A 288,358-nucleotide genomic window follows, 5' to 3' on the forward strand; every position below is an offset into this window, starting at 1 on the left:
CCTTTCTTCTTTCACTGCCTCCTTTATCGCCTCCGGAGGCGGGGCCGGACAGAATGAGCATTAAGATGCTACGGATCACGGACGATCAATCCATCAGCAACCTCGCGGCCTACATGCAAACCTGCTGACAAAAGGGTGAGATTCCCGAGGACTCTAAGACGGCTAAAATAATCATGATGCCTAAACAAGAGAATAAGGTATACGGCTGTAGAATCACGGACCACTCTCGCTCTATCCGTGCGTATGGAAACTCATGGAGCACGACGTGCTGACCCGCTAAAACAAATATATGGAAGATCGTGACCACTATCCTGATGCGATGATTGGTTTCCGTCCGCACTTCTCTGCGTTGACATAATGCTGCAGTTAAAGCATAAAGTGCTGAACAAACAGACGGCAGATACCAGAGTGATAGTCGGACACGACGGGGCGAAAGCTTTCGATAACGTCCGTCAAACGGCCAACCTGAAAAATCTGCAAGAACTGAATTTGGAAAAAAGAACGTACAGCTACATCCGTAACTTCCTCTTATAGAGAAGGGCACAGATCACGCCGGGAGCGAGAACCTTAAAAGTTATGCTTGGCAACAAAGGCACAATGCAAGGGTAGGTGTTGTCTCCGAGCCTTTTCAATATCGCCTTAATAGGCCTCCCGAAGAGACTCGAGCAGAAAACCTGGCCCGCAGACAGTACGCAGACGAAATCGCGCTCTGGATAGACAAGGGCCGAACGGGAAAATTGAGGAAGCCTTCCAGCAAGCAGTGAACGTAATAGAAGGGTACCTAGAAAGCAAAGGATTGACTGTTTGGCGGATGAAACGGAACTCCTAGTGCTAAAGCCCTCCAGACAACTTTGGAGGGTGGCAGAACCCAAACTCTAAATATCGGCTGGGGAGCCAAGATTTCCAGGGAGCAGTCTATACGCATCCTGGCACTCCAACTGCAGGAAAACGGAAGAAACACTGAGACTATTGCGAGGATGGAGAGCAGCGCGCAGCAGACGTACGGACTCATTCCGCGCATAGCCAACAAGAACGCCGGTATGAGAGTGGCCGATCTTCTAAGATTGATACAAGTATCTGTACTCAGTCGCATACGGTGTGTACTGTGACGCATTTGAAACACAGCAACGAAGAAAGCAGAAAGCTCGATGCACTCATACGCCAGAGCACGAAGACAGCGCTGCGACTACAGATTTGTGAGTCCACAAAAAGAGACGATGAAGCTTGCAGTCTCAAGGACACTCGACGAACTCATATAGGCGGCCTCAACGGCACAGCGTCAAAGACCTCTAACAACAAAAGGGCGTACTAGACAAGGTAGGCATCACAAGCGAATGCGAACAGTGAAGGAGAGTGGATATTCCCAGTGATGTAAGAGACACGACAAAGATGTCGACACTTCCCAAGAACATGAATCTTGTCTTCTATGAAGGGAAAAGAAGGGTTCGAGCGGACACCTTGGAAAAGAAGTGCGGGGGACGGGCGGATGTGGGGTATACGGACGCGGCCGAGTACCAGTATCGGAAGGCCACGACGGCAGTGGTGGCCGATGAAGACGCGCATGAAAGCGTGCTGTGCTTTCAGGAGTTCATCTATTGTCGCGGAAGAGGTGGCTGCGATAGCTCGTGTGGCAGTTCAGAAAGAGATTAAAGTGATTATTATTGATTCGAACAGCACTGTACACAACTTCAGCAGAGGCAGAGTCTCTGATGAAGTGGGTAGGATTCTGGAGGTGGGATCAGGGGTAGATCAGGCGATTTTGCTGGTCTGGACACCCGCACAAGGCAATAAAAGAGCACACGAGCTTGCCCGAGGACTCACTTGCCTTGCGAGATCATGCTCTCCTGCAAACGAACCGATAACAATAGAAAAGAATAAGATTCTCACTTATGTTAAAATCGCGCAGTGCTACAGATTGACTAGAATTAGATATCCGCAAGCGGATAGCAAACTTTTTAAAAAGAAGGAAACAGCTTAGAGGAAACTCCAGGTCGGGATATTTCCAAACCTATGGATTTACAGCAATATATATCTAGGGCAATTCAATGCTAGATGCACAAACTGTGACCGTTGCGCGAGCATGGTACACATGGCCTGGACATTCCCGCGTTAAAAAGACAGCACACGCACAACAGACTCATGGGAGGCTCTGATGCCCAACCAAGACCCAGATGTTCAAATAAACATCTTCAGTCAAGCTTAGGTTACGGCCTACTCCTAGCGGGAGGGAAGAGGAAAAAGTCCTACGACCTTCCGATTCATTGACTCTGAAATAAAGTTTTTAAATCTATCCATTCATTACGGCACGATTCAGGTGTCGACGGAGATGTGAGACAGATACTGCGCCATATCGTTTCCTTAAAAAGCAATTTTCACTTTTCATTTTCGGCGGTATTGCTGCACCTACCCTTTTCACATCCTTTTAGCAGCTCTCTCATGGAAAAGATAAAAAAGACAGGCGTTTTGGCATTGCTAAGCACTAAATATATTGTGAAATCATACGTTTTTGGGAGTTGGATGTCACTACCCCGTACCTGAATGTTCTATTGGGGTATCCACTGACCCAGGGAGCCAGTTATTCACGTCTGAAATTTTATCATCGTTAATTCCAGTTTACCCAATGTATGCCGGATTTGCCCATGCGAACGCATGTAGCGCACACATCTCTGTCGATAACGACACATAACTCAGAGCGCGAATATCATAGTTTGATAGCAGTATTAGTTTATGAAGAATATGAAGTGCAAAGCGCAGTGAGAGTGTGTGTTGCAGATGAACACGAGGCGCGGTAACTATCAATGTCGAGCTTCACACACACCGATGAGCCTGTTTGACCTCGTGAAGCACTGCTTTCGAACTAAACGTAAAATTGAAAGAGAAAAGGTGTCTGGGGCAGAAGAATTTTGCTGGTCTTAAAGCCAAAACTCCATATAAACGCAGTCGGCGCGCCCGGGTTCGAACCCGACCGCGGCGGCTGCGTTTTTATGGAGGAAAAACACTAAGGCGCCTGTGTGCTGTATGATGTCAGCGCACGGTAAAAATCTCCGGGTGGTCGAAATTATTCCGGAGCCCTCCACTACAGCACCTCCTTCTTCCTTTCTTTTTTCACTCCCCCCCTTAACCCTTCTCTCACGGCGCGGTTCGAGTTTCCAACGATATATGAGACCGATACTGCGCCATTTCCTTTTCCACAAAAACCAATTATTATTGTCATTATTAAGTAAACGAGAGGACACTCCTCGTGCTCATGCTCGCAACGCCTGTCGTCGACCAAAACCAGTTATGCCTGCCACCGTGAAAGGATCCTTTCATGCGCGTACCCACACCGAGATACATCGGGCGGCAAAGAACTCGCATCAGAGAGTGGCGCGCCGGCGACAACGCGTAGAAGACGAAGCATAAACTTGTAAAACTGCTGTCCCGGAGACTGTTAGTGCTAGGAGGACCGTGCTGGAGCGAGATCGTAGGAAGCGTCAGGACGAAGTAGCCGCCACTGCTGCCGTCGCTAAGCCACTGGCTCACCCCCGATCATTTGTTCGGGCTCTTGACTAGTTAAGGCAAATTGTTGAGCAAATTACCTCTACTAACGAGCTGAATTTTCATTTCCTTTGACGTTACGCTGGCGGTCGTTTACTGTTCGCGAAAGGATTTTTTACACTTTAGCCCCTACTACCAGGCCCACGCCTTTGAGCTTATTTCTTGACTATGCAGGGCAAAGTTCTGCTTGCTTGACAAGGTGGGCAGTGCGCTTTATATAATGATAAACAAAAGAGAAAGATGGTTGATTACGGCTGATGGTGCGAACTGTGATGACATAAGCGCCACTACTATTAAGACAATGTAATAACTAGTGCCTTTATGGAGCCGTGTTGCAGAATTTGTGCACTCCATCCCCGTTGTCATCACTACAAATTTCGGACAGCTCCGTAGTGCCGCCAAACTTTTAATTTAGCGTTATCACTGTTCTTGTCACGCGAGGAAAGATAGGGTTTACATCGGAAGTCCCAGCAACGCGCAACTGCTTCTTCATTTTTTTTAATTTCTCTAGCTACTTTTGTTACACTATTTCTAATGATCTCAATCAGGTTTAATTTGAGTGCAGCCAAGAAAAGAGGTTATTGTCCTTTTCGGCGCCCACTCAGCAAGTTTCTTGCTCTTAGCGCCGCCAACTTGGTCAAATTTGGTGAGTGCAAGGCAGAGTGAAATGTTTCCTTTAGAAAGTTTAAGGTGCATACCTGACTACCGGACTGCCGTCACCCCCTCCCCCCCCCCCCCCCCTTGACGATATTCCCCTGTCGTAATTGTTGGCGACATCGCATTTCGTAGCGAAAGCTACACTAGGCTAGTCAGCGGCGCATTTCGAGCAAGATTCGCTCGTCACTACTGCGCATGCGCCGTATGCATCGCAAGTAGTTGCATCGAGCCACGGCTGTTCCGCCGCGCTAACGCGTGCGGTCGCCGCCGCTACGCCGGCTCGTGACGTCATCAGCCTCCTCACCGCACGTTAACAGCTGTGCTTAGCAGCCGAGCGCGGCGCACTCGCAATCGGGAACGTCATGGAAGATGCGGCCAGTTAGCGGAGCAGGCTATATGTAGGTTTTGCTATACATAATCAGGCTTAACCGAGGTGAGACGCCATCATTTTTTCTGGTTCATTTTTGCAAAGAAACTGCCTTGCAAAACACGACTTTTTCTACAGTTTTTATGTACCGCATAACATTCGTAAGAAATTGGATAGCAATACATTTACCTGTGCAATAAAAATAAAAACTGACTATTTGCGTCCGAGGTTAACTACAGATCCGCGAATAAATTGGAAGTTCAGAACATTTTTTCATGGCGTTGGCTCATGATGTCAGGTACGCGCATCGTAAAGTCTTTGTCCAAAATATACAGCCCAGAGGCATTGCTTCCAAGTCGTGTACGGGGCCCTTAAGCACATTTGACAGTCCTATGCTTTAGAGGGTTGACGATTTATGTTCCTTCAGCCTTCGTGAGATTAGTGTCCATGAGTATGCAAGGGGAGTTGCGCTGCAGGTCTCAGAAGTAAACCCATTTGACCATATACTTTTGAAAAACACTCTACAATAAGAGCAAGACCTGCACTGAAAGGACACATCACTTGGTATGGCGTACTATCGCCAGGTCCGGAGCAGATAAAGGTTTTTAAAAATTTATACCTCGGAAGGTGTTTTTCGACAAATGTTAGATATGCATTAATGAGCTGAAATGCTAATCCCAAGAAAAATCTTCACCAATCTTTCCCACCTGTGCGCACTCCTGGCGTGCGCTCTCACACACCCCTAGACCGTGTAGGGGTAGCAATTTCGGTCTCTCAGGTGATGCTGTAGATTCAGCGTGGCAACCTCTGCCAGAGACCAGCTACCAAGTAACAAGGAGGAAGTCCTTTTGGTGCCCAGCTTGGGCCGGTCCCAAGCCAGAGTGTGGGTCCGAGTGGAAGGTTCAAAAACCACTTTAAATAGTAAAGATCATGCAGATAAATTTCTAATCACTCGTAACAAGAAATATAACAACAATACAATGCAACATATGCAAAGTAACACAAGGTAGAGACTACAACACAAGAGTCATCTTGCACGAAAATGCACTAACACAAGAGAGAGGCAAATAAAATAGAACAGTGTTCGTTGCCGGGCACTGCTATAGTCCGACGACCGGAAGGTCACGATGGGGCCAACCCGAAGAATGGCGCGCGGTTCCTCGATGGTAGATTGCTGCGCGAGTGTTGTGGATTGTTAGTGAAGCGCTTGTCTCAACTTTGCATTGTGGCACCAGCGGACGGGCGGCGTCAAACGTTATTCATTTATAGGGCACGCCGCGCTCATTTCTTACTTTGCTCGAAGGCAGGCGCGCACATTGACTTAGCGGCCACCGCTTGGCGGCTGAGTGCCGCACTCTCGGTTGAACTTTAAGTGCGCTTCCTCTACGTAGGCCTGGGAAGCAGCTCAAAAGGATCAGAAATGCAGAAAAAAACTCCGCTGTCCCCAAGTGCTCCCAATTCCTACAACCCCACCAATGTTCCTCATATCCCATTCCTACGTCCCATCCCAACCTACTAATTCCTAGGGTAGATCAGGGAGTCTTCCCGGGCCGCTCTCCGGCTATGGGTCACTATAGTAGAAATTCCCCCCTATTCCCCCCTATTCATTTCTTTATACATTAGGATGGCGAAATTCCAGTTGCCCATGGGCCACATCTTTTATATTATTATTGGAATTATACCCGCTATACATATGTGGCGCGGGTGAGACCTATTTTTCTCTTTCATTTTGTTCGCTGAACATACTTTATGTGCATTTGCTCCTTCACCATCCCACTGGGCGCTCATCGCGATTGACCAAGCGTGGAAAGAGGCTTCTAGAAAGCTCCGATCGAGTCTCTCCGACCAACCAGGCGCCACTGCGCACGAGTGAAGCGGAGAGGGAATCACCATCCTCTGCCACGTCATCACCGAGCGCGAGGGCTGAAGCTCTTTCGCCACTCGATGCACCCGCGCAAGAACATCAGCCCGCCCATGTCAAAGCTGCACTACGCGTCAAGCGCCTGTGCCTCAGATCCCTCAAGTGACCACGACTTTTTCCCGATCACTTCCACCAATCTGAAATCTCTGCCGTATTAGTGACTGTCGCCCCATCTATTACTGTCGCGAATAGCCTGGCCATGGGGCCAGGAATTGCCATCGTCGGGAGTCAGTATACCCTCCGGCTCCCCGAGTTGCCGGCTACTGGCCTCCTGAAACTGTATACTCAGCGCCAGCCGAGCAGCCGCAGTCGTCCTCTTTCGCCTGATCACTCCACCTTCTCCACCCGGCGCTCACCTTCCCCGCATTGCCTATCTATTTCTACCATTCGCCGGTGCCCCATTCTGCCGCAAGAAGATAACTAGAAACCACAGCTCCAGTAGGGAGAACTTTGCCACCCGCGAAATCTCCAAGGCTTCACTCCTCTCCCCACCAGCAGATCGAAGCTTTTGTAGATGGTGTTTCTGTTCTGGTGCTCGTCGATACCGGAGCCACAGTTTCTGCGATGGCTGCAACCTTTTGGCAATTCTTACGAAATCTGGCGGCGCCATTTGCTGGATTCTCGCTGCGGACTGCAAGCGCGCAGCCTATTGAACCGTCAGCGACGTGCACTGCCCAAGTTGTTCTTCACAACATTCTGTAGGCAGTAGATATTGTCATTTTATCAACCTGCTCTAAAGACATCATCCTGGATTTTGGAATTTTTATCGCACCATAACCCAGTCATCAGTTTTCTTCGTGCTGAACTGGAGTGACGACAGCGCTCAGCGATCAACGTCGGCCGTTGCCATTTCTGTTGCTTCTGGAAGGCCCGCCGCTGCCGCAGAGGTCTACCTGCCTGCGTGGTTTCCTGTTCTTGTTCCCGTAATATGTGATTGCTTGTGGCACCAGTGTACTTGTACACCATCGCCTGTATTTCTTCTCCTCAAGTACCCTCTCTCACCTTAATTATGCTTTACTCACCCTATGAGCTGGCTTTACCGCGTTGTTTGTGACCACTGCGTTTTGAATATCCTTCCGGTGTGTGTCGCGGTGTGTGAATCTCCATCGTCCAGCTCATTTATTCCATTCTCCACCGTAAAGAGGACCACAATTTCCAATACCTACTTGCACTAAGGGACTGCGCAGCTTCGTAGGCCTCTGTTCCTATTTGCAGCTTTGCTGCGACGGTTTCCCCTTTAACTCAGCTGCTCAGCGGCAACATGAATTTCTCTCGCTTATCGCCAGCATGCGGCGATACCTACAAAACCTTTTGCAGTCTTCCAATGACCCCACCCATCATGCGCAACTTCGACCAGTGAGCAGCCGCCGAAGTACACACACACGCCACTCCTATTGGACTCGGTGCTGTGCTAGCTCAGCTAAAATCTTAATTCGATGAATATATAGTTGGTTACACCAGCCACCTCTTCACGAAAGTGAGTCCAACTAATCGGTCAGGGGTAAAAAGTTTGAAGGTGAATTATTTATCACAAATACCAAGGATTTTTCACATGAGATGTGGTTTGAAAAGTGGAAAAAAAAGCTGCATACAAGTTGTTTGACTAGCCCCAACTCTCAGTTACCGGCGGCGGGCACTTTATAAGAGGTAAGCAGCGTAATTAACACAAACAATATCAAAACTACAATACCAGTTTGCAAACAAAAGATATAGTTGCAAACTACTGTATATTGCAAAAAAAAATAGAATAAAATGCCAAATTATCACAAGCATTGCACTAAAAGTGGATATGAGTCATCTTTAGAAAGTGGATGAAATTTTTCTAGTGTTAGGTGACATTTAAAACTTGTGGATCGCTAGATTAGGCCATCTAAAATCCATAGTTTGCGCGATATCTTGTAACATGCCAAAGTTCTGTGTGCCTCAGTGAGCTTGAAGAAGTGTTGCTTTGCAAGTTCTCGGGTGTTGTTGTAGTATGTGTGTTGTTACGTATTTCAGATTTAAGGGTTGAGGGTATTTTAAACTGATACAGCTTGTGTAAATTCACAATATTTGGTTAGGTGAATAATGTTATGTGTGCGCAACGTAAGGATGCAGTGCAACTGCTCGTAGAGCAAGTTTTTGCATTATTCTAAGCAAATTTAGTGCTTTCATAGTGCTATTTGTAGTGCTATATTATATTAGGACATATATTAATTCCTAAATTTTTATTTTCCTAAATTAAAGTAATCAGAAGCGCCCTGTAGGATGTGCAAAATGTTTTCCCCATTTAGTCGTCGTTTTAGATGACTGTTTAGTATACGGTGGGTACACCCCCCCCCCCCCCCCCCCACTGAACAACGTTATTTGCTCTGTCTTTAAACAACAGGGAATCGACGGGACTAAGAAAGCCGTTGTTTAAGCCCTGAATGTCAATTTTGTTTTACCTTGTGAGTGACCAACCAAGAAACATCTTGAACGGGAAGTAATTGTTCCAGCATATGCGTGCTTGCCCAAAGATTGGCTGCACATCCAAAATACGACCACAAAAGCGGTGGGAGCATCATCAAGAAAAAAAAAAAGCGGACGAAAGGTGAAGTTCAGAAACCAGTTCTTGTCGGCTTCCTCGCAAAGAGAATAATTGGCAGCAGAATAATTGCTGCTTGAGCCCACGCTAATGAAAACAAGCAGTTTAAAGGTCAGTTTCCCATATCCAAAATATTAAGCTTTCCCTCAGACGAAGGCTATAGATATTCTCATTATTGATCACGAAATTTTTATTACACCTCCAATTTGAAAAGTTCAAAAAAAAAGACCTCCACCAACTTGTTAGCCTCTGTGGGGGACTGACAATCTTTTGTTGCGTTTTAAAATTACGAGTATTTCAGTAGGTCTTAAAGTCCACGGTACAACCATTGATGCGAGCTAGACGCATGCACTGTTTGTAAGAAATCGGCTTTAAACAAAAATTGCTAGCATTATAGTTAATTATTTTTAGTTCGCGCTGTTAGCAGGGGACATTCGCGGACCAGTCTGAATTTTGCCTGGGCGCAGCGCTAGCCCTATTTTCCTTTTACGTTCGTCCTCGTGTTTCGCGCGCCTAACAACTCTTAACAGGAATTCTAGCTGTGGGTATAAATTATTGAAAGATGTATCTTGGCGGAATGCTGCGCTGCCGAAAGCGCTAATCGCGGAAGTGCTTGAGGGTGCCGGCTTGAACTCTTCTGAATTCTGTTTCTACTTGTTAGTCGCGTCACGTCTCATTCTCCATTGAACGATTTATAAGATATTCCAGGACAGAGCCCCCGCCCCCGCCACAGGTACTAGCTCATGACTCTTACGCAGGTCACCTAATACTTTGAGCGAACCAAAACTGCAGATAGCGGGAAATTGTTATCGTCGATCACCACTTTAATTTTTGGTTGCCTGTGTTGAGAACAATTAAAAAGATTCCTTATATCTTTAGAGACCAGCATTTGGTTTCTCTCCATCCCACATTATATAGGTCATACCTCGCAAGAATGATCAGTTCTAGACATGCATTGCGATACATGATCATGCAAATTATCTACGGTAACAACGCCGTTGCATTTGCACCGAAGTGGCTAACACGTTCGTGTAAAATTCTGGCACTCCAGTTGTATTACCGCAAACTCATAAACACTGTCACTCACGTCTTGACGTTCTTTATAAACTTGTGACGGCGCCGGACACGCATAATGCCTGCCGCCAAAACTTCTCGCGAGAACATTCGCGCGCAGCATCGTGCAGCATCTTGCATCATTGCATCGATTTATTCATAGGCGCTCTGAACAATTATTTTTACGTACATTTAGTAAAACATTGCTTGTGTCGTATGCTGCCGGCTTTCTCTGGGCGATGTGGCTGTGCCCGCTTCAAGTTGGCGTGGTTCCATGCAGGACAAATTCTTGACATGCCCTGAACCTCTGCTAGGTGACAAGTCACATGGGCAAAAAAAAAAAACATTTTCAGGAGAAAATTTCAACTTAGAGGTGATGAATTCTTGGCGGTGATAGTGTCGGGTTAGCACTCGTCTAGTTACAATCACTGCTTTATTAAGGCGAAAGCCTTTAATTGCTGATGCTCACGGTCACGACCGTGTCCGTCCGTCCGTCCGTTACGCTCTTCAGCAGCTCGACAAGAAAAAAAATCTTTTTGCACGATGGGATTTCAACCACCTTCCTTCCGTTCCGCAGCTGAGCGGGCCAAAGACTGCGCTCATGCCAGCGCGTATGCAAGTTATCCTTGGCTAGGAAGCTGGAGAGTGATTGTAGAAAGGCGCCTTGCGTCATATCAGACGGATGCCTATTAAACGCCACCCATTGTCTCCAGCATTTAAGATTCACAAACAATTGTGAAGTTAATCAACATCTTATCCACACGTCAGTGGCACAAGCAGGAACACCGCGCTAAAGGTTTTCGCCTCACCGCACATTAGGTCAACAATGTGCCCCACTGAATTGTTCCGCGATGCATGACCCGGTACCATTAAGACAGCAAGGGCGTCGGGCCTGCTTAGGACAATCTACAGGGTAGAACGATATCATTTACAGGAATTAAAAGCACCCGATATGATTCAAACCATTTAGATGGATGTATGCGAGTGTTGGTGCCCCAGCTTTTGCGAAACATTCCATCCGTATTTCGCCCCTTTTTAGACACTTTTTCTGTAGTTAGTGGCGGGGAAAATTGTACTGTTAATTACAGTGGGATAGAACTTAATCAGTTCTTCGGTCTCGGTGGCATCCAAAGCCAAGCTGATGATCTTCCATGCAGCCGGGTACGAGCTGAGTCGCAAGGGTGCGCACTACTAGTATTGAGATCACTCTTTTGGGAATGGCTTTTTATCGTCTGTTTTAAGTTGCAGTAGTTGCCGCAGATATTCGAGACTGGCAGGTTGATATTATGAAGTAAGCAAGGGTGAGCGAATGTTAGGGCTTGCTGTTAACACTGAAGATCTACTTAGAGAGAGGTGCATCAGAGGACATTAGTGTTCGCCCATTTGTAGTGTTGTGTGATTTAATTACAGGTTTATACAGATTTTCTGCCCCCTTGATCATCATCTGTTCTAGGTTCTTGATGATTGAAGCTCGATCAGCGGCACGAGCGCCTTAATATCCTGGTTGGAATATTTAGCATTAGCCGATATTTTTCTTTTTTCAATTAGGAATATTTGTTATTAAATTCTCGGCGCCTTTCTGTGGATGCAGCATTGAAAATTTGCACATGGCGGGCTTAAAATTTGGCGGCTGTCGTGGCTTATTCAACAGTAGCGATAGCTTGCGCGATGGTGTTTTCTTTCGCCGATGGCGGTAAAACGTTTCCACGGATGGGCAGCTTATCTTTTCCTGTTTTAGACTGTCACTATCGCTCTCAAGCGGTATTGATCTTGGCATACAGCCTCGCCGGTACAGGTCAGGCCAGGACGCGAATGGGACGGGAATGTTGAGCGCTGGAGTGTTCGAGACATCGTGCTTCGTGCTGTTTTGTATGCTTGTTTTTATGAACCTTACTAACGACATAAAGGTGTAGGTTTCTGCGGATGTCTGTTTTTGGGGCACGCTGTTTGTGCGTGAAATTGAGGGCAGACTTTCTACAAATATGCTACCTGAAGGAGTAGTGGCGCGTAGAATGTGTTTTGCAGTTAGTTGAGCTTCGATTAGCTCGCACGCATGGTTGCGGAGTTGCAAAGAGAGAAGTTTTGCTATTCTAGAGTGATTTCGAAGGCTTTCCATATAAGGTGTTCATTTTACCTCTTTCAGCTGCTTTGAAAGTGAGTTATGCGGTCACGTGCACTACGCGGCTGAGGACGAAGTCTGGAATTAGGCGGACGGTCTTCTTCTTTCATACCAAGGTGTTGACGGCTTAAGCATGGCAGGTGCCACAGAATCCGCACTTCGGCTTTGTTTTGTCGTTAGGTTGTTTGCAGTTCGACACTTGTAGATTGTAGATGGAGGTCGAGTATTATTACTAGCGATAAGCTACCGGTATGCTTAGGGCCGCATTGTGCAACAGCAATTTGTCGTGTGGGCCTAAGTTAGTTTTTTGTTTATTTGCAAAAAAGGCGCTACAATTCGTTTCGGCAGCATTGCAGGCCGCATGTACCGGCGTGTTTCCGTTTGTGCGTTGGCTGCAGGTGATCTTATTTCTCAGCGTCTGCTCTTTTGGAGGTCGAAATAATAATCTCGTAAGCATACAGTGCGTGTCTTGTTTAGGATTCTCAGAATTTTTGTGCGATATATCAGAGCAGTGGCAACGAGAGTCGTTGACAGGGAGGTGTCCAAGAGTATTGTCCTTCTCGGCCTCTTAGTGCGTGTGTTTTCTTGCGCGAATATTTTGTTCCAGAAAAAAAGGCGTGTTCCGACGCTGCCGAGGAGTATAGATTGGCTCCTGGGTGAATCTATCCCGAGTTCAGTTGGGACTCGGCTGAGAAAATCTCGGAGGTAATAATAGTACAGCAGGGGACCGCATTTTATGCCATGGAAGTTTTTAAGCTGTGGAGTGCTATGTGCTGAAAATATTCTCTCGCCTGCGTGAATTTTTTTGTCGCAATGTGTACTTATTGATGACGCAGTTCACTAGAGTTAAAAGGTAGGGCCAGAGCAAGTATTATATTACCGTCTTCATCGTATTTACGTGCGCCCTCTGATAAAACATCGAGATGACACCCAGCTTGCACTTTCTCTTGCCATAAGCAGTGTCGGCTTGTCTGGCATGCCATAAAAACGTTTCTCACGATGCTGCTCGTGCTCTTCCTTTTTCTAGCCTGCTGCAGGAGAGGAATAAAAAAAGCTAAAATTCTATTATTCAAAAGCACTAATAAAAAAGCTAGGAACGCTTGCCTTCCGGAAAAACGGGTCAAATCTGCACTCAGTATGTGCACCAGTTGACTTGGGAATTCAGGTTCTCGAATGCCGCTCCGGTCTCTGGCACCTCTATAAACGTGGCGCATTACAGCTTGCACGAAACATTGTTACCAACTGCATTCAACTAGCACCGCTTCATGCAAGGAGAGCACGTGAGTGTACATTTTTACCAAGAATAATTTCTTCTATATGCTTTGTGGATATGACCGCAAGAAGGCATTGGTTTGGTGTGATCTGTGGTTAAATAAAAGAAATATAGTATGGGAAGGAAATATTGTAAAGATATGATTTAAAAAGGAACTTTACATTCATCTCTATGCCTGTTTTAAACTTGCGTACGCAGGGCCTGGTCAGTTTGACACACGAAAAATATGATTATTCCCCCGAAATTTGCCTCCAGCAAACTCAGCTTGTTGCAATTTCGGCTCCATATGAGAAGTTTAGGCTTGCTATATATTTCAGTGAAAGGGCAATAAATGAATCTCTTTAGAACATATCGGCCAGTATTAGATCCGGGCAGACTCTGAGAGCTACTTTCTTCAACCACAGAGAATTTGTTGTTGACTTCTAATTTGTTTAACGCCTACCTGATTGCTTCCCTGGTGTTGCACATGATGGCGACTAAAGGTTCGCGTTAATGACTAGAATTTTAAGGCGAAAGACCTTAAAGCCTAATACTCGCGGCGTCCGGCGTCCAGTCGCGCTATAGCTCTCAATAAGATGACGTCATCAACCGAATCCGATTCAAACCAAAATTTTAGCCAGTAGTCACAACTGCGACGGATCGCACTGCGCATGCGCTGAGAGTGGCGCCACTGTCGCGTGATCTCTTTCGTCGGCAGACGCTCCCTGGCATACGACGTAGCCGGATGCCTCCTAAGCGCACTCACGTTTCCGCATCAACGCAGCGCGAGCCCGAAGAGGCAGTCAAGGTGGCGCGGAAAGGCTTTCGCTTAGCGTAATTAAGCTCGTCAAAGTGCCCCTGAATTTTTGATGAATTTGGGAGGCCTAGATGTGCTTTTACCATCCACCAAAGCAAACACAGTCTGCGCTTTGTGTTAGACACTAGCGCATGGTACGGCCGCATTCATCGTGGCTAAGGCTCCTTACGGGCGAAAAGGGTCACTGGTTGGGAATGCGTTAGGTAAAATTTTGATTCATCAAGCATTATTCACTGTTTTACCAAACACGCTTGTCACTGGTTGAAAGCTATAATTGGAAAAAATTGTCCATCGAGGTGAGCCTGTTATAACTATCTCTAAATTTGCAGCAAGCACCATTTTTATGTGAACAGATAATGCACTGGGTGCTCTATTTCAGTTAGTTTTACATGAGTGCTATCAAGCTCACATTTCGCTTCATTTCGACACCTAGAACTTCTGGGACGAATATAATATTGTCAAAGCCTTTTAAAATTCATCTCTAATTTAAAGGAGGCTGTGATGCATTTAGTCGAAAAGCTATAGAATGCCATTTAATTAACCGCAGTTCTATTGCTTCATAAATTTTTGATATAGGTGGATTTTATATACCAGGCTTTCGGTTATGCCTAAAATATTTTCAACTTTTCGAGTAACAACAGTGTTTCAAAAGAATGTGTTGACTTAAAAAAAAGCAGGCAGTCTGATGCTAACACCCACACTCTGCACATGCTGATGAAGTTTATGCGGGTAGAATTTTTCTATCCTGAATCGAATTGAGTTGAATGTTTAGGGAAAGGAAATGGCGCAGTATCTGTCTGACATATCGGCGGACACCTGAAACGCACCGTAGGGGAAGTGATAAAAGGAGGGACTAAGAGAAAAAAAGGAGAAAAAAGTTGCTGTAATGGAGGGCTCCGGAATAATTTCGACCACCTGGGAATCTGTAACATGCACTGACATCGCAAAACACAAGGGCGCATTAGCGCTTCGCCTCCGTCGAAACGCGGCCGCCGCGGTCGGGTTGGAATCCGGGTACTACAACTACAATTTTTGGGACTACTGTGGTCTGCCGCTAGTGTCTTCGGACACACTCTGTAGTGGCCATTTTGATGAGGCCAGCAATGATAATCCTTGATATAGGATAATATTTCTGGATTAAGCACATAATAATCAAATGAAGGCTTCTATGCTCTGCAAGCCGTAAAATATTTGCCTTGCCTCTTGTAACTGACATCATTCCTGACGGTGCTGTTTCCTATGAAGTAACAACTGTTATGTGAGTTCATGTATATGATAAATCTTACTCTTTGATTTTGCAGATTGGGATGCCTTGTGCAATGCATACCGCGAGGTGTATTTTGGATAAATGGTGAAGACGCCAGCTTACTAGACTTCTTTGAATTGCCAGTAGCCAGGAATATTTCACCTCTTTCAATACCTTACCAGTTTGAACGCAAAACAGTATAAACACATCAGATCGTCCCAGAAGACCACTTGTTGTTGTCGAGTGGCATGGCAAAGATGACATAATTTAAGTTGAGCAATACCTTCTTTCTCTACTTCAAATCAGTGTTCGCTCGTCATACTGAATTTAAACCTTCGTCGAAGACTTAGGAATACTGCTAAACAAAAGTGAATCACAAGAAAGTATTTTGAGCTCAGAACATTAAATTTATAAATATTAGAAAGGGGCCTCCCGACCGCCTTGAAACCTTGCTCAAGCGTAACGATGAATGGTCAGCCACTCATCCAAACGATTTTAAAAAGTCTTTCCCACATATCGGATATCGTATGACCACAAAATGTCTGATGCCATGCCTCTCAGTAAATCATCCGGTTGCCACAAACTATCGCCCAAATTTTCGCTTTAGCACTGCTTACAAAGTCTACGAACATCGTCCTGAAGTACATTCTTAATATACTCGGACGACGTAACACAATTAAAAGTTATCCGACATGGTTTCAAAAAGGCTATATCGGTCTCCTCTTCAGTAGTGAAGGCTAGCGACAGCGTTCTATTAGGTAAAATTTTTCTCGACGTGTTTAAAATTGTGATCGTGCTTCTCACCAACATTGCTTTATAATATGCTTTCCTTTCTATGAAATATTGCCATTAAGAACAGGATAAAACCATTTTTTATTGACACGCATCGGTCGACCATCACAGGCAATGCTCTGTGTATGATTTTTCTTACGGGCACCTCAGGGCACGTCTGCTTCTTCCACACAGTGGCTTGCAAAAACAAATGAAATAAGACGTATTTCTATTGTATGTAAATAATGTTGCTCAATTTGCGTGCAGTTGTTAGTTCCTAAAAGGGCAGCATCATCAACACGCCCTCAAACAACATTAACTTTGTGTTTGTTCCTCATCTTTCAGACGGTGTGCGCGTCCGTATCATACGTGATCGCTTCCGATTAGAGCAAGCATCACGCAAAAAATGAATATAAAACGTAAAGCAAATAACAGAGGTGCCAAATTTGACTTTCCTGCTTATTGCATTAGTTTTACATAAATAAAAACATCGCAAAAACATCCTACTACCAAATGCTTGCCAGTATTCTTTACAACATTGGTGCCAGCTTGCAGATGGCAAATAATTTAGAGCAAACGGCATCTATATCAAAGACAAAAGCTTGGTGCTGGTTTAGCCGGGCGTTCCTTCTTCCTCTTCGTTCCACTTTACACGGCGCATGCGCACAGCTGTAACGTGACCAACCACGTGGCGAACCGCGTGATCAGCCACGGCACAGCGCCGCTGGCAGCTGCTCCGCACCACGTGACCAACGACGTGACAGCGTGGCGGTGCAGCCACGGCATGGCGGCACGGGATGGCGGTGCCGCCACCGCCACGGCGCCGCCACGCGGGAGGCTCTAAATGCTACTGTAAGGTAGCTATCGCAACAAGAAAGCACAAAAGACGAGGGTTTGATCCGGCCGCGAAATGCTGGACACCATTTTACTGTACGCTATCAGCCCAAGTTTAAGACCCCAGGTGGTCGGCATTATTCCGGGAACTATACCACTGCCTCCCGCATAAGGTGAGTCACGTTGAAACTTTAAAACTCATTAAATTAAACAAAAAAACACCAATTTGTCTTTGGAGGAATAAATGTGGAGAGTAATTTGAAAAATTGTGGGCATTTTATTTCTTGAGATCCAAATTACGTAAGCAAATGTCACATATAACAAATGAAGCTTTCTCTGCATCATTGAAATTATGATGCGTTCACTATTTTCTTTAAAATTAGTGGCCTTGAGGCAATAAATCTCGTTTAAAAAACCTCTTCATAGTTCTGCGTTCAGTATATCATCTTTCTGTTCGCTTAGACAAATGGACTATTCACTGCAGTTGAAGGAGTCTACGCTAACTATTGCCAATTTTATGATATAAATACTAAATTGAAAGCCTCCCTGGCAAGTTAGTATTTAAGCTTGCATTTCCACGGCTAATAAATTTACGCGGCTTGTCTTTTAAGTTTCTTTTCCTGTCTTTTAAGGTCACATAAATTGGTACTTCTCACCTTAATAAATAAGTAGCCCAAAAAGGGTATAAGCATTTAGCACAAAATAAATTTTGGTGAGAAATGCAACAAGGGAATAGAACGTGCTAACAAATAATACAGTCAAGTTCCCATTAACATCAAAACACTGTGGAGACTATGCTGTGCTGAGCCTTCTTGATTCTAACGACAAGTAATGTTATACACGCTTTCGTCTTCTTTCAAAGTTATTTATACATTTATTTATATATTTATTTATTCATTTAAATACCTGCAGCACCACAAGGGCATAATTGCAGGTAGGGGGGACAATTGAAGGAAAATGACCATGTGACAAAAACTTAAAACCGCTAAGCACAGCTGGGAAAAGCAACAAAAAAAACAAAATACGTAACATCAATAAGTCATCTCGACGGCAAACGGTCTTTAGTGTACTGCGCTGCAAAATTACAACACAGAAATAAACAGGATACACTATCGCATGAAGCGCAATGCCGGCCAAAAGACATGAAGTAAACGGGATGATATTAATCTACAGCAGACTGCGTGACAAAAAAGGCAGAAACTCTGAACACGTTTTACTTTCACCAATGCTCTTGGGAAGCCTATTCCAGTGCGCGGAAGCATGCGAAAAAATTATGGATAACACTGCTGCTCTACAGGCACACTGAAATTTTAACCATGCATGTTACAAGCAATGGCACTGAAACGCAAATCTTACGCTTCTATACTCACTCTTTCGTGTGTCAAGAGCACCAAACGTTGTCTACGGCCAACGAAAAACAGGTAGCCGGCAGGTATAAGCCCTGGTAACCATCCTCCCGTTTACTTCCATGAGACACACGCGGTAACACACGACGTACCAGTAGGGTAGCGCCTGTGAACACTCTCTAGGTTAGACTACACGCCACATAAAAACCCTCCAATGTCGAAGAATGGACAGCTGTCGCGGTACCTGAGTTGGTACAGAACCGTACGAAACATTCACAGGTCGTTACTTGTAGGTGTCATGTTATCATTTTTATATTCATATGATGAAGTGAAACTGTGGAAGATGTTATCATTTCTAATATCACGTGCTTGTCATTCTTTTTGTTTTTGCTGTGCATCAGATGGAACTCAGATAAGTTGATTGTGCATTTCATTCTGCCGTATCAATGCTGATAACATAGGTCTATAATCTTTAGATATATTTTAGCTACCCTTTTGTATACTTAAGGGAATGCCTTTATCACAATGTACGCATACCCTTCTAACCCACTTCTCTAAACATCTTTGGTATGATTGATAGTATCTTGATATAAATAAGTAAATATCGCTCCAAACACGAGTACAGAGTCTCTGTATGGGACACGTAAGCACCATTTTCTCTTCCACTAATTAGAAATGGTTCAAAACGTTTTGGTTCTTTACATGCACTTTAAGTATTACTAAGCAGTCGGCACAGTTTAAAGAAGTCTAATCTTAGTCTTCCGATTTTATCTTCTACTCCAATGACTTTGAGGCTTTCCATTTCTCTTAAAAAATTTATCAACCCAAATGTACGCTGTTAAGTTCTCTATCTTCCACGTCTTGTATTCTTCTATTCATGATCGCAGCGGTTGCTCATTGGTTATGGCGCTCGGCTACTGATCTGAAAGACGCGGGTTCAATTCCAGCTGCGGTGGTCCAAGCTCGATATAGGCGAAATTCTAGAGGCCCATGTACTGTGCGATGTCAGTGCATGTTAAAGAATCCCAGGTGGTCGAACTTTCCGGAACCCTTCGCTACGGCATCCCTCCAGCCTGAGTCGCTTTGGGACGTTAAAGCACCCATAAACTTAAACCTAAACCTTCTATTCATGAATTTTACAATGTCGGCATTACAATCTCCTGAACTAACACTGAATTGACTCCTAATAATTTAGGGCACGCAAACTACCGAGTGGAGTCGCCTTTCTGCATTGGAAACATCTGTTCAAAATGACCACGTGTTCAAGAACTTCTAAGTATTCTTGAGAAATAAATTTAGTTTTCAGTATTATTTCTTCGTAAAGTTTTTCCTTCTTGCATCTAACAGTTGAATTGCCTTGATAAAATTTATATTTCGTGCTTGGCCGTTTTTTAATTAGAATAAACAATAGTTCTTAGCTTATTCTTTGTTATTGTACTGAATGTTCCCTGACTGTCTTTATGATTTTTTTTCGTTAAATTCTTTGCTTATCTTTGCAATTACTTAATCTTGGGCGAAAACTTTGCCTTGCGTTGTAAAATGTCCTTGCTTGAATACTTCCTTAAAGTATATGAAAACACAGTGCAATAATTCAAGGGTGACAGCGCAGGTTATAGTTGGTAACTTGTTTTTCATGTGTTTGTATGCTTATGTGTACTCAAATCTCGGAATTTTTTGCAGCTCACGGTAGGTCCGTAACTTGGTCGTAGATGTGAAGTTAATATTTACTATAAACTAACGTGCCGTGGTTAAATGGCAGCTGGAAAGTTCTCGTTAAATTGTAGCGCAACCTCTCTCACTTCCAAAATCAGAGCGCGATCAAATATCTGCCAAGCACATCGACCTGTGTGCACAGCCATTGCTGTGGATGAACGCCCATAATTAATATTATCTGGCCCATTACCAACACCCCCCCCCCCCATCCACCAGAAGCAGCATACAAGGTTGTTCCTCGATGGTGCACGTTCAATCATCCTCACGGAAAAATAACTGCGAAAGCGATGGCAGCAATAAAGTTAATATGTAAATTCTCTAGAAGGGCTTCCCTCAAGATGAAATATGAGCTGCTGTACGTAATCTTCGCTGCCAAGGAAGCAAATCGACTGCGGTCTGGTTGCAACAGGAGGATAGAGACGATGGCATTCTACACCTTCGTTACACTTTGGCACAGTCGATTCAAAAGACAATAAACATTTTTTACATAGGCACAGAGGAGCTCAAACATAATTCAGTCTTCAAAATGATTTACGCGATCAGCTAACTAGTAAGAATTCTTCTGAAGAGTGGAAGTTCGGCTTTCATATGAACTGTGAGGCTGCACGTCTGGGCATAGGTGGACATTTGTTGCCTTATTTTTAATGAGCAGAACGATGTTTATTTCGCGTGATTGATACGCACATTGTAGACAATACTACATTTCACCATACACTTGCAGGCTCTCGTTATAAGGTTTTTTTTTATTAGCACTTAAAGGTGAAACAGTATTATTTGCTCCTCAATATTCGTGATAGGAGCATGTCTGGTCCCCGCATCCTCGCCACCTACTGGCCTGAAATCGAAGCCAGGTCACATTATTCTCAAACAGTATGGAAAATGGTGATAGGGTATAGTTTTATGCTTAGGCCACTTTCTCAAATCACAATAAGCACTTTGCACGCTGGTGTAATTAAAGGCCGTAGGTAGAGAAAATGGTGCCTGAAGAGCTGTTACTGTACCAGAGTAGTCAGCAATTTTGAGTTAAACTCAGCGCTCTTTTCATTACCTAGCGGTACGCGGAAAAAATTCAGCGCTTCTCACAGCGATTAATCATTCTTCATGAAGGCAATTTTGACTTTGTATACTTGTCAGGTAACATTCGCTGTTCTTCGCATTGCCTTTTAACAGCCCCTGACGGAGTGCTGACGCAGTACTGACGCAGATTTCCACCTGCCACGGTGGACAGGCTGTGATGCTTCACAAGGTGTCATGACGTCTCTCGACCAAAGAGGCAACTTAGTGACAGAGAAGCAGGAATTTTTTTTTTGTGACGCAACCTACATAAGTTAACATTCAGAGGCGGCCATATGACAACACCTTATGTTCAAAATTTCACTTGATTCTAATGGCCGTCCTCTAAAATCTCCCAGTATCTAATCCAGGTCTGCGAATGAGGCCTTGAGAATACTTCCGGGGTGCAGAGCTCTACAAGTCGCTGATCATTCAGCGTATAGTTCCGGAGTGGCAGTAGACAAGGAAGTGGCCATTAAAATAACATGGGATCGGTGTAGCAAAATATTATTTATTGAAAACAGCGAGTAACACGAAGTGACAAAAATTAACCGAAAGTAAAGACGCGACAAAACAGAGCCCATTAAAAAAAACTGAGAGATATAACAAATCCGGCCACGCACTGAAGAGAGTGAAATCCTGGTATCAACCTGTGAAGAACAGAAAATCTGTGCTCGTGAATTATTCTTCTCTTCAAATCACTTATTCTGTCGTGGAGTCTTTGCAGTGCTTCTGAATGTACATCTCTTTCAGACTGGTGCGAAGGTCTTTGCCAGCTGAGTTCTGAGGGACACTCTCCAGGAACTCCACACCGCCGTGCAAGTGCTTGTGGGCAGCTAGATTACCTGGAATACAGCAAACACAATGTTAACGCGTGCCAAGAGACGAGAATTTTTAAGGGGACAGGGTAAGCCCTCTCTTTCCCATGCATTTTTTGGGACTATTAAGTACTTCAACAACCAACAGAGATTACGTCATTTTTATTGCCGTTTTTTGCTCTTTGGACTAAACTAGAATTGTAACACTGCGAAAGCAATATCTTGTGAATGTTTTTTTTCTCTCCACTTAAGCCTCTACATTTAAGGCCACTTTTAGCGCTTTTCTGCAAACACAATGTTAACGCGTGCCAAGAGACGAGAATTTTTAAGGGGACAGGGTAAGCCCTCTCTTTCCCATGCATTTTTTGGGACTATTAAGTACTTTCTTCAACAACCAACAGAGATTACGTCATTTTTATTGCCGTTTTTTGCTCTTTGGACTAAACTAGAATTGTAACACTGCGAAAGCAATATCTTGTGAATGTTTTTTTTCTCTCCACTTAAGCCTCTACATTTAAGGCCACTTTTAGCGCTTTTCTGTCTATGGCGGAATTTTGGGTTAGTATGTCCCCAAATGCTCACACAAAGTAGACATCAGCACTTGGCCTTCTGATATGAACCATTTTTAAGATAATGATGCCATCACAACGAAACATCTTGTGATATAAATGAGCTTCAAGTAAAAAATAATTTAATTACCATGCTCTTGGCTATGGAAAAATTTCCTGCTCTATTTTTTCCATAGGCACGATATGCACAGCCTTTATCCAGTTCATCACTGCGTTTTCTGTCAATCGTTTAACAAGCAATTTTAATAGCCGCCATCCTGGAATCGAGAAATCGAAACTATGCCGCCATTTCATCCCCTGACATCATACTCCCATAGTTCCACCTCTATCCACCATATTTTACCGTGATGTCAGCATTGGCACACGGAAGGTGGTTGTTTCTCTAATGCTATTGTACATGGCGCTACAAGTCTCAATGCCAGATGTGCTGTTTTTAGTTGCTGCCACAGATCGCGCTGTGATCTCAGGGTGGCAGCAGACCCCACGAAATCTCAAAACGTGATAAGTAGTTGCTGCCACAGATGACGCTGTGATCTCAGGGTGGTAGCAGACCCCGCGAAATCTTGGAACGTGATGCGCAAGAGCTAATGCTCTTAAAGCGATACTGGAAAAGATGCAGAATAGAATGTTCTATCAGAAAATAAAGAAAAGCAGTATCGATTTTTTTGCGTACCACGTCCCCTTAATGCGTATAGCTCAAAGTACACGTTACCAGTGTAGTGAATATGCAGAGGAAATGTTGAGTGTGCAGGTATATGGATGAAAATGGCATTTATGGCACTTCTGCATAACACACCGCTGGGAGCGACGCTTGTGAGTCGAAAGATGCATACGCGGAATGGGCGTTTTGTGACCAACATGGCAAAAAACGGATTTTGAGTTAAGGAAAAGCGCAGTAACAGTCTCATTTATCAGTGAACTTGAGGAAGATAATCTACATTTATTGATGGAGGCCCGAGGACGCTTGGCAAAAAAAAAGCGGCGGCCAGCTGACGGTCAGCGCTGCGAGGCAGACATGGATGTCAACTAGAAACACTTCCCACTTTATCGTCCAGTGCGGGCTGGCACGTGAGGTGGCGCTACAGACTCCCGAACTGTGCCGTGAGCGAAGAAAGCAAAAATGTGCCAAAAATTCTGACCCACTCAAGTTGCTTAAGAGGACGCTGACGTCAAATTGAAGTAGGCCAGTATAGATAATCAAGATTGACGCACTATAACGACACAGACTGTTCATTTCTGCAGAATGGAGTTCTGAAGCGTTAGAAAACACTGAAAATAAAATACAGTTCTTCTGATTAATGGCCTATTTCGGAAGTAAACTGCTTTCCGCGAAATAATTTTTCCAGGCGGGATCCTTTAGTGGACTGTCCTATGGGATTTTTTCAAGCCTGGCATCTGGGATACATCAAGGCGGTGCCGACTGGATCCTAGAGCCTAGGCTATACCACAATTGACATTCAAATGATAATCACGCAGTCCTTTTTGCTGTATGCGTCACAAGTTTCAACTTAGATACGATGCAATTTTTAAAGGAAGCCCGCAATGCAATAAATGGAGGTCTTAGTGCCGGGAAAACGTCGAGATACCCAGTGCTAAGAAAGAGAACTCAGTGGAGTTCGCAACAGACGGAATCAGATTAGGTTGTGCACGGAGAGGAAATTTCCAGAATCTTAGCTGTAGCAGATTCACTGTACGGGCCAGAATTGTGTAGCTGAGAAGGTTGTGGGGCTGTAGATGGCATCTGCCGCCGCGCCCAGTCCATGTGCGTCCGAGATAGCAGCCTTATAATAAACTTCACAACTCCAACCAAAAATTTTAACTTTAACCCAACGTTTCGAAGCCGACTCGGCTCCTTCATCAGGGGTGACTGAGGGCAGTAGCTAAGCGTCTTTAAGAATGGAGGGGAGGACGGGGAGGAAGGTTTAGGCTGTTAGTCACGCTGGCGCACTGCAGGGAGGTGGTGACCCGACATTTTCTCGTTGAGTTGAAGAGCGATGTCCCTGGGCATATACTGGGGGCAGATTTCCTTTTATGCGGTTGATATCGTTCGGGGTAGTTTTGATATGCCAGGATTCCAGAAGGAGCCTTTTGTGGTAATTTGTTTCGGTTCCGAGGATGCAGGTTTCTTCGAACTTGATTCTATGGTCGGAGTCCTCGGAATGTTCGGCTACTGGATTGCGTTCTCTTGCGAATTTGAGGACGTAGTTTTTATGTTGCCGAATTCTTTCTTTTAAATTTTTATTTTCCGCCGATGTAGCTTGCGTCGCAGTCGGCGTATGGAATTTTGTAGACAATGTCTTGGGCTCTTTCTCTCGGCGGCCTGTTTTTGGGAACAGGTAGGAAAAGCGCAACAGTGTTTGTGGGCTTATGCGCTACCTGAAGACCCGATTTTTTCAGGATTTGGGCGACGGTCTCGCTGACACCTCCGACATAAGTTAAAGTGACGTATTTTGGTGGTGGCGTTGGTCTTTGTGTGTTGATTTGGTGACGAATTTTGTGTTTTTGATGTCGAATGGTTTTTTGAATAAAGTCTTTTGGGTAGCCGTTCATGATGAGTTCTTTGAATATCGTGCGTTGTTCTTTTTTTCTGTCAAGTTCTGTGCTGCAGTGTGTCTCAACTCTTCTGAACAGGGTCTTCACCACTGATGCTTTATGGACTGTCGGGTGGTTTGAAGAGAGGTTGAGACACCGGCCTGAGTGGGTTGGTTTGCGGTATACGAAGAATTGAAGGGTATTGTGGTTTCGGGACACGAGGACGTCCAAAAACGGCAGGGAGTTTTCTTGTTCCACCTCTAGCGTGAACTGAATGTCAGGTTCTACGAAATGTAAACGACGAAGGAAATTTTGAGTCTCAGATCTTTTGATGACGGCGAAGCAGTCGTCGACATACCTGAGGAAAATCTTTGGTTTCGGGTGGAATGAGTTTAGGGCTCGTTGTTCGATGTGTCCCATGGTTAAATTGGCCATGACGACAGAGATGGATGCTCCCATTGGTGTTCCTTTCACTTGTCGGTAAAATTCCCCGTTTGACGAGAAGTATGTGTGTGATATGCACAACTCCAGGAGGCGGCACACGTCATTTACACTCAGCGGGGTTCGTGCGCTTAGTGTGTCGTCGCGTTGTAGGGCTTCTCGGGTAGCGGTCACCGCAAGCTTCACGGGGATGTTTGTGAAAAGGGATAGCACATCGAAAAAGACAAGGCATTCGTCGGCCTCAAGGGTGGCTAGGGACACCAGTTCGATGAAGTGACTGGAATGACGGATATGGGTCGATATTTTTCCTGCGATTGGGGATAGGAGTTTGTGAAGGTATTCTGACAACGAGCGAAGAGGGGAACACCAGAAGTCGACAATCGGGCGTAAAGGGATCCCGTTTTGTGGACTTTGGACAGGCCGTAGAATGCTGGAGGCGATCCGTAGGTGCTCAATAACTGAAGGTAGAGGTTTCGGAAGGTGGGGTGTTCTTGGAATACTTCTTTCAATGTTTTGTTTAGCCATTCTTGAGTAGTGGTTTTGGGGTCCTTCTTCAATTTTTCATACTCTTGACTGCTGATTAAGTTGGATATTTTCTCTTCATAGTCCCGTCTGTCCAGAACGACTGTTGTGTGGCCCTTGTCCGCTGGGAGGATCACTATGTTGGTGTCTGTCTTGAGGTATTTCAGGGCTTGCCTTTCATCCGGTGTGAGGTTTGATTATTTTCTGTGTGCTTGCACTGAATTAAGTACACCTATTGTTTTGAGCCTGACCTCTTCTCGTACACCAGGTTCCAGTTGCCGGATACCGACTTCAAGCGCAGATATGATTGCTGGAAGAGGGCGTCTGTTCACCTGGAGGTTGAATTTGTGTCCGTTGGCTAGGACTGACGTTTCGGCGGTTGTGAGCTTCCTGGAGGAGAAGTTGGTGACCAGGTCAGAATGGTCCGGTGGGGGTTTTTCGGGCCGGCGTTGAAGTGTAGACAACTTCTCTGTTTGCTTTGTGCGGTGTTTGTCGGCTTCTGATGATGCGGTTTCTTTGGCAAATGCCTCGATAGACATCACTAGGTTGGGTATCTTGTGCTCGAGTTGTTGGTGGGCGAAGAAGGCGTCGATTTCTTTCTTCCTAATCACGCTACGGCACTCATGTATTCGTGCCGTCACTAGGTGCTGTTCTGCCTTGTTGATGATGCTTCGTCCTTCCGGTGCGGGGACCAGGCGTCGTAGTCGTAGGCTCTGGGGTACAACCTTGGTTTCCTTGAATTTCTTGGCGAATTCCAGGTGTGTCTTGAACACCGAGATGCCTTGCATGGTCTTGATATACTTCTTGGCAAGCTGCATAGCTTCTAGCCCGAAGTCTGCACGGATAGATTGAAAGCTAAACATTTTGACATATTTGCCTGTCTGGTTGGGTTTGAAGACTTATAATAAACTGCACAACTCCAACCAAAAATTTTAACTTGAACCCAACGTTTCGAAGCCGACTCGGCTCCTTCATCATGGGTGACTTATACCCCTGTCACACAGGCACTCTAAAGGCACTTTGAACTAATGCTCCTTTACGCTCCCAAAGGAGCACTACTTCAAGGGAGTTCGTCCGTGCTACACGGTCGCGGAGCGACCTTAGCAATAAGTTTTTAGCTCCCTCATCGGTGAAAAGCGTTATTAAAATTGCAAACCTCACTGCACATGTAAATACAGAAATGTCATATTGTTTTCGTAAATTAGTTTTATAACCGTATTATGTTACAGCAACAAACAACATGGCCGACATGGCGGCATATTTACCGTGGCTACCGTGACGCTCGTACATCTGGAACGAGAGTATGGCGTGGTGAGACTGCCACAAAACAAATGATCTTATAATTTAAAACACCACTAATCTTATGACGCGACTATATAAAATGAAAATTGAACGTTTCTTTTCTCAATTTATTTATGCTGTTAACTCGCTGGGAGAGAGAGTACGCCCTTGAAGCTTAAAAGGACGAACTCGAGCTGCCTTCTTTCGAAGCTCCTTTGGGCTAGGTGTCCTTTGGCGCAACCGTGTGGCAGCGCGCGTTCGTCCTTAGAGTAATGGAGCATTAGTTCAAAGTACCTTTACAGTATCCGTGTGACAGGGGTTTTAGGGCAGTAGCTAAGCGTCTTTAAGTATGAAGGGGAGGAGAGGGGGGTGGTCAAAGGAACGACAGCTGTGACGCCAAAGGCGTGGAGGAGGAGGAGGGGGGTTTAGGCTGTTAGTCACGCTGGCGCACTGCAGGGTGGTGGTGCCCCGACTTCTTTTCGTTGAGTTGAAGAGCGATGTCCCTGGGCATATACTGGGGGCAGATTTCCTTTTATGCGGTTGATATTGTTCGGGGTGGTTTGGATATGCCAGGATTCCAGAAGGAGCCTTTTGTGGTAATTTGTTTCGGTTCCGAGGATGCAGGTTACTTCGAAGTTGATTCTATGGTCGGAGTCCTCGGAATGTTCGGCTAATGGATTGCGTTCTCTTGCGAATTTGCGGACATTGTTTTTATGTTGCCGAATTCTTTCTTTGAAATTTTTATTTTCCGCCGATGTAGCTTGCGTCGCAGTCGGCGCATGGCATTTTGTAGACAATGCCTTGGGCTCTTTCTCTCGGCGGCCGGTCTCTGGGAACAGGTGGGCGAAGCGCAACAGTGTTTGCGTGCTTGTGCGCAACCTGGAGACCTGGAGACACACTGCAGCACAGAACTTGACAGAAGAAAAGAACAACGCACGATATTCAAAGAACTCATCATGAACGGCTACCCAAAAGACTTTATTAAAAAAAACCATTCGACGTCAAAAACACAACATTCGTCACGAAATCAACGCACACAGACCAACGCCACCCCCAAAATGCGTCACTTTAGCTCATGTCGGAGGTGCCAACGAGACCATCGCTCGAATCCTGAAAAAATCGGGTCTCCAGGTTGCGCACAAGCCCACAAACACTGTTGCGCTTTGCCCACCTTTTCCCAAAGACCGGCCGCCGAGAGAAAGAGCCCAAGGCATTGTCTACAAAATTCCATGCGCCGAAAGGCGACGCAAGCTACATCTGCGAAAGCAAAAATTTCAAAGAAAGAATTCGGCAACATAAAAAGGACGTCCGCAAATTCGCAAGAGAACGCAATCCAGTAGCCGAACATGCCGAACACTCCGACCATTGAATCAACTTCGAAGAAACCTGCATCCTCGGAACCGAAACAAATTACCACAAAAGGCTCCTTCTGGAATCCTGGCATATCCAAACCACCCCGAACAATATCAATCGCACAAAAGGAAACCTGCCCTCAGTATATGCCCAGGGACTTCTCTCTTCAACTCAAAGAAAAAAAGTCGGGTCACCAGCTCCCTTCAGTGCGCCAGCGTGACTAACAGCCTAAACCCCAGTCCCCCTCCTCCGCGCCTTTCGCGTCACATCCGTCGTTCCTTTGACCACCCGTCTTCCTCCACTCCATACTTAAAGACGCTTAGCTACTGCCCTCAGTCACCCCTGATGAAGGAGCCGAGTTGGCTTCGAAACGTTGGATTAAAGTTAAAATTTTTGGTTCGAGTTGTGCATTTTATTATAAGTCTTCAAACCCAACCAGACAGGCGAATCTGTCAAAATGTTTAGTTTTCGAGATAGCAGTCTCAGTGTACACCACCATATTGTTTTTCAAAAAGGAGTGCTATATATCACGCGAATAAGCCGCGTTTCCACGTCCAGCCCTGAGGTCGTGTGACTGGGGATGGTTGAACCGTAGGTAGGGATGGTTTTGGGAATGATTGATGAAGTAGCCAGCACTTTTGTAGAATGTCAAATACTCATAAAATCTATCGGTCGCAGTCAATGTCGATGGTGAAGGTATTCGCAGATGTAACGGGCAAGTGTCATATAGTTTGATGTTTGAGGTATGACATGGGTTGCGAAGGGAAGCTTCAGTTAAATTGTTAACGGCAAATGAGAGCCTGTTGATTTATTTCTGAATAAGCGGCAGGCAGGTTACTATTGTATATGGAGTTTTTCATTAAATGCGAGAGAATCAAATAGCTGGCTCAGTTGTTGTTGTTGAGAAAGTGCAGCATGCCATAAAAAGTAACTAAATTACAGAGCATTAATTTCAATCCCTAGCAATTTAGTGTATGTAGAAACGCTCTCTCAGTATTAAAATTTAAATGCACGCAAAAAAATTCTCTCAATACTCTCGTTATCGGAATGGTTGGCATAGTTTAATATCTACTTCCTGGAATAATGTGGCAGTGTTCTAGTTGTGGCCATATTTATTATTTACTCCTCATTAGTTCTCATTTTATTACGGACTGCAGGAGTAGCGACGCCAAATTTTAATATCGGGTCTTGTGTTTAGAATCATGCGCATCTCATTAGAAAGCGCAGAAAGCCATGCGGATTGCTCTAAATAGTGCTAAATAATTTAAAACGGTACTTTTTTTTCTAATGCATTCTCGATTTAATCTGCCAAAAAACGGCTTATGCCCACAGTACGTGTTCAGGTCACTTGAGGCATACAAAAACTCCAATACAGTCCTGGCTTCTCTCGTTTTACTTCACACACACTGTTACTCAAGCATGCTGAAGGGTTGGAATAATAACAAATAAATAAACGAAGATTACATGGCAGTTTTTTGTATGCCTCATAGGACCTGAAAGCGCCTATACGTCACAACTCTCATTTCCCTTTAGAAACCGAAATTCAAACGATAGGAGAGAAAAAATTAGGTCGCATATTACTCAGCGGCCTTAGGTGAATTCCACGTCGTGACTCATCTCTACCATTGCCCAACACATTATTGAAAAGAAAAAAAATGTCATCCCAAAATGTGCGTCCCTCGTCCAAAGCGAAATTCTAAAGTTCCGTGTACTGCGCGATGTAAGTGCTCGTTAAAAACACCAGGTGGTCGAAATTTCTGGAGCCCTTCACTACGGCGTCTCTCATAGCCTGAGTCGCTTTGGGACGTTAAATCACGCTAAACCAAACCAAACATACGTGTTCATGTCGGAATTCACAGCCGATCTTTTGCGGGTATACTTCACACATGGGAAGCATGCTCTCGAGTGATTGGTCTGCCGCCACGGTGACATCGGCCATCTTGGAAACAATCCTTACCGGCAACGAGGTCCTGCAGCCTCTGGGCCTCCATCTTTTCCTCGGCACTTCCTGGCAGGAGGCGTTTCCGTGGCAAAACGAATGCCCTGGCGGCCTCGCCAAACTGCGGGTGCGGCACTCCAGCGACAACCGCGTGGAGTACTCCTGGGTCGGCGGCCAATAGCTCTTCAAGCTCAGCAGGGGCCACTTGTTGGTCCATGCACTTGATCAGCTCCTTCAAGCGGCCACACACGAAGATGCGCCCGTCGGGGGAGTAGTGGCCCACATCGCCTGCAAAAGAGAGTAGCAGGTACGGCAGGTTTCGAAGCCAGGTCCTGTCATTTCTGTTCACAATGTTGGCACGTTTCCAGCTTCGTCGTTATTAAATACAATACCCATACTGCGTAAGACCCTGTCCAGTAAGTCCTGCTAGCACTCTAAATACCTACAGCACTACGCCAGAACACTGCGCCTTCCTTGCAGCTCTTGTTAACCAGTCATGTTCAATATTATTCTATTTATGGCCTTATAGCAACTGAAATGCAGCAGTTCAAACATAACGCCACTGTAAGCTGCGAGTGGTCTGATATAGAACACAATAATGAAATACTTCGCGAAGGTGAGGCCGTGCTCTCCGTACGCAAATGCCTCCTTTGCTGTTTTTTTTCTGAACTTCCTGATTAGAGTAGCATTACACTTATTAGATCACAATGTTCATAAGGAATGAATTACCTGCCTTTGGTTGACTCCTGTGCTGAAAGGGACTGTAGCTGTTATTGGCTCTTTTAGTCTCTTGTGTGATTGGGTACGCGAAATGAAAGACAAAAAAGATAGAAAGGGAGGCCTCACCGGTGCGAACGAAGTCGTTCTCGTACGTGGCAGCCGTGGCCTTAGGGTTATTTAAGTAGCCTTTGAAACCACCTGGACTCTTCACACAAATTTCACCTAGCTCATATGGTCCCAAAGGTTTTCGGGTTGACTCATCCACCACCTAAGGAAAAAATTACTATTTAAATGTCAGAACAGTCATACACCGTCGATTAAAGAATCTAAGAGGGGTAAATAAAAAAAATATTTCCATTTTTCCGAAGAAAACACATGTCGACAAAATTTTAGGTGCAATCGAAGATGCAGCTCCTGGAATTTTTCGCCATCATGAATTTCTGGCATTGAACAGAAAACTATCACTCGACTTAGCACGGCTATTTACGCAATATTGTGCAGTAGCACTAGATACGGTGGGCACTTAAGGTCCTTACGTGCTAATGGTATTTGACCTAAAGACCTTTAACATAAAGGCCTTCTACCTAAGGGCCTTCACCACGAAGACATTTACCATGAACGCCTTCATTCCAAAGGCCTTTGCATAAATACCTGGGCAAAGGCCAGCCAAGTGTACAGTACACACTTGGCTAGTTCCGGAGGGCAGGTGGTCCGTTTGCCACAAAGCAGGCTGCAGGGATGTACGCCCTAACTATCTTGAGGACGTACGTTCCTGTACCCGGTGCTCTCACGGTAGTGCAACACCAGGTGTGCTATGAGCCTTGACGGCGCTTCTGTCACAGCAGATGGTGTAGCAATGCAGTTTTGCTTCACTCCGCAACGCATCGCAGATCCCGGAAAAGTTTGCTAACGACAATACAAACCTATGCCCGAATAGGAAAATGCGCCTTGTAGTGCTTTTGCGCTGTTTCCCTTCCTTAAAGTGTAAGCATCATGTAGTCCCCTGAAAAGCCCTCTTGGGTTCTAAAAAGCCCATTTTCATGTCAGATGTGCGGCACATTATGTGTTGGTAATGTTTTCAGGAGTGCGCTTTGTGCCTATGAGATCTTTTCATCAAGAAAAGCGTTGACAACCTAGAAAAAGTTGAAAAGATTATTTGCAAGAAAATTAAACAAAGCGACAGTCTAACAGAAATCTTATCTTGGCTTTAATACACTTAGAGCCAGACCTGCAGAAGAGAGGCTAAAACACTTGTCATTTGTACACTGCAAAATTGCTTATTATATCAATTCTGAAATGGTGCGCGTCATAAAGCTCCTTTTATAGTTGTACCGTCACTTAAAATTGCCTCAAATTTATAACATTCGCTATATGCAGCGAGATTATATTGGGAAACTGAAGACCGTCAATAACGAATGCGAAGGCTGCTTTATACTGAATTGATTCGGCATCGTTGGTGTGGGGTCCTCAGGTATAGCTTTTCCCGTTTTGCGTGTTGGCAACCTGTTGGAACTCATTCTGGGCAAACAACATTGCCCCCCCCCCCCCCCCTAGCGGAGGATATATAAGCCGCTTACCTAAAATAAACGCTCTCTTTCGTTTTGTTCGCCGTTACCGGAGGTTGGGCTCCCTGCCCGTTATCTTCTCCTATTTTCGCGCCCTTTTCCTTCTTGCTGCGATACACCATAAAATGGCGACGAGGTAAAACTGTGTACGGCACACGCCTGCCAGCATCGCCCCGAAGCTTAGTCAACCTCGAGGATGCGAGCTCGAACAGCGTCGTCCGCTCCAGCATTCTCCGTCGCTCGCGACTTTGCAACGGCAAGTTAGGCCTCATAGCGCTGCCATTGTCGCCCTGTTTTGTTGACGCCTGCGTTTCGCTCTACGTCGGTAAGCCATGGCTGCCTTGTTCAATAGCAACCCGCCGCCGCCACCGTTTCTCGCTACGCCGGCTCCTGCATCAGTGCCATGGAAACAGTGGAAGCTTGCGTTCCTTAACTACTTAGAGGCAATTGGTGGTTATGACCTCACGCATCGACGCAGAAAAGCTATCCTACTGGTTGAACTGGGCTTGGAGGGGCAGCAAATTTATTAGAGTTTGGTACCACTTATCGCGTTGGAGCTCATCAACGTGAATGTCAAGACCGAGCCCGACACCGATGTTTTAGACGAGGCACTTGCGCTGCTTGACAAGCATTTCGCTACAAGCGTCAACGAACTGATGGAGCGACATTGCTTTCGGAAGCGTCGTCAACTGCCGGTGAGCCCTTCGAAGCGTATGCCGCTGCACTACGTGAGCTCGCCGCAAGCTATGACTTCGGTGACCAAATCGAGAAGGCCGTACGAGATCAGCTACTTCAAGGGGCAACATCGCAACAAATACGTGAGCGTGTATTCTTTGAACGAACAAGCCTTACGCTGAGCCGAGCTGTGGACCTTGGCAAACACATCGAACAGACATGCTATGAACTAAAGGAGCTGTCAGCTGATTCGGTCGTGCAGAGAATAGTTGACAAGCCGGCACGTGGGAGCACTAGTGACTTTTCGGCGTGCTACCGTTGCAGGTCTACCATACGTCGCGCCAGTGCAAGAGAATGCCGAGCAAACAAGGCTAGATGTCGCAACTGCGACAAAGTCGGGCACTTTGCATCTGTATGCCGGTCAAGAGGCAACTATACGTCTGCGGTCAACCGGGAAAGTAAGACCACGTCGGAAGCGACGAATGCAATCTCCTTTCTCAACCTTAGTTTTTAAGGCATGCGCTGGAAAGGTATTTAAATCGGCGTTAATGTGAATATTATTACACTGAGCCTCCTCATCGACACTGGGTCTTCTCTCTCCCTGCTGAGTTTTAAAGATCACTTCTCCGGCTGTCCACTCACGGATGCAAAATTGAGGCTGGTGGACTACTCGAAGCAACGGATTGCGGAGAAGGGTTGCTTTCTGGCAAATGCAGCATGCAAGCAGGTTTGTGTTCCCGTTCTTTTTCACGTCGTGGAACGTGGTACGTCGCTGCTGGGACTTGATGCCATACAGAATCTCCAACTTTGCATTGAAAGGGATACACTGCCCTGTCTATGAACGGAGTCGCAATCTTCGCTGCTGCCAGCCCGCCTGCGTGGTGAGTTTTCAAACCTGTTCTCCGGTGAACTTGGCCTGGCCAAATGTTTCATGCACCAAGTAAATGTTCGTCCTTCGGTGAAGCCTGTAGCTGCCAAGCAACGAAGATTGCCGCTTGCCCTGCGTGAACATGTGTCTGCTGAGTTGCACCGACTGGAACTGTCAGGCATTGTAGAACGAGTGGATGCATCCGAATGGGTGTCTGCTATATTCGTTGTGCACAAACCTAATGGGACTATACGCCTTTGTGTTGCCTACAAGAGGTGAACCAGGCCATCATAGTGTATGGGTTCCCCCTCCCCCACACAGATGAACTGCTGCATCAGCTGGTAGGTGCAACCGGATTTTCGAAACTAGATTTGAAAGCTGCGTACCATCAGCTGGAACTGACAAGTGAGAGCCGTGAGCTCACAACATTTGTAACGCACGAATGCTTATTCAGGTTTAGGAGAGCGTGCTTTGGCCTTGCATCTGCACCTGCAGCTTTTTAGAAGTTGATGTCAGCTATACTTAAGGAGTGCCAAGGGGTACTTTATTACATCGATGACGTCATTGTCTGGGGCAAGACTGCTCGCTAGCATGACGAAAATTTGCGAGAAGTTCTGAGATGGATCTCTAACGCAGGCCTCACATTGAACGAGAAATGTGTTTTTGATGTCGACAAGATATCCTTTTTGGGACATGAAGTCAGCAGTGAGGGCATTGCACCTATGGATTCGAAGGTGGACGCAGTCACTCGGGTGGTGGTGCCAAAAGATGAGTCAGCGTTACGATCGTTCTTGAGACTCGCGGGTTACTATTCTCGTTTCGCGCCACATTATTCGGACGTGGTGGAGCCAATCAGAAAACTCTTGCGCAAAGAGCAAGCATTCGTCTGGGACGAAGCAGCGCAGAATAGCTTTGATGCACTCAGAGCAGCCTTATCGTCATGCAGTGTCATCCACATGTTTGATCCAGAGTTGCCAGTGGTCGTGTCTACTGATGAATCCAACATAGGGCTCGGAGCTGTGCTGCAGCAGCAGGCCGGGAACGAGCAGCGAACTGTAGTCTTCGCATCTCGATCATTGACAGCTGCTGAGCGCAAGCACTCCGCGGGAGAAAAAGAGGCTCTCGCATGTCTCTTTGCCTGTGAACATTGGCATGTTTACTTGTGGGGCCGACGGTTTCTTCTCCTAACTGATCATCAGGCGTTGGTGACACTGCTGTCTTCAAGAGGTTCTGGTAGGAGGCCGCTACGGATTGAAAGATGGTCTGCCAGACTTCTGTACTACAACTTTGACATCGATACCACAAGGGAAGTGATAATTAATGTAGTTGCTGATGCCTTGTCGAGGTTAGCAGACACCTCTGCAGCTGAGCCGGAGTTGGACGAAGAAGTGGTGTCTGCGGTACTGTCTTGTTCCACCAAAGAACAACTCCAAACAGCTACTGCGGAGGATGGTAACGTACAGACTGTGTCTGAATATATTGCATCAGGATGGCCTGCCAAAAAGCTGTTAGGCACAGAGCTAATGCCCTACTATGACGTGAAGGAGGAGTTCTCGGTAATAGACAACATTGTCTTTAGAGAGGAGAGGATTGTTGTGCCCGCAAACTTGACATCCGTGTTAGTGTTGTTCGCACATGACACGCACCCCGGCAAAACGAGAACGAAGCAAAGGTGAAATTCTGGTGACCAAGAATATACAAGAAGGTGGAGCATGCAGTGAAAAGCTGCCATGTTTGCCAAGCCGCTGACAAGTCTGCAAAACCGGTTAATGCACCCCTGCTGCCTGTTGCGCTTCCGGTGCTGCCACGGCAAAAGGTGGCTATGGACATAGTAGGTCCCTTGAACGTGCAGCAGGCCAGCCCGAATTTCATAATAACTCTCATAGATTATCATTCCAAGTGGCCAGGAGCTTACTTCACCAATACAGTGACGTCTGAAGTCGTCATTGACTTTCTGTGTCGTGTCTTCAGTCGTGAGGGCTACCGGGAAGAACTTGTTTCGGACAATGGACCCCAGTTTAAGTCACAAGTGTTAGAAAATTTCCTGAAGGAGAGGGGCATCAAACATTTTGTCTCCTCGGTGTATTACCCCCAAGCTAATGGCTTAGTAAACAGCTTTAATAGAAGCCTCAAGAACTTCATTCAACTTTCTGCCTTGGAATTCCAATGCATCCAATCAACTATAGTGGAGCATTTGGCCATGTACTGGGCAACCAAGCACGCTACTACAGGAGTCTCGCCAGCTGTGTTACTTCATCGCCGCCAGCCCAGATCCCGCCTCGACATTGTGGGCATACCTTCGAGGAAGTTCTTCCAACAGCCTGTCTTGGCTATGCGCCGGCTGTGTGTCCGTGTTCGGGAAAAGCAGACTTCGATGAAGACTTATACTGACGAAAGGAGAGCTGCAAAGGTTCCGATGTTCCGGGTGGGAAGTTATGTGCGAGTCCGTAACTCAGCGCGTACGGGAAAGACAGTGCTATCCTAATAAAAGCCCTTACGAATAAGAAAATAGCTGGGTCCGAGTTCTTTCCGACTGGAGGATTGTCGGACATGGAATGCATCCAAGCTGGTGCCTGTTCCAGAGGAGTGTCTGACCGAGAGGAACCAGCAGTCGTGCCAGCTGCCTACGGCGGAAGCGCTGACCCAGGTGCTGTGGAAAACTCGACACTGCCTCTGCAAGCTGCAACACCGCCTTCGAGGTCACCGCGTGATACTTCAGGCCCTTTTCAACCCCCTGCAAACGACATTTCTTCAGTAGTGAGATCAAGAGTACCGTCGACTAGAGACAGACGGGTACCGTCCGTTTCCGGGACTTCTACTTGTGACTTGTAGCTTTTTTTTGCGAAGGGGATGATGTGATGTCCTCAGGTAGAGCTTTTTCTGTGTTGCGTGTTGGCAACTTGCTCAAACTCATTATGTGCAAACAACATTGTCTGCCCCCATGGAGGAGGGTATATCAGCCGCTGACCTAAAATAAACGCTGTCTTTGGTTTTGTTCGCCGTTAAGGGAGGTTGGGCTCCCTGCCCGGTGTCTTCTCTTATTTTCGCGCCTTTTTCCTTCGGGCTCCGATACAACAGTTGGCTACAGAATCAAGCATTAAAATACGCTTTTCAAAGCACGTTTAGTTGGATTTCCCGGGTTGCGCATGGCTAAAATGCTTTATATGCATTTCTATTTCAGGAAATACGGAACCAGTTCATTTGGTTTATGAGGGTTTGAAGTACCAAAGCGTCTCAGGCTATGAGAGACGCCGTAGCACACTGGCCTTTAGAATTTTGCCTTCATCGAAATTCGACCGCCGCGGCCAGGATCAAACCCGCGTCTTTCGGGCCAGCAGCCGAGTGCCATAACCACTCAGCCACCCCAGTTTATTTACTTTTGATGAAACTAACGTTATCACGGCGAGGACGCTACATGAGGCGAAGGCATTTTGTTAATTAGCAACGAAAAGAAGGAACCTTTGTGAGCTTTCGAATGCTTACCTCTGACGCTCGGCATTTCTAACCACATGTTCGATGCAGAACATTTAAAACGATACTAGTCATTATTACTCACGATGTTCTATTTCCCAATACAATCTCGCGCTATGACACAAAAGCGAATGAAAGGTGATTGCTGAATTTTTTTTTGAATAAGCACCAATTATTTTTACTCTATCTGTGCATAATGACTGCATTCCAGTTCCATATACCTCCACGGAGTGCTGCTGCGAATCCATGAATGATTTAAAATTAAAATGTAGAGAACACAATCATCGGATGTACCCACATTATACAAAAAACTCATTTTTAATTCTACTCAGACTTTAAGCTCAAGTGAGCTCAAGCTCGCATTTTATAACGCGAAAACTACCTGGTAATGTAGTGGGCTTAAGAGTCCAATTAAATTTTCTATTGTTTATAGAATGATAAGCAAGCGCAAAACACTCTGCAAACATATTATCTTCCTTTTTTGTGTTGTTTTTATTGTAGCTTAACGTGCTTTCATTTCATGTGCCTGGCTGTTATAGTTGTTGAAGAGAAGTTTTTCTGGTATAGATAGCTTTTGATTGTGCTCACTCCAGCTTGGAGTCTTGCGAATGTGTGCTATTTTTCAGTGAAATGAAATGAAATTAGAAAATCACTAGGAGGTGGTTGGGGTCAATAGCAGTAACTAATGCTCCAACATTCAAAAATAATAAATTTAAAGAAAATATGAGCGCTTAAGTAGTAAATTTTTCTTAAGTTTGTGTACGTTGTTTCTCTCGACCTCTGATGATGTTCATTCGGCAGCTAAATACGATTTCATTCCTGATAACATCAAACACAATAATCTGACTACCAGTGGATTCAAACTCGCTCGCCTACTGAACCAAAGTACGCGGGTTCGAACTCGACCGCTGCTTCGCGATGCGCTTCCACACTTCAGAAAGCAAAGCCACAATGAAGAAAAACTGTAGACGGAAAAAAAAAATTGCATTTTCTCCACTATTTCGGTTGTTGGCGTTCTGTATTTCACGCACAGTATTAAAAGGAAAGCAGGAAATTAAATATTGCTAGGTAGAATCTTACTGACTCAAAAAGAAAACTTACCTTAATTTCAACAAAAGGCGCAGGAGTTCCAACGCTCTTGAAGTCATCCATGCGTGGAATTGAATATGCAATGCAGCCACTGAGCTCTGTCATACCGTATACTGTAATATGGAAGAGAAGTATTGCAAAAGTAATTAGCAGGTATATTGACGTGCGTCCAGTATTAATAAGATAATTGTAAAGACAAAAATAAAGATAGTTGTGGCTCATCCAGGCGGTTTTCTGTGATTTTGCATCATTTAGGTGTTTTACGATGGCGTCAGCAACTGTAATACACGAAGCCAGTTAGTTACTCGAGTTCACGGCTTACGATATATTGAAGCTAATTGATGCTTTAGGTAAAAGATTAGTGCTTTATGGGTAGGGCCTGTAGAAGCAGGTTATTAAATGCCTTACAAGATAAATACAGTGTTCATTACGGCTTCTTCTCTTTAAGAAAATGAATCGAGCTTGTGCGTACTGGACATGGCTGAGAATCCCTTAATTCTCAGGCTTTCTTGCTGCTTATGTAAACTTTTTTACTATTGATGGTGAGTTGGTCATTTATTCCAGATAAAAAAAAACTACAAATAAATTTAAATTTTCACAAAGTGCCACAGAAACAATTTTTATTCAGAACAATGACTCGATGGCGCTTCCCTCATTGTCCCTTAAGCTGATTTTACATACTGGTTAATAGCCGTTGTACACAACAGCGTGCAAAGTGAACTCGTAACGCGCTGCAGCTAGAACTGATTTAAGATTAGTTTGAGATTTATTCAGCATCCTTTATGTGTGAAATCGTATGGTGTTTCTCGTATCTATCAAACGCAGCAGGAAATTTTAGAGCGATAGCTCTCCTTTATGCACCGACCCCGCTCAACAAGCGACCTTCAGCCTAGAGAAGGTCTAAATGTACCTAGATGAAAAAAGAGGCAGAACTAAACATCAGTCCACGACCTGGAGTCGAACACGTGGTGGCGCGAACAAATCAGCGTCACAGGACGCTGCGCGAAACCAGTAGGGTAACGCCACAGCCGAACACGCCTCGCGTTTAATCGCACCACAACCTAGCTCTGTGCATTGTAGAGCGTCGTCTTCATCAACTTCCATCTACTCCGTCCGATGGCACTGCCCGCTGATCGTCATTTTCTACGCAGCAAAACTCCATGCTTTCGCGCTGATCTACCAGTTGTGTTAAATTTCTCATCCTTGTCTTTGTGTGCGCAGTACACTTTGTTGAAAAAAATTGCACTCAACCACGAAATTTTATTTTGCCCGATTTGCACCACAATCGATGTCCTAGCCACAATTGAGCGTGCCTGACACAATGGCGACCTCCAAATTTGGCCCGGGACATTGCAGAAATTGGACCCGAATCATCCCCAAAATTTGACCTCGGCCGATTTGTACTAAAGTCGGAGTCCAACCATATTTGACTTAGCCCAATATGATGATGACATTCAGATTTCGCCCGGGCAGTTGCCAAAACGCTATCACTCGACCTTTGGGTATAACCGCGATGAAACACTGCCTGACGTTTTATAAAACAGTTACCATAGAAAAACTCAGCTCGGCAATATCATGAAGGTGATTTTTCACCTGCAATATCATATTTTCTCTTATTTGAAGCCTGGCGTATTCTTTTTCAACCATAAGTGACTGAACGAACCTCCGAGGGTTTTTTCAAAAATCCTGACTTTTAGCTGTTGGGATTACTAATTGTTGTGGAAATTAGTTCAAAATTAGCTACATGGGAGTCAAGCAAAATTTTGAGGTTTTTTTCTTTGGCAAACTTACAGAGTGGCTTTCTTGCGGTGGATGTATATTTAACGGGAAGAATGTCGGCTTGTAATTTAAATAGCCGACGGAGATAGAAAGGACTAAGCACCTCGCAGATATTTAGGTGCATGTTTTGCTCTCAATCCCTTAATTTCTAAGAAACACTTCTAACTGGTGCAGAAAGGGGTGCACAACCCCGTATGGAGGTCGAAGTTTCTAATATTGAGCCACAGAGATGTTAACAGAATATTTTAATATCTTGCATATTTCAGCGGCCTCGGCTACAACTGATCGTCGTTGAACCGCAGCAGCCATATTATTACAGTTTGTAAAAGTTGAGGTGTGCGCAGCATACAGGAGCAGATTATTAGGCTCGTCGGAGCAATAAATTTATTTCCAGCCACGGACCAAGTGCGGTTTGCAGACTGCAAGTACATGATCGCGCTTTTTCAGTTTCAAAGAAAAAATCTGCTTGCTAAGAGTAACAAATACTGTGAATCCAACGGGACTGCTTTTAACTAAGACTTAATTGATACCGCTGACTAGGCGTCAGTGCTACGCAGAACATGGTCCGATACGTATGGCGCCAGCACCGCGCCGAGTAATCGTGCAGCTGAGGTGGCATTTTCGGAGATGCATGTGAAAATGTAAGACGACGTGCTAGGTTCAAAATTAGTTTTTTTTTTTAAATCTCTTTGCTTGAATTCGATTACACAGATTTCAAAGATACCTTGTATAACTCCCTTCAAGCCGAGCTTTAGAGTGATGCCCCGCAGCAGCGATGAACTTGCAGTTGTGCCTGCTATGAGAAGTTTTTTTATGCTGCTCATGTCAACCTTATCCAAAAGGGGATGCTCCACAAGTTTCGCCACGAACGTCGGAAAAAGCAGAATCGAAGTCGGCTGCGGAAAGAAACAAACAAAATGTGGCTTCTGACAGACTCTTGCATACTGCTTTTCCAATGCTTCGATCTGGCCCACTAAACTTTTAAGCTTCACATTAGGATGTAGTGTGGCATAGGATAGATATCAATGTACAGTTAGCACATGATGTCTAACATAAGTGTAAAAATATTGTAGCCACATTCACAATGAATAAGATAGTGTTTTTCATGGTCCATTTTCGCAACAATTGCGTTTCCCATTTGCAGAATGCTAATGTCCTCAGAAACAACTTTTCTTTTTTTTTTGCGCAGGGCGAATTTATTCTTCCTGGTATCAAAAACAACCTTGTAGCTTTCTGCAATTTCCTCGCAAATTTATATAGGGGAATTTATTTTTAAAAACAGACATGGTTGAACAGTGATTCTTTCGCCGTGCGAGCTGTATCACATTGAACGCTACAGAAGTCGTGGTAGGCAGGAAGGTAGTATTTGAGCAATGGGTTTTACAGCATAGCTATGGTATGTACTAATGGGGACGAAAGTTTCCGGGACGCGAGTTCTAGGAATCAAGTGTATTGTTGTTCCACCTCGCTACCCAATCGCCTGTTATTGTATAAAGACAATAAAGGCTAAAGGCTCTTTCCTCTCTTCACAATATCAGGCGACTGGGTAGCGAAGTGCAACTGTACTAGACGTTTTTTCTAGAACTCGCGCCCCAGAAACTTTTGCTCCAAGTACGACATCTCACGACATCCCATGCTTGCCACCGTTCTGTGTTCATGTCACACCCTCTACCGCGCTTCGCACAGCCTTCTTTTTCTTCATGCTGGGTTTGTACTGGGGGCAGAGTGGAGGGGGGGGAGGGGGAGGTTCGCAACGCTACCCATCATATATCCAGCCTATTGCTTCGTGCCGTATTTGCTGTAGTCGTGTACAATGCGTGGTGGAAGTTCTTTAAATGCGAGCGGTAAATCAGAGTTAACAGATATGAGGAAAAAAGGTACACAACAATTGCATAAACGCGTTAGGCACGCCTAAAAATCACAAATAAATATAAGTAAAACGTGGCACGTAATTACTGACATAGTAAAAAAGTAACTGCATAAAGTTAAATGTAATCCTTTGTATTTAAAATAGGCGAAGTCTTGGAAGTAACAGCCGGACTTCTGCAGTCAATTTCGGATTATGATAGGTGTTAGCACATCAGAATATAAAACTCTCTGAGGCTGTGACATGGGCAATCATGTTAGGCACCCCCCCCCCCCCCCCAGGACACGCAGTCACGCACTATTCTCAACAACTAACTCGTCCTAGAATTCAGCCTGCAATTGTCTAACCGATTTGTGCACAGGTGAATCACCTGACGGGTTTGCTTCGCTAAGAACAGGCACAAAATTTTTATTTTTTCAGATGGCCTATAGCGTCTCTCTGTCATCGCTTTGCTTATATTGATTTTTCGCTATGTCAATGCCACACCTTGCTGATGGTATCTGAGAATTCCGATGCACATTTATTTTAGTGCGGCTGAGAACAGTTCACTACACAAGCTACGCTTGAGTCTAATTAACACAAGGCATTTTTTATAGTTCTACTACATAATTTACATCCTTTCGCAAATGTGCATACTTGTAAGGGACCCTATGCAATCTTATCATATTACATGAATTTCATTGATAGTTTTTCTGAATGTTCTGTTTCATATATATTCAAAAACAAAGAATAAAACCAGTAAGAATAAAATCAGTAATGAAATAAAACAGTGGCGTTCTTCCTGTTTTTATTTCTAAACTTCTTCCAGAAAAAATTAGGACAAAAATCGATGCTACAGTAAAGCTAACAAGTGTCCTACAACACAATTGACACAGAAAAACTACCGTGCAAGGGGCAGCGTCATTTCTAGCGCCATCAACACCACGGGCTCAACTGCACTATTCAATACTTTATATGGTCGTCGCTGCCAGGAGGAGGGGTTCAGAGCTGATGACTTCAAATTCTAGCTCAAATGCGCGGGTAGAGCTCACCTTCTTTTTTAAGTCGCATAATAACCTCGCGGATAGGAGCTGCAATGCAAAAGCACGATTGTTGGTAGACGATGTCATGACCTTTTTAGAAGCTTAGTGCTCAGCGAACAAGAAAATATGTATTGTAAGATAAAACGGTAATTGTTAAAGGCAATCTGCAATTTCTTGTTATTGTTATTTTTAAATCAAATACGAAATTATGACCACAGAGGCTTCGTCCTTTCTTTACAATACGTATAGGAATGTTAAGAACAACGATAATTTCTGATCGTTTTGGTCATGATCCACCTAATTCCCTCACATATGCGAATAAATCATTAGTGGATTTTTACGCCCCAAATTAACGGTAAGGGTAACGCAGCAAAACGCAACAGAGGGCTCCGTATTAATTTGAGAGCGCGGAGTTGTTTAGCGTGCATGTAAATGCTAAGCGCATCACCATTTTGTCCTTAGGTCATACTGTAACGCGACCTCAGTTATGCTGATTCTGTGCGCCGGTCTTATTTATGACGTTCGTGATTTCCCTTTTATATTCACGTTTGTTGCCAAGATAACATTGTTTATTCATATTAACTTTAGTTGACGCACGCAAATGACTTCCCAAGTCTGATAAATAATTTAGGTTTTTTCCACTTAAATATGAACTTCTCGATTCTTACCTTGTAAGTTGCAATGCCGGACAATATCACTCCAAAGTCTAGTTTATGAACCAAAACCACGCAAGCACCTTGGCCGAGGTGGCCAAAAATCGACGTGAACCCTCCGATATGCTTCACTGGTGCTATATTCATGAATATGTCGTCCTTGTTAAACGCTGACTGGTCAGTTAGCCTGAAAGAAAGCGTCGTACGAGTTAATTATTGCATCTCTTTCAAATGAAGCTGATTTTTCTGTCTATCATGTCATTCGATGTTGGTGCTTAATGCCATTGGTGCCAATATGCGAACAAAAAATCTCAGGTGCAGAAAATTAGTCCCTGCATTTTGTGCAGTAATTTGATTTATTGCATTTAGAATGCGCGCGGTAGAAATTTATAAAACTTTTCGAAATGTTTTTGGAGGTGTCCGCATCGTGTCATATCTGCTTACAAAAGCACACCAATTACTATTTTCGCACCAAAATGCAACCAAAAGGCTGCTGTGCAGCAGACACAACCTGTTAAAATGAAGTTTTCTAACATTAGATGCCATGAACGTCCTCGCCTGCGCATCCACATGGGGATGCTGTCATACTGCCAGCTGCGCTAACCAGGAACTGTAGGAGATCGCACGATGAGGCTAAGTAATGCACGACTAAGAGTTGTGTCGATATCAGTCCGGCCTATATAAATATGGAATAATTCATGCCTAGACAATGCTTTTAACAGGAGAACAGTGAAAGCACAGATGTCTTACGAACAACTTGGCTCTTTGTGAGGAAATATTGGGTCCTCCTCAAGTGGCCTAGTAAACATACGGGGTTCTTTGTTGCAGTGCTGAAGACGAACACAAACACTGCTGAGAAAACACGGAAAACCAAAATGAGCCCGGAAAATAGGCATAAATATGTGGCGAATGTTTCATTGGACCTTTTTCAAGCAGAATTAAAAAGTTTGTAGTAAACGCGTTCCCTGCTATGTATACGTTAGCTCTCTACTGCTAGGGTTCACTTTCTTGCGTCACAAAGCACTTTATCTGGCGAGCACAGCGATGTTCGAATTTGGTCCGCAAACGTGGCTGGATTATTCTTTTTGCAAGGAAGGCTTGCAGAGCTGCAAAATTTTAGTTCTGTTTCTTTCTGCGAATGTGGATTGAACATTTTTGGCGCAGCATACTTTCAGCTAGAAATATATTTCTAGGGACTGGATCAATTAAAATCCGGGCAGATTGGCGGATGCCTAAACGTGAACAAACATATGAAGGGCCCTGTACTAAAAGCTTTGTCATGGCGGGTAGCGAACGCGCAAGAAGGAAGAAAAAACGACTCCGTTAAATACATGTTACGTTGACTTCTTCCCTTACGCGGTTGTACCCCTTAAAAATGAAGCATACATATTGGTGCAGATTGGCGTCCTCATGCTCTAAAACAATTGGTACACAAGAACCATTTGTGCAAAATTAAATCTCTTATTGATAATAATATGCATTTATTGCGCCATCGTATTTGCAGGTGCATTTTCAACGGCACTTAAGTGCAGAATGCTCTGCATTGTTTTCCTGCCATTTGAATTCAGATACGAATCCAATGAATGCCAAAAACATTCAAGGGTACGTACAGAAAATTGGAACGCAACCAAAAAGTATAACATAACATGTATGACAAAGTATAACAGACCATAAAATAACTCAAAATTGAGAGAGATTTCAGGTTCTTTACCCTCCAGTCTCTGCGCTTGTAAGAAATAGCAATTAAACTTTTGGATTCATCATGATCTTCAAAATGAATATGCTCATTGCATGACAAAGAGCCATCATATATCACTCTAATAAAACCCGGTCTTTTTCCAGCAACAGCCAGCTTAATCCCGCCAAATAATTAACTTCATCCGACCACCTAACTTTCTGCCGCTCCTGCTACGCTTCCCTTGCGGTAGATTCCAGTGCGATACCTTTAACGACAGTCGGCTATCTTGCCTTCGCCACGGCATGCCGTGCCCAAGACCATTTCATCTTTTGATTTCTGATAGGCTCAATAAGTCGCGCTTCTTCGCAAACCAACTCTGTTCTCTTCCTGTCTCTTAAGTGCAAAACCTATGTTTTTTCGTTCCATACCTCACTGCCTTGAACACCAGCTAAAGTAGAAACCTCTTCATTAGCCGCTACGTTTCTGCTCCATAGGTGCGTACTGCTAAGGCACAGCTGTTATATACTTTTCTTTTGACGAGTACTGCAAACTGCCATTCACGATCGCAGAGTATATGCGAAATGTATTCCACCTCAATCTTATTCTTCGAGTCAATCGACTTCCGTGGCCCGGATCTACGGTCACTGCCAACAATTAGTAGGTGCAGTTCTTTACAGCTTAAAGCGCCCCGCCACCTATCGCAAACTGCTGCCCCTCCAGGGACTCTTGAACATTACTTCAGTTTTCTGCATATTATACTGAAGACGTATTGTTCTGCATTGCCAGTCTGAGTCACTGAACATGCTTTCCAGTTGGTAGCCTGGGCTACTTAGTGGGCTAATGTCGTCAGCAATTTGCAGAATAATAAGGTATTCTACATTCTTATCTGCAGCTATTCTAGGGCTATTTGTGGAACATAGGAAGGAAAAAGGTGGTGGTCACACTATACATCCTCTATTCAATAACGGTGTCTCTGCCGATAGACTGCGACCAAAAGTGAGCTCGATCACTGACTTGTTCAGCTCTGTACTTTGACCCGACGCTTCCAACAGGACTTCCCGAAATCAAGATGAAACATTCAGCGCTGCAACTGTGGAGATATCGAGTAGTGCTCCCTGCTTCACATCATCTTCTTTACGACATCAGGATGACCTGCCCCGTTTCAAGGATGCAGACATTTCGGTTTCCCAGATTGGTGCAGGCCACATTTGACAACCAGATATAGACATGTTCAAGAAGAACAGCGCGAAAAGACAAGGACCACAGGAAGACCTGTGGTCCTTGTCTTTTCGCGCTGTTCTTCTTGCACATGGCATACCAACTCGCCCAAGCATCAGTCCTAACCAGATATAGACCACAGGGCGTAACGCAGACCACGAGAGAGAGTATATTTCTCCCCAGCTAGGAATGAGTAAAATCATTTGTAGTTACTGCGGCTTTTACTGTTCGTTACGCGGAAGTGCAAAACCAGTTCTTGTGGCAGTCGTGCTTATCGATGTGTGGCGCCACCCGCTTGTGCTCAAGAGTTGTTGTACCCTTACGGTAGGCGTTGTAATTTTTATCGTTCGTATGAATTACTTGACTAAGTTACACTTTAATTTGACATTTTCATCTTGAAAACGCACCATTGAGCCTACAAAACTACAAATCCAACCCTATCGACGCTAGCGCATAGGTCACAGGGCTCCCTGTGGTGTGTTAAAAGTTTCGTTTAATTATGGGGCCTTCTACCCGATATGTGAACACATTTATTTCCACAGAAGTGCTTTTTTATGCGATAATTCATCGGAGATAATATTATTAACCTAAGGTTTCTTCCGTTGGTCGCTTCAGAGTGCTCTCCAGCGCACTTGGTGGCGACAGCACATTCGGTCGCCCGAGACTCAAGGCGCTCCGACTTTGCTCTCATAGCGGTTGTGCGCTCTTGGTCACGTGGATGCATGTGAACAATCTTAGCGCATCCAACGTATGACGGCGATATCCGCCGGCACGGTCACCCGTTGGCGGTCGGCGAAGTTGCTATGGTTTGTTGTTCTTATTCTCTAGTACTGCTCGAGCTCCAAGCTGACAAAGTTCTTCATTATGTGCCCCAGTCTCGAAAGGTTTCTTCGTTGTGTTTAGTAGCAGTGATAACAATCTCTCTTAAACCACGAGGGAACGACAAGTCCTCATGGCCACCGTAGCGCAGATGTACGGCTTGAAGCGAAGCTACAGTCGTTACCACGGCTGTAGGTAACGACCGAGATACGCGCATTGGCGGCGGGCAGAGCATACTTGCACGCTGGCGCACCTGTCGCGTGGATAATATATGTACTATTTGCAGCCACCGCGTCTATAAGAGCTGTAGAAGCGTTTACAATTAAGGAAGAGGCCTAAGACAAGTAGCGTCCTGCGGTGTGTCTTAGCGCGAATTTTTTACAAATCAGCGTGGCTCCATTTTTAGTGCGTGCGATATGCAGCGCAAAGGTTCAGAAGTGCGTGCAATGTAAATAGTTTGCCTGCTCGTGGGAAAAGCGCTGCTTCTGTGGCTCGTTGTCGCAGTGTCAGCTGCGTTACATAGCTGGTGATGACCTCGTTGGTCAAGCCAAAATGTTTTGCCTCATCATCACCATCAGCCTGACTACGCCCACTGCAGGGCAAAGGCCTCTCCCATATTTCTCCAATTAACCCTGTCCATGCAGCGGCGCCCACCATCTCACCGCAACATTCGTAATCTCATCTGACCACCCAATTATCTGCTGCCCGCTGCTCCGCTTGCCTTTTCTTGGAATCAAGTCCGTTACCATTAAGGACCAGCGGTTATCTTGCTTTCGCAGTACATGCCCTGCCCAAGCCCATTTCTTCTTTATATATATATATATATATATATATATATATATATATATATATATATATATATATATATATTGTGAGGCAGAAGAACGCACCAGCAAATTCACCTTTTTACTTCAGGTAGGCCGAAGCAGCAGCTACCGACTAGTCACAGCTTAGCAACACTTCGTCTTCTTCGCACGACCCGATGACCGATGATGATTACGCTGAGATGAAGATGAAGGTCACTCACAGTGCTTACAACATTCCCCCTCCCGAACGAAAGCGACCATCCTGGTCGCAAATTAAATCTTAAGGTCGGCGGTTAAAGGGTTTCAAGCGCGACACGTGCACAATCTCGGTGCCGCGACACCGACGATCGCGAACAGGCGATGCAGGTGTGATGAGATAGTTTACAGGGGAAGTTTGTTCCAGAACCGTGTACGGGCCAATAAAACGGCTCAGAAACTTTTCACACAGGCCGGGGATGCGAGTAGGTGTCCAGAGTAGCACTTCGTCTCCAGGGCGGAAAGACACTGAGCGATGAGTCGCATCATACGTGCTTTTCCTGGAAGCTTGAGTGGCTTCAGTTTGAAGGCGGGCACGATCACGGCAGTGGGCGATACGAGACACGAACTGTTCGTGGGAAGGCGCGGCAGAAGGAGTAGAAGCTGTGAAGAAAGATGCTTCGAGGGAGAAGGTAGGATGGCGGGCATAAACAAGAAAAAACGGAGAGTAGGTGGTGGTTCGTTGAACGGCAGTGTTGTAGGCGAAGGTTACAAAGGGGAGTAAAGAGTCCCAGTTGTTGTGCTGAGGGTGAATGTAGGTGGATAGCATATCAGAAAGGGTGCGATGAAAGCGTTCTGTGAGGCCATTGGTCTGAGGGTGGTAAGGAGATGTAGTTTTATGCACCGTGCCTGAAGCATGAAGCACTGCGGCGAGGACGGTGGAGAGGAACGACTTGCCACGATCGCTAAGGAGGAGGCGAGGGGCGCCGTGGCGAAGAAGTATGGTGTGGAGGAAGAAGTTGGCGATTTCGGAAGCGGAGCCGGAAGGAAGGGCTGCGGTTTCAGCGTATCGGGTGAGGTGGTCAACGGCAGTAACGACCCAGCGGTTGCCAGCTGGAGTCAAGGGCAGGGGTCCATACAAGTCGATTCCGACGACTTCGAAAGGTGTGGAAGGACATGGGAGAGGTTGCAAGAGACCGGCAGGAGGCGACGTAGACCGCTTGCGTCGTTGACAAGGGATGCAAGACGCTACGTATTTTAATACTGAGGTTGAAAGGCCAGGCCAGAAGAAACGACGTTTGATGCGGTCATAGGTTTTGTGGTACCCAAGGTGACCTGCGGTGGGGTCGTCGTGGAAGGCTTGTAGAACTTGAGGACGCAGGGAAGAAGGAATTACGGGAACCCATGTGTGGCCCAGTGGGCTGTAGTTGTGCCAAAATAATGTGCCATCCTGTAACTTGAAATTTTTGAGCCGACGACGGAGACGGGCATTTGGAGGTCTAAGAACACCGCTGAGACTATCAATCAGCTTTTGACAGTAAGGGTCAGCACTCTGGTGGTGAGCAAGATTGCAGTGTATATCTGGCATGGGAGCAATAGAGGCGGCGCTCAAAGACTGCATAACTGTAGGGTTTAAATGGCTTGACTCCGTTGGGACAGGAGAGGAATGCGAGGACATGGGTTGCGACGGCAAAGCAATAGGGCAACGAGAGAGAGCGTCGGCGTCCTTGTGCTTCTTGCCCGATTTGTAAGTGACAGTAAAGTCGTACTCTTGAAGGCGGAGGATCCACCGCCCGAGACGACCGGACAGATTTTTCAAAGTGGATAACCAGCATAGGGCGTGGTGGTCAGTGACGACTGTGAAGTGACGGCCGTACAGGTAAGGACGAAACTTCTGAACAGCCCAGACGACGGCGAGACATTCTTGTTCGGTAATAGTGTAGTTTTGTTCCGCAGAAGTCAGAGTTCGGCTCGCATAGGCAACAACATTTTCTGTAGAGGTGTTTTGGCGTTGCAGAAGGACAGCGCCAATGCCATGGCTACTGGCGTCGGTGTGCAAAATTGTCGGTGCTTTATCATCAAAATGGCAGAGGACGGGACCCGAAGTCAGAGCACGCTTCAGAGTTTCAAATGCTTCTTCGCAAGCAGGAGACCAGATGAAAGGCGTGTCGTTGTGAAGAAGCGCATGTAAAGGTGAGGCAATAGAGGCGAAATTGCGGATGAATCTGCGGAAGTATGATGCCAAGCCGAGGAAACTGCGGAGATCTTTGACCCGAGTTGGACGGGGAAAGTGCAGCGCAGCAGCGATTTTTTCAGGGTCAGGCTTAATTCCTTCGCTGCTTACGAGATGGCCAAGAACTTTAATGGATTTTGATGCAAAACGGCATTTCTTCGTGTTTAGCTGTAGGCCAGCGCTGGAAAGTGCTGTCAAAACTTCATCGAGACGAGTAAGGTGATCAGGAAATGACGAAGAAAAAATGACGATGTCATCTAAGTAACAGAGACATGTTTTCCATTTGAGGCCGCGGAGAACTGTGTCAATCATACGCTCGAATGTAGCAGGAGCGTTGCAGAGTCCAAAAGGCATTACATTGAATTCGTATAAACTGTCCGGTGTTGCAAAGGCGGTCTTCTCTTTATCATCTTCATTCATGGGGATCTGCCAGTAGCCTGATCTTAAGTCAAGGCTGGAGAAAAATTGGGCACCTTGCAAACAATCGAGGGCGTCGTCAATTCGAGGGAGGGGATACACATCCTTACGAGTTATTCTGTTTAGAGCACGGTAATCTACACAAAAACGAACCGAACCGTCTTTTTTTTGCACTAGCACAACAGGCGATGACCAGGAACTAGACGATGGGCGTATGATGTTGCGTGCAAGCATGTCAGCAACATTTTCCTGAATAACTTTGCGCTCGGTTGGAGAAACACGATAAGGCCGGCGTCTAACTATGCTTGATCCGTCGGTGAGTATGCGATGCGTTGCTGCAGCGGTTTGACCCAGTGTGCCGGAATTGACGTCGAACGAGTCTGCGTGCTTGTTCAATACAGCGAGCAATGCGTCTGTCTGGTCTGTTGTCAGGTCGGTGCTGATCGTGTGGCGAAGTGCTGCACTGAGCGAGGCAGGGGATGAATCAGAGCGATCGGAGGTGGAAATGGGAAGAAGTGTGACAGGCTGGGCGGAAGCAATTGATGCAACAGTAGAGTCGCGTCGCAGAAGAATGGGCTCTGATGTGGTGTTGAATGCGGCGAGAAGAGAAGAACCGCTGGAGAAGCGAAGAAGGGACACGATGATGATAATACCTCTTGACAGGAGACGAGGGCTGGGTGTAATCAGGACGTCGCCATCGGTGACGGCGTCAGAAGTGACAGATAGAATATCTTCGTTGCCCGGATAGAGGACGTGATCGGCAAGCATAACTACACGGGAAGAAAGTGGTTCTCTATCGGCAAGAATGTTGCATTCAGTGACTTCAATAGTGGGAGGGGAACACGTAATGACTGCTGAGGCGTTTTGGAGGAAATCCCAGCCGAAGATGAGTTGATGGACACAGGAGGATAGGACAGCAAACTCAATGAAGTGCAAGATGCCATCAATGGTGACTCGGGCTGTACACGCTCCACAAGGGTTAATATTCTGTCCATTTGCAGCACGTAAAGGAGGACCGGTATAAGGTGTGCGCACTTTTCGCAGTTTTAAACACAAGTCAAGTTTCATAATAGAAATAGCGGCGCCGGTATCAATTAAAGCTTCCAGTTCATGTCCCTCAAGAAATACAGTCAACATGTTTGATGGGAGCAGAGGAGGAATTGGAGCGACGACAGGCGGTGCAGTTTTACCTCCGGAAACTGCACAGGTTAGTTTTCCGTTTGGCGGGCAGAAGCTGAAGATGGAGGGCGAAGGGGCGACGAAGTCCGGCGAAAGGGTGACGGGGAGCGACGACGCGATGGCCGTGCTGTCCTAGACCGGTCAGGAGAAGTCGACGGGGAGGAAGAGGGACGGAGGTCATTATCGGTGTAGTACTGGCGAGGAGGAAGCTGGTAGGCGTCGTCACGTCGAACGTACCCATAGCTCGCACGCTCATCTCGCAGTCGTCGGCGACAAACGCGTGTTACATGGCCGCGGATTCCGCAGTAGAAACATACTGGACGAGGTGGGAGAGGCCGCCAATTACCATACACCGGTGGTCGCGGGGACAGGGCGGCGAGGCTGGGTGGGTCGTGCGCGTGATGGACAGGAGGACAAGGAGGAGGAGCCGCAGTGACTTCAGCATACGTCGGAACGTAGGGAGGGGCTGGTGGTTCTGTAGCCATGGGACGATTGAGTGAAGTAAGCTCCTCCTGGATAATGCCACGCAACCCAGTAGATGGAACAGGTGGGCGGGAGAAGGCAGGAACCGACGAAATATCATTGTGGAGCTCTTCCCGTATTATAGATCGTATGATGGTGCGCAGATCAGTTTCGGGAATTTGGCTCGGATCCCAGGTGTTGTTGAGGCGGCGCGACTGTAGATATATATATATATATTTCTTCTTAATATATACTCACTTTCTCTCGGGGTTCACTTTCCTTTCACTGGCAGGTGACAGCCGAAACTCTTCTAAGTGACCACTTTCTCATCCATATCACCACCTCTCTTTCCCACGTTTCTCGTTGTCATCCGGTTATTCCCACTGACTGGCATGCTTTTCGCACTAATCTCGCCTCCGACTCCTTTCAATCCTACGACGACTGGACGTCGCGCATCTCTGCAGCGCTCACGTCCAGTAGCCGTCGCGTTCGCTCTTCGCTCTCGTTACCCAATCCAGGACCCAGATCCACACCTTATCCGTTTATGGCGTCGCTGTAAACGTCTTCAACGCTCCTTTCGCTCCCAACCACACAATGCCCAACTTTCCTCCCGGATCACTGCTCTGCGGGCTGAGATCGTCGCCCACTGCGCCTCCCTCGAGCACTCTCGTTGGAGTGCTCTTTGTGATGGCCTTGATTCTGCATTGCACTCGCGATCCGCATGGTCTCTCTTTAAATCCCTCCTTGGCAATAAGCCTGCCCTTGCTCCCACTCTAGCTAAAGCCCTCACTCAGGGGACTCCCTCCGAAGTTTTTGATCAACTCGCCTCTCTCTACCTCCCGCCCCCTCTGGCACCTTCCTACCCGGTGTACTCAGGTGGACCTAACCCCGATCTGGACCAATGCTTCACTCTCCGGGAGCTCGAATCTGCTCTGGCTGCTAATTCTACACGCTCGGCTCCCGGTGAGGATGCTATTACATACACCACACTTCGTAACCTTCCTGACTGCGCCAAAGAATTCCTCCTTCAAACCTACAATGAGGCCTGGGAGAGCGGCTGCTTGCCGAGCTCCTGGACATCCTCCCTTATTTCTATGATTCCAAAGCCGGTCAAACCTCCCTCTCTCTCTAACCTCCGCCCAATCTCCCTGACGTCGTGCGTTGGTAAGACCCTTGAGCGAATGGCTCTGACTCGCCTCTCTGATTTTCTTGAGGCACGGGAGTTCTTCCCCCATTCTCTCATTGGCTTCCGACGCCGCGTCTGTGCACAGGACATGTTTCTGATTCTCCAGCAAACGTTCCTGTCCCCTACACCCACTCAAATTTACGCACTTGTGACTGTCGATGTTCGCAAGGCCTTTGACGGTGTTTGCCACGATCACATCCTTTCTTAACTCGCCTCTTTGGATTGTGGCTCCCGCATGTACTCCTATATCCGCTCATTCCTCTCTAAACGTGTGGCTCGCTTTCGAGTAGATACCCACTTGTCTAACCCACACCACCTCACCCGTGGCACACCTCAAGGTGCTGTTCTCTCTCCTACCCTTTTCAATCTCGCTATGGCCCCTCTCGCCTCCCAGCTAGCTGAAATTCCCGACCTGCATCATATATTTTACACCGATGACATCACTCTCTGGTGTTCATCTGGCTCTCCCGGTCACGTACAGGACACTCTGCAACGTGGCCTAGATCTCATCGACTCCTTTCTCACCACCGCTGGCCTCTCTACTGCTCCTGAGAAATCCGAGCTTCTCCTTCTCAACCATTCCTCCTACCAGCGCTCACACAACCACTTCGTCTCTCTCCACCTTTCTGGCTCTCCCATTCCTGTCGTCACACAGTGCAAAGTCCTTGGCTTCCCTTTGCATGCGGCTAAGAATGTGCAAGCCCTCCACCGCGCTGTCACCACCTGCCACTCTGTAACTCACCTCCTGCGGCGCGTGGTCACTCGACGCTCAGGTCTCCACGAGGCTCACGCGTGCCGCGTTGCCCACGCGCTGGCCCTCAACAAAGTCTTGTACTTTGCACCCTACGCTTCCTTCAATCAGACTCAACGCTCTCGAGACTGCCCTTGTAGGCCTCTACAAGGCAGCTCTCAACCTCCCTATCACTACCTCTACCACTAAGCTCTTTGCCACAGGCCTCTTCCATCCTCTTCGTTTTCTTCTCAGTCTCCATCGTGACTCGCAACTTGCCCGGCTTTCCCTTACCCGTCAGGGTCAGTGGTTATTGACTCAAGCGGGTATCTCGCCCATTCCAATCTCCCCGTTTACCTCTCCTATTCCCACCCCGGCTCCCAATCTTCGTATCCTTCCCCTCCCGACCAACATGTCCCCCGTCCTGCACGCCGGACGTCGTCATGCGGCCGCACAGCACCATTCCCCTCTCTTTGATACCCAGGGTGTAGCTTACACGGATGCCTCCTTCGTGGCTCCTCGAGGTTCCTGCGGCTACGCCCTGTACCATCCCCACCTCCCTGCTCCTGAAACCCACACCAACGGGCCGTATCTACACCCTCCAGACGCATTGTCCCTCGAGGTCCTCGCCATTGCGCATGCCCTCCAGTCATTTGCCCTCCTTCCCTCTCTCCAAGAGTACACAGTCTATTCAGACTCACAAGCCGCTATACACCACATACAGAAACGCACCCTGACCCCTTCTCTCCAACAGGAGGTCGAACGAGCGGTCTCCGCACTGCAGCCTTCCATCGTTTTCCTCCGCTGGGTCCCTGGGCATTCAGGGATTGACGGCAATGAGCTGGCCCATCAGCTCGCCCGCGACACACTTTTCCGGGCACCGTTGATCCCCTGGCCCAAGCCCTCGGAGGACGGTGGGAGGCTCACCCTTCGCCGCACCATAAAAGAGGTCTACCTTGAGCTCCGCCTCGACAAACGCCTTTACCCTCCTCCTCATCCATCACTCACGGTGCCGGAGTCTCGCCTTCTTCGGCACATTCAGATGAATGCAGTTATCACCCCGTCCCGCCTCTTCCTCTATCGCTATCGATCGGACCCTTCCTGTCCCAACTGCCCCTGCATCTATGCGGACCTGGCCCATTGCCTCTTCTATTGTCCGGCTGCTCAGCAGTCGGGTTCCTTCCCCCCACCCTTTCTATCCATCACCACCTGGCTAGACTGGCTTGGCGCTGAAGGGGAAGAACAACAGCGGCTTCTGGTCGCCCAGGCGGTCGACATGCTCGGCCTATAAATTATGGTCGAATAAAAAAGTCTTTACTACTACTACTACTACTACTACTAGTATGTCATTAGCACGCGTCTATTCCCTGATTCACTCTTCTTTCTTCCTGTCTCTTGACGTTCCACGTATCATTTTTCTGTCCATTGAACACTTTATTTTAGTTAAACCAATTGTTAGCCTCGACGTTCCTACCCCACAGTTTATACCGGTAACATATAGCTGTTATATACTTTCCTCTTGTGGAATATTAGTAAACTGCGATTCCTGATCTGAATGTACCTGTCAAATGCGCTCCAACCCTTTCTTATTCTTCTAGTTATTTCACCCTCGTGCTGTATCTCAGTGGTCACTACTTGCGCAAAGTATAGCAAGGGAACAAAACAGGATATGTGATATCGCATTCCTCTGTTGCTTGAGTGCGCTGAGTGGTGACAAGGACGAAACGAGACAATGACTTTACGTGGCCAGTTCGGAAGATAACCGTATACGAGCGCAAAAACGGCTGTTTCCTTCCGAACTGCTTAACATTACTTTAGTTTCCTGCATATTATTTGAAACCCGCCGCTCTACTTTGCATGCCTTAGCCATTCACCACGCTTTGCAATTGATCTCCGAAGTGAGCTAGGAAGAAAATGTCGCCCGTGAATTGAAGATTACTAAGGTATTAGCCAGTGAACTAAGGGAGTGAACGCGGTTCGACTCCGGTGCAGTGAAGTTTTCCACCAGATGAAGAAGTTCTAGTGTCGATGTAAATACATAAGCAGGATTGGGATGGGACCTGATCTTTGATCTTAGTGACGCGAGCGGGCAATGCACTCCGTCAGAAAAACAGGATTCGTGCACCCGAGTGCAGTATTTGGAGACAACCTCCTGTGTGAATACACCAATGAGGTTGCGTTGCCGATCAATCAGTCATTTTCCAATGAATTCGCTGAGGAACTAATAAGCCTTCGACGTAAAAGCATGATGTGTAATAAATAAAAGGCGCCAAACGTTGCTACTCCTCGGCGAGAACGGACAGGCATCGAGGTTTTGTTTCCTTCACGTGACAGCTCTCAAACCGCCTCGAAAATTTGGTTTCACGGAACTTCTAACTGGGATTAGAAGATCGCCTCGATGTGCGCGCTCTGAGTCAGAGAATGAAAGCGAGCAGTCGAAGACACCATTATCCTTATTACACTGTAGTGGCTGTCTCTGCAAATAAACCGAAAGCACGTTACGTTTCATTCATCCTTTCTCTACAAAAATGACATGGAATTCAATGCAGCCCCTCAGCTCCACAACCCCCCCCCCCCCCCCCCCCCACTGCGAGTGAGGCATTCAACCAGAGTGCTTTTGCAGGTCCGAAACCATGGGTTAGTGCCATTAGTGGTGCCATTCCGAGAGAACAATATAGAATGAAGTAGCACTCACTCGATCTCTCGCCCTCCAGCACGAGCCTTGTGATTACCTGAGAGTTGCATTTTAAGCTTCACCATAAAACATTATGGAGAGCCTCGCCCAATTAATAGGTTTTTTTTGTCCGCCTCGCGTGTGGGAGGTGCGGGAGTTGGCTCTCGAGTGGCGCCGAGTACCGACCGGTGATACAATGGGTACAAGCTTTCCCCTGCCTGGCGCACGGCTTCTCTAGGATGAAATGCTTCGCAAATGAGTGTTTTACCCCACCTCGAGTTGAATAAACCTTGTGCCATGGCACTCTTTAGTGACAGATGCTCTTGAACTATAAAAATTCATTGTCATCAACTTCAAAGCATAACCTGTTTTTCTTACCCGAACATAGCTGCAAGTGCGACGACATTTCGATGCGTGAGCTGGACACCTTTTGGCAGGCCCGTTGTGCCGCTAGAGTAAATTATAACCAAAACCGTATCTGGGCACACATTATGTGTAGCTCCAAGATCATCCAGAGGGGTCTGCTTAAGCTGTGATAGACTTGGGGCTCTTCCTGGATCACCGGTTGCAACAATGATAGCCTGGAATGAGAGAAAATTGGAACTTGTCCGGATTGGCATGTGGAATGAAAGACTTCAAACAGCTAAACCACAGCAGCCCTATTTACGACTTTCGCAAGTGCATCATAGAGAATAAAGCACGTGATTTGCGTGTTTTCTGTCTGAATCACACTTCCCACGATGGTCCAGGAATTAATAAAGCGTTCATGCTGTGCAACCAGGAGGCGAATAAAACATGAAATAAACTTGTGCAAATATTTTCGGTACAAGAGAATGCTAAAATGATTGTGAAATGAATGCCCCTGCATTTCAGTTATTCAGATGCCACAAGCGAGAGGGTACACATTTTCAATTAGCTTTAATTTCACAGCATCTCTGTGCCATTCTTTTCAGCCATATATGGCGATAGAGGTGTATTTCTGTTTTGAGAATTATCATTCGCGCACGGTACTGCTGATAAGAGTTAAATCCTCCAGGCTTACATAAAGTGTAATCATGTGCATTGTATTGAAGAAATCTAACATTTGACAAGATATGAGGAAGTTGAAACTATTGCCTCAACAGATGAAATTCCCGCACATGACTGCTGAATCTTTTCGATATCGTCTGCATCACAGAAAACAAACTTTGGTCGAGCATCCACCAACTGGTGATGTACTTCTCCTGTAAAAAGCAAGAGCAACAGTAAGCAGCCTGCACAGTAGATTTACATTGGCTGGGGCCCTTATCACGAGTTTTAATCAGCGATCGGGTCAATAATACGCAGCATAAATTATGTAAGAGAGTCCATATTTGTACAAATCGGAATTCAGACCACTCTGGTGGACGGCGAGAGTTTTTCAAGTGGTCGCCAGCGAAAAAGAATATATTTCTCGAACGTACTCGATGGCGGGTGCGACTGCTAGTGCGCCTCGGCACTGTGTGCTGGCCCTTCTTTCAGGTGACCATGAAGATATGGCGGGCACCAATAGATATACCTTGAGCAGATTGGAAGGACCAGGGAAATAGGAGCAGCTTCGCGCGATGATTGCTCTTTCTTTCAGCGGTCCAGCACCGTTTCGGAATGTTCGATCGAGGCCTTAGCCTGCGCCTATGAACAGTGATGACTCGCTCATCCCATGCACACTGGTTGACGAAGGTCGGAAATCGTGAAAATGAAGTTTATTTGTGTGCAACGCTTTACTACTAGATTATCAGTGACGCTGCATCAAACAAAGCGGGGGGGGGGGGGGGGGCTTGTAGGAAGCTGTTAAATATTGAGGCAGCTTTAGTCGTCGACTGTCATGCTGCCACTCCGCTTTGATAGCTGAGGGTTGTGAAACCAGTTTAGTTTACTTTGATAGCGGAAAGCAAAAACAGCTATTTCTAACATTTATGAGCCTATGTTTATTGTCGATGCTCAAAGTTTGCTATAAAGTTTATATGCTTTGATAGCAGAAAGTAAAAACAGCTATTTCTAACATTTATGAGCCTATGTTTCTTGTCGATGCTCAAAGTTTGCTATAAAGTTTATATGCTTTGCTTCTCCGTGCATCAACCGTCCATCTTAATAAAGTGGACCTCTGCGACGCGTCCTACCTCAAATAAACGTGCGCCTCGAAGAAGCGAGGTAAAGAGGAACCAGCGAGATTAACTTTTTCCATTGACTGTATTGATTCAGTAAGGCCGCGAAGTGCATCTTAACGCAAACCTGGCTGAGTCGACTGTGTATCGATGGATGAAAAACGATAAAACACAAGTGCGCTGTGAGAAGTTTCTGCAGGTTAAAGAACTAAAGGCAGTGGGAAGTACTGGAAGCGTCCACTGCGTCGACATTTACATTTAGTGTGCAGGTTTGGGGCATGGAATTCTGAATAATACAAGAGTGGACTTATCCGGGTCAGTTGATTAGTTACACTTAATTAACAGCGTGGCAGACGGGACAATAAGGAACAATAAGGAGCAAGACGGGACAATAGGCTCCGAGAACATAGCAGAGAGATCAAAGACAGCATGAGGAAGAATCTGCTGAACACGTGGCCACCTGCAAGCCCACTGCAAATTTAACATAAGCAAAGTTCTTAGGAGATATAAGGAAAAGCTTGTGCGCGAATTTTTTGAAGCACATGTCATTCATAAAAGAGGAGTGAAGTGCGTGAGCGCACCTTCTATCACTTTGAAAAGAAAAGATATTAATTTCCTTGATTGCTAAGAACGCGGAGCGGAGAATCTTGCTGTTTGTTTTTTAAATTTTTATGCTTTTATGCTGTGGGCTTGACCCCGGGGTATAATTTGCTCCGCTGAAATAAAATTTCTTTAAATTGCTGGTCAGCGCTCGTGTTTGTGTCTCTTCCTTATTGTCCCGTCTGTCGCACTGTTATTTATGTGCCTGAATAATGTTATCGTTCCTACGATTATAACAACCACACAGGTATGATTTCTGAAAATTCTGGGAAACTACGCCATCATAGAGTTAGGTATAATATGCTGTGCCAAACATACCGGACAACCGGATTAGCGTTTCTAGAAAAGTCTCGATAAAGCATACGCAGAAATTTTGCCCGAACTAGGAAGTCATTTGCACGCGTTAGTTCAGAAAACAAATCCCGCATCAAGTGTGATGAACTTGCGCGTCGCAGTTGAAATGGTGGCACTGCGGGATGGGAATAAGAAGGGAATTGCTGGTCACTGTCACGTATGACGCCACAGGCACGGAGAATATGTGAATGTTGTTATGAGTGAGGACTGCGTTCTGAAGCCTGGACACTATCGCGAGTCACCTCTTTGCTTATGCGGAGGTCCAGACAAAAGGACATACCACCCCCCCCCCCCAGTGGTGCCGCCCCTTTCAGACAGTTTAATTAGGGGAACACAGCCATTTGTTTTTTTTTCTTTGCTGAAGAAGTATTCAAGCGCACATATGCTTTGATTGACTGTGAGATTGTGCTCAGGTTTAGACCACATGTTGACGACCAGAGGTGCATCTTTGAGGACATGTCATGGTATCGGGATAGCAAAAAGAGGGCATCGCAGTCAAGATGAGGCGGCCAAAAGGAGGTCATCGCCAACGGTTCGTATCTACGAGCTTTCGATACGAAAACGGGGATGTAAGAAGCGACTGCTTTGAGCCTGACGCAACAAAGGACGTGTTACATCCTTCAATTGCATTTTTTTTCGCTAAAGCAACCTGCATTGCCGCGGATGCCTCGTAAGTTTCTAACAGGTACGATGTACAGCTGAAGCTTAAAAAGTTTATCACAAATGACCTCACCCAACTGTCGAAAAAGCTCCACGCGGCTTGCGCGGAGCCGCTGTTCGCGAACACGCCTGTCGGTCTTATCAGCGTGTTTGCAGCCGCAGAGCCGACAGCTGCTCTGGCCCATCGCTTGTGCTTATCTTTTTTCCGCTGCAGCTGTACATCCCATAGTTGCATTGGTTCTGCTGCCGGGCGACACGATGCCAGCCCACTTGTGGCTTTGATGTGGCGGTACCGGCTGGTACCTTGTTCATTTATGAGGCTTATTATTATTATCTTAGAATTTTTGCCATCTATTTTTTCCTGCACCTAGTCGTCGTATGAACTGCTTCGATGGCCTACTTCCTCCGCCTGCAGTCTCCGACAGGCAGATTAATTTTTCATCCTGACCCTTCAAAACCAGACTTTAATAAAAAATAGCGACAGCAAATCTCCAGAACTGTTGTACAATACGTCGCTAATTAAGGCACAGACGTAGTCTTCCTCAATGCAAAATGTGAACACTGCGTTTTTTTTATTTTAAAAAGAAACCATAATTCCTGTTATTCGTTAAGCATCCTAGATTTTGCTCTCACGACGATTCGTACTCTGCTGGTCTCGAACTGCAAAGCCGTTGAAATCTATACGCTGAACAGAGATGAAGGACACGGCCACAAACCTTCGGTAAGGTTGGTCTTGATCAAGGCGGCTGTGCCGCCTGCGAAGAAGGTGCCGCATATGGCGACGAGTAGCTCGCAACTGTTGGCACCGTGGAACGCGACCACGTCTGCCGTGCGCAGACCCCGCCTGCGAAGCCCGGCCGCCACCCGGCGACAAGCATCCAACATCTCGCCGTAGGTGTATCGGGAGCCCGACATTGTATCAATCTGCGAGAAGGCAGAGACAGTAATTGAAGACATGGGAGGTGGCGCACGACACAGGGCAAGGAGGCGTTCTCATGCTTTCTACACCGCTTATCTAGATTTTAAGGGAATGCTTTGGAAGTAAATATTTCCGTGGACAGAGAAACTATGCCGAGATGCGCTACATGCAAACAATGATAGAGCTGATTCCCGGCTTTCCAGACTTTATTCAATGGTCCTTCTCCTTAAAGGGCCGAATCAAAAACTATCAAAAACATTTCTGTTTTACTCGTTCTGGCACGACAAATTTGGCGAAAAGGAACTTTTCTTTGCAATAAGAATAAGCAACATTTAGAGGAGCGTATCTCGTGCAGCTTTGATTTAAAATCAACCGCCTGTAAATTGAGAAGGCTGGCGATGTATTGCAAGGTTGTGGATTATCGTCACTTTCCTTGAGGTGAAAACTAAAAAAAATTAGATAACTTGAAATGTACAGCTGAATATAATAGAACGCTATCCGAAATTGACGACTGCCTATCTAGAAAACAGAAGTCTTCAAACTACGTGCACATTTACTAGTTATTAATTTTGAGCATCATCATAGAAGCATCTGAAATATTCATCGAGTGTTTTGACAACGGAGTAGCATAAATGTTGTTTGCGAGATGATTAGGACAAATAATATTTACTTTCAATATTAAGAGACTATTTATTTCATAAGCGATTAACACCCCATTTCCGAGATAAAGACCAATTTTTCTTGAAAGATGTCATGAGACCGACGAGCATAGGAGAGATCATTGTGTGGCACAATTTGGCGGATGAAAATAAAGCAGAAACCGCGACGAACACGGCACGAGAACAAATTTCTGAAACACAGTACTCACGCTGAGGTGAAAAAAAAGCAATACATTCATTTCTATCGGCAAATAATATAAAAATCTTCAAATTAAGAACATATAACTTCTGCGATACTTTATACGCAACGCTAACCCACACACAAACACACACAAAACAGAAATTTACGGAATATGCCCGCTCTTGTGTAGTTCCTCCTATCATGTCTTTTTATATTTTTATTCGTGGATTTATACGAGAAATTCGAGAAAGTACAAGAAAATTTGGATTCCGAAAGAGGGCGTACTGTTCTAAGAGGTTAAATCATTCTGTAATCATTTAAATGAACAGTAAAGTTGCTTTCGAATTAATATTTATCTATTACGCTATAGCCGTTGTAGACAGTAATGCCACTTTTGTTATTTGGTTGCAATTTACAGCTCCTTTTGCAAGCGACTAGCTGTCAAAAACGGCTTTAGCTACGGGTAGCTAATCTAGCTCTTTTTGGAAAATCTAGCTATGAATTTAGCTCATTTCGCAAATTAAAGCTTTAATGTAGCGAATTTTAAGAATCAGCCAGTTGGCATACTTTGAGCAGTTCTGGTAAGAACAAACACTTTCGAGTGCTGATAAAAGAAGTTTAAACACTTAGTGCCATCAAGTAGCGTTGCAACGGTATGCAATGTAGACGAAGAAACCAGGACCCGATAGAAATATAAAGCGGCTGAAAATGGGGAGGAAGAGACATTCGCATCCTTCATCGGTTAAGACAGTGTGAAGTCATTTTTGAATGCCTATTTTATTTTGTGTAAAAACACTACTTCACTAGCAAGACTGAAAAGCCCGAGGCTTGTGTGAAGCCTCAACCTTTTACATCTCACGGATCGCCACGGGCAGAGGCATTGCGCAGCACCTGCGTTAACAAGCGGAACCGGCGCCCCCTGCCCTAGAGCAGTTGCCGATGCTCCCTCAAGAGCTTTCCCACGTACTACTAGGTTGAACCGCCTTAAAACCCTAACAACTTTTTGTTCCCCGACACTGTCTGGCTCCACACCGTTTCACACACGGGTTGCGAAATGTCGCACAAAGATGCGATGTGAGAACGGATATATCTGCTCCCCTAAAGCTGTCCAGTGTTTGTGCCTTGGTTCGTAAAAAACGCAGAATTTCGTAAAAGTGTGCACCAGTGTCTCCTAAGTCCCGAATCTAGGTACGTGCCGTGTAGAACACATATAGTGGACAGGATCTCTCTTTCGCGCAGAAAGTTCTATATTGGTCAGACCGGCAGATGTTTGACATCCGCCTTTTCGAACATAGGAATTCTTTAGGCCCTAATGTGCCTAAAAACTTGCCTAAGTATTGCGCAACATCCAAATATCAACCCTTCTTTCAAACAACCGTCGAGCTTGGGAAAGCACGGAACCAGCGCACGAGGGAAATAGTCGAAGCTTTCTACATCCTAAAAATTAGAGACGACTGCGTACCGTACGCATAAATTGCATTGACTAAGAATAAGATTGCTTACTTCGATTCAGCAGTGACCTAATCGCAATTTCAAACTCTCGCATCCCTCGTTTAGAGTGCTCATTTCTCCGACTTGCTTTTTCAATCCCCCTCCCCCCCATTTGTCTTCTTGTTTTTTCATGTGTTTTTCTTGTGCTTTTGGTATTTAATCTGTACACTTCCTAGTAATTAATTTAGTTGCGAGACAGCGCTTGTCCGTGTACCCTTGCTTCAGTCCCGTTCTTTTTTCGCATTGTTTTTTTCAAACATGCTGACTCGTCTTGCCACGGTGGCTTCCTCGTTCTGCGCAGCATGCTTCTGTTTGTGGCATTGCTTGTTTTTCCGCTCTTCGCCATTGGTCAGGTGGAGAGGCATTCTCCAGAAAAACACGAAGAGTTCCATCTCCAACCGAAGCCGCTTGTTTCGTGTGAACAGACGTAGGGCATCTTTGACATGCACATGGCTACGCACTCTTCCGCTGTCATTGGAAAATTTCTCTCCCTGTTCGCCAACTTTCTACGGCGTGAGCGGGTGATTTTCGACACGCGTCTCGCTGGCTCCCTAAACGTGCTCCAATTCTCGTCACACTGACTAATAACGTCATTTCGCACACTGAGAAGCGCGATCAGTAAGATCAACACTTGGAGAGAGCATATAATAGAGGAAAACAAAGTGCGCACGAGTGGGTAAAAAACACGATGCAATATAGGACAGGCAACGCGACATAATGGCCAGCAGAAATGGGTAAATGTTGTCTAAGAAGCCCTTACCGACGACAGACACAAAGCTGTTTCTTGCGGTTCTCCTGAAACCAGTTTTCTGGACTAATAATATTGAGAACGGCCTTAGTGTACTCCAAAAGTGCTCATCAAACAGTAGCAGGAGCAGAAATTCGTGCAGTTCCTGTAGATAAGTACTAGTGAAGTACAGAAAACAGAAAAGTGCTGCACAAAATAGGAGAAGGGCTTTAACTCGGTTAAACCGAGTGTACTCGCGAAAGCCAATGTTTAGCCCGGTTGGCCTATGGTTTTGCTTTGCTAGGTGGTTAGCATGTCTCCCGACGATATTAAACTAAGGTTAAGCTGGTCTTCTCTGTTCGCGCCGCAAATGCAATTGATGAAGAGAGAAAATGTACAATGCACAGCGCGAGAGGATGTTGCAGTTTAACATGAGGCGTGACCGGCTGCGGCAATACACCAGGTCACCATACCCCTGCACGCCCCCACTTCCCAAACATCAAAGGTCTTGGAGGCACACACAGGAATCTAGACAGGGGAGCCAGCTAGGCGGCTCTTCCAGAGCAGCGTATACTCCACGCACCAAAGCGTACTACCCGCGAAAAAAAGATTTCGACGACCGTGATGATTCGGAGTGGTGGTTCAACATGCGGCTATTTTAGAGACTAAACAGTACCAGCAATTTAAATAGATCACATGGCACACCACAGTTTTTCTCCACAGGCCAAAAACTGATACGGTAGGGTGTGATGTCAACATCCTTCTTAAATGCTCGTTGTAATATGTCCCAAACGGACATAGCATCACTGCACAGAACTAAACAATGATCACTAGCCTCTGGTGCATTGCACAGGCTGAAATTCACCGGGCATGGCAAAAACATCTCCTTAGCATGAAGCCATGCTTTCACAGGCAGAATAAATGTGTGCTGTTTAAGGCTATCACCGCAGCCGAGCACGCCTCGTGTTAAACTGCAACACTCTCTCGCGCTGTGTATTGCATATCGTCTTTTTTATCAAATAATACTATGGTGAAACTGATATTCGCGCTTAGAGCTATGTGGTGGTAGTGACAGCGAGATGTGCACTGCATGCGTTCGAGTGAACAACATTGGGGCAGCGTCGCTAGGCAATACGCTTTGGCTTTGACGAAATTGCTGTAGAAGAGCTGCATTGGAGCATTGGCCACCGGCGTACATTAGGTAAACTGGCATTGACGATGAAAAAGTTAAACGCGCGCATAACTTCATGGCTCCTTGGATCAGTGGAGACACGAATCGCGTGTTCAGGTGCGTGGCGTTGGTGGCCACGTGCAAAAAACTGCTCTTTCTCATAATAATTCCTTTTTAGCGAAAATACACCGCCAGCCATTATTTTATTTCAGAAGGGGTAAAGGTCACATTCCAGGTCAAGCTTCACACAAATCGGTGAGCCAGTTTTACCTCAGGAAGTAGTCCTTTAGCAGTAGAACTATAGTGCTACAGAAAAATATTCTAAACCAACAGCAAAATCTCTCATTGCTAGAAAACTACAAAACATTGCGTCATAGTTTATACTCGGCTCTGTCATTTTTTTCTTCGATTTGGTTAACCGCGGTGGCACGAGCCTCGGCATCTAGTATAGTTGAGTCGGGTCTACAAGAACAATCAAAGACATCCATGTCCAGAATAATGGTTAGTTCTCCACGCATACAGTTCTTTTTTTATCGGTGCGATTAGTTTAAAAATCGCTAGCAGGGATCTCCTCACCATGCAGAAGCCGCAAGTGAGCGCGCACTGTTCAACTAATAATACCCTCTCACCGCGCTCGTATAGCTAGGATATTGATGCTTGCGTGGGAGTAAAAAAAATATATTGCTCGAAAGCTTTACCTTTTAGGTTGACTATCATATTTTTACTACGGCAATATAATTTCTCAGAACCGAAGAAGGAAGCGATCAACAGATTTTTCCTGATGAACAAAACGTTTTTGTAATAGTTTCATATTATTTCTAGATGTTCAAAATTATACAAGTATTCAATTGCATTCGACACATGTTACATAGCACTCCGGGAAGGTATATTAGCTAGGTTTAGGTTGTCTAAAAAATTGTAAAGTAAAAGGTCCCAAACTGAATCGTAGATACACGAGATGCTTACTCCAATCGATACTTAAAAGAACCGATCCAAGGAAGGGGAATTCATCCTTTAGCACACGGAGGCAAACAATGAATCAACTTGAGAAAATGCTACGTATAGCAACAAATCCCCATGCCGAGTGCGGGCTCGGGCAGACTCTCCTGATCTGACCTGGGAAAAGATGGATAGGGTACGATGTGGGGACAATATTTGTGCTATCTGGGTACGGTTATATGACGTGGGATAGGAACGAGGGCAGCGCGGGTATATCCAAATTAATCCAGTTTAGTCGAGCTCCTTTTCAGGGCTCCGTAGAGGGCGAGCACTTGTTATTAGTGGGATGAGCGGCTTTCTGCCACAACGTGTAGTTCTGTGCCGCTCGAAACTTTTGCCGGGGTCTCCGACCCTCGAAGAAAGGCTAACCTAACGGGGCCTACGACAAAGATCTCCTTATATAAGGCAGGTTCCGCCAGCCGGAGTTCGAGATTGTACTAAGAAAAGAGTTTTTGCGCCACCCATTTGGTGCTTCAGCTCTTACTCCAAGGTGCACTAAAGCAGCAGTTTGAGCGTGTTGGAGTTGCATGACATGATCGACCAGCGCACAGTGGGCGGGGATAAGCACAAGAAAAGAAACGACGAGACACACCAGCGCTCTCGCCGTTAATTTAATGTGCCAATACCCGCCCATTGTGGGCTGGTCAATCCTGCCATCCAAGGTGCACAGTCTTGTGGGAACTCTCATGGTTTTCGCGGCCCCGCACGACCGGCGTTCGCCTCTGGTAAAGTATCTGAGGTGCCCACAAGATCCTCTTACATGCCCCCTGCCCCCCTTCATTTTGTTAGGTCTATGTTTTGTTCTGTCTGATCGTCCGTCGTACTAACCGGTCTTTGGTATTGACAGTCGGGCTCTGCCGAGTTTCTGGGCTTACCGACCTTCCGAGTGGGCTACTAACTCTCTCGCTTCCACTTTTACAGACCTAGGCGCGACTTCGCCAAAGCCCTGGCTTTGTGTACCCAGCCGCATGCCGCCGCGAGGCACCGAGTGCTTCGGATTCGTAAACGAACGCTTCTGCGGCTGGGTGTTACGCTTTTCATAGCGGCAGCTGCAACCTCCACTGCCCTGGGGATCTGCAACCCCTAAGTAGTGGGGTCTCCGGAATACTCCCAATTTGGCCGCTGGCGTTGGCGTTGCAACCGGGTAAAGTTTCGCAGCCAAAACCGCGTTGGTCCGAAACTACAGGCGAGGGAGGGAGGAGGTGGGGTCCTCTTTTAAACCCTGGCCATTTCCTTTCAATAGGGCCTGCCGTTTGATGCAGCTGAGACTACAGTACCGTTGTACAATACGAGGCACATTTCTGCAGCTTAAAACGCAATATAACGTACGTTAATGGACAATCTTGACAGTTTCTACGCAGTGTGCGTGGAAGGCGATACCTTCCACCGTGTGTTACGAAGCCGCTGGCACTGGTAAGCCGTTTAATAAAATTTATCACTAAGCATTTATACGCAAGCAGTCTCTCCTCAACAACGGAAGCGCCGTGCTCTTACTGCAGCAACAAAATTCAAACTATCAATATATATATATATATATATATATATATATATATATATATATATATATATATATATATATATATATATATATATATATATATACTTATGAAGGGAGCCAACAGCCACCGAAACCAAGGTGCATAGCTTAATGTGTCGTGCTGATCTGTGGGATAATAATAATTAAGCCATCGCTTGAAGAAAATGACTTCCAAAGCAGCAGAAAAACAACCATGCCGCCATTGGGATCCGAACCCACGACTTCCGAATATCACGTCCGGTGCTCTACCAACTGAGCTACGACGACGGCTGTCCAATCTGTTGCTTTCGTGGGTATCTATGCTTTTGAGTGTAAGCGAAGCTTCACAGTGTTTACCAGCGCCACCCTAGTCCATAGCGGTGGACGTAGCACGTCCTGTAACACCGCGAGTGTGACGTGTAGCGCCATCTAACGGCGAGGGCGGAAACTGCGAGAAACCTCTTATGCTACCTATGGCATCAAGACTGCCAGAACAGAGACGCTGGGTGTTCTTTCTGCTGCTTTGGAAGTAATTTTCTTTAAGCGACAGATTAATTTCACTATTATTGTACCACAGATTGGCACCACAAATTTTAAAAAAATAGCAACATTCCCCTGTGCACCTTGGTTTCGGGGACTGTTGGCTCCATTCATATGTTTGTCAAACGAGCTCCTCATATCATTTGCCTTGTCTGATATATATATATATATATAAGTGTGTGTGTGTGTGTGTGTGTGTGTGTGTGTGTGTGTGTGTGTGTGTGTGTGTGTGTGTGTGTGTGTGTGTGTGTGTGTGTGTGTGTGTGTGTGTGTGTGTGTGTGTGTGTGTGTGTGTGTGTGTGTGTGTGTGTGTGTGTGTGTGTGTGTGTGTGTGTGTGTGTGTGTGTGTGTGTGTGTGTGTGTGTGTGTGTGTGTGTGTGTGTGTGTGTGTGTGTGTGTGTGTGTGTGTGTGTGTGTGTGTGTGTGTGTGTGTGTGTGTGTGTGTGTGTGTGTGTGTGTGTGTGTGTGTGTGTGTGTGTGTGTGTGTGTGTGTGTGTGTGTGTGTGTGTGTGTGTGTGTGTGTGTGTGTGTGTGTGTGTGTGTGTGTGTGTGTGTGTGTGTGTGTGTGTGTGTGTGTGTGTGTGTGTGTGTGTGTGTGTGTGTGTGTGTGTGTGTGTGTGTGTGTGTGTGTGTGTGTGTGTGTGTGTGTGTGTGTGTGTGTGTGTGTGTGTGTGTGTGTGTGTGTGTGTGTGTGTGTGTGTGTGTGTGTGTGTGTGTGTGTGTGTGTGTGTGTGTGTGTGTGTGTGTGTGTGTGTGTGTGTGTGTGTGTGTGTGTGTGTGTGTGTGTGTGTGTGTGTGTGTGTGTGTGTGTGTGTGTGTGTGTGTGTGTGTGTGTGTGTGTGTGTGTGTGTGTGTGTGTGTGTGTGTGTGTGTGTGTGTGTGTGTGTGTGTGTGTGTGTGTGTGTGTGTGTGTGTGTGTGTGTGTGTGTGTGTGTGTGTGTGTGTGTGTGTGTGTGTGTGTGTGTGTGTGTGTGTGTGTGTGTGTGTGTGTGTGTGTGTGTGTGTGTGTGTGTGTGTGTGTGTGTGTGTGTGTGTGTGTGTGTGTGTGTGTGTGTGTGTGTGTGTGTGTGTGTGTGTGTGTGTGTGTGTGTGTGTGTGTGTGTGTGTGTGTGTGTGTGTGTGTGTGTGTGTGTGTGTGTGTGTGTGTGTGTGTGTGTGTGTGTGTGTGTGTGTGTGTGTGTGTGTGTGTGTGTGTGTGTGTGTGTGTGTGTGTGTGTGTGTGTGTGTGTGTGTGTGTGTGTGTGTGTGTGTGTGTGTGTGTGTGTGTGTGTGTGTGTGTGTGTGTGTGTGTGTGTGTGTGTGTGTGTGTGTGTGTGTGTGTGTGTGTGTGTGTGTGTGTGTGTGTGTGTGTGTGTGTGTGTGTGTGTGTGTGTGTGTGTGTGTGTGTGTGTGTGTGTGTGTGTGTGAAGCTTATCCGTTAAAAAATGAATAATGGAAACAAAAACAATTAGAAAATCGATATTTTCACGTCATTTATAATTTTATTTCTTTGTGCTTTCTCCACATTTCAGCAAGATTGTTTCCGAATCTGTAAATGTTATATCTGTGTTTTCTATATAGTCGGTAAGTTTACATAGAACGCAGCGTAACTTAGTACCGATTATTTTTTTCTGAGATAATGACCCTTTATATCTAGTTGGAAAAATTCACGTTTGGCAAGTTTTTAAATTTTCAAAAATGATTATGTGTTTTAGATTTGCAAGAATAACTGATCACAATAAACGAAATCAGTGAAGTCTTTCGAAATCTTTGCGCATATTGTCGACGTATTTTAATGTCATCCATAAGCAAAAGGCAGTACCAGCTTTATGACATAAGAAAGAATCTGTATACACAGGACCAGCATCCAATACACATGTAACACAATGCAACATGTTTATAACTCTTGTCAAAAATCATTGTACAATATTGCAGACCTCCTATCAGAAACATCCTAAATGTGCTTTTTAATAGTAAAGCAAAAATCTCGACTTCCGTGAACAATATATCGGTGATTTTGATAATAGTTATTGGACATGTTTGTATAAAATGCATTCTTAAAGTTTCGTTGTTAACGTTAAATTTCATCTAGTAAATAAAAAGAAGAGATTGCACACACCCACATTTGGGATTGGCGTCCATATGTGCGCGTCTTCCATGATGCATTGAATTCAGCGTGCATTTCCTGCCACAGCAATGCTAGGGAAGAACTGCACGCGCTGTGTTGTCGGAATTTCAGAAAGCAAGAAAGAGCAAAAAATTCCTTCCGAGTTTGCTGGGTATATAAATGTGTATAAATGTTGAGATATCTGCCTGCCATAAATTTTCTACTATTCACAACCAACTCTGGCAAAATCTCCAGTGCGACCAGATGGGCAACTTTTTATCTTCGTTGATCCTGTGGTTCGAACAACTTTTCCGGAAAGAATATTCTTGAATCTACTCATTCGGCTATGATACAATAAATTATTAGGTAAACCCAAGCTCTCAGCCAATAATTCATTTCAAGGACCGCAGTTCGGAGAAACTGCCCCACTACAAGAGTGAGACGCCAGGATTACTAGCAGCTTTTTATCAACTTTTAACCTTTACCCTGTAAGCTGAAGAATGAATAACGCAAAGTGAATAACGCAAAGTTTTGTTGTGTCTTGTAATTCGAACGACACTGCTTAGTAACCATATCTCGGGTTGTTTATTGTCATCCGCCCGTTAGATTACGCGTCCAACTAGTCATCGACTGCCTACGCAAGCAGCCCCGCAATGCGCTTATATCAAGCTGAATAGAGAACGAAAACGCGGTGCCCTAACAGATCGGGGCAGCAACCCTTACACCGACATGTGGCAGTTAGCTAGCTACTTGCTTGCCGGAATACAAACACTACAGTTCTACTCGACCTCACGCTGAAACAGCGCTTTGTACAATTATAATCTTAATGCATAGTAAATGCGTATTTAGCACACCGCCCCCTTTTCGCTTCAATTGAGGCCATCCCGTACTACAAAAATGTGGACATATGTTACCAGAGTGCTTGCGTGCCCTTCAAAATTGACCTATTGTGTATCGCTTTTTTTCTGCAATAAGCATTGCTGCGAAAACAAAAACAAAATTCTGAGGGAAATGTTTCGAATCTATAAATAAGAAATGGTTCCATAAATATGTGTGCTTTTAAAGCCACCAACTTCCCCAAGTTCAGCACAGTTGGGCGCAGGGAGCTCCCGGGTTAGAGCTGTGAAAGTTGTCGATAAATTGGAAACATGCCAGGCTGAGGCCATTTGTGGACTCGCGCTTTAATGAAGCCACGCCGAGGCCTTTTGTCGAGTCGTGCTTCTATTGAGGCCACTCATGGTCACCTGTGTCAGGCTACAGAGCACTAAAGGTGCGAGCTGTGCAAACAGAGTTCCGAAACTCGGACGAATATTTGAGACTGAGAGCCACACGGAGCGTTTGGATGTTGGTTAAATAGCTACTTTTGTAACTTTAAAAAACCCAGTCTAGTTTTCTTCCGTCTTGATGCGAGCTACTGATGAAGTCGGCAGTCACTGTAGCCATGGTTAACCTTGTGCTCAGTTTGTACAAGAAACAATAATAATAATAGTTGCTTTTTGGGGAAAGGAAATGGCGCAGTATCTGTCTAATATATCGTAGGACACCTGAACCGCGCCGTAAGGGAAGAGATAAAGGAGGGTGTGAAAGAAGAAAGGAAGAAAGAGGTGCCGTAGTGGAGGGCTCCGGTATAATTTCGACCACCTGGGGATCTTTAACGTGCACTGACATCGCACAGCACACGGGCGCCTTAGCGTTTTTTCCTCCATAAAAACGCAGCTGCCGTGGTCGGGTTCGAACCCGGGAACCCCGGATCAGTAGCCGAGCGCCCTAACCACTTAGCCACCGCGGCGGGCTTACAAGAAACAAAGTTTCTGTTTTCGTATTGCCCGTTAACTTCGCCGGATGACGGTCTGTAAACACAAGCTTTTGTTTCATAACACAGTGTTGCTCTCAGTGCAAGGGTTGGGGCTTAAAAAAGAAATCTCTGATAATTCTGATAGTTGCCGCGGAAGCTTGAATAACAGAAAGAATGACGCATTCGGAAATGCCAAATGGCGTAGCTGCAATAGCTTTATTTACGTCATATGGAATTAAAAGGAGTGAAAGGCTTGAAAAACAGGCACTGCTAGAGTTTACATCACAGAAAAACTAAAGAAAGTATTTTTCACAATGCACGATGGATCGTGCAGGTGTCACATGTCTCCATGCCCCATCTGTTCTCGTTGTTTAGGCTTCGAAGAATTCCAGGTTTGAAAGACCAATCTTTGCTCCCCCGTCACGATGATAAAATATTATAACGGGATGGGAGCCGCTCCGTAGAAAAAGTAATTATATGTCACAATAGATGCGCCTTTAAAACATGTCAACCTACTTTTTAATTGCTTTCGAAATGCCACTAATTCCATCTGGGCGCTTGGTCGAGAGCAGAACGCCAAAGCTAAAACGTTTTCTGAGCATGCAATAGACCATGTGTGAAATGATCCAAATTGTTTCCGCCACTGAGAGAAAAAATTTTGCTCTCAATTTAGAGACGATACTTTCCTGCGAGAACGTTGGGAAGGCGGTTTTAGATTGGGCACCAAATTTTTATTATGTTACCAGTATGCCCAGTGTATATTCGGGCAAAAAGAACTAGGCGATTACACCTGGAGACCCACAATACACCGAAAACGACTTCGGTTTCTTTTAAAAGAGCTTGATTTTAAGGGTTGTAAAATTGCTGATAGAAAACTACGGAGGTCTCGAATATATTTCAGCGCTAAGTGTCCATAATGGTCGATAGTGTACCACCTTTGCCAAAAGTAACCGAGCAGCCGCGATGGCAGCTGTAGCGGGCTCTCCACCGAGCGATGGCGCGGCGCTCCCCTGCACTGGGCGCTAATTTTCCGGCTGCGACTGTAAACTGGGATTTGGACGCCCACTCTCTCACCCTACTTCTTTGGATGATAAGGAGTAAGCAGTTAGTATCTGTGGCGAGCAGTTTAGCGCCTTTGGAGAACTGCGATACTGAGCGAGGGTTCAGGCTTACGTCAGCCAGTTTACACTCGCAGCCGGGGAGAAGCGGTCAGCGTCGAAGATTGAAACGCCCTCACTCCGCTGCAAGTCCGCTCGGTTACCTTTGACGGAGACGGTATACCTATGGGTTCACTGCCTCCGATATAGGCGCAGCGACAGGTTCGTGAAAAGAGAGATTAGCTTGCTGACCGAACCGACTGTTTCGTTCAATAGTTTTGAATTAAAGATATTTTGTTACCATCGGACTGGTTCATAATAATCTATGGTACGAAAATATCTGGGGGCCAACATTTTCCTCTCTGAAGCTTTCAGAAAGAAGAGAGGAAAGGCAGGCGCCTCGCTTTGTTTATATTTTTGTGTTTTGTATGAAACATGTGTTAGTAATTGTTTCACACACACATTACTTACCAGTCATCTATTTCAAAGGAAGCAGGAAAAGCATCAGGACTTTTGAGGTTTATAATTCAAGTTTGTCCTCTGGTAGTTACCGCTTTATTGCCGCTAGTTCATCCGTGCATTTCTTCTTTATTTCAGAGATTAAAGGCGCGACTTCGCTTAGTTCGCCTTAGTTTCATGGTGGGTGCGAAATAGAGAGTTAAGTGCGAATAATTTTAATAACCATAATTACCATCCTCCGATCATGTTACAAGCGCTCATTTCCCGCAAGAATGAAAAGAAAGGAAAGAAACACAGTATTCTAGCGGTCACATTTTATATATCGAGCTGCGTTATGGACACTCGAGATACATGATCGACAATGTTGAAATAAAAAAAGCGGTGGTAAATTCTAAGGATTGCTATAAACCACCATGCTGAAGAAAATCGTGTAAAATATTTGGTAAGTGGCAGTGAGATGGCTAAGCAGCACAGGCCGCTGATATTTTCTAAATGCATACCGGATTAAAAATTGGTGACAGGTATAATAAATTTCCACTTCGGCCTAATAGAGGTGACTTAAACCTTTATAACACCCTGAAATGCCCTTCAAAAGTAAAAAGACAGTTTGTTTACAGGCAGCAAGAGTAAAATAAAATGTTTTCGTCACAGAAATATACGTGCATAATACCAACTCTTATAAGAACTACCGCACGCGACAGAAGGACACAGCTGCTATGCAGCCGTGCCAAAGCGTCAGTCTATGGCGCGGTGTGACGAACAAATTCAGGCAATGCGTCCTGGGTGCAGCTAAATTCGCTCTACATGAGCAATGTGTTGGGCGACATTTGAGAATAGTCCAGTCACTCTGCGGCCAGTGTGGTTCTCCATTTTGAGTGTACACTACCAGTGGTCGAAATGTCAGCCAAAGGGGAATGAGCAGGGACAGAGGCAAACAATGGCCAGAAGAAAGCGGAAATTATCTCTCTGTTCTGTAAAGAGAAAATGTCGGTGATTGTTCCGAACGCACAACGGATACATCGAAGCTAACATATGGAAGCATTGCACTTACAGTGTATAATAAATCATCAAGCAGCATTAAATGGACTGAAAATCGAACGAGAAACTGAAAAGTAGCCAAAGAAAGCAGCACAATAGGTTGTATGGTTTGGTTTGGTTCATGGGGATTTAACTTCCCAAAGAGACTGAGGCTATGAAGGATGCCGTAGTGAAGGGGTCCAGAAATGTTGATCACATGGGGCTCTTCAACGTGTCTTGACATTGCACAGTCCACGGGCCTCAAGAATTTTGCGTCCATCGAAATTCGACCGCCGCGGAAGGGATCGAACACTTGTCCTTCGGGTCAGCAGCCGAGCGCCGTAACCACTGAGCCACAGCGGCGGCCATTATTCTTTGAAGGAAGTTTTAAACTGCGAATTATATATAGTGGTCTGTGCGTACGCACATTTCAGCGCTTTCAATTCTTTAGATTTTTTTTGGACGCCTTCAATACTGATTTTCGCGACCCTTATTTCTACCACAGTTATAGCGGAAATTCTCCGAGCGCCGACCTTCCGTTTATAAAATGACGTTTCGGCCCCGGTTTACGGGGGCCTTGTTCACCTTGTTCACTTATTCACGTGAAGAAGGCCCCGCACGCCGGGGCCGAAACGCCAACTTTTAAACGATTGGTCGGCGCTTGAAGAATTTCTGCCACGAACACACCCGACCAGAAGAGTTCTTGTCAAACCCTGGATTTTATTTTGCCACAGTTATAATAAAATTCCTTAACCAAGCAGCGCTAGCACAAGCAACTAATGAGAATCCTTAACTCACCATCACAGTTCGGTTCGCATTCTTTTGCCAGGCCTCGGTGAAGAATGTTGCGAAATCTACATTCGGTACGACGGCTCCTTCGACAAGAGACTTGATAATGCCGTCTTCAATGACCACAGAAACCCTCGGGTGACAAGGTTTGTTTTCTTCCAACGCAGAACGCATCTCTTGCTCGAAGTTGTGTTCCGACATTGCGTGCAGCTGTCTCTCTTTCCTGATAGAAATGGTGCCGGCGCACTCCTGCTGCAGCGAATGAAGTTGGAAAGGCCGGATATCACTCAACTAGAAATCCCACCGAAGAGCATCGAGGACAGAGTGGAAAGAGGGAATTCAGCGCTTAGGCTCGTGCGGATGCTACGTCTATCGAAAATTGTGATTTGCCAGGTCGAGTTTACAGCGCTGCTGGGAAAACAGTCGGAAAGCTTGGGACGACACGTCAGCAGTAAAAAGCCCTCTAGGAATATAAGAAAAAAGAAGTCAAAGCTGTTATGAAAGAAATATGTAATAATAGCAAGTAATTATTCCAGGGCCGCATCCTATAAAAGTTAATTTGCTCACTGAGCATTGGTCATTAATGCTCAGTGATGTGACCGTAGCTTTCAATAGTGTGCAGCAAGCGATCCGACCATAGACAGGTTGGCAACTGGACCTTATTGTTGCCTGCTTGCCGAAACGACTTGTGGAGAATTTTTCTCTTTATTTCCTTTAGTTCTGCTTTTGTTCGTTCATTCGTATGCTCTGTTTCATTTGCATTTTATTGTATGCATTTCTTGCTTTTGCCTCTTTTCTTTTCAGTTGTTTTTTGATGACCTGAGTGGCGGCCGTTGACGTTGGGAGCCGCTAAGTTTGGATTTTTATGATTGACCGCTCGTTGCTTTATCGATGTTACGCAATACGGCTGCATCATCAAACAGCAACTAATGCCACATGAAAATTCGAAAAATCTACAATTAAGCGCAAATACAATTCGACGTCTGACTACCGATTTTAGTTGTTCCTTTTAGCAACAGGCGACAGCAACGAACTGGTTTTATACGTTGCATAGACTTTCCCAAGCACGAACAGATTGCACAGGATGAGATATGAAAAAAGCCTTTGGAAACGCGATTTTTAATGGTACTTTACATTTTAAGTCCATAATCAACCTATGATATATGAAGAACGCTTAGTGAAAGGCTCCGGATTACTTTAATCCCCCAGTAGTTTCTCACCGTGAGCTGACATCGCGCAGAAGATGGGTGTTTTTGCATTTTCTCTGCACTGAATTGTTGCTGCCAGAAGGCAGATTCGAACTCACGACAGCAAAACTGGGAGCCAAACGCCAATGGGACTAAGCCACCACGTCGGGCCATTGAGAACCAGAAGCCAAGATGTGCCAGTTTTCCTGAGCAGAACCGAGTGTCCACCATTTAGCTCAGCCGGCCACGCATGGTAGGTCGGATTTGGAAGCCTTGTTGAGTGTGTTTTATGCAGTATGTATATGCTCTAAGCTCGAAGTTATTCGTACTTTGTTCTTCCAGTTACTGAACAGAACAGCTGAACTAACGAAGTACTCGGCGACCATAAGGAAGAAAGATGCACACGTAGAAGCAGTAAAATCAAATGAAAACAGGAAATTCGAGTGCAAGCAACAGTCGCCCACGTAATAATATTTGTCAATCTTTCCAACGTTAAAATAGCCGACTTCTTCGCGAATCCTTTACTATAGTTCATTGCGGAAACTAGAAGTTTCAAAGCGAGACATAGTATTCCAGTATTGTGCCTATATTCTACACTGTTTACGACTTAGTTATTCAAAACGTATAACAGGTTATTTTTCCAAGCTGGAGAATGGAACATAAACTACGCAATATGTACTAATGCCTGAACCCTAGACTTAAAAAATGATTATCAGAATTGACGAATACAAGACCATATATGAAGCACTTCGAGCTTTATAAGAACGTCTATTTTAGATAATAATTGCTCTGCTTGCTGAAAATAATGGAAGCTTGGTCATCTACATTGACGAAAAAGTGTTGGCTTAACGTAACGACAACAAGTACACGGTTATTACACTGAATTCATAAAGAACGTTTCTAAATATTACCACAGATCACAATGAGTAAAAATTTGCAAATTAAAATTTGGAATTAAAATATTTATATACGCAACCAAGCAGTGACGCATGTTTGACCCATCACTTAGAAAACAGTTTTAGTTTTTTGCCCAGAAAAAAGGATGGCGCAAAAATCAGGCACTCATTTTTTCCACACAAAGTATAGAGCTTTATAACGATGCCATAAAGGAACGGAAACGCATTACATTGAATGCAATTCCAAATGATGTGTCACTGAAATGGAACACAGGTGCATGCATCCGGTCTCACCAGCGATCTATCAAGCACATGTCTTTCTGGTCGGTGTAACAACTGTACTATGAGAGAGTTATACAGGACACGACTGATACAGTGTAGGCCGCGAAACGTTGTCAGAGCTGTGAGCTGGCAGACGAAATTATTGTCAAAATAACGCTCATTACACTACCCGACAGCTGGGCGGGAGCCAAGATGACAGCACTGAGTTGAGAACTTGACCATTCCCTGGTATTTTTTTAAGGAGCCTGTGTATGTTTGGCAATTTAGCATTTCTTTTCTTTAATTTTTTTTTTGCAATCTTCGGACCCTGGATTTTGGAAAAGGTGTCTGGTGTCTATTAATGAGTGTTGCGCTTCAGAACTTATAAAATATGACTGGGATACACCTTTTTCTGGCCGCTGTTGTCAAATATGTCACAGCAGGCTTTTAATCAAGCACTGGAAAATGAGCAGCCTGACAAAAAAGAACCACAAGCGGGCCTTACCTTAATTAGGGTGGATTTAAACTGTTTGACTGCGGTACGAATCACTGGCACATCAACGGTGCAGTACAGAAAAGCGGAGCAGCACATATGGAGAAATCTTGTACCGATTAGAACACCGGAAGGTATACAGCGGCTTGGGGATCGAACCCATCACCTGCCGATTGAGAAGCGGCCCGCTGAAACACAAGGCTCCAGCTTCACTCTCGTTTCAAAGCCGATATTCTTCCTTTGAAATAATACTTCCATGTCTTTAGAAATGCAGTTAAGTTTTCGAAACGAAAGTATGAATAGTCATTTGCAGGAGTGAGCATTAAATTTCTTTCAAAATGTAAAAGAGAGTAACGACGTTAATATTACGACACCAGTATGTATAATAATAAATGTCGAGGATAGAGAAATCAGTTATTTTGAAAGGCACAAAGCATGAATTTCACGAACACAATTGACTTAACTCCTATGGAAAAAACCTGTTTGCACTGAAGTGTCAAAAAGCGGTGTGCTCAAAAGTATCGGTGTGTGTCCATGATATGCGAGTGTCCATGCGATGCGAGTTCCAGGCGGTGTGTGGGTTGGTGGACATCACCCCAATGAAACTCAATGTATTATACCATCATCAACCTTCATTCGCTCTCTCTCTTGCTTCCCCTTGTCCTTTCCCCAGTTTGGAGCAGCAGGCCAGGGTGATGTTGCCACCGGCCAACCTCTCCTACTTTCTTTTCATTAAAATTTCTTTTTTCACTAAAATGATCATGAATACTTTACCAACCTAATTGTTTTGAGGAATATTATATGCTATGTTCGCTAGTTGGCATAAAAAAGCACGCTATTTATATAGTGAAGGATGAAATATTCGCCCGACAGACAGACAGACAGAAAAACTTTATTGAGCAAGTGAGTTTTAGACCCAGCTGGGTCCCTGGGCCACTGCGCGGTCCCGCACTGCAGGTCATGCCTTGACATGACGTCGGCAGCCCGAGTCACCGCAGCAAGCTGCGATGTCGTGTCTGCAGACATAAGCAGGACCTCCCAGTCCTCCCAGCTCGAGATGGCGTGCTGTCCCCGTAGGGGAGGGTCGGCAGGGCAGCCGAAAAGGATATGGGAGAGTGTGGCGTGGGGGTCACCGCAAGGGAGCATGCAGGGGATGTGCCGCAGTAGTGGGATAAAAGCTGAGGGGATGACAGAGCGCGGGTCTGGAGGCGTCTGAAGAGGATCTGTTGGGAGTAGGTAAGAGAGGGGTGGGGAGAAGGGTAAGTCCGACGGTCCAAACGGGGCATTTTCGTGAGCTCCGCAAAGGTGTGCGCCCGCTCCATCGAGAATCCTGGATCGAGGCTGTCCTGAGCCCGGCAAATAAAACCTCGGGAGAGAAAATTGTAGATTCGCAACGTACGCAATTGTCCAGAAACCAGATTATAGGCCTAATCGGATTCGCCTAAGCTGAAATATATAGTGTTACTGTTTGCCAGAAGCATTTGTGAATGTTTAAAAAGAGCATCCGGTGCTCTCAAGACATCTGGCAAATCGAGCTTCCTAACGAAATGATAAAAATATGTTTCAACACTATATACCTCTTTCCCTCTGCGGTGTCACAACTGAGTTAATATAAAACCAATATTAACTTCTAAAAACAACCGTAGCGTTGGTACCGTTCCGCTGATGACATATGAGCTTCTAGTGATGAACGAAACAGATATTACTTAAAACCTCAGCCACGTATACGACTTGCTGGCTGTCCTGTCTAGAAATACTGCATCCTAAACAAGAAAATGTAGAAAATTCTGAGGGAACTTAAATCTCCTTACGTGGAGGAATGCGAAAGCATTTGTATTGAAGAAAGGAAACGTTTTTGACGAAAAGAAAGGGCGCAGTAGATCTCAGATCTTGACATGCAGGGTGGACACCACAACCCGGCCTTTGCATTTTGCGGACACATTTTTCGGACACTTTTTGCGGATATGCTTTCGCCGACATAGCCTAGTAATGCTTTCGCATTAATAATTGTATCGCTCACCCACTTCAGGAACTTCACGCCATTGAGATTAGAAACTCATAGAACATGGCAAAATTATTACATAAAAACCACAGTGTTGCTATGAATGCCGATAAGTTAATTTTTGTCTATCGAGCGCATAGACATGCTCCTTACTGAACGGAGCTGCAGGAGTGGTATGCTAGCTGTAATATATGCAGGGTGTTTACTGCTTGCTCTTTGATGCCACAGTAACCTTTTGACATGTCTCGGCAGTACTGACCTTTTTTTACGTTCTTTTCTTGCAGCTTTAGTTGTGTCACTCGCAGTGGAAGTACCAGCTGCATTCTGCTAATCATTTTCTTTGAGAAGGAAAATCCAGGATTTAAAATGTCTCACAGCACTTTCGTGGAGGTTGAGGACAAAAGCCAGGACTTAAAAAGGGCCTCCAAAGGGATTTGTTTGCGTTTACATATCTGGCAAGCAGTGATATCATTCAGCTGCTTTTTCCGAATGAAATACAAGACCCTAGTAATCAAGCACTTAGTAACGACTTTCAAAAGCCGCCAGACAACCTTCAAGTCGCAGGATGGGTAAAGATACAGCGAGAACGATCCGCTATATTGTCGCGCAGTAGTGACGGCAGTTCGACGTGTAGAAATACAGCGAAAAGGGTTTCCAAACGAGAGCCGTATGCCGAAAAAAGCGTTTGTCTAAGTCAAAAAGCCTATATTTAAATTGAGCATAAAGGCTTAGGTGAAACACCCTGTATGTAGTGCTCGTTTTGCACTTGTTGAATATTGTAGCCTTCGCCCTTTGTATACTGACCTGGATATTGTCACGAAATGAAGACTGCAGTTTAGGGAGCAGAAAGGCTGCGAGAATGGTCTCTAAACAAAACTCTTTATTTGGCCTAACTTGGGCCCACACTGCACTTAATCACTCGGCGGCGGCGTAAGAAATAAGCGTGCTCGGCGGTCGTCGAACGGAGTGCCCGCCGCTCTCGGCCGTGCTCAATTTAAAGCTGATACAGAGCTTTCGAGATACTGCGTGCAACGTTACCAGAGCATTATGGAACAACGCAGAATCCGTTCCGCCTGGATGCGATCAATTTTGATAAATCTGGACGCGTCTTCAAAACTAAGCGATCAAGCCGTGCTCTGGCAGTTTTGAAAAATTAACGAACGAACAGCACACAAATTCGCCGCATAACTCAACACTCAAAGAAGCATTGATCCGATGCCTTAAATCAGATGAAGTGACTAGAAACAAATAAAACGGAGAGTGGACCATAAACACCGAGAAAGGAAACACAGCGGCCTTCAGCGCGCATAATAACGCTTTAGTCGGATAATTTGGACAACTTCCGGTCGCACTCGGTGTCGCCCGGATGCAGCAATTTCCTCAGGGATGACCTCATAATCCAGTTCACACAGTCGACGAAGAAACTTCTACAGGCCGAAATGGCGGCGCAAACGTTTCACGCAATCCAGGGTGGCGAATGGGCGTCCAAACCCAGACTCTTCTCCTGGTTTGTATTTCGCGTCTCGTCTCCGTAGGTTTTAGCGTCTGGCGCCGGCCCGCTGCTGGTCTTTGATCCGTAATCGGGCTCGGGCAAGTCTTCGGGCTTCTGTGCGTTGAAGGTCGCCGGCAACGTCGACATTCTCTTCATCTGTAACATTGGGCAGCATGGCGTCTAGCGTGGTCTAGCCTCCCTGCCATAGACGAGCCTAAAAGGCGTCATCTGTGTGGTCTCCTGCACTGTGGCGCTGTAGGCTAAGACGATGTAAGGCAGGATGACGTCCCAGGTCTAGTTTTTGGCATCGACATACATGACGATCATGTCAGCGATAGTTTTGTTCAGGCACTCCTTCAGACCGTTGGTCTGCGGATGGTATGCAGTTGTCCTCCGGTGGCTGGTTTGGCTGTAACGCAAGATGGCTTGCGTTAGTTCCGCTGTGAATGCTGTTCCTCTGTCCGTGATGAGCATATAGGGAGAGCCGTGTCGCAGAAAAATTCATTCCACAAAAAAATTTGTTGACTTCTGCTGCTGTTCCGTTCGGTAGGGTTTTGCCTCAGCGTAGTGGGTAAGGTAGTCGGTCGCTATGATGATCAACTTAATTCCAAACGTTGACTGCGGGAAAGGGCCAAGCAGGTACATGCCGATATGATTGTATGGCCTTGTGGAGGGTTCAGTAGGGTTCAGAAGTTATGCTGGTCGGGTGGGAGGGTTAATTCTTTCCTCGCTGGCAATCCCGGCATGTTTTCGCATAATGTGCGACATCGGCAGACAGTCGGGGCCAGTAATATTTGTCTTGAATGCGGCAGAGGGTGAGAGTAAACGCGAGATGTCCAGCTGTCGGCTCGTCGTGTGAAGCCTAAGAATTTCTTCGCGGAGACTTGCAGGTACAAAGAGGAGGTAGGCTGTTTTTTTCGCTGCGAAGTTCTTCGCGAGGGCATCATTTTGTACAGAGAAGGAAGACAGTCCTCCCTTGAATGAGGCAGGGGGTGAAGAAACATCGCCTCTAAGTACTGCATGATGTGTTTTAGGTCGGGGTCCGAGAGTTGCTGCTGGGCGAACGAGCTCGAGCTGATGAGTCACAGGAAGCCATCCTTATCGTCATCCGGCTGCGGTGCATCTACAGGGGCTCGCGACAGGCATTCAACGTCAGAGGGCTTGCGTCCGGATTTGTAAACGACAGTGACGTCAAACCCCTGGAGGCAACGGCTTCATCAAGCAAGGTGGCCAGAGTGGTCCTTCAAGCTTGCAAGCCAGCACAGTGCGGGGTGATCGCTGACCACCTGAGCGTTCGTCCGTACAGGTAGGGTGGAATTTCGACGTAGCCCAGGCGATGGGAAGGCACCCCTTCCCAGCTGTCGTGTAGTTAGCCTTGGCCTTGGACAGGAAACGGCTAGCGGATGCGATTACTTCCTCCACACAGCCGGTTTTCTGAACGAGGATGGCACCTAGGCCCACGCAGCTTGCGGCGCTATAAATTTCTGTATCGGCGTTTTCATGAAATTGCGCAAGGATCGGTGGGGTCTGTACATGACGCCGAAGTTCCTAAAGGCTGCCACTTGCAGCGCTTCCCATTTAAATGACACGTGTGCCTTTGTCAGTTGGGTCAGAGTCTCGGCGATGCGTGAAAAGTTCTTCACAAATCGTCGGTATTGCGTGCACATGCCGAGGATTCTACGAACAGCTTTCTTAAAGGCCGGCAGTGGAAATTTTGCGATAGCAGATGTTTTCTGCGGGTCTTGGCGTACTCCCCGTTGCTAACGGTGTGGCCTAGAAAAAACAGATCTCCATAGGCGAAGTGGAACTTCTCTGCATTCAAGGTTAGGCCAGACGACTTGTCGGCCTCCAGTACTGTTCGAAGCCTCTGTACGTGCTGTTGGCAGTTCAATGCGAGGACAACGACGTCATCTAAATATACCAGACAAATTTGCCACTTGAGGCCGGCCAGTACCGTATCCATTACTCAATGAAACGTCGCTGGTGCGGAACACAGACTAAATGACATCTCCTTGAACTCGGAGAGGCCATCCGGAGTAAAGAATGCGGTCTTCTCACGATCTCTTTTATCGACCTCGATTTGTCAGTAGCTGCTCTTGAGGTCTATTTATGAGAAATACTTAGCGTTGCAGAGCCGGTCCAGGAGGAGGCGGTAGACGTCCTTCTTTGCTATGTTGTTCAAGCGGCGGTAATCAACGCAGAATCGACGTGCGCTCTGTTTCTTTCTCATTAGCACAACCGGTGCCGCCCATGGGCTGTTTGAAGGCTGGTTGACGTCGTCGCGAAGCATTTCTTCTACTTGGTTCCGGATGGCTTGTTGTTCTCGCGGTGACACAGAGTAGGGGCTCTCCCGGAGAGGTCGGGTGTGCTGGTCGGATATAATGGAAAGCTTGACAAGCGGTGTTTTTCGAACCTTCGGCGATGCCCAGAAGCACTCGCTGTAGCTTCGAAGGAGATTACGGATCTGATCTTGTCTGTTCCGGGACTGGGCAGGGTTTACGTCGAAAACGTGCTTGCAATCTCCGCTGGGTGAACCTTCGGTACTCGATCGGAGAGTGCGAAGGTATCGCGAACTTCGAATAGCTCATTGAGGTAAGCAATCGTCGTTCTTTTGTTAACGCGCCGGTATTCTTAACTGAAGTTCGTAAGCAGCGCTTCAGCTTGTCCAATGTGCAAGAGTGCAATGCCTATTGCGAAGCCGCTTCCTCGCTTTAGAAGTAACAAAGTGTTCCCGTCGATGAGAGCTTCCATGTTCTTGGAATCTGTGGCACCTACGGTGACCATGACACTTGATTGAGGTTGGACGCTCACTTGTTCTTAAAGGACACTCAGGACAATATGCTGCTGATGGATTCGTCCGTCGAAAGCGTGATGAGCATCGAACGCAGGTGGATGATCGCCTGATGATCATTAAAGAAATAGAGACCGAGTATCACGTCGAGGTTACATTCTTTATCTATCTGAGCATAGTAAGTCACTGGCGCCGAGCATCCGGGAAGCATAATCTATTTACTGGTCTTTTCAGTCAGCCGTACGCTGGGCTAGCACTACCACCATCAACATAGGAGATGCATCGCAGCACAAAATAAAGACGCTAGGCGTCATAGGGCACAAGTACAGAGTCCAAGCTATGTAATTTTTCTAGCGATAGCTACGTTACGGCAGCATTTCAAGCCTTCAGCGTGGCTTGGCCGCCACGCTGTCACGTGGTTTGTCACGTAGTGCGGAACAGCTGCTGGCGGCGCGGCGCCGTGGCTGATCGCGTTGTTCGTCACGTGGTTGGTCATGTGACCAAGTTTCACTAGGCCAGCTGTTGCTTTTAATCTTTTTAATGTGAAACGCATGTTGGTGCGCACCTCTCCATTCCAACTCCTAGTCATGGTCGAGCACTGGATACAGTGATTGTGCCACTTCCGTCTTGGCCTTGACCAAACTGCTGTACAAGTTCACTAATCTCAAGAAGGCTTGTAGCGCCTTCTTGCGGTTTGCTTGTACCATGCCCTGGCAAGTTTTGTCGAGTCTTGGCCTTGCTTGCGTATGTCTCACTGCTGTTTGGCGGTCGATGCTGCGGCCGCAGCCTTGCCGCACGCGACCTACGATGTAAAGTCGTGTTTTCAGAGAAGCCGCTTTGAAACTCCTTCGTTCTGGAGGCCGCACACGAAACGATCCCGCATCGTAACTTCCGACGGTAGCTTCTCGTAGCCGAATCCGCCGACTTTTGCTAGATTCCGAAGCGCTGTGTCGTAGTCGGCCACCGATTCCCTGGCAGCCTCTCTTGTAGAACAAATATTAAAGGTTCACTTAAGTCTCCTTACGAAAGTTCCGTTGCCTCCACTTAGCTCCCAATCCACGTCTGTCCTCGTCGGCGCCTCGGAACAGACTGACCGAAACGGGGCTCCGCAAGTCTGGCTTAATAGGGCACAGCAGCACTATATTGACGTCTGTTATATAGTGATATCCTAGTCTTGGGGGGTCTGGGCATGTTTCGTCTCACGTGATTTAATACGTAACCTGTAGGTAGTCTTTCTTTATAAGCTGTGAATGTAGTAATGTAATAAAACATTGATGGTAAATAGTTACGGAAATATTCATCAAATTATTTTATCACAATTTATTAGTCATTAATTATTAGCTTTTGGCAACTAATCATTAATTGATCAGTGTTATAATTACTTAACTCCAATTTTGAAGGAATGACTACTAATGCACCTAACTCACAAATTACTCGAAGTAATTAGACAAACAAATTGCCTTATAATTTAAATATTTACTTTATTTAGGAATTCGGTATATTGAGATTTACGTTCAATAACTATTAGTCAGTAAAAATAATAATTACGCTCTTACTCTATGATCGAAAGTCCATAAGGACATGCTCTGTCCACATTTCATGTCCACAGCCCGTAATGACACATCTTGTCCACGACATCCATGAGGCAACAAATATTAAACATTAAAAACCTTGCATACACCACTGAAGACCTTGGATGCAGGTGAGTGCGAAATACCGTCTCAATTTAATCGTAGGTTGCACTTGCCGGTCTGGCTGGCTTCACCACAGTTACGATGAGCCCGTACGCTTCTTCTTCGCAATCACTGAGCAGCACAGCTCTTTTCTTCTCTTCTTTCGTTATATTTTTTGCGTCGCAGAGTTTCATTTGCTCGAAGTAATCGTCCCATGACGCCTTAGTGCCGAGACGATACTCAGCTATCCAAACCGACGGCCACCGCCGTCACTGTCTCGTCGCCAACTGTTGTGCATCAGTCGGACGCCAGGGTGGAACTGAACAGTTGTTTAATGATGCAGTTCCCTTTTATAGGATGATGAACATGTGATCCGCCGACTCCAGCTTGTGTGGCTGATAAGGGACATTTATAGAAAAGCACTGTCAGTACGAACATGCGATATCAGCTCACAACACCCAGCCATGCCGCCTGTCGCTGAATTAGGGAGCCGCAGAGGCTTTCACGCACGTTAGCCGGTCTAATCTGTTCTACCTTTTTCTCTCAACCGAGCGGCTGTAGCTGGGAGGCGAAATGTTCTGTGGAAGAGAGCTCAGACACGATTCATTCTGCGAGCGGCCGGAGAAACAAACTTATAAACCAAAATACCCGCGGCCATCTTATACCCTTCATGATGGCTCAGAGGTTAGAGCGCTCGGCTACTGAGCCGAAAGCTGTGGGTTCGAAGCCGGCCTCGGCGGCCACGTTTAGATAGAGGCGCAACGCAAAAGGCGCACGTCTGCTGTGCTATGTCGGTGCACGGTAAAGATCCCGAAGTGCTCAAAATTATTCAGCAGCCCTCCACTGCGCAACTTTTTGTTCCTTTCTTCTTTCACTGCCTACTTTATCGCTTCTGGATAACATAAATCGACTCAGAACGAAGTCGGCGGCGGGGCAGGACAGAGTGAGCAATAAGATGCTAAGGATCTTGGACGATCAATCCATCAACAGCCTGGCGGCCTACATGCAAACCTGCTGACAAAAGGGTGAGATTCGCGAGGACTGGAAGACGGCTAAAATAATCCTGATGCCTAAACAAGAGAATAAGGTATACGGCTGGAGAATCACGGACCACTCACGCTCTCTTCGTGCGCAGGGAAACTCATAGAGCACGTCGTGCTGACCCCCCTAAACAAATGTGTGGAAGATCATGACCACTATCATGATGCGATGATTGGTTTGCGCCCGCACCTCTCTGCGTGCACATAATGCGGCAGTTAAAGCATCAAGCTCCAAACAAACATACGAGAGATACCAGAGTGATAGTCGGACTCGACGGGGCAAAAGGGTTCGATAACGTCAGTCATGCGGCCAACCTTAAGAACCTGCAAAAACTGAATGTGGAAAAAAGTATATACAGCTACATCCGTAACTTCCACTCTGGGAGAAGGGCACACATCACGTTGGGAGTGAGCGCTTCAAAAGTTATCAGGCTTGGCAACAAAGGCACCCCGAAAGGGTCGCTGTTGTCTCCGAGCATTTTCAAGATCGCCTTGATAGACCTCCCGAAGAGACTCGACAAAAGAGAAAACCTGGCCCACAGACAGTACGCAAACGACATCACGCTCTGGATAGACAAGCGCAGAGACAGGAAAATTGAGGGAACCTCCCAGCAAGCAGTGAACGCGATAGAAGAGTACCTAGAAAGCAAAGGATTGACTGTTTGGCGGATAAAACGGAACTCCTAGTGCTAAAGCCCTCCGTACCACTCCGGAGGGTGCCAGAACCCAAGCTCTAAATATCAGTTGGAGAGCCAAGATTTCCAGGGTGCAGTCCGTACGCATCATGGGACTCCGACTGTAGGAAAATGGAAGAAACACTTCGACTATTGCGAGGATGGAGAGCAGCGTGTAGCAGGCGTACAGACGTATTCCGCGCATAGCCAACAAGAACACCGCCATGCGAGTGGCCAATTTTCTAAGACTGATACAAGTATCTGTACTCAGTCGCATACGGTGTGTACTGTGACGCATTTAAAACACAGCAAATAAGAAAGCAAAAGCTCGATTCACTCATCCACAAGAGCACTAAGACAGCGCTGGGACTACCGATCTGTGAGTCCACAGAAAAGACGATGAAGCTTGCAGTCTCAAGGACACTCGACGAACTCATAGAGGCGGCCTCAACGGCGCAGCATCAAGGACATCTGACAACAAAAGGGTGTACTAGACAAGGTAGACATCACAAGCGAATGCGAATAGGGAAGAAGAGTGGATATTTTCAGCGATGTAAGAGACACGACAAAGATGTCGACACTTCCCAAGAACATGAATCCGGCCTTCTATCAAGGGAAAAGAAGGGGTTGAACGGATACCTTGCAAAAGAAGTGCGGGGGACGGGTGGATGTGGAGTATATGGACGCAGCCGAGTACTAGCATCAGAATGCCATGACGGCGGTGGTGGCCGATGAAGACAAGAGCATGAAAGCGTGCTGTGCTTTCAGGAGTTCATCTATTGTCGCGGCAGAGTTTTCGATAGCTCTTGTGGCAGTTCAGAAAGGAATTAAAGTGAATGTTATTGGCTCGAAGAGCATTGTACACAACTTCAGCAGAGGCAGGGTCTCTGCAGAAGTGGGTAGAATACTGGAGGTGGGAACAGGGGTAGATCAGCCAATTTTGCTGGCCTGGAAAGCCGCACACGGCAATGAAAGAGCACACGAGCTTGACCGAGGCCTCACTTGCCGAGCGAGCTCAAGCTCTCCGGCGAACGAACTGATAGCAATAGAAAAGGATAAGATGCTCACCTATGGTGAACTCGGCAGTACTACAGATTAACTAGAAAGGGATGTCCGCAAGCGGATAGCAAACTTATTAAAAGGAGCAAATAGCTAGGAGTAAACTCCAGGTCGGGGTAGTTCTATACCTATGAATTTAGGGCAATTCAATGCTAGATGCAATCACTGAGACCAATGCGCGAGCATGGTACACATTGTCTAGGGCAATTCAATGCTAGATGCAATCACTGAGACCAATGCGCGAGCATGGTACACATGGTCTGGATATGCCCACGATACAAAGACAGCACACGAACACCAGACTCATGGGAGGCACTGATGCCCAACCAAGAACAGAAGTTCAAAGAAACATCGTCAATCAAGCTTTGGTTACGGCCCACGCCTAGCGGGAGGGAAGAGGAAAAAGTCCTGTGACCCCCCGATTCATCGACTCTAAAATAAAGTTTTTAAATCTATCCATCTCTTACGGCACGGTTCAGATGTCCACGGAGATGTGAGACCGATACTACGCCATTTTCGTTCCATGAAAAGCAATTTTCAGTTTTAATTTTCTGCGTTATTGCCGCGCCTACCATTTCTACATTCTTTTAGCAGCTCTCTCCAGGAAAAGTTAAAGAAAATTACAGGCGTTTTGGCATTGCTAACAACTAAATATGTTGTGAAAGCATAAGTTTTTTGGAGTTGGGTATCACTGTCACGTACCTGAAGTTCGATTGAGGTGTCCACTGACCCATAGAGCCGGTAATACACGTCTTGAACTTTATCATCGCTAATTCCAATTTACCCTATGTATGCCGGATCATTCCATGCGAACGCATGTATCGTACACATATCTGTCGATAACGATACATAACTCAGAGCGCGAATATCATAGTTTGATAGCAGTATTAGTTGATGAAGAAGATGAAGTGCAAAGCACAGTGGGAGTGTGTGTTGCAGTTGAACACGAGGCGCGTTAAGTATCCATGTCCAGCTTCACACACACCGATGAGCCTGTTTGACCTCGTGAAGCAGTGCTTTCGAACTAAACGTAAAATTGAAAGAGAGAGGGTGTCCGGGGCAGAAGAGCTTAGCTGGTCTTAAAGCCAAAGAAAATAATTGAGAGGACACTCCTCGCGCTCATGCTGCCGAGGCTTGTCGTCGACGAAAACCACTTATGCTTGCCACCGTGAAAGGATCCTTTCGTGTGCGTACCCAGACCGAGAAACAGCGGGCGTCAAAGAACTCGCTTCAGAGAGTGCCGCGCCGGTGACAACACGTAAAAGGCAAAGCTTGAACTTGTAAAACTGCTGTCCCGGGGAACGTTAGTGTAGGAGGACCGCGCTGAAGCGTGATCATAGGAAGCGTCAGGACGAAGCAGCCGCCACCGCTGCCGCCGCCAAGCCACTGGCTCACCCCCGATTATTTGTTTGGGCTGTTGACTAGTTAAGCCAAATTGTTTAGCAAATTGCTTCTACTAACGTACTGAATTTTCATTTCCTTTGAGATTACGCTGGCTGTCGTTTACTGTTCGCGAAAGGATTTTTTTACACTTTAGCCCCTACCACCAAGCGCACGCCTTTGAGCTTATTGCTTGACTTTGCAAGGCAAAGATCTGCTTGTTTGGCAAGATGGGCAATGCACTTTATATAATGATAAACAAAAGAGAACGATGGTTGATAACGGCTGATGGTGCGAACTGTGATGACATAAGCGCCACTGCTGTTAAGACAATGTAATAATTAGGGTTTTTATGGAGCCGTGTTGCAGAATTTGTAGACTCAATCCCCGTTATCATCACTACAAATTTCGTACAGCTCCGAACTGCCGCCAAAATTTTAAATTCAGCGTTATTGCTGTTCTTGTCAGGCGAGGAAATATAGGGTTTATATCGGAAGTCGTAGAAACTCGCAATCGCTTCTCCATTTTTTAATATTGCTCTAGCTACTTTTGTTACACTATTTCTAATGTTCTCAATCAGGTTTAATTTGAGTGCAGCCAAGAAAAGAGGTGATTGTCCTTTTCGGCGGCCGCTCTGCAAGTTTCTTGCTATTAGCGCCGCCAACTTGGTCAACTTCTGTGAGTGCAAGGAAGAGTGATAATGTTTCCTTTAGAAATCTTCAAGTGCCTCCCTGACTACCGGACTGCCGTCACCCCCCTTGACGATATTCCAGTTTCGTAATTGTTGGCGAGAACGCATTTTGTAGCGAAAGCTACACTAGGCTAGTCAGCTGCGCATTTCGGGTAAGATTCGCTAGTCACAACTGCGCATGCGCCGTAACCATGGCAAGTAGTTGCATCGAGCCACGGCTGTTCCGCCGCTCTGCCGCGTGCGGTCGCCGCTGCTTCGCCGGCTCGTGACGTCATCAGCCTCCTCGACGCGCGTTACAGCTATGCTTAGCAACCGAGCGCGGCACACTCGCTATCGGGGACGTCATGGAAGAAGCGGCCGGTTAGTGTAACAAGCTAAATGTAGCTTTTGCTTTACATAATCAGGCTTAACGGAGTTGAGCCGCCATAATTTTTTCTGGTTCATTTTTGCAAAGAAAAAGTCTTACAAAACACAACTTTTTATACAGATTATAAATACCGCATAACATTCGTATTAAATCGGATAGCAATACATTTACCTGTGCAATACATAAAAACTGGCTACTTGCGTCCGAGGTTAACTACAGATCCGCGAATAAATTAGAAATTCAGAACATTTTTTCATGGCGTTGGCTCATGATGTCGGACACGCGCATCGTAAAGTCTTTGTCAAAAATATACAGCCCAGAGGGTTTGCTTCCAAGTCGTGTACGGGGCCATTAAGCACATTTGACAGTCCTATGCTTTAGAGGGTTGAGGACTTAAGTTCCTTCAGCCTTCATGAAATTAGTGCCCATGAGTATGCAAGGGGAGTTGCGCTCCAGGGCTCAGAAGTAGACCCATTTGACTATATATTTTTGAAAAAGACTCTACAATAAGAACAAAACCTGCACTGTAAGGTCACCTCACTTGATATGGCGTAATATCGCAAGGTCCGGAGCATATAAATGTTTTATAAAAATGAGCACCTCGGAAGTCATTTTCGACAAATGGTAGAGTTCTGCGTTAATGAGCTGAAATACCTATCCCAAGAAAAAGCTTCATCAATCTTTCCCACCTGTGCGCACTCCTGCCGTGCGCTCTCAGACACACCTGGATCGTGTAGGGGTAGCCATTTCGGTCTCTCAGGCGATGCTGTCGATTTAACTTGGCAAGCTCTGCCAGAGACCAGCTACCAAGTAACAAAAAGGTAGTCCTTTTGGTGCCCAGCTTGGGCCGGTCCCAAGCCAGAGTATGGGTCCGAGTGAAATGTTCGAAAACCACTTTAAATAGTAGAGATTATGAAGAGGAATTTCTAGTCACTCATAACAAGAAATATAACAGCAACAATGCAACATATGCAAAGTAACACAAGGTAGACACTACAACACAAGAGTTATCTTGCACGAAAGTGCACTAACACAAGAGAGAGGCAAATAAAATAGAACAGTGTTCGCTGCCGGGCACTCGCTGTGTTCGCTGCCGACGACCGGAAGGTCACGATGGGGCAAACCCGAAGAATGGCGCGCGTTTCCTCGCTGGTAGATGGCTGGGCGAGTGTTGTGGATTGCGAGTGGAGCGCTTGTCCGAACCTTGCACTATGGCACCGGCTGACGGGCGGCGTTAAACATTATTCATGTATAAGGCACACCGCGCCTATTTGTTACTTTGCTCGAAGGCAGGCGTGCACGTAGACGTAGCGACCACCGCTTGGCAGCCGAGGGCCGCACTATCGGTTGAAATTTGAGTGCTCTCTCTCTACGGAGACTTGAGAAGGAGCTCAAAGGGATGAGAAAGACGAAAAAACTCAGCTGTCCCCAATTCCTTATAATTTCCACAACCCCACTCATGTTTCCCATATGCCACTCCTGCGTCCCAATCCAATCTACTACTTCCTAGGGGAGATCAGGGAGTCTCCCCGGACCGCTCTCCGGCGATGGGCCACTATAGTAGTAATTTCCTCCTATTCATTTCTTTATACCTTCGGATGGCGAAATTCCAGTTGCCCATGGGCCACATCTTTTTTATTACTATTATGATTATTCCCGTTATACACATGTGGTGCTGTTGAGGCATTTTTTTCTCTTTCATTTTGTTGCCTCAACATACTTTATGTGCATTTGCTCCTTCACCATCCCACTGGGCGCGCATCGCGATTGGCCAGGCGTGGATAGAGGCTTCTAGAAAGCTCCGGTCGCGTCTTTCCGACCAGGAGCCACCGCGCACAAGCGAAGAGAAGGGAATCACTTACTGTCCTCTGCCACGTCATCACCGAACGCGCGCGCTGAAGCTCTTCCGCCACTCGATGCACCCGCACAAGAACATCAGCCCGCCCATGTCACAGCTACACTACGCCTCAAGGGCCAGTGCCTCAGGTCCCTCAAGTGATCACGTCTTTTTCCCGATCACTTCCACCAATAGAAAATCTCTGCCGTATTAGTGAATGTCGCCCCATCTGTAACTTTTGCGAATAGCCTGGTCACGGGGCCAGGAATTTCCATCGTCGGGAGCCAGTATCCCCTCCGCCTCCCCGAGCTGCCGGCTGCTGGCCTCCTGAAACTCTATCCTCAGCGCCAGCCAAGCAGCCGCAGTCGTCCTCTTTCGCCTGATCCCTCCACCTTCTCCACCCGGCGCTCACCTTCCCCGCATTGCCTATCTATTTCTACCATTCGCCGGTGCCCCATTCTGCCGCAAGAGGGTAACTAGATACCGCAGTTCCGGTAGCGAGAAATTTTCCGCCGGCGAAATCTCAAAGGCTTCACTCCACTCCCGACCAACAAATCGAAGCTTTTGTAGAGGGTGTTTCTGTTCTGGCGCTCGTCGATACCGGAGCCGAAGTTTCTGTGATGGCTGCAACCTTTTTGCCAATTCTAACGAAAAGTGACGGCGCCATTTGCTGGATTCTCGCTGCGGTCTGCAAGCACGCAGCCTATTGAACCGTCAGCGGCGTGCACTGCCCAAGTTTTTTATTCAGGACATTCTGTAGGCAGTGGAATTCATCACATTGCCAACCTGCTCTAAAGACATTATCTTGGATTTGGAATTTTTTGTCGCGCTGTAACGCAGTCATCAACTTTCCTCGTGCTGAACTAGAGTGACGACAGCGCTCAGCGATCCTCGTCGGCCGCTGCCATTTGTGTTGCTTCTGCCAGGCCCGCCGCTGCCGCAGAGGCCTACCTGCCTGCGTGGTTTTCTGTTCTTGTTCCCGTAACATGTGATTGCTTGCGACAGCAGTGTACTTGTACACCATCGCCTGTATTTCTTCTTCTCAAGCACCCTCACTCACCTTAATTATGCTTTACTCACCCTATAAAGCTGGCCTTACCGCGTTGTTCGTGACCAATGCGTTTTGCATATCCTTCCGGTGTGTATCGCGGTGTGTGAATCTCCACCGTCCAGCTCATTTATTCCATTCTCCACCGTAATGAGAACCACAATTTCAAGAACCCACTTGCACTAAGGGACTGCGCAGCTTCGTAGGCCTCTGTTCCTATTTGCAGCTTTGCTGCGACGGTTTCCCCTCTAACTCAGCTGCTGAGCGGCAACATGGATTTCTCTCCTTTATCGCCAGCATGCGGCGATACCTACAAAACCTTGCGCAGCCTTCAAGTGACACCACCAATCATGCGCAACTTCGACCAGTAAGCAGCCGCTGAAGTACACACAGACGCCACTGGTATTTGACTCGGTGCTGTGCTCGCTCAGCTCAAATCTTGATTCGATGAATATATAGTTGCTTATGCCAGCCGCCTCTTCACGAAAGTGAGTCCAACTAATTGGTCAGGGGTAAAGAGTTTGAAGCTGAATTATTTATCACGAAGTACTAAGGAAATTGCACATGAGATGTAGTTTCTAAAGTGGAAAAAAGCTACATACAAGTTGCTTGACTAGCCCCACCTCTCAGTAACCGACAGCGGGCACTTTAGAAGAGGTAAGCAGCGTAATTGACACAAATAAGATCAAAACTGCAATACAAGTTTGCAAACAATAGATATAGATGCAAACTACTGTATCATGTAACAAATTAAAAAAAACAGAAATTATCACAAGCATTGCACTAAAAGCGAATATGAGTCATCTTTAGAAATTGCATGAAATTTTTCTAGTGTGAGGTGACATTTAGGACTTGTGGATCGCTAGATTAGGCCATCTGAAATCCATAGTTTGCGCGATATCTTGTGACATGCCAAAGTTCTGTGTGCCTCAGTGAGCTTGAAGAAGTGTTGCTTTGCAGGTTCTCGGGTGTTGTTATAGTATGTGTGTCCCTACGTATTTAAAATTTAAGGGTTGACAGTATCTACAACTGATACAGCTTGTGTGAATTCACAATTTTGAGTTTGGTGAATAATGTAGATTTGTGGGCACCGTAAGGATGCTTTGCAAATGCTCGTAGAGCGGTTTTTTGCATCAATCTTAGCATATTTAGTACCTTCATAGTGCTATTTGTAGTGGTATATTATGTTAGGACATATATTAATTCCAAAACTTTTGTTATACCAAAATTAAATCACCCTAAAGCGCCCGGTTGGCAGTGAAAAATGTTTGCCCTATGTAGTCGTCGTTTTTGATGACTGTTAAGTCAGATGGCGGGTCCCCCCCCCCCTAAACCCAACGATTTTAACGTTATTTGCTCTGTCTTTGAACAACAGGGAGGCGACATTAATAAGAAAGCCGTTGTCTAAACCCTGAATGTAAATTTTGTTTTATCGTATGAGTGGCCAACCATCAAACGTCTTGAACGGGAAGTAACTGTTCCAGGATATGCGTGCTTGCCCAAAGATTGGCTGCACATCCAAAATACGGCCACAAAATCGGGAGCATCGTCAAGAAAAAAAAGCGAACGAAAGGTTAAGTTCAGAAACCAGTTCTTGCCGGCTTCCTCGCGGAGAAAATAATTGGCAGCAGAATAATTGCTGCTTGAGCCCACGCTAATGAAAACAAGCAGTTTAAAGGTCAGTTTCCCATATCCAAAATACCAAGCTTTCCCTCAGAGGAAGGCTATAGATATTCTCATCGTTGAGTATTTTTTAGATGAAAAAACGTTTATTGTCGGCTTGAGTTATAAATGTGTTTGTTGATGTTGTTAGGTGGCCGTCAGTGGAGACTGATGGCGACCTCTTCGGCTCTCATGACCACCTGTACTTGGGTTTCCAGGTCAAAGCTGAGCAACAAGGTCTCTCACGGGCCCTGGAGCGCGAGCCTCTTGAGCGATATTGGTGGGGGATCTCTCGGACAGTCCCAGAAGATGTGGTCTACGGTGGCTTTGTCGCCGCATTTGCTGCACTCCGGCTTAAATCTATCCGGGTACACATGGCTTAGGACAGCTGGATTTTTGTTTGAAGTTGGCTCCACAGTACTTCCTGTTCTTTGTTTAGACTTTTATGCGGAGCAGGGAAGGTAAGCCTTTCTAGCCGGAAATGCTGAGTAATTTCATGGTAGGTATTAAGGCCGTCTCTCGTCATTTCGACGTCCGAGTTAAAGTCCACAGCTCGGCCGATAGATCCTCGAGCTTTATCGTGGGCTGTCTCGTTTCCCGGGTTGGACGAGTGAGCCGGTACCCAAACCAATTCCACGTCTGTCCTGTCTTTCGGGTAATTCCTTAGAATTCCCAAGGAGATGAGAGATATTCTGCCCTTGACGGCGAAATTGCCAATGGCTGCTTTTGAATCGCTGACAATCACTTCTGCTCGCGGGTTTGTCAACGCCAAGGCGATTGCCGCTTCTTCGGCTATTTCTGAAGAGTTGGTGCGTACTGCCGCGTTTGCTATGAGTTGGTCTTCCTCGGTCACCGCAGCTATCGTGAATGCTTTCTCGGGTGTTGGGTAAGCTGCCGCGTCTACGTAGACTACGTCCTGTCGGCCCTCAAGTTTCTTAGCTAGGGCTTTTGCTCTGGCCTTGCGTTTTCCTTCGTGATGGATGGGGTGCATGTTTTTCGGCAATGGTTTTACCGTGATTGTCCTTCGGAGGTTGGACGGGATTTTTCGAGTATCCGCGTTTAGCGGTTCCGCGTTTATTCCGAGCCTTTCTAGGATTGCTCTACCCGCATTGGTTCTAGTGAGGCTGAGCTCTTGCATTCTACGATGGGCCTGTCAATTCGTCTAGCGTGTTGTGTAGGCCGAGTTGCAGTAATTTCTCAGTAGAGGTGTTGACTGGTAGACCTAGGGCTGCCTTGAAGGCCTGCCTGATGAGTCCTTCAATTCTAAGTTTCTCAGCGTTGTATAACTGTAGATAGGGGAGGGCGTAATTCATCCTGCTGATGACAAAGGCTTGCACCAAACGACATAGATCTTTTTCTTTAACTCCTGTTCTCCTGTTCGCTATGCGTCGGATCAGTCTAATGGTTTGGTGAACTCAGGCGTTTAATGTTTCGATTATTTCGGTATTTTGGCGGTTCTTTTGGATTATCATTCCAAGGATTTGCATGGAACTCACTTGTCTTATTACTTTTCTTTGCACTTGTATGCTTATGTTGGCTGGCGGGAGGCTGGATTTCTGTCCTCTTGGAATGTCTCTTAATTAGGAGCTCTGATTTGGGATGAGCACATTCCAGTCCTACCGTTTTAACGTGGGCTTCTATGGTATCGACGGCCCTTTGTAGGGTCTCTTCTATTTCCCCGTCATTTCCCTTCGTAATCCAGAGGGTAATATCGTCGGCATAGAAAGTGTGTCTGAGATTAGGGATGGCCTCGAGGTGTTTCGGTAGTTCTACGAGGGCCAGGTTAAATAATAACTGCGAGAGTACCGAGCCCTGCGGGGTCCCCCGACAGCCCATGCGTATAGGATCCGAGATCACCCCACCGAGCGATATCTCTGCCGTCCTTTGGTCCAGAAACGATCTTATGTAATTGAAGGTTCTGAGTCCTGGATTTAGCCTCGATAGGTTAGTGAGGATGGCCTCGTGTGACACGTTGCCAAAGACCTTGTTTAAGTCTAATCCATGGATAGCTCTCGTGTTCTTGCTTTTGGGGATTACATCTTCACTAAGTTGAATCATGACGTCCTGCGTGGAAAGTTAGGCTGTAAAGCCTAGCATGGAGGGGGGTAGGAAGTCGTTATCCTCCGCGTATCCCTGGAGTCTGTTTAGAGCCACGTGTTCCATTGGTTTACCTAAACAAGATGCAAGGAAGATGGGTATTAAGTTTTGGGCTGTTAGCTTCTTGCCTGGTTTTGGTATAAAGATGGTTCTGGCGTGTTTTCATTCTTGAGGTATTTCACCCTCCTGCCAGAGTTTGTTGATTAGGTCATTTAGGGCAGTCACTGTGTAAGGTCTAGATTTCTCAACATTTTGTTGGTGACGCCGTCGGGTCCTGAGGCTTATGTCGTTTTTAGTTGGCTCATGACTGGCCATACTTCCGCCGTGCTGAATTCCTGGTCTAATCCTTTGGTTCGGCTCGCCCTTATACCAGGGAAGAGGGTTGGTGGATTGCGTGGTGTTTAGGTATCTATCCTTAAATTCTTTGATCTATTCTTCTGTGTTACCTTCATATTTGTGTGCTTCTTGAGCAAGTCTATTGCGTTGAACCGATTTGGTCTGTGTGGGGTGGAGTAAGCGTCGCAGCAGAAGCTACGTGTTTTTCTTACCAGGTGCCCGTTCGTGGTGTCGCGTACCTGTCCCCACTGCTGTCTTTCCAGTTCGGACGCGTACGCTTCTATCTTCCTTTGCAGCTGTGTTATCCTCTTACTGAGGGCGCGATTGTGTTTTTGTTTTTTCCACCTCAGCTGTAAGCTCAGGTGGGCTTCGCAAATGTGTTTCAATTTGAAGTCGGTCGTGTGTTGCGAGGTTATCGCCTCTGTGTCCTCTGTGGTGGCTTTTACATCTTCCTTCAAGGCGCGGGTCCACTCGTTCAGGTTGCCGATTTCTTTCGGAGCGGTTTTGTCCCTAACTTTGCGGAAGCGGTCCCAATCTGTGTCTCGTTTTTAATGGGGGAGGTTTGTATGGGGTCGCCTCGAAGGTTGTTTCCACTATGTAGTCGTCGCTTCCTAACGTGATGCCTGTATTTAATGTTTTTAATGTTTTTACTGAGGGCAAGATCGGGGGTTGTGTCCATGCTGACGCTATTACCTATCCTAGTAGGCCTTTTGACGTCGTTAAGAATCGTTATACCCTCGTCTTGTATGGACTGCCATAGCGCCGTTCCGTTTACGTGCGCTATCCTGTATCCCCAGGCCGGGTGTTGCGCGTTGAAATTGCCTATCACTACAAGTTGGGATTTCCCTGCTTGTTTTATGGCCTTAGGGATAATGTCGGAGGTTGCTTTAGTTCTGTCCTTGCGTGAACTATAGATGTTAAGAATGTAGACGTTTCCATCCCCTTTTCTGCGCGGCGGGATTTCCACTAGCGTGTGCTGGACCTTTGTGTCTTCGATTTCGTGTTGTATGGCTGCGATGTTGCGTTCAACGAAAGTCGCGGTGACCGAGATACGTCTTTTCGGATCCGTGTTTGGGGGAATGTAAGGCGTGTATCCCGTTAATTTGATCGAGTAACTGGCTTCATGTAGCGCTATGACATCCTGTTTTTCGGATAGCTGATGAATATGGAACTGCAGGTTGCCGCGTTTGTTTTTGTAGCCCCTGCAGTTCCACTGCCAGATCTTAATTTTCTGAGGTCGAGGGACCATACTGAGTTGTTGGAAGGGGGCTTCGTGGCAGTTGCTGCAGGAGCATTTGCACGGTTGTTTCTAGAGCCGTGAGGCGGTCTAGTGCTGTTAGGCGTTGTAGGATTTATTGGAGTGTCTGCCCGTCTAGTGAGAGATTGTGTTTGGTTTCCTGGTTGTCTTTTTTAAGTTTGTCTAATCTCTCGTTTATGCGCGCAGTGCCTTTAGAGGTGACGGTGGTTTTTGTTTTGGGCTGCGGCTCACCCTCTGAAGATGGCTCAGCTACTCTTTTCTCGTTAGCATCTATGTCTGTCGACGCCTGTCTCTTTAGCGTAAAAATTCCTCTTACATTTCCGCTTTGAAAGGTTCAAAAAAGACCTCCTCCAGCAACTTGTTAGCCTCTGTGGGGGACTGAAAATCCTAAGTTGAGTTTTAAAATTACGAGTATTTCAGTAGGTCTTGGAGTCCACGGTACAACCATTAGTGCGACCGAGACGCATGCACTGTTTATAAGAAAACAGTTTAAACAGGAATTGCTGGAATTCTAGTTAATTATTTTTAGTTCGCGCAGTTTGCAGGGGACATTCGCGCACCAGCCTGAATCTTGCCTGACGCAGCGCCAGCCCTATCCGCCTTTTAAGTTCGTCCTCGTGTTTCGCGCGCCGGACTAAGAACCGTTAGCAAGAATTCTAGCTTTGTGTATAAATTATGGGAAGAGGTAACTTGCCGGATAGCTGCGTTGCGGAAAGCGCTAATCACGGAACGTGCTTGAGGGAGCCGGCTTGAACTCTTCTAAATTCTTTCTCTACTGGTTAGTCGCGTCACGTCTCATTCTCCGTACAACGATTTATAAGATGTTCCGGGACAGAGCCCCCGCCCCTGCCACAGGTACCAGCTCATGACTCTTACGCAGATCACCTAATCCATGAGCGAACCAAAACTGCAGATGGCGGGCAACCGTTATCGTCGATCACCACTTTAATTTTTGGTGCCCAGTGTTGAGTACAATTAAAGATATTCCGTATATCTTTAGAGATCAGCGTTTGGTTTCGCTCCATCCCACATTAGAAAGATCATACCTCGCAAGAATGATCAGTTCTAGACATGCATTGCGATACATGATCATGCAAATTATCTACAGTAACAACACCGTTGCATTTGCACCGAAGTGGCTAACACGTTCGTGTAAAATTCTGGCACTTCAGTTGTATTACCGCAAACTCATAAACACTGTCACTCACGTCATGACGTTCTTTATAAACTTGTGACGGCGCCGGACACGCATAATGCCTGCCGCCAAAACTTCTCGCGTCAACGTTCGCGCGCTGCATCGTGCAGCATCTTGCATCATTGCATCGAATTATTCATAGGCGCTCTGAACAATGATTTTTACGTACATTTAGTAAAACATTGCTTGTGTCTTATGCTGCCGGCTTGCTCTGTGCGATGTGGCTGTGCCCGCTTCAAGCTGGCGTGGTTCCATGCAGGAGAAATTTTTGACATGCCCTGAACCTCTGCTAGGTGACAATTAAGTCACATGGGCAAAAAAAAACATTTTCGGCAGAGCATTCCAACTTAGAGGTGATGAACTCTTGGCGGTGATAGTGTCGGGTTAGCACTCGTCTAGTTACAATCACTGCTTTATTAAGGCGAAAGCCTTTTAATGGCTGATGCTCTCGGTCACGACCGTGTCCGTCCGTCCGTCCGTCCGTCCGTTACGCTCTTCAGCAGCTCGATAAGAAAAAAAATCTTTTTGCACGATGGGATTTCGACCACCTTCCGTCCGTTCCGCAGCTTAGTGTGCCAAAGACTGCGCTCATGCCAGCGCGTATGCAAGTTATCCTTGGCTAGGAAGCTGGAGAGTGTTTGTGGAAAGGCGTCTCGCGTCATATCAGACGGATGCCTATCAAACGCCCCCCATTGTCTCCATCATTTAAGACTCATAAACAATTGTGAACTTAATAACATCTTAACCACACATCACTGGCACAAGCAGGAACACCACGCTAAAGGCTTTCGCCTCCCCGCACATTAAGTCAACAATGTGCAACCCTCAATTTTTCCGCGATTCATGATCCGGTACTATTAAGACAGCACGGACGTCGGGCCTGCTTAGCACGATCGAGAGGGTAGAACGATATCATTTACAGGAATTGAAAACACCCGATATGATTCAAACCATTAAGATAGATGTGGTGCGAGTTTTGGTGCCCCACCTTTTTCGAAATATTCCATCCTTATTGCGCCCCTTTTTAGATAGTTTTTCTGCAGTTAGTGGCAGGGAAATTTGTACTGTTAATTACGGTGGGATAGATCTGAATCAGTTCTTCGGTCTTGGCGGCATCCAGTGCCCAGCTTATGATCTTCTATGCAGCCGGGTACGAGCGGGGTCACAAGGGTGCGCACAACTACTATTGCGATCATTCTTTTGGCAATGGTTTTTTAATATCTGTAGTAAGTTGCTGTAGTTTCCGCAAAATTTTTGGGATTGACCGGTGAATATTGTGAAGTAAGCAAGGGTTAGCGAATGTTATGGCTTGTTGTTAACACTGAAGTTCAAATCTACTTAGAGAGAGGTGGATCAGAGGACATTAGTGTTCGCCCATTTGTAGTATTGCGTGATTTCATTACAGGTTTATGCAGGTTTTCTGCCCCCTTGATCATCCTCTTTTCTAGGTTCTTGATGGTTGAAGCTCGATCCGCGGCAGACGCGTATTAAATTCCTGGTTAGGAATATTTAACATGAGCCCCGATATGTTTCTTTTTCAATTAGGAAAATATTATTAAATTTTGGGCGCCTTTCTGTTGATGAAGTATTGAAAATTTGCACATGGCGTGCTTAAAAGTCGGCCTATGTGGTGGCTCCTTCTGTAGTAGTCATTGCTTGCGCGATGGTGTCCTCTTCCGCCTATGGCGGTAAAACGTTTCCACGGATGGGCAGTTTATCTTTCCCTGTTTTAGACTGTAACTATCGCTCTCAAGCGGTAATGAGCTTTACATACAGCCTCGCCGGTACAGGCTAGGCCAGGACGCGAATGTGTCGGGAATTTAGAGCGCAGGACTGTTCAAGACATCATACTTCGTGCTGTTTTGTCTGCTTCTTTTTATGTACCTTACTAACGACATAAAGGTGGAGGTTTCTGCAGATGTCGGTTTTTGGAGTACCTTGTTTGTGGGTCAAATTGAGGGGCAGGCTGTCTACGACTATGCTGCCTGAATGCCTGAAGGAGTAGCGGCGCGTCAAGTGTGGTGTGCTCTTAAGTGAGCTTCGATTAGCTCGTACACATGGTTGCGGAGTCGCAAAGAGAGAAGTTTTTCTATTCGGGAGTGATTTCGAAGGCATAGGGCTTGCTTGAAGGCTCTCCATATCAGGTGTTCATTTTATCTCTTTCAGCTGCTTTGAAAGTGAGTTATGAGGTCACGTGCACTATGCGGCTGAGAACGAAGTCTGGAATTCGGCGGACGGTTGAGCTCTTTCATACCAAAGTGCTGACCGCTTAAGTATGGCAGGTGCCACAGAATGCGCACTTTTGCCGTGTTTTGTCGTTAGATTGTTTGCAGGCCGACACTTGTAGAGTGCAGCCGGAGTCCGCGAATTCGTACTTGCGACAGGCTACCGGTATGGTTAGGGCCGCATTGTGCAACAGAATTTCGTCTCGTGGTGCTAAGTCTTTCTTGTTGCTTTGCAAAAAAGGAGCTACGATTTGTTACGGGAGCATTGTAAGCCGCATGTGGAGGCGTGTGTCTCCGTTAGTGCGCTGGGTGTAGGTGATCTTATTTCTCAGCGTCTGATCTTTTGGAGGTCGAAATATTAATCTCGTAAGCATACAGTGCGTGTCTTAATAAGGATTCTCAGAATATTTCTGCGATATATTATAGCAATGGAAACCAGCATTGGTGACAGGAAGGTGTCCAAGAGTATTGTCTTTCTCGGCCTTTTAGTGAGTCTGTTTCCTTGCGCCAGTATTTTGTTACAAAAAAAAAACAGGAATGTTCCGACGCTGCCGAGGAGTAGAGATTGGCTTCTGCGTGAACCTATCCCGAGTTTAGTTGTGGCTCCGCTGAGAAAGTCTCGGAGGTAATTGTAGAGTAGGGGCCCTCATTTGATGCCGTAGAATTTTTTAAGGTGTGGAGTGCTATGTGCTGAAAATATTCTTTCGCCCGCGTGAATTTTTGTTGTCGGATTGTGTACTTATTGATCACGCTGTTCAGTAGAGTTAAAAGGCAAGGCCAGAGCAAGTATTATTTTATCGTATTCATCGTATTTACGTATGCCCTCTGAGAGAACATCGAGATGACGCCAAGCTTGCACTTGCGGAAGCCATAAGCAGTATCGGCTTGTCTTGCATGCTATGAAAACGTTTCTCACGATGCTGTTCGTGCTCTTCATTTTTCTATCCTGGTGCCGGAGAAGAATTAAAAAAAGCTAAAATTGTAGCATTCAAAGCCACAATCAAAAAACCTAGGAACGCTTGCCTTCCAGAATAACGGGTCAAATTTGCACTCGGTATGTGCACCAGTTGACTTGGGAATTCAGGTTCTCGAATGCCGCTCCGGTCTCTGGCACCTCTATAAACGTGGCGCATCGTGTAATACACCTACAGCTTGCACGAAACATTGTTTCCAACTGCATTCAACTAACACCGCCTCATGCAACGAGAGTACATGAATGTAAACTTTACCTAGAATAATTTCTTCTATATGCGTTGTGGCAATGACCGCAAGAAGGCATTGGTTTCGTGTGATGTGTGGTTAAATAAAAGAAATACAGTATGCAAAGGAAATATTGCAAAGATATGATTTAAAAAGGAACATTACATTCATCTCTATGCCTGTTTTAAACTTGCGTACTCAGGGCCTGGTCAGTTTGACACACGAAAAATATGATTATTCCCCCGAAATTTGCCTCTAGCAAACTCAGCTTGTTGCAATTTCGGCTCCATATAAGAAGTTTACGCCTGCTATGAAAGCACACCTAAAAATATTTCAGTGCAAGGGAAATAAATGAATCTTTTTAGAACGTATCGGCCAGTATTAGATCGGGGCAGATTCTGAGAGCTACTTTCTTCAACCACAGGTAATTTGTTGTTGACTTGTAATTTGTTTAACGCCTACCTGATTGCTTCTCTGGTGTTGCACATGATGGCGACTTAAGGTTCGTGTTAATGGCGAAAATTTTAAGACGAAAGCCCTTAATGCCTAATACTCGCGGCGTCCGGCGTCCGGTCGCAGTATAGCTGTCAATAAGATGACGTCATCAACCGAATCCGATTCAAACCAAAATTTTTGCCAGTAGCCAGTAGCCAACATTAGCCAGTAGCCAAGTCACTAGTAGCCAGTAGTCACAACTGCGACGGATTGCACTGCGCATGCGCTGATAGTGGCGCCACTGTCGCGTGATCCCTTTCGTCGGCAGACGCTCCCTGGCGTACGACGCAGCCGGATGCCTCCTAAGCGCGCTCACGTTTCCGCATCAACGCAGTGCGAGCGCGCAGAGGCAGTCAAAGTGGCGCGGAAAGGCTTTCACTTTGCGTAATTTAGCTCGTCAAAGTGCCCCTGAATTTTTGATGAAATTGGGAGGCCTAGATGTGCTTCTACCATCCACCAAAGCAAACACAGTCTGCGCTTTGTGTTAGACACTAGCGCGTGGTACGGCCGCATCCATCGTGGCTAAGGCTACTCACGGGCGAAAAGGGTCACTCTGGTTGGGAATGCGTCAGGTATAATTTTGATTCATCAAGCATTATTCACTCTTTTACCAAATACGCTTGTCACTGGTTGAAAGCTATAATTGGAAAAAATTGTCCATCGAAGTGAGCCTGTTATATTTATCTCTAAATTTGCAGGAAGCACCATTTTTATGTGAACAGATAATGCACTGGGTGCTCTATTTCAGTTAGTTCTAACATGAGTGCTATCAAGCTCACATTTCGCTTCATTTCGACACCTAGAACTTCTGGGACGAATATAATATTGTCAAAGCCTTTTAAAATTCATCTCTAATTTAAAGGAGGCTGTGATGCATTTAGTCGAAAAGCTATAGAATGCCATTTAATTAACCGCAGTTCCATTGCTTCATAAATTTTTGATATAGGTGGATTTTATATACCAGGCTTTCGGTTATGCATAAAATCTTTTCAACTTTTCGAGTAACAGCAGTGTTTCAAAAGAATGTGTTGCCTTAAAAAAGAGCAGGCAATCTGAAGCTAACACCCACACTCTGCACATGCTGATGAAGTTTATGCGGGTACAATTTTTCTATACTGAATTGAATTGAGTTGGATTTTTGGGGAAAGGAAATGGCGCAGTATCTGTCTCACATATCGGCGGACACCTGAAACGCACCGTAGGGCAAGTGATAAAAGGAGGGACTAAGAGAAAAAAAGGAGAAAAGAGTAGCTGTAATGGAGGGCTCCGGAATAATTTCGACCACCTGGGAATCTTTAACGTGCACTGACATCGCAAAACACACGGGCGCCTTAGCGCTTCACCTCCGTCGAAACGCGGCCGCCGCGGTCGGATTCAAACCTGGGTACTACAACTACAATTTTCGGGGCGACTGTGGTCTGCCGCTAGTTTCTTCGGACACACTCTGTAGTGGCCATTTTGATGAGGCCAGCAATGATAATCCTTGATATAGGATAATATTTCGGGATTAAGCACGTAGTAATCAAATGAGGGCTTGTATACTCTTCAAGCCGTAAAATATTTGCCTTGCTTCTTGTAACTGACATCATTCCTGACGGTGCTGTTTCCTATGAAGTAACAACTGTTATGTGAGTCCATGTAGTTGATAAATCTTACTCTTTAATTTTGCAGATTGGGATGCCTTGTGCAATGCATACCGCGAGGTGTAGATTGGATAAATGGTGAAGACGCCAGCTTACTAGACTTCTTTGAATTGCCAGTAGCCAGGAATACTTGACATCTTTCAATACCTCACCAGTTTGAACGCAAAACAGTATACACACAACAGATCGTCCCAGAAGACCACTTGTTTTTGTTGTCGAGTGGCATGGCAAAGATGACATAATTTAAGTTACCAATACCTTCTTTCTCTTCTTCAAATCAGTGTTCGCGCGTCATACTGAATTTAACCCTGCGTCAAAGACTTAGGAATACTGCTAAACAAAAGTGAATCACAAGAAAATATTTTGAGTTCAGAACATTAAATTTAAAAATGTTACAAAGGGGCCTCCCGACCGCCTTGAAACCTTGCTCAAGCGACACGATGAATGGTCAGCCACTAATCCAAACGATTTTAAAAAGTCTTTCCCACATGTCGGATATCGTATGACCACAAAATGTCTGATGCCATGCCTCTCAGTAAATCATCCGGTTGCCACAAACTAGCGCCCAAATTTTCGCATTGGCACTGCTTACAAAGTCTACGAACATCGTCCTGAAGTACATTCTCAATATAATCGGACGACGTGTCACAATTAAAAGTTGTCCGACATGGTTTCAAAAAGGCTATATCTGTCACCTCCTCGTAGTGAAGGCTAGCGACAGCGTTCTATTGATTTCTGCCGAACGCGCTTTGTAGGTAAAATTTTTCGCGACGTGTTTAAAAATTGCGATCGTGCTTCTCACCAACATTGCTTTATAACATGCTTTCTTTTCTATGAAATAATGCCATCAAGAACAGGATAAAACCATTTTTTTATTGACACGCATCGGTCGAAGATCACAGTCAATGCTCTGTGTATGAGTTTTTTTACGGGCACATCTAGGGCACGTCTACTTCTCCCACACAGTGGCTTGCAAACACAGATGAAACAAGACGTATTTCTATTCTATGTAAATAATATTCAATTTGCGTGAGGTTGTTAGTTCCTAAGAGGACAGCATCATCAACTCATTACACGCCCTCAAACAAGATTAACTTTGTGTTTGTTCCTCATCTTTAGGACGGTGTGCGCGTCCGTATCATACGTGATCGCTTCCGATTAGAGCAAGCATCACGCGAAAAACGAATATAAAAGGTAAAGCACATAACAAAGGCGACAAATTTGACTTTCCTACTGCTTGCATTAGTTGAACATAAATAAAAACATCGCAATTACATCCTACTACCAAATGCTTGCCAGTATACTTTAGGAGCTTGGTGCCAGCTTGCAGATGACAAATGATTTAGAGCAAACGGCCTCTATATCAAAGACAAAAGCTTGGTGCTGGTTTAGCTGGGCGTTCCTTCTTCATCTTCGTTCCACTTGACACGGCGCATGCTCACAGCTGTCACGTGACCAACCACGTGGCGAACCACGTGATCAGCCACGGCAAAGCGCCGCCGGCAGCTGCTCCGCACCACGTGACCAACCACGTGACAGCGTGGCGGCGCAGCCACGGCGTGGCGGCACGGGGTGGCGGTGCCGCCACCGCCACGGCGCCGCCACGCGGGAGGCTCTAAATGCTACTGTAAGGTAGCTATCGCAACAAGAAAGCACAAAAGACGAGGGTTCGATCCCGGCCGCGGTGGTAACGTTTCTTTGGAGGCGAAATGCTAGACACCATTTTACTGTAAGGTATCAGTCCAAGTTTAAAACCCCAGGTGGTCGGCATTATTCGGGGAACTATACCACTGCCTCCCGCATAGCGCGAGTCACATTGAAACTTTAAAACTCATTAAATTAAACACAAAAACACCATTTTGTCTTTGGAGCAATAAATTTGGAGAGTAATTTGAAAAATTGTGGGCTTTTTATTTCTTGAGATCCAAATTACGTAAGCAAATGTCACTTATAACAAATGAAGCTTTCTCTGCGTCATTGAAATTATGATGCGTTCACTATTTTCTTTAAAATTAGTGGCCTTGAGGCAATCAATCTCATTTAAAAGACCTCTTCATAGTTCTGCTTTTTGTATAATATCTTTCTGTTCGCTTAGACAAATGAACTATTCACTGCAGTTGAAGGGGTCTACGCTAACTACTGTCAAATTTAATGATATAAATACTAAATTGAGAGCCTCCCTGGCAAGTTAGTATTTAAGCTTGTATTTCCACCGCTAATAAATTTGCCCGGCTTGTCTTTTAAGTTTATTTTCCTGTCTTTTAAGCTCACATAAATTAGTACTTCTCGCCTTAATAATGAAGTAGCCCAAAAAGGGTATCAGCATTCAGCACAAAATAACTTTGGGTGAGAAACGCAGTAAGGGAATAGAACACGCTAACAAATATTATGTCAAGTTCCCATTAACATCAAAACACTCTGGAGACTATGCTGTGATGACCCTTCTTTATTCTAAAGACAAGTAATCTTATTAATGCTTTCGTCCTCTTTCTTAGTTATTTATGCACTTATTTATTTATACAAGTACCTGCAGCACCACAAAGGCAATATTGAAGGGAGGCGGAACAATTGGAGGAAAATGAACATGTGACAAAAACTAAAAACAGCTAAACACAGTTGGTAAAAGCAAGAAAGTAACAAAATACGTAACATCGATAAGTCATCTCGACGGCAAACGGTCTTTAGTGTACTGCGCTGCAAAATTACAACACAGAAATAAACAGGATACACTATTGCATGAAGCGCAATGCCAGCCAAAAGATATAAAGTAAACGGGATAATATTAATCTACGGCCGACTGAGCGATAAAAAAAGGCAGAAACTCTGAACACGTTTTACAATCACCAATCCTCTTGGGAAGCCTTTTCCAGTGTGCTGAAGAATGTGCAAAAAATACGGATAACACTGCTGCTCTACACGCACACCGAAATTTTAACCATGCATGTTGCAAGCAATGACACTGAAACAAAAATGTTGCGCTTCTATACTCACTCTTTCGTGTGTCAAGAGCGCCGAACGTTGTCTACTGGCAGCGAAAAACAGGTATCAGGTATGAATAAACCCTGGTAACCATCCTCCCGTTTACTGCCATGAGACACACGCGGTAACACACGACGTCCCAGTAGGGTAGCGCCTGTGAACACTCTCTAGGTTAGGTTACATGCAACATAAATACTTCCAAAGTCGACGAATGGACAGCTGTCGCCGTAACTGAGTTGGTAGAGAACCGTACGAAACATTCACAGGTCGTTACTCGTAGGTTATCATGGTATCATTTTTATAATAATAATAATAATAATAATAATAATAATAATAATAATAATAATTGGTTTTTGGGGAAAGGAAATGGCGCAGTATCTGTCTCATATATCTTTTGACACCTGAACCGCACCGTAAGGGAAGGGATAAAGGAGGGAGTGAAAGAAGAAAGGAAATGAGAGGTGCCGCAGTGGAGGGCTCCGGAATAATTTCGACCACCTGGGGATCTTTAACGTGCACTGACATCGCACAGCACACGGGCGCCTTAGCGTTTTTCCAACATAAAAACGCAGCCGCCGCGGTCGGGTTCGAACCTGGGAACTCCGGATCAGTAGCCGAGCGCCCTAGTCACTGAGCCACCGCGGCGGGTTTACATTCATGTGATGAAGTGACATTAAAAACGATAACATCATCCACAGTTTCAATGTATTCATGTGATGAAGTGAAACTGTGGATGATGTTATCATTTTTAATATCACGTGCTTTTCTTTTTTTTTGTTTTTGCTGTGCATCAGATGAAATTCAGATAAGTTGATTATCCATTACATTCTGCCGTATCAATGCTGATAACATAGGTTCATTATCTTTAGATATTTTTAGTTACCCTTTTTGTGTACTTATGTGAATGCCTTTATCACAATGTACACATACCCTTCTAACCCACTCTAAAGATCTCTGGTATGATTGATAGTATCTTGATATAAATAAGTAAATATCGCTCCAAACACGAGTACAGAGCCTCTGTATAGGACACGTAATCATCATTTCCTCTTCCACTAATTAGAAATGGTGCAAAATGTTTTGGTTCTTTACATGCACTGTAAGTATTACTAAGCCGTCAGCACGGTTTAAAGAAGTGTAATCTTTGTCTTCCGATTTTACCTTCTACTCAAATGGCTTTGTGGCTTTCCATTTCTCTTAAAATATTTATCAATCCGCATGTACGCTGTTAAGTTCTCTATCTACTACATTTCACCATAATACTACATTTCCCCATAAACTTGCTGCTCTCGTTATCAGTTTTTTTTATTAGCAATTGAAGGTGAAACAGTATTAGTTGCTCCTCAATATTCGTGATGGGAGCATGTCTGGTCCCCGTATCCTCGCTACCTACTGGCCTGAAATCGAGGCCGGGTCATATTATTCTGAAACAGTATGCAAAATGGTGATAGGGTATAGTTTTATGCTTAGGCCACTTTCTCAAATGCCAATAAGCACTTTGCTCGCCGGTGTAATTAGAGGCCGTAGGTAGAGAAAATGGTGCCTGAAGAGCTGTTACTGTACTGGAGTAGCCAGCCATTTTGGCTAACAAACTCAGCGCTCTTTTCATTAGCTAGCGATACGCGGACAAAATTCAGCGCTTCTCACAGCGATATATCATTCTGCACGAAGGAAATGTTGACAGTGTCTACTTGTCAGGTAACATTCGCTGTTCTTCGCATTGCCTTTTAACAGCCCCTGACGGAGTGCTGACGCAGTACTGACGCAGTGCAAGGTCATGTTTCTGCTCAATCGTCTCCTATCTGCAAAGCTGCAACTGCATCACCGGGAAACCGCGCCGAGATGTACTTTGAAAAGAAAGTCTGAACTATCCGAAAGGCCATGGCACAAAGAAGTAGCAAAGGTGCTACCTGTACCTGTTTATTTTTCACAGCAGAGCTTTTATGACACAATTTAAGGTCCGGTCTGCAGCTATGTATTTCCCTCTCGGCTTTCCACACGACTATGAAGTGCAGTGTGCACAAAATGAAATGACGCATCACAGACATGTTCACATTCTGGGTACATTTCTAGCATTGGAGAGAAACTTGTTTTGTCGTAAGCTATAATAGCAAGTGTAATACTATGAAAATCACTCCCAACACAGAAAGAAAAGGGATATGTCAACGACACGACCATCCAGTCTGTGAGAACAGATAGAGAAGCGCGGGCGGTTTCGACCTGTCAGATAGGAGAGCATTGGGGCATTAGAGATATCGAGGATGTGCAACCACAATCCACTTGCGATTGATGGACCGAGTCACTTAGTTGTAGGTAGTGCTAAATGTTTTTTCTACCTGCGTTAGTCGAATTAGGTCTGGTGTGAGAACTGCGGTAATGATATTCGACCACGTCTGATGCATTGCCCGTACACGGCACTGCATGCCCTGCACTATGCTTTATTTTCATCCTGCAGTGACTGGAGACGGCTATGAAGAGTCTGTAAACCACTAGTGACCGATATTGCAAGCGTCTCATATCCTTATATGAAAATCTGCGAATGTTCATTTCAGGCTTCTCTTGCACCGTTTTTTTTTTTGCACTATAGGAAGTTCTGACCGCGAATTATCTAGTAACCTAAGTTCTTACCGACTTGCCTCTGCCAACATGCATGCAGAAGGTTTCAGCTCATATTATCGAAGGCAAAGGGCACAAATATGGCAATCAATGAAAAATTTTATAGCATAAAAACGTTTCACATATATGAAATAACAGTTTGTCAACACGAGTGGTGTGTTATCAAAGAGAAATGCATCCCAAGGGAGGCAATAGGGAAAATTTATATATGCTTTATTGGAAGCACTGGCAATACAGAGGTAAATAACTGACAAAAATATCTATAATATGAATCCCTCATCAAGTAATAACAGTAATTGTGCGTTGCAAAACTACATTATAAATGCTGGGGAAATGATGGGTATTATTCGCCTTCGGCCCAAACATTGCTGATCATGCTAGCGGATTATGTACATTTGAAGTTCTTCTCGCCAATTAAATCTTGCGCAGTGACAGATACACATTACTATGCGTGTCATGATCGCTTGATTTCATCATTGTAATGAAGTCCAGAATTATTTCGCCGATAGAGACATATATTCCTGCCGCCTTTAAAAGTCGGTGCAAATGCAGTACCATCCAGTCTTACCGTCACCTTTTGGGCCTATTTCTGATTCTTACGGCATTTTTCCTGAAGCGAAATGAAATACGTGTTACTGGGCACGTTTTGCTTGCTAGCATTTGCTGCTTTTGCGGAGTGAGTACGATATTTTTATCCGCTGCCACTACCGAATATTTTTTTATGGCTCATAATCTTTCTCTGTCCATCGACACCGCGAAGAGAGTTTCACACCAATGGCTATCGAAAGCATGCGCTGTGTAAAATAAGACAGTATTTCATGCTAAGCAAGTGCACGCTTTTCTTTACGTATGTGCAAAGACACTTTAAAGTGATCGCTAATCATGCTGCTATTACCATGTGGCAGAGAAACTGTACGGTGGAGTATTACCTCTGGCTGTGCAAGAAGTAATCATAGTAGCGGGGCATCGCCCTTCTGGAACGGAGGCAAGTTATGTAGAATAGTTAAACGATTGTCTGCATGACTTGCGCGCGGAAAACAAAAATGTCGCTTTAGCGGCAGATTAAAACCCTGCTAATGTTATATGAGACGAAGTGACGCCGGTGGCTCAGTGGTTATGGTGCTCGACTACTGACCCGAAAGTGCGGGTTCGATCGCGGCCGCGGCGCTCGAATTTCGATGCAGGCAAAATTCTAGAGGTCCCTGTTCTGTGCGTTAAAGAACCCCAGGTGGTCGAGCTTTCCGGAGCTCTTCACTACGGCGTCTCTTATATCCTGAGTGGGTTTCGGACAGTAAACCCTCATAAACCAAACCAGAGATGATGTCCGCCGCACAAGAGCATAAAGTATTAAGTTCTGTTCAATTCCATTTATTTCGCATTTTTTTACAAAGATGCAAAAAATGCGGAGGAAAGCAACGAAGCACTGCTGATTACCAGCTTGTCGGAGATTGCAGCCCCTATAATTGACAGGTTTCAGGGCATTAACATAGAGGTTTTCAAATACACAAAAATAGATGTCTGGAGAAAAAGCTGAAAAGGCCACTTTTACGTACATTGTATACATTCTTATTGACACTACCAATCTTACTATAATTCACTGAAAAGGATTGATTTGTGTTTTTCCTACTCCTTCGACCAGATAATTTCCAAATACACGAGAGTAGAAAGCAAAAGCAGCTCAATAATTTACGTTTTATTTGTCAGAAAGTTTTGCGTCCCGGCCGAGCATAGTGGAAGTGCCGCAAGGGATATCTTATCGCTGTATAGCTAGCAAGGCCCTGAGCCTCTGATTTCTAACAAGAAAAAACGCTGCTTCAAGATGTCGGTACTCAAGTGTGGCTGACAACACGGCTATTTTTGACGTGTTAGACTTGCTTTACGGGCACTTCATGACACAAAGTAAAAACGAACCGGTTAGTACATGAACCTCTTTTTGCAATTTGAAACTATACAAGAAGAATGATTTATTCTATATGTGCCACAAAAAAAAAGAAGACAAACGAACAACCCCTTGATAAGTAGCAAAATATTTCATGCAAAGAGGAAACTTACGACGCAGGAAAGCTTTAAGCAAGAGGTATAATTCACCATTGTTGAATAATATTAGCATTTCTAACAATGAGATGAAGCGCCTTATCAAAGGTTATATATATATATATATATATATATATATATATATATATATATATATATATATATATATGCAGACAAGTAAAAGGAAATGAGGGGCCCGTTTGACAAATTTATGAATGGAGCCAACAGTCACCGAAACCAAGGTGCATAGGGGAACGTTAATTTTTTTTTATGTGTTATGCTTATCAGTGGGATAATAATACTTAGATTAATAAATCGCTTAAAGAAAATTACTTATAAAGCAGCAGAAAAAACAACCATGCCGCCGGTGGGATCCGAACCCACGACCTCCGAATATCGCGTCCGGTGCTCTTACCAACTGAGCTACGGCGACGGCTGTCCAATCTGCTGCTCTCGTGGGAATTTATGTTTACTGGGTGTAAGCGAGCCTTGAGAGTGTTCACCAGCGCCACCCTCGACCATAGCGGCGGACGTAGCACGTCCTGTAATACCGCGATCGTGACGTAGAACGTCATCTAACGGCGAGGGCGGAAACTGTGCGAGAGCCCTCTTATGCTACCTATGACATCAAGACTGCCAGAACCGAGACCCTCGTTAAGCTATTCGCAGACAAGTTAAAGGAAATGAGGGGCCCGTTTGACAAATTTATGAATGGAGCCAACAGTCACCGAAACCAAGGTGCATAGGGGAACGTTAATTTTTTTTTTATGTGTTATGCTTATCAGTGGGATAATAATACTTAGATTAATAAATCGCTTAAAGAAAATTACTTATAAAGCAGCAGAAAAAACAACCATGCCGCCGGTGGGATCCCAACCCACGACCTCCGAATATTGCGTCCGGTGCTCTTACCAGCTGAGCTACGGCGACGGCTGTCCAATCTGCTGCTCTCGTGGGAATTTATGTTTACTGGGTGTAAGCGAGCCTTGAGAGTGTTCACCAGCGCCACCCTCGACCATAGCGGCGGACGTAGCACGTCCTGTAATACCGCGATCGTGACGTAGAACGTCATCTAACGGCGAGGGCGGAAACTGTGCGAGAGCCCTGTTATGCTACCTATGACATCAAGCCTGCCAGAACCGAGACCCTCGTTAAGCTATTCGCAGACAAGTTAAAGGAAATGAGGGGCCTGTTTGACAAATTTATGAATGGAGCCAACAGTCACCGAAACCAAGGTGCATAGGGGAACGTTAATTTTTTTTTATGTGTTTTGCTTATCAGTGGGATAATATTACTTAGATTAATAAATCGCTTAAAGAAAATTACTTATAAAGCAGCAGAAAAAACAACCATGCCGCCGGTGGGATCCGAACCCACGACCTCCGAATATCGCGTCCGGTGCTCTTACCAACTGAGCTACGGCGACGGCTGTCCAATCTGCTGCTCTCGAGGGAATTTATGTTTACTGGGTGTAAGCGAGCCTTGAGAGTGTTCACCAGCGCCACCCTCGACCATAGCGGCGGACGTAGCACGTCCTGTAATACTGCGATCGTGACGTAGAACGTCATCTAACGGCGAGGGCGGAAACTGTGCGAGAGCCCTCTTATGCTACCTATGACATCAAGACTGCCAGAACCGAGACCCTCGTTATGCTATTCGCAGAGAAGTTAAAGGAAATGAGGGGCCCGTTTGACAAATTTATGAATGGAGCCAACAGTCACCGAAACCAAGGTGCATAGGGGAACGTTATATTTTTTTTATGTGTTATGCTTATCAGTGGGATAATAATACTTAGATTAATAAATCGCTCAAAGAAAATTACTTATAAAGCAGCAGAAAAAACAACCATGCCGCCGGTGGGATCCGAACCCACGACCTCCGAATATCGCGTCCGGTGCTCTTACCAACTGAGCTACGGCGACGGCTGTCCAATCTGCTGCTCTCGTGGGAATTTATGTTTACTGGGTGTAAGCGAGCCTTGAGAGTGTTCACCAGCGCCACCCTCGACCATAGCGGCGGACGTAGCACGTCCTGTAATACCGCGATCGTGACGTAGAACGTCATCTAACGGCGAGGGCGGAAACTGTGCGAGAGCCCTCTTATGCTACCTATGACATCAAGACTGCCAGAACCGAGACCCTCGTTAAGCTATTCGCAGACAAGTTAAAGGAAATGAGGGGCCCGTTTGACAAATTTATGAATGGAGCCAACAGTCACCGAAACCAAGGTGCATAGGGGAACGTTAATTTTTTTTTATGTGTTATGCTTATCAGTGGGATAATAATACTTAGATTAATAAATCGCTTAAAGAAAATTACTTATAAAGCAGCAGAAAAAACAACCATGCCGCCGGTGGGAGCCGAACCCACGACCTCCGAATATCGCGTCCGGTGCTCTTACCAACTGAGCTACGGCGACGGCTGTCCAATCTGCTGCTCTCGTGGGAATTTATGTTTACTGGGTGTAAGCGAGCCTTGAGAGTGTTCACCAGCGCCACCCTCGACCATAGCGGCGGACGTAGCACGTCCTGTAATACTGCGATCGTGACGTAGAACGTCATCTAACGGCGAGGGCGGAAACTGTGCGAGAGCCCTCTTATGCTACCTATGACATCAAGACTGCCAGAACCGAGACCCTCGTTATGCTATTCGCAGACAAGTTAAAGGAAATGAGGGGCCCGTTTGACAAATTTATGAATGGAGCCAACAGTCACCGAAACCAAGGTGCATAGGGGAACGTTATATTTTTTTTTTATGTGTTATGCTTATCAGTGGGATAATAATACTTAGATTAATAAATCGCTTAAAGAAAATTACTTATAAAGCAGCAGAAAAAACAACCATGCCGCCGGTGGGATCCGAACCCACGACCTCCGAATATCGCGTCCGGTGCTCTTACTAACTGAGCTACGGCGACGGCTGTCCAATCTGCTGCTCTCGTGGGAATTTATGTTTACTGGGTGTAAGCGAGCCTTGAGAGTGTTCACCAGCGCCACCCTCGACCATAGCGGCGGACGTAGCACGTCCTGTAATACCGCGATCGTGACGTAGAACGTCATCTAACGGCGAGGGCGGAAACTGTGCGAGAGCCCTCTTATGCTACCTATGACATCAAGACTGCCAGAACCGAGACCCTCGTTAAGCTATTCGCAGACAAGTTAAAGGAAATGAGGGGCCCGTTTGACAAATTTATGAATGGAGCCAACAGTCACCGAAACCAAGGTGCATAGGGGAACGTTAATTTTTTTTTATGTGTTATGCTTATCAGTGGGATAATAATAGTTAGATTAAAAAATCGCTTAAAGAAAATTACTTATAAAGCAGCAGAAAAAACAACCATGCCGCCGGTGGGATCCGAACCCACGACCTCCGAATATCGCGTCCGGTGCTCTTACCAACTGAGCTACGGCGACGGCTGTCCAATCTGCTGCTCTCGTGGGAATTTATGTTTACTGGGTGTAAGCGAGCCTTGAGAGTGTTCACCAGCGCCACCCTCGACCATAGCGGCGGACGTAGCACGTCCTGTAATACCGCGATCGTGACGTAGAACGTCATCTAACGGCGAGGGCGGAAACTGTGCGAGAGCCCTCTTATGCTACCTATGACATCAAGACTGCCAGAACCGAGACCCTCGGTAAGCTATTCGCAGACAAGTTAAAGGAAATGAGGGGCCCGTTTGACAAATTTATGAATGGAGCCAACAGTCACCGAAACCAAGGTGCATAGGGGAACGTTAATTTTTTTTTTATGTGTTATGCTTATCAGTGGGATAATAATACTTAGATTAATAAATCGCCTAAAGAAAATTACTTATAAAGCAGCAGAAAAAACAACCATGCCGCCGGTGGGATCTGAACCCACGACCTCCGAATATCGCGTCCGGTGCTCTTACCAACTGAGCTACAGCGACGGCTGTCCAATCTGCTGCTCTCGTGGGAATTTATGTTTACTGGGTGTAAGCGAGCCTTGAGAGTGTTCACCAGCGCCACCCTCGACCATAGCGGCGGACGTAGCACGTCCTGTAATACCGCGATCGTGACGTAGAACGTCATCTAACGGCGAGGGCGGAAACTGTGCGAGAGCCCTCTTATGCTACCTATGACATCAAGACTGCCAGAACCGAGACCCTCGTTAAGCTATTCGCAGACAAGTTAAAGGAAATGAGGGGCCCGTTTGACAAATTTATGAATGGAGCCAACAGTCACCGAAACCAAGGTGCATAGGGGAACGTTAATTTTTTTTATGTGTTATGCTTATTAGTGGGATAATAATACTTAGATTATTAAATCGCTTAAAGAAAATTACTTATAAAGCAGCAGAAAAACAACCATGCCGCCGGTGGGATCCGAACCCACGACCTCCGAATATCGCGTCCGGTGCTCTTACCAACTGAGTTACGGCGACGGCTGTCCAATCTGCTGCTCTCGTGGGAATTCATGTTTACTGGGTGTAAGCGAGCCTTGAGAGTGTTCACCAGCGCCGCCCACACTCTCAAGGCTCGCTTACACCAAGTAAACATAAATTCCCACGAGAGCAGCAGATTGGACAGCCGTCGCCGTAGCTCAGTTGGTAAGAGCACCGGACGCGATATTCGGAGGTCGTGGGTTCGGATCCCACCGGCGGCATGGTTGTTTTTTCTGCTGCTTTATAAGTAATTTTCTTTAAGCGATTTATTAATCTAAGTATTATTATCCCACTGATAAGCATAACACATAAAAAAAAATTAACGTTCCCCTAGGCACCTTGGTTTCGGTGACTGTTGGCTCCATTCATAAATTTGTCAAACGGGCCCCTCATTTCCTTTAACTTGTCTGCGAATAGCTTAACGAGGGTCTCGGTTCTGGCAGTCTTGATGTCATAGGTAGCATAAGAGGGCTCTCGCACAGTTTCCGCCCTCGCCGTTAGATGACGTTCTACGTCACGATCGCGGTATTACAGGACGTGCTACGTCCGCCGCTATGGTCGAGGGTGGCGCTGGTGAACACTCTCAAGGCTCGCTTACACCCAGTAAACATAAATTCCCACGAGAGCAGCAGATTGGACAGCCGTCGCCGTAGCTCAGTTGGTAAGAGCACCGGACGCGATATTCGGAGGTCGTGGGTTCGGATCCCATCGGCGGCATGGTTGTTTTTTCTGCTGCTTTATAAGTAATTTTCTTTAAGCGATTTATTAATCTAAGTATTATTATCCCACTGATAAGCATAACACATAATAAAAAAAATTAACGTTCCCCTATGCACCTTGGTTTCGGTGACTGTTGGCTCCATTCATAAATTTGTCAAACGGGCCCCTCATTTCCTTTAACTTGTCTGCGAATAGCTTAACGAGGGTCTCGGTTCTGGCAGTCTTGATGTCATAGGTAGCATAAGAGGGCTCTCGCACAGTTTCCGCCCTCGCCGTTAGATGACGTTCTACGTCACGATCGCGGTATTACAGGACGTGCTACGTCCGCCGCTATGGTCGAGGGTGGCGCTGGTGAACACTCTCAAGGCTCGCTTACACCCAGTAAACATAAATTCCCTCGAGAGCAGCAGATTGGACAGCCGTCGCCGTAGCTCAGTTGGTAAGAGCACCGGACGCGATATTCGGAGGTCGTGGGTTCGGATCCCACCGGCGGCATGGTTGTTTTTTCTGCTGCTTTATAAGTAATTTTCTTTAAGCGATTTATTAATCTAAGTAATATTATCCCACTGATAAGCAAAACACATAAAAAAAAATTAACGTTCCCCTATGCACCTTGGTTTCGGTGACTGTTGGCTCCATTCATAAATTTGTCAAACAGGCCCCTCATTTCCTTTAACTTGTCTGCGAATAGCTTAACGAGGGTCTCGGTTCTGGCAGGCTTGATGTCATAGGTAGCATAACAGGGCTCTCGCACAGTTTCCGCCCTCGCCGTTAGATGACGTTCTACGTCACGATCGCGGTATTACAGGACGTGCTACGTCCGCCGCTATGGTCGAGGGTGGCGCTGGTGAACACTCTCAAGGCTCGCTTACACCCAGTAAACATAAATTCCCACGAGAGCAGCAGATTGGACAGCCGTCGCCGTAGCTCAGTTGGTAAGAGCACCGGACGCAATATTCGGAGGTCGTGGGTTGGGATCCCACCGGCGGCATGGTTGTTTTTTCTGCTGCTTTATAAGTAATTTTCTTTAAGCGATTTATTAATCTAAGTATTATTATCCCACTGATAAGCATAACACAGAAAAAAAAAAAATTAACGTTCCCCTATGCACCTTGGTTTCGGTGACTGTTGGCTCCATTCATATATATATATATATATATATATATATATATATATATATATATATATATATATATATATATATATATATATATATATGGCCCGGTCTGGTGCTCGGCTTGCTAGGACTATATGGCTTGGCAAAGGAGCCTGCGCCTTCAAATCTCGTTCGTGTGGGCTTGGAAGAGACACAGCCCTAAGTCAGAAGCAAATAAAGAAAGGGCCACAAGTTGGGCGTCTACCGCAAGAGGCGGACTTAGGGTGGCTTGACGGCGGAACTAATTCTCTGATCCCTCAGGGCAACTGTTCGGTCCAGGACCCTTTTCCCAAGCATCTAGCCCTAGAAGAGCCGAGCACCAGGCCGGGGCAAATCTTTTACCAATTAAGTAACCGGCGGGTACCCGGCGGCACTGGAAATCGAACCCAGCATCTCCCGAACTAGTTACTTTGGCGGATCAGACATAATTTCTGCCGTCAAGCAACCCTAAATCCACCTAATGCGATAGAAGCCCAACTTGTGGCCCTTTTTCTGACTTCGCGCTGTCTCTTTTCCGAGCGCACAGGGAAGGCATTTGAAGGCGCAGGCTCCTTTGCCAAGCCATGTAAGCCTAGGAAGCCGAGTACCAAGCCGGGCGACAGCTTGTACCCATTTTAAGGAAACGGTGGGTAACGGGCCGGCAGCACGAGTCGAACCCGCCACCTCCCGAAGCAGAGGTATATATATATATATATATATATATATATATATATATATATATATATATATATATATATATATATATATATATATATAAAAGCACACAAAGCAAAGGAAATGAGGGGCTCGTTTCACTATTATATGAATGTAGCTAACAGTTACCGAAACGAAGGTGCATTGGGGAATGTTTCTATATGTACTTCTTTTAAATTTGTGGTGCTGATCGGTGGGAGAAAAATATTTAGATTAATATGTCGCTTAAAGAAAATTACTTATAAATCAGCGGGAAAAATAACCATGCCACCGGTGGGGTCCGAACCCACGGCCTCTGAATATCGCGGCCGGTGGTCTACCAATTGAGCTGCGGTGACGGCTGTCCAATCTGTTGCTCTCGTGGGTATTTATGTTTTGCATATAAGCGAACCTTGAGAGTGTTCACCAGCGCCAGCCTCGCCCATAGCGGCGGACATATCACGTCCTGTATTACCACGAGTGTGACGTGGAACCTCATATAACGGCGAGGGCGGAAACTGTGCGAGAACCCTCTTATGCTATCTATATGATATCAATAGATCCAGAAGCGAGACCCTTGTTGAGATATTAGCAGACAAGGGAAAGGAAATGAAGGGCTCGTTTGATAAAAATATGAAGGTAGCGAACATAGGTGCTTACGTGAATGTTTCTATATATACTTTTTTTTATTTGTAGTGCTCATCAATGGGAGAATAATACTTAGATTAATATGTCGCTTAAAAAAAACATATTCCTTATATGCTCCTCATTATATATATATATATATATATATATATATATATATATATATATATATATATATATATATATATATATATATATATATATATATATATATATATATATATATATTTCTTTTTTCTTTTATATTCCTTTTTCCAAGCAACACACAAAAAAAAGTTTTTGTGGGTTGCTTGGCAATAAACATTGTACGAAGAATGTTTTGTAATATAAAATATTGCAGGTTTTGCTAGCTAGCGCCTTGGCATCTCATTCAGTGATTATGAGAAGGACATCTGAAACGGAACACTAAAATATAACTGTATTTATAGTTGTACAGGTCGAAATATCCCCCAACCTACGCGGCAAATTTAAGCAGTATATGGGAGAAAATGGAACGCCCATACAAAAAGAAACACCATGTGAATTTTGGAATCAATGCTTAGAATCTGGCTTGTTTTTACCCAGCAGTAATTGTGTGAACCTTTTCGCAAGACAAATACTGAATCCAGACATAACTTCACAAGCGAAATCACGAGACACCAGGAGCAGAACGGTGGACAAACAACTGAAGCTTAATCAAGAAACGCCCAACCTACGTCACCAGAAGACGCATGCGTATCAGGCACACTAAGGAAAATACATATGTGGCGATTCACCAAGGAGTGAATACACGCTCTATATCTGGCAAAGAACAGTAGGCACATACATTGCCTGTCAAACTTGCATACGCACACTTTTACTTAGGAAATTAAATTCCTTGTTAATGAGATATAAAGACGCAGCATGACGCATATGTCACTGTCTTGCAACCTAACATGGCAGGCCTCTAGGATTTCTCTCTCCTTCTCGTGTCTCATGCTTTCGCTGGGGAAGTTATGTCTGAAATACACAAACTGGCCCACATGGTTACCTTGCTACTGTATCCAGACAACACCCTGCTTTGTTTTGCCTCATTTACCCGCTACAAACATGATAGTTGCGGCTCCTGAATTTGCATTCCTCAGTTTTCAGTAATCTAATATCGTTTTCTCTTTAGTGTCGTGAGCGTGACCTCACCATTGATTCCTCTGGAATAGATATGCATATTGCTCCATACGCCATTCAAAAACAAGCCATTTCCGAAAGTGTGCTTCATCGGCACAATATTCCTTACAAGTAGTCGTTCGTGCCTCACGGAACGCGCGGGCTGCTTAGATCCACAAGGAACTTCGCGCTGTTTTCTGCCGTCGCCGACATCCATTTTTTTGGCGTAGCATTTTAACGTAGGTTTCGGGCCTTCGCGCGACGCCCGGCGATGGCCACTATTGACCCTGAAGTGGGGTCATGTGACATGACGTCACGTGATGACGTCACACAGGCTGCAGATGGGGCCTAATATCGCGCCGTCGGCCGCCTCCCGGCGGTGGCCACCATTGACCTTCAAGTGACCTTCAAGTAGGTCACGTGACATGACGTCACGTGATGGCGTCACACCGGCTGCAGATGGGGCCTTATATCGCGCCGTCGGTCGCCTCCCGGCAGTGGCCACCATTCACCCTGAAGTGAGATCACATGATGTGACGTCACGTGATAACGTCACACCGGCTGCAGATGGGGCCTCATATCGCGCCGTCGGACGTCGCCCGGCGGAGGCCTCCACGCTTCAGTTCGCGCCGTCGGCGCCACCATCGCTGCATCACGTGATATGTGACGTCACGCCAGGGATGAAGCGGCGCGCGCCCGCCGTCGCGTCAGTCTCTGTGCCCGCAACCGCGCCAGCGTCTTTGCGCCGGGCGTGTATGCGGCAGCTGCTTAACAAGCTTCGCATCCACTGGGCTTAACCTTGATAAGCCTCCAATTTTTTTTCACTTGGGAGGCGTCTTTATTGACACCAAAACATTGTTGCGTTTGGTTGTTCTTTTTTGATGACTGTTGTTTAGATGGAAAAATCGGTGAGAGACTCTTCGTGGAGACTATAACCTTCACCGCAGAGCCACCGACTAGCAATGATTAAAAAGGAATATTTTCACTGTAACACATTGTAAACTTCCTTAAAGAAACCAATAAAATTCTAATAGACAAAGGGTCAGGAAAGAAGACACAATCTCTCCCATGCTGTTCAGCGCCAGGGGCAGACTGGATCGGGGAACAAACGCAAATTAATACCATCCAAGGCTGAACTAAGAAGAAATCGACTTGAAGAGAGCATGTATTATGAAGGCAAGATATCTGATGGTCGTTAACGCTAACCGAGTGGATACCAAGAAAATGCTAGCTTAGCATGGGTGGCAGAAATTTAGGTGGACGGATGAGATTGCTATGTTTAAGCCGATCAGATGGGTGCGTCTGCAGAGAATATGGTAAATCCGCATTTTCACAAGGTCGCTGTGCGCATGCGCTCCTTTTCTCCTCCAGCTCCACTAATTTAACACGAAGACTGCAAGCTCCTATTGCGCATGCACAGTTCATGTTAGTGGCAGGCGCATGCGACAGATGGCGGAAGCTGTCAAGCGCACACTTCCCACTTCGCAGGCGCAACTGGTTCCTCGTGGAACCAGATCATGCACGTGTCTGCCACGAGCGTTTGCTGTCAAAAATTAGAAGAATAACTTTTGGCACTCCCTAGAGGGCGCCAAAACTTGTGAATAAGGCGCATTGGAGAGGCATGGGTGAGTTGTCCTGCAGTGGGTGCAGTTAGGTTATGATGATGATGATGATGATGATGATATCACTGGACTCGGAGCTTGCGACGATCCCTTTACAGACGTTACTTTCAGTCGCCCGGTCTAATCTAAATTTCACGCATTTTGAATTTCCCATTTGCCTTTCCAAGAGAACTATGCACTCTTTTTCTTGGCCATAACTTTTACCACAGAAGTGGTCTGCTTTCACTCTAGGTTCAGCCGACGTCGTTAATTTCATATCGCCGGAAACATACTCAGTACATCTGCACGCCTCGCACACTAGTAATCACTCGTCCCTAAATCCAACATTCAAACTTCCGGATCGTTTATCACTCTACGTACAAGGCATACGAATTACCATGCTACTAAAGAAGGAGATGCAAAACATCATTCACTAATGCTACCTAGCAGATAAATTCCATTTATGTACTGTACTGCGTTTCTGTTTCGGTGTGTATGTTTCGTGTTGATATTTTTGTTGCTCCACTCTGGAAATACTGAGGGGCCTGAAGGCATGATAAATAAATTATAAACAAAGCAGAACAAACACTCCCGCTCTCTTAGTCCCTCATAGGGAAACCCACCCCAAAGCAATGGCGTGTCAGTCACTCCTTCTTATCAAATTTCGACAAGCTCCCAATTTTTGCACCTGGCTATATCAGCTTTCTCTCTTCTCAAACCGCTTTTGCTTTGTAGCAAAAATTTTGCGTCCTTTTCTTTAACCCATGTACTTCGACTACTTGACGGAAACCACAGCGCGAAAAAACGTACACACCAGAGAACACAAAAGACAGGACGACAGCTGAACTACCAAATCAAGGCGTGACCTAACAAAGAGTTTCGAACAAATGGCCAATTGCAGCTTTGAGAGCCAGGGTCAACGCCTGTCCACCGCTGTCTAGTAACCTTCCTTCGTTTCGGGCCTGTGCGAGGCCTCACTCCAGAAGGTGAAGTGCGGAGGTAAAAGATACAAGCCGATGGAAAAGAGACCTGTGGCGCTTGTCGCATACAATCCCAAACTGTCCCATAACACCAAAGAGGTAGCAGCAAGGTATGATATAAACGTCTTATTTTCTGCCCCCTGCAAGTTGGCTAAAATTTGCTCCATGGTGAACAGGAAGAAGCACGCGGAGTGCACCGTTTAGTATTATAATAATTTTAGCGAATACCGTAGCGGAGTTCTATGCCAGATTCCTGTCACGTGTGGAGAAGTATTACTAGAATTACTGCGCGCTGTTTCAATGGGAGGAGGAGAACGATTTCTAAATGTCAAAAATAATTTTCAGGGCTATATGTCCGATCACTGCAAGCAACCGGGTCAGGTATCTGACCCTTGATCTCGAACACAAAGTTCTTGGCGACATCAGAGAAAAAAACAGAAAGAGAAAAGATAGGAGTTTTCTTTTTCATTAAAAAGGATAAGGACGCGTGCGTCAATATTTCATCAATATTTCTCCATGACAAAAAATGGTCTTTCGTGAAAGTGCTCCATGTTTATATCACAGCGACCAATTGAACGCCCGACTGAGTGTTCGTCTGTAAATGGCTGGGTGTTCCACCAATATGTAGTTTTTTTTTTGTCTTCGCTAAGGTACCCCCGCCGTTTACTTCTTTCTTGGTTTTAACGGTTTAAGCGTTTTAATTTTCTAAGCGTGAATTTTTTACCATGTCAGCTGATGGCCATCAGAAAACCTGTTTCTAATCTTTTCTTTACTTTTGTTTTTCGCTTTGATAAATTTTTTCTCTTGATGGGTCTGCTCTCTTTTAGCTTTATGATTCAGCCCTTTGCCCCGCAGGTTTTTGAAATCGTTTACATTGTATTCTACCCTTATTAGCTGGTTTTCATTTCTACCGTTTTTTTTTCTCCTGTCTTCAACACGCTCTGGGCATTTTCTACTTGTCATATGCGCTCTGTTGCTATTTCATATGATCCGTCATACCGGATCATTACTGGAGCCGAACAGCAAGCGATGTCCTTTGTTGATAGCTTTCTGCATTCAACACGCTCTTACCGCTATAATTTGGCTGGCCGTACTGCGAGGTCTAGTGTGATTGGTATTTATCGTGGTGGGTTCGTGAAAAATAAAGATTTGGCAGTACAGCGCCCGTCCTCTCTTGTGTATTCAATCTTATCTACGTTCTTTCGAGCTGTGCTTTTTCTCAATTATATGGACCAACAAGGCCACAAAAATGTCCTGATGCACTTCGATATTTTTGAGAGCTTGAAGCCTGGTAATCATTGCCCGCGCAGTATTTATGACACATATACACAGGTGAGAGTTGATAATTTTCGTCCGTTTCTTATGTACGGTTAAGTTGTGAAACTATTATGACCTCAAAACAAGTATTTCTTTGCTGAAAATTTACCTATGTCTACTGTTCAATAGATTAGGGTGGGAAATAATTACTTACTTATGATGGTCATCCACCTTTTTTTGCTATTGCAGGGCAGTCAACATAAGACAGATACTGAAGCGGCACCAGCACTGCATCAGAGAGGTGATACTGTTATTTTATTTCTACGGTATATTAAACAAACAAAACTAACATTTGTTAGACTACAGCTGCAAATCTCAGGAGAATAATTCTCGTTCCAGGAATTATGTTGTTCTTGTCACAGCTTGATCTCGACCAACATTACTTATTCCCACACCTGCTCGATATTTCAGAGAGAATTATCGCAGTGGGGGTAAAGCAGGCGATTTAATAACTTCTATTATAAAGAATATTTTTCTCATCGCTCATAATAATATTAAAACACACAAGCTAATAGCGATAAAGAAAAAGTAATACGCGCGGCTATGGTTGAATTTGTTGAACATCTGAAGTTGTCTGACAACTTCTGCTCACTTTATTATAGTCTACATGAAATTTTTGCATCACCCTGAGAATCTAATATAGGGAAACCGCAAAAAAGCATAATAATTCACTACATTTCAGCGTTGTATCAGGTGGTCCAAACCGCACAAAAACAGTAAAAGTAAATACCTTAAAAATTTTAAACATCAGCGAGATGAGACTTTTGAGAATTTTTCATAAACAAACGAAGTTGGCCATTTTTTGGTTCGTTTTTATTGTGCGTTATAGCTGCCTGTAAATTTTTTGATTGATGTGCTTCAGCATACTTGTTGCTTTTGCCTTTTTACCTAGTACCACCACGATTCACGACCATCCGCCCGCCCGCCCGCCCACCCGCTTGCCCGCCTGCCCGTGCGTCCGTCCGTCCATCCATCCATCCATCCATTAATCCAACCAACCAACCAACCAACCAACCAACCAACCAAGCAACCAACCAACCAACCAACCAACCAACCAACCAACCAACCAACCAACCAACCAACCAACCATCTCAGATATCAGTCCTAGGGTACGGCATTTGCTGCTGATGCTATTGTGGTTGAGAACCGGGGTCACACCAACGACAGGAGTTCAAGTGACATCACATGGAAAGTTGAAGAAATCAATGTGTTAATGTTTTCACGGTTAGGTGTTGTTTGGCTATTGCGTTTCAGTATAATTTAGAAAACTGTTTATTAGTTTAGCGGCCAGGTGATTGAAACTGGGAGCCAGACACGCATAGACTCCGGGAAAATAATTTCTCCGTAATTTTTTATAGTGCCCTTACTTATTTTTTTTTAATTGGTTTTTGGGGGGGAAAGGAAATGGCGCAGTATCTGTCTCATATATCTTTGGACACCTGAACCGCGCCGTAAGGGAAGGGATAAGGGAGGGTGTGAAAGAAGAAAGGAAGAAAGGTGCCGTAGTGGAGGGCTCCGGAATAATTTCGACCACCTGGGGATCTTTAACGTGCACTGACATCGCACAGCACACCGGCGCCTTAGCGTTTTTCCTCCATAAAAATGCAGCCGCCGCGGTCGGGTTCGAACCCGGGAACTCCGGTTCAGTAGTCGAGCGCCCTAACCACTGAGCCACCGCGGCGGGGTCTTATTTGTTCATGTTCAATAAATTATAACGGTTGACAAATAGTTATTCTTCTTGCACAACGAATCATCAGCAATAGGGAGACTTGAACACATTTGTAGGCTGGACTCAGAGTTGCATTCCAAAAAAAGCAAGGATCATATTTGCATTTCCTCTGCGAATTTCATACCTCCATTACCCTCCGCTCCTGTCCCCTATTCTCTAAAGTATATTTGTTTTGCACTTTTATTTTATGTTCCTCATAAGTGGATGAGTCGAATAATACCTAAACGTAGACATTTGATCCAGAGATGTCTAGAGCTTCTAATTTCTCTCCACGAGTATTACCCCGTGCATGTTAATATCCTTGGCTTTCAAGACGCACTGCAATCTCGTTAACATATATTTCCGCGGAAACCGCGGCTCTAGAAACGTTAATTTTCTATGCGAGATTTATTAAATAATTCTGCCCTCTAGTTTTCCTTTGCCTTTATAGCATTAATAATGAACAGCGACGAGGATAACAGACAACCTTCCTGGTCTCTTATGTACCTGCGCTGTCGTCGCCTGCTTATTAGGGCAAAATCACTATTCCGGCATGTACACACTGAGCAAAATATTGAGATATTTTTGTGTTTGCAAATATCTTGCGGTGTTTTCGAGTTTGCGCTAAGTGAGACAAATAAATACAAAGCAAGTAAATAACCGCGACTGGGCTTCGAAACCACGGTGGTGCAAACAGATAAGCGCTGGCTAAGGCGCGAGAGCATTAGACTATCGCCGCTGCCGACCACGCTTCGCATTAAGCTGCTACATACACTCGCGCTGTGTATTGCACATCGTTTTCTTCATCAACTAATACAACTATAACATTAATATTCGCCCTTTAAGCTACTTGACGCAGTGGCAAACCGCATCTCTTGTATTTCCCGTGTTACATAGAAATGTAACAAGAAAATTGTCACTCTTATTAAACAACACCTGCATCGTGTTGTGAAACTCCTATTGGAAGCCGCTCTCATTAGCGATTGGACCAACAACGAAGATCACTGACTATGAAAGGAACCTTACTGTCATACTATATTCGCACTCATAAACGTGTAAGTTTATTTTCAGCAAATGGGAGACGCGACGGTGACGAAGAATAACAGGTGCACCACCGGTGTGCAGCCATCAATGTATCCGTAAACATTCTCAATGCGCACGAAAATGGGTGGTTTGGAATATTTTCTGCATGTCTCTTAATAGTAGGAATCAATGCAGACAACATCAGTGAATATTGCGTTATAGGTTTTGGCTTCTTCACATCCTGTGCTTTTTATCCTTAACAAAAACATGCGGAAGACTGTTGGGAAAAAAGATAGGAGAAGGTGGGGTTTGTTTTAGTTACTGTGACAACTAGAATCAGGATGACGTACCGCTGCTAATGACGCGTGAAGAAAAGTTCAGCAACAAATCAAAATATTTTTCAACAATAGAGTAACCGTTTATTTTCATGATTTTTAAGCATAATTGTTTTGCTTTAATACGTCAAGGAACTCGTGAGGACGAAAGACTATTCCGCTATGATATTGAATTCCGAGTTTAACTCGTCACTCTTCTTTTTTTTGCCCTGTTAGTGCGATCCACGAAACCACAGAACTCCATGCCCTGGCGGATGTATCTGTTATCCACAGAGGGGGAACATGAATCATGGATTGTGCATGGACCCTCGCTTTCCACGCCCACCGAGCTACGGTCCACCCGTCATTTCGAGACCATTTGGTGGAAGGCCTACAGGCCCCAATATAGTGCACGGCGGCTGAACACAATCCCTGCTCTCCGTTACTTGGCGGAAGCAAATAACAGCCATGAATTACATTCAACTTTAAAACATGTCGTTGAACGGAAATCCACGTTTTTGTGTACGGGGAAATAAAAAGTATTTTGGCTTAAAGTTTACTGCTGTGTTTTACTGTTTCAAAAAGAGCATGCACGAATTTCCGCATATAAACCTGCGTCAGAGGAGTCGGCGTTGAGCTGGTTGGCTGCCGTTATAGTTTTAAAGCAGAGGCAAACATGAAAACAAAACACAGGACTAAGAAGGAGCACAGTACAAGCACTGCTTCGCGGCTGAGTTTATTCGTGACAGAACAGTACGTGAAAAGGAATTCAGAACCAGCAGCCCCGTAAGGACACAAACACCAAGACCAATAACAAAATAATAAATAAAGAATCCACTGGCGATAATACGATGATCACAGTGTCACGGATCTCCCCGAATAACCCTCGGACCGAAAGAATGGACTAGGTGATAGGTGTATCCACACAAACGCACATTTAATACACCCTACGTGACACATACACTAGAACAAAAAAAACTAACAAAACTAATACAAAACACAGACTATAAATTCACACGACCCGGGCACACTGCTACCAGCGTCTACTACTAGCGTTCTACTATTAGTGGTCGGCGTTCGTGCTCACGGTTGGTTCGGTGTGGCTGCGTCGTTGTATGGATCCAGTAGGCGGCGTCGAGGCGGCGTTCGACGTGCTTGGGCTGGCGTCGCTGGCGGCGTCGCTGGCTGCGCCGTACAAGCTCCCGGTCCAAGCGCCCGTAGAGGTGATACCGGTCTTGTTAGCGTCGGGGCACCACCCGGATGGGTGGCAACAGCCATGGAGATACCACTGGCCGTAGCAGGTGGTAGCGTCCTCCGTTGACTCCCAGGAACGGGCTCAGGCACGGCAGGAGTTCCACGATGCGATGCCGTAGAACGCGAGCTCACCGGAGCAGTAGCCGGCGTCGCTCTCTTCCAGCCGATGCGTCCATGACCCGCCCGAGCCTCTCCTTCTCTGCTGTTCCCCCCGTGCCTCTGTCTGTCTGTCTGTCTGTTGTTGCCAGGAAGAAATAAAATGAAAATGCTCAGGCCTGCTCACTGGCTCAAGCCGAGCCACAATCGCTACCACGTGCAGTTAGTAGGAGAGTTGAAAGATGTGATAGATAGGATAGTAAAGACGCGCTAAAGACAAGGCCGATCCCGGAGCAAGTGCAATACCGGGCCAACCGGTGGCGGAAGTGAAGCAACCTTCAATCTTTTCGCCACATTTCAAAAATAAGTCCAATTGGACCCGTAACAGATATTCTACGGGGTCCGTGCCTCGCTCTCACTCGCCCTGTTACAGCCTCGTTGTTAGTCCACGTAAGCCTTGCGTCGTCTTCTCTTCTCCACCAATCATCTCTCTCCACCTCACCGAATGCTTCTTCTTCCTCTTCTTTATTCTTCGGTTAATCCACGTCTTCTTCACACCTCTTTCCTTTAAAATTTAATTTAGGCTCCTTAATATATGTGACACACTTATCTAACAAATTAACGTTAGAAGTATTGATTTTTCATTTTCCTCTCTACATTGATCGCTTTCGCGTTGCGACTTTTAATCGTATTTTGCAGTCACTTTTTAAAATCAGTACAGCGTGGGCTTGTCGCGGGTGGAGGCGTTTGGTGTTGGAAATGAGGTGATGTAAGATAAGAAATGCTTTCTGATGGGTGGCACAAGGTGGTTGGTGATCGAATTGTCCATAAGATGACATTTAGTTGTTTGGGGCGGGTAGAGGCTTCTGGGCAGTAAGGGTGGATAGAGGGCAAATGCGGATGGGTTGTGGGTGGCGGCCTTCCAGAGGGTGGCGGTGGGTGAGGCTTTTACAGGGTAGAGTGGTTTTTTTGTGGTTGGCGAAGGGCAAAGGTGGGTGTGTAGTGGCGGGTGGAGAGAGTAATTTTGCCTCCTGGAGAGTGGTGGAGAAATCGCAGAACCGGATGCCATATTTACCAAAGTATCGATAGCGGTGTCAGCGCAGAAAGAGCGCATTATATTTGAGGCCGCGCGTTCACACATGTCACATTCTTTCCAGAAATCACATCTCCTTTATGACGAGTGTGACCACTATGGGATCCCCCCTGTGGATCTCTTCGTTGCACAAAGAGAGCATCTCCATAACCTCCCGCGTGCATTGATCTCGATAATTTGAGATGATTACGATGTTATCAAACACCATCCTGCAGCAAACTCTATACAGAATGCTAGACTAGCTGGTACGAACATCTCGTAGCCAATTCGTGCTCGGTACAATGGCATTGTGTTGTGCAGCACGAGAGCTTGAAAATAGGCGTCCAACCACATCTCGCTTGCGCTCCCCTCTCAGGCCAATTGGGCTGCAGAACGAAATGCCGAATTGTAACTATGACAAATAGTATTTTATTTGCACGCAATTTCCGTCAAAATAAACAAAAATTGGAGGGGGCGCTTAAGTTCAGCCTGGAGAATATGACGCGATAGCGTTAATGGATTAATAATCATATATGCGGAATTGGTCATTCTCAACATTACAGTTTATTTATTTTTTTGAAATACCCTCAGGGCCATACGGCATTCTAGAGGGGAGTGGTTATACAATGTAACAAAGCATAGAAATAGGAGCACAATATCACAGATGGTTGCTAGTTATACAGTGTTAGCTAATGCATCTTAAAATTAACGGTGATCATCGATTAGTGCCAGTGGTGCGGGAAGGTGATTCCACTCGTCGGATGTCCGGGGTAAAATGGAATGAAAGTAGGTTTTCGTTCTGCAGAATGGTATTCCAACCTTGTGGGCGTGATCCATGCGTGATGACACGTACTGTGGGGGATAAATAAGTTATTCGCGTAGGTAAGAATAGTGAAAAAGGTTATGAAAAAGGCGAAGACGAAGTGCTCGACGAGGGGACGCAAGGGATGGAAGACCGAGACTAGATTTCATGCTGGTTATGCTTGCAGTTCTGTTGTAGTTAGAGAGAATGAATCGAGCAGCTGTGTTTTGGACCCTCTCAAGTGAGTGCGTTTCTGGTGATAAGGATTCCATATCGATGCAGCGTATTCGAGTTTAGGAAAAACTATTGTTTTATACAGTAAAAGTTTGATAGATGATGGTGCTTGAGCAAAGTTACGACGAAGGTATCCAAGTGTTTTGTTGGCGTTGTTAACGACATGTGTGACATGAGCAGTCCAGGTAAGGTCATTAGTTATGTGAACACCGAGGTATTTATAAGAGTGTACGGAGTCTAGAGACAAACCGTTAAGGCGATTAGAGGGAATGTATTAGTCACTCGAGACACACGGATGAATTATCACTTGTTAGCAATAAGGTCCATTAGACAAGATTTAAACCAGGTTGAGATGGAGTGGAGGTCGGATTGTAGCATTAGTATGTCGCTATCGCATGTTATTTGCCTGAATACTACGCAGTCGTCGGCGAATACGTGAATGTGAGATGAAATGCAGGAGGGTAGGTTGTTAATGTATATAAGGAAAAGAAGCGGACCTAGCACAGAGCCTTGCGGTACACCGGAGTGAAACACACTCGGATCTAAGGTGAGGTCATTAAAAGAAACAAACTGTTGGCGGTTTGTAAGAAAAGCCGAAAGCCAGATTAGAATCCTTGGGTCAAGGTTAAGTTGCTGCAATTTATATGGTAGCAAGTTATGACACACTTTATCAAATGCTTTCGCGAAATCTATGAACACGCAGTCAGTGAGTTACGATTAAGGATAACATGCAACGAATTAGTAAAGGATGCAAGTTGGGATTCTCATGAGTATGATTTTTGGAATCCCTGTTGAAATCGCGAGAACAGAGTTCGATTCTAGAAAGTTAGCTAGGTGAGAAAACAAGGTGTGTTCGAGAAGTTTACAAGGAATGCTGGTGAAATTGGCCGGTAGTGTAGCGGAAAATGCTTGTTACCTGATTTGTGGAGTGGAATTACCTTCCCCACCTTCCATGCGGCAGGTGGCGAACCCTGGTCAAGTGACTGCTGAAAACTTTTTGTCAGTATGACGGAAGAATAAACACTTGTATTTTTTAAGAATTTGGCATTGATTAGGTCGCAGCCAGGAGCAGCGGATATGTTTAGAGAGTTTATCAGTTTTGCAACACCATCAAGGTCTATTGCGACAGGATACATGGGCGCAAAATCGAAAGACACTGTGCTAGGAAGCGGGGGATCGGCGGTGATAGAAAAATTGCATGTGAAAATGTCGTTTAATGCGGAAGATTCCAGCTCGGGGGGAATGGTAGCTCCGGAGTTGTTAACAAGAGATATGCTATTGCTATCAGTCGGGTTGATGGTGCGCCAAAACTTTCGTGGATAAGTGCATAGCATGGACGGAAGTGTAACTGGTAAAAAAGTGTTCTTCGCCTCTTTTAGAGCTGCAATATGTTCACGTGGAGCGATTTTGTACGCAATCGATCGGTCACAGTTAGAAGAATGTTTTGCAAGTTTGTACATGCGCTTTTTCCGGTTAGACAACCGCTTGATAATAGTGCTGTACCAGAGAGCTGCGCTTATAGAGGTAAGTGTACGGGTTGGAATGTACTTATATGTTAAGTCCTTAGTTTTCGCAACGAACAAGTCCCAATTCGATTGAACGCTGCGATCGATGAAACCGTTCATGAATGTGTCCAGGAATACACGCAGCTAACTGTTTATGGCGTCAAAGTTGGCCTTATTGTAGTTATAAATTGTTTTCATTTTCTTGATATTTCGGCCGAGGGATGCAAATTCAAAAGGTTATGAGGGTATGGTCGCTCAGGCATGGCAAATAAGTAATGTTCGAAACAAAAAATGGTTGCGTTGAAAGGACCAGGTCGAGCGTATTTGAAACAAAACCTGTTATTCTGGTAGCTTCTTTTAGAAGTTGTGTAAGAGAAAAGACAGAGCATAAATAAAGGAATTCTTTAGCTAGTGTCGAGCAGAAATTAATGGTAATCGGGTTAGTATTTCATGCAGTTCGGAATCTTAAAGTCGCCAAGTAGGAACATAGGCGATGAAGGGTGCCGAGATGTAACAAGATTGATTTCATCACGGAGTTCGTTCACAAAATTAGAAGAGTCAGATGGAGGACTATAGCAATTACAAACACAAGTTTCTGGTTATTAAGAACGATGTTAGCCCAAATTAACTCTAAGGAGCTGGGAAACTGAATGCATTGTGACTACAAGTCCTTATAATTGGCTAAGAGGCCACCACCTCCCTGTCTATTAGTGCGGTCGCAACTATAAAAGAAAAACTTGCGGGATGTCGGGAAGAGTTCCCAGGCGTTAATTTGAGGTCGAAGCCAGGTCTAAGTTAACACAATAATGTCGGTGTTAATAGTATCAACTGCAGAGGTTAGTTCATTACGCTTGTTAAGGATGCTACGTATGTTGCAAAACAATACCTGTATGTTTAACTGGCGTGTTTCTCTTCCCCTCCCGTTTTCCTAGCTAGTGTCATGTGATGACGCTTCATCGTGGCAAGCATGCGTATTCTGTGGCGTGGCAGACTCGAAGTGCTATCAGCGGTGGCTATATTATGTTGCGGCGCTGCGCCGTGGAAAGCATCTGTTTTCGGTAGCATGGTAAACCCAGCTTGTTCTTCCCGAGCAAACTCTAGCTTTCAATCACTTATTTAACTTCCTCCTGCCACGGTGGGTAGCTTCTCTAGGGATTTTTCGTCGATCTTTTGCTCACGGTCATGTGCGCCTCCGAAAAGCTGGCTTTTCTGCGAGGGAGCTCCTTAACGCTGTTGCGTTAAAATCAGTTATTCATCATAAAAACAATGTATTAGGTGATATTTACCAGTTCGTGCACTTCATTTTAAAGTCAGGAACTTCAGCGTGTCTTCACAGCGCGCTTTTTGACGTCATATGTCCATGGCGACCGATATAAAGCGCGCAATAAACGGGACAGGTATCCGTGTCCCGCTGCAACCATTAATGTCAAAGCTTTTTATCCTTACAACATTGTGGTTCTGTAATTCTGTGGATACAGAAAGATTTCTGGAACCGTTCATTTGCCGCGAATGCGAGGAAGTGATGTTGTAAAGAAGCTCGCATCGCTGGACTCCGGCCGGTTTACCAACGATATCCGGCTTAGGAAATAACTGGGGGTCATAAATTTACTTTGTTGCAAATAATGTTAATTCATTTGGACTCTTATGTCGTTATTGTCGTCAGAGATGCGAGCCTTGTTAGCGTGCTCCGTATGATTGGAAACATCATTGCGGAAGCAGCAATGCAGCCTCATGGCTAAACTCATTTTATGCACTCGGGGCATCGTAACACGCATTGGTACGGATACAAGGCCATTCGCATACTCTTCAGACTGTGAGTATCAGAAGGCTGAGGAATGCGCCACTGCTTCGAATATCCTTCTACGTTCGAGCAGCATCCACGCACTTCCTGCTGCTCGTTTTGAACCATCTTACGGCACGATTACAACGTCAGACAACGCAATTTTTCATCACTCACATTGCGCATTCTCAGCAGGTTGCATCGTGAGGCTTTCGCAGTTTTTGTATTGTAGGTCAATTTAATTCCAAATCTCGTTACTCAGCTTCCCTGCGCCATCATTCGGCAGTCTCTGAGAGCGATATTTGGTTTAGCTTCGCGAGTCTTCGCCTTTGTCTTAAAATTTTGAATGCATAGTCGCCGATAAGTGTGCCTAGGGCTATTCAGTCTAAATAAAAGATGAGTGCCAGGCCCCTTCGCGAGACGAACGCAAAATTCGCTGGTAAAGCGAAGCCCATGTACGCGAATTTTTAAAGAGGAAGTATTTCTTCACTTATTATACGGGTCCTGTATTTAAGATCTTTTTATTAGCCGGCATACATAACCATGTTGTTGTTTTTTTACTTGTGAGCAGGACCGTGTCTTTTGCAATAATTACTTAATCGTCGTTGCTAGCTTACTGAGTACCGCACCAATATCATGCGAAAGACTGCTTAGGTAAAGTGCGTTCGACTTTACCTGCCGTTGAGCTTTTTGATTAGCCATTTTGAATTTGTATATCATACACTTAAAATCAGTTGCTGACATACTTCCTCGAATCAAAAGTTCTTGGGCGGGTTGCTTCATTTAAGACGAGAAGTAACCACGGCGTGAATAGGACAAGGAGAACGAAGCTCTCTAGACGCTTCTGTGTGTCATTATTTTGGGGTGTCCTTGTCATGTTCGGGCAGCAGATAATTAATTTTATTCCCCAACATTTTCGACTGTCCTAGGAACACCTTGATGAATCATGCCTTATACTTTTTCTGTGTTAAGAAGTGACGAAGTTTAACAGGCTTACTCCCTGAGCTTCATTATTCTGGTCCCACTAAGCTACGAAAATAATCGGTAGGTATTCGAGGCAGCCAGAATATGGTTACCACTCGTGGATATCTATAACGGTACTATACAATCCTACCTAAACTGTATATGAAACAAGGAGAAAAACCGGAATCGGTTATCCGACACTGGAGGGCACTGCATACTGTTGACCTCTCCGACCGCTCACAGCGTTGGCAGTCACTGGCACTGCATATCATTCGCCTTCACTGCCCCAGTCACTGCATTATGGTTCCTAATATCCGAATGGTAAACAGAGTGCTTATGTATTCTCTATATATCAATATCTGAAGAAAGAGCAAATGACACGTGAGATTGTTGAAGCCAAGAACATAAGAAAATTGAAAGGAAATTGTGTCAGTGTTCCTTCTATTTCGCTCTCAGGGAAAGAGCTCGCTTTTCTTGAGGGAGATAATCAACGGTAACCCGGTTGGTATGTTGTTTCTTGCGGAGCAATACCTGGTTTGGTTTTTCTGTGTTTTCTTTTCGAGCACCCACCGTGAATAAAGAGCGGTTCACACAATGAAAACACACCAGTTGGAAGTTACCGCACAAGTTGTCTTCTTCGTGCTGGTCCTCGTTCGCAAGTGCAAAAAGTTTCATCTTGATATACCAACTCGCCCGAAGAGCCACTCTGATAAATGGTATAAGGCCCCGGGGCACATTAACTAAGGGCGAAAAGAAAACAACGTAATTGAAAAATGCCAAATTAAAACTCTCACAGCCTATAAAATACAAAAAAAAGATGAGGACTGAGGATTAGTGAATCCATGGTAATTGCGCAAAGATCGATAGTAATGTTTATTGAAATCAATTCACCTCTATTTGACAGAAAATCACTATGTGATCTGTAAAGCATTTACGTTTTCCCACAGCCGAATATTTTCTTATCCTTTATTTTTTCTCAACGCCTTGCCTTTGTTAGTAACCGTATACCAGCTCAGTATGCGTGGATACTTATTGAATGTGACGTGCCTATATTGGAAATACTTCGGACATTCGCGAAAATGCTGATATAAGGTTACTTTGCTTTCGGCGGTTAGATAGCTATGGTGGACTTCAATTTGAGTGCATGCTGACGTGCTTCTAGGCTATATACGTAGCACGTTTTGCTTATGAATAGTTTATTATGAATCAATGTAGCAGACTGACCGTTCGCCCGGTAGAACTTCGTGCTTTGCGTGATTATCAAGTGGCATTGCAAAAATCTTCGTCGAGAGAAGCACCTTTTGGTACAATCTCTCATCTTTGCTAAGAGATAATAACTTACACACGTAAATTTACCAGTAATAGACTTTAGCCTGTGTTCGGCAGATGAGCCATAATTAGGAGTTCTCGAAATTATGAACTCCGAGTAATCAATGCTGGGACAACAAAAAAGAAAATGACAGAGATGGGCTTCTGAATGTGCCCAGATTACTCGCAAGCTGTCTAAAATTTGTTAAAGATTAAATTGTCGCGATCGGTCCTCCGGGCCGTCTAGTCGTGACTTGAGCGCAGCGCACTAAGAACTTTTACTTGGTCTGCGCTAATAATGTTATAAATTCGTACTACTCATTGAATGGAAGTGATCGTATTGGAAACATCCAAAACCGTTTTTGCGAGAACTTTCCGGTTATCTATTAGATTAGCGACAGCATTCACGACCACCACCTGCCGCATGTCAAATATGAACGACAACGAAACTATGACATTAATAATATCATTGTGCTCACAGTTTGCTCTTTCGCGCCATGCATGGTTTCATTAACATGCCCGCAAAGAAACATGAACATAGATACAGACGGCATTTGTGGTCATGGAAAAAGCAGCTAAGAATAAGCTACTCTGCGCTTGCAAAATGACGATTCAGAATGAGTAAGGTGCGCAGCAAAGCAGAAACGCTAACTTGGGACCAACTGCATGACCCGTGCCCTCCCGTGCTTGCTGAAAGCGCAGTTGCCATGCCTTATGCGTTAATTTTGGCGCAGTGGTGCTGCCAGTAACAGTGGTGCCGTTCCCTGCCCGATACTAAGATGATGATGCCGTCGTCAATGTGCAGGTAACCCCGATAAAGACGGCCACTACACAGTTCCTATGTTTCATGACCTACACAAGCACGTTATGCAATCCAGGCCCCTTCATGATGCACTAACGCCTGTTTGATATGAAGCTTCAGTGCCAATGTGACGCTATTACCTTGCCGCCCGAACTACGAAGGACTAAAAATTCTACGGAAATTCGATATGCGAAGAGCATCGCGTAATGAGCGCTTGATGGGAGAGAACCCACATCTTGCAGTGGCAATGCATGTCCAAGTCCACTGGCCTCGTGGTTCCGTCTAGGACGCATTTAAACCACTTTACTGCAACCTAACAGGAGAACTAACAGGAAAAATGTTCGACGTTCAGTTTCAGTCAGTTCGCCGTCACTGGAAACAGAATGCGGCTGGAGGCAGCCGCGAAGAGCAACGACCCAGACCAAAAGCTATGGGCCGTCCAGCAGGTCCTCGGGGCGCTCGAAAGGCAGGGACCCAGCGAGCCGGCAACGGCGAGCGGAAACCCGCGCCGAGTAACGGCAACCTCGTAGACGACGTAGGCCCTCGTCGGGGCGCGCGAGCGCCCAACTGCAGGCACAAATAAAGTTTGCTCCAATCTAATCCAATCCAATCGTGTCGCCGCGCGGCATTTAAATAGGAGCGCCCAAAGTAAGATGCCGGAAACCGGGATTAGAGAAGAATGCGCATTGAGAGCTGGGTTAATTTACGCCGAAACGAAGCATATCCTTGTGAATGACGACTAAGTTACCAGCCGATGAAGCCACGATCAGGCCTCAAAGTTTGCCAAGATATATCCCAGCAAACATCGAACACCTTGGAAACTTCGACGCTGCTTCAACAACGATGCGGAAAGTGCTCAAACGTGTTGCTGAAAAAGAAGTGGCCACCGGCGGCGGAATGTCTATCACCTAGGTGGACACGGGAGCAGACATATCATGCATGTGGAATGTTCGGCGTTGAAAAAAATTTGCGTTCAAAATTTTCTGAGTGAGCGCTATCCCTTCATCATGTTGTACCAACTGGCCCCGACTGCCTATTTTTTCTTTAATATAGGGAAGAGCGCTTTCGATAGCGCACAAGTCTGCTTGGTCGACAGGACCTTCTGGTAGACCTTCTGGCCCCGTGGACAGAATTTCTCCGACCCATTTAGACATACAGAGATAGCTGAGCAGCTAAGAATCGTTTGGTGATGTTCCAAGTACCAGTAATGGCGAGTGAAATTGAGAATAACAACTCCGTAAACTATGGTGGAACACTGACAGGACCATGACCGTGCAGTCGACGTAAGGCAGCAAGCCTATGAAAGATTATTTGATCCAAGTAGAGGTGCCTATGTATATTCGAGGCGCTAACAGATATCGCTAATGGGCACATTTAATAGAACTAATAGGCACGTTTAAAGCACGATAACATATGAGCCTATGAGTGCCTGTAACGGGAGGCCTCGTTACACCAGCGTGGATGTTGATGAACTGCTCCGTTATACACTGAGAGCGAGCAATGGTAAAAGGGTTTCATTCAGATTCAATTTTAATGCTACGTCTTTTTTCTATTTAATTTTTGCCCCATACTTACAGTACCTGTCACTGCGCTAATGTCGTCACACTAGGAGATTGTAAGAACGAAAGAGTCGGACAAGTAGAATTCTACGTATTGTTGTGGCCGCACAACCATCGCTCATTTATGGGAAGGCGATCGTTCGCCTTCCCATAAATGATTTTTCGCCGTCAGAGAGCCCAATATGCACTTAATTCCTCCTCCGCATTAAAACATTTCGCCTTTCAGCTCTACTCAACCTGGAGGTCAACCCCGTCAAATCATTGTACGGGGTGCAGTGGTTCTTTAAGCTAGAAGACAAAGAGGGCGGATGTAGGATGACAGGGGTCACGTCGGGGAAGAGAGTTGCCGGGGCCGTAACTCATGAGGCGCGGTCGTCGTTTTCAGGCAGCGGCCGGGGTTCGGCATAAAGACACTTCTAAACACTTTATTCGCGCAGTATGCAGTGATGGCTTTCGAAGATCCACTGAGAAAGCATTAACTGAAATGACACCGTGTTTGTAATCTGTTTTCTGCTTCGCTATTGGGTAAAGTATTCCTTCCTTGAATGCTTCAAAACTTTTTAAGTTTCTATCAGCACAACTGCCTTTTATTTATTTTTCGTTTTGCCATTTTTGTTCCAGTGGCGCCACACCATTTTCCCAAAGGTAATTCACCTTGCAATTATTTTTTTTATTTTGCCTTTCAGTTTAGGCTTATACAATTTTGACCCGTTGTTAATTTCATTCTCCTTCCTACTTTTAAATATTTTGGTTTTAAAATTATGTTGTTTCCTTCTCGCTGTTAGTCAGTTCCCTCTGGACCCCATAACGTGATTTGAATAAATAAATAAATCGTTCTCCATACAGAATGCTTGTACCCTGTAGGGGCTGCTTAGGGGACTTCCAGGGATACTGACGCATTTGCAAGTTGTGAACCTCCAACTGACGTATACAGGACATAGACCACTGAACAAAGGAAAGGTGAAGAAACACTGAAAAAAAAAACACTCCTATAGAAAGCATCGATTATTGAAAAAAAAAATTTGTGGCGGCAGTTGAACCAAGTTTTCTCAGGACTAGGAGAATCAGATATGATTGTAAAATTGAAATTGTTTATCAGCCATCTTGGGGAAAAAGTACAGATGACGGACTGTAGAAAAATATCTGCCCTTGAACCGCTTGACGGGTCTACAATCTTTTATTTCGGCAAAGAGGCAGCATGACATGGTGCGTACATACTGATGCATATAAACCCATATACATACATATATAGTAGTATGCATATACATCCGTCACATGTTCTTGTAAAGTATTCGTATTATGAAATCGCGTCAGGCAGGATTGAAAAGAGTCGGTTGTGTGGAGGACTCAGCTCCAGGCAGCCAGATGCAAACAGCAATAAAAAAACTTATTCTGGCAGAGGATGTTTCGTAATTTTTTTCAAATCCAAATTCTCTCTACCTCTTCACCGCTTTCACTTTCTGCTTAAAAGAACCAGTATTGGCCTTCTGAAATTGTCTTCTCCATTTCTCAAAATATCCGTACAAGAATCCTGCAGTAAGATAGCAGTGCCGAACAAGGTGACAGCTATTAAACACATTCTATATCTTGCCACCGGTTGACCCGGTGAAAGAAAGGGCGTTAATGCTGCCGGCGTTTTTATTATGTGTGAATATGTGAAATCATGAGTGTAAAACTCAGTGTGACGCTTTTGCTTGTCTTAGGTTCAGTGTGCTGCGTCAGTAAACGAAAAAAAGAACAGAAGCAGTTGTGCTGAAAGGTATGTACAGAGAAAGAGATTGACGAACCGCAAACGCGATGGACGTGAAGGAAAAGGCATGCACCTGTAGATCTGCCGCTATAGAGCCGGGCTGTCGCGGGCAATTTCTTTGGTTGCAAACAATCATTGTTATAAAGGGCGATCGCTGAACGGAACTCAATTATTTCAATGTAATAAAAACTGATGTTCCTGAAAAACATTAGCCATTTCACCCGGTGTATTGGTGTTTGTTCATTACATTTGGTTTGTGCCTTTATTCTGTTATTCCTTCAGCAAATTAGTAAGTCTTATTAATATACCAGTCGCAGCAACGTGACTTGTTATTCAAACTCACCGGCGGTGGTTCCGCAGCAGCTGCTTGTGTGTAGTAACAACAGTCTGGCACGTTTCGCATTTGATTTCCTTCGTCATACGCCAGTGATGATGCCGTTTCCATAGTTTACCAATAAGTATTAGCTATTCTGTATTTAGCACTGTCTTTTCAGTAAATCCGTAGTGTTAATTTCTCATAACTAACAACAGCTGAATTGAGATTAGCTCAAAGTTCTAATCCTGACTTTGCTCTTTACAAAACTAAAAAATAGATAGTGTAGTAAAATAGTGTATTCTTGTTACTCGCTCACTTGTGCTTTATGGCACTCGGTAGTGAAATAAATGTTTTCCTGTTGTTAAGGTCAGAAACTTACGGCCGTCAGAGGTGGCTAAAGCGAACAAGCCGAAAGTTGAAAAAAAAGAATCAACAGCAGAGGACCATGTCCAGGAAAGAAAATAAACATACCATGGATGCGTCCAATAGATCCCACACTATGAAAACTACTATTACTCCCTTATCCTATGAAGTTGTAGCGCCCTCTCTTGGGTGGCGCTGGAAACCTGGATAGCGCGGGCCACCCGGCGAAGACAATAAAGAGGGCACCTGGACGTGGCTCGTGCAGCCATGGCTAACGAGCCACGGTTGGCAGTTCTGTTCTGGTTTCGGTTCGCAGCAGTGGCCTTGTTCCTTCCCTCCTGAGGCGTTAAGCCTACATTGGTGACCTAGGACAAGCAGCGACCGATCCCGCAGCATTCACGGAAGAGGACTCACGAGTGCAGGACGTGTCGTCACTGTAGGTTCACCTCCCACCTTTCTGGCCCCAGAACCCGCAAGTTTGGTTCCATTAGATCGAGGCGCAATTAGGCCTTTCCCGCATCAGATCGGAGACGACGCGCTACTACCATGTTGCCTCGAGCCTTCCTCCTGACGTTGCCGGTGAGCTCTCCGACGTTCTCTCCGCCCCCATGGGTGCTACACCATATCAGCACCTAAAAACCAAGGTGCTGGAGAGATTTATGCCGTCGGCATGCACCGGCCTCCAGCAGCTAATTACCGAGGAAGACCTTGGCGACTGGTGCCCTTCCCAGCTTCTGCGCTGGAGGCGACAGCTTCTCGGGGAGCGCGACATCCCCAACCATTCGGCGTTACTTTGAGAGCTTTTCTTCCAACGCCTTCCCCAGCCCATCCGCCTCGTCCTTGCGGCGGCCAGTGACGTCACCCTCGACTGCCTGGCTGAGCTCGCCGATAACGTTCATGTGGTGGCCTCGCCGTCCGTCACTGCTGTTTTGCCGCCTACAAGCCCGGCGATTTCGCGCCTTGAGGCCCATCTCGATGAGCTTGCCGTCTCAATCGCCGCACTCCGCAGCCCACCCCAAGAGACCCGGCCTCCTCGTCTCGATCATAGCGCTCTTTCGCGCCCACGTCAAGCTCGGAGTCCCAGCCCTCCATCTCTCTGCTGTTACCACCGGCTTTTTCAACACCGGGCCACGAAGTGTCCACCGCCCTGTTCGTTGCCGGGGCAACGCCCGCCGGGATCACTAACGCCGGCGTGTGGTCCCGCCAGTCGTCCGAGCCACCTGTTTATGGTAACTGACCAGTTCTCCGGCGCCCGGTTTCTTATAGACATGGGCGCATACATCAGCGTGGTTCCACCGACTAAGACTGATCATTACAAGTCATCAGGGCAGTCGCTCCGTGCTGCCAACGGCTCGTCTATCGCCACGTACGGACTACAATCTCTCATCCACGAGTTCGGACTTCGCCGCACTTATCGATGGGTCTTCGTCATCGCAGACGTGGTTCACCCGATCATCGGCTCAGACTTCTCATATTTCGACTTGGACGTCAGTGTGCGGCATCGTCGCCTTACCGACGGTGTGACTCATCTCTCCATCTCGGGAGTCTTGTCCGACCTTGCTCCCATGGCATCCGCACTCTGATACCTTCCTTTAAGTTCGAAAAAGTGTTGGCGGATTTCCCGGAGCTCACCAAGCCATGCAAACTCACTCAGGCGCCTAAACTTTCGGTGACACAACACATCTTCACTCGGGGTCCACCCGCAGCTGCTCGACCGCTCCGCTTGTTTGGAAACCGTTTAGATATTGGCAAACGGGAGTTCGACCACATGCTGCAGTTCATCATTATCAGCCCGTCGTCCAGCGCGTGGGCGTCTCCGCTCCATCTAGTGCCCAAGCGTGATCCCTGTTACTGGCGTCCCTGTGGCGACTATCGCGCGTTGAATGCCAAGACTGTCCACGACAGCTATCCGCTACCTCACATCCAGGACTTTACATCGCGCCTCGCCTTCTGCACCATTTTTCGCAAAGTTGACCTGGTTAAAGCGTATCACCAAATTCCCATCGAGCCCGCCGACATACCTAAGACCGCCATCACGACGCCCTTTCGTTTGTTTGAGTACGTGCAGATGCCTTTTGGACTACGCAATTCGGCTCAAACCTTCCAGCGGTTCATGGCTGAGGTCACGCGAGGCCTGCTGACTGTATTCGCGTACCTTGATGATGTCCTCGTCGCCAGTCCTACGCCTGATGATAATGGCAACACCTACGTGCTTTGTTCAAGAGTCTACAACAGTACGGCCTGGTTGTGAACGCCCCCAAGTGCCTTTTTAATGCATCGGAGATCGAGTTTTTGGGTCATGACATATCCTGAAAGGGTATAGGCCCTCTAGCATCCCACGTCCAGACCACCGAGAATTATCCCCAACCTATAACACTGCGCCACTTACGACACTTCCTGGGGCTGGTGAATTTTTCCAGGTGCTTTATCCGGCCATGTGCAGAGCTGGTTCGCCCGCTCACCGACCTCCTCCGGTCAATAGCTGGCCTGTCCTCCGCCAATTATTGGTCATCAGAAGCCCAGGCCGCCTTTACTGCCGCAAAGCAAGCAGTCACGAACGCCGTGCTTCTTGTCCATCCGCGCAGCAGTACCCCTACGAGATTGATGGTGGATGCCTCCAGCGTGGCCGTCGGAGCCGTCTTAAAGCAGTACATTAACTCCGAGTGGAGACCATTGTCTTTTTACTCTCGGAAGCTACTTCCTGCTGAGACCCGCTACAGCGTCTTCGGCCGAGAGCTCCTAGCCATCTACTCCGCGATGCAGCACTTTCGGCATTTAGTAGAAGGATGCCAGTTTCACGTGCTGCCACTGGCATATGTGTCCCTCGCCAACTCATCGAAGTACGTGTCACGCAAACTCCGTAAGCTCGCTTATATCTCAGGGTTTACTACCGACATCCGCCATGTAAAAAGGTACCGCCAACACCGCCGCTGATGCCCTCTCTCGTATAGCCGCGGTAGTCACTCTATCTCCCACCGTCGACTGGGCCGCATTCTATTCTGCCCGGCAGAATGACCATGAGCTCGCCGCTTTTCGAGAGAACCCTCGTTCTCTCCGACTATGGCTTGTGCCTCATCCCTGCTCGCCTGAGCCCTTGTGGTGCGATGTGTCAACAGACCTTCCCCGCCCTTTTGTTCCGGCTTCACTACGTCGCCCCATCTTCCATTCTCTACATGGCATATGCCACCCAGGCATTCGTGCTACTTAGAGCCTTCTCACCCATCGCTATGTTTGGCCCGGCATCAAAGCTGATGTGCGCGCTTGGACGCGCCTGTGTCTGCCCTGCCAGACGACCAAGGTCGGTGGTCACACCAAAACGCTTTCCCAAGCCTTCCTACCACCTTGCCGTCGTTTCGACCATGTACATCCCAACATCGTGGGCCCTCTAGCCGTGTCTCGAGGCTACCGTTATATCCTGACCATGGTCGACCGCTTCACTCGCTGGCCGGAGGCAGTCCCCATTCCTGACATCACCGCAGAGACTGTTTCCCGCGCCTTCATTTCTGCCTGGGTATCTCGATTTGGTAGTCCTGGCACCGTGACAAGCGACCGTGGACGCCAGTTTGAGTCCTCCCTGCTTGCTTCCCTTTATCATTTTCTCAGCGCCAAGCATTGCCGTACCACTGCATATCACCCGTGTGCGAACGACATGGTGGAACGCCTTCACCGCCATTTGAAGGCCGCCCTAGCTGCCCGCCTCAATTGCGCCACCTTGGTCGACTCCTTGCCCCTTGTGCTCCGTGGTCTCAGGGCCATCATCCGGAAATAGTTACATTGCTCAGCTGCAGAGCTGGTGTATGGTGGTACTCTACGTCTTCCAGGAGACGTCTTTACATCCCAGCAGCTCCCAGCCCAGCCCCAAGAATTCCTTCAACGCCTGCTAGACTGCGCTAAAGACCTGCGGCCTCTTCCACCGCGTCCGTCCAGTAACCATACATTTTCGGGCACCCTGACTTTGCCACTTCGGCTCACGTTTTTGTGCGCCGCGACGCTGTCCGAGCTCCACTAACACCAGCCTACGACGGACCTTTCCGCGTTCTCCGCATCACCCCGAAAACCGCCACCCTCCTATAGAACGGCCGTGAAGAAACCGTCAGCCTAGGCTGCCTTAAGCCGGCTTACGTGGAGACCGCACTGGAAAGTCTCGCAGCGCCGCCTGACCTAGTGCTCCAGTGCCATCGCCGGACCTCCGTCCATTTCGACTTCCAGTGTATGACAAAAACATAGTATATACGGACGCGGCCCTACATCCGTGGAACAGAAACTCTAAAGAACACAGAGCTGCGTCAGTGGTGGTTAACCACTAAGGTGACATAAATCACCTGCGCAACACTGAGAAGGTGTAGAGTATCCGATGGGGAAGAAGCCGCCGTAGCTCTAGCGGTAGCGGAAGGGTACCGTAGGAACGAGTCGCTCACAATTCTCACGGACTCAAAAACGGCATGCAGACACTACACAGCAGGTAGAGTCAGCAAAGGGGCGCTGCGCATAATGCTACAAGCAGGGCGCCAGAGCACAGAAATACAACATAAGATTTTCTGGGTACTGGGACACGCCGCAGTGAAAGAGAACCAGAGGACCGATTATCTAGCTCGCGAGCTTACTAACCGAGCGGATACATCAACGAACTCGGAACCCACGACGACGGTGGAGCCAACGTTCTCGGAGATACTGAATTATCACAGAGGCAGGAGAATAACGTATCCCCCGCCACACTCACTCTTAACACAACGCGAAGCAGTCGGCTGGCGAAGACTGCAAAGAGGAACCTTCCACAACTTACACGCACTCCACAAAATGTATGCGAACCAATACGCGGACACATGCACGTGGTGCGGGGCAACCCCCACGTTATACTACATCACATGGGAATGCAAGAACAACTTCTCTTTCCATAAGTTAAAAGACCCCAATGCGGAACAGTGGGAGGGCTTGCTCACCAGCAGCGAGCTGTCGGTCCAAAGAGGACTAGTGCAGCATGCATGCGAGGTGGCACGGCTCAGTGGGGCCCTGGAACGAGGGAACCAACCACCAGATCAACCGGGACTTCAGCCCAAGGGATGAAGACATCCGGAAGCCGCTAACACCTCTGCTTAATAGAGCAATAAAAGTTTTTTTCTTCCTCCTCCTCCAGTGTAGGGGGGGGGGGGGGGGGCCTGTAGCGCGCTCTCTTGGGTGGCGCCGGGAACCCGGATAGCGCGAGCCCCTCGGCGAAGACAATAAAGACGGCACCTGGCCGTAGCTCGTGCAGCCAAGCGCTAACGAGCCACGGATGGCAGTTCTGTTCTGGTGTCGGTTCGCAGCAGTGGTCTTGTTCCTTCGCTCCTGAGGCGATAAGCCTACAAAGTTCTTCTCAGGGCAATGCTTTCCTTATGGCCGGAGTGGTGCTTTCTGACTAAGTGAACTTCTCCAAATGAACTTATCACTGCTCTATAGGATGGCAGCTGGAGTGTTTCGAGAACCGCTGTGCTGCAACATTGCAGCTTCGAGGGCTTGATGCCAGTTTATCTGTAAAGCCTATGATTTCAAGAAAATTCTGAGTTCAATCAGTGACGTCTTGAGTTCGGTGCTGGTAGCTTATGCCACGCGCAGGTTCTTCGCTAGGGTGTTAGGTTCAGTGGACGAAAGACATATTTGCTCCTAAATTCTCACATCTTCATTTTATGTGTAATCTGTGTGCCGGAGATATTAAATCATTTACTAAACAAGTAGTGGTGCAATCTAAGTTTAATAATACAGATGTTGAACGTTGTTGCGACTAACGTACAGCAGAAAAAAAATCAAAATAAGTGGAATTCCCTCATTTGGCACCTTTTTTGCTTTTCTTATAGCAAGAAAGACACTAATGTACTTTTGTTCCGTTGTAACCTCTAAAATGCCAGAATTCAATAGACTCCCCTGGCAAAGGCTGACAGAAAAGCATCAGAACAAACTGACAACCGCAAAGCATCTATAAAATCAAGCGGCGTTGATTGAGGCGTGCGAAACAAAACAGTTCTATAAGCCTTCGGGTTTTTTTAACGTGGTGGCAGATTTTAGCAGTGCCCTCGAAAGTGCGCTGTGGTATTGAGTCACAGGTGAGTTATAGAAGGCCTGGAGGCGCTAGATTTCTCGCTCTGTCTAAGCGACATGAAGTGCGCGCCTGCGCAGCAGTCGGTGTCATTCTCCTAGTCTTCTGAAACAGATAAGGAGAAGGGGTAAGCAGACATTTTTAAAAATACCAGAAATTATACGCTAGCTACCACGCTGTTTCGAGGATGTTAAGAAAATTGCTGTTATAGGATGGAAAGTTGGGCTAGTTGAGTTACGTACATTTTTAAGGGAAAAAATACAGCGCGAACATAGACGACGGACGAAGAAGAACAGCGATTGCGAGACAGCGCTTGTGTTGTGCACCTCTTCTTCGTCCGTCGTCTATGTTCGCGCTGTATTTTTTCCCTTAAAAATGTTAAGAAACTTGAGATCAAATTGTTTTCCTAGCACTGTAGGCCGAACTCATACACTACCTCAAACATGCAAAGATTATAAGCGATGAAAAGTGCGAACGATCAAGCCGGCAAGGCCATTGAAACACCGTTTACAGCTCGCTCATGGAGCGCATATAACGCGCGGAAGGCGATCTAACTATCGGCGGCCACAAACTCTAGGTATGCTTCAGTGTACTCGGTATTTGTGACCTAGAGAGAAACAAACTCGTCGGACAGACAAAATTTTAGTGGTAGTTCCCACTCCTGGTCTTCGAAGATAATCTGGAACACCACAGCAATTTTCGGCGTGATAGGGGTACATACATTGCTTACACTTAAGGAGGTTGTCAGCAGCTTCAATCTCACGATTGCAAGTGGCACAAATTTCCGGTTCTGAATCACCCGCGACAATCCGTAACATGCACTTCGTAAGAGAACAAATGGCAAAACAAAAAATTGTCTGTGATTTAGCTCTGGCTAACCCAAGTCGAATTGCGAAAACTTCGTTTCCTCGGCACGTCGTCTACGCAGCGTCTCATTCCGAAGCTCTCGAGAATTCAAAGCGGTCTCTTCCGCTGTTGAAGAGTCACTAAGGGAGGTGTCACTTCTAGCCGCATCTGCGTTACGACGCTTCTCGAGTCTTGCGGCGCATTCTTTTGGCGTCTCTTGAGCGCGTTGTCTCTTGCTCGCTTCGTTCTGTCGTTGTTGCGTCTTTTTCGTGCTCTCGATCACGACTACAATATGCACGCCGTTTAGCTAAACGCTGTTCCCGCTCTTCATCCGTTTCTTCCGCACGCCGCCGCTTCTTAGCTGCAGCACATCGTTGCAGCTTCACGTTATACACATCATCCGACATACCGTGGAGGATTCACTGGGACGACTGCGACGAGCCGAGTTGGGGGACCACTTTTCCACAGCTGGCATGACGTCACGTACAGCGAGCGCCCCTCGCGGCAGCGGTGCACAGCTGCAGCATGGAGGATCCGCTGGGACGATCGCGACGAGCCGAGTTGGGGTTCCGCTTTTCCACAACTGGTATGACGTCACACATACGTCACGCTAAATGTCAATGGTGGATTCTCCGGGACGACGGCCAAGAGCGGAAACCTCGAGCAGTATTTCTTTCGCAATAAAAACAAACAAAAAACTAGCGAGCTAGGCAGGAGCAGCGGTTTGAGCATACACAGCGAAGGAAAATGTTAAAAAAGTGTCACAAGCCTATGAAAAGTGCACAAGGACTTGTCAAAGCGCACGTCTGTCGCTCGCCACTGCCGGTGCCAAAGCGGTGGTAATCAACCCATAATCGAACAGCGCCGTCTTTTTTCTTCACTAGAACAACCACTGCCGCCAAAGAGCTCTTCGATGGCTCAATGACGCCATCGCGAAACATATCTTCCACTTGGTTCATGATGGCTTGTCTTCCTCGCGGCGACACAGGGTAGTGGCTCTGGAGGAGAGGACGGGTGTGCTGGTCGGATATAATGGGATGCTTGACAAGCTTTGCTTATCGAACCTTCCGCGATGACGACAAGCACTCGCTGTAGCTTCGAATGAGATTACGGATCTGCTCTTGTCTGTTGCAAGGCAGGGCTGGGTTTACCCCAGGAACGTGCTTGCGATCTTCGTTAGGTGAATCTTCCAGGACTCGATCGGAGAGAGCGAAGGCAACGCGAACTTCAGATAGTTCGTCGAGGTAAGTAATCGTCGTTCCTTTGTTAACGTGCCGGTATTCTTCAGCGAAGTTCGTCAGGAGCACTTCAGCTTGTTCATTGCGGAAGTGTGCAATGCATCCTGCGATACCTATTTATCGCTCTAAAAGCAACGCAGTTTTTCCCTCGATGAGAGCTTCTATGTTCTTGGCATCCGTGGCACCTACGGTGACCATGACGCATAACTAAGGTGGGACGCTCACTTTTTCTTACATGACATTCAGGGCAACATGCTGTTCCAAGGTTGTCATAGAAGGGATGGATTCGTCCGTCGAAAGCGTGATGATCTTGGAACGCAGGTCGATGATCGCCTGATGATCATTAATGAAATTGATGCCGAGTATCACGCCGCGGAACATACTTTATCAATTCGAGCATAGTAACAGTCACTGCGCCGAAAAACCGGGAAGCATAAGCTATAGGCTGCTCTTTCGAGTCAGCCGCACGCTGGTCCAAGACTGCCACCATCACCATAGGAGGTGCGTCGCAGCACAAAATTAAAGGTGCCGGGCGTCATACGGCAGAAGTACAGAGCCCAAGATATGTAATTTTTTCAGTCTGAAACGCACGTTGGTACTCACCTATCCATTTCCATTCGTAGTCATGGTTGAGCACTCGATACAGTAGTTCTGCCACTTAAGCCTTGACCTTGAGAAAACTGCTGTACAAGTTCACTAACCCCAAGAAGGCTTGCAGCGCCTTCTTGAATGTGTGCGCAAGCACTTGCTGAATGGCGTCCTACTTGGTTTGGCCCGTGTGTATTCCCATCTCATCAGTCCTTCGTCCCAAGAATTCAAAGCTTCCCTGGTTCAATTCGCACTTGTCCTTATTTTCTCTTAACTGTGCGCTCTGCGGAAGCGATAGCATAGTTTCTAATCTCTGCGCGTGCTCTTCTGCGTTACATCCAGAAATGAACATATCATTAAAATTGGTGTTTACGCCGGGAAGGCCTGCTAGCAGCGTGTTGATGACTCTTTGAAACACTTACACCAAAATTCCAAACGGCAGGCGTTTTACCTTGTACATGCAGTCATTTATCGTGCTTACTGTGAGCACCTCAGCTGATTTGAAGTCTGGTGTAAACTGTTGACAAGCTTGAGCTAGATCCAGCTTCGTAAAAAAGATGCTTGAACCCAGAGCACTGAGCAGTTGAGCGTAGTGGGAAGAGGATACCCGCTGCTTTTAATAGCTTTGTTTACTGCGCTACGGTGTTCGCCGCATATGCGTAAAGTTTAGACTGTATTTTTTACCACTACCAGTGGTGTATCACAGTTGGTGTACTCGACAAGTTCCCATACCCTGTGCTGCATCAAGCGATCCACTTCTTTGCCCACGTTATCCTTGAAGGTCAGTGGAACTAGTCGACTCTTGAGAAACACTAGTTAGGCGTCGTCATTCATTTAGATCTGATCTGGTGACCCGTTGAAGCCAGGGAGGTCGCTTCGAAAGACTGCGAAAAATTACGAGGCCACATATTTCATGTTTCGTTGCTGGATTCCCCGCAACCCAATGTCTAACGGCCTAAACCAGTTTCGCCCAAACTGTCTGTTGCTTCGCTTCTTCATTACCAGCAAAGGCTGCTTTGCCTTCCGGCCCTTTATTCCAGCAAGACAGCTGCTCGACGCCGCACAGGGAATGCCTCCTTTCGCTAGTTTACGAAAGTAGTTCCAGAATTTTGGAGCGGTATTTCACCCTAGTTTCCCTCGATTACTCAAAACGTATCTTCACTCACAGTTGAGCACGACGGTCCGGAATCGACCTCAATCGGAACTTCTTGCCCTTCAATCTGTACATGAACCATAAAATTTTGTTCTTGCTCATTCACGTTTTAAAGGAAAAACAATGCACTCATTTCGTGCACTCTCTTGCTGTTATCTCCTGTCCTCTTTTGCTCATGTCTCGTCTTCCTAGCCGCTCTTCTAAATTTGCATAAATGCGAAGCGTGCTCACCGTTACAACGGTAGCAACTGGAGCCCTCTGCCGTGGCGCTTTGCTGGTGGGGTTTGCTTGTACCATGCCCCAGAAATCCTTTGTCTCTACTTGGCCTTGCTTGCGTATATCTCGCTGTTCTTTGGCTGCGGTCGCGGCCATGCCGCACGCAACCTTGAATGTAAGGTCGTGTTTTGAGAGAAGCCGCTTTTGAACTGCTTCATTCTGGAGGCCGCACACGAATCAATGCCGCCTCATGACGTACAACGGTAGCTTCTCGTTGCCAAAACCGCAGACTTCGGCTAGCTTCCGAAGCGCCGTTACGCAGTCCGCCACCGATTGCTCGGAAGCCGCTCTTGTAGAACAAAAATTAAAAGTACACTTAAGTTCCGTTGCCGCTTGCTAGCTCGAAATCTATGTCCGCCCTCGTCGGCGTCTCGGAGTAGACTGATCGAAAAGTGGCTCTTTAATAGGGCACAACTGCACTATATCGACGTCTGTTGTATAGTGACATCCTAGTCTTGTCTGAGCATGTTTCGTCTCAGGTGATTGAAAATGTAACCTGTAGGGAGCACTTGGTAAGCTATTAATGTACTTATGTAATTAAACTTTGAGGGTCATAAGTGCATTATGTACTTATTTGTCAACTCACTTTATTACTATTTATTAGCCATTAAATATTTGCATTTGGCTCGTAGTCGTTAATTAATCAGTATTAATAAATATTATTTCATAAGTTCCATTAACATTGTTGTTTGTTCAGTTTTGGAGGAATTACTACTAATTCTTCAGTCTCACTATTTACACAAAGTAATTATAAAAATAAATTGCCCTATAATTTAGTTATTTTTTAAATTAGGAATTCGTTCAGTTATACTTTCCTTTCAATAAATACTATTCAGTACAAGTAATAATTATAGGCTTCCGGGATGATCGACAGTTTATGGGATAGAAATACATTTACCTGTGGTATATACCTATAAAACTGACTATTTGCGTCCGAGGTTATCTACAGATCAGCGAATAAATTGGGAGTTCAAAACATTTTTTCATGTCGTTGGCTCATGATATGAGACTCGTGCATCGTAAAGTCTGTCTAAAATAAACAGCTGAAGGGGTTTGCTTCATTGTCCTGTAGCGGGGCTCTGAAGCATATTTCACAGTCCTGAGTGTGTGTGTGTGTGTGTGGGGGGGGTTCAGGATTTAAGTTTCTTCAGCCTTCGTGAGATTAGGGTCCCTGAATATGCAAGGGGAGCCCCTCTGCAGGGCTCCGAAGTATACCCATTGGACGATATACTTTTGACAAAGACTGTACATTAATAACAACACAACCTGCAGTGAAATGTCTACCCGCTTCATATATCGCAATATCGGAAGGACCGGAGCTGATAAAAGATTTTACAAAAAAGCACCACAGAAGGCATTTTTTGACAAATGTAGAGTTGAAATTGTCTTACGAATTTTTTTCTTCGTTAATGAGCTGAAATGTCAGTTCCAAGAAAAAGCTTCATCAATCATTCCCACCTGTGCGCACTCTTGTCGTGTGCTCTCAGACACCCCTGGACCGTGTAGGGGTGGCCATTTCGGTCTCTCAGGCGATGCTGTCGATTCAGCGTAGCAAGCGCTGCCAGAGACCAGCTACCAAGTGAGAAGGAGGTGGTCCTTTGGTGCCCAGCTTCCTCCGGACGCAAGCCAGAGAATGGGTCCGAGTGAAAGGTTCAAAATCACTTTAAATAGTAGAGATGATGGAAAGGAATTTCTAATCACTCTTAACAAGAAATATAACAACAATACAATGCAACATATGCAAAGTAACACAAGGTAGAGACTACAACACTAGAGCCATCTTGCACGAAAGTGCACTAACACAAGAAAGAGGCAAATAAAATTTAACAGTGTTCGTTGGCGGGCACTGCTACAGTCCGACGACCGGTCACGATGGGGCCACCCCGAAGAATGGCTCGCGTTTCCTCGCTCGTAGGTGGCTGGGCGAGTGTTGTGGATTGCGAGTGGAGCGCTTGTCGGCACCTTGCACTACGGCACCGGCTGACAGGCGGCGTTAAACATTATTCATATATAGTTCAAGCCGCGCTTATTTGTTACTTTGCTCGACGGCAGGTGCGCACATAGACATAGCGACCACCGCTTGGCGGCCGAGGGCCGCACTATCGGTTAACATTTATGTGCTCTCCCTCTACGGAGGCCTGGGAAGCAGCTCAAAAGGATCAGAAATGCGGAAAAAAACTCCGCTATCCCCAATTCCTCCTAATTCCCACAACTCCACCCATGTCTACCGTATCCCATTCCTACGTCCCATCCCAACCTAATACTTCCTATACGGGAGATCAGGGAGTCTCCCCGGGCCGCTCTCCGGCGATGGGTAACTATAGTATTAATTCCCCCTTTTCATTTCTTTATACCTTCGTATGACGAAATTCCAGTTGCCCATGGGCCACATCTTTTAAATTTTTATTGGGATTATATCTGTTAGACATATGTGGTGCGGGTGAGGCCTATTTTTCTCTTTGATTTTGTTGCCTCAACATACTTTATGTACATTTGCTCCCTCACCATCCCGCTGGGCGCGCATTGCGATTGACCAGGCGTGGATAGAGGCTTCTAGAAAGCTCCAGTCGCGTCTTTCCGACCAGGAGCCACCGCGCACGAGCGAAGCGGAGAGGGAATCACTTACCGTCCTCTGCCACGACATCACCGAACGCGCTGGCTGAAGCTCTTCGGCCACTCGAGGCACCCGCACAAGAACATCAGCCCGCCCATGTAAGAGCTACACTCGCCTCAAGCGCCTGTGCCTCAGGTCCCTCAAGCGACCACGTCTTTTTCCCGATCACTTCCATCAATCGAAAATTTCTGCCGTATTAGTGACTATCGCCCCATCTGTTACTGTCGCGAATAGCCTGGTCATGGGGCCAAGAATTGCCATCGTCCGGAGTCAGTATCCCCTCCGGATCCCCGAGTTGCCGGCTACTGGCCTCCTGAAACTCTATACTCAGCGCCAGCCGCAGTCGTCCTCTTTCGCCTGATCACTCCTTTACCACCCGGCGCTCACCTTCCTCACGTTGCCTATTTCTACCATTCGCAGTTGCCGCACTCTGCCGCAAGAGGATAACTACATACCGCAGTTCCGGTAGCGAGAACTTTGCCGCCAGCGAAATCTCTAAGGCTTCACTCCTCTCCCGACCAACAAATCGAAGCTTTTGTAGAGGGTGTTTCTGTTCTGGCGCTCGTCGGTACCGGAGCCACAGTTTCTGTGATGGCTGCAGCCTTTTGCCAATTCTTACGAAAAGTGACGACGCCATTTGCTGGATTCTCGCTGCGGACTACAAGCGCGCCGCCTATCGAACCGTCTGCGACGTGTATAGCCCTAGTTGTTATTCAGGGCATTCTGTAGGCAGTGGAATTCATCATATTGCCAACCTGCTCTAAAGACATTATCTTTGATTTGGAATTTTTTGTCGCGCCGTAAAGAAGTCATCAACTTTCCTCGTGCTGTAGTGGAGTGACGACAGCGCTCAGCGATCCTGGTCGGCCGCTGCAATTTGTGTTGCTTCTGCCAGGGCCGCCGGTGCCGCAGAGGTCTACCTGCTTGCGTGGTTTTCTGTTCTTGTTCCCGTAACATGTCATTGCTTGGGACAGCAGTGTACTTGTACACCATCGCCTGTATTTCTTCTCCTCAAGTACCCTCACTCACCTTAATTATGCCTTACCCTATCAGCTGCCTTTACCACGTTGTTCGTGACCACTGCGTTTGCATATCCTTCCTCTGTGTGTCGCGGTGTGAGAATCTCCACCGTCCAGCTCATTGATTCCATTCTCCACCGTAATGAGAACTACAATTTCGAGAAACTACTTGCATTAAGGAACTGCGCAGCTTCGTATGCCTCTGTTTCTATTCACGGCGTTTTTTTTTTGCAGCTTTGCTTTGACTGTTGCCCCTTTTACTCAGCTGCTCAGCGGCAACATTGATTTCTCTCGTTTATCGCCAGCATGCGGCGATGCCTACAAAACCTTGCGCAGCCTTCCAATGACACAAAGCATCATGCACAACTTCGACCAGTAAGCAGCCGCCGTAGTACACAAAGACGCCACTAGTATTGTACTCGGTACTGTGCTCGCTCAGGGCAAATCTTGATTCGATGATTATATATAGTTGCTTACGCCAGCCGCCTCTTCACGAAAGTGAGTCCGACTAATCGGTCACGGATAAAGAGTTTGAAGCTGAACTCTTTATCACAATAATCACAATAATCACAATTAATCACCTAGAGCTTCTGGGACGAATTTCAAACTCTAAAAGCCTTTTAAAATTCACCTCTAATTTAAAGTAGGCATTGACACATTTAGTCGAAGAGTTATAAAATACTGATTTAATTTACCGGAGTGCCATATGTTCATAAATTTTTTATCTAGGTGGATTTTTTATAAAAAGTTTTCCTTTATGCCTAAAATCTTCCCAAATTTTTTAGTAACAGTAGTGTTTGAAATGAAGGTGTTGCCTTAAAAGACCGCAGCAATCTGATGCTAACACACACACTCGGGGCACGCTGAAGCAATTTATGCGGCTAGAGTTTTTCTATCCTGAATTGAATTGAGTTGTTTTTTAGGGGAAAGAAATGGCGCAGTATCTGTCTCACATATCTGCGGACACCTGAACCGCGCCGTAAGGGAAGTGATAAAAGGAGGGACTAGGACAAGAAAGGAAGAAAGAGGCGCCGTAGTGGAGGGCTACAGAATAATTTCGACCACCTGGGGAACTTCAACATGCACTGAGAGCGCACAGCAAACGGGCGCCTTAGCGTATCGCCTCCATCGAAGCGCTGCCGCTGCAGTCGCGTTCGATCCCTGGTAGTACAACTACAATTTTCGGGGCGACTGCTGTCTACCCAGAGTGTCTTCGGATATACTCTGTAGTGGGCATCTTAATGAGACCAGCAACGGTAATCCTTGAAATAGGATGATATTTCCGGATTAGGCACATAGTAATCAAATGAAGGCTTGTATGCTCTGCAAGCCGTAAAATAATTGCCTTGCCTCTTTTAACTGACAACCTTCCTGACGGTGCTGTTTCATATGATGTAACAATTGTTATGTGCGTCCGTGTAGCTGATAAATCTTACTCTTTTATGCTGCAAATTGCGATGCCTTGTGCAGTGCATACCGCGAAGTGTATTATAAAGAATTGTTGAAAACGCCAGCTTACTAGATTTCTTTGAATTGCGAGTAGCCAGATATACTTCACATTTTCAAATACTTCACCTGTTTGATCGCAAAACAGTATAAACACAAGAGATCATCCCAGAAGACCACTTGTTCTTGTCGAGTGACATGGTAAAGATTAAATAATTTAAGTTGACCAATACCTTCTTTCTCTGCTTCAAATCAGTGTTCGCACGTCACACTGAGTTAAACCCTTCTTCGAAGACTTCGAAGGTTAATCACTTGAAAGTATTTTGAGCAGAGAACACTAACTTTATTAATATCACAAAGGGGCCTCCCGACCGCCTTGAAACCTTGCTCATGCGATACAATGAATGGTCATCCACTAATCCAAACGATTTTAAAAAAGTTTTTCCCACATGTCGGATATCGTAGGTCCACAAAATGTCTGATGCCATGCCTCTCAGTAAATCAGCCGGTCGCCACAAACTAGCGCCCAAATTCTCGCATTATCACTGCTTACAAAGTCTAGGAACATCATCCTGAAGAACGTTCAAATATTATCGGATGACGTAAAACAATTAAAAGCTCTCCGACATGGTTTCAAAAATGCTATACCTGTCACCTCTTCAGTAGTGAAGGCTGGCGAGAGCGGTCTATTGATTTCTGCCGAACGCGCTACGTAGGTAAAATTTTTCGCGACATGTTTAAAAATTGCGATCGTGCTTCTCACCAAAATTGCTTTATAACATTTCTTTTCTATGCAATAATGCCATCAAGAACAGGATAAAACCATTTTTTTATTGACAAGCATCGGTCGAACATCACAGTCACTGCTCTGTGTAAGAGTTTTCGTACGGGCACATCAGGGCACGTCTACTTCTCCCACACAGTGGCTTGAAAAAGCAGATGAAATAAGAAGTATTTCCATTTTATGTAAATTATGTTGTTCAGTTTGCGTGCGGTTGTTAGTTCCTAAGAAGACAGCATCATATACACACCCTCTAACAACATTAACTTTGTGTTTGTTCCTCTTCTTTCGGACGGTGTTCGCGTCTGTATCATACGTGATTGCTTCCGATCAGAGCAACCATCACGCGAAAAACGAAGATAAAACGTAAAGCACATCACAAAGATGCCAAATTTGACTTTCCTATTGATTGAATTAGTTGAACATAAATAAAAACATCGCAAAAACATCCTACTACCAAATGCTTGCCAGTATTCTTTAGGTGATTGGTGCCAGCTTGCAGATGGAAAATAATTTAGAGCAAACGGCATCTATATCAAAGACGAAAGCTTGGTGCTAGTTTAGCTGGGCGTTCCTTCTTCATCTTCATTCCACTTGACACAGCGCATGCGCACAGCTTTCACGTGACGAACCACGCGACGAACGACGTGATCAGCCACGGCACCGCGACGCCGGCAGCTGCTCCGCACCACGTGACCAACCACGAGACAGCGCAATAGCGCCGCTACGCTGAAGGCTCGAAATGCTACTAAAAATCGCTACAAAATCACTACTATCGCTACAAAAAAGCACGAAAGACGAGGGTTCGATCCCGGCCGCGGCGGTCACATTTCTTCGGAGGCGAAATGCTATAGAGACCCTTTTACTGTACAGTCCGCGTCACCCTTGTGTAGAGCGCTAGACTAGTGCGTACCTGGTAACAAAAGTGAAATTACAGAGCAGCCCCTGATTTCTCGACAATGGTCGTGTCTTCTTTGTTTGCGGTTATATCTGGCGCTACTTCGGCTAAAGTGTTTCCGCTGGAACCTAGCGGTTTCGACAAGATCTGGATTTGTTTGCAAAGTAGTGCACCGCCCGAGCGCTCTACGCAAGGGTGACGCAGACTGTACGATATCAGTCCAAGTTTAAGACCCCAGGGGGCCCCGCGTAGCGTTAGTAACGTTGGGACTTTGAAACTCATTAAATTAAGCACAAAAACACCATTTTGTGTTTGGTGCAATAAATTTGGAGAGTAATTTTGAAAGTTCTGGGCTTCTTATTTATTCAGATCCAGATTATGTAAGCAAATGTCACATATAACAAATGGGGCTTTTTGTGTTCTGTGGTTCTTTGAAATTATGATGTGTGCATTATTTTATTTAAAATTAGTGGCCTTGACGCACTCAATCTCGTTTAAAAAAACCTCTTCATAATTCTGCGTTCAGTATAATATTATCTTTCTGTTCGCTCAGACAAATGAACTGTTCACTGCAGTTGAAGGGGTCAAGAGTTAAGTATTGCCAATTTTATTATCTAACTACTAAATTGAGACCAAGGTAATATTTAAGCCTATATTTGCCCGGCTTGTCTTTTAAGTTTAATTTCCTTTCTTTAAGTTCAAATAAATTAGAACTTCTCGCCTGAATAATGAAGTAGCCCAAAAAGGGTATAAGCCTTCCGCAGAAAATAAGTTTAGGTCCGAAATGCAGTAAGGGAATAGAGCACGGTAACAAACAATATAGTCAAGTTCCAATGAACTTCAAAATAGTCTTGAGACTATGCTGTGCTGAGACATCTTCATTCTAGCGACAAGTAATCTTATTCACACATTCGTCCTCTTTCAAACTTATTTATTTATTTATTTATTTATTTATGTATTTATTTATTTTTACAAGTACCTGCGGCACCACAAGGGCATTATAGCAAGGAGGGGGGACAATTGGAGGAAAATGAAAATGTGACAAAAAAAAGCTAAGCACAGTTGGTAAAAGCAAGGAACTAACAAAATACGTAACATCAACAAGTCCTCTCGATGGCAAACGGTCTTCAGTGAACCGCTGTGCAAAATTCACAACAGAGAAATAAACAGGATACACAATCGCATGAAGAGCAATGCCAACCAAAAGATATGAAGTAAGCGGGATGGTACTCATAAACGCCAGACTGCGTGACAGTAATGACAGAAACTCTGAACACGTTTTACATTGACCTACGTTCTTGGAAAGCCTATTCCAGAGTGCTGAAGCATGCGGAAAAAATACGGATAATACTGCTGCTCTACAGGCACACTGAAATTTTAACCATGCGTGGTACAAAGCAATGGCACTGATACGAAAATTTCACGCTTTTATACTCACTCTTTCCTGTGTCAAGAAGACCGAACGTTGTCTACGGGCAGCGAAAAACAGATAGCAGGTATGAATAAACCCTGGTAACCATCCTCCCGTTAACTGCCATGAGACACACGCGGTAACACACGACGTCCCAGTAGGGTAGCGCCTTTGAACACTCTCTAGGTTAGGTTACATGCAACATAAATACTCTCCAAATTCGAAGAATGGACAGCTGTCGCCGTACAACAGTTGGTAGAGAACGGTACGAAAAATGCACAGGTCGTTACTCGTAGGTATCATGTTATGATTTTTATATTGAAGTGATGTTGTGAAACTGTGTATGATATCATTTTAATTATCGCGTGCTTGCCTTTCTTTTGTTTTTGCTGTGCATGAGATGGAACTCAGATAAGTTGATTATGGATTACATTATGCCTTATTCAATGCTGATAACATAGGCCTGTTATCTATAAATACTTTTTAGTTACCCTTTTGTGTACTTATGTGAATGCCTTCATCACAATGTATACATACCCTTCTAACCAACTTCTCTAAAAACTCTGGTGGGATTGATAGAATTCCGATATAAATAAAAAAATATCGCTTCAAACACGAGTAGGGTGCCTCTGTATGCGACACGTAATCATCATTGCCTCCTCCACTAATAAGAAATAGTGCAAAATGTTTTGGTTTTTTTACATGCATTGTATGTATTACTAAGCAGTCAGCACAGTATAAAGAAGTCTAACCTTAGCCTGCCGATTCTACCTTCTACTCGAATGACTTTGTGGCTTTCATTTCTCCTAAAATAATTATCTGTCCGCATGTACACCGTTAAGTTCTCTATTTTTCACTTCATTCATTATTCTATTCATGATCGCAGCGGTTGCTCATTGGTTACGGCGCTCGCGGTTCGACCGGGTTCGACGCGGGTTGGATCCCGGCCGCGGTGGTCCAATTTTGATGGAGGCGACATTCAAGAGGCCCGTGTACTGTGCGATTTCAGTGCATGTTAAAGAACCCCAGGTGGTCGAAATTTCCGGAGCCCTTCGCTACGGCGTGCCTCATAGCCTGATTCGCTTTCGGACGTTAAACCCCTATAAACCTAAACTTAAACCTTATATTCATGGATTTTACAATGTAGGTATTGCAATCTCCTGAACTATCGCCTAATATTTCGGCCATGCACACTCCTGACTGGAATCGCCTTTCTGCATTGGAAACATCTGTTCAAAATGACCACGTGTTCAAGAACTGCTAAGTATTCTTGAGCAATCAATAAGGTTTTCAGTATCATTTCTTCGTAAAGTTTTTCTTCCTTGCATCCAACAAATGAATTGCCTTGATAAATTTTATATTTCGTGCTTGCTCGTTTTTTAATTAGAATAAACATTTGTTCTAAGTGTATTCTTTGTACTTGTCCTGATTGTTTTCTGACTGCTTTTCTCATTTTCCTTGCTTTTCTTTGCAGTTACATATTTTTGTGCGAAAACTTTGCCTTGCGTTGTAAAATGTCCTTGCTTGAACACTGCCTTCAAGCATATGAGAATATAGAGTAATAATTCAAGGGTCACAGTGCTGGTCATAGTTGGTAACATGTTTTTCATGTTTTTTTATGCTTATGTGTACTCAAATCTCGGCCTTTTTTTGCAGATCATGGTAGGTCCGTAACTTGGTAGTGGATTTGAATTTAATATTTACTATAAACTAACTAACGTGCCCTAGTTAGAAGGCAGTTGGAAAGTTCTTGTTCCTCCTAACGCTCCTAATTAGTATTACCTAGTCCATTACCAACCCCCCACCCCCCATCCCCCACGAGAAACAGCAGACAAGGTTGATCCTCGAGGGTGCACGTTCAACCATTCTCATTGCAAAATAACCATGAAAGCGATGGCAATAATAAAGCTATTATGTGAAGTATCCTGATGGGCTTCCTTGAAGACGAAATGTGAGCTGCTGTGTGTAATTTTCGCTGCAAAATATGCAGATCGACTGCGGTCTGGTTGCAAAAGGGGGATAGAGACGATGGCATTCTACACCTTCGTTACACTCTGGCGCAGTCGGCTGAAAATAGAATAAAGATTTTTTTATAGGTACAGAGGAGCTCAAACATAATTCAGTCTTTAGGAAATGATTTTCGTGATCAGCTACCTAGGAACAATTCTTCTAAAGAGTGATAATAATAATAATAATAATTGGTTTTGGGGGAAAGGAAATGGCGCAGTATCTGTCTCATATATCGTTGGACACCTGAACCGCGCCGTAAGGGAAGGGATAAAGGAGGGAGTGAAAGAAGGAAGAAGAGGTGCCGTAGTGGAGACCGCCGGAATAATTTCGACCACCTGGGGATCTTTAACGTGCACTGACATCGCACAGCACACGGGCGCCTTAGCGTTTTTCCTCCATAAAAACGCAGCCGCCGCGGTCGGGTTCGAACCCGGTTCTAAAGAGTGGAAGTTCGGCTTTCATATGAACTGTGAGGCTCACGTGAGTGGAAGTTCGGCTTTCATATGAACTGTGAGGCTCACGTCTGGGCATAGGTGGACATTTGTTGCCTTATTTTTAATGAGCAGACAGATGTTTATTTCGCGTGGTTGATACGGACATTGTAGACAATATTACATTTCACCATATCTTTGCTGCTCTCGTTATCAGTTTTATTATTAGTAATTCAAGGTGAAACAGTATTATTTGCTCGTCAATATTCGTGCTGGGAGCATGTTTGGTCCCCGTATCCTCATTGCCTACTGCCCTGAAATTGAAGCCGGGTCATGTTATTCTCAAACAGTATGCAAAATAACGGTAGGGTATAGTTTTATTCTTAGGCCACTTTCTCAAATGCCAATAGGCACTTAGGTCGCCGGTGTAATTAGAGGCCGTAGGTAGAGAAAATTGTGCCTGAAGAGCTGTTACTATTACCAGAGTTGCCAGCAATTTCGATTTAGCAAGCTCAGCACTCCATTCATTAGCCAGTGGTACGTGCACAAAATTTAGCGTTTTTCACAGCTATATATCATTACCTACGACGCTAATTTTGACATTGTCTACTTGTCAGGTAACATTCGCTGTTCTTCACATTGCCTTTTATTAGCCCCTGACGCAGTGCTGACGCAGTGCAAGGCCATGTTTCTGCTGTATCGTCTCCTCCCTGCGAAGCTGTTACTGCATCAACAGGAAACCGCACCGAGATGTACTTTTAATAGAAGGTCTGAACTATATGGATGGCCATGACACAAAGAAGTAGCAAAGGTGCTTCCTGTACCGGTTTTTTTTCACAGCAGAGCTTTTATAATTCAAATTAAGGTCCAGTCTGCAGCTGTATATATCCCCATCGGCTTTCAACACGACTACGAAGTGCAGTCTGCACTAAATGAAATGACGAATCACAGACATGTTCGCATTCTGGGTACATTTCTAGCATTGGAGAGAAACTTGTTCTGCCGTAAGCTATAATAGCAACTGTAATACTATGAAAATAACTTCTCTCAGGTGGCAGCGAAATGATTGAAATACGTCCTAGACAATACCACGGGGCAAGTGGACTTGCACAGGCACTGCCACTACAAGATGTTGTGGAGTTTCTCTCAATTAACGCCCCTTAGGCGGTGCTCTTCGCTTTTCGCATTTCTTTATATTTTTAGTGCTTCCGTGCACAGGCGGGCGGGCAATAGGAAGCGTTGCTTTGGCACACAAGCTTCATATCAAAGATGGGGTAGCAATTCATGAAAAGGCTCGAGCTGCATTCCGCGTTTGTGTAGGTCATGAGACGTAGGAACTGCGTAGTGACCGCTTTTCTCAGGTTTATCTGTATATAGAAGGAGTCATATTCATTGTAGTATCGGGCAGGAGAACGGAACTGCTGCTACAGGCCGCACCACTGCGCAAAATTGTGCGCAACAGGCATCGCAATCGCGCCTTATGTGGCTGGGGAGGGCACTGATCATGCAGGCGGTCCTAAGATCAGCTTCCATCTTTGCCGCGTACATTTCTCACTCTGAATGTTTATTTTGCAAGCGTACAGACGCTTATTATTTGCTGCTTTTCCCATGCCCGCAAGTGCTGCGTGCTTCTATGTTCATGTTACTTTCCAGGCATGTTAATAAAACCATACATCACGTGAAGAAGCAAATTGTCAGCACAATGATATTATTGTTGCCATAGGCGCGTTGTCAATAAGATTTGACATGCGGCACACGGAGATGGTGAATGAGATTGCTAACCTACATGACAACCAGAAGGCTCCCGCTAATAAGGCTTTCGATTTTTTCAATAAGATCACTTCCATTCAATCAGTGGCTCAGTAGTCTCAGAACTGTCTCTTTGGAATTTATAACATACTAACGTGCTTCGTGCTGACGATGAAGCGGAGGAGATCGGAAGCGTAGAGGAAAAAAAAAGCTGGTCGGCCTGGCCGGGTCCAGCTCTCTGCCCACGTCACTAAGCCTCTAATATAGACGCCCCAGACGTGCTCAGTGCCTGCTGAGTACGTAACACTTGTGGTGGACGTTGGTGGGTATCAACACGGAACCTTTTGGTTCTCGATGGACCCGCAGAGTTGTTGGATTACCTTCCCTTCCATTGACGGCGACACCAAGCAAGCAGCACCCGAGGCGAGCCATTGGCAGCATCACCGCGAACCGTGCACCTTTGCTGCAAGGTCCGATGAAGACGTCGACGAGTGGCTCACTACATACGAGCGGGTAAGTCGGTATAACCGATGGGATGCTACAGTGAAGCTAGCCAACATCGTATTTTTTTGGATGCGACAGCACTGATTTGGTTCGACAAACAAGAAGGCTCTCTTACCACGTTAGAACGTTTTACAGAAGAGATCAAGAAGTGTTTTGGTGACGGATCTGCCAAAACGAAATGCGCCGAACAAGCGCTGCTTGAACGGGCCCAATTACCTGGTGACACTTGTAACGTGCACATCGAAGACATCCTAAAGTTGTGCAGGAAAGTGAATCCACGGACGTCTCAAGAAGATAAGGATGGACACTTGCTTAAAGGGATCGCTGAAGATGTCTACAACTTCCTTACTAGGAAAGGCAGTTTGAAATCTACTGCCAACGTCATCAGGCACTGCAGGGCGTTCGAGGCCTTGAAGCTTCGTTGTATTGTCCCGAAATTTGGGTGCCCGGCTAATGTCACCTCCGTCGCCTGCGTTGACGTCGCTGCTCCAGTGTCGATGGCTGATATGATTCACCAAATTGTGCGCATTAAGAGCCTGTGGGCAGCGCCCGCAACAGCATTCACCTCTTGGGTTCCAGCTGGCGGTGCGCAGAACTTCGCCGATCGGAGACCCTACGATTTATGGTCCGCCTGCCATTCTGTGGAAAGACGACGCGCCTACACTGGCGACTTAGCGCGACAAGAGCCTCCTCCTGACTACAACCAACGTTCTGACCCCGCTTGGCAGGAGCCATGCGACGACCAGACAGGGCAGGAGCCATGCGTTGACCGCTGGCGCCCTGCCCTGTCTGTTCCCGCTGTAGCACGACCAGACATATATCCCGATATTGCCGCCGACGAGGCCCGTTGCAACAAGACCACCGCCCGTGGCCGAACAGTTCTCTGAAACACGATGGTGAAGTTCAGCACCCAACGCCAACATCTTCTTGGGAGAGTTACCGTGCGGCATTGCTGCGATACGCCTGGCCTGCCTCTGACGGCAGCCTCACCAATCCCTTGGCGCCGCTCTCCTTTTCCGGGAAAATAGTCTCCGCGGCCGATGGAGGTGAGCCCGCCGGCGAGGCGATGTCGTTATTACATCTTCCCGTGATGACGCTAAAGAAGAAACTTGAAGTGCTAATTGACGGAATTCGAACTATGGCGTTAGTAGTCACCGGTGCGACAGTATCTGTAATGAGTTTGACCTTTAAGAATAGTTTGGGGCGAAAAGTGATGCTTGGGTGGGATTAGGCTCTGGTGGTTCGATGTTATGCGAACTTATGCGCTATAAGCAACACAAGAAGACAACGCACACACGACACACCCGCAAACAACTGTTTCTTCCTTACGGAAGATACGTTTACATACGCAACGTAAGTTTTTAGGAAAGGCAACCATCCCGGCGTCAAACACGTGACCATCACCATGACCCAGCACTTGCATTTATCATGTTTCCAGGTGGCGCTGAAGCAAAAAAGACGTTGACGCTGCTGGCGCGCTGATTGAAGGACGTTGAAGTTCGCGTTTTCTCTCACAGAAGGACGTGCTGCCGAGCCTGCCGCTTTTCTCATTTGAGGAAGAGTATTTTGCAGATTCCATTTCATCAACTGGGCTTGCCTGTGTCTTCCGCGGTTGTTCTTTCCATTGGCGCTTCTTTGCTTGGACGAAGCGACAGGACTGTGCGCTCTGCTGTGCAAAATTTTCTTCAAGAAACGCAGCGACTCCCATTCTAATTTCTTTTTCCCGCCCTCAATCAGTACGACATTGCAACATTACAGGCATTGTGTACTATTATGCACATTAAGCAATTGTCCCGTCTTTGATCTCCAAGTTAACTGGACCCCTTTCCTTCCCTTTTCCAATCTCTTAGGCTACATACTATTACCACTCCTTTTCCCGTCAAAACTTTCCTGTATCCAGTAAGTAACCGCCTGTGTCTTGGCCACTCCCCCGTAGTGGGTATGTGCCAGCAACGTCTGAGGCCTTCCTTCCTTCCTTCCTTCCTTCCCTCTCTTGCCGGATCCTTGTCGTGCAACAACACCCTGAGAAATCCAGTGGAGGTGGGATCGATCTCATGTCCCGTACCCCAACGGTTAGCCGGCGCTCCAGTCCTATACCCGTCAAGACGCCCGTCCACCGTGCTCGCCGCCGGATTCTAGGCTTACCGATCCTGACTCATCGGGTATGTCCTCGGAGTAACTTGGCGCCGCCTTAATGCCTGGCGTGACCACCCCAATGCCTGGGGCGCCCACACCTTATTTCACGCTCCAGAACCTCCGCATCCCGAAGTCCTTCCACGGTGACATCTTTGAGGATGTGGAAGACTGGTTGCAGCACTACGAGTGAGTTGCCGCAATCAACCATGCAACGCCGCCCACCTCAGAAACGTCTACTTCAGTCTAGACGACGGTGCCTGGACCTGTTTTGAAAAACGTGAAGATCAGTTATCCTCTTGGAGTGAGTTCCGGCGTCTTCTCCTGGAAACATAAGGCAGCTAGGATCGTCGCGAATGGACAGAACGCGCTCTGCAATCTCGCGTTCAGCTTCCAAATGAAAACGCTGCAGCGTATGTAGAGGACATGACGCGTCTGTGCAGGCGCGCGGATCCTGAAATGTCCCAGGACAAAAAGGTACGCCATCTGGTGCGTGGCGTCAAGGAGCAACTTTTTGCTGGCCTTATCCGCAGCCCTTCGAAGACTGTCGCCGAGTTTCTCACTGAGTCTTCCACGATTGAAAGGGTTCTTCAGCATAGAGCGTCCGCGTACGATCGACCCGTGTCCGCCGCCTCCGTTTCCGGTGAGTTACCATTCCACGGCACCGACGCCTTCCTGCTACGCGATCTCATATGTTAAATTGTGCGCGACGAACTCAGGCATCTGTGCGGGGCCCCTCCAGCAGCTCCAAGCTCTATAGCGACCTATGTCCGCGAGGAGGTGCAGCAAGCTCTACGGCCTTCCTTTCCTGCCGATGAGGCTCGTCCATCCCCTCCTCCTGTCTCGCCTGACCGTCGTCTCACCTACGCCGAAGCCCAGCGGTGCCCTGCTCCGGCTACGAAGTTCTTCATTTCGGCAACTGCTGAAGTTCCGGGGCCGCCTGCACCCGTGCTGCAGTACGTAGAAGCTCCCCGATAATCCGCGTGCAAAGCCGCCTTGTAGCGCACATCCGACCGACCACCCCTATGCATTCACTGCGGCGAACCAGGTCACCTGTATCGGCACTGCCCCTACCGCTGTCTAGGCCTCGAAGGCTTTCCCGTCGATTCTCCTCGACCCCGCTATGGCGAACGACCCCGGGCCATTGCGGATTTCCTTGAAGTCTAACGTTGGCTTCAGTCTTGTCGCCAGCAGGCCCGATCTCAATCCCTCAGGGGTCGTCCTTCATCATCTGCCGCGAGTTTTTCCCGGCCGGCGCAAGGCCGGTCGCCCAGCCCACGGCGGGAAAACTGCAGCCAGCAACCTTAGGGGGTGGGCTCGCTGGACATCGTTGTGCGTGCGACTCCCTATCGACGCGGACACGACGTGCGGACGCCTTGACGGTTCCGAAGTCCGCGGTCACAGTTCACTCCGACACAGCGAATATTATTAACGCAGTTCATGTAACAGTCATATAAGTGTGCGCTGCGGTTACGTCATGACAAGACAATCTAGACCGATCGATACCATTTGATCTCTAACGAATTTCAGATAGATTTTTGAGGAATAGAGGAATATTCTCCTCCCAGCTCTGTCACTTTCTTCTTTTTGTCTCAACATTGATTCTTTGGAGGCTATAATTTCTTGAACTCATAGATTGGGGACATTTTTGTGTATTAGCCAGAGTCCACTACTGCTAAATTTACGTGTTTAAAACACGTAATATATCTTCGTAAAAATCACTTTAAAGAAACAGATGCTTCTTCAGCGAAGATGTTTGCAACGCGTCTTGATAATCACGGAAAGCACGAAGTTCCACAGGTTGAACGGTCAGCCTGTTACACTGATGCATAATAAACTATTCATAAGCAAAAAGTGCGATGGATATAGCACAGAAACATGCGAGGCATGCGAGATCAGTTCAACTAGGAACGCGAAAAACCCAAAGTGATAACCCAAAGTGATAACACGCCACAGCGAGCATCCCCTCAAATTTAAGTTTAGCATAGCTATCAAATTTTCCAAAGCTAGGTGACCATATATCAGTGTTTTCGCAAATGTCGGAACTATTGCTAATCAAGGCACGTCACATTAAATAAGTATCGAAGCATTCTCAGCTAGTATAGAGTTACACACAAAGGCAAGGCTTTGAGCAAGAATAAAAGAGAGCGAAATATTTGCTTGTCGGATAGACAGCCAACGTATAACAAACCATAACAAAACGTAGAAGCTTTGGAGATCGCATCGTGATTTTTTTTCAAGTGAAGAATTGATTCCAGTGAACATTAGTATCAATCCTTGCACAGTTAGCAGTGATTCGCTGATTCTGGATTCATCGTGTTTGTCTTTTATTGTTTGTTAGAGTTTTCTATTTAGTTGGTTTACAATTGTTGTTTTCTTCTCGCCCTTAGTCAATGTGCTCCGGGGCCTTATGTCGCCGATCAGAGTGGCCGTTTGGGTGATTTGGTATGACAGGATGAAACATTTGGCCCTTGCAAACGAGTATGAACATGAAGACAATAGTGGCGGAACTTTCAACTGGGATTTATTTATTTCATGAACCACTTTTTATATACTGTGGGTGCTAGAAAAGCAAAGATAAACTATACCAGTTATCGCTCCGCAAGTCCGAACAAATCATCCAGCTTATCGTTGATAACCACACTCAACAAAAGCAAGTTCTTTCACTGAGAGCGAACCAGAAGGAACACTAACACAATTTTGTCTCAATTTTTTTCATGTTCCTGGCTTCAACAATCTCAAGTGTAAGTTGATCTTTGTTCAGATTTTGATATACAGAAAATACATAAGCACTCTATTTACCATTCTTGTATTAGGAACCGTAATGCGCTGGCCGGGGCTGTGAACGCGAGTGGTATGCAGTGCAATTGATTGTGAACGCTGTCAGCGGTCCGAGAGGTAGAAAACATGCAGTGCCCTCCAGTCTTTGAAAATCGATTGAGGTTTGCTGTGCGTGTCATATGGTTTTGGTTTGGTTTTGTTTGATTTGTGGGGATTTAACGTCCCAAAGCGACTCAGGCTATGACTTTGCGAAGAAATGATACTGAAAACTTAATTGATTGCTCAAGAATACTTAGCAGTTCTTGAACACGTAGCAATTTTGAACAGATGTTTCAAATGCGGAAAGGCGATTCCACTCGAAAGTGTGGGTGGTCGAAATTATGAGGCGTTAGTTCCGCAGCGCGTAACAGCGAAATTGTAAAATCCATGAAAAGAAGGTTTAGGTTTAGGTTTATGGGGGGTTTAACGTCCGAAAGCGACTCAGGCTAAAAGGGACGGCGTAGTGAACGGCTCCGGAAATTTCGACCACCTTCGGTTATTTAACGTGCACTGGCATCGTACAGTTCACGGGCCTCTAGAATTTCGCCTCCATTGAAATTCGACCGCCGAGGCCGGGATCGAAACCGCGTCTTTCGGGCCAGCAGCCCGATGCCATAACCACTCAGCCACCACGGCGGCTTCATATACATTTGTGAGCGCGAATAATAAGCAGTGCCAGTAATTTCGAGCGCTGTCAGCGGTCGGAGAGGACAACATGCACTGCCTTCCAGTCTCGAAAAACCGATGGCGGTTTGCTCTGTCTGTCAGACACTTTTGAATAGGAATGTATATTATTGTTATATCTATCTACGAGCGGCAATCATAATTCTGGATGCCTCGAATACCTACCGTATATCTTTGTAGCTGAGCGGGACCAGAATAATTAAGCACAGAGACTGTTAAACTTCTTCACTCCTTAACACAAAAAAGTATTAGCCATGATTCATCAAGGTGTTCCTAAAACAGTCGAAGAACGTCGGGGAATAAAATCGATTAGCTGCTGACCGACCAGGACAAGGACGCCCCGAAATAATGACACACAGAAGCGTCTAATGAGCTTCTTTGTTGTCCTTGTCCCATTCACGCCGTAGTTACTTCTCGTCTGACTTGATGCAACCGGCCCGAGAAGTTTTATTTCGAGAAAATATGTCAGCAACAGATTATAAGTGTATCATTGACAAATTCTATATGGCTAATCAAGAAGCTGAACAGCTGAAAAAGTCAAACGCACTCTTGAAAAGCCTTCATTTGCATGATATTGGTACAGTATCCAGAAAGCCAGCAGTGAGGATAAAGTAATTAGTGAAAAAGGGCACGTTCCTGCCAGCCAGTAGAAAAAAAAACACCGTAGTTTTTTTGTCTGCCGTCAAATAAAAATATCCCAAAACTACGGACCGACCAGTATAATCAGTGAAAAAATACTCCCTCTTTACAAATCCACGTACGTGGGCTTCATTTTGCCAGCAAAGTTTGCGTTCGTCTCATGAAGTGGCGTGGCACTCATCTTTCATTTAGACTGAACAGCTCCAGGTGCTCTTATTAGCAACTGTTAGTTCAAAATTTTAAGACAATGCCGAAGACTAACGAAGCTAAACCAACTATCGCTCTCAGACACTGCCGAATAATGACACAAAGAAGCTGAGAGTAACGATGCTTGTAATTAAGAAGACCTACGATACCAAAACTACAGAAACCTCACGACGCAGCCTATTGAGAATGCGCAATGTGACTGATGAATAATTGCTTTGTCCAACGTTGTAATCGTGCCATAAAATGTCGCTTCAGGAATGTCAGCAGGAAGTGCGTGGACGCGGCTCGAATGTAGAAACTATAACGGCAGCCAACTAGCCAAACGTCGACACCATTTAGGCAGGTTTATATGCGTGAATTCATGCATGCGCTTTTTGAATCGGTAAAACAGTGCAGTAAACTTTAAGCCAAAATACCTTTTATTCCCCCGACCACAATAACGTGGGTTTCCGTTCAACGACATGTTTGACAGTTGACGTTTGGTGAAATTCATGGCTTTTTTGCTTCCGCCAAGTAATGAAGAGCTTGAGCAAGAATTTCATTCAGCCGCGGCGCACGATATTGGGGCCTAGAGGCCTTCCATCAAATGGTCTCGAAATGACGGGTGGACCGTAGCTCGGTGGGCGTGGAAAGCGAGGGTCCATGCACAATCCAATATTCATGTTCCCCCTCTGTGGATAACAGATACATCCGCCTGGGCATGGAGTCCTGTGGTTTCGTGGATCGCACTAACCGGGCAGAAAGAAGAAAAGGGACAAGTAAAAGACAAAAATTAGTATCAAAGCTGAATGCTCTTTCGCTGTTCCGAGTTCCTTGAATAATTCACGTAAAGCTATTATACATAAAAATCATGAAAATAAAAGGTTACTCATTTCTTTAAAATATTTTGATTTGTCGCCCGTTTTCTCAGCGCATCACTGCACAGCGCATCACTGCGCTTTGCTGCAAAGAACTATGCAGTGACAGCTTACGTGGCCGCGCCGGACAATTCGTGCAAAGGTGTCATTCATGGAGTGGACGCCGGGACCACGCCAACTGAACTACTATCGCATCTCCGGGTACGTACCCAAGGAGTCAAAATACTTTATGCAAGAATGCTTGGCAAATCCCAAAGCGCGGTCATTACCTTCGAGGGAAATATCGTTCCGCGCTACGTCTATTACTACGGCGGCGAGATACGTTGCTACCTCTATCGATCATCGCGGCAAGTGTGTTATACATGCTTAAAGGCCGGACATAGGGCGGACGTATGCCCGACACCTGACGTTGTTGTCTGCTCTAAATGCACCGAGCCAGTGATCGAGGACGGACACTCCTGCGAGCCCAGGTGTGTGCTATGCACGGAAGCGCATCCTACGGGGGCAAAGGAGTGCAAGGAACGCCTCAGGAAACCGAGACCACGGACGAGAAAAAAAGAGGAACCAGGCGGCGGAGACAACGGCGGACGCGGCCGGGCCCGGAAACGCTGGTTCAGCGAGGACTCCAGTTCGAGATCCAAGTCCAGATCGGCATCGAGATCAGGATCAAAGTCGAGATCGGCGTCCAGGACCCGGGAGGATCCAGAAACCAAAAAGAAGCAGGAGCAGAAGAAGACCCCACCAAAAAAGGAGGAAGCAACCAGGGTGAGCTGGAAAGAGCATCTTTTCCCCACCTCTCCCACTGCTCCAAAAAACACAAACACACAGAAAACAGTGATAGGTAACACCGCTAATGGGGAAGCTAACGAGGACGTTCAAGAGCTAAGACAAATAATTCAGACGCTCAGGGCAGAAAACGCCGAGCTGAGACAGAAACTAAACGATCTGATAGACGAACTAAAGGCCCAAAGAACAAGGCAGAACAGCACTAACCCGCAAACAGACGAAGCTCAGGCGACAACTATAGGGCGCCAGGAATTTACAACTGCCATGGTTGCTGTTAACAATGCACTGGCAAATCTTAGCAACCTCATCTCAAACATCCAAGACGAGACGCGCAGGGATAGAGAGCGTCTAGTACAATTCACAGCCATGAAATCCAGAGGAAAACCCTATAACAGGCCGTCCCAGTATGGCGAGCAACCGTAAACGCTCGGTCAAGTTGGAAACCCTTGAAATATGGCAGTGGAACTGCCGTGGGATCCGCCGAAAGCAGGGTCTTCTTAAACAACACATCACAAATTGCACCTCTCCGCCAGACATAATCGCCCTACAGGAAACCGGCTGCTCACTCACTCTCGCGGGGTACTCCATCTACGAGGGGCAGGGGCAAAGCAAAGTCGCCACGCTGGTTGCAAAAGCAGTCACCGCAATCAGACACGACATTGACGGAACGGACATTGACCACGTCCTTATAGAAATCATTACCCAAAAGAGAAGCCAAGAAAGCACCTTCCTACTTAACGTGTACAGCCCGCCAAGCCAGAGGAAAGCCAATTTCAGCTACCTGCTAGGCAAAGCAGAAGAAGCAGCAGGCAAGAACGGTATCGTTATTCTGGGGGACTTTAATGCCTGGCATAAAAGTTGGGGCTACGTTCGGGAAACCCCGAAAGGCAGGGATCTAGCCAGGGAAGATGATCGTAGAAGGCTCACCCTCATCACTGACCACACCCAACCCACGCGAGTGGGGAACAGCATCAACCGAGATTCGTGCCCAGACTTATCATTTGTCAAAGGGGTAAGGCACGCAAGATGGGAAAACGACGGCGAAACTCTAGGCAGTGACCACTGCATCCTGCGCATCCATATAGAAACCCTCCCGATCAGGCGACAACTTGGCCAGGCTAGACTGACAAACTGGGAAGCCTATAGGAAATCCAGGGCACAGCATGAAGACGCTGAGATCACCGACATAGAAGGCTGGGTCGCAAGAATCAAGACAGACTGGCGAAAACTAACCCGAAAGGTCGCCCTCACTACCAACACACCCGAGGTGGACAAACATCTCTTACACCTTTGGGACGCCAGACGGGGCCTACTAAAAAGGTGGAAAAGGCAAAAGCATAATAGGCGGCTCAAGCGTAAGATCGCTGAGGTCACCAGACAAGCTGAAGAATATGCGACGGAGCTCTCGAGGCGCGACTGGAACCAAAAGTGCAACGAACTTCAGGGGACTCTAGGTTGGGCCAAGACATGGGCCTTGCTAAGGGCTCTCATAGACTCAACCACCACAAAATCCGAAACCCGTAAGACGACCCAAAGGATCGCGCACCAGTTCCAAGGCACTGACGAGGAAATGCTACAGTACATCAAGCAGCGTTACATCGGCAATGCAACATACGCCGACAGCAGCTTGGCATACACGGGCGAAACGAATCCCGCTCTGGACGAACCCCTTACGATAGAAGAAGTCAGACACGCTGTGATGTCCGCCACAAAGAACACAACACCAGGGAGGGATGGCATCACCAATGCCATGATAAGGAATCTGGATGACAATTCAATCAAAAGATTCACGGAGTTCATCAATAAACACTGGGAACAGGGGACCCTCCCGGACGACTGGAGACACGCGGAAATAGTAATGATTCCGAAGTCCGGAAAGACTCCACACCTGGACAATCTTAGACCCATTTCCTTAACATCATGCTTGGGAAAAGTGTACGAGAGAGTTGTGCATCACAGGTTGCAGACCCACCTTGAGGACAACGAACTCATGCAGCACACTATGTTTGGATTTCGAAAATACCTATCGACACAGGACGTTCTCCTGCAGATCAAGGAGGAGGTGCTTACTTCCGTTCCAAAATATGGAGAAAACATCCTGCTCGCTCTCGATCTTCAAGCGGCCTTCGACAACGTCAGTCACAGGGCTGTGCTGGAGAGGCTCAGCAAACTGGGTTGTGGGCAGAGAATATTCAACTATGTGAAAGCCTTTCTGACTAACCGAACCGCTACCATTGGAATAGGAGGCATCAGGACTGACACCTTCAACACCCCAGAAAAAGGAACACCACAAGGCTCTGTGCTATCACCTATGCTTTTTAATATTGCAATGATTGGTTTAGCAAGGGCGCTCGAAGAAATTGAAGGAATCAGGCATGCCATCTACGCAGATGATATCACAATCTGGGTGACAAGGGGATCCTTAGGCGAAAAACAAGAGCTTCTTCAGCGAGCGGCAGACACGGTCAACGCATACGCCCGACACTGTGGACTTGCATGCTCCCCTGAAAAATCCGAGGTGCTCAGAGTCTACAGAAAAGGGTATGACCTGCAAAACTCCATAGATATCTACATAGGGGCAACGAAGGTTCCAGAAGTATCGAAAGTTAGGATCCTCGGCATGTGGGTCCAAAGCAACCGTCGTATTGATCACACGATCAGACAGCTAGCAAATACCACAGCACAGATCACCAGGATGATTGCAAGAATTTCCAACAGAAGAAGAGGTATGAAGGAGGAAGACACATGTAGGCTAGTACAGGCCCTCGTGGTCAGTAGGATCTTATACGGCGTCCCCTACCAAACACCGCTCGAGCAAGAAAAGGAGCAGTTGGAGGCAATTCTTAGAAAAGCATACAAATGTGCTCTCGGACTGCCGGTCAGCACTTCGACGGAGAAATTCCTTAAACTGGGCATAAACAACACAGTACAAGAACATATCGAGGCCCACCTTATCGCGCAGAAAACAAGACTGATGCTGTCCGCAACAGGCAGAAACACGCTGCGGTTGCTGGGCATGAGGGACGCTTTGAAAGAAATCAATAGCACAGCGAGCGTTCCAAATGAAATCAGGAGGATCATTGAGATCAGTCCGATTCCAAAAAACATGCATCCAGATATACATAAGGCGAGAAGAAAGGCGAGATCTGAATTCCATGCAAGACGCTTCGCCGGGTCAAAAGACGTATTATATGTTGACGCAACAACATACAGACACCGATATGGCTCGGTAGCCAGCGTGGTGGATCACCAGCTCAGGGAAATCAACTGCGCTTCGATAAAAACCAACAACATACTCGAGGCTGAGGAAGCAGCAATTGCACTCGCCATCACCCAGCAGAGTGACGAGCCCCATGCACACATCATTACAGACTCGCAAGAGGCGTGCAGAAGATACAGCAGTGGACGCATATCCACTGCAGCCATTCACATACTCAAGGCGAGGACAATCACTTTTACGAGATGCTTCATCACGTGGACACCAGGCCATGAGGCTGTCAAAGGGAACCAATGTGCGGACGCCAATGCCCGAGCATACGCCAACCGGGAGGCGCGCACCGAAGGGGAACTGGACGCAGTCACTAGACGGTATGGAGCCATCTTAGAACACCAACGAGCCCTCCGGAGGACCTACCCGCCTCCCCACAAAGATCTTAGTAAACAGCAGTCGGTTGCCTGGAGACAACTACAGACTAATACATACCCCAATCTGAGTTTACTCAGCAAAATCTATCCATCCACTTATGAAAACAAATGCCCGCTATGCGGTGAACACGCAACGCTTTACCACGTTACATGGGCCTGTCAGAAAATGCAGGCAGCGCCGATAAACAACACACCTACACCGGAGCAGTGGGAGGCTGCGCTGTCCAGCTCGAAGCCTGAAGAGCAGCTCAAGCTGATCGACAGGGCTCGCAAGACTGCAAAGGCCGCTGGGGCCCTGGACTGAGGGCTCCACCTACGCTGCGAAAAATAACCCTAATACAATAAAGTTTTTCATTCATTCATTCATTCATTCAGCGCATCATTAACAGCGATACGTCATCCGGATTCTAGTTGTCACTGTTATTAAAACAAACCTCGTCTTCTATCTTCTTTCCCAACAGTCTTCGGCATGTTATTGTTAAGGATAAAAAGCACAAGATGTGTAGAAGTTAAAAGCTATAACGCAATATTTACTTAGTTTATCTGGATTGATTCCTGCTATTAAGAGACATGTAGAAATTGTTCCCAACCACCCATTTCCGTGCGCATTCAGAATATTTACCGATACATTGCAGGCTGGACATGGGTGACACACCTGTTATTCGTCGTCCGTTGCGTCTCCCATTTGCTCAAAATAAACTTACACGTTTATGGGTGCAAATATAGTATGAAAGTAATGTTCCTTTGACATTCAGCGGTCTTCGTTTTTGGTCCGATCGCGGATGAGAGCGGCTTCCAATAGGAGTTTCACGACGCGATGCTGGTGTTGTTCATTAAGAGTGACAATTTTCTCGTTACATTTGCAAGTAACACGGGAAATGCAAGAGATGCGGTTTGCCGCTGCGTCACATAGCTAGAAGGGCGAATATTAGTTGATGAAGAAAACGATGTGCACTGCACAGCGCGGGTGTGTGTGGCAGTTTAATGCGAAGCGCGGTCGGCCACGACCACAGCCTGGTGCTCTCGCGCTGAGGCCAGCGCTTATCTGTTTCGAATTCCAGTTGCGAATGCTTACTTGATTTTTTTTTTCACTTAGCGCAAACTCACAAACACCTCTAGATTTTCGCAAACAAAACAATATCCCAAGATCTTGATTGGTGTTTACTAGTCGGGATAGTACCTTTTGCCCTAATTATTAAAGCAGTGGGGCAACAGCTCAGGTACAAAAAAGACTAGGAAGGGTTGTGTGTTATCATCGTCGGTGTTCATTATTAATGCTATAAATGTAAAGAGAAACTAGAGGGAAGAATTATTTGATAAATATCGTACAGAAAATGAGGAATGTTTCTAGAGCCGCGATTTCCGAGGCAATATACGTTAACAAGATTGCAGTGCGTATTGAAAGCCAAGGTTAATAACATGCACGTGGTAATACTTAAAGAGAGAAATTAGTTGCTCTAGACATCTCTGAATCAAATATTTATGTTCAGGTAATATTCAAGTCTGCAACTCATCAGGAACATAAAATAGAAGTGCAAAACAAATATACCTAAGAGAAATCGGGGAGGGGGGTAGTTGAGGTATGAAGTATTCAGAGGAAATGTAAACAAATGATAATCCTGGGGTATTTTGTGAATGCAATTCCGAGTCCAGCCTACAAGTTCACACAGAGCTTAAGAACAAATGAGAGTGCTGTTGTAAAATTATTATTAGCTACTCACTGCAGACACCCGCTGGTCCTTAAGAGTAACGGAGTGGATTCCACGAGAAGGCAAGCGGAGCAGGGTGCGGCAGAAGGTTAGGCGGGTGGATGAGATTAGGAAGTTTGCAGGCATAGGGTGTGAGAAGCTGCCAAAGGACAGGGATAATTGGAGGGCGATTGGAGAGGCCTTTGCCCTGCAGTGGGTGTGGTCAGGCTGATGATGATGATGAAGGAAACATGGGCTGAGGAACCGTTTCAATATCGCAGGATCTCTTTCTTCTTTTGCCCTAGTATTTTGTTCGCGGATTTCTATGGATATTTCTTTTTTTTAATCATACCCAGGGATATGTGCATTCTGCCACCATTTATATATAATTGCCTTATACGGTAGGCACCTGTTTAATAAAAACGTTTAATATCGTCAGTCCTTAGTTATTTGTGCTACATTGTATTCCTAGAGCGTAACCCTCGTGCAAATATAAACTAGTCTCTGTAAGTCACAATTGCTATCAACTAATAATATACTATTACCAGCACACATTGAGCCAGTGGGCAGCTGGTCTTCAACTATTCCATCTAATCTTCGTTAAAGATATTATCCTAGATTACACACTTTCTGCTTTCTTTTTAAATATTTCTTGCAAATCATAAACTACTACGCTGGCGACGGGAAATCTCTGACTTCAGTCTTTGTGTACCAAAAGAGTTCTTCCTCTTTATCTCTTCTCATGCAAGCGGAATTTTGTTGTGTGCGTAAATTTCGTTTAGCGAAAGAGCACAAAGGCTCTTTATCTGCTTTGTCGTACGTACCACTGAGGTCAAGGAAAGCTAAATACAAGGCTCTGTTCTCCACCCTATCTATGCTGTAGAAAGTGTTAGTCCAAACCACTCTTCTACTAAGCGTTTATCTACTTGATACCTGACGTAAAGTTCACCAAGTATTTAATACTTTCTATTTATGACTGAATTTAAAGACACAGCTCTAAGGCGCCCGTTTCTGGGGCATGCGTTGATAAAGTCACTACCCTATGGTTGCAACCGGCTGAGCCAACGAGCAGCACAGCGGAGGATGAAAGTACGGCGATAGCGAAGGGATGGCGAGGAGGAAAATGAAGGAGGAGGTGCAACCGAAATTAAGAAGGAGCGTACGGCAGAAGCTTGAAAAGGAAGCGAAGGCAGAAAATATCGTCATCTTCATCTTTAATGAGCATTTTTTTCCTTTTCTGACAACACGACAGAAGAGAAAAAAATTCCAGTGGAGGAATAAAAAGCTACTAACAAAGGAATAACGTGGCTCCTACCCCTGTTTGGGAAGGCAACGGAGAGTCATGCTAGAGGTGTTAGGTAAACGCAGTAATACAACTGAGAAAACATACAGGTGTTATGGCTGAACATATATTTGCATTCACTGTGTACGTTCATATACACAACAATAGACATGCTTTTATATATATATATATATATATATATATATATATATATATATATATATATATATATATATATATATATATATATATATATATATATATATATATATATATATATATATGCAGGCAGCCAACAGTCAACGAAAACAGGGTGCATAGGGGAATGTTTCTATTTTTTTAATTTGTAGTGCTGATCAGTGGGAGAATAATACTTCCACTATTTTTTCGCCTAAAGAAAACTACTTATAGAGCAGCAAAAAAACAACCAAGCCACCGGTGGAATCCACACCCACGACCTCTGAATATGGCGTCCGGTGCTCTAACCAACTGAGCTACGGCGACGGCTGTCCAATCTGCTGCTTTCGTGGGTATTTGTCTTGCGTGTAAAAGAACCTTGAGAGTGTTCGCCAGCGCCACCCTCGTCTATAACGGCGGACGTAGCACGTCCTGTATTACCGCGAGTGTGACATGGAACGTCATCAAACGGCGAGGGCGAAAACTGTGTGATAGCCCTCATATGCCATCTATGGCATTAAGACTACCAGAACCCCGACCCTCGTTAAGCTATTAGCAGAAAAGGTAAATTAAATGAGGGGCTCGTTTGACAAACATATGAAGGAAGCGAAGAATCATCGAAACAAACGTGTACAGGGCAATGTTTCTATTTTTTATTTTGTTGTGCTGATCAGTGGGAATATAATACTTCAAATTATTTGTTGCTTAAGCTACTTATAAAGCAGGAGAAAAACAACCATGCCGCCGGTGGGATCCCAAGCCAAGATATATATTCTACTCAACTATACGTGACGCAATTTAAAGCACGTAGGTATGACTGACAAAATCGTAGCACGCAGCTATGGTAACATTATACAAGCGGCATGTAATATATTCGACAAAAGTGACAGAAAAGACGATAAACACGAACTGTAAGCCCTGGAAGCAACAACAAAGAAACAATTATGAAAAACTGCAAAACAGTTCCAATACTGCTAACAACCGCAAATATAATTAAAAACACCATAGCTCATTAATCACACGTAACAAATCATGCGCAATGAATAACTATGGCCAAGTCTGTATTTTTTTTGAATAAGGCATTTCTTCTGTTTTTCTTTGGTGATCTTGCTCATTTCATTCTTTTCTCTTCGTAGGAAATGTAAGTAATCAGGCGTACGATGTTGCAGCGCGTGTAGGTCATGCTTTGCACGGGTGACCAGTATTAACTAGTGGCCGCCACTTTGATTTGCAGGTATGGTTGTCACTATTTGTCTATTTGTTTTCATAAAGCTGCGCATTTTTTGCCTCTCTGCACTCCTTCGAAGCCATCCCTTTTCGTCGAACGCCGGCAATATTTTTTGCACTATTTCTCCACTATCTTTATGCGTTTCTCTTTCCACCAAGCTATCTACAGCTCTCGTTGCTCAGTTCGCGTTCAGAAGAGGCGTTCTAATCATTTACAGGCACGATTTCTTGAGGACCCTCTCTAATTATTTGCCATTATCTGATGATTTTTGTGCTCTTAGTTCCGGGAATTTGTGTTTTCCTTTCGTGTTCACTGCGTTTATCTTATTACAAGGTGCCTGATCGGCATTCCAAAGAGTTTATCACCCCACCGGATACTGCTTCGTACCTACGAAGATTTCAGTTCTTGCGAGTTTGCTGTAAGCTGTTTGTCATTTAAGCAGTTTTAAACTGCATGTTAATAATTTCTCAATTCTCCGTGATTTTGCAAAATCTCAGAAGGATTTTATTTTGTCAATGAGCGATCTTTCAAGATTTTTGCTTTCATGCCTTCAACTGTCCGTATGCTAAGTTTGTGACGGCAGCGAGTAGCGCCTGCATGCGGTTTCCCACTTGATTAGCTTCGTGCCCCAGGTTCCGTTTAACGCGGTGGCGTTAAGGCTGCCGTTCAGCAAAAAATCCGTCGTCGTCATTAGCGCCGTGAGCGTCGGCGTTGTGAGAGAAATATCCCCGCAGAAGACTCCTTGGTCACGCGACCTTCTGGCATCATCGCAAGCGGCGCATCGGGTTGTGAGCAAACTGACCACTGTGGCAGCTTGCAGTTAAACTAATTGTTTGCAAGAGACTGCTCAAGAAGAGCGACCTGGGTCGCACAAACCCCACCGGTGGCGGCACCTGCAACCGCAGGGCAGCGGTGCATCGCTTAACGGCACGAACACTGCGCAGGAAGTGGTATGAGGACTCCCAGGTAAAGTCGAGAACGACCAATTCCACCTATATGACCATTAACCCATCAACACCATCACGTCATACCCTTAAGGCTGAGCTTGGGTCGAATATAGACTGCGTTACAAGAGGAGGCACACAAGAAATAGGGCAGGTTCAAGTCATATTTCTAGTGGCCAATAAAAACTACCCTAACGGATAGTGCAAAGTCATTTTTACTTTCAAAGAATGAGGTGATCAATAACAAAACTTGGTGCCATTAAGTTTGATTGATTATTAACTCGCTTCCCATCATCTTATCTAGTACTCGCGCTTAGCTCTGCTAGTTCGAGCTTTACTGAACTAATTTCGCCTTCCTTGCCGCGGAATTTCAAGTCCGGTGCCCCCGTCTTGAACCGGCCTGGACGGCATGGCCTCTTCAAATGGAACTTTTTATTATTTTGTTTCTCAGTTATTGCCATGAGGAAATATTCATCAGTGTCACAGCTGCTACCATTTGGTTTAACATGGAACACACGGCGACAGGCGGCGGGCATGAGTGATCGGCTTTGCACCCCCCGATGCGGCGTTCAGCAATGATGCTGCGCGCTGGGCAAGGGCTCCGCATGATGTCACATGAATACCGCCTCCTCACTCTTTCCTTAACTTTTGCCGACTCCAATTTCCTTTTTACAGTATTCGCACACGACTCTAGAACAGCACTTTTCTCGCACATTGCCTAGTAGCACACTGCGTACGCATTGCCTGCACATGAACTCCGTGCCTTTTACATAATTTATTGAGCCAGACCGATCGCGGCGGCTGCGTTCTTATGGAGGACATACGCTAATGCGCCCGTGTGCTGTGCGATGTCAGTGCACGTTAAAGATCCCCAGGTGGTCGAAATTATTCCGGAGCCCTCCACTACGGCACCTCTTCTTCCTTTCTTCTTTCACTCCCTCCTTTATCCCTTCCTTGACGGCGCGGTTCAGGTGTCCAACGGTATATGAGACAGATACTGCGCCATTTCCTTTCCCCCAAAACCAATTATTGAGCCAGACCTAGTATTCAAATCCACTATCCTTTCACAGACCTGAAATCTCATTTGCTCTTCCTTGACCATCTTCGCACAATTTGGTCACGGTTCTGAGATAAATTCGTAAAATATCTGCAGACTCAAAAGTGCACACAACTATGTGTTCAAATCTCCCTATTGCTGATGATTCCTTGCTCAAAAAGAATAACTTTTCGTCAGCCGTTATATTTTAATGAACTTGCAAAGATAAATAACGCCGCTATAAAAAATTACGGAGAAATGATTTTCCGGAGTCCATGCATTTCTCGCTGAGAGTTCCAATCACCTAGCCGCTACATCAACAAAGAGTTTTCTAAATTATGGTGAGATGCAATAGCCTAACTGCACCTAACAGTGAAAACAATTATAGATTGATTTATTCAACTTTATATGTAACGTCACTCCAACTGCTGTCGGTGGTAGTGACCTCGGCTCTCAGGCATAATCCCATCAGCAGGAAATGCAGTACCCTGCGACTGATAACTGAGATGGACGGACGGACGGACGGACGGACGGACGGACGGACGGACGGACGGACGGACGGACGGACGGACGGATGGATGGATGGATGGATGGATGGATGGATGGATGGATGGACGGACGGACGGACGGACGGACGGATGGTCGTGAATCGAGGTGGTAATAGTTAAAAAGAAGAGACAAACGCAACAATTATGCTGAAATACATAAATAAAAAATATACCGGCAGATATAAGGCACAACAAAATAAAAACGAACCAAAAATTAGCCAACTTCGTTTGTTTATGAAATATTTCCCAAAAACCTCATCTCGCTGCTGTGTAAATTTTTTAAGGTATTTACTTTTACTGTATTTGTGTCCTTTGGAGCACCTTATACTATGCTGAAATGTAGTGGATGATTATGTTTTTTTGCGAATTCGCTATGTAACATTTTCAGGGTTGTGCAAAAATTTTATGTGACTATAATAGAGTGAGCAAAAGGTGTCAGATATCTTCAGATGTTCAACAAATTCAAGGATGGCCGTGCATATTAATTTTCTCTTATCGCTATTAGGTGGTGTGTTTTAGTGTTATTTTGAGCGATGAGAAAAATCTTCTTAATAAAGGGAGTAATGGAATCGCCTGCTTTGGCACACACTGGGATAATTCTCTTTGAGATATCCACTAGGCGTGGGAGTAACACTGTTGAAGATCAAGCTGTGTGAAAAACAACATAATTCTTGTAACGAGAATTTTTCCCCCGAGGTTGGCAGCTGTGGTCTCACAAATGTCAGCTTTGTTTGTACAATGTACTGTAGAAATGAAATAACAGTACCATCTCTCTCATGCAACGCTCATGGCGTTTCAGTAGCTTTCTTGTGTTGACAGCCCTGCAATAGCACAAAAAGGTGAATGATCATCATAAGTAACAGATTATTTCCTACCCTAATATATTGAACAGTAGACTTAGGTAATTTTTTAGCAAAAAAGTGCTTGTTTTAAGGTCCTGTTAATTTCACGGCTTAAGCGTATACATGAAACGGACGAAAATTACCACCTCTCTCTTTTTTCTATGCGTGATAAATACTGCGCGGGCAATTATTACCAGCCTTCAAGCTCTCAAAAATATCTAAGTGCATCAAGAGTTCTGTCTGGGCCTGTTGGTACTTATAATTGACAGAAACCACAGCCCGAAAGAACGCAAATAAGAGGGAGCACACAAGACAGGGCGGCCGCTGCTCTACCGACTGTTTATTTTTCACATAACTACTACAATAAATACCAATCGCACTATACCATGTAGTACAGCCGGCCAAATGATAGCGGTAAGAGCATCTTGAATATGAGACAGCTATCAACAAAGGACATCGTTAGCTTGCATGTTCGGCTCAAATAAGGTCACATGACAAATGCAAAGAAAATAGAAGCAAAATAAGCAGTTCGTCTGTGCAACACTCCGAAATCAGCATGACGGATGATATCAAATAGCAACAGAGCGCAAATGACAAGTACAAAATGCCCTGAGCGTGTAGAAGACGGGAGAAAAGAAGGGGAGAAATGAAAAACGGCTACTATGCGTCGAAGACAATGTAAAAGAATTTAAAACCCTGCGGGGCAAAAGGCGGAATCAGAAAGCTAAAAGATAGCAGACCCATGGACAAAAAAATTACCAAAGCGAAAAAGTCAAAAGTACAAAAAAAATTAGAAAACGGTTTTCTGACGGACATCAGCAGGCATGGTAAAAAATTCATGCTTAAAAAATTTAAACTTTTAAAACAGCAAAAACTAAGAAAGAAGTAAACGGCGCGACTACCTTAGTGAACACAAAAGAAAAAACTAAAAATTGGTGGAACACACAGCCATCTACAGAGGAACACTCAATCATGCGATCAATTGGTCGCTGTGACATTAAACATCGAGCGCTTTTCAGGAAAGACCATTCTTTGTCATGAAGAAATATTGATGAGGTATTGACGCATGAGTCCTTAACCTTTTCAATGAAAAAAAAAAGCCTTCCAGCTTTTCTCTTTCCGTTTTCTTCTCTGCTGTCTTCAAGATTTTTGTGTCCGAGATCAAGGGCCGACACACATGGCCCGGTTGCTTGCAGCGGTCGGATATATGCCCCTCAGAATTGTTTTTCACACCTAGGAAGCGCTCACCTCCTTCCATTGAATCAGAGCCCAGTCAGGCCAGCAATACTGCTCCACACGTGACAGGAATCTGGTATAGCACTCCGCTACGGAATTCGCTAAAATTATTATAATGCTTAACGGTGCACTCCGCGTGCTTCTTCCTGTTCATCATGGAGAAAATTGTAGCCAATTTGCGTGGGGCAGAAAAAAAATGTGTTCATGTACCTTGCTGCAACATTTTGGTGCTATGCAGAAGTTTGTGGTGGTATGGGACAACCGCCACAGCTTTCTTTTCCGTCGGCTTGTATCTTTTACCTCCACCCTTCACCTTCTGGGATAACTGGCTTCGAAGAGGCCGGAAATGAGGGAAGGTGACTAGCCACCGATATACATGAGTTGAACCTGGCACTCAAAGCTGCGATCGGCCATTTGTTCGCAACTCTTTGTTAGTGACGCCTGGAGTTGGTAGTTCAGCGCTCGTCCTGTCTTGTGTGTTCTCTCATGTGTACGTTTTTTCGCGCGGTGGTTTCCGTCACTTAGTCGAAGTGCATGTGTTGAAGAAAATTACGCGCAATTTTTGCCAAACATGGAAAAGCATTTTCCGAAGTAAAAACGCTGCTGTAGCCAGCTCCAAAAATATAGAAGCTTGCCAAAATTTTATAAGAGGAATGGATTAACATGCCCTTGCTTTTTGGTAGCTTGCCCTTTGAGAGACACAGGCAGCAAGAGCTTCTGTTCCGCTTTATGTATAGTTTATTGGTCATGCCCACAGAACACTTTGTAATTCCAGATGAAAGCGACAAAAGTAGCAAAACGATATGTAAACATTTGACAAAATAGCACGCTACTTGACACTTGATCAAATAATTGAAAGGTATCCTTGAAAATCAAATCGAATTATATCTAAACCAAATATAATGCAAAATTGGACTTTGCTAATGTGTAAATTAATTTTCTAAAAATCAGACAAGTTGCTTAATGGAGAAAAACACTTTCACCTCAAGAACGTGGTCTTTGAAGAAGTTTCGTTTTTTACGTTAGCTGAAAGGGAAGCAAATTCGAACTGCGCGAGAAGCATATGGTGCAGATTGGAAGAACGTATCCTCTTCTGCGGCAGTTTAAATGATAGGAATTAAATCAGCATCATTAGTTGGTTGTGTCACCCTTTCCGATATGGCGTGAAATTTACCCTCTGCTATTGTATACTCGAGCATAGTTAGACGAGAGCCAGTGCCCATGTCTGGCGACTAATAGCTTATAACTACGTAGCCTCCTGGTACTAAATATGGAAGTTACCAAAACAGATTGATATTTTCAGAGCTTTCCTGTGATCAGTAACAAGAACTACACCTTGATATAAAATAGGTCGAGAAGTTATAAGTGCTGATGATGAAAATCATCATTCCGGGCAATACTTGGGTCGTTTTTTGACTTGTTTCAGGATAAAAAGCATGACCACGAAAACATAGTAATGCATTGTAGTTAATAAATTTTCTGATTATTTTGTTAGCATCAGGGCCAGATACCGACGCTTTAGTCGAATTTCGCCCCTTGGTGTAAAAGGTGGTGGAAATGACCAGTGTTCAATGCAGACCAAAACAGCAATTGCTGTCATTACAGAATTTCTACGTAATCAGGGTTTTCGGGCACAAGCAGTACAAAAAAAAAAAGCGATTCAAGGAGAAGAGCGAAACAGAAGCTTTCTGAACATGAAAGCTCATACAAGGTGTTGATTTCGCGTTCTTTTGTTTTCAGTATATGCAATAAAACGTAGCGTTCTTCGGTATGTAGACCACAAAAACGACCGGATAGTGAAACAGAGTTACATATGTGCAGATTGGGGCTGAAAATATAGAGCCAAATCTGGTGTGTTTACAAAAAGTTTTGTTCTACTTTTTTTCTTTTGTTTGCCAAAGCAGCACTGTTTATCGTGGCAAACTTAAAACTTGCTTCAGACAACAATTATAACTACATTCACAAGGAAAGGTTACGGTTTGAATTCCTATGAGACGTGGAGAAACTGTGCCGGCAAAGCTGCAAAGTTCGCAAAATAAAATACTGGTTATGAAAGACCTAAGCTAGCGTGAAGACTGCCCCAGAAAATAAAGTTTCATGCAGACAGCGTGCTAAGTGGATATGAAAAGCAAATGTTGTTCGCGCCTTAGAAAGTATTCACCAGTGATAGCTACTCTGGAGGCTACTTACTCGACAACAACTGTAAACACGAGTAGCAGTAATGCAGTCAGAGCGACCATATTCATTTCGCAGCACAGAATGCCTGGAAGTGGAGGAACTCCCCGGAAGCTTATTTTGACTCCGATCATGGGAAGGCATTTATAGGGAGTTGGAAACGTTGCATGGAAATGCCTTGGTGTCAGTATAATGTTTGTAAAGATCATTTGCATAAATTTTTGCATAAAGGCAAAACTGCGCATGCGAAAACGAAACATCATGAGCAACATTTGGGTGTGTGGAAAAGAAACGAACTTTAAAAGTTACATCATCCTTGGTCTTCAGCTTTGGTGTTGCCAACGAATCCGAATAAATCTTGGAATTGCTGTTCATATGTTAAAGCTATGTGTAATCCATCAGTACGATTTCGCTACAGGATAATTTTATTTCCTGTTATACTATCATTTCTGGTTGTCTACTTTTAGCATACCCAAACATTATACTGTGATTGCCTTGTTTGGCTGTGTTTTGTCCCTGGTGGTGCGCGCTTAAAAGTTTCCAATCCATGTTGGCCGGGGGGGCGACTAAGCGATTGCCGCGGCGTGCGAGTTGGCTCGTGATAGACCTTGTGCGACCACCATGCCCACCAAAAAACGATCACTGAAATAGCGCAAGAGCGCATGCACAGAAGGCCAGCTTCGAGATTGAAGGCCGTTGGACAACAGTACATAGGACGAGCATTTGTGGTGTAATTTGTAACTGCAGACAGGAAATAGAGACTCGCTCGGAAGACAATAGCGTCAATTCTGAATCCATTGTACCCGTTGGGCTGCGACCTGTCCTCACACAGGCGAGCAATTTTAAGCGCACAGGCAAAAGAAAATTTTCTGGATAAATTGACCCTGCGAAACCGGTCTTGGCGCAGTTGTGCAGTGCAGCCAGAAAACAAAACTATGCAGTGTGACATATAGTAAGATGAGTGGGTGCTACGAGAGCGTGCTGGCCTGCGCGAGATTGCAGGGCTGCCAAACTAAGAAGCCACCCTCAAAATGGAAACAGAAACTCTTTATATTAAACTCCCCGCCTTATTTTATTGCCACACTGCTCACATTCCGCGAGCGCCGCCATACGGCCGAGCGACATGAATGGGCTCGTGTGGGCGCGAGGAAGATGACGTTCCCACTCGGGCGCGCGCTGCAGTTCTTCTTGGCCACCCGATTAAATGCCCCTTTTGTGTCGCCATACGTTTGTCGGTGACATTTTGGTGGAGGTGATGGGTTCGTCCCATGAACGCTTAACCCGAGGACAATTCTGACGCTCATCAGCGACGCTTGGAAACAACACCCGTCCACAAAGCGAGCCGCCGCCTGCGAGGCCTGCAACCTAAGTGTCAGCCACTGACGAGGTCGTTGCGTACCATGACGTCCACTACTGACATTCAGACAGGTCAGCCTTCGCGCACTGTTCCACCGTTTCTACTCCTCACACCTCGCTCGCCGCCAACCTTCCACAGCGATCGGTGCGAGGATGTCGAGGACTGGTTGTCCGGCTTTGACCGTGCGGCCACTTTTAACCAGTGGGACGACGACCGAAAACTACGAAACGTGTATTTCGCGTTCCAAGACTCGGCGAAAACATGGCTCGAGAACCATGAGGCATCATTTACCAGCTGGGAAGCGTTCCGTCGTGAGCTGCTCGCTACGGTCAGCACAAACGCACGCAAGGAAAACGCTGAAATCGCCCTTCGGTCCAGGCCGCAGCAGTCGAACGAAAGCGTCACCATGTTTATCGAAGATATGGCACGTCTCTTCAGTCGGGCTGACCCTGCCATGCCCGAGGCTATGAAGGTGCGCCACATCATGCGTGGTGTGAAGGAGCAGCTCTTCGCTGGCCTCATAAGGGACCCATCAAGAACTGTCACTGACTTTGCCAAAGAACCCACGGGCATGGAACGTTCCTTGGAGGAACGCAGTGCGCAGTCAGGTCGTCAGGGAGGTGTTGCGGCCACCAACTACAGTGCGTCAGTGCCAGTCGCATGACACAAGGCGCTTCGGGACGTTGTGCGGAGTGTGGTGCGCGAATAACTGCGCAACCTCCGCTTAGATTCTCCACCTGCTGGTGTTGCAGCTGTAGCCAATGCCGTCCGTGACGGAATTCGGCGAGCGGTCCAGCTACCACCGGCACCACAGCCGGAGCCGTACATCATGAGCTACAGTGAAGCCCTGCGGAGACATGCGCCAGTGCCACATGCATTCCACCCTGCTGCCGAACCAACGCAGGGGTACCTTACCCCCGTCGAGCTGCGTGACCCGCGCCCTGTTCGAAATGCGAACGTGTGGCGCACGCCCAACAACCGGCTATTACGCTACCACTGCAGGGAGCCCGGTCATATCCTCCGCAAATGCCTATACCGGCGAATGGGATTAAAAGCATTTCCACCAAGCGCACCTCGACCGCGCTATCGTGAGAGACCGCGAGACATTCAACAGTACCTGGCCGATCATGTGCGGCCCTCAACGCCTCCACGACGTCAGTATAGGTCGCCGTCTCCAAGACGGGTTCTTTCACCCAGTCACGCATCATCCTCTGGCCAATTCAGAGGCACGTCCCCCCGCCGAGAAAACCGAAGACGGCGTCCTCCGGGGGTAGGACCGCCGCTGGCGCAGAGTGAACATCCTCTATCTGACGACTTTATGCGACGACCAGAGCGCCGGGAACCCAACCCGCCGATCAAAAATACGATCCCACCGACGAGCGCATCGACGACCACACCGACGACCTCGCAGACGACCTCAGAGGCACCAAAGACCTTACCGGCGAGTTGTCAAAGAATTGTTTCCGCCGCCGATGGCTATGCGGTGTCAGCGCTCGTGGATACCGGAGCCGACTTTTCTGTCATGAGCAGTGTGGCAGTGCCCCCCTCTTTTAAAATATGTAAATTCTATTTCTGTCTTCGCGTAAAATAGGAAGGGCGGTTTCTGCCAAGGACCAGGAAATGTAGTGTTTCTGGCTTAATGATGTCTTGCTTTCGGTGTTTCGCACCATGTAGTCGCAAAGGGGTGCTGCTCGCAATGAGTCAAATCGGACAGTCGAGGCGGTGACTGTACTTAAGCAGTACGAGGTCACCTCCCTTTAGATCACGTGTCGCTGATTGCTACTTCTGACGACTCTGTACAGCAGTCAGGAACCTACTTCGCCAACGACAACTAAGAGAGCCAACAAGCAACAGATCCGCATGGCACTGTCATCCGTAAATGCTTTTCATACTTAACACATTCGGTGGTACTGCATTGCCATCGACTTTCTGTCACAAAGCATTGCAGGTGAGCAGACGACCCAGATTGCGACGTGCCAAAACTGGAACCAGAACTCTTGCAACGGGACTTTTAGGCGACAAACAGTTACGTTGGACAAACTGCACGGTGTCTTAATGAGCGCCTGCTTGAACACAAGAGTTCTTTGAACAAGAAAAGTGCCCATCTGGCAGACCCCTGCCGAGCCTGCTCGAAAGAGAAGCGTATAGCCTGCAAGGCTGGACTATCGGGGTGCAGAGTGCTCTTGAAAAGCCGAGATAAGAGAGAACGTGAGCTCATGGAAGCCTTTTATATCAAGAAGCGATGTGATTATTGCATCAGTGTCACGCCAATTGTTCTTCGCCACAGTGAAATGCGGCTTCTTGATGCACATCTGTGAGAAGTGATTTTCAACTGCGATTAAGAACATGGATAAGGGCACAGGCTATATAAGCACCCTTCCTTGAATAAATCCGGTTGAAAGTGCAGCGCTCGTCCTGTTCCCTTACTCGTCCGTGTTGCTATTCGCGCTCTCATGTTTTTCACGAGTAGGCGAATGTGACTGTTAGGTAATCATGCACTAAAAAAAGCACTCACAGACTTTTGCGTAAAAGTAGAGAGGAACGCGGGCTGATTGCGCGTGCATCCAGAAGAAGGAAAAAAATGTGCGGACACATTATCTATCCCAGCAGCCGCAAATGCTAAATCTTTGCTTTGCTATGTTTTTGAGAATAGAGAATAAAATGTGTGCAAAAACTAGCCGTGGGCTCGTTGCCAAAGATTTTCTGAGAGGATTCTGCATCGCCCACGACCATAATCTAAGCCAAAGTGAGATTTTGCCCTAGTGTAAGGCGCACATATTATCCTTTTGTAACGTGTGCAGAAGCCTCAGTCTCTTTTTTGCCTTCCCGAGTCGTGCCCAGTTTTTTAGGGAATCATCTTTGCTCTCAGTAAGCATCGATTCACAAAAATAAAGTCTCGTTCTAATTTGAAAGAATTAACAGGTAAACAACCATTTTTTAAGCTTGGCATCACTTACACCAAACGCAACCTACATAATATAAGATTTCACGCTTGCTCAAAAGGCTTTCACTTCAAAATTACTATGGCAATTCGTCACATTATTTTCACGTGCCCTGGCTGCACTCATGCGAAGACAGCGCTGGAAGCTGATGTAACACGATTGGGATCTAGACCTCTTTTGGAGGAAGCCCTGTCACGCGCCAGGGCGAAACTGTATTTTGTCTGCTGCATGGCGAAGCCCGTTTTCAAGTTTTTAAAGCATAAGCACCTGCCTGTGACACTTTGTAAGTACAGTGCAGAGCCTCGCAATTTGCAACGCGGACCACACAACAGCTTACGCATGTGTGTATGCTAGAGCCGTCTCAGCAACTGCGCGTCAACAGCCCCTTTTACTCAGGGAAATCTGCATGATCATATGTTAGTGCAAAGTTCTGGCTTAGCATAGCGGCCGCTCTCAGAAGCATGTGTGAGTGATATGCATCGCTGTGTGGGAGTGCAACATATGGACTCCCCGTGCTACGCGTGTAATCATTCTGAGACGGGTGCCACTCAGGATATGTGTGGGGTACTGTATTTTCGGGGTCACATCACTGATTTTAGTGCATAATCATATATTAAACTTCCATTCAGAAACTACCTTTTTCTTTATCCGCCTTCTCGGTTCCACCTTGTGTAATAGCCGGCCAGGCCATGGTCACATTACCGCCGGCGGACGTCTTCACGTTTCTTATCATAAAAACAGGAGGGAACACTTAAGCTCCGCCTTAAGGGCACGACGCGACAACGAAACTGGTCAATTCTTATATATCAAGGTCATTCCCTACTTTGCATTAATAGATCTCTAGGAGTCCTCGTACCCTTCCTGGCACCATAGTTCAGCGGTTTAGCGATGTGCCACTGCCCGGCGATGGCAGGTGTTCCCATCTGTGGGCCTTGTGTGACGAATCAATAATTTAATTGCCACCTGCCATGGTGGCCAGTTTTGTCTATATACAATGGGCATGTAATGAAACCGCAGGGTTACGAGACCTAAGTGGCTGACCGGCATCCTAGGTTTTTTTTCTCTAGGGACTACCTGCCAGAGCCCTACCCGTGATGTTTTGCTCCCAACGCCAACACCGGACTATCTGGTGAACGGGGCCTTTACTCTTCGGCGTGAAGACTTTCCTTTCTGTGTATTTTTCAAAGGTGATATCTGAATAAGTTTAAATCAGTATCAATTATATTAAATGTATTCAGGTCGTCTTGTCTGCGTGGTCAGCCCACTTGAGAGGTAAAAGGGTAACCACAATTCAGGCCAGCGAAGCAATTCTTTCTATGCTTTCGAGCTATCAGAAATACCTATTGATTGACACATCAGGCCTCTCGCATTTGTCTTCAGCCTTTCACTGTGAAAAGGCTGTGTACTGTGCCAAGGCATCGAAAGTGTAACGCTTTTAGAACAGCCGATTCCTAGCGTGATGATGCGCATTTCACTGACTTTGGTCAAGGAACAGTATACGGCGCCGTTTTAAAGGCAGCGAACGTGTTTTTTTTAATAGTCACTTCACCCGATTTCCGCTAGGCTGCAGCATCAGTTTCTGGCAGGTTTTTCGTCCATCCAGAAGTGCAGATTGTTGCTTATCTTCTAAACCTCGTTGCATTCAGCCACTGTTCCGTCGTTGGGCAGTCTCTGATTCCGGTATTTGCGACAGGTTTCGTGCGTCTTAGCCTTAGTCTGTTGGGTCTGATGTGGACGATTTGTTCAGCAGGTCACAAGATCTCAAATTTCGAGCGGTAGATAAGAAATCGTAATGCCCTCTAGCCGCAATGATAGACAGTTGAGCGGCATTTTTTTGCTCTAAACAAACGCACCCCTCACTAATAAAATGAAATATACGTGATTAAAATATTATGCAAAGCGGTCTCCACTGGGCGCTATAGGGGCGGTACGTGCGTTTTTCCGCTTTCTTTTGCAGCCTGATAAAAGCAAGCTGCTTTCTTGTGCCGGTGGCAAGAAACCAGCAGGTATTTCACTGATTGTTCTCTCTAAGCTCATGGTCTATTCAATAGCACTCCTGTTTCCATGATAAAAATGCTCCGCAGAAATGAGTTCTATTTCGACTGTCACCAAGCTTCTTTGTTAGCCACTTTCTATTAGTCGGTCTCCTTTGGGCGCCAATTAAACGTGCTGAAAGGAAAATCTTTTTGTTTGCAAAAAGCACGACCAGCAAACCCAGCAGAAGTGATATGCAAAAAATTGCGCAAAAATTTTCATATTGGAGTATATTTTATTCGTGCTCGCGTATGTGGACAGAACGCCTCAGCTGCTACATGAATATAAACATTGCAACACTTGCTTGCATTTTATAACTGATCGCTAGACATGAATAAATGTTCAGCTGAGTATATGCTTGAGAGAAATATTTTTTGCTCATGACTTACAAAACAGATAAACATACAGGCAGAAAAAACATCAGCATTTCCAGCACTGAACCCGGCTTTTAGATGTGAAGCCTTCACGTCGCCGCCGTTGTGCAATTTGCAAGTTTAGAAGTTGGGGCCGACTGTTGCTTCTATCACAGGCAGTGCTTAAATCTGATCATGGTTAAAGAATGCAGCGTGAAAAGACAAGGACGAACGAAGAAGTGGACAGGACAGGCGCTGTCCTGTCCTGTCCACTTCTTCGTTTTTTTCTTGTCATTGCCTGCTGCATTATTTAACCACGATCACAGCCCGAACAACCACTTTAGTTCTTAAAGTCTGGTTCCATCGAAGGCATCTCGAGTGATCTGAGCACAGGTGAAGAGGGAGAGAGAGAAAACAGCTCGCGGCCTGTTTTACACATGGTTTCTGCAAAGAGAAGGAATCAGTTTTAAAGTTAGTTGTTTGCTTATTTATGTCACATACCTAAAACAAGCTATCCCCAGGATCTATCAGTGTGCTAATCGTTGTTGTGTAGCCTTGGAGCAGAGCGGCCAGTTCTGAACTTACTCGTGGTGTGAGGGCAAAGGTCGCAGTTTTTCATCCCCTTTGCGTAAGGCTATCACTTGGTATTTTTCTGCGTTTCGGGATTTGTACAAAATATGATTTACTGTAGCTCAAAACCACAGCGAAAGTTTTGAAAAGGATATATTTGAAGTGTTCAGTAAACCACGAAGATGAAGCATAAAAAATGGCTTCTTAGTTCGGATTCATGCAGTCTTCTTTCTAGCACTGAGGGCCTCAGATCGCTTTTCAGTATAGGTACAGGGCCTAAGCCCTGACTTTAGGCCCCCGTCGCAGAGTGCTGTGTTTGTCGGCAGGAGGCTAACCCTAGTGATGGTTCATTTGCTAGCATCCTCGGGTTTTCATTGCTCGGTCAGCAGCGCTTTGGGGGTGCTTTCCCATCTGCCATTTTCATGAAGAACGCTTCAGCGATAGAGTCGTCCAATTTTCTCCTTGTATATCCCTTTGGCGAAAACTAATACGTTTGGAATATACTTCTGGATATTTATAATGTATTTTAAACATATTTTCTATTCATGAATGTACTAAAATTATGCAGGAAATAGGTTGCTGAAATTTTATGCTTAGATTTCGAAATATATTCTTAAAATTTTACAAAAAGACGTCACTTAAAGCATGCTTCGAGCATATTTCAAATATGTGAAAGATATTAATGCGGTTTTAGCATCTTGTCAATATATTAAAAGTGTACTTTCGTAAATATGAAAAAAATGCATTTGAAGTACACGTCACTTAAAGCATGTTTCGAGCGTGTTTCAAATACGTGAAAAAAATTGTATGCGGTTTTATCATCTTGTCAATGTATTAAACGTGTACTTTCGTAAATATGAAATTAATTCGTCTGAAGTATACTTGAATTTTAACAAACGGGCAGTTATTTTAAACATATTTGAAGCACACTTTTAGCTGCCGTAGAAGATTGTAGTGCTCCTAATGGCGTTGCGGGAAGTGGCCTTTGCATGCTAGCAATGTATTGAAAGTGTACTTTCGCAAATACGGCAATTATTCCTCCAAAGTGCACTTCAATTCTGACGAATGAACTGTCCGCGTAAACATATTTGCAGCACACTTCAAGCTGCCGTCGAAAAGTTAGCGCTCGAAATCGCGTTTTGGGAAATGACATGTTGGCAATGCAATTAATGTGTACTTTCGTGAACAACAAAATTAATTCGTGCGTAGTATAATCCAACTCTAACAGAGGGGCAGTCCGCGTCATCATATTTGCAGCACACTTCAAGCTGCCGTAGAACAACCTAATGCTCGAAATCACGTTTGCTTATGTTAACTTCTACCAGAAAGGCAATCATCACTTATTTAAATTAAGCATGGACAGCGTGACAGCATTATACCGACAATAACGCCATGCGCGGCACCGGGCCCGAGCATGCCAGCGAGAAGGACCCCGACTGGCAGGGCCCACCGGCTACCATAGACGCTCATGTATTTGTTCGTTGACAGTTCGACTCCTGACCGATGTTTGACGTAAGTTACGACTAACAATTCGGTTCTAGCTAGACCGGAAATTCGAACGCGACCACTCCGATGCTTGTGCGACAATTCGGGGGCCCACAGTGTCTGCGCGAAAAGCGCCTCACCGGGCAAGATAATGTGTCCCCTCACGACGGTATATACAAGCCAAGCCAACAATTAGGCTTGTCGGAGTAGTTCGCGCTAGCTGCATGTCGTCACTTTCCGCGGGCTTCTCCTGCGTGGCGACATCTTTAACGTTCAGGTCCCGTCGCGTGACCTTGCATTGGCATAGCCTTCTTGATGACAATGCGTTTTACCTGAGATTGTCTGTCTCCTGATGCTTCTTACCAGTTCAGTCATTACTTAATTCTGTTGTTGACAACATTGATCAGTATTATCCGGTTAACCCGACTAGCCAGCCTTTTGTGTAAGCCGAGCCGAAGTGAATGTATATTTAATGCATTAATTGTATATTTTACTATATTTTTAATGTATTTATTGTGGATTTTTAGTATATTTTTAATGTTTAATAAATATTCTAAGCAGGCAGAAAATCCATTTTTGATGCATTTGTAAGAATGTTCAGAATAGTACTGCTAGCATACTTAGAAAGCATCCATACCGCTATTTAAGCTTAGGGACAAAAAAAAGCGAAATAAATACGAAATTATTAATCTGCTCGAAATGCATTTTTAGCACAGCATCTTTTCGCTAAGAAATAAGCATAGTTTTCAACGCCTGTAAGCTATAAGCCGATTTCTTACCACGCTTGTTCAAAAAAGAGACACATAGCGGGCAGAAAACGACACTTTGTTAATTTCGGCATTAAGGTGCCATGTCAAAATTTGTGGACACACCACTCTGGACGCCCGTCGCAGCACTTCATTTCAGTCCATGACAAAGAAAAGTGGTGTTTCACTTCTGCATTAACATATGGACACATTACGAAAGATAAATTGCATCTGTCACGAACATTTCTAAAGATAGCCTGCAAAAATAAAAGCGGTTTAATCGTCCCGTCGGGAAACATTCAATTGCGAAATATATTCGCCTTGGATGACAAATTATGATCAGGCATAGGTCGCCTCCACATCTTAGCGCCTGAAGGGGCTATGATGCATAAATAATGATTTGCAGGTACGGTTCTCCAAGGTGTTTCGTTAGGTGTACAGCACATTTGGGGGATTATGCTTAGAAACATTTGTTAAGAAATGGAAGCTCGCAAATTTAAAATTCTTAAGTACTCTGGATGACCTTCGATGCGAAGAAATTCGTAATGTAATAGATAGACCCAGAAATAGCATTGCAGCAAGTGGAGATCCAGAACGATACTGAATTTTCCTACGCGACCATGCGACAGAGACCGCGAACCGCAATCAATTCTCCGAGATTGGTAAGCGCAGTCGGCGAGATCCTGGTCCTCTGACAGCGTTTAAATGACTGACAGCGTATATCGCTTGCTTTTATAGCCTCAGTAATAAAAATGTGGTTGGTAGTGCCCAGGAGAAAAGGTGATTTTATGTCGACATTATAGAAACTCCTGCTCTGAACGCAAAGCCTATGTTGTAAAGTAGATGGTGGGCTCCAAACCATTGGTTACGAATGAGGCCCGGATGCCTTTTGCCAAAAAGCGACATCCCGAGTCACTAACTTGTGCCGGAAGCATCCAGCTGCTTTTTATACCGGCCTTCCGTTCATGAGCATGAAAACCGTTCACTGAATACTTTGCAAAAGCTATCTTTGCTCTTTTCGTCGCTGTCACCACATGTTAATGCGATACCGGCAATGGCCTCATCTTCCGTTGAATCCGGTGTCGGTGTTGTGAGCGAAAAGTCACCAACATCACCCTTGGCAAGTGACACCCAGAGAGCAACATAGGAGGCAGGTGTTCCACTTAGGTCACGTGACCTAGCGGCTAATTCACAACCTGCCATCCGTCCGGATAATGAGCAAACTGCCCACTGTAAGAGGTGGCATTTCAGTTAATGGTTGGTCGCTCGGGAAGAGTAACATGGGCAGTACAAGATCTACCGCTGGGAGCACCTGCCATTGCATGGCAGTGGTCTATCAATAAATCGCTGCACTACTGCTCCAGGAGGGGTACGAAGAGTCCCAGGAATCTATGAATGTAAACTAGAAAATGACCATCTGCACAAGTTCAAGAATTTGTAGGATCAATCCCGAAAAACATGGATGGGAGACCTAAGCTACACCATAAGGGCATGAAGTGATAGAGTATAGGTTATTGCCAACATGTTTTTTTTTAATTTGCCGCCGCGGTCGGCAGCGTTTTGAAGGAGGCGAAACGCAAAGACGCCCGTGTGCTGCGCGTTGTCAGTGCACGTTAAAGATCCCCAGGTGGTCGAAATTATTCCGGAGCCTTCCACTACGGCACCTCTTTCTTCCGTTCTTCTTTCACTCTCTCCTTTATTCTTTCCCTTACGGTGCGGTTCAGGTGTCCAACGATATATAAGACAGATACTGCGCCATTTCCTTTCCTAAAAAACCAATTAAAAAAACATGTGGGCAATAACTTATACTCTATCACTTCATGCTCTTACGGTGCAGCTTAGGTCTCCCATCCTTGTTTTTCGAGATTGATACTACAAATTCTTGAACTTTGATAGCATTTGCCTCTAAAAGAGCTCTACAAAAACAATCATGCGCACTACTGAGGTCATTAAACACATTCACTGCGTCGTCTGGAAGAGTTTGCAAAGGAGTTCATTGCAGGATCTAACTTTTGGTATTGCTGCTGACAGGCACGGATATTCTGTCGCGCATTGAATCCGCGGTAGAACTCGACTTTTGAAAGGCACTGCAAAAAGCGCACATTCAAGGTCACTATCGGCATCTCTTCGCGCCTCCCAGAAGTTTGAGTCACCGCTGGTTTATTGGTGTATCATGCCACATCCAAGAAAATTTAAGGATGGCTCACCGGTCACCCGCAACGCAGCAGTGTTAGGCCTCTGGAAATCACTGCCACAATAAGAGTGTTACTTACAGATGGCAGGCAAGTTCATCAGAAGCACGCGTATATCGTCAGAAGCGTTATTTTTGTAGCGAGAGCTACAGTACGCCAGCCGCTTCTCCTCGTCAGCAAGGTCGTAATTTCGTCGTCGTTGCACCTCGGCCGTATGAATGAAATGAATGAAAAACTTTATTGTATAAGGGTTATTTCTCGCAGCGTAGGTGGAGCCCTCAGTCAAGGGCCCCAGCGGCCTTTGCAGTCTTGCGAGCCCTGTCGATCAGCTTTAGCTGCTCTTCAGGCTTCGAGCTGGACAGCGCAGCCTCCCACTGCTCCGGTGTAGGTGTGTTGTTTATCGGCGCTGCCTGCATTTTCTGACAGGCCCATGTAACGTGGTAAAGCGCTGCGTGTTCACCGCATAGCGGGCATTTGTTTTCATAAGTGGATGGATAGATTTTGCTGAGTAAACTCAGATTGGGGTATGTATTAGTCTGTAGTTGTCTCCAGGCAACCGACTGCTGTTTACTAAGGTCTTTGTGGGGAGGCGGATAGGTCCTCCGGAGGGCTCGTTGGTGTTCTAAGATGGCTCCATACCGTCTAGTGACTGCGTCCAAATCCCCTTCGGTGTGCGCCTCCCGGTTGGCGTATGCTCGGGCATTGGCGTCCGCACATTGGTTCCCTTTGACAGCCTCATGGCCTGGTGTCCACGTGATGAAGCATCTCGTAAAAGTGATTGTCCTCGCCTTGAGTATGTGAATGGCCGTAGTCTCACAGACCTTGAGCCGTTGGCTGGCAACCGCCGCAGCTGGCGGGCGTTGCCGCTCGGCGCGCCATCTGGCATGACGTCATTCTGCCGTCTCGCTCGTCGTGGAGCAGACGCCGTTCGCCTCGCCAATTGTGCGCATGCGTAGTAGAGGGAGAGGGGCTGCCGCAGTGTGTATATACTTACGGTTCGGCGTAGCGGGAGGTGATCCGCAGCGTTTGTCCGGCGTCGCGTCAGCGTCTCGTCTACCGACATCGTCACTCGGAGCCAGCAGGAGAGGGCCACCAAACACATGAGCGCATTCGGACTGGCGTCTCCAGACGGGGGTGGGAAGAGATCGTGGGTAAAGACGCTCAATTATCCCTTGTTCGTAGCCAATCGTCCCAGTCAGCGGCGACGGGAACCTTATGCGGGGGCAAGGCGGAAAATAGCAAGGGAACAGAAGGGGCGCTGCTGCTTTCACAGAAACAGGCCGCGGCTTTTGGTCGCCATCGATCCTCACCTACGAGTTATTTCCGGCACCGACGCTGAGATCTGTCCTCGCCAGATATCTGCTTCTCGCTGCGTCGCCTCGCTCCATGCGCCGATTTCTCGCCTCCGGCGACGCCAGTAGCCGAGACGCTGACGCGACGCTGTTGAAACTCTGCCTTGTGGTTCGCCCGTTATGAAGAACGATGAGTCGGCACGGGTGAATGAAGCCTGACTTCTGCCTGTAGCTGTCGCTACCTACCAGGTTTAACCAGAGCTAAACTAGAGCCAATTTTTTTCTTTCGGTATAGCGCAAGGCCCTGTCTAGAGAGGGTGGTAGCTGACAGAATGAATTACGCGGCGTTTAACTTACAGTGAAAGCTTTTAAAGCTCCTTCTTGATAGCTATTGCTTGCAGGTCTGCTAACGGGCTCATACGCCGGCTTATACAAGACTTTTACGCACCCTACAGGACGACATGTGCGTTCTAGTGCTCCTCAATTAAAGTCGTTCTCAACCGTGTTGTTATTTACGTGCGTTTAAATGCAATATAAATGTGTTTTCCAGGATTCGAAAAAAAATTCAACAAGAATAATGTGTGAGCCTCCTCTGACGTAACAATCGCGAGAATGTCGTCTATACAGCGCATAAAAATTCTGAAAATGATTACGAATCTCCTATAATGCGAAATTTGAGCACAGCTCTGTCGGTGTCCTAGGTTTCGCAGGCTGATTTTTTTGCTTTGCTGGGTGGTCAGCACGCGTGGCGACGGTACAAATTCGATAGTGGTATCAGTTGATAAAGACGACGATAAGCAATGCACAGAGCAGGAGAATGTGTTTACTTGTCCGATAGCACCATTAGTCGAACGTTCAACACTGGTTTAGGAAGGGCTATTCTACTGTAACACAACTAACATCGGTTGTTCAAAGCTTCGCATCTGTACTTGATAAATCCGGCCAGGTTGATATTATTTTTATGAATTTTAGTAAAGCAATTGACCTAGTCTCCCATTCTAAATTAATTGACAAGCTTAAACAGTTGGTCTTCCTAACTTTGTAGTTAACTGGGTTTCAGATTACTTATCTAACCGAGAGAGCAGCTTGTAATTATTGACAACCATTATTCACACAGCCTGCCTGACTCTTCTGGTGTCCCCCAAGGAAGCGTCCTTGGTCCCCTGTTATTTTTAATATATGTGAATGACATGGTTAAAGTAGTTACTCATCCCGTTCAAATCCGGCTGTTTGTAGATGACTGTGTTTTGTTTAATGTAATTACTTGTCGTGAAGACCAACTATTACTCAAATTAAACCTAAAGAATATTTTGGATTGGTGCAACAAGTTGGACATGAAACTTAACGCTCAGAAAACCGTTTTTATGAGATTAACAAAAAAACAGCCTATTATACCCCTACGCTCTTCCTTCATTTCCACTTTCGGCGGTAACTGAATATTAATATCTTGGCGCGATGATAACTAATAATCTAAGCTGGAACAAACATATAAGTAGCATATGTGCATCAGGTTTTCGTAAACTTTGTCTCCTCAAGCCCAAACTGAAGAATGATCCTGCAGACTTGAAAATCTTTAGCCTATTCTTCAATAATCAGACCCAAGTTGAGAATACGCTTGCATTGTGTGGGACCCATTTACTAAAACTAATATTCAAGCACTTGAAATGATCCTGCGCAAGGCCATTCGTTTCATCTTTTCAAAATACCGTTCAACCGACTCACCTACTGCCATAATGCGATCACACCGAATTCAAACATTGCAAGTAAGACGTAAAATTCTCAGATTAAAATTTCTTTTCCTTCTAAAACATAACAAGTTTTCAGTGTGCCCGGATCCCTACGTAAAGACATTTTTCGCTCCATGACCGACAAGACATCGCCGCTCTGGTTCACTAACTCCATTCACCGCCAGAACTAACCTATTTAAATACTCCTTTTTCCCTCGAACCGTTACTGAAGGGAATGCTTTACCATTTACAACTCTACGGGACATATAATCCATTTAATAAATAGAATATTGGCGCCATCAAACTTATTTGGCTTTGTGTTTCGAATTTTCTTTAGTGTTTTTGTGTATATTCATGTTGCATTGTATTACCCCTCCTGCTAGGGCCCAGAAGGGCCTGCAGTATTCTGTAAATAAAAAAATAAAAAATAAATAAGACGACGATGTACAATACACAGCGCGAGAGTGTGTTTCAGATTAACACGAGGCGTGATCGGTTCCGGCGGTAACCAGTGCTCTCGTAAAGCTGATCTGTTCGAGGGTCCAAGGGTTCAAATCCCAGTTCGGCAATGTTTATTTTTATTTATGGTTTGGTTCGATTAGCCGAGATTGTGACGCGGCTCAACCCACAAAAGGACGCTTATGAGCAGCGCTGTACAATACGGCGATTGTACAGAAATACCACTTGGTATATCGGGTTGTGAAAATCAGAACGTTTAGATTAATAGTTCACTTCAAGTACATTTGGTGTAATGCCGACGTCAGAGATAAAAGCTGCAGCATTTGAAATGCTATTCTACTTACCAAAGCAATGAAGATACATTTTACTGTAGGATCATAGGCCCCGTCAAGGACATTATTCGCGATTATTCCGCTTGACCGTTTTTAAACCGCTAATGAGAAACAACCCCTTAAGAAAAGAGTTTCTTAGGCACATCCACTCCTAGTGCCGGTGGTTGAGTAGGATCTGTTTACACGTTGTTAGTAAAGGTAATAACAAAGGAACCTATCGTGGTTTTAATTGTGCGCTACAACGTTGATGAGCAGCCGACAGTTGCACAGTAACGAATTGAACAAAAAATTGGCGATGGTTTAGCTCTGGTTAAACCTGGAGTGACGCGATAGCTACAGCTGGCCAAGTGGAACTTGGTCACATGACCAACCACGTGACGAACCACGTGATCAGCCATTGCGCCGCGCCGCCGGCAGCTGCTCTGCACCACGTTAGCAAGCACGTGACAGCGTGGCGGCGCCACCACGCTGAAGGCTCGAAATGCTACCGTAATGTAGCTATCGCTACAAAAAGCCTGTGTAGTTTGGCTTGAGGCCGCAGAATATGAGGTTCCACAGTTTACTCTGGCTCTCCCTATGCCTGTAAAAAATTGTAGTGCTCTGAACGATGCGTGAAACTGATAATGAAGTAGACAGGACGCTTGTGTGAATGCACCCCACGCGGCCAGACACAAGTTTAATGAGTCTAGGAAGAACGGAAGTTATTTATTTTCCTTTGTCTCGCCATGATTGTCGCAAAGACTTCTATGCATTATAGGTGTTTGCGTTCTCTGCATCTTCGCAGTTTTTAAGCACAGGAAGAAGTGTTCCGTGCTTTCCAGGTGAAATGTGCCGACTGCTGCCGGCCATTCATACTTGAAACAAACGCATTTGGTATTTCACGGCATTCTTGCCGCCTCTGCAATGAACAGGCGGGGGCCACTAGCTGAGGCGTGCGGAAAGAAAGCACGGTTCACATATCAGTGCTGCATAAATTGCACCGTACCAGGCGGACATCAGTTAGCGATTTAGAGATCAGTTAAATATTCAAACTTCTAGCATAACTGTCATAACAGCGGTATTTCAGTCATCGCTCTTACTTTTCAGCCCGGGTGGAATTAACAGTCACTTTAGCGCAACGGGGTGACATTATGTTTTGATGTCTCATAATGAATCGGGCACCACTAATCAAGGGCGACCACCTTCAGTGCTGACTCAAGCAGGATTGCGTTCTTCTCTTAACAAAATTTGGAAAAAAGTTTTGACTATTGCATGGGAGACGCAAAGCACAAGCCATGTGCCCCCAAGTGGTCGTCAGCTGAGGAGCGGCAGGTTGCGCTGCAATTGATATTTTAGCTTTCCATAGAACTCTCGCTTTCACGGTGGCTACATACGTAAATAGCAACTACTTCCTTGGAAAATCCCAAATAAATCTCGCGGCTCCAGTGAACAAGCTGTCATATCAAAACGTAAGGGCAAAAGTGTGTGCAGCTATCACCAGCTAGGCATCGGCAAATGTCACCAATTTCCGCAGTTCCTGGTTTTTACAGGAAATTTTCCGGAGCAAAACGCCTTGTGATATCTCACTGTTATTTGAAACGAGACATCATATTTTTCAGTCATTTCTTAAGAAATTCAAACTTGTTATTATGAAATATATGTAGCGATTCGCGTGTATTTTCTTTTGCAATCAAATGCTTTTAAGCAACCTTCGTCTAAATTGGTTATTGCTTCCACTTCTTAAAAAGGCATCAAAATGCCTTGCAAAAACTTAAATATATCCGAGGAGGTCTGCCTATTCAGATGAGGCAAGGACAAAAACCCTGATTGACACACACATTCTGGCAAGAATGACAAAATGTTCGCGATGCATTTTGTATCACCGAATAAACAATGTTAAAGCTAATATGTAGATCACCATGACCGCTTCTCTGAAGGGCCGTTTCTTCAACCATGAAATGTTATTGCTGACACTTCCATTTCTTAGTCACGATTTTTTATTCTCATTTCACGATCCAAAAATGTAATGTTAGCACTCCTTTATTGCACGTCATTCTAATCGACGATCAAGTGCGCTTATATAACATTGGAAGCTTACTCAAGCAAGCAGTAAGGCATACGCCTTTCCTTAGCTGCCAAAAAAGATATCGTGGGCTGGAATATTTACGAGAGCAATGAGGTAAAATTCTTCGACATTATTCATGATCACGCTCAAATGGATGAACGCAGTTACGAAGCAATGAACTACAACTAAAACAGAACAAGAAATGCATTGCTATTAAGTTTGATCCTTTGATTCACCCTCTGCTACGGCTCAATGCAGTCACTTATGAGCGCAGATACTCTGCATGTACCTCAAACTCCTAAGCACAACCTTACGGTTGTCTTCAAGCCACTAGATTCCGGGTACCGCATTAAGTGCATTAATCCACTATCATTGAGACAAGGTTTAGAATCTGTGGCTCCAGACGGTCTTCTTCAAGTTCGTCCCAACGAGCGCCTAAACCTTCTGGCAGTTGACATCCGTACAGCGCACGCAACTGAACGCCTCTTGCAAATAACAAGCATAGCTGGAGTTGCAGTTCAAACCTACAAGGCTCGCCCCAGTCCTGCGGCGTGGGTGTCATTAAGGGTGTCCCCCTGGATCTCCCTCAATCAGATATCTACTCAGCGCTGCTACAGAGAGCTCCGAATAAATCCGTCCGTCGACTTGGAAACTCACAAAATATTCGCATTGTATTTGCGACAGAATCTCCTCTGCAATACGTGATTCTCGGATATACAAGGTACTGTGTGTACGAGTACATACAAACACCACGGCAATGCACCAGATGTCAACGCTTCGGCCATGTGGCTAGCGCTTGCCGACTTGCCTTGCGCTGCTCTCGTTGCGGTTGCAGCCATGACCGCAATGAATGCGCAAGTGATAACCCCCTTGGTCATAAATGCGGTAAGCAGCATGAGGTGACGTTTTTCCGCTGCACTGCCTACCAAAAGGAGAAAATTATCTACAGGTACAAGAACTCAAATAACACAGACTATAAGTAAGGAAAAACTGCTCTACTTGAGCAAAACCAAATCCGGTGAAGTCGCCGCAGGAAAAATTCATCACCGGGGAAAAAAGCTCCTCAATCGCCGAACACAGACAAAGCCAATCACCTGAGCATTGAGGACGTGGTTGAATTTCCTCCTCTTCCACCGCGCCAAAATGTTGATCCACCTCCTGTAGCGAGTACAAAAGTGAACACCCAACGGCAGCCGCAGTATGGAACCTGGAACCACCCACGTGAAGGATCTTTTCGCCAAAACTCCGACAGTACCAGTTCTCTACTGTGCTCGCTTGTTACGGCTGTCCGCGCCTTCCTTGCACCACACTCCTCGCCGGTGGCGAAGGCCATCCTAACAATCCTTGAATTCATTGCACCTCTTCTTGCACAATGGCGGTAGCACTCAATAGAACAGCTACTCTCCCTAGCGTGCAAACCATCCGTAACAAGACCACCATCTTCCAATGGAATGCCTGCAGCCTTCGTCCACGACTGTCTGATTTCCGACAATTTGTTTGGAAGCACCGTTTTCCGATCATTGCCATCTCAGAATCCCGTCTGCGTACTACTATCCGTCTTTCAGTATATACCGTTCTGAACTCGATGACAGGTGCTGACATCGGCAAAGTTCTTTTAGCTGCTCGCAAAGACGTCACCTCCATTCCACAACCCATATCTGCCGACGCATGGAATGAATATGTTGCGGCCGCCGTCAAGATCATGAACCTGTCCTTCACAGTGATCGTCGTCTACAGACCCCCCCCGTGTCAACTTTAACGTCGACCGCCTTCAGACTATCGTACGCAGTACCCCTGCGCCGCACATCAATACGGGTGATTTCAACGCACATCATCCTGCTTGGGGAGGCATCAGGTCAACAGCCAGAAGACGACAGTTATTTGATTTCGCAGAGTGCAACAAATTCACTTTCTCAACAACGGCCAGGCAACCTTTTATCAAGGTACAAGCTGTAGTGCCCTTGACATTTCCTTGATTTGTAATCATCTGTCGTCTTGATCAACCTGGAGTGTTGACATAGAATCTTATGGCAGCGATCATCTTCCTACGTATATAGAGGTTGGTGATGCTTCCTTAAGTTCACAGCGCCGTGTAGCACGCTACACGAATTGGGAACTTTTCACTGGCACAGTTCAAAAAGTGGACCTCTCAAACCTCAATTATGAAAGATTCACCGATACTGTAGCACGTGCTAAAATGTCCAGCACTAAGGTTACAACGCTATCAAAACTGCACTCAACTGCAGATGCTGAATATGAGCGACTTCGAGCAATTCGCCGCAGAGCAGAGACGACCACGCAGAACAAATTATAGTGAAGACATCAGGGTTGCTAGGCGCGCACAGAAACATGCTCAACGTCATTTGGACAAGCTGGCAAGACGGGAATGGCGATCCTTTTGTGCGAAGCTTGAGCCCAGAAAGCCTCTTTCTAAAATATGGAGCATTGTACGCAGCCTCAGTAGTCAGCCCACCCCACTAAATCTTTTTGACTGTGTAGCTGTAAATGCGAATATTTCTCGTCTCGATGCAGCGGAGGCTTTCTGTTCTAAGATCACTGCTCGATTAAGGGCCATATCGGTGCCATTGCCTCTCCAAAGCTTTACCCCTTCAGCTAATACTGCCCTCCTTGATGATCCGTTCACCATGGAAGAACTTCTGGCGGCTTTGGCAGCTACCAATAAAAAACCGTGCCCAGGACAGGACGGTGTAAGCTACACTGCCCTTTCTCATCTGAGAAGTAAGGTCAAGGTTCAGCTGCTCGCAGTTTATAACACCTCCTGGGAGACCGGCCGCCTTGAAACGTGTTGCAAGCGTGCGCGTGTGATACCTGTCCTCAAGCCTGGAAAACCATGAATTGAATTAAATGCTTGCCGCCCCATTGCGCTTCTAAGCTGCGTCGGAAAACTGATGGAGAAAATGGTATACTCCCGCCTTAGCTGGGACCTGACAGAGAAATTTACCCTTCGGCCATGTCCTGTTTCTGAAAACGACGCAGCAGCATTGACAACGTTATTGCCTTCAAAAATTGTGCTAAATGCAGCAAAACAGAGCGGTCTATGGTGATTGCTGTGCTTCGTGACGTGAAGGCAGCATTTGACAACGTCACACATGAAGCCATTCTTTTAGCTTTACAGTCAATTGGCATTGGTGAACGGATGTATAACTGGCTGTGCGATTATCTGCACGAAAGATCGATTTTCATGTCAACAAGTGAAGGTGAGATTAGCTCTGCATCAAATATCTCGCGGAGTCCCTCAAGGGGAGATTTTAAGTCCCACCTGTTTTAATATATCACTTCTTGGCTTGGAAAAATGCTTGCCTCCTACAGTTGAAATCTCCCTTTACGCCGATGACATCTGTATATGGTGTTCTGGACGCAACAGGCGCATTGTGCATGCCCGATTACAGAGGGCGATAGGTTACATAGAATCATTTTTAGGTAAGTGCGGTCTCGTCATATCGCCAGATAAAAGCTCAGCAATTGCATTTTCGAGGCACGATCTTTCACGTCACGTGCTGAAAGCTTCTGGTACCCCAATACCATACGTTACAAGCCATAAATTCCTAGGGGTGACATTTGACAGGTCACTGCCATGGTCCCCACATGTACAACAGCTTAAAATCAAGCTTTGCTCTTACGCCTCTACCTTTCGTGTGCTCTCCACAAGCAGCAAAGGCTGCTCTAAACCTTCATTACTATGGCTGTATAGTGCCCTGTGTGAAGGCATTCTACGCTACAGTCTCCCAGCTCTTCAGGGTATCTCACAAACAAATATCAAACTCCTTGAAGCTATGCAAGATAAGGCCTTGAGAATCTGCCTCGGTCTTCTCAAGACCACCTCCAGAGCGGGTACTCGAGCAGAGAGTAAACGTCTATCTGCATCAGTACTGCTAACCCAGGAGTTGCTTCGTGCCCAGATGCGGTTCGTGGCGGCTCGTGTACCTCACCATCCACTCGCAGCGCACTGCGTAGAGGAAGTTTCTGACATTCTCCCACTACACTACCAGCGCCCTGTCACGATCTCCTCCCCACCTTGGAGGTACACAGCATGGCAAATCAAAACAACGGTTCCTGGAATCAAAAGAAAAACAACCACCCCCGGTCGTGAACTTAAATATTTTGCCCTTGAACTAATTTATTGATGCTACAGTGCGTACCGTCACATCTACAACAATGGCTCTGTCAAATCTGTCTCACCAGCGATTGGCGTCTGGGTTCCATGAACGCGCACAACAAATTCGGCGTTACTCAGTCATCGCACCTCGACTACTGCTACCGAGCTGGCTGCTCTGTGAGCAGCATTCGCTTACATTCTTCAATAACCCCCAACAGCGTGGGTTATTTTCAGTTACTCTCGGGCTGCTATAAAATTCATAAAGCCATTAGGAAGCCTTCAAGAGCGCATCATCGATGACTTAAGCAGATTTCACTCCGAGGACTGTGAGCTTGGACATCGTGTTGTGTTGCAGTGGTTACCCGCTCAGTGTGGCCTTGCAGGCAACGATCACGCTGACGGTGCAGCGAGGTCGGCACATGGCGACACCACCTTGCTCCTACCTATACCGTTTTCTCGCAGTGATGGAACGAGACTTCTATCTACAAAATTCTGGCACACGCAACGCTCTTTGTGGTGCGATCCGGAATATCAATACAGACCCCCTCTTCGTATTGACCCCACTTGTGACTTGCGCATGCCACGAAATATAACAAGACGTGATCTAAATTGCCTCCACCGAATTCGCCTGGACGTTGCCTTCACTAAATTTTATTTTCATAAAATTGGTTCAATAAGTAGCCCTCTGTGCCCCATATGTGGTGTTCCTGAGGATCTGTCACATTTGATCTCCCGCTGGAAACGCTTCAACAATCATTGCAAGACACTTTTAAGTGCTTTAGGACTCCGACAGGATGGCCCCGTGCTCATCGAGCATGTCCTTAGACCATGGAGGCATGCGGCTTCGGGAGTGCGCGGGACAAAAGCATTTTTAGTGTGTTTAAGAGACACGGGATTGGTGTACATTCTTTGACAATTTTGTGTGTGCGTGTGTGTTTGTTAGAGCGCGAGTGTGCTTAATTTCACCATTCACCCTTTTTTTTCTCTTTTCCTTTTATTTTCACCACCCTCTTCTCTACCCTTCTCTTCTTTTACCCTCATCTGGAATAGCATGCCAGGCCGACAATCAGGCAGACATCTCCCATTCTATTAAAGTTTTTTTCTTTCTTTCCTTCAGCCTCTGCTATTGCAACATGACGTAATTTGTTCCTGTAATGAACAAAGTGTTATTGCATTGCCAGATTTCCATGCATCATAATTAAGCAATCCTGTTACATTCAGTTGTAGCCCATAATTTGACGTTCTGCTGATTGGAACGAATTGAAAGCATGATCATCCTTGTAAGGTGTAAAACTGACAACGCCCTGTAGAGGTAAGTCTCAAAGTCAAGGATGGATATTAATACGAGTTGCGTATAGAAACAGTTTGTTTCTCCCTAGGTCACAAATACCGACTACACTGAAGCATACCTCGAGTTTGTGGCCGCCGAGAGCTAATTCGCCTTGCGCGCTTTATCTGTGCTCCATGGATGAGAGAGCAGTAAGCAGTGTTTCATTGGCCCTGCCGGCCTCATCGTTCGCATTGTTCATCGCTTATCATCTTGGCATGTTTGAGGCAGTGAGTGAGCTCGGCCTACTGCTTTAGAAAATCATTTGCCCTCAAGTTTTTTCAGTATCCTTGAAAAAACGTGATAGCTAGCGTATGTTTTCTGATATTATTAAAAATCTCTGCTTTTGCCTTATCTCTTTCACAAGAAAGTCCCGGTCTCCCTAGACTCTGAGAATGAAACTACGTGCTGCGCAGACGCGCTCTTCATGTCGCTTAGACAGAGCGAGAATTCTAGCGCCTTGAGCTCTTCTATAACTCACCTGTGACTTCGTACCACCGTTCACTTTTTCGGGGCACTACTGAAATCTTTCTCGACGATAAAAAGCCCGAAGGCTTGTCGAACTATTCCGTTTCGCATGCCTCAATTATAGCCGCTTGATTTTATAGATGCGCTGCGGTTGTCAGTTTCTTCTGACACTTTTCACTCAGCCACTTAGCCTTTGCCAGGTGGAGTCTATAGATTTCTGGCATTTGAGAAATTACACGAAGACAAAATTCCGTTAGTGTGTTCTTGCTATAAAAATAGCAGGAAAGGTGCCAGATGAAGCAATTCCACTTATTTTCAATTTTTTGTGCTGTACGTTTCTCGCAATTAACAATTTTCGATACCAGCGTTATTATACTGTCGGAAACCAAATTTTCCTCCCTCGCCGGAAGCTAGCGCTCCCCTTGTCTCTTTCGGGGCCCATCGGTGGCCTTCCGTTCTCACTAGCCCGGAGGAACGACGGGGGTAGAGATTGGGAACCCTCATCGTCTCGTGGGCAGGCCTCTTTTCTCCCCTCTCTCTCGGCCAACGGCGGCCGCGCGGGCGGGCACACGACGGGCAGCAGAGAGTCGAGAGCGAGACGCCGGACGGAGCGGACGGAGGCGACGGCACCTCCGCGTACCAGGTGACTGTTTGCCATGCCTGCTGCCTGCCTATTGCTACGGCGCTGCCGCTTGCGTGCAACCGAGAGTCCGATCGAAGTGGGAGATCCCAATAAACGGCTTTGCCTGCGGGCTAATCCTCGGTGGTGTTGTTCTTCGCGGCCACAGCTGTGGTTCGAGCTAGAGGAGTGGTGTTGGCCCTGAGTGCAGGGTTCAGCCAGCGCTAGAATCCACACATTTTGGGCGCACCAACGTCGGGCCCCTACGGAGTTCCAGGTGGGGTGATAGCTCAGGAAGAACATGACCAGCCCACGCTACGGGCTGCCCGACCAAATGATGTTGGCCGATATATGTGACGAGGCTCGGAAGATCTGGAGATTTGTTTCCCTGGTCACATCCAAACCGACCGCAGATGCGGTGCCAGGATGTCCGTCGGGCGCCATGCATAAAGTTGCAGGCGCGGCTGGCGTCCCAAACATTGCGCCAGGAGTTCCTGGTGAATACCCAATGCTGGAGCAGCCAGATGGTTGTGGCTACAGGAGTTCCGTTCTGTTGAACGTGTCCCCAAGCGCTCCCGCAGATGCGGCTCGCGCAAGTGGTTACGCGCAGGTAACTCCCGTCCAGCAAGGAAAGCCCAAGACAGGTGGAAATGGCTTCCAAATGTTCCGCTACGTCACAGGCGCGTCCGCAGCTGCGGTTCGCAAACCGAGTTTCCACACAGGGGATCCTGGGCTACTCGTGGAGACATCCCAAGTTGGCGCCATTGCCTCCCGTCGCAGGGGCATGAGAAAAGCCGACCTATACAGGATCATGCTATCATTTTGTGATAACTCGAATCACCTACGCCTGCCCGTACTATCATCAGCATCGCATAGGCGGAGAGGCACTTAATAGCATCATTATAACAGCCACCGCAGCAATAAGGAGCAGCGTTCATTGGGTGACAAACCTCTAACAATCAACCATTAATTTTACCGCCACCTGATAGGGTGGGCGCGTTGCCTATCCAGTGGGCAGAACGAACTCACTAATAGGGTCCAAGCCACGTCTGCTTACTTACCCGATACACGACCGCTTTCTCTCTCAACTACCTTCAGCAGTAGTTGCAGCGCAGCTAATTTTTAATGCGTAAGCATTGTACAGCTATGTTTCCGGTTTCATGTCATCACGAGCTTGTCATCACGATAACGTTGGAACGAATTGAGTTATAAGAAAAACAATGATTTTACTAGGTAGAACATCAAAACATCTCGCAGGAGAAACAATGAGGTGCACGTGGGATAATTAGTTAATTAGGTAGAACCAAAACTTTACAAAAATTGGTCGGGGCCGAAAAAAAAATTTTTATTGGGCTGACTTGCACCCAAAATGGACTGAATCGCTCGGCGGCGGCGAAGCGACAAGCGGGATCGGCCGTCGTCGAACAGGAAAATGCCCGCCGCTGTCGGCCGTGCTCAATTTAAAGCTGATAGCGAACTTTCGAGATAAAGCGTGCAAAGTTACTAGAACATTCTGGAACAACGTAGAATCAGCGCTGCCAGGCTGCGATCAATGGAGATAAATTTATTCACTTCTTTGGTTGCAAACAAAGCGATAAATTTGGGTGGCGGCATATTTGAAGAATGAAGAAACACTGCAAATGTTCGCGGCATTACTCCCCTCTCAAAGAAGCATCGACCCGATACATTAAAACAAATAATAAGACTAGTAAGAGAAAAAACGGATTTTCCGAAAATAGAGTATGAAAATGCAGCGTCCTGTAGAGCGCATAATACGGCTTCAGACGGACATCGACAACTTCTGGTCGTGCGCGGCGTCGGTGGGATGCAGTCATTGCGTCAGGGATGACTTCATAATCCAGATCACCTAGCCGTCGAAGAACATTGTACGGGCCGAAATAGCGGCGCAAAACCTTTTCACGCAATCCACGGCGGCGAATGGGTGTCCAAACCCAGACTTGGTCTCCTGGCTTGTACTCCGCGTTGCGTCTTCGTAGGTTGTAGTATAGTCAGGCGTCGGACTGCTGCTGATCTTTGATACGTAATCGGGAAATCCTTCGAGCTTCTGCGCGTTGAAGGTAGGCGGCAACGTCGACGTTCTCTTCATCTGTAACGTTGGGCAGTATGGCGTGTAGCGTGGTCGTGGCCTCCCTGCCATGGAGGAACCTAAAAGGCGTCATCTGAGTGGTCTCCTGCACTGCGGTGTTTTAGGCGAAGACGACGTAGGGCAGGATGACATCCCAGGTTTTGTGTTCGGCATCGACATACATGGCGAACAAATCGCTGATGGTTTTGTTCAGGCGCTCGGTCAGTCCGTTGGTCTACGGGTAGTATGCAGTTGTCCTCCTGTGGCTGGTTTGGCTGTAACGCAGGATGGCTTGAGTTTGTTCCGCCGTGAATGCTGTTCCTCTGTCCGTGATGAGCACATCGGGGGCTCCGTGTCGAAGAAGAATGCACTCCACGAAAAATTTGGCGACTTCTGCTGCTGTTCTGTTCGGTAGGGCTTTTGCCTCGGCGTTGCGGGTCAGGTAGTCGGTCGCTGTGATGATCCACTTATTTCCATACGTTGACGTTGGAAAAGGGCCAAGGAAGTCCTTGCCGATCTGCTGAAAGGGCCTTGAGGAAGGCTCAATGGGGTTCAGAAATCCTGCTGGTCGTGTGGGAGAGGTCTTTCGTCGCTGACAATCTCGGCAGATTTTCACATAATGTGCCACATCGGCAGACAGTCGGGGCCAGAAATGCTTGTCTTGAATGCGTCGCAGGGTACGAGTAAACCCGAGATGTCCAGCTGTCGGCTCGTCGTGAGAAGCGTGTAAAACTTCTTCGCGGAGACAAGCAGGTACAACAAGGAGGTAGGCTGTATTTCTCGCTGCAAAGTTCTTCACAAGGACCTCTTTTTGCACACAGAAAGAAGACAGTCCTCGGTCGAATGAAGCGCGGGGTGAAGAAACCTTGCCTACCAGGTACTCGATGAAGTGTTTTAGGACGGGGTCCGAGCGTTGCTACTGAGCAAAAGAGCTGGAGCTGATGGGTCCCAGGAAGGCGTCCCCATCGTCGTCCGGCGGCGGTGTATCTACAGGGGCTCGTGAGAGGCAATCGGCGTCAGAGTGCTTGCGTCCGGACTTGCAAACGACGGTGACGTCAAAGTCCTGGAGACGCAGACTCCATCGAGCGAGTCGTGCAGAGGGGTCCTTCAAATTTGCAAGACAGCACAGCGCCTGGTGATTGCTGACCACCTTGAACGGTCGTCCGTACAGGTAGGGGCCGAGTTTTGACGTAGCCCAGATGATGCCAAGGCACTCCTCAGTTGTCGAATAGTTAGCCTCGGCCTTGGACAGGGAACGGCTAGCTTATGCGTTGAATTTCTCCAGCCCGTCGCTTTTTTAAACGAGAACGGCACCTAGGCCCACGCTGCTTGCGTTGGTATCAACTTCAGTATCGACGTTTTCATCAAAATGCGCGAGGATCGGTAGGGACTGTAAACGGCACTGAAGTTCCTTGAAGCTTCTGCTTGCGGCGCTTCCCATTTAAACGGCACGTCTGGCTTCGTCAGTTGGGTCAGGGGCTCGGCGATTGCTGAAAACTTTTTCACAAATCGTCGGCAATATGCGCACAGTCCGAGTAATCTGCGCACTGCTTTCTTATCGGCCGGTGGTGGAAACTGTTCAATAGCAGCTGTTTTCTGCGGGTCGGGCGTACTCCCTCCTTGCTAAAGATGTGGCTTAGAAACAGCAGCTCTTCATAGGCAAAGTGGCTCTTCTCTGCTTTCAAGTTTAGGCCAGACGACTTCATAGCGTCTAGTACTGTTCGAAGACATTTGTGGTGCTCTTCAAAATTCGAGGCGAAGACAACGTAGTCGTCTAAATATACCAGACAAATTTTCCACTTAAGGCCTGCCAGCACTGCATCCATTACTCACTGAAATGTCGCTGGTGCGGAACATAGACCAAATGGCATCACCTTGAATTCAAAAAGCCCATCCGGAGTGATGAATGCTGTCTTCTCGCGATCTCTTTCGTCGACCTCAATTTGTCAGTAGCCGCTCTTGAGGTCCATCGACGAGAAATATTTGGCGTTGCAGAGGCGGTCCAGTGTGTCGTCGATGTGGGGCAGGGGGTAGACGTCCTTCTTTGTTATGTTGTTCAAGCGGCGGTAATCAACGCAGAATCGAAGTGCACCGTCTTTCTTTCTCACTAGAACAACCAGTGCCACCCATGGGCTGTTTGAAGGCTGGATGACGTCGTCGCGAATTATTTCTTAGACTTGGTCCCGGATGGCTTGTCACTTTCAAGGTTACACATGGGAGGGGATTTGACAGAGAGGTCGGACGTGTTGGTCCGTTATAATGCGATGCTTGGCAATTGGCGTTTGTCGGACACTCGGCGATGTCGAAAAACACTCACTCTAGCTTCGAAGCAGATTGCGGATCTGGTCTTGTCTGTTCCGGGGCAGGGCTTGGTTGATGTCAAAAGTAGGCGAGTTCTCTTGATCAGGCGAATCTTCTGCGGAGGGGTCGGAGAGGGCGAAGGAGTCTCGCACTTCAGATATTTCGTCGAAGTAAGCAATCGTCGTTCCTCTGTTAATGTACCTGGATTCTTCGCTGAAGTTAGTCAGCAGTACTTCGGCCTGGCCATTGCGGAAATATGCGATGCCTCTTGCGATGCTGATTCTTCGGTCTTGAAGCAACTGCACGTTCCCTTCGATGATGGCTTCAGCGTTAATGGCTTTCGTGGCGCCTACGGTCACGATATCGCTTGAACGGGGTGGGACGCTCACTTCTTCCTCCAGAATATTTAGGGCAACGTGATTTTCCCGAGTTTTCATTGAAGCGTTGGCTTCGTTCGTCGAAAACGTGATCAGCTTGGATCGCAGGTCGATGATCACCTGATGCTTATTAAGGAAATTCATACCCAAGATCACTTCGCGGGAGTATTGCGGTAGCACAACAAAGGTCGCAGGATAGGTATGTCCTTTGACTGTCACTCACGCTGTGCATCGTGCCGATGGCGTAATGAGGTGGCCCTCTGCGGTGCAAATTTGTGGGCCGTCCCAAGCCGTTGTGACTTTTCTCAGATGCGCAGCGAATGTTCCATTCATCACCGAGTAATCGGCTCCTGTGTGGACTAGAGCGGTAACTTTCCGGCCGTCAATTGTCACTTCTAAGTCGGAGGTCCTGGCTCTTGCATTGCATGTCGCTCTCGGCGTCGGATCACGGCTTCGTCGAGCATGCGAGTAGCGGGTGGGGCGTGTGGTCGAAGCTTTTCTGGGTGGGGACGTCGTTTTGAAGGCAGTTTGCGTCGTGCTTGGGGTTTTCATTGTGTACGGCGTCTGTGCAGCGAGTGTCGGTTCTTCATGAGGCGTCGCGGGTGCAGCGTCTTCATGGGGCGTGGTCAGTGGAGGATCTTCGGCGTTTCGCTCGTGAGCAACCTCACCTCCAGATGTTGCTGTCTTTAGTTTCCCCTACGGGGGCTGGAAGACCTTCCTCGTATCGCGGCTGCGTAGTTGCGGTGTGGCGACGCAAAGCGCGAGGTTGACGGCGATGGAGAGCGCGAAAGGCGGTTCGGCGTGTGGTCCTCTCGACGCAGGTACTCGTCGATTTCCTGCGGAGGTTGGCCGAAGCGTGGTCGTGGGGGTTAACGGCAATCCTCGAAGACCGATACGTCGGTACGGGCAGTGACGATGAATATGACCGGCCTCACCGCAATGGAAGCACAACGGCCGGTTGTCGGAAATCCTCCAGGCGTTGCATTTCCTTGGGCTTAAGCGTCGATCGTAGGCTGGGCGGCCGGGGTCAGGGAGGTGGCGTTCGGGAACAAGTTGTTCATGTCGGACAGAATCCAGGGGTGGTCGTTGGGGCTGAGGAGTCCTTACTGGAGCGGCGTAGGTCATGGCCTGGGGTTCTGTAGCCGTCGTGGTGCCATGTGCCTGTTGGACTTCTTCCCGTATTACATCCATCAGAGTCGCTGCTTGTGGCTGTGTGGAGGATCGCAGTAATCCGCGTAGCTCCTTTCGGACAATTTCGTGGACAATTTCCCGCAAGCTGTCACTGGTTGTTGTCGTCGTGTCCGAACGGATTGCACAGGCAGCGGAAGGGCGATTGTACTGCCGAGCTTGGACGTCGAGGGTTTTCTCGATCGTGCACGCTTCTTGCATGAAGTCCTCGCCTGTTTTTGGCGGCTGGCGGACGTTGCTGCCAAACAGTTGTTCATTTACGCTGCGCATTAAAAAGAACTTTCTTTTCCTCGGTCATCTCGCGGTCGGCGCGGCGAAATAGGCTCTTCATTTCTTCGACGTAACCGCGGACAGGCTCATTCGGAAGCTGGATCCTGGACTCGAGGTGTCGTTCGGCTCTTTCTTTCCTGACGGCATTGGTGAATACCTTCCATAGTTCTCTCTTGAATAGCTCCTATGTCGTAAGGGACGACTCGTAGCTTTCGTACCACGTGCATGCGGAGCCATCCAATATGATAAACACGTGTCCAATTTCTGCCGCATCATCCCGCTTGTTGAATGACGCCACGCGCTCAAATTGGTCCAACCAATCTTCAGGGTCTTCGCCTAGGGATCTATTGAAAGTGGGCGGCACCCGCGGCTGCTGCAGTATGATTGGTGCGGTCCGGCAGGGTCCCGAACTCAGGCTCCTCTCCCTGGAGACGTAGGATGGCTTGCTGAGCTTCGGGCTCGTCCTTGGGTGCGAAGCGCTGAGAGCTGGTTTCACGACTTGAAGGGGGCGTCCGGAACATGGAAGGCTACCCCGGACTTCCACCAGATGTCACGGAGTGGTGACGACAGTCGAAGCAGCTATGAAGACGGACAAATGGTCTTCTAAAGGAAAACTGTTTTTTGGGCTGAATTGCACCCAAAATGGACTGAATCACTCGGCGGCGGCGAAGTGACAAGCGGGCTCGGCGGTCGTCGAACAGGAAAATGCCCGCCGCTGTCGGCCGTGCTCAATTTAAAGCTGATAGCGAACTTTCGAGATAGAGCATGCAAAGTTACTAGAACATTCCGGAACAATGTAGAATCAGCGCTGCCAGGCTGCAATCAATCGAGATAAATCTACTTGCGTCTTGCGTTGCAAACAAAACGGTAAAGTTGTGTGGCGGCAGATTTGAAGCCTGAAGAAACACTGCAAATGTTCGCGGCAATTGTATAGCTACGTTTCCGGTTTCAAGTCATCCCGAGCTTGCCATCATGATAACGTTCGAGCGAATTGAGGTATAAGAATGTTTTTTTAGCTAGAACATCAAAACAACTCGCAGGAGAAATAATGAGGTGCACGTGGGATAATTAGTTAATTAGGTAGAACCAAAAATATACAAAAAGTGGTCGGGACCGGAGGAAAAGTGGCGCCAAATTTTAAAACACCGGAAGTGGGCGGAGGAAAAAAATTGTTTTACGGAAAGGAAATGATGAAGTTTCGGTCTCACATTTCGGCAGACACCTGAGCCGCGCCGTAAAGGAAGGGATAAAGGACGAAGAGAAAAAAGAAAGAGAAAACTGAAAATTGAAAGTTGGATTTTGAGTAAAGGCACGGCGCTGCGCAGCGGCGGAACACCTGACCTGACTAGAGAGAGAGAGAGAGAGGGAGAGAGAAATATCCGCGACGATGCGCGCGCTGTGACGTCATGTGCCTCCTCGGAGCACTGCTACGGCGAAATCGCAAGTACCTGCCGCGGTGGCTCAGTGGTTAGCGCGCTCGGCTACTGATCCGGAGTTCCCGGGTTCGAACCCGACCGCGGCGGCTGCGTTTTTATGGAGGCAAAACGCTCAGCGCCCGTTTGCTGTGCGTTGTCAGTGCCCGTTAAAGATCCAAGGATGGTCGGAATTATTCCGGAGCCTTCCACTACGGGCACCTCTTTCTTCCTTTGTTCTTTCACTCTCTCCTTTATTCCTTTCCTTACGGGGCGGTTCAGGTGTCCAGCGATATACGAGACAATACTGGGCCATTTCATTTCCACAAAAACCAGTTACTATTATTAAATCGCAAGTTCGCTGCCAGTAAAGCCTTCGCTTTAAAATGTCGCAAAAGTAAGGCTGCGACTGCGTTCCAATCTGTGTTAGAGGTAGGACCGAATTGCTAGTCGTAACGTGAGTCAGCCGTCAATCGGGAGTCGAACCGTGGACCTAGAAATGGTCTACCTGGTATCTCAAGCTCGTTGGTGGACGCAAAGCGAAGCTATCGCATTGTCCTCCTACTTTATGAATTAGATTTTAACTGCAGCATGGCGGCCGCACGGAATCGTGAACAGAGGGCCTCTTCGATTTACCTCGCTCGTGAAGCACGTTGGCCATGCCGCAGGATGCCAGAAAGTTCGCTTCTGACAGCATATTGCGTCATGGTAACATGGGCTGGCGGCCACCGGAATCGCTCCCACCGGCAATCACGGCGGCAAACGCAGTCGCGGATCACGGAGGGCAGATGGTATCCGTAGCTTCGCGTTCTGCTGTCACTCGTTGCTACGCGCGTGTACAGCAGAAATAGGCTAAGTGAAATCAAAACAGCGACTAGAACTTGTTGAGGTCTGCCGTAGACTGCAGAACAAACAGTTGTTCGCACTCGCACCCGTATACATCGACGGCGACAACGCGAGCGTGAGCCTTCTTCAGTGCACAGTGTGCTGTGTAAACTTCAAGAAATCCTCAAAAGCATTCGATGAGCTTTCTTCTTCTGTGGATGATGGAAAGGATGGAAAGTGGGAGGCGACGGGCTCGTCTACTGGAGAGCTGGCCTCGACGCCCACTGCCAGCGTGTCATAGAAGGAGGTGGGGGAGGGAAAGAAAATTGAAAGGAGAGGGTAGGCGCGCAGCCGCAATGATCATGCCAGTTGGCATGTGCTGCCCCCTCAGGCCTAAAGGCGGCCAGAGAGACCGGTGGCCTCCAGGAAAGAGAGGAGGTGCCGGAAGGCCTTGGCAGGGTGGTGGCCGCCGGGGAACAGAAGGTGTTCCACTGAACAGCTGGGGAGGCCCAAGGAGCGATAACTCGCCTCCATGATTGTCCTGGCGGGCGCGAATGCAGGGCACGCTCATAAGAGTTACTGGGCTGTCTCCTCTGGGTCATTGCAGAGTGTGCACCCAGCGGATGCAGTGAGGCCAAGGCGAAAGATTGACCCCGTAGAGGTTTTGAAGGTCCGAGCTAGGAAGGAGGATGGTCTCCGGCTGTCCGCCAACTAGGTCTTCGAAATTCTGGGCAACCTGGCCCATTTTGGTGTCAGGACTGTTGATAAGGTGTCCAAGAGGGACGCCCGTCGGGCACGTTGTGAAGGCGCTCTATGTGGTGGAGAGAGGTGCGCCTGGAGAGGGCCTCCAAGGGTCATGAGACTGCTTCAGCCAGGGTAGCAGCCACAGGAGAGCAGCGGGGGGAGCCCCAGGCATATGCGTATGGCTGCCCGCAGTTTGCGCTCAATGGCCAGGTGTTGCGCCACAGTGAGCAAGAAGGAGGTAGAGCGTAGGTGAACTGCGGTACGACCATGCCTTGGTAGAGCTGGAGTCCCAGTTCAATGAGCAATGGTAATCTAAGGTTTTTAAGTCGACACCATATCTGACGGAAAAACTACCCGTGCATTGCTCATCAAACGACACGCCTTACTCTCGGATTATCGCGTGCTGGTTTACTACACAGTGATGGTTTATGGTTTATCGGGGTTTAACGGCCCAAAGCGGCTATCAGGAACGGCATAGCGGACTGCTCCGGAAATTTCAATCACCTCGGGTTCTTTAGCGTGCACTGACATCGCACAGTAACCGTGCCTCTAGAATTACGCCTCCATCGAAATTCGACCGCCGCGGCCGGGATCGAACCCGCGTCTTTCGGGTCAGCAGCTGAGCAGCATAACCAGTCATCCACCACGGCAGCTTTACTACACAGTATGTATGACTGGTATGACCACAGACGATCAACCCTGTGTGATTGATTCTCCTGTGCTCGTTGCAATTTCTACGTTCGTGAACTGCTTCCTGTGGGCTGTAACGAAAAAGGAATCGGGATACGCTAAGGCGCCCGTGTGCTGTGCGATGTCAGTGCACGTTAAAGATCCCCAAGTGGCCGAAATTATTCCGGAGCCCTCCACTACGGCACCTCTTCTTTCTTCCTTCTTTCACTTCTCCTTTATCCCTTCCCTCACGTAGCGGTTCAGGTGTCCAACGATATATATGAGACAGATATTGCGCCATTTCCTTTCCCCAAAGAACAATTAAAGATACGTTCATTTCAACTGTGGTCTGTTGGCCGCCGGCTTTTGCTGCCGCCAAACAACCAACGCGTGATCTCGACAAAAGTCCATATGAACTGGTTGAACGTTTATCTATAGAGCAAGCGGGTGTATTATGTGTAAATTTAACTGCGTATCGTATGTGTAATGCTACAGCTTTAGCGTGCTGAGCTAGCATTCCAATGAAAGGCACCATAATCCGGCCTTGCGTGCCAGCGTCTCACGTACCGCATGTGCTTTCGTGATGATCTGCGCTGGGAAATTCTTTCTTTGCCTCTTTAATGAGCCAAACACAAGGCGATGGATGCGTATGGCACTTCTCTGATATTTTAAGCATTTGTGGCAGAAGGCCCGAACATCAAGCAGGACACAGTCAGCCCTACCATCGGCTGCCCTAAGTGACGACTAATTTTGTAGCCATAGCTACATTACGGTAGCATATCGAGCCTTCAGCGTGGCTGCGCCGCCACGTTGTCACGTGGTTGGTCACGTGGTATGGAGCAGCTGCCGTGGCTGATCACGCGATTCGTCTCGTGGTTGGTCACATGAAAAGCCACATGGTGCGGAGCAGCTGCTGCTGCCGGCGGCGCGGCCCACCGGCGAAACTGAGCTGCCACAGCTGTGCGCATGCGCCTTGTCAAGTGGGACGAAGATGAAGAAGGAACGCCCAGCGAAACTGAAGTTTAACCCCCGCCAATTTTTTTCAAGGCATATTCGGCTTTCCACTGCGCAGACCGCAACGAAGACCACGCTCATCGCGCTCAACTAACACGTCGTCGAACACGTTCACCACGTGCATGTGTGCGCGCGTCAGAGCGCGTACTCGGTGCTGGAATCTGCGGCCGCTCTCGTGCTCCGAGTACGCGCGCACACATGCACGTGGTGAACGTGTTTGGCCGGAATCTGCGGCCGCTCTCGTAGGCACCAAGGTGTACCTTGGCGTCATCGCCATGATGCCTGATACCAAATTTAATATCTGCTGTGGGTCCTTGGACCCAAGATATTAAACTTATTTTTGGAATATGGCGGAGTGCACGCTTGGCTTGGAGCAGTCTGGCACGGGTCGGCCCGCTATTGCACTGCCTCCGGGATCGGCCCGGGGCCTAAATGCGCGCGCCTTTTCTTTCTATCTTTGCTCTCCTATTTTTCAACTCGCCTACTTTCAGCACGTGGCAGCGAGCGTGGCTCGGCTTGAGCCAGTAGGCAGGCCCATGCACATTCCTCTTCTTATCATCAACAGCAGCAGCAGCAGCAGCCACTCTGGTGAAAGGCCTCGAACACCATCGCAATATGAGGTGTTGCATGAAATTAACCGCCGAAATATTTGGCGAATCAGAACTATGGGATCTTAATACGAAGCGAGCATTTCTGCTTGCGAGGGGGTGAGACTGTCGAACTGCGATAACACACACGAACGCAGAAAAAATAATCAGCAAGAACTACCGCGAAAGTCGTCATTACAGCCGGCACAGACGATACGCTCCGCGGTCTAGTCCACACAAGCGCCTGCATCGCGCTAGGGACCGAACACAACATCGCATGAAGAACTTCGGTCCCGCGGTCCTTCTAGTCGATATTAAAATGGCCGCGCGTGTTTCCCGTTAATATACCACCTCTCCGTCGTCTGCTAGTTGCCCAAGCGCTGCCAGAACAAAATCGTCCTGGCGAGTCTGGCTGCCCGCTGGAAGCCCGAAACCGCCCAGTCAGAGAAAAACGAACCGGTTGTGGGCAGCCACCAGAACTGCGCGGAGCAGCCCGAGAAAATAGAGCGCCTGGCTCCGCTCTCTGGCAGCCCGCCGGCAGCCAGGAGCGGATAATCGAAGAAACCCCATGAACAGTCAGCAGCCAGTTGGATGGGCGCACGCCTCAAGAAAACATGATTGAATTAGCCCGATCGTGGCTCATTGCGCAGTTACTTGCATTGGAAGCACTGAACCTGACGTAGCTTCTTGCAGGGAATAATCTTGCACGTGACTCCGCACACGCGGTTATCCTCATGCTGGTTTGCACTGAAGCGCAGGCTCTACAACACTAAGATTTTTGGGTGTCTAACGTCCATATTGCACAAACCCCGGCATTATCAGTGGCTTTGCAGTGCGTAGATCAATGTTTCTCCTTTTGCCTGCCTGAGCATACCACATCGCTTACCGATGCATTACTTGCAAAACTACTTCGACCGCAAAGTGGTTTCAGCAGCGCGCTAACAAAATTTTTTGCGTACATTCGTGAACACCTCGTCATGACAGCAAGTGAACCGACGAAGATGGCCGACGGTGGGCAGCGGTCGAGGCACCGGGTGCACGGCTTCGCGAGCCACGTAGAAAGGAGAACTGTAATGTTTTTGAAGAGCCCGATTATCCGAACCTCTGCCACTGGTGCGACATGGCCACATTGGATAGCAAGGTATTGCTCTGCGGGCATGTCGTGTGTAACTTCTGAATTGCTATTCCTGAGTTTTTTAAGTGATGCAATTGCTGAGCTTGTCCATGCGGAGTTTGTCCGGCACAATACAAGGGGTATTTGCAAGTAAAGAAAATTCTTCTGGTTTTCGCGTTCGAAAATGCTTCAAAAAAGACACGGGCATATAAAAAGGGTTATGGTTATATTCATAGAGTACAGTATAAAAGCTGTCCTCCAATACTCTATGCCAAAGGGCGTCGTGCTTATCGCTCGAGAGGGCCTTCGCAGGCATGCTGTGTGACTGTTGCGTGCTGGCGGGTCTTGCGGCGGAAGCGCTCCCAGAAAGTAAGATCGTGTTACGTTATGCTCATTGCTGCCGCTTCGCGATGCTCTTCAGAAGTATTAGGAGTTACTGTGCCTGCACTTCCGCAAGAAGACTAACAGAATGCGCGGCTCGAATATCTAAGCTTGCTCATGGCGGCGACGGACGCGAAGATCGTTCGTACAAATTGTTCGGCGCCACTCATGCGACACTGTTGCAGTTTATGAGCATGGCCTGTACAGCAAATCGGCTGCCAATTTTTATGTTGTGTAACAGGAGTGTTTAGCCGGTCTTTGCATGCAAAACTTCTTTCCTTTTATAGAAACTCACGTAAAAAGCAAGCCTGCTTCAAAAACTGTTCTGATTTTTTTTATCAAAGTAAACGTTTGGCTCACTAATTTAGATAAATTTTACATTAAGCCGTATGTACAATGCGTGAATAAGCATTTTTGCCTGAAATGATACAATAGAAATGTATCGAAATTACGTCTGTCATGTTGTCTACCTTATGCTGCGAAAACGAGTGCGATGCGCGAAGCTATACAATGACCATTATTTTCCTAGGCAGAGGCTGATAAATTACGTTAATTGAAAAATAGGGAGGATAATAAGCGAAAAGAAAAGGACAACATGAGAACCTTCTGTAACCAGGAGCCCATAGGGGACTACAACCACAAAATGGTGTCAGCGTGGTTTCGCGGTCTCCAGTGCTGCACTTGTGGCTTTGTGGGTACTAATTTGCACATACAGGAGCCGCCGTCACTTAGGTACTCTGAGCCCACATGTACGGATCCTCTACGTCATTGTTTACACTTTTGATCCGCTTCACAGACATATACATTGGTTTCTGACGCGCTGTCGCTTGCGCGTGTGCATGCAGTGGCGTTCATAAAGCTCTTCCTTGAAGTACGGCTTCGGGCGACCAATTTTTTTCTGCTACGGTAGCCAGCCAGAGAGTGATGGCGGTGTTAAAAAGCTACGTGCTACGCGTGCGCGATGCTTACGTCATAAAAGCGCATTGCTTCTCTATTCCCGGCCTATAAGAGTGCGGCCGACAGCACACTTGTAGATATCGCTTCAGAAACGATGGACTTCTTTTTCACATTTGCCTTTTGAAGCACAGCGATATTTGCACGGGGCCGCGCCAGTAGCGTTCTGATGACCTTATTTCATAGAGGCATCTACTTCGCATGCGCGCTCAATGAAGGTTTAAACAGTGAAAAGGTCCATTGGTTGTTGCTCATCGAGCATCACTGAACTTCTCTTCCCGCCGCTGCAGAAGATATATGGAAAAGACCAGTTCACTGAGCCTCGGTCAAAGCGTAGGGCTTTGGCCAAAATTGTGCTATATTGTGCAGCAAATGTAGTATATTGTGCAGCCTGCTTTGTTTAGACCGAGACGGTAAGTTCACTTCAGCTCGAACTGAGACCTAATTCTCAACCTGAGTAGAAATGGATGCGCTTAACATGCATCCTGAGCAGGCCACTAAATTTTAGCTAGTGGTCCTTCAGGCCTGCACAGTCATCGTATCAAAGGGCGCCATCGTTGCTATATAATTACATAGAATGAAATTGTGCCCGATGGAGTCTCATATGCATGGAGCAGCTTGTAGCCATGAAACACGGAAAACTGTTTCCAGCTGCCATCCGATTTAGCGTTAACATCTGCTGTGGTTTTCAAGGACCCTAACATGCTATCAAGGCAAAGCTCTTTGGATCGAAACACCAATGTTTTTACCATGCAAATCGCAGTCATTCACTTATTGTGAAATTTTTATTGTAAACCAGAAGGCAGTTCAGAGTCATAGTTTCCTTCGGTCTCAGGAAAAATTTTCACACAAAGCGGCCAAGCTTCCCTCTTTACCGGCGCAGAATCACTGTACACGGAAACATTTAAGTGTCAGAACATCCTGTTTTTCCTTAATACTGTTTCCAGACCCGAGGGGACAACAAGAACGAAAGATACGTGTAATAAGTGCGGCTTATACAACTACAGTGGGAACTTGCAGTGCAAATCCTCCTTAGATTGTCTTCATTGTTTTAGGTCGCATTTACAAGCACACAAAAATTATTAAAAGCGGACGTTCATAGCCACGCGTAAATCAACTCAACTCAGACTTTCTTTAGTCACCTGCCTATTATATCATTATGGAGGTTTTTTTTTTTACTACTTAGAAAAAGAAACGGTTGTCCGGGCAATCAAAGCCCGACCGTCTAGTTGATTGGAACAATATCTTTCGTAGTACATATCGATATACCATTAGTGATTGTTTTTTGATTCAGATCCGGGAAGATTTTCTCCGATAGAATACGACCTTGTGAACCGTAGCATAGAAATGCGAGCCGTTGCCTTTCGGCTCTAATTTGTCTGGGGCGTTTCAATATTTTATATCTTTGGAAAAGCTGTGCGACAAAAGACAAATAAATAGCAGACGTCCTTAGAATGTCTTCATCGAGCTACAAACGGCCGCGTTTATTTGAGTTGCCTAGTCCCGTCAGTTAGAAGTAATAGTAGGAATTGATCTTCCAGAACAAATTCCTAAATACATCTTTTTTACAGCAGCCGTCTGCGCATGCGCAAGCTTCAAGTATCAGAAGGAGCAAAGAATTTGGTGAAAAATGGCAACGTTCGGCAGTTCTGATAAGGTAGGGCAGTGTTCTCCACCATAGAAAAAAGCTGCGAACTGCGGTATACTGGTGAATAATTCATGAAATTGGTCAAATAAAGAAAGTCGACTATCAAAGCGGCAATGCGTGAGTGCTTTCATTTCCTATCGCCATAGAAAAAAATATTTTTCCTTTTTGCACAAGACTACTTGCTATGTCAGTCCTGAAGAAAGAGGAATGTTGAAGGAGTGCCCCTGCTTTCCAAGTTGCGCCCTAAACCTTTGTAATCAATTCAGTGTGAGCGTATACAATGCGGTTCAAATTTCAGCGATCACCTCCCACTGAAAATAAAAAAAAACTTTGCTGCAGGTTCGGGAGCTCACAAAAAAAAAAAAGGCGCTATGGCGGTTTCATAAAATTGTAAAAATACCCCAACGGCTTCCTTTTTCTGGTAAGCAGATTAGCAAAGATTATTTCTTTTGGTAGTGGTATGGCGCTTATGGTGCCAGATGCTGCATAAACACCTATGACATAAATTTTATGCATCACAATGTGAAACCGTGCCGCCGCGGTGGCTCAGTGGTTATGCCGCTCGGCTGCTGACCGGAAAGACGCGGCGTCCAGACGAAATTCTAGAGGCCTATGTGCTGTGCCATATCAGTGCACGTGAAAGAACCTGATGTCGCCAAAGTTTCCGGAGCCCTTCACTGCGTGCCCCTTAGAGTCTGAGTTACTTTGCGACGTTAAACCCCCTTCCCTTAAATTAAAAACCGCAATGTAGAGCCACCGAGCATTTTAGTATTTTTTCTAATAAATGGACCCGCCGTAGTGGCTCTGGGTAAGGCGTTCGGCTGCTGGCCCGCAAGACGCGGGTTCGATCTCGGCCGCGGCGGTCGAATTTCGATGGAGGCAAAATTCTAGAAGCCCGTGTACTGTGCGAGATGATTGAGCGTTTAAAGAACACCATGTTGTCGACATTTCTGGAGCCCTTCACTACTGCGTCCCTCATAGCTTGAGTCATTTTGGGACTTTAAACCCTCATAAACCAAACCAACCTAAAAAATAAGCGCTAAAATAGCCTCCTGAATCTGCATGAGCATCTACTCCAAAGGAGCACAGCGTTGCCGAAAGTAAGATTATCTCGCACTGTAAATGGTTCATGTATACAGAGCACATTTTATCATGGGCTTCGCTTACACAACACAATTAGGTATTTCACAAGCAATAAAATTGTGCGCTAAGGTCAATTTCGACAACTTTTCCAGACGTCCATTCAAACTGGTCCCCTGTATAAGGTTTCACTGTCATGACACTCCATGTAAGTGAAAGCAAGTTGTGCGAAAGCGTTTATTAGCCCTCTCCTTGAACCCAGTCTGCAATATTGTCACGAAGTGGTGACTGCTGTCCGGAGAGCAGAAAGGCTGCGAAATTAGTTTCTAAACAAAACTCTTTATTTGGGCTGACTTGAGTTCACAACGGACTGAATCACTCGGCGGCAGCGTAGCAACAAGCGTGCTCGGCGGCCGTCGTAAACGGAGTGACCACCGCTCCGCTGTCCGCCATGTTCAATTTAACGCTGATAGCGAACTTTCGAGATAAAGCGTGCAAAGTTACTAGAACATTCTGGAACAACGTAGAATCAGCTCTACCTGGATGCGGTCAATCGAGATAAATCTAGTCGCGTCTTGCATCGCAAACAAAGCGATAAAGCGGCGTGGCGGCAGATTTGAAGAACGAACAAACTCTGCAACGATTAGCGGCAACCTTTTGCCTTAGAAAATATGGGCGCGACTGCAGTTTGTCACCTTCCTTGCGAAATAATTTGAAATTTTGAGATAAGGAGGAAGAGAATTGCGGATTTTGTGCTGAATGCTTCGTTTTTACCACAAACCACTTAAAATTTTATCAATGCAGTTTTCACGATCTGAGCATTGCATTCAGTTACGTAAATTATTGTGGATTAAATTCTACTGCCAGAATATGCTTCGCTGCATTCCTCCTAAGGACGGACATCCCTTGTCCCGTGAAAAAAAAAAAGTTCAACCTCACTGATCGGGTGTGTCATGAAGGCAGCATGGTTCATGAAATGATGGAAAAAATGATGATAGTCCATAACGGATATTGTGAAAGCTTTTATAGAGCTGGGTTCATTTTAAACAATTGAAAAAAGGAGAATGTTATCATTACGTTCCACGCCTGCGTTAATTGGCTCTGTGCAGTTCGATTTTAGGTATTATTGTGTTTCTGCTTTGCGTTCAACGAAATGCGTGCGTATGTGAGTAATTCTGTTTTTTTTTAACAGGCCTGCTGAACTCCAGAGCTCTGCATGTCATGTGCTTCTTGATGTCCATTGCTTCGGAGTATTTTCGAGTGCAGCTTCCACCTGAAGTACATTCAGGGCCAATTTCTTTTGCATAATAATATCAGCGTTGAAGTCGGCGAAAAAGATGATAAGCAAAGTAAATCGATGTCCGGAATACGAATTTCTGGATGTGTTCCTATTAATAATTCAGTGGCACTTAGCCGCATCCGACCACCAGCTCGATCTGCGGGCGACGATGTTTCCTTTCGAAAAATTTGGTGCCCTAGAACGGAAGAAAATTTTTCATGAATGGGGAATCACTGGTGACATGAAATGCACATAAAACGTTCATTGAGCAAATAAATACCTAAAAACACTAACATTATATAAACATCAAAATAACATTACAAAATTTAGGTAAGAATGTCAGAATATATAAGCTTCCGTTCTCTTAACGTTACATCTAACATTTTTCTTTCCATACTTAGCTGCGATATCCTTAATTTAAGCTGAACGCTTTTCGTTATACCTTCCACGTTTCTGCCACATAGGTGAGTACCAGTAAGATGCAGCTGTTGCATACTCTTTTTTTTGAGGGGTAATGATAAACTAGAATTCATGATCTGAGAAACCCTGCCTATGCGCTGTGCCCTATTCTTATTCTCCCATTTATTTCTCTATCATGATCTCGATCAGCGGTCCCTACCTGCCCTAATCAGCCGCATCTTCTTACCAGTTCCAGCACCTCACTACCAATTGTGAACTGCTGCTCCATACCGTACGTGCCATGCCTTAGTAAGGACAAGCCCATACTATTGTCGTTTTACCGTACAGTACAGCATCCATTCCTCCAGTATACTATAAATGTTTCAAAATTACCCTCAAGCGATTTTCAAAATAATTGAATACACTCAGCGTTATAAGTAAAGCGTCAATACTTTCATCCGAGCTTAAAAAGTTGACGAAACTCGTTTTCTTCGACCAAAAGAGAAAGAGTAAAAAATATCTCGTTATTGGCACTGCCATGGCATCAAATTTCACAGACTTTTGAACAATCTCAATGTTCAATTTTGCATAAATTATTGTAACTATAAGTGGTGCTTGGGTTTCTATAAAGATGAATCAAAATTTTCCTTTCGAACACAGAACAGGGTGGTCCAGAACACGATTTTATATCGGGTAGCAATACATCTAATAACTAACTTCGGGTACGCCGCAAGAAAGCATAATTCTTGCAAGACAATTTTACTTTCTCTGATTTTAAACTTCTTACGTGCGTCATATTTCATGAGCTAACTAATGTTCTGCGTGATGACTGTATTTCTGTCTCATCATCTTGAGAATCTGCGTAAGTAATGAAAGCTGACCACGTATTGACAAAAAATTTAAGGAACACATAAGCTCCGCCCCAACAGAATGACACATAGAGTTAATGGGTTTCGTTCAGCAGCCTGGGGCCCTCTTCACGTATCACCACGCCTATGCCCTGCCTACATGCCCAGATGTACTAAATTGTTATTGTCTATTCTACATGCACAGATCACTGGGAGTCCTCATACCACTCCTGGCGTCGTTGTGCAGAGGTTAAGCAATGCGCCACTGCGCCTGGAGGTGGATGTTTCAATTACAGCCACTGATGGGGCTTGTGAGACCCTTGTTGCCCTTCCCGAGTGAACACTTGTGACCAGACAATAATTTACCTGTACTGATGTAACAATGTTATGCGACATAAGTACCAAGTGGCCAACGCCAACGAGGATGCCAACGAGGATGCTAATGCAAACGAGGATGCCGCATTTACGGCACAACCGGAACCCCAATTCTCTCGCGTTAAAACGTCTTATTTTGACCAACAAACCCCTTAAAATGCACCTCAAAGATTAACTCGGTCATTTTTCATACATGGGCAAGTGCATTTCCGTGAAATACGACATAATCATCAGGCATTTAACACTAGCTGTCAACCATTCTGTTAAAGTGGATAGTCTTTTTCTGAGAATGCACACGGATATGGTGATGTCATAATTTCCTGTCGAAAGAAGGATTTTTTTACTTGAATATTAGATTGCCACTGTTATTATGTTCCTCAGTGAAGCTAGTGCTTTGTAATGAGCCATTAACTCCCTTCTTGCTTCATGTCTATTCCTTGCGGCATAATACAAGTGGAAAAAAATTACCATGCTTATTTGTTAGGTCTATAGCTTCTGCTATTTAACCTCCCAAGTTGACTCTGGCAATCAAGGACGGCGCAGCGAAGGGCTCCAGAAATTTCTACAACCTGGGATTCGTTAACGTGCACTCACTTCGCACAGTACACAAGCCTCTAGGATTTCGCTTCAACGAAATGCGACCGCCGCGGCCGGTATCGAGCCCGCGTCATTCGGGTCAACAGCCGTGTGCGTTAGCCACTGAGCCACCGCGGCGGCTCCATGCTGTCACAATGCAGGTGGAAATCTAGCATGTAATCGCAATTTAGAGTATTCAGAGTTTCCAGCCGATATTTCAAATAGGCTGGCGTACAGAGCGTACATGACTTTCACAGGTGCAGATCGTCTCGCGAGCACGCTTGTACTTCGAAGCATACAGACGCTCTGCTTTTGTGTGCACCAGCCTTCTAGCGAAAACAACCGTTGCATCCGTCGAGTAGTATCGAAAAGTGGCCGATCCCAAAGTGCCATTTTATCCAAGGCAGACAGATGCTTCGAAATATTGTACCACGTCTTCTAAACGACAAAAAAGACTAGAGACCAATGGCTGTAAATTAATTCTATTATTAAAAAAAAACCTATCTCCCATCCGGTGTGCAAAACTTTTACCAGCGTCTTTTTTGTGAACTACCGACCTTGTGAATCCTATATTAGTCTATCTACGTTTATTACATTATGCAACTTTTTTCTTTTATTACGAGCCTTTTATGTAGCATGATTCTCTAACTATTCAATGCCTCTTTGGGCCACTGACTATTCAAAATTTCGTACAATGACATTATCCTAGACCACTTGTACACACACGTTCTATTAAATAAGAGAGCAAAAAGAATTGCAGCTACATAGTGAAACCGCGGCACTTTGTTAGCGTCATTTCTTTTTGAAACGGTGGGGCGTTCAGGGTCTTTGGATGGATGGATGGATGGATGGATGGATGGATGGATGGATGGATGGATGGATGGATGGATGGATGGATGGATGGATGGATGGATGGATGGATGGATGGATGGATGGATGGATGGATGGATGGATGGATGGATGGATGGATGGATGGATGGATGGATGGATGGATGGATGGATGGATGGATGGATGGATGGATGGATGGATGGATGGATGGATGGATGGATGGATGGATGGATGGATGGATGGATGGATGGATGGATGGATGGATGGATGGATGGATGGATGGATGGATGGATGGATGGATGGATGGATGGATGGATGGATGGATGGATGGATGGATGGATGGATGGATGGATGGATGGATGGATGGATGGATGGATGGATGGATGGATGGATGGATGGATGGATGGATGGATGGATGGATGGATGGATGGATGGATGGATGGATGGATGGATGGATGGATGGATGGATGGATGGATGGATGGATGGATGGATGGATGGATGGACGGACGGACGGACGGACGGACGGACGGACGGACGGACGGACGGACGGACGGACGGACGGACGGACGGACGGACGGACGGACGGACGGACGGATGGATGGATGGATACGGCTGAACCCTTTAAATCGGGCGGTGGCTCAAGCCACCTAGCCATGACTTTTGAAATTTTATTCTTCTCTTGATTTTAGCCACCGATCAGATAACCTTCGCTTGGGCAAGGGCCTTGTCAAGCTGCTTGTAGCAGCTTTTTTGCTCTTGTCCCAGCATTCCTTTGTTACACGCGGAAGAATGCTGAATAAAGATTTGATTTGTTATTTCTACCCGCTTAAATTCTACTTTCTCTTCATTCTCCTTAAACCCTAATGCCTTAAATAAGTCAGCCCCGCTGCTTTCTACTGTAGAGTGAAGCCCTTTACAGAAAAGTTTCAAATTTTCAGCCGTTTCTTCCTCCTCTCTGCACGCAATGCACACTGTGTCTATCTCATGGTACCTGACTCTCTATGTCTTATTCCGCAAAACTCCCGTCCTGGCCTCAAACAACAAAGAGCTTCCCCTACAATTATCATAGATATTTTCTTTGGAAATTTCCTGCTTAAAAATTCTGTATGTTCCCAGTGCTGTTTTGGTCAGCATCGCTGTTTTCCACAGAGCTCTCTCTGTTTCTTTAACCTTTTTCTTAACCGATAATTGCTGATTTGCCCCCCCCCCCCCCTACTGCTGTCCTGATATTTGTTTGTCAATTTTCTAGTTCGCTTTCTCTATTTCATGTCAGCATTCCTTATATAAACGTATCTGAAAACTTTTCTAGCCCACTGCTTTTCCCACATTTTTCTCAATCGCTTATCAAATGCTATCCTACTGTTAGCTTCTCTGCTCTCGAACGACGCCCATCCCAAATCGCCCTGTACCTCCTGATTTGGTGTATTGCCATGTGCTCCCAAAGCTAGCCTCTCTACATCGCGCTGTTTGATTTCTAACATTGCTTGAACATCTGGTCCCATGCACAGGACCGCATTGCCGAAAGTCAGGCCAGGAACCATCACCCCTTTCCAGATCCCTCTTACCACTTCATCCTATTCTAATTCCACAGTGTCCTATTTTTCATGACAGCTGCATTCCTACTAGCTTTATTCATTACATATTTTTCATGCTCAGTCAGATAGTCAGCAGCGTTATTTATCCACACCCCAAGATACTTGTACTCATCCAATACTTCTAGCGTGAACTCCTGTATTCTATGCTCGCCGACCTCATCAGTAAATATCCTGACTGCAGATTTTTCTTTGGTCCCCCTCCCCAGCGCCACCTAAGCACCAACATACGTTCATCATGCAGCTGTCCATTTTCCAGCGCATATAGCTGCTCTCCGAAAGAATAGTTAAGCCAGATAAATTACACGTGGCTCTGGCAGCCATGGCAGTGGGAGCGAAAAAATGACATACAACGTGGTTGACAGTTGTCACTGAGGTTTCGATACAGCACGCAGCGCCAGTTGAAATGTCAGGGAGCAATACAGCAAATAATCATTCCTTTATAGGCCGGAAAATCAAACAAGCACTGAACATGATAGTGTTACCAAATAACTTTTATTTCCAGCGAAGGAATCACGGCATGAACCGATACATATATTGCATCAATGTATTTAGCTCTTTTCCGAAAAAACTATAAGCACTCTCAGATCTTGGATTATATTTCAGGTAAACTGCGCGCTACACGCCGAAGAAACGATACATAGCAACACAGATAAGAACAATCGCAAAAGGTGTCCGCTAGCTCTACGCAGCATATTTCCTTCATGGTTGAGGAAGAACGACAGATTTGCTCTTAGATTAGTACCGCAGCTGCCGAGTGCTTGCTTCTTCAGACGTGTGATTCAAATTCCATTCCTTAATACCCCAAAACCCAACTCATAGCCTTCATTAGGCACAGATCTCCTATGATGCGTCACCAGGTTCGTACGCAGAATTATGTTTCCATTTTTAGAGTGCGTATCTCAGGTCGACGGCTCCTGCACTTCTCCGTTTACCTTTGGTGATAATCGGCTTCGAAGGCCGTCCAATTGCTTTGTCAACGAATCAACGGAGTCTTTCAGCGTGCACTGGTCTTCCGAAGTCGCAGCATTCAATCCGTCTTCTAGCTCTTTGCGGGCGTTTCCCAAATTGTCAACCAAAGACTGGGCGTCGGAAGTGTCGAGTACGAGCATTTCCACACCTTTGCAGGAGGGAAAATGACTTTTCAGGTCCTTGTGGGCCACGGCTTCTTCGCATTTGTTACATGTCGTAAGGTAGAAGGCGCAAATGACGTCCAAGTGTTCGTTCAAGTCGCCGAGTTTTCCGACGAAATCGCAGCCTTGATCCGCATACAGGCAACGCACTTTCTGAGACTGCAATACAGTTTTCAGTTCGGACATATATGACCATTCCGTATTACGCTTGTCGATTAGGCAGTTAATACGCCCATCAGAAGAAGTATTCCGCGCATCTTCATAGCACTCATTACAAATTAAGTGCAAACACGAGAGCTCTTTATCTGTGTCCGACACGACGCCGCACCAGCTGCACACTTGCCGTTCGTCGAGTTTTTCCAAAAATTCCACTGTCTTGGACTCAACGTGAGTGCCTAAGCCGCGCACTAAGTATATGTATCGACGCTGCATGTCGTCCATCTTGTGTAGTCCACTGTTCACTACGCGGCTTCACAGAGGTCCGAGTAGCCAGGAGATACCAAATTGTCAACGCGCGTGACGGTCGTCCCAATCTCGACAGCGGCGAGCTGGCACTAAAGCGTTGGTGGACACGCGGTCGTCTTGGCTCAGTCAGAGCAACGAGAACATCGGCGCGCAAGGGTACGCTGTGACGGCAGCTGAAGCGTCGAAGTTTCCGTGTAGTGGTGTCTTACAAGAAGCCGTCACTCTTCGACTCCCACTAGTACGGAGGTAACAGAGTACGGAGGTCAGGAAGTGCTCTCGTGAAGTGCAGTCGAGAAGTGAAGAGGTGCAACCATCCCAAGTTAATGAAGATGCTGCTCCTTTGCGCACGTAGGACGGCGTGCCACGGAGCCAACAAGCGCAGTGTGGTCGTCTACCGCGCATAGATATAAACCCAGTGAGACAACGTGCCCGTTTGCTCAATTTCGTTTCCGGCAGATGGCCATGCGGGAACACTGCTGCGCTCTCTCGCGATATGTTTGGCGGTGTTCCTGTCCTCTCCTTTCTTTGTTGTCTACATTTTATATTTTTGCACTCAGAAATCTCACCTTATTTTTGCGAATTCAATTAAGCAAAACGTTTTTGCTTATACTTCCGCGTAAAATTTAAAAAAAACGAACACATAGGCGGGAGCCACTGTGAGGCGCCCTTATCTGCGGAAGTTAGCTGCATGATACTATCTCTCACAGCTCCGCCTTCTTGTGACCGTCACTGTCGTTTTGGCCTGGCAAACAACTGCGGCGAAGAAAGCTTTATTACCTTGTGCGCGCCACACCGGCGACGCATGTCAGCCTTCGAACAACAGTTCAGCAACCGCAGCAGTACGTCGGTTTTCCTTTAGTCTATTTGTGCCAGTCAGAGCAAGGATATATGCACTTATAGTATTTTATTGCGCGTACAGAAAACAGTGGCACGACGGAGGGGCCCGTCGATTTCTTCGATTTACCGCTTTGTTTTCACCGCACCAGGTACATCGGTGACCGACACAAAGGACATGGCCGACCCTGAACAGCGATGGAGTCACCGCGTGCGAGGCTACGGGAGCCACGTAGAAATGAGGACCGTCGAGTTCATGCAGAGGCTTGATTATTGGAGCGTTTGCAACTGGTGCAGCGTTGTGTCATCGCAGACGAGAGAGTTGGACTGCCGGCATGTGGTGTGCGGTCCCTGTTACAATGCAAGTAAGAAGCTCGACCGCAGTGGTAAGAACTACTCTTTTTACTGCACATTTGATAAGCATTGCACATTAGGGCAACGTCGCGTATTTGAAAACCGGGGTATTGGAACCCTGACAAGCAAGCAAGTGCGATGCCTCAAAGCAGACAGGGGCTGCGACTTCACGGGAAGCCTTGGCGACTTGGACGAGCACTTGCGCAAGAGCTGCACTCTCTATACCACGCCTTGCTCAAAGTGCGGAAGAAATGTTGTGTACAAGGACCTGCGGAATCACTACATTGCCTGCAATGGCGCGGCGGGGGTATCACTGCGAGCCACGGATGCGGCGTTCCTGATCGATAGCACAAGCAATGATTGCAGAAGGCTCGAGCAGGCGCTTGCCTCGGCCTCTGTACAAAGCCAGAACGCCCTCCAAAGCGCTATCGTTCTGGTGAGGGAGCAGTTAGCCAGAATTCAGGGCCATCGGACACCCACTGGAATGTGAAGGTACCTGTTCTATGCGACTGAAATCTTTAAACCGAAGAGGTTTCCTGAACTTCACGGAAGTGTTGTGCGTTTCGTGCACCGAATAGTCTTCTCTTTTTTTTGTTTTTCCCACTTACAGCCGTTCCGTAGGGAAGCTGTGTAGCGAAACAGCCACATGCTACGTGAGTAGCTGTTCAGCATGCAACAAGGCATCGAAAAGTGTTTTCATACCACTCGACGTCCTATTCTGCAAGAGGCACCGAGCTGCACGGTTCCTGGCATGCAAGTGTGTCGCGGAGCCAAAAAAGTCGGTGGCATGGCCGTTCGTATCCGCGAGTGCATTACCAGCAATTGAGGGCCTTCTTTATTAGGAAACTCAGGCGTATGCGGTGAAATTTCATGGCACACAGATGTTGTGATATTGATGAAAGGAACGGGATTTCTAGTGCATCATCGGGTGTTCCCAAACTTCGCAAAAGGTACTGACTTTATTTTACTCGCATATTAAGCGCCGAAGAGTGCATAGCCTGGTAATGACGCAGATTTTGAAATAGAACACAATTTGGCGTTTGTGAAATATTTCTAATTTTGCGGTCATCTTACAGGCAAAAATTTTTTCAAACATATTTGCTGAATTCGTGTTTCTTTTCTAGAAGCGTAAAGAAAAATAACGTAAAGAACTGCGACTTCCCGAACTGTACTAAAAAAATCCAGATGTCGTGTGTCTGAAGTCCACTTGGTAGAGTATCGATCTCTTTACATACATTGCGCATACCGCCTGCCTGAGTGACCGCAATGGAACGCGCGGTTTAGAGCCTAGGAGGAATTTCGCTCTGCTTCAAGTCAGCTGGCATGCCATTACATAGATTACACAGCTAATGTTTCTCTCGATAAACTGAAAAAAAATGACCTCATTTTTAACCCTTGTCAAAGAAGCAGAATGGCAACTGAACGGTGATTGGAAACGGCAAATAGTGGACGATATTTGTAATGTCTTTCAGAATATTTTTCTCAGATAAAAAATTTTGACCAATGAGCCAAACGAAAACAATTCAAATCCTGCGACCATATTTTCAGCGATTACTGCAATTTACAACGACCAGAGTTGAATATGGCAAATTCCTTTTGATATATGCTGTGCGGATAAAGCTTTTAAATATTATTGATGCTGTTTACTCAAATATTTTTGCAAAAGCCTTGAATGAACTGAAAGAGTTGCTTTTACGAAAATAATTCGGGATGAAAAAGAGCCATTGCTTAAGTCGAGCGCATGATGAAGTCATCGATAATGCTTGAATAGCGCTAGGGGCGTAGCTTAAAAGGTTTTAGGGATCACACTGCTAAATCATTGACCTTCGTACTGTTTCACTGGCGGCACACCGTCACGCCGTCTAAAATGTGTGTATGTTTGCCTAGAGTTTGGCCCTCAGAAAAGCTGGTCACCTCAGTTTGCTTTGTAATCCTTGCACGTGCATATACGTCCTTTTTTGAGTAAATAAATTATGTTGTCATACAGCGCTTGTCCTGTGTAATCTTCCTTCCTTGTTGTCTCTTTTGCACTGAAATCTAAAATTTTAACACACCCAGCTCGAAGTCGTTCTTGCGAACGTATTGCAGTTTGATCTTTAAACACAAGCGGCTAATAATTTGAAGCGAGCTTTCAATTTATTTTATAAAATTCACTTATTGTAAAAGCGCCCAAGTCTTTGAAAACCGTAATTCAGGGCGGTTGCTCATTCCACAATACAGTACAGTCGTCAGCACGCTTAACACGAATGACGGAAAGCGTGGCCGGGAGCGGCTTCTACTGGCGACAGCTCCGCAAAGTGTTGCGCGCTGTTGCCAGGAAAACCTGGCTTTGTTTTATGATATTTAATGTCTCAAAGCGACTCAGGCTATGGATTCCGCACAAAAGCGACTCTGGTTGTGGATACCGCAGTGGAGGGCAGCAGATATTTTCTCACGCCTGTAGTTCTTTCACGCGCACTGGCATCGCGCAGAACACGTGCGTACAGCGTTTCGCATCAACCAAAATACGACCGCCGCGGCCGGGATCTCGCCCAGGTCTCCAGGTCTAGCATCCGAGCACAAAAATTATTGAAAGCCGCGGCGGCATTATTGTGAAAACTAGGAAGCCTCTGGCTAGATATGCAACGAGTCCAATGGTATAAGCCGATGAAGGATACCGGTTGGCTTATAATAGATTGCTCTTTAAGATATTTTGTGAACCAAGTGAACTGTTGCCGCGTGCTTCTATCCATGCACTCTTGATGCCATCTTTACCAAGTTACTGATATATGATGCATGGTACTTGATTTTGCGTGAAGATTGGCATCAACAAGAAAGAATACTGTAAAATTGCGCTGCTTGTTTCGAAATATCATCAAGGGCACAAAGCACGGGTTACGGTTGGGGGATTTCGTGCCAAGCAGCCCAGTAATTGATTACACCACAGCATGAAGCGATAACGAAGCACGAAGTGGACTGTTTCTAGGCAGCTAGTCTGATGAGACCGGATGAACGCGCTAACGCCGATATTTGCGCGGCGACAGCCAATAAAATTTTCGATAGTTTCGGATGACGATAGACTAGGGTTATATAAAGCGTCGCATGTAAGCAGTGTGTGCTAAAGATGCCGCGAAGAGTGCTGAGGGTTGAGAGCCTCGCAATACATGGCCCGCTCCATGTTGCAGCGGGAAATGGTTGCTACAGTTGGGCGGTCAGTTTCCACGGTGAACCGAATTTTCTGGGAAATCAGAGACGAAGACCGGATAGCTGACGCTGCACGCGCAAATCCGGAGCGCGCAACAATCCCAAAAGAAGATCTCATTGTAGCCGCTTCAGTCGGCGACCCTTTCCTAACAGCGCGCCAAATACGCGATTAGCTTGGGCTACAAGTTAGCACGGACACAGTGCCCAGAAGACTGCGTGAAGCAGGCATCGAAAGCCGGGTTGCAGCAAGGAATCCAAAGTTGGAAGCGTCGCATCGCCACTAGCGACTCCAGTTCGCTCAAGAAGTCTGAGACTGGACGCCCGACGACTGAGAAAATGTCATTTTTACAGCCGAAGCGACGTTTGGTACACGGTGGGACCAACGCCAAAGAGTTTGGCGTCCTGAACACTACCGCTAAGTCCTTGGGGCATTTGATAGTCATGACGTGTTGACAAGTCGTTTTTTTTTAGTTAAAATGACCGGTACGTCTGGGACGTGCGCACAAGCGGACGCACAGCCGTGAACGTGTGAGGTGCGGTCAGCTACCAGGGCCTGGGATTTATCCACAGAACTCCAGGCCGCACAGCGGACCCCTACGTTGACACATTGGAGCATGTGCTCATGCCCTACGTTCTGGATAGGCCCTTCCAGGAGGGATTCTTCCGATTTCAGCATGACCGCGCCCCCACCCACACTGCGCGAGTTGCACAGAAGCTCCTGGATTCCCAAGCGATTATGCAGCTTGAGCGGCCCAGCCGCAGTCCCAATCTAACTATAATTCAAAATGTTTGCGGCATGATAAAATTGAATCTTTCGAGGCGCTCTGGCTTGAGTTGCACAACGGCGGACCAGCTCTGGATTGCCCAACAAGAACAATGGGAGCTCTTGCGGGGGAGAAGATAGGATGTTTACGCGCTCTGCAATTCGCTGTCTGAGTGAATGGACGGAGGGAAGAGCGCACTTGGCGAGAGCACTCGCTATTGTATTGTCAATTAGGCATAATGTTCTTTGTATCATATTTTGTTTTCCTTAATTTTTGCTCTTTTTGCTGCCGACAAGTTTTCCAGGCTTGATTTTTCGTTGAAACCAAGACTGGTTTGATCCTATTTCGTGCTTGTGCTCAAACTCGGCTCGTGTCGGTTTTGTTGGCGCGTCTCGCCAATAAGCAGAAATTAAAATCTTTGTTTGTAGTGCATCCACGTGTCTTTCTTGCTCAGGGCACTAGCAGCCCTTACGCACCTGCACTGGATCTCCAGTGCCGCGCGCACTAAGCACGAAGCCAGACACTAAACGGCGAGACCACAGCGACGCACGCTGTCCTAGAATATGAGAAAAAAGAACCTGCGCAACGATGCCACCAGATTTGAAAATTTGTTGTCCAATCTTTACAAACGTCACAAACGCACGTTTGCTCTGCTCTTCCGAATTTTCATTTCTTTCGATCACCGGATTTAGGCCCACCTGGAAAAGCGCTGGAGCGGTCTGAAACCACGGCACTTTAAGGCTTTTTGGAGATAAGCAAACCGCAACATGTTTTCTGCACCCGCGTGAGCCGCGGCCAGCAGAGAAAAGTCGCGAAACATTCAAGTTGTCGACGCACACCGCCGGCTAGATACAAGCGAAAGAACAAGGTGAGTTGACAAATCAAGCTGTACTCCAGCTATCGTCAGCCACCGCAAACATACCGAAATATTATGTCGGCAACAGCGCGAACGCTCCGCGGCTCTGGCTGATGTCAGTAGATTTTAAGCAGGTAGAAGTAACTAAGCGAAGGTTATCTGATTGGTGGCTAAAATCAATGCAAGAGTAATATTTCATAAGTCATGGCTGGGTGGCTTGAGCCACCGCCCGATTTAATGGGTTCAGCCTTATCCATACTTCCGCCGCCCGTCCGTCCGTCCGTCCGTCCGTCCGTCCGTCCATCCATCCATCCATCCATCCATCCATCCATCCATCCATCCATCCATCCATCCATCCATCCATCCATCCATCCATCCATCCATCCATCCATCCGTCCGTCCGTCCGTCCGTCCGTCCGTCCGTCCGTCCGTCCGTCCGTCCGTCCGTCCGTCCAGGGGAAGGTTTTTGTTGTTTGTGTCCAGGATGGGAGTTTTGCGGACTGAGAAATATAGAGGCAGGTAGGTAATGCGGGATAGACACGTTGGGTGGTTATCGTGAAGAGGAGGAGGAGGAGGAAGTGGCTGAACGCTTGATACTTTTCTGTAATTCGGCTTCAACCTGCAGTGAAAAGCAAAGGGGCTGATTTATTCAAAGCATTGAGGTTTAAGGACAGCGAAGAAGACGTAGATTTTAAGCCGGTAGAAGTAACCAAGCGAAGGTTATCTGATTGCTGGCTAAAATGAAGACAAGAGTATAATTTCACAAGTCATGGCTAGTTGGCTTTAACCACCGCCCGATTTAAAGGGTTCAGCCTTATCCATCCGTCCGTCCGTTCGTCCGTCCGTCCGTCCGTCCGTCCGTCCATCCATCCATCCATCCATCCATCCATCCATCCATCCATCCATCCATCCATCCATCCATCCATCCATCCATCCATCCATCCATCCATCCATCCATCCATCCATCCATCCATCCATCCGTCCGTCCGTCCGTCCGTCCGTCCATCCATCCAAGGGATGTTTCCTAAACGAAACACCTTTGGTTGTTTGTATTTTGTCTTCTCCACGTATGCTGAGCACACCGATATAAACACTTGAAGCTCCCGCAGCTTTCGCTCTTAAGTACAACAGTGATCCATTGTTGGCGGAGATTTTTTTTTAGCGGCACTGATGTGCTGCTTGTCATAAAATAGGAAAATATATTTTATGACGTCGTTCATTGCTCTCGCTAAAAATTTCATGGCAGTGTCACAAAACCCGGTAAATATAGAGTGCAGCGTATGCAGCCCAAGGCGCAATGTGACCACCGGCGGGCTTGAATCTATTTGAACAAGGACGCCCAGAAACAGCGTGCGCAGGGGGCGCTGCCTTGCGCCTTCGCTTGAATTTCCCGACAGACTAAGAACCTCCGATATTGGTCGGGTGACGTGGCGTCATACCCCGCGACGTCACGGATTAGGTGAGGATTTCTGGGAGATGATGTCGCGGCGCAAGAAATCGTTCAGCGAGCGACTTCCCCAATAGTGCGTACTTGTTCGCCCCCCCCCCACCCCTCCCCCGGGGACCAATGGGCGTAACTCGCGCGAACTCTGCGGCTCCCTACTGTGAACGCGCCTTTCATTGCCATTGATACTTGCAAGTTGCAAAGGGCATGCGACCAGCCGTCGCTTACGATCGGGCAGCACCTCAGCAACAGAGTTTCTCACACATGCAAGGGCGACCTGCTGGCCGCCTTCTCGTTTGATTCTCGCCCGAAATGAGAAGTCTTGGGACTGACGTCAACCGCACGCTTTCGAGAGTTTCGTCTGCTTTGGCAGAGTCTGCTGCTGTGTCCTCGCCCTCAGTTTTCTGATGTGCTCTGGTCCTTCGCTGTTAACAGTGTGACAGTGGGCTACGACAAATTCAGCGAATAGGAAGTTTTTTGGCGGTTTTCATGTGTACCACGGCCATACAATTAATCATCATGTTAACCTAAGCGCGCGCTTCTCGGGGAAGGCCTGCCAGCCTGGATGCCGGCCGCCGGCGTCACGAAAATGCGATTGTAATGTTTATCACCTCCATACATATGGAGTATTGCACAATAGCCAAACGGGCGAGTTGGTGGTACATATTGGTGGAAAACAGCGCAACGACGCGGACAGAGTGGAAGAAAATACAGGACAAGCGCTGACTCACAACTGAAATTTATTTAAGGAAAGCAGTACATTTTATAGAAAAAGTGGCCAACTTATCAGCTAGTACATAGACAAAACCCAAGTTTCTACGTGGCATCGAGGAATGCAACCTCACTGTCATATAATGAAATAGATGGATTCTTCAAAGACCGCCTTCGTGTTGCCTGTGAGCGGAGCGGAGAACGTCAAGGCCACCTGCGTTTTTTCCGGGACTGGTGTGCAACTTCGGACCAGTATACGGAGTTCCTGTGGGCCAAGGTGCGACCACAACTACCAGAAACGAAGTATACACCGCAGCAACCAGGAAAAGTCATCATTCTGGGTGAAACACCTATGCCACAGCAGCACGAGAGCCTGCTAAAAATGGGACCAAAGTTCTGCATGAAGCCGCATCTGCGAAAAGAGAATAAGGTGACTATCACCCGGTCGATTTCGCATCTCGCACAGGACGTTTACCAACCGAGATGCGTTGAGGAGTGTACCGCGGCTTTGTCAAGAACACAGACTGACAAATATAGGGCGGGATACGGTTCTCTAGTCAATTTCCTGCATTCAAATAATTTGAGGCTATTGACAGCTGATAAGGAAGGATGTTTTGTGGTCCTTCCGAAAACAATGTTTTCTTTGAAAGCGATGGAGGCTGTGCAGAAAAACTTCGTCCCGGTTTCGACAAAACCAGGAAAAGTAAAAGCCAGAGCTCTGCGCTTGCTGGAGGGTATGAACCTGGACCGGCTTAAAGCAAGTGTCAATAAGGCTAAATGACTTAGTTTAAAGATTTTTTTCTCAGCGAAGTCGCACAAAGATGGCATGCCATTTCGGGCTATTGTAACTGAGAGGAGCACTTGGCAATATGAAATTTCAGGGTATCTACAGAAATTCTTGGCTACTTTGGCTATTAAGGACCCATTCAGAGTTCGCAACTCTAAAAGTGTGGTAAATTTTCTGCGACATGAAAACCCAGGCTCATGTACAGTGTTCAGTATTGACGTGGTTGATCTGTTCTATTCCCTCCCTCACAATGAATTGATGAACGCGGTTTCAAAATGTGTAACAATTGATAATGATGAAGAACAGTTTATTAGAGGGTGTGGCATTTCTGTGGCTAGCTTTCTTGAGCTACTGTCTTTTTATTTAAAGTCAATGTTCGTTGAATGGGACAGTAAACTGTATACCCAAAAAGCGGGTGTTTCCATTGGATCTAGGGTGGCAGCAGTGATTAGCGATATATTTTTGTCCTTTGTTGATCGTGGTATCCAGGAAAATCTGTCGGGAATGGCGTCACGCATCTTTCGTTACGTCGATGACTTCTTGATTTTTGTAGGAAAAACTAACTTTTCAAGGCGCATGACTGATGTACTAAAAGTATTTAAAGAAAATGCTTTAGGTATAGAGTTCACCACTGAGGTCACGGTCGGTAGTAAGCTACAATTTTTAGATCTGAGTTTGAAGGTTGCGACGGAGCACGTCTGTTGGGAATATCGTCCAAGGATGGGAAAACCGCTGTTAAATTATAAATCGCATCATTCCAAAACAGTTAAAACAGGAATTGTGGTCTCATCTCTTTTGTCCTCATTATCAAAATCTTGTATTCATATGGCAACCAACAGCTTCAACGAACAAATTAAAAGGTTGAAGGAAGCTGGATACCCGGATGGTGTTATGTTATTGGGCTGTAACAAGGTAGCCAAAAAGTTTAGGAATCCATCTTTGGTCCCTAGTCCGGGAAAAGAGAAGGAAAGAAAAAAGTTTGCCATCCTCCCATACGTACACCGCATGTCACATAATCTTAAAAATGTGGCAAAAAGGTATGGCGTAGGGGTGGTTTTTTCAGAACCCAAGAAACTTCAAAGGGTTTGTGCTGTTTTGGAAAGAAAGGCTGAGCAACGAAAAGAATCTGAAACAACTTGTGGGGTTAAGCACGAAACAATGTATGTGCCATGCGCAGAAGAGGTTGTGTACAAAATCCCAATGTCATGCGGACAAATATATATCGGGCAGACGGGGCGTTGCATCAATACACGTTTGAAAGAGCATGCAAATAATCTTGAAGCTAACAAATCTAATCATCTAGTTGACCATGTTCGAGACTGCCAATTTTGTTTTCCTTCATTGCCTTACTGTGATATCCTCTACAAACACCCGTCCCGATTAACACGTGAGATTATGGAAGCATATCACATGAGGAAAAAAACAAGGTTATGTGTCAGTAAGCCATCTATTTCATTATATGACAGTGAGGTTGCATTCCTCGATGCCACGTAGAAACTTGGGTTTTGTCTATGTACTAGCTGATAAGTTGGCCACTTTTTCTATAAAATGTACTGCTTTCCTTAAATAAATTTCAGTTGTGAGTCAGCGCTTGTCCTGTATTTTCTTCCACTCTGTCCGCGTCGTTGCGCTGTTTTCCACCAATACGGAGTATTGTTGGCCAATATCGCGTTGTTGACAGAACCGATAACAGCAATAAAAACAAATGATTTCCAATAGAGGCTTAAATCTGCTGCGGTTCTATTGCGACTCGCCTGACCTCTAAGACGGGACGGGGTTCACAGTAGAACGGTGGCGAGAGTAGTACCTCAGCGCTAGCCAGTTCCGAAGTGCACTCAGCTGCTGCGTCGATGTGATACCGCAGTTCGTTGTCCGGCGCGCCAATGGGCGGCGTCGCTGCAGAAAGCTCGGCTCGATCACTGATTGATTGGCTCAGCTGCTTGCGACTTGCTCTCGCAAGGGTGGAAAATTCAACAGCCAGCGACTCACCTCATACTGAGCGAGGCTACTTAAGTCCACATTTGTACTACTGGTGAAAAAATTTTTAGCGCACATAAGCTTGGCATATCGGCTGTGTTGCGGCGATTTTTAAGCTCGTCTTCGACGCCATCGTCACCGTTCGTGACGAACAGGCTAACTTGAATTCGAGTATGTGCTGAAGCAAGATGCTCGTATTTCTCGCAACAATATGAAAGCAAAAACACGGTTCCTTCGATGCGCTTAGATGTGGGCTCTTGCTAGTGAAAGCACACGTGAACAAGTTGCCGCGAGTGCTAGCCGCGGTTGCATATGAGCTAAAATGTGACGCAAGTATCGACGTAGTTTCGGAACGCTGTTGGTTTCAAAGCAATTCGGTTGTACTGGTCACAAATTAACCTGTAGGTTTCATGGTCTCTGGTTAGCGTGCCACAGTCGTGCAAATTAATGCATCGCAGCTGCTCTCCGTCGTGCCACTCACGTCCAAAACATCCACGGTATTCGCCAGCTTGAAATACGGTGTATTTCTCCGCTTTTCTGTGTCGCATCTTAGTGATTTTATCTGGCATTAAACGAAATTGCATTTCGTCAACTGCGCCGTCGTCTGCTTGGACATCGGGTCACTTGATGGGATCGCAGCTTCTACAAACGACATGCCAGCAAAAGTAACTAAAAGCGCTTTGATATTCATACATAATGCAAAAATAAATTCTAAAGTTTGCAAAGATATTGTTGTGAACCTAATTAAATATTCGTGATTTAAAAAAAAAAACCTTGTTTGTGGGTTGCAATTTTTCAGCGATGCAAAAGCGCTGCCGTCGGCGCCATAACAGCGCACCCGACGGTTCACGTTTTGCGTTATTTGGCTTTTTGAGGCAATGTTTAAGTGCTTGTGCAGCAGACATATGTGAAGAACTCAATCAAAAAGGAGGAGAGCAGGAGTGTGTTTTAAAAACCAACGACAAGAACTACGCACTGACGCCATGAAGAAGCCATGAAAGCCACGAAGAAATGCAGCGTTGCGACGTCTTGTCATCCGGAAAGGGAACGAAGGCTCCGGCGCGGTTTCACAAAGTCTGGATGAATCGCATGACCAGTGACTGCCGCTCTACGTTTCTCTATTACTGATCTCTATCCACACACGCAATTAGTATGGGGTTATAAAAAGATGTGAACGGAGGCAGTCTGCATGCGGTATCCACAGCTGTAACGTGGCGCCAATAATGAAGTGGCTTATCTCCTAGATGACAAGTGTTGTTCTCATAGTGTTTATATAAGTTTAGTACTCATGTGCTGTTGTAAATAAAACTGCCACCATATATCACAACAGAGTTACGCTGTCGCTTGCTAGCGCTGCGAAATTTCAGTGCGAAAGCATAGATCTGTACTGCATAAAAGACGATGATGACCGAGAATTGCCACGGGACGGAGCGCTCGCGCTAGGCCAGCTGCACCGCCTCCTTCGTAAAACTGTGCCTGTCAAAAGAGCCCCTCTTGCTAAATCACACCCTTTCCTGTCACTCTTTCCCATTTGCTAGCGCTTGCCGCTCGTGGTGCTGCCGGCGGACACTAGTTCTCTATAATGCCGTCGGGCTCGACCGTGCGCAGGCTTGCTGGGCGCGTTGGTTCATGCGAGATTAAGAAAGCAAAATTTTATTCGCTGGTGTCAACGTGCACAGGAATATGCCTTGACATTTGGTTTGCTCCCGCTTGTGTACTGAGAGCGTGCATAATGAGGTGCTGCTGTGTGCCTATGTGAACAAAAAGTGCAAAATATTGGCGGTGGTTTAGCTCTGGTTAAACCTGGAATGACGCGAAAGCTACAGCTGGCCGTGTGGAAGTTGTTCAGTTGAATTGCAAAGTCAGTCTTTCGCCGGCGCGCCGCGCCACGGGCAGCAGCAGGTGCTCCGCACCACGTGGCTGGTCACGTGACGAACCACGTGATCAGCCACGGCACCGCACCGCCGGCCGCTGCTCCACACCACTTGACCAACCACGTGACAGCGTGGTGGTGCAGCCACAGGGTGGCGGCATCGCTACGCTGAAGGCACGAAATGCTACCGTAATGCAGCTATCGCTACAAAAAGAAAGGCGCCGGGGTATCATTCCACGGGATTCCTGCCGACCTAGAATTGCGCCAACGATGGCTAAAAGTTGCAGTGGCTAGAGACCGATTTCCTTGAATACATCAAAAGGCTGAGAAAGGACAGCCACCCTAACAATTTCTTTACCATGCAGAGCACTGGTCTTGACAACAACATCGAATGAAGCATGCATTCGCTTCCTTCTGAAGGAAAAGGAGTTCATATTTGTTTTGACTCGAAAATTTTCGAGTTATCTAGTTAAGGCACTGTTCGGATTCCTTGGAACGACTGTAGGTAACAATGATGCTATGAATGTGAAGAGTGTAGTTTGCGGATTTGAGAAGATGTGTAAGACTAGTATTGTGTCTGCATCAGTTCGAAGCAATATCAACAGCTCAGGCTCATTCTGTTCTGCTACAGAGGTTTCGAATGGAGACACTCAGAAACGCAGCTGTACAAGCAAAGGTTTTTTCCTATCCGCAGCGAAGAACAGATTGCGAGATCTTTGCTCTACACCATGGCTCCCCAACGCAGAAGTGGTTAGTATTGCCCTTATTGGTAGATAACTGGCCAGGGTATTGCCAGAGAGGCTTAGATGCGAGAGCTGCATTCAACTAGTGGAAGAACCAAAGAGCAATGCCCCTGTTGATGGTCTGATTGCACACCAGGATCGTGCATGGTGGACTAAAGTATCCAACCAAATAATTATTGTTTGTCTTTATATGTCTGAAGCGGTTTGTGGACATAATGCTGTTTAGGAGGACTTTCATTTCAAAATAGCTAGAAACAAGTGTTGAATGTGCTGTTGGCGTGCTTGTGGACATGCCCGTTTTGGTGCGCAAGAAAGAAGAGCCAGGCCACAGGATGATGTTCCTTGAACTCTTTAGAGACAAACTCATAAAAACGCTGCTGACTAACCGCTTTTAATATCACAGACAAGAATTCAGTCGCCAACACAAAGAAGCCATTGTCACACAGCTGCTAAAATTTGAGCATGCCATGTGAACGGTTGCAGCAAGGCATGTTGAGATAAGTGCTGCAAATAAATGTTCGATTGTCAAATGTCTTATGTGGTTGAGTGTAAAAAAATTTGGGCCGTTGGAAAGAATCGAAAGCTTGTTAAAAAGCAGGGTTAATTACAAAATTGAGGAAAATCACAGTTTTGGCTATTGCTACATTTTGCGTTTGCGCGGAGCTCCGTGAGCGACAGCTGAAGTGTTTGACTAGTGGGAAGTCGAAATTAAAACCGCACCTGAACGAACAAACGAAACAGCTTGCGACTAACGCGCCAGCTTTGTCACGCAATCATATCGCCTGTATCACTTTATATATTCTCCATAAAAGCACTTGAGCAGCGCTTCGTTAGCGTACTCGACGAACAGAATTAAATATAGTGCGATATACAATTCTACAACCAATATGAGCAGCGCAAGTCGGGCGCGGCGCGTATGTTCCAGCAGCGCTCTGAACGACGGCTGGATGGATGGAAGGTAGCAGCGTCGCCTTTGAAACGGGGTGATGGCAGTTGCCACCGTGCTCAGCTTTTTCCCCTTTATTTTTGTTTAACTGTACTGTGTGTTGTTAATAAATTTCGCCATTTGCTTTAAACTAAGTCTTCCTACAAGTTAACCTCATGTCACCTCTCTGCTTTTGAGCCACCAATCTTCTAATCGCTTTTTGCTAATTTCCACCGCAGATTTATTCACATGACTACTGTTATCTCTAAACCCTGGGGCCTCAAAAAGAGTCATTGTGCTTGCATCGACATCTGGATGAAGACCATCACATTTCAGTATGAGGTGTACTATTGTTACTAGATTTACCACACCAGCACATGTATCATCTTATTCGTTAAATTTCTTCTTGTTGCTGCGAGTTCTAAGACACAAAAGCCTAGCTTCAAAGAGGAGGACACTGCCTGTTGAGTTATCATAAAACGTTTCTTTCCTGATCTGCCTTTTCCGGTATCACTATAGTTCTACACTATGCTTCTTTCCCATTGAATATATACAATTTTTACCTTCCCCATTTTTAACCTGTCGTTTAATGCTCTTTCTTTCTCCTTCCTCGTGTCTAGCAAACTTACTGGTTCGCTTTCTAGTTCTTTGCCACCACTGTGAGTCAACGCTCTTTCTGTGTAAGTACTATATTGCCTTATCTGCCCACCTGTTATCATCCAATTTCCTCAAGGCATTCTTCGTATAGTATTTTACTCTGAGCTTCCCGCGGTTCGAATGATGCCCAGCCCATATTCCCTTGTACTGCCTCGTTTCTAATTTACTCGATGGCACCTAGTGGTATTCTTCCAACAGGTCTCTTATTTACTTCTAATCTCGATTGAACTTCTGCCCTTATGCGCAGAACCGCATTCCCGAAAGTAAGCCCCAGCACCATCATTCGTTTCCCAATACCTTTCAGTACTTTATACTTGTTGTACCACTACAATGCCCTATGTTTCATTATCCCGGCATCTCTTCGCCCTTTTGCTATGAGAGACTAGACTTGCTTTTTCGTGTACATCAGTCCTTCGTTTATCCATCCCCCGAGATATTTGTATTCGGCAACTCGGGGTATTTCATGGCCTTGTATTGTAAGCTTCTAATCAGTTGTATAGTTGAAAATTTTAACACCTGACTTAGTTGCGCTGAAACTGACACCTAGACTGTCTCCTTCGTCTCCACAGCAATTAACCAATGTTTGCAAATCTTCCTGGCTATCTGCTAACAGTACAACCTCGTTTGCATACTTTAAACGCGGTAGTACATGCTCAACAACCCTTCGCCTAATCTGTACGACAGATTATAACCTAGATGGACGAAGAAGAAGTGGAGGAAGGAGAAGGTCCCTTGTTTGCAGCTCTTACACTTTACTGCAGTTTTTTGTTTTTGTGCGCGAACCGTGTTCTCGTCATCCTTCGGGATGGCGGGTGCACATCCTCTGCGTCCTCCCGTCGTTGCCGTTGAAAAGACTGCGGCTGTACTAGTTGGCAACTCCAGTTCCGCGAACGTCGCTGATGTGGAGCTTCCATATTCGTCTGATGATTCCATGGTGACAGAGATGGAATCTGACAGCAGCAGCTTCGCGCTTTATTGAGTCGCGTCGCCTGAAAAAGAAGTTGCGTCGGACATCAACAAAGGGTGAGTTGCCTACGAGGACTGTTGACAAGCCAGGATTTTTCTCATTGGCCTTCGTTCCTACAACGCAGAGGGCTAATCTGAACGTCATTAACAGTCAACGGCTAACCCAGGTTTTCGACCGGGTGGTTCCGGAACAAGTCTGTGAAGTCAGAATTAATGCATGGAAGAATATCCTGACAGTAGATGTTAAATCTCAGGCATCAGTAGACAAGCTGAAAGAAACTAGTGTCCTCGATGGCATGACGGTCCGCTCCTACGTTGCTCACGGGAAGCGGACTACCACTGGAGTCATCACTGATGTTGACCCGGAGATAGATGACAAGGACCTCCGGACGCTGATTAAATCTACGGCCCGGATAGTTGACATTCATCGTTTCGGCCGCTCTAAGTGTGTCAAGATAGATTTTGAAACTGACGCTCTCCCATCCCACGTCAAGGTGGGCTATGTGAGGCATTTTGTCCGCCTGTATGTTTCAAGGCCTGTTCAGTGCCGCAAGTGCAACAAGATAGGTCATGTGAGTGCTGTTTGCAAAAATGAGGTATCCTGCCGTCGATGCGGCGGGATGCACCAGCATGACACCTGCACGACGGAGACTATTATGTGCACCAAATGCTCGGGTGCCCAAGGAGCCACAGCTAAGGACTGCCCTAAGATGAAAAATGAAAGGCTAATCCTGAAAAAGATGATGAACGACAATGCGACCCACCAATAAGCGGCTGCGCGTATTCGTCGCCGGAAAAACCGTTTCGGCGACGGCGTCGTCCGGATTCACACAATACTAGTCCAGCTGCACCAAAGTCTCAGGAAGTATCAGCTCAGCCGACACAGCAGCATGAGCCTAAAAGCGATAACAAGTCTTCTGTGGCAGTGTCGCATGTTACAACAGTGGCTCAGTCTGATGCGTTTGTGTTGACTTCCTCTTATGCTGAATGGCCTGCTCTGACATCCAAGGACATCCCCACGGCAAGACCAAGACTGTTTGCCATTCCAGCTGATACTGCAGGCAAGCCTGAAGGTCAGGATGTGAGCATTATGTTAAAAACGCTTTTGTGTTCATTGTGCGTGCTGCTTTCAGACATTAACACGCCAACAGCAAATATTTTTGTGCAGTTTTTGGATGCACTTGAGCCGCTCTTGGCTACATTGCAGTAATTCAATATGACACAACCAAAACCCACCTCCTCTGTGACATTACATGTGCGCCGCAGTGTAGTGGTGCAATGGAATGCCCGAGGCCTACGCGGTCGTCTGAGTGACTTCCGCCAACGGGTCCACAAGTACCGCTTCCCTGTGCTTGTCATATGTGAGGTCAACATGCCGTCTCCTTTCCGCCTTTCTGGCTACGTGCTGCTGTGGACTCGCGAAGAAGACGAAACGAGCAAAGTGTTATTTTCAATACGCCAAGACATTGCGCACGTCCGCCAAGTCCTACAGCCACACAACACAAACCATTACATCTGTTTGACAGTCACGCTAAAAGGACGAGTAACATTCGATAATCGGTGACTATATTCCACCTAGAGATGTAAATGATACTTCGTACCCATATTCAGCTCACCCGAGTTTCACAGCTTCCCATATAATAGTGGGCGATATTAATGCTCATCACCCTCAGTGGGGCAGTTGTGTTATGAATAACTGAAACCGGAACCTCTTTGACTTTATGCACTCCCAGAATTTCGTCAATATACACGGTGATTCACCAACGTTTCTGCGTGGCACGTCGTACAGCAGCTGTTTGGATCTGGCGTTTGTTTCAGCAAGTCTCCAGTCTTACGTCAGCTGGTGCAGTGACGTGGAAAAACATGGGAGTGACCACATTCCAACGTATGTATGCGTCAAGTGGTACGCACCTACTACTTCGTCTCGCGTGCGATATACAGACTGGCCTGCCTTTACGTTCATGGAGACTTCCTGTGCGGACCTCACAACACTGTCCAAAATAGAAGGCTTGATTACGTCCTCTCTCGATGAGACCACGCGGTATATATGTGCCCCTACGTTAGGATCTACTATTGACGTGGAACTCGAAAGACTACGCGCAGTACTACGGCACGCCGAAAGGAAAAACAGAAGAACTAAATCCACGTATGATCTCGCCCTTTGTCGCCGAGCTCAACGACAAATAAAGCGCCACATCGCGAGATTAGGAAGACAACGTTGGAGGCAGTTCTGTTCATCGCTGGACCCTCGCAAACTGCTGTCGCGTATTCGGCATGTAGCCAGGAGCTTGCGTTCACCCCCACAGGAACGGTATCCTTTTCGTTCTATGTCCATTTACCAAAGCCGTGATAATGTAGAGGTAGGAGAAACATTCTGAAAACTTGTTGTGGGCACAACTCCGGTAGGATCAAACAGTTTGGAGGATTTTGTGCCACTTTCACTAGACGACCACTACGGCATGCTATTCACGATGCCTGAACTAGAAGCTGCTCTTTCCTCTTGTAGGCGTACATCTACACCTAGTCCTGACGCGATTTCGTACGCGTCTCTCTCTCTCCTTGGCATGGAAGGCCGAACTGCGCTGCTCAATTACTACAATGATACATGGGCTTTCGGAATCGTTCCAGAACCCTGGAAGATCAGCCGCCTGGTTGCTCTTTTGAAGCCTGGAAAGCCTCCTTATGAGCTTACGTCATACCGGCCAGTTGCACTAGCAAGCTTCGTCGGTAAGGCTATGTAGCGAATGGTGCTGGCGCGGCTCGAATGGTTTTTAGAGCAGAATGGTCTCTATCCGGATATGATGACCGGGTTCCGGCGGGCATGTTCTTCGATTGACAGCGTAATCGACCTCATATCGACAGTGGAACAGGAAAAACATAGTCGCCGACTCGTCGCTGCTGCCTTCTTGGACATCAAAGGGGCCTACGATAATGTACTTCATGACGCCATCCTTAATGCCCTTGACGACATAGGCGTTTGAGGCCAGATGTACTCGTGGATTCTGAGCTACCTCAACGGCCGGTCTGTTTACATGTCTACGCCCGATGGAGAGAATACCCGTCATAAGGTTTGCCGTGGAGTTCCTCAGGGAGGAGTTCTGAGCCCAACCGTATCTAATGTGGCATTGATTGGACTTGTGAGCGAACTTCGCACTCACATTTACATCAGTGCCTATGCTGATGATATCTGCATCTGGGCTTCGGGTTCGACACGTCCGCAAATGCGCGCGAGATTATAACGTGCCATGTCATCTACTTTAAGGTGCCTACGACGTCAGGGTTTGCACTTAGCAGATGAAAAATATGCTGTGGTCGCATTCACGCGCAAGTCTGTCTGCCGCTACCCGGTAACACTTCAAGGGGTTGCAATACCATATGTCTCCCACCACAGATGTTTGGGCATTATTATTGACCGCGATCTGTCATTTTCGAGGCATATAAATATGCTAAAGAAGACTAACTCTTTTTTGCCATATCCTTTGATTCGTAGCCGGCATTAAATGGTGCCCAACGAAGCGCTCCTTGCTAAGAATTTACGATACTCTCTTTATAGGCTACATTCGTTACAGCCTTCCTGTCCTCTCTTCCATTAGCATATCCTGTTTGCGGACATCAGATAGTGTCCAAGCACAGGCGCTCACGATATGCCTCGGATTACCTCGTATTGCCTCGAACAAAGGCACGATTGAGTAATCTCGTGCGTGCCCAATATCGATCTACTTGTCACATGAACCACTTCATGTATATTTACGCGCGCTTACACGGCACCGCTGTAACCAGCTCACAGAGAATTTTGATGAGCGACCGGACAGCAGTTTTGCACGTGCACTGCGCTTCCATTGATCCGAATTGCCATCAGACTATGTCCTGCCGCATCATCCCTTGCAGCCACCATGGGTGAGGGCCCAGCCTTCAGTTTGCCTGTATGTCCTTGGTATAATCCAGAAATCTGATGCCGGTTAGCGGACTGAAGCAACTTGCTCTCATCTGGTCACATCTGGGTACATCTGGTCAGAATACCAAAACTGTGTGCACGTATACACGGATGGATCTGCGTCACCAATGGCATCAACAACAGGTTTCGCAATCCCCGCTCAGCAGACAACCAGCAGATTTATTTTAGGACACAAGGCTACTTCAACCGTTGCAGAGCTTGCGGGCCTTCGGTAAGCGATCCGCCACATATGCGGAGAACCGCCTCAGGAGTGGTGCGTTTTCACTGACTGCAAACCTGCGCTACAAATGTTTGGATGCTTCCTACGCCACACCGCCTACCAAGCTCTCGCTTTTGATATCATATCATTAGTATCCTGTCATTTTCTCAGGAAAAAGGACACCGTATAGTGTTTCAGTGGATCCCTGGACACTGCGGACTTGATGGAAATGAGACAGCCGACGCTTAATCAAGGAGCGCCTTCAGCAGTAGCCAGCGTACAGCGGTGCCGTTCTCTAGATCTGACACCACTTGTCTCCTTTAGGAACCAATGAGGAGCGCGACGGCTAGGTACTGGGCCCTACCAGACACTCGACACATACGCCTAAAACGGCTAAATCCGGCGATGCCCTTTTCTGTTCTTCGCGGAATACCACGCCCTATTGCACGTGTAATCCATAGATTACGATTAAACGTCGCCTTCACGCGCAACTACTTGCACTTAATAGGACAAGCGGACTCCCCGGACTGTACCACATGTGATGTGCAAGAGGCCATAGAACATGTTTTAGTGGTGTGTCCAGGATATACACGTGAAAGACATCTGCTTGCATCTGTTTTGAGGTCTATGGACACAAGGCCCCTCTCGGAGGATTTGATCCTCGGCGCTTGGCCAGATTGTTTGAAAACTGTACAGGCAAAGCGAGCGCTCTCACGCATTTTAAGCGACACGGACTTTGCCTCGCGTTTGTGATGTTATAAAGTGTGCATTTTTATGTGTTTTTTTATCTGCCTCCTCTAATCATCATCACACTCCATCGTGCCCCTCTTTTCTCTCCTCTTCCCGTTCCCCAGTGCAGAGTAGCTGGCCAGATATCTTTCAGGCCAACCTCGCGGCCTTTCAAGTCAATAAACGCTCTCTCTATAACGCAGATTGCTTCCTTGTAGCCTTCTTTCGATACTTATCATATAAATCATGAACAGCAACGGTGATAGAGGACAACCTTGCCTTAATTTATTGTGTACGTTGACAGTTTTTGTACTCTTAATTCCTACCCATGTTATTTCAACTTCATGTTCTCGATATACTTCCTGTAGAAAATCAATTACCTCATGACCGACACCTCCATCTTTTAATATGCTGGAAAGGAGTTCCCTGTTGACGTTGTCACTTCGTGTTCATCCTTTTGTGTGTTGTGGCATTTGCGCCTGCAACAACTAACCGGGTGCAGTTGACCATGTTTGGACTGAGCGAACGACCAGAATCGGTGAGTGCTACGCTGGCCGTTCATGTGTTTAGTTTTTGCCGCCGGTTGCCCGTACGGTAAAGGAATTTCATGATGGCAAAATTAAAATTATATGTGTTTAAATTGAAAACCAAGAAGCGCGATCGAATATTTATTGTTTCGAGGAGCACAGTTTCTTACGAACGTTCCCCCTGACTACATTACTATGATGAGTGGGATAATTTAGACTGCAGACATTACGACGGTGTCACCATGGTCACGAACTGAACATTCGGGAGACAGAAGTGAGCTACTTCAATTCCTGACCGTTGCGACGCTTGCTTGCGGCTGTAGTTTTGATCAAACTGAAATTCAGTTAATCCTGCCGCTCGCGAAGGGCTGTTCGTACTATGATCGATACAAGGCAATTCACTCAAGGCAATAAGCATTCTCGCCTATTAGACACCCGCCGGTACTCACTAGTCCACAAGTACCGAGAAATGTGGCATTTCACGGACTGATGGGTTGATACGTTATTGTAAAGCTATTACCGCTTACTAGGTGGAATACACGCCACGCCTGTGTTGTGAATTATAATCTCACTAATAGACGGACACTGCTCAAGTCGTAACAGTTGTTGCATGTCCAGCACGGTTACACATCATCCAGTTTTGTGGACCTATTTACAACGCATTCGGTATGCTTTCAGCCGAACGATACATACTACAAAGCACCGCAGAATTTACCGTCCCGTGCATGCCGTGTGTTCGTTCGTTGACGTCGCTTCATTTCTGCTCTCTGCAGTTGGGTAATACGCTAACGTTGCCGCTTCCATTCATGCCGTGCTGTGCAAATGCGCATGAAATTTTCGTACTAACTGAGTGTTCTTTTTTTTTTGCCTCAGGTGGCGATGCCTACACGCTCCCGATGTTCGTGATCAAGTGGGGAGGCGAAACGAAGTTATGGCCAAATATGCCAGGTCTCTACTTTGTTTGCTATTGAATTTAAACAACTTTGGCCGAACCATTCACAAGTTCAGTTTTCTGGAATTATGTACAGAGTAGTTGGCAGGTCAGACGCTGTGCTTCGCTCCGAGTCTGTTATTGAGCATAGACAGTTGGGCCCTTTCTGTCTGCATTTCATTCACCAAGCGCGTTGAACATATGCATAAGATTGCTGCCGACACAAGTGTTTTCTGTTCACCAACGACGTCCACTGCCGACGTAACTTGGGGACAGCGAGGAAGTGGTGAAGTAAACAGAGCATGAGCACTGAGTCAACGGCATAGCATGGCGCTTGTACATACTGGATGCTTTTTTTTTTTATTCCGGTTGACTATTGCCGCAGCCCTCAATACAACAGTAATGTCAATAAAATATTGGTGTTCCATACACTAACATTGATGTTCCATACACTATTGCAGCTACTGTTATACCGACGCCTACACGCACTTGACCGGTCGCTAAGCAGACGGACATTGTACCGCGCGCCGGATTAACAGCCCAGTGGGCGATGGCAACAGTGGGGTGTAACGCAGCGCACGTGTTTGAGGGTATTTGTCCCTCTTCTGCAACTCTTCGTAAACTGGTGCATAGTTTTGGCCTAAAGGGATATTGAGAACAGCTCCACCAAATTTGTGTTGTCAGTAAAAATAATTCTCTAGCTCTTTCTGCTTATGTTGACGCTTGCCCAACAGAAAAAGACACATTTACCGTCAAGAAAAAAATCATGTAGAAACCCCTCCGCTAGTATGCAAACTAGTCACGCCCACAGCGAAACGGTTGAAGTGTCCTGTTTTGACCCGCCGTGGTGGCTCAGTGGTTACGGCGCTCGGGTACTGATCCGGAGTTCCCGGGTTGGAACCTGACCGCAGCGGCTGCGTTTCGATAGAGGCAAAACGCTAAGGCGCCCATGTGCTGTGCGATGTCAGTGCGCGTTAAAGATCCCCTGGTGGCCGGAATTATTCCGAAGTCCTTCACTACGGCGCCTTTCTCTCTTTCTTCTTTCACTCCCTCCTTTATTCCTTCCCTTACGGCGCGGTTCAGGCGTCCAACGATATATGAGACAGATACTGCACCATTTCCTTTCACTAAACACCAGTTTTCAACTTTTCGCTGTAGTGAACTGAATGGCTGTGAAGCGTAGCCTCCACAATTCACTCTTAAAATTCGGTGTCCACGCACGCTTTTTTGTAACCTGCGAAATCGGTTGGTCATAGCGCCACCTGTACTTCGTTTCTTGGTCTTTTCTATGTGATGAAAGCTTTGTTTTTAGTGAGAGTGGTTCCTGCGAATAAAAACGGTATTCTAAAGATGCAGTCCAACTCTTCTTTGCCGTAAGTGTTCGTTTAACAGGAGGCTTCTTGCGGTTATTACAAAAACATGCGAGTCTTTGCCATCTGGTATCATAGAACCTCATTCACCTTGAATCGGCAAGGCTACTGTTGGAATAATCTGTTTTGGCGCCGTATTTGGGGTTTTCCAGCAGAGATACAGAGCTTAAGCATATTCTAATGTCATTGAGAGAGGTACCGGTGACCCAGCAAAGCAAAATCATGAGCCAACTAGGCTGAACACATGCTTTCGCATGTTTACTTAAATTCGCTGCGTTAAAACCGCACCACGTTTTTGTCTCTTAATGCGGGAATTATTAAAACGATCACTTTCTGAGAATGTTATTGACTGCAGCCGACCTGTTTTGATTAACGTGAGGCTTTGAGACCATACTTATTGTTATGCCCATCGCGTGGGCGGGGTTTCACGGGCACTTTCAATTGAGCTCATATGAAGCTACCCTCCTCTTATCCGTCGTCCTGCGAACATTTTTTCCAACGTGCAGGTAGTCTTTATGACGACTGTAATTTATTTCCGCCTAATACAAGCGTTCACTGCTTATGTACGTGCTGGCTACAGAACGTAGTCGCAGCCCAATCAAATGCGACTAACTCACATGCGCAGCGCTGTGCGATAGTTGTTGCGACATAGCGAAGTGATAAAGCACAGGAGAGACCGTTTGTCCCGCGCTGTATCACTGTTCGAATAACTCATTCTATTTCACTGCAGCGGTGGAAAAGTGGTTGAGCATCCGCCACGTATGCGCGATGTGCGGGGTTCGATCCCCAGTGCTGCCGTGTACCCACCGATGATACAATGGGCACAAGCTTTCCCCTTGTCTGGTGCACAGCTTCCTTAGGGTGAAATGCTTGGGAAATGGGTCTTCGACCCCTCCTTGAGAAATTGAAAATACTTTGTGCCTTGGTGCTTTTTCGCCATAGAAAACCTTGCGCCGAAAAAGATCCACACTCATCAACCCATTCTATTTCAGTGCACAAATGTATTTCATAGTGCATACGGCTTTGCAAAACGAAACGAACCAAACGTACCAACCATTGCACTTTCATGCAGGTCGTTACGTGATGAAAAGTTTGCTTAATCGCCGATCGCTCAGCCGCTACGTATACGTGTGGCAAAGCACGACACAGAACGCATGCGTTCCTGCAGTAGGTTAGTCTAGGGTTCGCAATGATAATACACTACTTTTTTTAAAACAGATCTATTGGCCGCTGTGCGTCCTCGTAAATGCAAGAGCGCTGCAGACTATGCTCACACTAGGAGAGACTCGGTGGACTTAGCGGGCCCTGGCGTATTGTCCTGCTTATCGTCGCTGTAAGGTCACATTTCCCACTTCTTCAGCGACCATAGCTTTAAGGAAGTGTTTATGATCGAATATTGCGTACAGTACAGGGGCACAGGCCCTAAGTCGGAATCTTTGAGGGTAATAAAACACGACCTGCCGTGCAATATCAGTTCAGTAAACGCTCTAAAAAAATTATCCCTCTCATAAGAGGAAGAATACATAACATATGGGTTGGCACCAATTTTTGTTTGTTAGCAGGTGTAAGTATAACTGCTAACAGATAATATATGCCCTCTAATTATTGCACTGATGTATAAGAAAATTTAGAACATCTGCGAGCCCCATTATTAGTTTTCGTGGAAGTTAATCAAAGATAAATCAAGGTGACAATCAAAAAACATATTGTAATCCTAGTAACAAACAGCTGCAACGAGCAGGAGAATGCGAGTGGAGGCGAAGTCACAAAAAAAGCACCTTTCTTGATATCAGTGCAACGCTGATTCGAACCTGGGGTTCCTTGCAACAGTTTCTATCCTCACACTATGCTTGTTGCGAGTGTGGCGTTAACCTTGGCCCAGTCTCAGTGACTAAAACAAAAACAACGTACGGCCTCATCGGTCGCAGTTCATGAACAACTGCAGACCAGCAGCCTTCAAGTAAGCACCTCACTCCTTGAGGCCAGAGTCCACCGAGAGAGACGCCTTCAATCGGCCCCGGGCAGCAACGCCAAGATGGGCGCTATGTCTGTCGAACTGCTCTCTCAGCAAATCGATGACATCCGTAATTTCCCCGGTCGGGAGCACTTGTGGCGTTCAACGCCTGTTCCAGCTTATTGCGAGTGTTTGCTATGTCTTCGAGCAAAAACTGGGCCTCCACGGAGTCCATCGTGACACCAACCGCACCTTCGCAAGTTGAAAAGTGATTTCTCATGTCCTTCTGAGCTACACCTGATTTGCACTTGGAACACATTGCCAGGTAGCAGGTCCTCCAAATGTGCGTCCAAATCTCGCAAACTTCCAACGAAGCTGCAGCCTTCATCCTCATAACCACAACGTACGTCTTCATCTAGCAGTACCTCATTATACTGGCACGAAACTCGGCGAAGTCGAGCAGCAGGTTTTGCTTGTCGACTAAGCACACAGGAGTAGGGGTTCCAAAGGTCACTGCTCGACACTCTTCAAAAACAAGGAGCACGCACGGCAGTACTTCAGCTCCGGCAGACACCACGCCGCACAGGTTGCACACTTGCTGGACGGCGAGCGTCTTCGTGAATTTTACGGTCCTAGATTCAACGTAGTGACCGAATACGCGTGCGGATTACTTGAATCTTTTCTGCTTGCCTGCAATCCTGGAAGTATGGCGCTTCTCTTCACGATTACCCAATGCAGAGTTCGCCGCGGATGCAAGCGTTCAAACTGTAATGGTTGTCGCCATACCAGAACAACTATGATATAGGCGACGATAGAGAGCCGCGCAGCAAAGCATCGTTGCCGACAGGATTATCGTAGCGCAGAGGCGGTTTTAAATTGTTTGAATAGGCTCACGTGCGCAACTTTCTACGGCGTATAAATTCACTTGCTTACTTCTAATAAAATTAAGTTGTAAGTTCAGCGCCGTCTGTGTTTCCCCGTCGATCTAAGTCCTCGCTCTGTAACGCTGACTGAATAAAATATTTTAAAGGAATACCAACTTGCCAAGTCAGCCTTTCTTCTGCAGCAGTACAAATGATCTATAAATTTTTTAGAAAAATTTCAGCTTCAAGTTCTTGTTCAATCTTGTCAGAATATTGTTCTGAGAATTGCCCGTTTGAAACATTAGAATTTTTTAACAATGTCTCAGTATATTTTCGCTGCGAGATTTCGCGGACAAGAAGCGTTAATTTCACTGCTGCGACAGAAAAGATAATAAGCAATCCGCGTATAAAGATGCATAATCAAGCAAAACATATGATTTGTTCGGCACGCATAAAAATTCGCAATTCTGGATAATAGCGAAAGTGACCGCTTTCGCCTCTAGTGATGTACGATCCTTTTTTTCCGAAAATATTGCAGAATTTCAAGAAAATTGCGGTTAATTTGTTAGTGTTGCGTATTTTTTCATGAAATCATTATTTCAAATAAATCAAGTAATGGTTATGGAACCATTACTATTATCCTTACCTTAAAAGACCCATTAATACGTGTTCATGGTAGAGAGAGGGTACGCAGATGGCTTTTTTAAGCTTACAAAGTAAACAAGGGAGCGGAAAGCCTCAGGGTGCTTGCAAACATTTCGATCATAGAACTTTTGTTCCTCTAGCAAAGCGTTCATTGTTGTTGGAGTTGAGATGGGGTCTTCAGTCCGAGGAGTAAGTCGCAGTGAGGGGGAGGGGAGGAGGGCGTTTCCCAAGCAGCACAGTTAATCAACCCATTATTGCAAATTGATGGTTTCACTCTGGAGCTTTGCAGGAGAGGCCTTTAGGAATACGTTTCCAGTATTGGGCGAATTACCAGTGCTGACTGGGAATTGGGAAGTATGTTAGGATAGGGTGAGTGAACAATATCCAGGAATGATGGCTAATAAAGTTTATTGACTGGTTACGTGTAATAAAGTGTGAAGAGGTAAAGGCCAGCTCATCAGAAAGGAATCTTGGGTGTGGAGGGTGGAGAGATAGCGAGCGTGGGCTTGAAAGGCTGTGTCCAGCTGCGACAGGTGGTTTGGTTGTCTAGCTGCGTTGACCTGAAAAACTCCGATAGAGCAATTATGCAGCATGGCGAAACAAAATAGCGGGGAGGGGGTATAGGCAGAAAAAAGGCAAATCCATTGAAAGCGCGAAAGAGAGAGGAAAAGAATGTGGAAGGAAAGGGTTCCTGGCAAATAATTGCAAGAGCTGCAGGGCATATGGTAAAAGTAGAAGCAAAAGAGGAAACAATATGTGGAGAAGGGGGAATTAATGAGTGCCCGAGTAAATGATGGCCATTGAGCTGGCAGAGCAAGGGACGTACAAAAGAGAGTGTGGGAACATTTTAGTGAACGTGGTCATAACTTTGATCAACTTAATCTGTCCATTCTTCAGTCAGGCTTCAAATCACCAAGGGATAGAAAATACAAACAGGCATTCCTAATCCATCAATTTAAAACCTTGCAATCAGCAGTAATCAACATATCGAAAGAAAACTTAAAGGGACTATGCAATAAATTAACTGAGATTACCTAAAGCAGACGAGAGATTGGCATTCGATCGCTCGTCACCCCAGTGCAAGTATTTTTGAGCTAGCATTAATAACACCGAAGATAAAGACGATTAAAAATTACGTCCTCCTCTCCCCCCTCAACTCGTACACGAGAGGCACCAGAAAAAAAATTAAGAAAACAGGTCTGGGACTGGGTTCAGCCTATAAACACGCCATCCGCTGACGTTCGGTTTGCACCTTCCGCTTGTCGCGCCCAGCGCCCCAGCAGCAGTATCGGCAGCGTCTCCGCGGATTTTCGTCTTTGTGGATTGCGGTGCGCTTCAGATTCTTTTCCTTTTAGTCTGTTGTTGCGCACGAAAAAGTCACTGCGGGTGGCCCTGCAACACCCGACAGAAAGAGGCGGCAGAGGTAAATTAAAACCATATGCGCGAAGGCAGTGACCTAGCTCGCGCTTGCCCGAGCGGCTCGCGCGGCGGCACGAGCAGACGACTTTTACGGCTACCGGAAGTGTGCTCATGACGTCGTGGCTGCCGTGGCTCCAGCGAATGACAGCGTGTGGTGGCCTGCCGACGTCACGGAACTAGTGACGTCTATTTTCACGATTTTACTTTCAAAACCGGTCCCTACTAAAACACCAATCGGCCCGCGAATTTTGAAAAACACGGTTTTTGAGAATTAATAATAAATTTCTGGATAAATTCCGAAGACTCATACTTAGTGTAAATGATTATTAGCATCATTTCAAAGCAACGAAATTATTTACAAGCGACTTTTAATTCATTGCATAGTCCCTTTAAGACCTCTCATGTACATCCCAGCACTGGCGTAATTCCTTTAGAAGGTCTTGCACACTGTCAGTTATTTTATCAATACTTCATAACCATAGTTTATCGAAGACAAGTCCTCTTGTCGGAAGGCTGGCAACTCCCTCAGGCTTTAATCTCTCTTGTTCACTTTTTGAGCATTAGCGTGGGTGGCCTCATTTAGAATGTTTTGGGAAAGTTTGTTATGGTAACAATGGTAGTACTGCGTAAGTTGCCAATTACAGAATACAGAGCGCGCTCAAAGTTTTGCGGTGAAACCTGGAAGATAAGATTAACATAAAGGAGAAGCTCTAGCACAAGTTATACACAGCAACACAAATTAATTTCATGAATTCAACATGAAAATGAGTGCAAACCATGGGTCTTTTTAAAGCAAATTTCAAGGTGATTTCAAGGTGAAGAAGAGAAAATAGTTTAGTCCGCTTTATTGGTTAAATTCGGCAAGTAGATTATGGACACAGCCAACAAACACCACTAAACAAATACAGTAGTTATTGGCAGCTAATCAACAAAGCTTGCAAGAACTTGCTTTGTTATTATCTTTCCTATACGGCCAACTCTGAAATTAAACTTTCATACGATGTTCACGATTTGCCAGGATATATTCAAAACACTGAAAAGTGACTCGCACATATGATTATATTTCTTAACTTTTGCACTGCTAAAGTGCCTCAGTCTTGCACGCCAATACAGCGTAATTTTTTTTATGTTTCTCGAAATCCTTTATGCCGTCAATCTGCTTTCTAGCACATTTAACCAATGAGCAGTTGGTATACAGCAGTGTTTTGAAGGTGTTTTGAAGGAAGTAAATTAACATGCAGGAAACGAAAGTAATGTTCAACAGTATTGCAAGGGTACAGCAGTTCACAATTGGCACGAGGGGCTCGAAGTGGTAAAGGAATGATCCGCTCATGATCCGCTTTAGCTGTCACTACCTGCCTTAAGGAATACGTGTACTTAAGGCAGGTAGTGACAGCTGAAGCGTATCATGAGGGGGAAGGAACTAGAAGGATAAGAATGGGGTGGAGCGCATATGGCAGGTTCTCTCAGATCATGAATAGCAGGTTATTAATATCCCTGAAGAGAAAAGTGTACAACGGCTGTATCTTACCGGTACTCACCTACAGGGCAGAAACGTGGAGGCTAACGAGAAGGGTTCAGCTTAGGTTAAGGACAACAGAGGGAGCCGTGGAAAGAAAAATTATAGGTGTAACGTTAAGAGACCGGAAGCGGCAGAGTGGGTGAGGGAACAAACGCGTGTTAATGCCATCCTAGTCGAAATCAGGAGGAAGAAATGGGCTTGAGCAGGCATGTAATGCGAAGGAAAGATAACCGCAAATCCTTAAGGGTAACGGAGTGGATTCCGGGAGAAAGCAAGCGTAGCGGGTGGTGGAAGAAGGTTATGTGGGCGGTTGAGATTAGGAAGTTTGCAGGCATATGGTGGGCGCAGCTGGCAAAGTACAGGGTTAATTAGAGAGACATTGGAGAGGCCTTTGCCCCGCAGTGGCTGTAGTCTGGCAGATTATGGTGATGATGATGCTGAGTGTTTTAAGATGCTTCTGTCATGCCGAAAAAAGAACACGCTGGCCGTTAACAGCTCGTCGATTACAAAGATAAGCTACATCATTTGCATTATGAAGGAATGATACGAGCAACTTATCATTTCCTTCATGTGGTCGTGCAGCCTTGGTCCATTCATGCGTGATGACTCTTCATACCATGATCGCAAACAGCCGGCTTTCACAAACGTGCTGACCAGCAATCGGTAAGAGCAATTTGGCTAAGTTTAAAGTTGTTCTCAAGCTCTCAAACTATTGCAAACGCACAGTCGAGCCCACTAATAACAAACAATAACCTCGTTAGGATTGCGTTCGTTGGATCGAAGGTTCGTGATAATTGAACCTCTATTGCATCCACTGCTTTAGATGAGGGTGACATTGGTGAGGACTCTTGAGGTTAGGTTACACGCAACCTAAATACCCCCAAAGTAGAATTGCTGAACAACCGTCGGCGTAGCTCATTTTGTGCAGCACTGTACGCAGAATTCGGAGGTCGTGGGTTCGGATGCCACCGGTGGTGTGTAGCTACTTTTTTATTGATTTTTTATAAATTATTCATCTGGCAATTAAAAATCGTACTAACAATTTCTCGTTTCTAAACGACAGAAAAATAAACCTAAATATTCCGCAATGTTTTCCTTGGATTAAGTGTCAGTTGACCTCTTTCATGTGCAAGCCAAAGGTACCGTCTAAGTGCGGTTGCACTCATTTCATTAGAAATATTTGTCTCAATACCATCACAGTTTTCGGTCTGGCTAGCGATGCGTCGGCCAATTTTGAGAAATTTTAAGTGACCTGTTGATCTCTTACGATAAGAGTTCGAAGGTAATTGTGTATTGTGGAACATCGAGACGGCATCCCAACCCAAGAAGTACAAATTGGGCTGCAAAGTGGGGCTCTCTGTGGGTCCGATGTGGGAAATGAAGACGAGTCAGTTCCTGCGGGCTAAATGCGGGTTGCGCAACGGGGACTAGCATGAGCCTCAAGTAGGCTGCCCACAGACGTCCCGATCGGTCCTATTTGGGACTGATGTAGGTAGCCCGTGAGAGCCTGAGCTCTTTTAGCCTGCATTGCGCAATGCGAGCAGCCCACCCAGTACCCCAATGGCCGTAATTTGGACAGATGTTGAAAGTCATTGAAGGTTTCTTTAATTTATTGATTTATTGTTTTCGTTCAGACACTAGACAGACTGCAAATCGAGGAAGAGCAAGCTAAAGGCATTAAGAAACGCCTGACAGAAGCCTGCCCTCGCCATGTAAGGTAAAAAAGTGGCACTTTTCAATGGCACAAAATATCCATAAGTAATACAAAGCACAATAAAACGTAATAAAAGCACCCCATTTCCCCCATAGGTGGCCGATGAAGCTAGTTTAAGGGTAGCCGCTGACCCAGGTCATCCCATCCAACCCTCAGGCATGAAGGTCAAATAATAATTGTTCCAATTTTTTATGCTAGACCTATGCATGCAGCCGAAAATACTAGGGAATGCGAACAATACGAGCAGGCCGCGCCTACTCCATGTTGAGCATACTGCAGGCAGGCCATGTGTCGGTTCTGAAATGTAATTGTGCTTGCTTGCTGCTTGCTTGCTGTTGTTGTCAGGAGGAATGAAAAGGAAAGTGCACAGGCCTGCCCACTGGCTCAAGCTGAGCCACAATCGCTACGTGCTGAAAGTAGGAGAGTTGATATAAGAGAGCAAAGATTGAAAGAAAATAGGCGCGCTGTAATGTCCAAGGCCGATCCCAGAGGCAGAGCGATACCGGGCCAACCTGTGGCGCAGGTGAAGCAAGGTTCAAGCACGCCGCCATATTTCCAAAAATAAGTTTAATTTCTTGGTTTCAAATGGGACCCATACCAGATATTACTACGGCTACTGTAAGTTTTCACGATTTAAGTGAAAGCAAGAGTCATAACCTACTAATTGGTGCAGTCTAGTAAAGATGCTCAAAATGTTTTAAAGATCTTTTAAAATAACAAGCATGCATTATACAAATTAGCGAAATGAAATAAAGCATGCATGGTAGCGTGTAGGCACATCGATGTGTGCAGCCCCGTTGCGGCCAATGTGGGACAAACTGCGGCACTGCATTGGCAGCCCCGATTAGGCTTTCCACTTTTTCTCCTGCATAAAGCCCACATTTATGCTCCATCAGCCACCGAATCTTCAACAAGGCCTATGTAGGCAGCATGCGGGCACGCGCCTTTTCTATGCCCCGCCCCTGTCCCTATGGGACCTAGAGTGGTTTTTTTGGGTCGCAACTATTGGCCTTGAGAAGGTTTTACCTGGAGAGAGACCGATTACTTTTGGACCTGCCTTCGAATACCCGACAAGGGACCGATGTGGGCAGCAGGATCGCAGGTCCCTTTTCCAGCCCCGCCTCGGCCAATGCGGGACCCACAGCTCTTTTGCGTGGGCAGCCCCATTTCGGCTTGAGAAGGTTTTTCAGACATAGCGGCTACATTTATGCTGCATCTGTCCTCAAGTTCCTCTACAAAGGACCGATGTGTGCTGAACGCAGGAAAGAAGTCTGAGTTAGCCTTAGCAGCACCACTATGGAGAATTAACAGGGCAAGCCCAATTTGAAAAATTTTCTTTCGGATGGCCGACGTTGGTTTTGCTTCTTTTTCATCAGGAAAGCTCTTTTGTCGAACGCATCACGAATTTATGTTCTCAGACCGGTCTCAAAAATTGAATGTGAAAATTCATCAAACAATTATGATGTAAGTCTGGTATAAGAAAGTAATGCAAAAACTCATAAAGCATTTATTATGTCGGGCTGAAGCAAACTCATAAGCTATGTGGCCTTTGTGATTAATTCTAATGACTCACCATGCTTATAACATAATGATATGAGAAATTCAAGATCCCTTTTTGTTAGGTCTCTTTTTTCATTTCTTCTCTGACTCCCTTCTCGATGCCTTCCTGTACGGAGGTATTGACGGGCTCACAAAGAACTTAACAGTTCCTGCCAACATTTCTTTCCTCCAAATGAATTTTCATTTTCATTTCCGCGTAGCAAAGTCCGCCCGCAAGAGTAGCCAGCGGATATAATCCTGAGGCGTTGTGTGCAAACAAACACAAAGAGGAAGCAGAAATAAAGAAATACAAACGCGTGTATCTTTGAGCTCACTATGCAATGTCATACGTGACAACCACAAATACGGCAAATAGCGAGCGCCCTGCCCCACGAACGCCCCGACTGTCACCAGCACTAATGACGAGGGGACGCCCAGTACAGCGCAGCGGGGCTTACAGCGCACTCGCACTCAGACTTGCAACTAAGCCGTTTAACAGGGAGCAGGGAAAGTCTTGGGTTATTACTGATGGCAAAGAGAGGAACTTTGATGTGTTGCTTTTCTCCGAGGTAATGTACCGCAGTTGCGTAACACAATGCACCTGCACTTCTACGCCACACCAAGGTAAGCCAGCCATAAAGAACGAGTAGAATGGAAAGCGCGTTGATTCATTTCATGAATTCTGGAACATGGCAAGTCCGCCCATTTCTTCTTCATTGGTGATGCTGCGGGAATTGATGCCGTGAACTGGGTAGTAATGGAACACTACATAGAGTTATTGAGTCACGGTAGTGGGAAATTTTTCTATAATAAATGCGGTTAATCCTAAATTAGGAAAACAGAAACTGCACCAAGTAATCAGTTGCGCAGGAACAAATCTCCTGCTCCTGGATGTGCCTTCAACTACACGATATATGTGAGCTCATGGAACTATCCACTCTCCAGTTCTTCAGCCCACCTAATTGCAAGCTCACGTGTGTGACATGGCCAAAGAAGGCACACCATCCTTGATGACGAGGCTATTTTGACATGCCCTCGATATAATATACCGCTATAGCGGAAACAGCGTTTCAGCACTGTTTCCGCTAAGATTATCTCAGTCGCCTCGATCGAAATGCGACCGCCGCGGCCGGGATCAAACGCGCACCTTTCGCGGAAGCAGCCGAGCACCATAACGACTGAGCAAGGTTTCTATCACTAAAGTAAAGACCAACAACACGGCCGTTTTAAATTTCACACCAAACATTTTCTGACCATCTTACCTATTCCCTCGCAGCCAGTGTGGCCTCTGGACGCACCAATAATGGGCGTTCTTCAAAATGACACTCTAATCCCTGCAAAATTATGCCTCGTCAGTCCAAAGTACCATGCGGGAAAATTCCGGGTGTTCGTCGCATGCAGTCAGGCACCGGTTGCAAAAATCAAGCAGTTTCTGAAAGTCATTTTGTCTCCGCTCCTACCCAAGACTTATAAGATATGGGCGACAGTTGGGTCTTGAAAGGGACCTCGAAGCTCAAGACATGTCCATTCCATTTGTGCCGGCTATTTTCCTTGCGCTTGCTTCCAGCTTCACGAAAAAGTACGCTAGGCCATCGGTATCACTGGTTGGTCGCTTTCGTTTCGGAACATGGACTGATCAAATGGTGCAAACTCAACTAAATATGGATGTAAACGCGGGACTAGTCAGCACACGCCGACGCAGGATTTTGGGCACAACACAATGTGGATGACAGATCCGCGCACACTTTCGTGCTGACAAAAAATAGCTGAAACCCACTTTATCAGCAAGGGAGTATAAGAGTTGTGCTGGAGAGGTCATTCTCTCGATATTTGTGCAGTGACGCTGAAGTTTTAGCGCTTACATGGGAGAGGTGACACATTTGCACATTAAGTAACATGAGACAGTGATGCTGCTATGGCCATGTCGCACGCGCACCGCTAGAACAATAACCTCAAAGTCAAATTTCAAGGCCCTTTTTGTGAAACAGGCGCTTCATACCACAAAACAACTGCCTAATATCATACAGCCACTGTCACGCAAACCCTCCTTGCTTCGCGGAAAAAGCTTTCCTTTCAAGTGCTTCCTAACAAGCAGCAATTATGGACGAACTGTAGTTAAACATAATGACTAAAGAAACAGATGATGACATCCCACGTCTAGCCCGTCTGACAGACACTATAAAATTGGTGGAGACAAAGAAAATGAAATAAAACTGCAGCCATGAGGTATCAGCAACCTAAATCAAAAGGAAGGAAGGCCTCAGACGTTGCTGGCACATACCCACTACGGGGGAGTGGCCAAGACACAGGCGGTTAATTGCTGGATACAGGAAAGCTTTGACGGGAATAGGAGTGGTAATAGGATGTAGCCTGATAGATTGGAAGACGGAAGGACAGGGGTCCTGTTAACTTGGAGATCGAAGACGGGACAATGGCTTAATGTGCATAATAGTATACAATGCCTGTAATGTTTCAATGTCGTACTGACTGAGAGCGGGAAGAAGAAATTAGAATGGGAGGTGCTGCCTTTCTTGAAGAAAATTTTTCACAGCAGAGCGCACACTCCTGTCGCTTCGTCCAAGCAAAGAAACGCCAATGGAAAGAACAACCGCGGAGGACACAGGCAAGCCCAGTTGATGAAATGGAATTTCCAAAAGACGCTTCCTCAAATGAGAGAAGCGGCGGCAGAACAGCAGGAAGTGATCTATTGTCTCAGGTTTGGCACAAAAAGGGCACAGTGGGAAAGCCGCCAGGAAAGATCAGTGAAGGTAGAAATTTAGAAGGGGAACCCGTCAACGCAAGCGCGTGAAAGAGACCTCTAGTCTGCGTGAGCGCCAGTCTTTGTTACTCCAAGGATGCAGAAGATGGTGATATTCGGGAGATGATGTAAGAGCCGAGGCTGCAAATGTCTGAAATATTGTGTAGCTGCGAAACCTCACTGCAGCTGTATATGCACACGTTGGAAGGACAGCAACAATTGGGCCGCAGAGAGAGGCTCTTGCTAAGCAATCTGCAACCTCATTTAAGTGAAAACCCATGTGACCTGGTACCCAAAGCAACCTTACCGAATTTAGGTGGAGCGGAATCAGGAACTTAAATAGACGTAATGCCCGAGGCTAAGTGGGTGAGGATAAGGAAGAGCAAATGGACAGAGAGTCTGTCATAACCACAACCTGGGAAACGGTAGTTTCTAATTTTCGTAAGGCTAAGATTACTGCTAATAATTCAGCCAGAAAAATGGGAGTGAAGTCAGGAAGACGGAGAGAAAAAGACCAATCCGGTGAAGGCGAAAAAATTCCCACACCTGCCTTCTCGCGATCCTGTGAGGCATCGGTAGCAATAAGAACATGAGAGGGAAATGACCTTAGGTGGTCCTGCAACACACCCTGAAGAAGCGGGAAGGGCTGCAGCTTTGCATTCGATGGGAAAATGTCACCGAATTCAATCTGGACAGATGATGAATTGTTAAACAATTGGCGGACATCTGTGGAATGATTATTTATGGGATCAAGGAGGGACTGCACGTACATATCTGCGGGGTATGAAAACGGGACCAGGCAGCACTAAAAAAGGCGGAAGGTTGACTAAGAAATATTATACTGGAAGCGTGAAGAGATGCGTCGCACAATTTTAAAAAGGTTTGAACTGTTAAAAGGCGAAACCTAGCTGATAACGATGGCATTCGCGCTTCAAGGTGCAGAACAGCATTGGGGACATATTTAGGAAGCCCAAGACAAAGGCGCAACGCCTCACGCTCCAACAGCACAAGAGGGCGAAATTTATAGGCAGGAGCTCCTGAGAATAAAACACACCCGAACGCCAAAATTGGGCGGACGTACATTTTATAAATCATCAGAAGTGTATGCCTTCTCATGCCTGAGCTAGCACTACAAAGCCTACGCAGGATACCAATGGCCCGAACTCCTTTTGCAGAAAGTTGCTCAATGTGTGGCCGCCAGGAAAGAGTAGAGACGTATATTACTCCGAAATACTTCACCGTCTGAACTTCAGGTTTTATGTTATTTATATAGACGAGGCAGATATTTAGAGGAACAGAAACTGGAAATACTAACAATGCGCATTTCTTCACATTAAGGGGCAGATGAATTCTTCCTAACCAGTTGTCAAGAACAATAAGGTAATTTTGCAGGGTTCGATAAAGAGTGTGAATGTCACCTGCTGATGCAAAAAAAATGCAATATCGTCGGCGTACACATAAGTTTTCACATTTTGAATGCATGGAATTGCTCTTAGAATAAAGTTAAAAAGAACAGGTGAGAGAACTGATACTTGCGGTACACCTCTTGTCTGTGGAAATCTCCTTGAGGAAACACCACTTTTTCAGCAGTAAAATTCTCTAATTTCCAAAAAAACAGAAATCCAGGCTACAAAATAGCTTGGGAAGTTCAGTTCCTGTAATCTTAGTAATAGAGTCGAGTGCTTAACGCTGTCGTATGCTTTACTGGCATCCAAGGTGACAAGCGCTGCATACTGTTTTCTATTGCGAGCTGATTTAATACGACTCTGTAGGTCAGTATGAGCACACACAATTGAACAACCCGGCCTGAAACCAATTTGACATGGATTCAATAGAGCATTTTCTGAAATGAATAACATGACACGGCTGAGAAGGCCCAAGACAAAACAGAGACTCCTTGGGAGGAAAAAGTTAAATCCAAGGCACAGCGGCATTGGCTCCGAACAAATGTAGTGAATCCGGAATTATTGCAGATCAAGTTGTTGTCAGAAGCCCAAACAAATAGTCTAGAGCCAAAGCTGTCTGTTTTAAACCCCCACGTAACATGGTGCGAATTGAAGTCTCCAAGTAATAGAACCTGAGATCGGCTACTAGACATGAGTGAGTCAAGGGGCCGAGTGTCACGCACTCCAGACGGGAGATATGCATTAGCTACCCGTAAAGGGCTGTTGACCTGGGATGCTGAGATCAACCGCACGGATTTCACATTCTTTGTCCGCATATTGGAAAGGAATGCATGCCCTGTTGCAAAACTTTGTAGAGATGAGCACTAACAACCCTCCCCCTCGTGGTGACCGGTCAAGCCGGAATGTACGGTAATTCTTGAGATGATAATTGAAATTTGAAGTTAGCCATGTTTCCTGTAAAGCAACTAAATCTGGTAGAAGCTGATTGCATAGGCAATTTAAATCTGTTGAAGCTGAGAATATAGATCGACAATTCCACTGTAGTACACTTAAGAACCCTATCTTGGCGGGAGTGCCGCTGCCGCGACTGCCTTTTATAGAATCCTGGTCATAGCATTTTGACTTGCGTTACTTTTCTTTGTCTTTGACTGGGGGCAAGATGGGCCTGTAATATTCAGAGGAGACCCACTTAGATTGTGGGCGCAGAGCTCAGACTCCAAATTCATGCAGTCCATAGAGGATGCGTCCATAACGCTAGTCGAAGGAGAGGCCTGAGAGGTCTTTTGTTGCTCACATTGTTTTTGGCCCTGTGGAGCGGAATCGATTACTACAGGAGGAGGGGTAGCTTCCGAAGCCGAAGAAGACAAGGGCGGAGCGGTGGACGCCTGCAGAAGATTGGTCATCTGAGCAGCTATGACCTGCGAAATGCACGAGGACACGGTTTCCATAATGTGATCCAATGCATTTGCCACAGCTTTCTCAACTGCAGCTGTAATAGCCTGGGACCAACTATATTCCATTATGGGTGGGCATTTGGCAGCCACACTCGAGTAGCCTGAGGCTCTCTCCTTGACTGCGGCAAAAGCCTCTCTCCTCGTGCATCTGCGCTTGTCTATAACCTCGAGCACCTGAACTTCTTGTGCTCGTGCACGACAGTCAGGTGAATCAGCAGGGTGAGCACCGCTACACAAACATTTCTCTTGCTGTTCAGGACATTCCTCTCTGCAATGACGTCCCCCACAGGCACAGCAGCGTAAGGCCGATTTGCAGGCTTTGCCGCTGTGGCCAAATCGCCAGCAGTTTTGACACTTAAGGGGCCGAGAGTTAAAGGCATCTACTCGAAAAACCAATGGCCACACCTTAATATCTGACGGGCAAAATGTTCCTGCAAATGTGGCAATTACGGACACCGTAGGAATTTTTACTCCGTCAACGATCCTGCTGCATCGATGGACAGCAATCACTCCTGCAGGCGAGAGGTTCTCAAGAGTTTCCGCAGGGCTCAATCGAGGGTCGACTCTCGGACCAAGCCCTTGGAACATGCTAGATGAGGTGGAATCAATGCGCTCACCGGGTGCTTGGCTAAGGTCGTACACTTTAGCAGGTCTTCAATACAGTCTTTATTCGGCGACCTGCACAAAATACCACCCCTGCCAAACTGCCGGACATCGGTAATGTGCATAAAGTGCTTCGATGTGGACTGAAGGGCCGCCTGCACTGCCTCCGGGTTGTTCAGTCGGATCACGCCTCCATCGGAAGGCACTAAAGCGACCGGAGTGCTCGAAACACCACTGCGGAAAAAGACATCAATTGGGAGCTGGTCTTGAGGAAGAGATGCCGACCAAAGGGAAAACCCCTGGCCGGGAGAAGAAGTAGACATTAAGCTCTCGTCCCGCGCCCGATCATCCCAGAACAGGAGCAAGCAGGCACAGACAAAAAGGAGAATTTAGGAAGCTAGCGCAACACCGCCAGGTACTTAGCCGCTGCCCCGAAGCCTGGGTTCCTGGGCCACGTCACAAAAGACAAGAATCTGCCATTTCCGTAAAAAACGTCCTTCCTCAGCTGTGGCTGGAAGACGAGAGATTGGCTAAGTATTGGGCGGCTAGTCCTGTTTTCCTTTTCTCCCTGTTCCTTTGCACCTTTTTTTCTTGTGTGGATAACGCACGCGGTGAGTTTCTAAATCACAGGTAATGTCTACGCAGTCTCCCGGGAAGGGGAGGTCGCCTTGGTCGGCTTCCCTACCACCTCATGAGATGCCTCTGGAAGCTTTTCAACGCTCCGGCGTCCGCGGCATTCCTGTGGCGCTGGTGCCAAAGGATGGTGGTTATATCAAAATTAAGAATCCAGGGCCTGTTCGAGATGCTCTCCAAGCAGCCACATCCCTTTATGAGGCAATCACTGAGGTAAGGCAGTTTGGACGTGGCGGGATTCTGTGCCGTTCACCAGACTTGTCATGCGTAAAGGATCTTCTAAACTGCTCATCTTTTGGGTCCCTTTCGGTAAACAGCTTCATTTCATCTCATCTGACCTGCACAAAAGGTTTGGTTCGCGGTGCGGATTCTTGCTTTTCTCCAGTCGAGATCCTCGACCTTCTCTCTGCAGCGGGTGTTGTTGCGGTGCTTCGCTGTAGCCGGGAGGTGCACAATGAGCGGGTGCCAACGGAAATGGTTATTGCCTATTTTGCGGATACTGCCTGCCCCTCAGAAATAAAAGTATGGCCTCCAATATTCCGTGTAGATCTCCTTCCGTCTAAGCCGCTGCAGTGCAGCAATTGCTGGTGATATGGCCATAGTTCTCGTGGCTGCAAGTCCACCTTGCGCTGTTGCAAATGCGGCAATGACCATCGAGCAAGTTTATGCTCTGATCAAAACGAGAAGTGCTGCCTTTGTGGTGGATCTCACGCTGCAAACTCCATGGACTGTCCTTCTCGGGATCATGAATATCAAATTCTAGACATAACCGACCGCAAACGCTGTTCGCGGCGCGAGGCAATATCAAAAATTAAAGAGAGAGCTCACGGCTATGCTGGTGTGTAAGCCCGTTCAGGAGTGAAACATGATTTGTCTATCTCTCAGGCAGTAGTGACTGCTGTGGAAGCCTCTATGGCTAATATGGTTGACATGATAGTGTCCACTGTCAAAGAGTGCGTATCTAAAGCTCTGACAACGCAGATTACCCAGGCGATGCAAATTGGAATGACTTCTACCATGTCAGTTATGCCTTCGTTAATGACCCAACACTCCTTGCCTGAGCAGTCTCAGTCCGAAGAACAAGTTACTGCTGTTTCTCCACTTCCTTGGTCCACTAATTCAGGTAATGCTCAAATTATTCAAGATGCAGATATGGTGGATTCGGATACCCGAATCCTCAGACGCAGCGGATACCCCATGTCTAACCCTTCTTATTCACATCCTCAGCTGAAATCAAAGAAGCAACAGAGGGGCTCTAAGCCGAAAGAAACTATTTTAGGGCAGGCAGTTGCTGCTGCCCTAAAATAGTTTCTTTCGGCTTGCTGCTGCCCGGGTTTCTCAACCATAGGGGTGTTAAGAGTTCTGCAGTAGAACTGTCGGTCACTTCTTTAAGCTTCAACAGATTTGCTGTACCTTATATTATTACGAAACCGAAGAAGAGGGCAGTGACGCGGGACGGAGCGCTCGCGCTAGGCCAGCAGCCATTAAAAACCATCTCATTGCTATCAGTCACCTCGTCTCATTCTTGGGCTGACCGCCACGAAACATTAGGTGTGAGGTGCGGAGTTCATCCCCATCCTGGACCGGGAGGTTCGGCGCATGCGGGAGCCGTGGTCGTCAGCCGTGAGTTCTTGGTCTGCGTCGCCCGGCCGTGCGCCAGCCTTTCAAACCCAAACCGATCTCGCCGTCCTTCCCCCGCCCCGTCCACCGCCCAGACCACTCGACATGATGTACTGAACCTGAAGAAAGCCCCGATCCCATCGACCCGAGACGCTGCCCACACGTGACGACACCGTTCCCCTGCCCATGCCGTTCGGCGCATCCTGGGGCCCCGGCGGTCGGCTCCTGGTGACCTACGGCCAGGAAACTTCGCGGGCCAAGAATCATTCAGCCATCTGCTTCATCGTGGCGACCAGCGCCTCACCACGTTCTGCTTCCTGTCCCGCCATCCTCTGACGCCCATCAGTATTTCGCACGTCTCTGTCGCCGATCGGTACGGTCGCTCGGTGGCCCCGGGTAGTGTGACGAAGAAGACGAAGTTGGCAGTGGCCCAAGACGGAGCGCTCGCGCTAGGCCAGCGCCCAATAAAAACCATCTCATTGCTATCAGTCACCTCGTCTCATTCTTGGTCTGGCCGTCACGTAAAAATATCTCAACATAATCCAGACATAACTATTTTACAAGAAACTTGGCTTATATCTGAAAAGCGCTTCCATTTGCAAAATTATTCTTCATTTCGACAAGGTCGTCAATCAAGAGGAGGAGGCTTACTCATACTAGTTTCTTCTAAATTTTGTAACAGGGCTACGATTACTTTTCAGTCTTCTACTATAGACTGTGAGTTATTGGCGTTAGACTTTGAAATTCCAGGGTGCTATCCGTTTTCATTAGTCAACGTTTATTTTCCTTCCGGTGTGCAAGATACCAGGCTGCTAGATCTCCTGCTCCTTATTTGTCAGAAGTCAGTTTTTTGGCCGGTGACATTAATTCTCATCATGTGTCGTGGGGCTTCAGGACAGATTTCTATGGTAAGCGCCTTTGGGATTGCGCTACTGATAACAACATTTCGTGTATGAATTCAGGTTCGGCCTCATTTCTCCGGGCACAAATTCGATCTGTGTTAGATTTAACGTTCACCAGCCCTAGTGTTCCTGTATTCAATTAGTCGACTATGGATTACGGAACATCTAGCGATCACATACCTATCGTTTATGATGTTAATTGCCGCTTAACCCCGGCGTCTTCTCAGCTGAGGTCATATATAAACTATGATCAGTTTCAGTCCTCTTTGCGCTTCACTCTTGCTTCAGCGGTTAATTCTGCTGAAGAACATACAGCAAAAGGCGTATTCTTGGCTATTGAGGAATGTCGAAAGAAGACCGAATTTTTGGTACGTACATCGAGATGGAACACTTCAGCTAGATGGTGGAATGCAGATTGCTCGCGGGATTACAAACGCAGAAAGGCTGCATGGAAGAAGCTCCTACACAATTTGTGCCCAAAAATTTGGCATGATTACAAGTTCATTGCGGCTACTTTTAAACGCACAGTCTCACAAGCGAAAGAAAATTATGAATCTGAGCATTTTGGTTTCCTATCAATCAGGAAATTGTCGTGCACATTTCGGTTTCTTAAGATCGCGGAAAAAGATTCCGGTCTCAGAAAATTCACTCTCATGTGTTTTCACCCCGCAAGAAGCAGTAGAAATAGTTGAGACAATTGCCAAAGGATTAGAGCAGCGTTTCGCCTCTGTCCTTCCTTTGCGCTCCGCGTTTGTGGCGTCAGTTGTCCAGTTCAGCGTGTTCCCCTATAACCCTTCCCCAGCTTTCCCCAGTAGTGTTGAGGTTACCAACTGCTACTCCTGGCCTGATAGGGTAACATCAGAAATGTTAAGGATCCTCTTTGAGGAGTCTCCACCATCCTTGTTGCAGCTGGCTAATTTTTCAATCAAACATGCATGGATTCCTTTTGAGTGGAAAATCGCAAAAGTGATCCCTTTACCCAAAACCAATGATGGTGGCTATTCCCTGGATAGTATTAGACTCACTTCATTGACATCAAACGTGGTTAAGTTAATTGAAAGGGTCATACTCCTACGTGTTTCGGAGTTTGTGGACCGTAATATTATTCTTAGTCCCTGTCAAATTGGTTTCTGTCAAAAATGCTCCATATGGAATGCTCACACCGATCTTGAGAGTCGCATTCGTCTTACGCGGCACCAAAAAATGCATGCTGCGTTGTTGACATTAGATGTAGCCAAAGCTTATGACAGCGTAAAACACTACATATTATTGCAAAGATTATATACTCTGCAATTTCCGAATTTCGTACTTGCGTGGATATCTGCGTTCCTTGAAGATAGACAGTTTTTTGTATACTAAATGGTGTGAATTCTGGAAGATATAAAAAATCCAGGGGTGTTCCACAAGAGACAGTCATGTCGCCTCTGCTCTTTAATATACTAATGAGCTCTATTTCCAGCCATCAGAACATTCACACGTTCGTCTATGCGGACGACATTGCATTTTTCACTGCTGCAGCTGACATTCAAACTCTCTATGTGCGCCTGCAATTGTACCTGAATTTCCTTGAAAGTTGGTTGTGTGACTTACGTCCCACCTTAAATGTAAAAACGTGCGCTGTACTTGTTTTTCAAATTAAAGATCTTGTTCATCGGTCTCTCAGTTACCCGCGACAAAATATTCCTCAAGTTAAGTCATTTATGTTGACAGCCTCACATGACGCTCCCACACTGATCATGTCGCAGCGAAAGAGGCTCGTGCTGTGCGCATGTTGCGTAGATTAAGTTATCCCCGGACTGGAATGAGGAGAGATGCACTTTTGCTGATATATGCTATGTATGTGCGACCAATTTTAGAATTGGGATATGTGCTGTTTTCTGGTACGGCTGCTTGCAAAATTCGGGAAGCACTTCGGTTGTGCCTCGGCCTCCCCAAATTTGCGGCCAATAACGTGCTTTATCTTACCTTGAAGCCCGTATTCCTCTTTGATTATCTAGATATCAATTACTAACTGTTCAGACGTACCTAAATTTATATGAATCAGATTTACACCACTCCTTGTCTGTTTTCTGTTGCCAGCCGACTTCCTTTTTTGGAGTCCACTGGCATAGATTTCATACCCCGCAGGTAGTTATGGTACAAAATTTGCTTGAACCTTTAAATGTTTTTTTTGTATAACAACCTTCCGACAAAAAACAGTAGGTACTCTGTTGAAATTGTCTGTGATGACATTTTCCCGGAAAACTCTAAGCATTTACCACCTCGCATTTTAAATGAATTATTACAAGGCCATATACAAAGCCTACCTATTAGCTTAACGATAGGACTGACGCCTCCCAATGTGATTAAAAGGCAGGGGCGGGAATATATTGCCCGCTTCTAGATCGCTCTTTTTCTGTGCGGCTTCCTGACTACACCCCAATTTTCCAAGCGGAGTTTCTGGCGGTGGTGCTTGCTCTTCGCAAATTAGAGCCAGCTTTCCCTTCAGTGGCTGTTATTACGGACTCTATTTCTTTGTGTTCGTTCCTTTCCTCGACTGTAGATTCGCCAATCCTAAACACCTTCCATTCATTACTCCCTCCCCGTTTGAGCCTTGTTCACATGATATGGGTTCCAGGTCATAGCGGTGTGACAGCCAATGAAGTTGCGGACTGCCTGGAAAAGGCATCGCTCAATGGCCCCGTGCTACCTATCCTTCCGGCTACAGCGTACATTACAGCAGCGAGGTTCCGGCGACAAAATTTGTTAAGAATGACTACTGGATCTGTTTTAAGATCTGATGATTACCTGCACCTGAGGTATTCGTGGAGCAGGCAATCATGACATTCACGGCAGGTTGAGGTCTCTCTATCAAGGCTCCGCTGCCGGATCCCAACCTTAAATTCTTATTTGCACAGGTTTGGGTTGGAGCCTAATCCCGTATGCGTATTTTGTGGTGAGCACGAAACCATAGACCATTTTGTGTTGTTTCGTCGCCTGTACACCATGATGCGAAGACGGTTTTTAGAGAAACCTCTACAACAGCTTGGCCTTTGTTTGAGCAGCCCAGTCTTATTGTCGTTTGGAGCCACCATACTTGGGTACAGCCACAAGTCTGTTTTTACTGCTGTGCTAAATTTTTTAATGGAATCAAGAGGGCTACCTTGTTATTTTTTTAATTTTTTTAATAATATTTTTATTCTTACAATTATCATTATAATTTAACTACCCTGCTATAAACATCAGTCTTGATCTCCTGCGTGCGTTCTGCATTTCCCGTTTCATTTCGTTGTTCCTTTTCGTTTACTTCTTCCGTCCTTACTTTTTATTTATTTATTTGAACCTCAAGGGTCCCTCACGGGACATTACCTGAGGAGTGGGCGCAAGAACAGCGGTGAACAATGAATGTTACATGGGAATCAAGACAATGACATGGCTTCCTCGATGGCAGTCTTGAAATGGGCTGGATCAAGGATTAGTGCTAAGTCGGAGGGAAGGTCATTCCAGTCGCGAGCTGTGTGCACAAAAATGACTTCTGGAATGTTGTAGTGCGGGCACGATGTGGGATGACGCTGTTTGTATGGCCTGTGCGGGGTGTTCGACGTACTGGTAGAATGAGCTTGCTGTCACGAGGTGAACAATGGAAAAACCTGTGATAAATGCAGAGACATGAAATTCGGCGACGGGAAGCGTGAGAAGGAAGTTTTAGTTGGAACTTCAAGGCGGATATGCTGGAGTGTCGCGAGTAGTTTGAAAGGATAAAGCGAGTGGCCCGATTCTGAGCAGAATCAAGGGCTGAGGTAAGGTTAGACTGATGGGAGTCAAATAATGCGCAAGCATATTCAAGTTTAGGTCGCACAAATGTTTTATAAGCTAGTAAGTTTAAGGAAGAACGTGTCATGCGCAGGTTACGCCGGAGATACCCAATTGCTCGATTAGATGAGTTTATTATGTGGTTAATGTGGCAAGACCATGATAAGTCACTAGCGAGGTTAATACCAAGATGCTTAAAAGAGTTAGCGGAAATAATGGCAGTATCGTTAATTTTATAAGTAGGCGGAGTATAATTTCGGCGGCGGTGCAAAGAAATTTGCACAGTCTTTGTAGTATTTAGGGACATTAGCCACGTAGTGCACCACTGCTGTATGTTATCCAGGTCATTTTGGAGGATGTAAGCATCCTCGGCGTTAGTTATGGGGCGGTAGAGTACGCAATCATCCGCGAAAATGCGGATGCTAGGTCTTACTGTGGAAGGCAAATCGTTAATGTATAGTAGAAAGAGCAAGGGGCCAAGAACTGTGCCTTGGGGTACTTCTGAAAGAACGTGTGAGTGAGATGATGAGAAGCCATTAGCGGAAACAAATCCCATGCGGTCAGTTAAAAAGCTTCGAATCCAGTTCAAGACACTAGGATGAATGTTTAACAGGGACATTTTAAGTAGAAGGCGGGAATGGGGCACTTTATCGAAAGCTTTCTCGAAATCTAGAAATAGCGCATCAGTTGGGATATTGCGGTCAAGATTGGAATGAATGTCATGCAGGAACAAAGCTAGTTGGGTTTCACATGAGTGGTCTTTCCGGAATCCGTGTTGGTTTGGATGAAAAAAGTTGACCGATGTTAGAAATGTGGCAACATTAGAGTAAATGACGTGTTCCATGATCTTAGAGCATACACTGGTAAGCGAAATGGGTCGATAATTTCCTGGGGATGATCTGTCACCTTTCTTAAAAACTGGAATCACCTTCCCAATTCGTCAGTCATGTGGAACGGAGCCTGTATCAAGCGACTGTTGAAAAATGAGGGAAAGAATAAGACTGCAAACATGTTTAGTATTCTTTAAGACTTTGCAATTAATTCCATCGATACCGCAGGAAGCTGAAAATTTTATCGAGTCGATAATATTAACAATACCATGTGAGTTGGAGGTGATACCATCCATTGGTGGATGCGGCAAAGGCGCGGAATCAGGGACATCACGAGTTGTTTCATTAGTAAAAACTGAAGAGAATGCATGGTTCAAAACATGGGGTACGTCGGATACGCCGACTGGTGAGCCAGTGCTGTCAATGAGAGAAATAGTACTATCAACGTCGGGGATGATTGTTTTCCAGAAGCGCATGGGTTGCTTTGTAACATTTCAGGGAGGGTAGTGGAAAAAAACCGGAGTTTAGTTTGGGTAGCGAGATCGGAATATAGCTTGGCAGTGGCGTGGTATTTGTTCAAGGTACATTTGGTGTTAGATAACTTGGCAGAACAGAAAAGGCACTTTTTCTTATTATTTAAACGCTTTAGTGTAACATTAAACCATGGGGAACGTTTTCGCTCTGTTATCCTTATGGTGGGGATATAAAGTCGAATCAAACGCAGTATTTCTGACCTGAAGAGAGACCAGTTCGACTCAGCAGAACGTAAGTGGCAGGTAGAAGCAAAATGATTATGGAAAACAAGGAGGTCACGATTCATGCTATTGTAGTCTCCTTTGTCGTATAGCGTTAGTACTTTTTTGAATTTACGACTTTTGGTAACGCTCGTAGAAAAGGTAGTGTGAAGTACAACGTGTTCACTAAGGCCCGTAATGTACGAAGGATCACTGAATTCGTCAGGGTGAGTATTTAAAATAAGGTCAAGAATGTTTGATGTATGGTCAGTCGTGTGGGTGGGCTCATAAATAATTTGAGACAGGCCGATAGTTAGGCATGAGTTGAAGAATTCACTAGATGCCTGACTTCTTGTTAGGGTGCGGGACATATTATTCCAATCTATGGACGGAAAGTTGAAATCGCCGAAAAGCAAAATGGGGGTGCGTGGGTAAGATGAGATTAGAGAATCGAGCATGTCATGAAAGAGCGTTATGAATGAACTGTCCGTATCAGGCGGTCCATAGCATATACCGATGAGTACGCGAGGGGATGAAGTATGACAGCACACCCAAATCAATTCCAACGAGGTTGCTACGTTAACAATGAAACAATTTAGAAGGCGCTTGGCAGCGATAAGAACGCCGCCGCCACGGAAGCCGTCAGGTCTGTCTTTTCGGAATATATCAAAGTCAGGAAGTTCAGGCATGATTTCGGAATCTAAGATTGATGAATTTAGCCATGTTTCAGTCAGAAAAACGACGTTACCGGATCATACGCTGATAAGACTACATAAGGAATCACGCTTGGGTATTATACTGCGAATGTAGTGTAAAAGAGGGACAGATGATCGCTTTTGGACTGTACATTACTGCTGAGGGGAGTTCGTTGCTGCTATGATTTACGTTCGGGCACTTTCTCATCGGTGTGATCAAAGATGTACGTTTTACTATTAGAGAC

The 288,358-nt window shown here is 46.2% G+C and overlaps 1 protein-coding gene, 1 long non-coding RNA gene, 1 other non-coding gene and 1 pseudogene across 3 annotated transcripts; 2 read left to right on the forward strand and 2 right to left on the reverse strand.

Annotated features, from left to right (window-relative positions):
- Positions 1 to 21,757: 21,757 nt before the first annotated feature.
- Positions 21,758 to 77,280, reverse strand: LOC144108572 (uncharacterized). Its single transcript, XM_077641774.1, has 10 exons — positions 76,987 to 77,280; positions 62,248 to 62,455; positions 58,911 to 59,017; positions 58,173 to 58,375; positions 44,432 to 44,603; positions 41,599 to 41,770; positions 39,108 to 39,208; positions 31,554 to 31,695; positions 30,726 to 30,995; positions 21,758 to 22,097 (listed from the first exon to the last, which is right to left on the reverse strand). Exons 1-10 carry the CDS (start codon positions 77,176 to 77,178, stop codon positions 21,955 to 21,957), a joined length of 1,710 nt encoding a protein of 569 aa, XP_077497900.1. The 5' UTR covers positions 77,179 to 77,280; the 3' UTR covers positions 21,758 to 21,954.
- A 7,187-nt stretch (positions 77,281 to 84,467) lies between these two features.
- LOC144106215 (uncharacterized) lies at positions 84,468 to 131,828 on the forward strand. Its single transcript, XR_013308933.1, has 4 exons — positions 84,468 to 84,614; positions 87,709 to 87,801; positions 128,414 to 128,465; positions 131,507 to 131,828. It is a non-coding gene; the product is annotated as an uncharacterized LOC144106215 (long non-coding RNA).
- Positions 121,649 to 121,722, forward strand: TRNAL-CAA (transfer RNA leucine (anticodon CAA)). Its single transcript has one exon. It is a non-coding gene; the product is annotated as a tRNA-Leu (tRNA).
- Positions 131,829 to 132,891: 1,063 nt separating the features above from the next.
- Positions 132,892 to 133,011, reverse strand: LOC144108962 (U2 spliceosomal RNA; annotated as a pseudogene).
- Between the last annotated feature and the right edge of the window lie 155,347 nt (positions 133,012 to 288,358).

Source organism: Amblyomma americanum, chromosome 10 (assembly GCF_052857255.1).
Source record: "Amblyomma americanum isolate KBUSLIRL-KWMA chromosome 10, ASM5285725v1, whole genome shotgun sequence".
NCBI lineage: Eukaryota > Metazoa > Arthropoda > Arachnida > Ixodida > Ixodidae > Amblyomma > Amblyomma americanum.

Bases quoted from the DNA above. Each gene is read 5' to 3' on its own strand.
- LOC144108572 (XM_077641774.1), bottom strand. From the start codon at position 77,178: ATGTCGGAACACAACTTCGAGCAAGAGATGCGTTCTGCGTTGGAAGAA. The intron at 62,456-76,986 runs GTGAGTTAAGGA...GCCTTCTCGCAG, and splicing joins ATGCGAACCGAACTGTGATG to ATTGATACAATGTCGGGCTC. The intron at 44,604-58,172 runs GTAAGAAAAACA...GCTTTCTTTCAG, and splicing joins GCACTTGCAGCTATGTTCGG to GCTAACTGACCAGTCAGCGT.